The 288,358-nt window shown below is 39.2% G+C and overlaps 3 protein-coding genes and 4 long non-coding RNA genes across 47 annotated transcripts; 2 read left to right on the plus strand and 5 right to left on the minus strand.

Moving 5' to 3' along the window:
- The first annotated feature begins 963 nt into the window (after positions 1–963).
- On the plus strand, positions 964–41,375 carry LOC127975442 (uncharacterized). 38 transcript variants are annotated; one of them, XM_052579528.1, is made up of 7 exons: positions 964–1,213; positions 2,257–2,388; positions 2,683–2,826; positions 3,289–3,924; positions 4,069–4,077; positions 4,174–4,263; positions 4,336–4,681. In XM_052579528.1, the coding sequence occupies exons 1-7, from the start codon at positions 1,120–1,122 to the stop codon at positions 4,542–4,544; spliced, it is 1,314 nt and encodes a 437-aa protein (XP_052435488.1). In that variant the 5' UTR covers positions 964–1,119; the 3' UTR covers positions 4,545–4,681. The 38 variants fall into 38 exon arrangements, with proteins under 38 accessions (XP_052435488.1, XP_052435471.1, XP_052435490.1 ...); XM_052579511.1 differs by lacking the exon at positions 4,069–4,077 and having other exon boundaries at positions 3,289–3,834; positions 3,865–3,995; positions 4,086–4,263; XM_052579530.1 differs by lacking the exon at positions 4,069–4,077 and having other exon boundaries at positions 3,289–3,702; positions 3,865–3,995; positions 4,086–4,263.
- LOC127975460 (uncharacterized) lies at positions 20,353–21,851 on the minus strand. Its single transcript, XR_008157532.1, has 3 exons — positions 21,813–21,851; positions 21,622–21,684; positions 20,353–20,928 (listed from the first exon to the last, which is right to left on the minus strand). It is a non-coding gene; the product is annotated as an uncharacterized LOC127975460 (long non-coding RNA).
- Positions 21,951–23,055, minus strand: LOC127975459 (uncharacterized). The gene is made up of 3 exons (XR_008157531.1): positions 22,919–23,055; positions 22,204–22,462; positions 21,951–22,040 (listed from the first exon to the last, which is right to left on the minus strand). It is a non-coding gene; the product is annotated as an uncharacterized LOC127975459 (long non-coding RNA).
- Positions 41,376–61,130: 19,755 nt separating the features above from the next.
- LOC127975433 (regulation of nuclear pre-mRNA domain-containing protein 2) lies at positions 61,131–89,252 on the minus strand. 4 transcript variants are annotated; one of them, XR_008157523.1, is made up of 13 exons: positions 89,063–89,252; positions 81,748–81,877; positions 81,516–81,661; positions 78,543–78,595; positions 78,330–78,456; positions 78,071–78,246; positions 73,874–74,159; positions 73,491–73,790; positions 73,094–73,297; positions 70,538–72,661; positions 64,613–64,796; positions 61,921–62,063; positions 61,131–61,583 (listed from the first exon to the last, which is right to left on the minus strand). XR_008157523.1 is itself a non-coding variant. In XM_052579480.1 (10 exons), the coding sequence occupies exons 1-10, from the start codon at positions 89,211–89,213 to the stop codon at positions 70,761–70,763; spliced, it is 3,498 nt and encodes a 1,165-aa protein (XP_052435440.1). In that variant the 5' UTR covers positions 89,214–89,252; the 3' UTR covers positions 69,405–70,760. The 4 variants fall into 4 exon arrangements, 1 of the variants encoding a protein (XP_052435440.1); XR_008157522.1 differs by having other exon boundaries at positions 64,659–64,796; positions 70,538–72,685; XR_008157521.1 differs by having other exon boundaries at positions 70,538–72,685.
- An 8,841-nt stretch (positions 89,253–98,093) lies between these two features.
- LOC127975431 (A disintegrin and metalloproteinase with thrombospondin motifs 16-like) lies at positions 98,094–217,887 on the minus strand. Its single transcript, XM_052579475.1, has 23 exons — positions 217,543–217,887; positions 217,348–217,438; positions 214,129–214,457; positions 194,856–195,165; positions 194,177–194,379; positions 192,323–192,406; positions 191,491–191,650; positions 189,229–189,334; positions 189,003–189,140; positions 183,670–183,823; positions 164,934–165,029; positions 152,940–153,088; positions 148,728–148,900; positions 147,315–147,445; positions 143,500–143,623; positions 140,010–140,254; positions 139,210–139,348; positions 137,427–137,553; positions 112,642–112,846; positions 110,110–110,298; positions 106,137–106,334; positions 102,820–102,967; positions 98,094–99,560 (listed from the first exon to the last, which is right to left on the minus strand). Exons 1-23 carry the CDS (start codon positions 217,636–217,638, stop codon positions 99,445–99,447), a joined length of 3,711 nt encoding a protein of 1,236 aa, XP_052435435.1. The 5' UTR covers positions 217,639–217,887; the 3' UTR covers positions 98,094–99,444.
- On the plus strand, positions 166,717–170,301 carry LOC127975455 (uncharacterized). The gene is made up of 6 exons (XR_008157526.1): positions 166,717–166,961; positions 167,733–167,832; positions 168,833–168,948; positions 169,090–169,174; positions 169,680–169,808; positions 169,929–170,301. It is a non-coding gene; the product is annotated as an uncharacterized LOC127975455 (long non-coding RNA).
- LOC127975457 (uncharacterized) lies at positions 172,574–174,870 on the minus strand. Its single transcript, XR_008157528.1, has 3 exons — positions 174,621–174,870; positions 173,806–173,905; positions 172,574–173,093 (listed from the first exon to the last, which is right to left on the minus strand). It is a non-coding gene; the product is annotated as an uncharacterized LOC127975457 (long non-coding RNA).
- Positions 217,888–288,358: the final 70,471 nt, after the last annotated feature.

The raw sequence follows: 288,358 nt of genomic DNA on the forward strand, positions 1-288,358 counted from the left end.
ACGAACAAATTTTTTTTTTTTTTTTTTAAGGCTCTTAGGTGCGGCTTATAGTATGGCAAATTCCATTATTCTCATTTGTTGAGATAGTGATTTGGTGGGTTTTTGTTAAATGTTAGCCTAAATCATCACAATTAAAAGAACTAAAGACTTAAGACTAAAGAAAACTACTTCAGTCTGTGTACACTGAATTTATTTAATACACAAGTTTCACAATTTGAGTTGAATTACTGAAATAAATTAACTTTTCCACAACATTCTAAATCATTAAGAAGCACTTGTATATATGTACTGTATGGATTCTTATGGGGATGGAAATGGAGTGGATATGTTTGCGTGTATGAAGACCAGCGTGCTAATGGCGTGCGTATGCACCCACATCGTAAGTGCTGTGCTAACCAACAGGGACAGGTCATTCTGTCACAGGCCTATTTTTTTTTTTTTTCATTGTGACTACACAAAGATTGATCTTACACATCTTTTAATAATTTTTTTTTAACATTTCACATACATTAGAAGAAGGTCGGGGTCCAAACAAAATTTCATGAATTTTCTTGAAGAGACTTAGCCTACTGCACCAGTCTGGAGAAGACTGTAAACAAGACTTGTACAATTTTCCACAAAAACACAGTTGTTGATTACTGAATAAATGTTTTGCACACTCTTATACATTAATGTTGTATATTTTGTTCTGGATAATTAAAAATACGAAGAAGCGGCACGCACTGCTTGGTCTGTGCACGCTGCATGAAGTCAAATACACCTAGTACCACAACATGACCACTGTACCACCTGACCACTGCAGATTCATTCACTCTTAATTAGGCTACCTTAATTATTATGACATAGCCTTCCGTGAACGCAGCATTCAGCTCGTCCAAGCCCAATCAAACACACCTGAACAAGCTAATCAAGGCATTTCACATTACTAGAATAAGGTGAGTTTGATCAGGGTTAGAATTGACCTGATTTCCTTGGATCTTTAAAACCCCATTTTCCAGTGATACTGCACTAACACATATTTGTTTTAGTTTTGTGTTTGTTGTTGTCGTCCTCTACTCCTGACGCATCAATTCAGTACATTTCCTGGCTGAGATTATTGCGAGATCGCAGGTCAGGAGGATGACTGCTCGAGTGCGTTTCTCGTTGATTGCCGTTTTATCATGTCTGTTCGGATACTTGAGCATAACTCATGCTATTCAAAGACGAGCCACAGGTGAGTAGATTTGTTGACTTCACTAAACAGCCAGAGGAAATGCAGAAACAAAACCGCGTTTCCACTGCTGGAACTTTACCCAGGAACTAGGGACTTTGGGCTGCTACTATGTGTTTCTACTGCAGGAACCAGGATCTAAATAAAGTTCAGGGTAAACCATAGACCCCTCAGAAAGACCCTGCTGGCGTGGTACTCGTTTTTCAATGTTGTGGGCCATTTCAAAGGTCTAGAACTTCTGGGGGTGGGATTTTGGTGCTGATTGGTTGAGTTCAAGCAGCTTTTTTTTTTTCCTCAACCACTTATTTTCAGTAACTTTCCGAAAGTTACTGATCGTGTCATGAAATTATGATGTTTTAAGTATTTCAGGCCTATTTAAAAATGCTTTGCTGATTTCGGGGATTGTCAGCTCCACGTGATCCATCGGAGCTCCGTGCTCATGTTACCAGTGACCGCAGTCTCATTGGTAACCCTTTCCCTGAACTACATTTCTGCGGTTATTTAAATTAAAACGAAAGCTGGTGTTGATGATGTCATCTTGTACAGTGAGTAAAGTCTCAGTAGCCAAGGCGAGTGGACCGGTATAAAGTATGCTACTTTTTGCAAAATTATTGAATTTGCTCCGTCCTGTGCGTGGGAGATCACTCTTTCGAATCAAACTCGTAAAGTCTGAACTACTAAGGAAGCAAGTCTGAAATTTGCGTAGTTCATATTGAGAAATGTGCACAGACCTACAACACCAGACTATTTGCCTAATCTCCTGGTACTTTTGACTGCAGTGCAAACGCAGAAAGCAACAGGTCTGGAGGGGAAAGTTCCGGGTCATTTCGGTGGAAATGCGGCATCGGTTTCATTTATTAATAATAATAATAATAATAATAATATTTATTTTTTTTTTTGGAACTAACTGTTTCTGAATTAGTAGTAGGTTTTAAAAACTTTTTGACTTGAAACTGACACAACTAAAATTAGTATTTAGGTTTGAGGCCCATTGAGAAATCCCTGATTTACAAATGTGGCACTAATGATCCTCTTGAATCCTCTAGTGGGTGGTTTCTGTCCAGTGACACTGACTGTTGTGCCATCCCGTCGAGGATGTTCTTCTGATGAAGAATGCCCTGGAGGACACAAATGCTGTCAATTTGACTGCGGGCCTGTTTGTGTACTACCGGTTTCCTGTGAGTTTGTTACTGATGATAATGGACCCTAAGGGTCCACACACAAGAGTAATGAGTTGAATTCAATGTAAGTTTGAGCAGAAACTTTGCCTTCTGCTGTCCTCTAAAGTAGGTTTGAATTAATCATTTGGGGTAGTTTTAAACACAAGGTGTCTTCTACAAAATGAAGTGGAATAATACTTGGAATTTAATTTAATTTGTAGGTAATATTTGCTATTCAAGCTTTGAGTGCTGTATATTGATGTGGCATGTAGTCCATATGCACAAACTAAAGCTGACCATTTGTCCACACAGTGAAGCCAGGTCAATGTCCCCTACCGGAGATGATTCCACAGCGTGCTGAAGGCTGTCTCCGTGATGGCCAGTGTCCTGCCACACAGAAATGTTGCCCGATCACTGGTGGCTTTGCATGCAGTGAACCACGTGGTCAGGGCCAGGGTAGTGGCCAAGGCAACGGCCAGGGAAGCGGCAAGGGCCAGGGTAGTGGCCAAGGCCAGGGTCAGGGAAGCGGCCAGGGTCAGGGAAGCTGCCAAGGCAAGGGCCAGGGTAGCGGCAAGGGCCATGGTCAGGGAAGCGGTCAGGGCCATGGTCAGGGAAGCGGCCAGGGCCAGGGTAGCGGCCAGGGAAGCGGTCAGGGCCAGGGTAGAGGCCAAGGCAACGGCCAGGGAAGCGGCAAGGGCCAGGGTAGTGGCCAAGGCCAGGGTCAGGGAAGCGGCCAGGGCCAGGGTAGTGGCCAGGGAAGTGGTCAGGGCCAGGGTAGCGGCCAAGGCAACGGCCAGGGAAGCGGCAAGGGCCAGGGTAGTGGCCAAGGCCAGGGTCAGGGAAGCGGCCAGGGTAGCGGCAAGGGCCAGGGTCAGGGAAGCGGTCAGGGCCATGGTCAGGGAAGCGGCCAGGGTCAAGGAAGCGGCCAGGGAAGCGGCCAGGGACAGGGTAGCGGCCAAGGCAAGGGCCAGGGTCAGGGAAGCGGCCAGGGTCAGGGAAGCGGTCAGGGCCAGGGTAGTGGCCAAGGAAAGGGTCAGGGAAGCGGCAAGGGTGAGGGCCAAGGAAGTGGCCAAGGTAGCGGCCAAGGCAAGGGCCAGGGTCAGGGAAGCGGCAAGGGTGAGGGCCAGGGAAGCGGTCAGGGCCAGGGTAGTGGCCAAGGCAAGGGCCAGGGCCAGGGAAGCGGCAAGGGTGAGGGCCAGGGAAGCGGTCAGGGCCAGGGTAGTGGCCAAGGTAAGGGTCAGGGCCAGGGTAGTGGCCAAGGTAAGGGCCAGGGTCAGGGTAGCGGCAAGGGCCAGGGTCAGGGAAGCGGCCAGGGTCAGGGAAGCGGCCAGGGTCAAGGAAGCGGCAAGGGTGAGGGCCAGGGAAGCGGTCAGGGCCAAGGAAGCGGCAAGGGTGAGGGCCAGGGAAGCGGCCAGGGCCAAGGAAAGGGCCAGGGTCAGGGAAGCGGCCAGGGTCAGGGCCATGGTCAGGGAAGCGGTCAGGGCCAGGGTCAAGGAAGTGGTCAGGGCCAGGGTAGTGGCCAAGGCAAGGGTCAGGGCCAGGGAAGCGGCCAGGGTCAAGGAAGTGGTCAGGGCCAGGGTAGCGGCAAGGGCCAGGGTCAAGGAAAGGGAAGCGGCCAGGGTCAAGGAAAGGGAAGCGGCCAGGGTCAAGGAAGCGGAAAGGGTGAGGGCCAAGGAAGTGGCCAAGGTAGCGGCCAAGGCAAGGGCCAGGGTCAGGGAAGCGGCAAGGGTGAGGGCCAGGGAAGCGGCCAGGGTCAAGGAAGTGGTCAGGGACAGGGTAGCGGCAAGGGCCAGGGAAGTGGCAAGGGAAGCGGCCAGGGTCAAGGAAGCGGTCAGGGCCAGGGTAGCGGCCAAGGCAAGGGCCAGGGAAGTGGTCAGGGCCAAGGAAGTGGCAAGGGCCAGGGCCAGGGAAGCGGCCAAGGCAAGGGCCAGGGAAGTGGTCAGGGCCAAGGAAGTGGCAAGGGCCAGGGCCAGGGAAGCGGTCAGGGCCAGGGTAGCGGCCAAGGCAAGGGCCAGGGAAGTGGAAAGGGAAGCGGTCAAGGCCAAGGAAGTGGAAAGGGTCAGGGCCAGGGAAGCGGTCAGGACCAGTGCCAGTGCCAAGGCAGCGGCCAGTGCCAGAGTTGTGATTGTGGAGGTGGTTGCGGATGTGGTCATGGTGGGGCGTGTAACTGTTGAAATGGTCAAGGGAATTTTGCGGGGAAACTTACTGGCGCTCTTCTCAGTTTGGTGCTTTTATTCTTATGGAATGTTTTCCCTGTTTGTTCATGGTTTACAAAGACTTGTCCATCCTCAAATAAAAAATAATTGCTTGATTTGAGGTGTTTTGGGATCATTTGGTTGTATTCTTGCATAACTGCTCTCTGGCATCAGTGCTTAAATTTCTCTCCCCCAAGACCTTGGGCTTGCTCTTCATTGCTTAAACACACCTGCCGGATATGATTACTATAGCTGGATTGAGTTGGTGAGAGAATTGCGCTTGTTTAAGAGGGGATCTGATATGTATCAATCGTAGAAACCTTGATCTGCAACACTGCTATTGGCTGTTCACCATGGCCAAAGAGTGCGCTCAGTTTTTCAACGCAGCAGAGCAAGAATTATTACTGGAAGGGTATGTGGAGTTTGAAAATTAAAATGTCAGGAAAGACTTCAAAGTGTGCAAAAGCCAGGAGAAAGGGCTGGTAAAAAGTAGCAGACAAATTAAATGCGTAAGTGTTCAATGTTCTGGTTATCACTTACAGTGTATATGTTAACTTGATTTAATAATTGCTTGCCGTCAGAGCCAGCTCAGGACACAACAGAACATGGGAACAAGTAAAGGTGAAGTATAAGAATATTCTTCAAACTGGTAATCCTTTCTACTTCGGTTTCTTATCGGTTACCAAAAACATTTCAAGTGTTTGTCAGTTTATAATCCACAATCAAGAAAGGCGGAGCAGGAAAAAAAAAATAGGTGGTCCTGCATCCACCTTATACCCCAGCAGAAGAGCTGGCCCTTGGGGCTAAATGAGAACTGACCCATTGTACAGGGCATCACTGGGGGCAGCTCTTCCTTAATAAAGCCAGGGACCAGTAACAGCAACACCTTAATTACAGGTAAATGAGTTTTAAATCATTTTGCTACACTGTAAATTTTGCTGCGTTTAAGTGTCTATAATCCAAATGACTGGTACAGTCATTTCAACAGACTTGTGAAAACTGCACAACTTAATGTAAAAATATTTTGCAATGTTATTGATCCCATTTCTCCTTGGTGTATTGGAATTCCATTTGAGTTCTCTTTTGTGTAGTTTTACCTAATACGCAAACCCTTTTACCTGTTCCCAAGAAAGTGGTGGATGAAATGTGTGCAGTAAGTAGACATTTCTAACGTTACATCAAAAGGAAAGAAAGGGCCTACACACAGGCCTACAGCACAAAGTGATCGAGGTGGGCAGGCAGTCTACTTTTCCTTTTTCAGTTGCATGAGGCTTGGTTTTTTTTTTTTTTTTTTTTTGAATGGCACAGGGGGATATCCGTACCCTGTATAAACAATCTTCTACAGAAAATGAGTATTTTGATCTTTAAAAAAAAAAAAAAAAAAATTAAGGGGAGAAACTGAACTTGACGCCTTAAAGTAAAACTGGTACTAGCGATTGAGTTGCTTCAAAAGTAACTTCAGAATAAGTGTTACTACACTATTTCACAACGAGTGCTATTGCAGCCCTTGGATAACAATATATCTTATTGCAGGCAAGAGCTGACCATCACTGGCTTTTCTTGAGAAACAATTGAAATAAAACTTCATGAACTAAGCATGTTGTCTTGTCTTCTATTATTAATTTAATGAAGGTTTGTGTAAAAAAAAAGTGTCCACCCCCCAATTCTGTCCAGTGCAGCTCTGCCACTAGGTTGGTCCAAGTGCACTGGCTGGAGGTCATCAGGCTGCACCTCCACCACAGGGGTCCTCTCCTTTCTGATGGTGGCAATATTGTGGAGCATGGCACATGCAATGTCACAGGCCCTGTCAAGTGCAACCCTCAGACCCTTAAGACACTGAAATCTTCCCTTTAGTTAAACAAAGGTCATTTCAATGCGTGGCCCTTGTCCTGGCTAGAGCTGCATTGTAACAGGTTTGGGTCAGGGAATGGCATCATGAAGTACTGCCTGCAGGCATAGCCCCTGTCATCAAGCAGGATCCCTTTGTAATCACCCGGAAAAATGCAGTTTTGTTAGGCTCAGAATAAATTGGTTTTAAATCTTTTCATTACCATGTTCAAATGTGCATAAATGTGACTCTGAAAATCCTGGAGTCATGCACAGAACCAGGCCCTGTGGCTTCCACATTGTGATGTGGAACATGGTGTGTGACTATCTAAAATATTTGCAATCAGTCAACCGCATACTTTTTGATTTACATTACTTTTTATTGCTAATCTGGAATATTAATAATCGTAATAGTAATTTACCCTACCCTTGAATACCTGTATAATTTTGTAATCGATCTACGAGTATGTCATGATCTATGGTGTCGAACGTAGCACTAAGATCAAGTAAAACTAGAAATGAGATGCAGCCTTGATCTGACGAAAGAAGCAGGTCATTTGTAATTTCACTAAGTGGCTTGGAAATTCCACAAAGCCCGTAAAAACAGTTTGAGTGCCAGATAAGCTTTGCAAATGGCACGACACAGCACTTTTACCCAAGTTTTTTGCATCTCCAATAGTGTAAAGGGAAGTGCCACTCGCAAAGAATCACAAAGCTATACAAACTGTTTGTGCAGTTGTTAAAGCCTGACGAGTCGAACATGTATAACATAATTTTTTTTTTTTTTTTTTACCAAAACTATATTTTGTGTAATACTTAAACTATTGCTGCTAAAATCGTTTTAACTTATATTAGATTAAGCTAGTTTCACAGGCAAAATGTGATGCATCTAATCTGATTTTAGTAGTTTGCTAAGTTTACTTGAACTAACACACACACACACACACAAACACACACACATATATATATATATATATATATATATATATATATTAGGGGTGTAACGATACGCGTATTCGTATTGAACCGTTCGGTACGACGCTTTCGGTTCGGTACGCGGTACGCATTATGTATACCGAACGGTTCGTTGGAGTAATTAATTATATTTGAAAAAAAAAAAAAAGAGAGAGAAAGAAATATAATGATATGCGTTCAACAAGGTAGCCCAATAACCCAAACAACGTAACAGGCAACGCCCCTGACACTCCCGAAGAAGAAAAAAACACCATCTTATATGTTTATGTTAGGCTACTCAGCAGGCGCTCGCTCACTCAGTACGCGCTGAAGGCTCGTTGCAAAATAGCCAATGCGTTTAACAGACTAGAAATGAGAAGATCCTCCAATAACCAACAGGTCTGGTGTTTGGGTGCACTTTGGATTCCCTTTAAGCTATAATGGTGATGGCAAGAGAGTGGTGGATGAAAAACAACGGTATGTCGCATCTGCAACATGACAGGGTACACCAGCGGGATTACAAAAAAAAAAACAAAAAAAAAACAGCGGGAATATCTGGGATATATGCGTCAGTACTATCTGGGAAAAGACGAAAAAAAGGAGAAACATGCACGCAGCAAACTATCCCTGCAGCATTTAGACACTATAGCTTACAGGGAATCCAACCCAAACACCAGACCTGTTGGTTATTTTAGGATCTTATATTTCTGGTCTGTTAAATGCATTAGACATTTTGCAACGAGCCTTCAGCGCGTGCTGAGTGAGCGAGCGCCTTAGGGGCCGTTCACATATCGTGCCTAAAAACGCATGGAAAACGCTAAGCGCGTCTTTCTCCTTTCCAAAGCGCTCGGGCAGAAGCGCTCATGAGGCGTCTGTCTTTGCTAAGCAACGATGACGTGCTCTCTCCATGAGACGCGGAAATTTCAGCGAAGGATAAATGGATTTGCAGCTCTAAAAATCGCTTGCAGTAGCTCTGCTACTGAATTTATTTCAAAATTGCAATCCATATACAACTATGATCAGCTGTTCCTTCATCTTGGCTGAGCTCTCAACGTTGTTACGGGAAAGGATGAAGCTGATTGGTTGGTTCTTGTCACATGACCCGCGGTGCGCTTGCGGCATTCTGAAAAGTTGAGATGTTTTTACATTTTGCTGTATCTAAAACGTATCGAACCGAACCGAACCGAACCGTGACATCAGTGTATCGTATCGAACCGAACCGTGAATTTTGTGAACCGTTACACCCCTAATATATATATATATATATATATATATATATATATATATATATATATATATACAGTACAGACCAAATGTTTGGACACACCTCATTCAAAGAGTTTTCTTTATTTTCATGTCTATGAAAATTGTAGAGTCACACTGAAGGCATCAAAACTATGAATTAACACACGTGGAATTATATACATAACAAAAAAGTGTGAAACAACTGAAAATATGTCATATTGTAAGTTCTTCAAAGTAGCCACCTTTTGCTTTGATTACTGCTTTGCACACTCTTGGCATTCTCTTGATGAGCCTCAAGAGGTAGTCACCTGAAATGGTTTTCACTTCACAGGTGTGCCCTGTCAAGTTTAATAAGTGTGATTTCTTGCCTTATAAATGGGGTTGGGACCATCAGTTGTGTTGTGCAGAAGTCAGGTGGATACACAGCTGATAGTCCTACTGAATAGACTGTTAGAATTTGTTTTATGGCAAGACAAAAGCAGCTAAGTACAGGAAAATGAGTGGCCATCATTACTTTAAGAAATGAAGCTCAGTCAGTCCGAAAACTTTGGAAGTGTCCCCAAGTGCAGTCACAGAAACCATCAAGCGCTATAAAGAAACTGGCTCACATGCGGACCGCCCCAGGAAAGGAAGAACAAGAGTCACTTCTGCTGCGGAGGATAAGTTCATCTGAATCACCAGCCTCAGAAATCGCAGGTTAACTGCAGCTCAGATTAGAGACCAGGTCAATGGCACATGGAGTTCTAGTAGCAGACACCTCTCTGGAACAACTGTTAAGGAGACCGTGTGAATCAGGCCTTCATGGTAGAATATCTGCTTGGAAACCACTGCTAAAGAAAGGCAACAAGCAAAAGAGACTTGTTTGGGCTAAAGAACACAAGGAATGGACATTAGACCAGTGGAAATCTGTGCTTTGGTCTGAGTCCAAATTTGTGTCTTTGTGCGACGCAGAAAAGGTGAACGGATGGACTCTACATGCCTGGTTCCCACCGTGAAGCATGGAGGAGGTGTGATGGTGTCTGGGTGCTTCACTGTTGGGGATTTATTCCAAATTGAAGGCATACTGAACCAGCATGGCTACCACAGCATCTTGCAGCGGCATGCTATTCCGTCAGGTTTGCGTTTAGTTGGACCATTTATTTTTCAACAGGACAATGACCCCAAACACACCTCCAGGCTGTGTAAGGGCTATTTGACCAAGAAGGAGAGTGATTGGGTGCTGTGCCAGATGACCTGGCCTCCACAGTCACCGGACCTTTTTTTTTGTTTTTTGTTATGCATATAATTCCACATGTGTTAATTCCTAGTTCTGATGCCCTCAGTGTGACTCTACAATTTTCTTAGTCTTTTTTTCTTTCTCTTTGAATGAAAAGGTGTCCAAGCTTTTGGTCTGTACTGTGTGCAATTGATCTCTCTCTCTCTCTCTCTCTCTCCCTGTTGCATGCTGGGAACGAGTGAACGGAGTTTGGCGTGGGTGAGAGTTGTTGTGGTTGATTGTAACTTTTCTATTCTTTTTTTCTCTTTCTTGAATTGTGTTTGGTAAAGCAGTATTTTTATTTTTATTTTTCCCTCGGCTGACGCCGGTCAGCAAGTGGGGAAAATGTGGGTGATTTTTCACAACTGACTATTAGACATGGCTGTAAGTGTATGCCTGATGTGTCTGTGTCGGTAGAAGATTGTTTAGTGGCCGTGAGTGCTGCTGTTGGCGGTGTAAATATCAGATCCGCTTCTCGTATGAACAAGGCCATACTTATTTTTTTGAGTCAAAGTCAAATGGCAAATGATTTAATTGAGAACGGATTAACGATCAATGAAATGTTTGTGCCTGTTTTGCGTCTGTTGAGTCCATCAAAGAAGATTGTCTTGTCAAATGTACCTCAATTTGTTAAAAATGAGAAATTGGAAGAAATACTCGTAAGATATGGTAAATTAGTGAGTCCCATTAAGATGATTACGCTCGGATGCAAAAATCCCGAACTCAAACATGTAATGTCTTTTCGGCGCCAGGTCTTCATGATTCTCAATTCTCACAGTGATCCTTTGAACCTGTCTGTCAAATTAACTATCGAGGGGAAGGATTATACTATTTTTATTAGCTCGGAGTCCATGAAATGTTTTATTTGCGGGGATTTTGGTCACGTCCGGCAGACTTGCCCGAATCGTCATGTAAATAATGGCGCTAATGGAGATTTGACTGTTAATGTGGAAAATGACAGGGCGAGACCGGGTACTTCTGATGTAACTGTGGACGCTGTGTCGTTACAACCTCCACAGGCCAGAGCAGAATCCACGCCGATTAGTTTGCCTGAACTACGCGAGGGAAGATCCCTGTTGGGTGATTCCAGCAACAGCGAAGTGCAGATAGCTGAGACAGCGGCCGATCAAAATGACGTAATCACGCAGCCAGAGTTGAGTTCGGAGCAGGTGAATGCGAAAGAGGCGCGTGAGGCCGAATCACCGGGGAATGAGGAACAAATATCTGAGGTAGACCTATGTAATGCTAAAATAATTACTGATGAATCGATCGATCAGAGTCAAGGAGCGAGTGTTTCACAAGAGGTAATGGATTTAAGTCTACACACGGAGGATTTCGATAAGGATGACGAGGAAATATATGATGAGAATGACGTGATGGACTCGGAAAATACTTCTGAAGGTAAGACTAAGTTGTATTCATTACAGCAGATTAATGCTTTCCTTGACAATACAAAAGGGCTTCGTAAGATCAGTATTGAGTCATACTTTCCAGATTTAAAACTGTTTCTCAGTTCTTGTACCATAGCTATGCGAAAGACAAACTTTGATGAGCTTGATAGACCAAAACGGTACCGCCTTAAAAAGATTCTCTGTAATGTAAGAAGTATATTGCTTTTGCAAGGTAAAAAGTGAGATGGTTTGGAAGCATTTTTATGTTTGCTTTCTTCTTCTTTTCATGACATCCTTGAGATTTGGTTCTTTAAATATGAATGGGTGTTGTGATGCTGTTAAAAGGTTTAGTCTTTTTGAATATATTATAATTAAGAGGGCAAGTATAGTTTTTCTTCAAGAAACTCATACAGATTCAAATAATCAAGTACAGTGGTTGAGTGAATGGAAGGGGCAGGCTATACTAAGTCATGGTTCTAGTGTTAGTGCAGGGGTTGCTATTCTCTTTGGATCAGAATATAAGCAACAACCTGTTAGTGTTTTTGAATTGGTTCCTGGTCGAATGTTGCGTGTTGATGTAACGATTCATGGACTACATTTTTCGTTATTTAATGTGTACGCCCCAAATATTGGTTCAGAGCGAACTCTATTCTTTAGAAAACTAAAGACTACTCTTAGTGATGTATCGCATGATAAAATTGTTGTTCTGGCTGGGGATTTTAATTGTACTATAAACCACACTTTAGATAGGAACCATGAGGAACCACATAGCCAGTCGTCAGATGAACTTAAAAATGTGATAAATTATCATTGTCTTGTGGATGTGTGGAGAGAAGCTTTCCCTCTGACTAAACAATATACCTGGATGAAAGTAAACTGTAATATGATATCTGGAGCCCGACTTGATAGGATTTATGTGCAGAAAAGCGTTAGGTGTAAATTTTATAATAGCTGTATTTTTCCCACTGCTCTATCTGATCATCATTATGCGTCTGCTGAAGTTTCTGTCGCACAGAGCACTTTTACGCACTCTTTTTGGAAATGTAATATTAGACTGTTACAAGATCACAATTTTGTGCACTCCCTTTTCTGGGAAACCTGGAGAGAGAGAAAAATGCTATACAAGTCCCTAAGTCAGTGGTGGGATATTGGCAAAATACAAATTAAACTTTTTTTGTCAGAGTTACACCGCCTATAACAAAGGTATTTTGGAAAGTACATTGAAAAAGCTTGAACAAGATATTCTTTACACTGAGGATAAAATGGATGAGGTGGACACTGCCGAACAACTTGAAAGGAATAAATTTTTCTTACGGAATCTTTTGGAAGAAAGGGCCCAAGAGACGCTTATCCGTGCCAGGTTTACCTCCTTTAATAACATGGATGCGCCGACATCTACATTTTTTAGTCTGGAGAAAAAAACTGTGAATAAGAAGACTTTATGTCATTTGAAACTTCCAGGAGGAGGAGAAGTGACTGACGATCGTGGAATAATGTCCTATGCTTTATCTTTTTATGAGAATCTATATAAGGCGGAACCCTGTGAAGAAGAAATGGCTGACATGCTTTTTCAAGATTTACCTCAACTTGCGGAAGAAGAGAAATCTAGACTTGATCAGCCTTTGACTTTTGATGAGATGACCGTAGCTGTTCATGAACTTTCTTCAGGAAAAGTACCAGGATTGGATGGACTAAATGCAGAATTTTATAAACAGTTTTGGCCGGTGATTGGAAGGGACTTGTTTTCTGTCTTCTTGGAGTGTCTGGAAAGAGGAACATTGTCTGTGAGCATTCGGAGGGCTGTGATAACTTTATTACCTAAGAAGGGGGATCTTGGAGACATCAAAAATTGGCGTCCTGTGTCATTGCTCGGAGCTGATTACAAGATCTTTTCCAAAGCTTTAACTAATAGACTTAAACGTTGCATATCTTCAGTGATTCATGAAGATCAATCTTACTGTATCCCAGATCGGTCCATTTTTAACAATCTTTTTCTGGTTCGAGATCTGATTTCCTTTGCCAAGGTGTATAAACTTGATGTAGGTTTTGTTTCTTTGGACCAGGAGAAAGCCTTCGATCGAATTGATCATGGCTTTCTTTTTAAATGTTTTGATGCTTTTGGTTTTGGTCCATCATTTATTTCCTATGTTAAGCTTTTGTACACGGATGTATATAGTTTATTGAAAATAAATGGCACTCTATCGAGACCATTTTTAGTTGGCAGGGGTATACGACAAGGCTGCGGTCTCTCAGGTATTTTATACACGATTGCTATTGAACCACTCATGGCAGTTCTGAGACATCAGTTAAGTGGGATTTCCACAGTGTGCTCTTCTGGCACAGATTTTGCAACAGTTAAATTAAGCGCATATGCTGATGATGTTACTTTAGTAATAAGATCAAATGAAGATGTTAAGAAAATGATATCATCACTGAATATCTATCAGAGGGCCTCTTCTTCAAGAATAAATTGGCATAAGAGTGCAACTTTTTTGCTGGGCAAATGGGAAAACGGAGGTCTGCCAGTACTTCCTCAGCACTGTTCTTGGAGCTTGGAAGGGTTTAAAATGCTTGGGGTTTTCTTGGGGAAAGAGCGTTATATGGAGAAGAATTGGGAAGGTCTAATTGATAAAGTGTCTGGCCGTTTACACAAGTGGAGGTGGATTCTCCCTCAACTATCATATAGGGGTAGAGTGCTTATTATTAATAATTTGGCAGCATCTATGCTGTGGCATAGGTTAAATGTACTCGATCCACCAAAAATCCTATTACAACATCTGCAGAAGATTTTAGTAAATTTTATTTGGGACGGCCATCATTGGCTTCCCCCTGCAATTCTTTACTTGCCAGTTAATGAAGGAGGTCAGGGGATGATCGATTTGGCAGGCAAAGTTAAAGCTATGAGGCTGAAAGTTGCTCAGACTTTATGTTAGGGAGCTTTCCACACCGTGGGTGTCATTTGGCTTGGCTTTGCTTAGAACTTTTGGTGGTTTTTCCCTTGACAAACAATTGTTTTTGATGTTCCAGTCTAGTTGGAGTTTTAAACCTGATGTGAAATTCTATGCTTCCGTTTTAAATTCCTGGACTGTTCTTAAGGGATTTAGACGAGAGAATCACCATTTTGGCCTGAATGAACCACTGTTTTATAACCCCTATCTTAATGGCAATGTTTGCACGTCTAACATCATTGTTAAAACATTTATGGAAAAGGGTTTGACAAAAGTTGCACATCTGATCGATATTGATTCCAGAAAATGGAGACCAACAATGGAAATTTGTGAACAAGTGGGATTCAGGTCTGTGAGGATGGTAGAACATTTCATATACAGTCTGAAAGCTGTTTTTCCTTCTCAATTCCAACATTTTGTCAATTGTCTTCTGTCAGGTGGATTGATGCAATGTTCCTTCCCTAAGTTATTTGTGTCCCCAAAGGGTTGCGCAGATGGTGACCAAGAGGGGAAGTTGTTGAAGTTCAAGGGGCTACAAGAGATTGATTTTCAAGCTGCTGGAAAAACAGAGTTTTATCAGATGTGTGTAAAGGCTGATCATTTTGAAGATATTAATCGTAGATGTGATACAAAGTGGAAGGAACATCTAATGGTTTCTGATGATCTTTCTCCTTCTTGGAGGTTACTGTATAAAGGTCCACTCCCAAAACGCTCTGGGGATTTGCAGTGGAGAATATTGCACTGTGTGTTACCTACAAATAGCTTTGTCTCTAAGTTCAATATGTCTGTTTCATCACCTTGTCTTTTTTGTACTAAACCAGAGACTGTGTTTCATGTTTTTGCTGAATGTTCCAGGCTAGTACCACTATTTAAAGTATTGGAAAGAATACTCTGGAATTTAGGTTTCTGTTTTAATAAGATATTTTTTATTTATGGCTGCAAGTATTCAAAAACACACAAAGAACCGTGTATTTTGGCAAATTTTATAGTTGGACAAGCTAAATTAGCCATTTGGAAGACATGTAGAATGGCAATTGAGGGGTGTGGTGAGTGGGGCGGGGCCGAGAGGCGTGGGAACGAGGAGTGAGGCCAGGTGTAGTGATTGGAGATGAGCTACACCTGCGCCCCACCGCCGGTCTTGAGTCCCACGTAGGAGATGGAAGGATATAAAACTGGAGTGACGACCGTGAAGGACGAGAGAGGACCAGGCCTGGGACGTTATTTTATGTGTTTGTTTTTATTTGTGCGCGTCAGTCGCCGTGAGGGGCTGACGCGCCGTTTTGTATTTATTTTTGATTATTAAAATGACATTTGATTGTGCGCCGGTTCCCGCCTCCTTCTTCCCGATGAATATGGAGATTTAAATATCGTTACAAGGGGAAAAACGTAAATGCACTGCTGATTTTTACTGCTTTGGTTGAATCAAGGATCAGGGTGGAACATAAATATTATCAAAGTACAAAGAATTTACTTGCATTTGAGTTTAAATGGTGTGTAAATGGTGCTATATTGTCAATATGTGAAGATGAGACTATAGTGTTTAACTGGTAATATTTGTTTGTTTACTTATTTTTGTATGTATTTAATATTTATTTATTTATCATATACATTTATATATTTTATATGGTTTTTGGTTTTGTCTCTGCATATAGGCATGTTGTGTCAGTATGTCTGAATGAGTAGAACATATTTTATCATAGTAGTTTAGGAAATGTTTAAATAAAGAGTTGTAAAAAGTCTCTCTCTCTCTCTCTCTCTCTCTCTCTCTCTCTATCTCTCTCATATATATATATATATATATATATATATATATATATATATATATATATATATATATATATATATATATATATTACATAATGTTATGTTAAATGAAATTACACTAACTTAAGTTAAATGTCAACTTAAACCATTTGTGTGGGGGCTAAATTAATAATTTACGTTACATTGACTGAAACTGGGCAGTGGATTTCTAGTTCCCAGTACGGGTTGCAGGGAGAGATGAGGAGTGCAAATGTTGGAATGTCATGCTTTTTTTTTTTTTTTTTTTTTTTGTAAAGGAAACAAAATTAAAGTTTGTCCAGTTAGAGTTTATCTTGTCGATTTTTGTGGTTACTATTATGCTGAAATGTAGACTTTGAGGTTAGGCTATGGCTACATGTCCTCAGATGACGTGTTGTCTGTATGGGATTGTTTCCCAAAGTCAAAGGAAGTGTGGATAAAAATGAGCTTTATGCTGTTTCTGGGGCCCATAAATCCTTCGCTATAGGATTAACAAATTTCATTCATCACCATTGTGACTCTGAGAATTCAGACATACACAAATGTGCACATGTGACTGAGTTTAGTTTATTTTGTAGACTTGCGTGTTTTTTTTTTTTTTTTTGTTTTTTTTTTACACGAGTTAACTGTTCAAAAAACAAATGCTGTTAAGCATGTTTGCTTTGAGTAATTTACACACACATGCTTACACTCGTGAGTTAGAGAGAAAGTGGAGTTGATTTATGTTCAGTTATAAGATGTCTTGTGATTGGTTCATTTTATGGCCAATCATTTTATAGACTCTACTGAATTTCACGATTCAAAGAATTGCAGCGTCGTTGGAGAAACAACGCTCGTCCCGGACTTGGACTTTTACTTTAAATGTGGGAAGTTCGGATCATTACATCGACTCAGACTTTCGAGTCGCGCTCCGCATAATGAACAAATCTTTTTTCGAGTCATTTAGTTCATTTTAGCAAAATGTAATTAGAATGTTATGTGCTACTTTCCCAACACATCTAGTACTTACGCAAACGTTGATCACACTACAAACAATACAAAACTAAAATGCTATAAAGATACAGAAAAGATTAATTAATTCTTTACCTGGGTATTCAGTCACAAGTCTTTGGGTTCAAATCATTTCTTAATCACGTGACAGATCCATGCGCCATTTCTGACATTTCTGTCACTGTGTTTTTGTTACTGTTTCTTCGGGATCTGTGGTGTGTTATTTTATAAATAAAATATTGATTAATTTGTGTTTTTGACTGTCTACCAGTAAATAAACACTAGGCTATATAATAATATAATAATCCAAGTATTTATAGCCTAGTTTAATTTTTAATCCAATTTTGAGTTTGCTGGTATGATAATTGCTTTTCCTAGGCAGACTTGACAAATTGGTCTAATATATGTATACGATGCTTGCTCAAAAAGGACATAATGACATAAATTAAAAGCAAATAACATTTTGAATCTTAAACAAGTAACACTACAGTTCTATTGAGAGTGAGGAGTCACGTGCCAATTTGGGTTGATTCGGGAGGGGTTTGAGCCGGTCGGCCATGATGGCAGGATATGCTATCGGTTGCTAGGGGCAATACCTTCAGAACTTCACAGAGGCACGACTATTTTTTGAAGATTAGAATCCACTCTGAAAAAATAAATAAAATAAATATCAAAATGATGTTGCCGTAGAGATGACTCGTTCTTCCCATAGACAGAAAAAGACACAGCGACCCCATTGGAACTCAATTGAGACAAGTGAAGCCCATTTTTAGCTATTTTTAGCACTTCCGTTAATCTTGCAGAGACGGCGAGCTTGAGCGGGGAGTTCTTTGGCGTGAGTGAGCAGGAGTAAGTATTCTGATTAATTATCTCCCTTGACTTTTTATACCTCCACTTCCCCCTGATAGCCTCATAGACAGTAAAAGATTGCCTGCGAGCTTCTCCTGTCCATACGGTAATTTCTGTGCAACAGAGAGTCGCTGGTTATGAGGCAATCGTTAGCCTATTTTTTACAAAAACTGCTTCTACGGGAACATAAAGTAAGATACAAGGTAATGGAGCCTTTTATACATTTTCGTGTTTCTTTAGAAATAATTAATGGACAAATGGAGTCTTTAAATGCCTCAGATGTAAAATGATTTGCTGTCAAAGTGACGCCAAAATGAATTGGAGTCAATGGGATGCTAACGCAAGTGAAGTTCTGCTACAATATGGCGGAATGCGGCCGACTTCAACTTCCGGTCGACTTCCTTCCCGCCTGGTTCTTCCCTATTCACATTAAAGATTCGTTCAAAATAAATGAATCGTTTAAGAACGACACATCACAAGACACCAAACAAAGAGCTGGTAGGTAACCTTTATGTATGGTTTAATATGTTTTTATGGTTTTCTTAGATCAATGTTTTTACCCCGTCAGGCTCTGCTCATGTTGGTTGTGGTTGATTTCCATCGAATGTTCAGTCAATGTTTAATAAAACACAATAAAAGTAAAATACGCTGGGCACTATCAAAAAAATAAACAGTCATGGTGATTTGCATATTTTGTATCAGTTTATTTTGTGACAGTGACCACATAGCAAGATTGCACCAAATGACAATATGCACAGAATGTTCCATAATAATAATTGTCTGGTGACGTTAATTGATAATGCATGAGAGTAAGTCAGTTAAATAGTCAGTTGAATTGTCAGGCCTAACTTAATCATTTACACGTGAAATGACATGGATGCATTCTGTGCATTTCATTCACAATTAGAAAATTATTTTTTAAGATTAAGAATAACAGACACATATAAGTGTTTCTTTTGAAGGCAGGGAAGAGAGCAGTGCCAATCTTTGAAAAGAAGTAAAGATATAGGGAGTTTCTTTAAAAAAAAAAGTATTCTCAAATGTAACTTAATGGATATATACAGGGATGACAAAAAAACTAAATTAATAAAAAAAATGCTTTATTACTGCATTTGTTTACAAGTAACTTTATTCAAGTTAAAAATAATAACAACATCAATAGGATTTACGTAATATACTGTAGAATTTAGCTTTTTTTTTTTTTTTTTTTTTTTGGTCACTGGCGGCCACCCCATTTGGAGGCAGTGCCCCAGCATGGCCCCCCCACTGAAAATGCTCTAGACACGCCCCTGTCAATGGATGCCTTTTGTAGTACACACAAGGGGTAATTTGTGTAAAAGTTTTTGTGCTCTAGAGCAACACTATTCGGATGCGACTGCTTGAGGTGACAAAGCACCCATTGCAAAGAGCTTGGATTACGTCAGGGATAACGGGGAATCTGTTTGCTGTTGGCATTTTTTATTTTTATTTTTTTTTGCCATTCAATGTAGACCGTATTGATTAAAGTAAAAAGGTTGTGCTGTCTTTTGTCTGGTCTTGACACGGTGTAAGTGTCATCTGTTATAAATGCATTTTTGCTTCATTCCGTGATCAGAATCCGTGCTGATGTTTGTAAACTGCTTTTAGCTGAAGGCAATGGGAACAAACATATAACCATAAGTTTGCATCGCGTTTTTAGAGTCACGGTTTCAGTACTATGTGCTATGTTTAGAAAACGATACTGTCAAATAAAAATGATCAATCTAACTACAAGCAACAGCACCAATACATTATATATATAACTGCCGCCTCATTTTAAAACACGACAGCACACTACTGTGAGAGATATATGTATATATATATATATGATTGTAGGTACAGTGTGCCTCTGTAGTTTTGTAGTCCTCTTTTACGGCGACCAGAATAGATTCATTTTTTTTATTTGAATATATATTATTATATTATATATTATATGAATATATAAGTTCATTTTCAAGAGTTTACACTCTCAAAACTGCTGGGTTGAAAACAACCCAATTTGGGTTATTTTGACAACCCAGCGCTGGGTCAAAAAGGGACGAACCCAGCGCTGGGTTGTTTTAACCCAACCAGTTGGGTTATCATATTTAACCCAGCCTGCTGGGTTGCCTTTTTTATAGTTTAAAATGACTATATTGCAGGGTTTAAAAAAACAGAGCGGGTGTTTTTTTATCAGTGTATTTCAGAAGGAAAACTACTGTATTTAGAAAATGTTCGATATCATTTCGCATGTGCTTGATAAGGCAGCGTTTGTGAGCTCAGTACCGCTCTGCAGCCGTTACCGGAGAAACCTACCTCTCCCGCTCTTAGCGCCTCCTGCTGGAAGAAAATAAACTCGCAGAGTGCAGCCATGTGGGGAAACGATGCATTTCTACGTTAAAATTAACCCAAATTGAGCTAGGCTTTAAACCTACAAATGTTGTTCATTTTAAATATCACTTTTACACACAAATAATAATAACCAAAAGGAAAATATTTATTAAAAACAAGAGAAAAGTCAAAAAGTAACATGTTAGAAGAAATGCAGAAAAGGATGGCATTAACAGCTACAGAATTCATAAAGCATTGAACATTTGATGAATATAACTTAAAATCAAATTGGACTTTGTTCAATTGTATATATTGTATACAAATATACGAAAACACATACAATAAATTTACAATTAGTTAGGTTTTTTTCCAACTATTCTGGCATGACAGTACACAAATAAATCACAACATTAACTTTGATATTATAACATTTAACAGACGCATGTGTGTGTGTGTGTGTGTGTGAAAGAATGTGAGCAGGTGTATGAATGACAGAGTGTAAACTCTTCTACTAAACAACCCAGAAAAAGCATTTAACTTTTTTTTTTTTTAAACAAATTATGCACTTACAGTTTGTTTCATAGTCCATGAATACAGATCATGCATCACAGTCAATTTTCATGATCTCTTTAGCATAACTGATGTAATCATGAAGAAACCCCATCAGCACAGCATGTGACATCTTCTACATCATCCAGGGCAGCGTCCTCCTTTAAAACCACCGCTGTTTAGGGGAAAGTTTCTCCTCTCTGACCAGCATTCATCCCAGTCACCGCCTGTTCTTCATCAGTGGCCTAAGAGAAACACATTTGAAAAAATTTAACATTTAATTAAACTATCCATTTTCAGGTAGAGGTGTATTCACATCCGTAAGGATAGGTAAATAATCGGTTTTAAAGTTTCAACACTTTGTGCGGTTGTTTAATGTCTCAGTCCACCACAGCGCTCCAGAATGCTATATGGCAGCACTAGTGTGAGGGCAGGTGATATTGTTTGAATAAATATTGCTTTCAGAAAGCTTCTTTACTGAAACATTAAAACAGACATGACATTCACATACCTCACAATATTCATGTACATGGAGGGCTGTTAGTTCACCAAATAATTAAAATGTTTATAATTTACTCTACTCATGTTTTTCCAGACTCATACAAAATCTGCTCATTTTTTGGAAAACATATGAATATATTTAATATTCTCTTTTTGGGTCCTCCATTGCTGGTCTGGGAGACCAGTATTTTATTTTGAACATACATGTTTGCTATCATATAATTTAAGATGTATTCATATATAAATATCAGAATTTACTTCTACAATAACTCTATATTTATGAAGCTTGAAAATACTGATTATCTAAACTATAAATGGATTAACAAATATTATGAGAAAACTAAAAATATATTAATTTATGTTGTAAAGACAGACAAAAGTTTTATAGGTTTGGAATGACTTGAGGGCAAGTAAATGATTTTTTGTGTGAACTTTACCTCTAAGAGCGAAGACCAAGAATAATGACTCCAAATCAGACAACTCCAAAGTTGGTTTGAGTTCTGCAATAAAAAACACAGACATCAATGGTCTTAATGAAATGAGCACGTAATCACACTGTTGTTGCATCAAAATGTGAAGTAAACTGGCAGGAGACAACAGAAAAATTTATTTTCTAAAAATAACTTACATAAAATCTCAAAGGAATGATGCTCTCCCATGTCTCTTGCTTTTAACATCTACAAAAACAAAAAACAAACATTATCTTACTCTTAGTAAAACACAACAACAACTGATAACATGAAATTATGAAGTTTACTTGCCTTAAACGATCTTTCCCTCTCTTCAGAAGAAGCTGAGAAAACCACCTCCTCACACAAGCAGACTTGTGTGTCCTTAACTTCAGTTAGTTTGAGTTCTGCAAAGAGGGACATCAATGGTTTCAATAAAATATAAACATATACATACATACATATATAAAATCACACTGTTTTTGCATCAAAATGTGAAGTTAACAGGCAGGACACAACAGAAACATTAGTTTTCTAAAAAAAAAAAAAAGTAATAATAATTTAACTCACATCAATCTCAAAAGAATGAAGTTATCTTGTCTCTGGATTTCAACATCTAAAAAAAACACACATTATTTTAGTCTTAGTAAAAATAAAGATAACTTGATGTTATTCTGAAGTTTACTCTCCTTAAACCGTCTGTCCCTCTCTTTAGAAGAACACCTCCTCCTCATCCTCATCCTCACACAGATCTGTGACTCCTCACACAAACAGCTTCTGTGTCTTTAACTCTCAGCGCGAGGACAATGAAGACAGGAGCTGGACAAGTCTGAAATATTACATGTAAAACATACTTTTAACAGTTACCACTTCAACAGCCTCTAAATAATTATGCTAGTCTTTACTACACAATGCCGTTTCCTTTAGGAGACAAACATACATTCAGTTTAACCGCGAAAAAAAAAAGACAAATTCACATGAGCGTAACCGTGACCATAACCGTCTGTTAACGCCTCAAAGAGAACAGATAATGTAAAATCTTATGTAAATATGACAAAATACATTCACAGACGTTATATTAAAAGTACATCCTCCGTTCAGTAACGTTACATGAGGCAGTTAAGACCTCCGTGTCCGAGGCGAAAACCGCGTCCGTTTTTTTTATATATAACGTATATAACGTTAAGCTCCTTTGTTTCCGCCTTTCATAAAACCTTCCGCCTTTCATACAACCGGGTAAACAATAAAAGATAACTTTACATTTTGAATATTTAACGTTACTTACCATAGTCTTTCACTCGCTTCTCGCTTCTATCACGCTGAGAAAATGGCGGCTGCTCGCACTGGAGACGTACGATTTTGACGTGACGTGCGTGCTCTCCTTCACGTCCGCGTCCTCAACCCAGCCTCGCTGGGTTAAAAAGAAAGTTATTTTCAACCCAAACTTGGGTTAAAACATCCCAAAGTCCTATCCAACGGCCTCAACCCAGCAGTTGGGTTGAAAAAACAACCCAGCGTTTTTTAGAGTGTAGGAGTTTGGGAATATTTATCACACTTACTGAATGACATGGGTCAATCCCTTGCATTTATTTATGTAAGACTAAATTATCTTCATTACTGATGCTCACTGAAGGAGTTTCTGAGGATCAGTTAAGTTCATATGGGCATCAAATGCTTCAAATTCACTTGTTCTGACAGAGGAACTATTCAATGATGTCATCGACCTGCCTTCCAATCATTGAGTTTCTTCACATTTACAATGGTTTGGTGTGTTTAGTTGTTCTGCATGGATCTGTGTAGGTTGTCTTTTGGCATCTCGCTGTGGTCTTGTTTGGTATGGAAGGTTGACTTGCACTTATTTGTTAAAGTTACTATATAATTACAGTTTAAGTACTTTTAAGTAGATGCTTTTAAGTTGTAAAGAACAGTACAGTATGTATTGATTTGGAGAGGAGGGGTGCCTTGGAGCAAAAAAGGTTGGCCAAAATGCTTCATCTGACATTTCAGTGATCTACACCTCCCTGTGGATTACATCTTACCTACTTTCTGTACAAACTTAATTTCTGCATATTGAATACGATGTTCCAAATTTACTCTTCATCTTGAAAACTTGAAGCTGTATTAAAAAAAAAAAAAAAAAAAAAAAATTAAGAACAACACATTTTTGTAAAATTTCTGATGTTTAATATTAAAGTAAAAAATAATAAAAAATAAATAAATAAAATTCAGAACTATGTTAAATGCCACATAATATTTAGTTTGGACTCTTAAATGACACCTGTGAATAATTCATATGTGTAGGCACCCTAAATAAGTGGTATGGACTTCCAGATCATTATTTCATACCAATCTTCATCTCTTGGTTTTGACAAAATTGATACATTACTGTCATATTTAGAGATGCTTTGAGCTGTGGGAACAACAGTGAAGTGTGACAGTGCTCTATAGCATGTCCACATATATTTGACTGAAGCACAAACATGACACTCATCACGGCGAGATGGCTTTACAGACAACTGGTGTAATGTGTTTAACAGGATGCTAAAAAAGTTTCTCATCCTGAACAGGAAATCCTTAGCACACATCCATACAGCAGAATATTGCTGGGAAAGTTTGAAAACGGAAACAAACAGCAATAAAGACCTCATAAGGAATTCAGTTCATAATCATAGCTCAAAGAGCTTCCATTACTCACGACAGCTTAATGCCATTGAAATTTTGGTGATTTGTCATTTGGTAGATGTTTATTGTGACGGTCACACTGAAGCTCCATCTTTGCTGGATTCCTGGAGCACATGTGGACGATGCAAGCTCAAATCTTGCTTAAGACATTTCCCCATCATTTCCTGTCCTCTCTCCATATTAATAAAAGCCCCAAAAATATTACATTGAAAAAAAGTCAGGCTATATTTGGAATGGAATACTAACATACTGCACACTGTACATTAAATAAACAAACAAACAATCGGTTTAAAACTTTCTCAGACTGCAAAAATGTTTCAAACAGGCTACACTCTTATCACATGACCTCATGATATTTCTGTATTTAATTCCATGAGAATGTGCTTTACTTTTGCTAGTTTGATCAAAAAGTAAGTAAAGATATAAAATTAGGTTTATGTCGCTTCCACCCTTTTGAAAAAGATTTGAACTTTTAAGAAATTTTTTTTTTAGGATTTTAAGTACACTACAAGTTCACATTAATCATTATACTTAATACATAGTTTTTTAATGTGCACTTTTTTGTGTACTTAAAGTCTTAAAATATTGGTTTAAAAAGGTTATTTCAGAAAATAAAATATATCTGAAAGAGATACTCTCATGACTGTGTTTAAAAAGTCCACTTTGTAATAATGTAAAATAAGTTAAACATTTTATTTTAGGTAATAAATGAAAGGTTTTAACAATCTTTTGTCATGTTCAAATGAAGAACACTTATTTTGATGCATTGACTAACATACTAAAGCACATGTAACCCTTGATTATAACTGTTTTTCAATATTACATTTAAAGTTAATAAATCTTAAATGTACAAAATTTTAGCTTCATCTTTATAAATAAACACATCATATACAATTTCAATAGAAATGCCAGTACAGTATACTTTAGTGTATCATAAATGCTTTCAGTACATTTAACAGTGACACTTTAAACATATTTTAAAGACAACAGAAGTCATTACGAAATTACCCATAAAGTTGGGTCAAAAAGCACTCTAAAATAATGTGTTATATTGTTGAGTAAATGTATATGAAATGCATTTAGCGGAACTTTAATTACAAAGAATATACAAATATAATTAAAATTGAAAAAAAAAAAAAAAATTAACATTACTTCTGTGATAAGAACACATTTTTTTTTAAGTATGCTAAAGTGTACATCATTTTCACTCTACAAATACCAGTAAGTTATGTAATATGCCATTCAACAAACACTGCTGAATACTGTACACACGCTTCAGGAAATATGAGTAGTACGGTATTGGTATCTCAAATGTATACACATTGTTCCTCTGAGTAAAGCACTTAAAGTGCTCCAGAGGGACCGTGCTGTAAGTATACTGTACTTTAGATAAAAAGCATCTGCTGAATGACAAATATCGGTGTCAGTTTACATCCACGGGCTGCATCACATATCAAACATTTTTAGCTTCATAATGAGCCAACTGTTAATCCCATGCACCGTCCTAATCCTACAGCTGTTCCTCATCACTTCGCAGTGCTCTCGCGGAGTCCTGTACGGCCCAAGACGGTGCTCACATGATCTGTGGAAGCTCTTCTGACAGTCTGTGTATTACAGTCTTAGAAACTGCAGTCACAATCGATGCACGTTTCACCGAAGCCCTCAGCGTAACTGTATCTAATTGAGACCTTACAGACCATAATACGACTGGTCAAGAGTGGTCATTTGCAGTGTCTAAGTATTGCTTCTGTGAAGAACTTTCTCACGGGTAAGAAACTGAACATATTACGGCTGACATCAGTGTTTGAGAGGTATGCTGTACACAAGGCAGTCAAGCGCTCTACTCTACTGATTATAATTAGAAAACTATTCCATGATGCACACATCTTCCCCAAACACTGGGATGAAGGGATCCAGCACTAGAGACGTGTTTTTCTCTGGCAGTGCTGTGGAATTAGAGTTTGTCACCATTATAAACATGGACCCTGAGGGAAGTTGCTCGTTAGTGCAACAGCTCTGTGAAAATATTTAAACAGTAAGACGCAATTTCTGAGGTGAACACTCATGCCTCCTCCCTGCTGTTCTAAATAACCTAGAAATTATTGAAAGGAGGTCATTAAAGTATTTAAAGATGAACCTGAAGCAGAGGGCAAATGCGACTCTTCCAGATCACCAGAAAGGACTGGAACAGAATTACGAAGTTTGATTCTTTCTTACATAAGCATTTCTTTTTCATTATACACAGATGCTTCCTTGGTTAGAATTTTTTTATTATTTGTGCTTTGTCCTATCTGCGTCAGTACTTAACAGAAATTAAACATTAAGCATTTTTTGTATCACTCATCACCACACATTTTTTATAGTGATACACCAAACCTCTGTTTATGATTAAGCTTGCTCTCAACAGAGCACATACTTTTATTTTTTAATTGTCTAAAGTCCAGATTTACTAACTGCTTGTGCCAATGCAAACTCTCTTTTGGCATTAAAAAACTACGCTCAGGATTTACTAAAGGCACGCAGTGGAAAATTATCATTCAAAAGGGATGTTAAATTTATTGCATATGCATTTGTAGGAGTTTCCCTTTCAGAATCAATGTTTATGGTAAGGAGTGTTTAAATGCATGCAAGGTGGTTTAGTAAGGTATGCACTAATCAGTTTACTGGTATTTACCATAATTGAATGCCCCAAAAAGCATGTCTTAACCAATTTTGTGCGCCTTCGACTTGACATGTCTGTGATAGTTTCTCATTTGTGCTGCTCTTGTTAGATTATTCATTACAGAAATGGAGCCTGCGTCTGTGTTCTTTAATTTGCACATTGTCAGCAGATCAACTTTACACTCCCATCTGTACTTTTATGGAATGCCGTTCAGTAAATCTGGGCCCTTATACTGTTAAAACTTCAGTCTGCATGTCGTCCGGCAGCGTTTGTTCAACAGGAGTGCTGTTTCTTGACAGGAGTGACCAGATGCATGATTTTACCATAAGATATTTATTTCCAAGCACAAGTACACAATTAATGCAAATCAGTGCACTGGCAGTGTCAAATAGTGATTTATAAAAAAATGAGTGTGTACTAGGACAGATTTATACAATTTCAAGAATGACCCCTTAAATAGTGTGCTATATAAGGAAGTCGTGGCCTAATGGTTAGAGATTCGGACTCGTAACCAAAGGTTGGGAGTTTGAGTCTCGGGCTGGCAGGGATTATAGTTTTGTGTGTGTGTGTGAGATCATAATGAGTGTTTTCTGTCCTGGTACTGTATATCCTAATGCCGTCTGTCAGGAGAGAACCAAGTCATTAAACTGTCTCAGCATCTTATGTTTGTAAAGAAGTGAAAGTTTTCTGTCTGTGTTTGTATCTGTTCATGCAGAGTTAAAATTTGTTTGGAAGCTTTCTGTGATGAAACATAAATTATACAGTGCCAGCTTCCTGTGTAGGAATTAAAAGGGTTTGGATTGAGGTCATCCTATGTGCGAGGAGTTGAATGAATGGTTTACAGTGGATGGCTGCCAGGAGTTGAACTGAGTCGCTCTGTTAGGGACTGTTACACATTACAGCCCACTGCAGGGTCAGCAACAGTGTCCGGGCAAGAGCTGTAATCGTCCTGCAAATATATCCAGAAAATGAAAGGGGCTGCGCTCGGCTCTGAGGAGCATAAGATGCTCTGAATGTGCTTCAGAAGAGTCGCTGGAAAGTTCTGGGAACAAGCGAGGATGTTGAGTAGACTGGCACACACAGGCCAAGCGATTAAGCAGATTCCAGCCTGGTCTCTTTACCACTGTTTCTCTCTCCTTCCTCTTCATAAACATGAACGAGTTTTATTTAGCCCAAGATTGAGAAAAATGTCTACTGAGGTGGAGAGTTCAGGGATGTTAGCCAAATGTGTCATAGCGTATTCCAGAGAACTTTGTCACTCCTCTCTAAAAATACTATAGTTAAGCCAGTCTAAAAAGGCTTCAAAGTGGTATAGCATTGCACTGCATAAAGTCTGGTCTACAGTCTATTCCATGGCTGTCCAATCTTGGATTCAGCTCCAACTTGCTCCAATGCATCCACCAGGAAGTTTCCAGTGACCTTGATTAGCTGCATCGTTCAGGTGTGTTTGACTTTGACTGGAGTCTGCAGAAGCAGGACTGGACATCCCTGGCCTATCCCATCAAAGAATGCCCCACATTTGATGGGAGCTTGATGTCTGATAAATGCCAAGTCACCAATCACTGACTATCTGGTGCATGCTATAAACAACACTGGTAAGTGCTAGCAGTGCTGCCGTCTGGTTGGCTGGATTCATGCAAGTTCTGGGAGTCTCTGCATTTGCCAAGGTTTGTCCAGTTAAGAATCTTTGAAATCTACTTAGTTTTATTAAAAGTGCTTTTTAGTTTCTGTCTTCCTGTTGAAGTGAACAGCTCAAAATTAGCTACAACGTGGACCGGTGCACTTGATAATGGATTATCAAAGATGTAAAAATATATTATATCTTGTTGCTAAGTGCAGAAGAGCTTGATTGTACTGTAGCATCCAGGAGAGTAGCATTATTTCCAGAACAAATGGCTTAGCTCTTGCACTTTTTTGTGTACAAAAAGGATAACAAGCAAATGAAAACAGTCCATGACCGTCCAAGTGGATAGTGGCAGCAAGACATAAACCTAACCGTAAGACTCTAACCAGGGGTGTCCAATCCTGCTCCCAGAGGACCAGTGTCCTGTAGAGTTCAGCTCCAAGCACAATTAAACACACCTGAAGAAGCTAATCAAGGTCTTCAGGGTTACTCAAGACTTCCAGGAGGGTGAGTTGGGGTAATTTGGAGCTAAACTCTGCTGGACATTGACTCTCCAGGAGCACGTTTGGACACTTCTGCTTAAGACCCTCACCCTCAACAATATACAAGTATAAAAATTATAACACAACTGCAACAATATTCCAATCATTTGTTCATAACTGCAATAGTATAAATATTTTTATTTGTATATATATTTTTTACAAACGATCATAACTGCAACAATATTCCAATTTAATTTTTTTTTCCAAAAGTTAACATTAGATCACAACTGCAACAACATACCAATTCAGTTTGTTTATAACTGCAACAGTATAAAAATATATAAAAATATAACTGCAACAAAACACAATAAAAGGAATTGTTCAAAACTGGAACAATATAGCAGTTTGGTAAACACATAATTTATAATGAAATTGTCCTTAAATATGAATTTCTTTCTTGATGTGGTCTTCTTCACATTCAATCCCTTCCCGGGTTCATCTTAAAAAGGCATTTGTTGAATGGAAAAAAATCCTGAGTAATAAAACATGGACTGTAACATATGCTGTGAATATATTAAAAATACAAGCAGAATAATAAGAACTTGTAAATGGCATGCTTGTGGAGGACGTTTGGTATAAAGACATATGTGAGAGGTTGTTGTGTGTGAGGCAGACTGAAAAGTTGTGACAATGTAAGAGAGTATGTTGTGTGAGTATGTGTGTAGGGCTGCACGATTAATCACACGCGTTTGTCAAATGCGTTTGCAGATGAATCGCATTCGATTACTAACGTGATATTGACATAGCTTGTCAGTGAACTACAACCGCTCCATTTGAAAACAGGTGGTGGTCTGGTGGATATTTATTTCTAATCACAGGACCGGCTTTACTGACGAGACATGCATGACTAATGCATGCGATTAATCGTGCATCCTGTGACATAAGAAAATGTGCACCAGAGACCTGCACATCTTCTGTGATGCATCTGAAAGAGCATATGGCTCAGTATCATATCTACGCATAAAAGACAAGAATGGCCATATACATATTTCAGTCATGTTGGCTCGTTCACGTGTAGCACCCACTGCCACCCAGGAAACAAATGTCCATGCCACGGCTTGAACTGACTGCAGCACTTACTGGGGTGCAGATGGCCAAAGTCCTCCAAAGGGAGCTCACAGTCACCATCAGGCAAGTCATCCTCTGGTCAGATTCTACCACGGTCCTTCACTGGCTGCTATCTGACTCCCGCAGGTATAAAGTCTTTGTAGGAACTCGAGTAGCTGAAATTCAGTCCCTCACAGACGTCAATTCCTGGAGATACGTGGATTCAGGAAATAATCCAGCAGATAACATTACCCATGGAAAATCCTTAAAGGAGTTGAAACATTTATTTCGCTTGGCTAATGGACCAGACTTCTTGCATCAATCAGAAGCCTCCTGGCCAACCATGCCGGCAGCTAACCCGGAACCATATACTGAATTAAAGAAATCCACACTCTGCCTGCACCAATATACTAGTCTTGATGTCAAACTCCCAGATGCACCTGAGTATAACACATGGAAGGACTTGGTAAAGGCCACAGTGGCGAACCTACATGGGGCGGCTCAGCCTTCCACCCAGACAGATGAAGCTGAGCATTATTTTGTCCATTTCCTGCTCCAACAAGCCCAAAAAAAAGCTCAAGGCTCTCTCATCACACCAGCCCTTACCATTCAATAGCCAGTTAATGTCTCCGTCTCCTGAATATAATGAAGATGCTGGGCTAATTAGGGTCGGAGGGAGACTACGTCATGCTGAACACATAGACCTTAATGCTCTACATCCCATAGTTCTCGACCCACATAAACAAAGATCTCTTTATTAAGGAATATGGTGCCAATCTCCTTCACCCTGGGCCTGAATGAGTCCTTGCAGAGCTCAGACATCACTATTGGAATTTGAGAGGCAGAGCAGCTATCAAAACCCATCAACTTGCATGTATTGAATGTCAAAAGTGGCATGCCCAACCCAAGATCCCTATGATGGCAGATCTCCCACCAGCTCGTCTTAGGCTTTACAAGCCCCCCTTCTATTCCACTGGAATTTACTGTTTTGGACCATTCACAGTAAAAATAGTATGACGAACTGAAAAGAGATGGGGAATAGTCTTCAAATGTATGGCCACCCGATGCCTCCATCTGGATCTACTTGAGAGTCTGGACACTTCTTGATGTCTCTACGGAGATTTATCACTAGAAGAGGCATGCCCTTCGAGCTCTTTTCAGATAATGGCACCAACTTTACTGGAGGGAACAGAGAGATTAAAGAGGACTATGAAGCTATAGTACCCCAACTTAAAGAGCAATTAGCTGAACAGAAGATCTCCTTCAGATTTATTCCTCCCAGTGCTCCACATTTTGGTGATATTTGGGAGAGGAAAGTCAAATCTAAAAGGAACAGACAGTCCCTGAAACAGTCCTCCGCACTGTTCTTATTGAAGTGGAGGGGATCATGAATGCCAAGCCTTTAGGTTATGTATCATCCGATATTGCAGATACGGACCCAATCACACGTAGCATCCTGCTCGTGGGACGCCACGAGTCCTCTCTCCCACAAGTGATGTATGACTCCAGCAATCTTCTAGGAACCGGGAGATGGAGACATAGTCAGGTACTTTTGGGCCAGATTTATTCATCTCTACCTGCCAACTCTCCAAGAAAGACAAACATGGCAAAAGGACAATGACCAGCTCAGGGTCAACCAGGTAGCGCTTATCATGGACCCTCAACTTCCACAAGCCCTCTGGCTAGTGGGAAAGGTGACCCGCACCTTCCCTGGTCCTGACAGACGAATAAGGATAGTTGCAGTTTAGGTTCAGGACCGAACTTATGTCAGACCGGTGGCTCGCCTAATCCCACTTCCCAAACTTGATGATGATGATGATGATGATGATGACAGCTCCAATCCTGTCACTTAAGTAGGGCTTACTACCATGTTCAAATGTCCCGAGTGACATTTGGGGGCAGCAATGTATGAAAGCCCTACAATGCCACCCAGAGGTATCTTTATGTCTATAACCTGTTAATGCTTGGGAAAGGCTTTACAAGTCAAGACATGCCCGGAAAAGTATCAGGAGGCAGTCTATATGTATCTGTAAAGTGATTGACTTATTTATTGTGCAAGAAGAGGGACTACTGCATGTTTGTTTTTTTCTGTGAGTGAGTGATTGATTAAAAGACCACACATGCACCAATACACCCACATGCACCTCTTATTGGCTTGTACCTGTAACAATTCAAGCATGCACAGATAATTTAAATAAAATCCTTCAACTGGGACCTGCTCTCTTGCTGCGGTTTCTCTTACCGGAAACTCCCACTACCATTTCTACATTTACCTAAATATACCATTTAGCATCCCTCACGTTGTACTGTATACACAGAGCTCTGTGAACAGCCAGCCTCTTTTGCAATGACCTTTTGTGTCTTGCCCTCCTTGTGCAAGGTGTCAATGGTCGTCTTTTGGACAACTGTCAAATCAGCAGTCTTCCTCATGATTGTGTAGCCTAAAGAACTAGACTGAGAGACCATTTAAAGGCCTTTGCAGGTGTTTTGAGTTAATTAGCTGATCAGAGTGTGGCACCAGGTGTCTTCAATATTGAACCTTTTCACAATATTCAAATTTTCTGAGATACTGAATGTGGGATTTTCCGTAGTTGTCAGTTGTAATCATCAAAATTAAAGAAATAAACATTTGAAATATATCAGTTTGTGTATAATAAATTTATATAATATACAAGTTTCATTTTTTGAACAAAATTAGTGAAATTAATCAACTCTTTGATGATATTCTAATTATATAACCTTGTATTTTATATTATGTATACATTTCTTTGATATATAAACAAAACATATTTTTGCATGTGTATTCATTTATATATACATGATAAATATACACAGTACACACATATTATGCAAACAAAAACTTTTATTTTGGATGTGATTAATCAGCATAAATCATTTGACAGCACTAAATAAAACAATTTAAAATGTACTTTGTAGTAAAACATTTAATTTTCATAATAATTAAGCAAACTTATTTTAACAAGGGATAGGCTATTTTTATTTGGTGTCATATGTGAGATACAGTACATTCAAAGCTTTAATTTTCTCACATTAGCATGAACAATATTAAAAGCTCACCCTAGTAAAGGGAATAGCAGAGAGAATAAAGTGTGTTAAGTTTAGGGCACTGGCAAAAAGAAAAAGGACTCAAGGGAGAAAATTAGGTAAAAACAGAGAAGAAAAGACACTTGCCTACTAAGAAAACTCTTTTGACAAAACAAACAAACCAAAAAAACGAACTTTGCAGTAAAACATTTAGCAAACAGAAAAAGTGAGCGAGAGAGAGACTGAGACATATTGATTGGTTTGGCCGTGGAGATCAAAGATCTGATTGTGTGCTCTTGCCTCTGTGTAAAATGAGTGAAAGAAGACTAAGTCCATCCTTGAAGCGAGGAGACAAGATGCACAAGGGGCCTGTTATGGGGACAACCACTGGGGCCAGGAGCCTTCAGGGTCACAGAGGCCAGGACGAGTGGATTTTAATGTTTTGGATGTTATTGGTTACTGGTTAAAATCCAATTCATGCTCATTGGCTAATAATGTCAACCGATGCATTTTCTCTTTATTCTAAGAATTAGATTACCCATTTATTTATTTATATTTACATGCGAACTAAACAAAAACAAAACACGCCTAGTGAAGTTAAGAATTAGGACATGCGTTTATTTAATTTAATTTTTCTCTTAAATAGAATTCTCCCTTGTTTTAATTTTCCCTTTATTCTATTGTATGTTTGTGTGAATTAATAAATTAATCTATTTATTAAATTAATTTATAAAATATACATGCACACATACATATCTAAATGGACTGTTCAGCCATTATGCTTCATCTTTATGTGGTTTCACCTGAGAAGTGTCAAGGTCTGGCTTAAAACAAGGGAATACATTCTGAAGAATGTTTCTACAAAACAGCTTTGACTTGCGTAGTATGGAAAAAATACTATGGATGTGAAATGGTGGCAGAAACCTGCTTGTTTGCAAACATTCTTCTAAACTTTCTCCTCTGTGTTAAGCAGAACAAAGGAATTTATGCACATGATGACAAAACAGTGGTATTTCGATTACATCCACTTCGTCTGCGATTAAAAAATGTGAATGCAATCTCCTCCATTGCTGATGTTTGCAGGCAACAAAACAGTGAGATTCAGGAAGTGTCCGACTTCAAAGGTAGTTTTTGACCCCTCCCCTTCCCGCAGCCACCTACTCTCGCCTACATTTCAGGCGAGGCAAGGCGCATCTCAAACAAACCTTGTTTCTATAGAGCGACTGAAGGTGAGCTGATGATGACACAGCTGCTTCACGATTGGCCAGATTCAGCACATGACAATGATCACGTGTGTTTCGGGGTTTGTTCAACATTTACAGTTCAAATAATGGCAACAAATCTGTGTTTTTAGAACGATAAAAGCTTTTTTACTGTAGTCCCACTGTTTTATTGAGTGCAGTTTATCATACAACACTGATAAAAGCATATATACCCCACTGTATTAGTATTTAAATATCATACGATTATGTTGAACTTTATTCTTGAAAATATGGTGCTGTATTAAGCTAAAAACTGTTTATGTTGCTCATGAAAACGTTTCTAAAACGTCTGTGTATTTTACAAACATTGCATTTAATTTATTTCATCTGTGATAAAGTATCCAAACACCACGTGAGTGTCACCAAACGGGTGCAGAAAGTGTCCGGCTTGATATGTCTATTTTCAACTCCCCCCATGACTGCAAGCTACTGCTCTTGTTGATCGTTCTCGCGGTACTTTATTGTTATACACCGATTGGTCTGTGCAGCGCCACTTCAAAGCCAACGCGACTGTGGCCAGTGGTTCAACGCGCCAAATGGTTCACCAAATTCATTCAAAACGTGGATTAAGAAATGAAATGCCGCTGTGGGTTGCTCAGAGATGAACAGTTCTGCTTTATCTTCTGGTTGGCAAAATTGAGCAGAACAGAAAACATTGTGTCTAAAATAACATGATATTAACAACTTAATGTACTGTTGAATAAGATGAGTATCACATTTGCACTTGTGTGATGATCTTGCACTTAGCCTACAGCTCTTGTGATATTTCGTAACTATGTGGTGTAAATATGAGACAGAATCTCAAACGGGTGTTATGCCCCATTTCTTGAATTTTAGGGATATTCTCTAGGCTCCATCATGCAGAAGTTGTTGTCCTGCCTCATATTAGTCATTAATAGACTGTATTTAATGGCAGATGATCCAGAAAAGTGTGGTGCAGGGCAAGTGCGTGAAATGTTTTAATAATTGTTGCTGATAATAAATGCTGAATTCATTTTCCAGCAGGATTTGTCACCTTCTCACACTGCCAAAAGCACCAGAAGTTCGTTACATGACCATGGTGTTGGTGTTCTTGACTGGCTAGCAAACTCACCAGACCTGAAGTCCATAGAAAATCTGTGGGTTATTCTCAAGAGGAAGATGAGAAACGAGACCAAACAATGCAGATGAACTGAAGGCCACTGTCAAAGAAACCTGGTCTTTCAGACCACCTCAGCAGTGCCACAAACTAATCACCTCCATGCCACACTGAATTGAGGCAGTAATTAAAGCAAAAGTAGCACCTACCAAGTATTGAGTACATGTACAGTAAATTAACATACTTTCCAGAAGGCCAACAATTCACTAAACATGTTTTTATTTTATTTTTTAAGTATGTATTTTCTGCACCATAAGGGGCACCGTATTATAAGGCGAATGCTAAAATATATGGTCTACAAAAAAAAAAAGGTAAGGGAAAGCAAAACAGTGAGTTTAGTTAAACTTTATTATACTATTTAAAAATACACTCACATTATTTTTTAATCAATCTTCTCCCACAGATCCATCAAAGTCCTCCACTTCTGTGTCTGAATTGAACAGCTGGGCAACAGCTTTTTAACAGCTTTCGCCATCAAACATGCGGGTTCCCTCTCATCATGGTTTATCTTTGCCAGTGTACGTAATGTACGTATTACGTCCCTGTGTCAGCGGGAAATGGTCTGAAATCAGTCAAGCAGAGCACTAACCAAAAACGCACAACAACATTTTTTACATATTTTGGAACTCATTGCACACATAAGGCGCACCGGATTAGAGAAATCTGAATCACCGACCGAATCTTGCAGAGAAGGCGAGCGTGAACAGGAGCAAATTTTGGTAAGTATTCTGATTAATTATCTCCCTTGACTTTATGCCTCCACGTTCCCCCAATAGCCTAATAGACAGTAAAAGATTGCCTGTTAACTTCTCCTCCTGTCCATACGGTAATTTTTCTACTGTGCGACAGAGAATCACTGGTTATGACGCAATTATTAGCCTATTTTTTACAAAAACTACTTCTACGGGACCATAACGTAAGATACAAGGTAATGGAGCCTTTTATACATTTTCGTGTTTCTTTAGAAATAATTAATGGACAAATTGAGTCTTTAAACGCCTCAGATGTAAAGTTATTCACTGTCAAAGTGACACCAAAATGAATGGGAGTCAATGGAATGCTAACAGCAGGTGGCGGTCCGCTAGCCAATGGCGGCGCCCAGGGGTGCTTCAAAAAAATATGAAACCTTGCCCCCCTGGAGTTACGAATGCCTTGCTCTGATGTCATGCTGACGTGTGCCAAAAATCTCTCTCGACCGCAAGGCGCACATGTTGGATTCTGCAGTCGGGGCGCAGTTGCTCTCCACCGACTGCGCTGATCAAAAGCATGATGGGAAACGACTTGCTGACAACACAGCCTAATGCTCACTGATTTGAACAAGTGTGATATTATGTTCTCTTTTCAAAGGGGGGGTGGAATGCTATTTCATGCATACTGAGTTTTTTACACTGTCCATGTTTAGCATGGGAATCCAACTCTTTAACAAAGTTTCAAAAATTAAGTTGTACGTTTGAAGGAGTATTTCTGTTCCAAAAATAATCCTTCCGGTTTGTCAAAAGTTTCGGAAAGTTTTTTTTTTTTAGTATGGCTCTGTGTGACGTTAGATGGAGCGGAATTTCCTTATATGGGTCCTAAGGGCACTTCTGCCGGAAGAGCTCGCGCTCCCGTATAGCAGAGCACTGAGAGCACAACAGACTTCACTGATCAGAGCGAGAGCGTCGAGAAATTTCACAAAAGGAGTGTGTTTTTGGTTGCCAGGGCAAGACAACCCTGCACAGATTACCAAAAGAGAAACAGCATTAAGGGACCAGTGGATGGAGTTTATTTTTACAGAGCATCAACGGAGTTGTGCAACTGTTTGTGTTTGTTCCCTGCATTTCGAAGATGCTTGTTTTACAAACAAGGTCCAGTTTGACGCCGGATTTGCACATCGTTTATTTCTTAAGGATAATACAGTCCCAACGAAAAAGGGTCATGATCGTGTGTTGGAAACGCATGCGGTGAGTAAAACTGCTTCAAATATCTCTGTGTTGTTAACTTAGCTATCGACATGTAAGCACATCAAGTAAACAACATACGATGTTGTCATCAAACTGCACTTTCCACATGTACAGCTTAAAAAAAAAAAAAAGATGACAAAGTGGAACTTAGTCATTTTCCAAAACCGCTAAGCAAATATATACAGTTTCAGTACATACCACATAGAGATATCATTGCTGATGCTGCTCTTGTTAAATTTCAGCCTCTGGATCTGATTCTGGATCATAAAACTATGCTGAATCTGACTGTTTGCGCAATGCTGCATGAAGGCGAACGCACCTTTTCACTCTTAATTAGGCTACCTTAATTATTATGACATAGTCTTCCGTGAACGCAGCATTCACCTAGTCCAACCCCAATCAAACACACCTGAACAAGCTAATTAAGGCATTTCAGATTACTAGAATCCGATTAGTTTGATCAGGGTTATAATTGACCTGATTTCCTTGGATCTTTAAAACCCCATTTTCCAGTGAAAGCTACTGCACTAACACGTATTTGTTTTAGTTTTGTGTGCATTGTTGTTCACTGATCCTGATTCAGTACATTTTCCAGCAGAGATTATTGCGAGATCGCAGGTCAGGAGGATGACTGCTCGAGTGTGTTTCACGTTGATTGCTGTTTTATCGTGTCTGTTCGGCTACTTGAGCATAACTCACGCTATTCATAAACGAACCACAGGTGAGTAGATCTGTTGACTTCATTACACAGCCAGAAAAAATAGCCATGTTTCCACTGCTGGAACTTTACCCAGGAACTAGGGACTTTGGGCTGCAACAGGATCTAAACAGAAAGTTCTAGTTAAATAATAGCCCCTCAGAAAGACCCTGCTGGTGAGGTATTAGTTTTTTTTTTAAAGGTGTGAAAACAATTTCAAAGATCTGGAACTTTCGGGGGTGGGATTTGGGTGCTGAAAATGCTGACTGGTTGAGTTCAGGAGCTCAGTGCTCATGTTACCAATGAGAGCAGTCTCAACTTAGCTAGTCCTTCTGACATTGGATGTTTCTTTAGTGGTTAAACCTAAAATTCATTTATGGTGACTAACAGGTAATCCCTGTTCCACAATCTATTATTGTTAAAATGAAAATCGAGGCAAAACCGTTTGATATTGTTTCATTGTAATGTAGGCTATATAGACCTAATGTTACACATTTCCCTTAACTACATTTCTGCATCTAAGTGATAATGAAAGGAGGCAGTGGTGTTTATCATTTTGTCTTATTGTACATGAACCGCGAGAAATTTCAGTAGCCAAGACGAGTGGACCGTTATAAAGTATGCTGCTTTTTGCAGAATTATTGAACTTGCTTCGTCCTGTCTGTGGGAGATCACGCTTTTGAATCGAACTCGTAAGTCTGAACTACCAAGGATGCAAGTCTGAAATTTGCGTCGTTCATATTGAGAAGTGTGCACAGACCTACGACACCAGACTATTTGCCTAATCTCATGGTACTTTTGACTGCAGTGCAAATGCAGAAAGCAACAGGTCTGGGGGGAAAGTTCCTGGTACAATTTGTTCCGGGTCATTTCAGTGGAAATGCGGCATTTTGTCTTTGGAACTAACGGTTAAGGAATTCGTAGTCCGTTTTAAAACCTTTTTGATTTGAAACGGACATGACTAAAATTAGTATTTCGGTTTGAGGCCCATTGAGAAATCCCTGATTTACAAATGTTGAAGTCATGAAATGCTGTCAACTTGACTACGGGCCTGTTTGTGTACTGCCCGTTTCCTGTGAGTTTGTTACTGATGATGATTATAATGGACACTAAGGGTCCACACACGAGTGAGGAGTTGAATTCAATGTAAGTTTGAGCAGAAACTTTGCCTTCTGCTGTCCTCTAAATTGGGTTTGAATTAATCACTTGGGGTAGTTTTAAGCACAAGATGTCTTCTACAAAATTAAGTGGAATAATACTTGGAATTTAACTCTGTCTGTAGGTAATACTTGCTATTCAAGTTGAGTGCTGTTTATTGATGTGGCATATAGTCCATATGCACAAACTAAAGCTGACCATTTGTCCACACAGTGAAGCCGGGCCAATGTCCCCTACCGGAGATGATTCCACTGCGTGCTGAAAGCTGTTTCCATGATAGCCAGTGTCCTGTCACACAGAAGTGTTGCCCAACCACTATAGGCTTTGCATGCAGTGAACCACGGGGCAAGCTCCAGGGCAAAGGCCAGGGTCAGGGAAGCGACCAGGGCCACGGCCACGTCCAGGGAAGCGGTCGGGGCCACAGCCTCAGCCAGGGCCAGGGAAGCGGTCAGAGCCAGGGCCAGGGAAGCGGCCAGGGCCAGGGAAGCATCCAGGGCAAGGGCCAGGGTCAGGGAAGGGGCCAGGGCCACGTCCAGGGAAGTGGCCAGGGCCACAGTCAGGGAAGTGGCAAGGGAAGCGGTCAAGGCCAGGGAAGCGGCCAGGGAAGCAGCCAGGGCCGCGGCCAGGGCCAAGGAAGCGGCCAGGGCCAGGGAAGCGGTCAAGGCCATGGCCAGGGAAGTGGTCAGGGCAAGGGAAGCGGCCAGGGCCACAGCCAAGGCCAGGGAAGCGGCCAGGGCAAGGGCCAGGGAAGCGGTCAGGGCTACGGCCAGGGTCAGGGAAGCAGTCACGGCAAGGTCCCGGGAAGTGGTCAAGGCCACAGTCAGGGCCACAGTCAGGGAAGCGGTCAGGGCCACAGTCAGGGAAGCGGTCAGGGCCACGGCCAGGGTCAGGGAAGCGGTCAAGGCAAGGTCCAGGGAAGCGGTCAGGGCCACAGTCAGGGAAGCGGTCAGGGCCACAGTCAGGGAAGCGGTCAGGGCCACGGCCAGGGTCAGGGAAGCGGTCAAGGCAAGGTCCAGGGAAGCGGTCATGGCCAGGGAGCTGGCCAGGGCCGCGGTCAGGGCCACAGCCAGGGAAGCGGTCAGGGCCACAGTCAGGGAAATGGCCAGGACAAGGGAAGCAGTCAAGGCAAGGGTCAGGGAAGTGGCCGGGGCCAAGGAAGTGGTCAAGGCAAGGGTCAGGGAAGCGGCCACGGCCAGGTCCAGGGAAGCGGTCAGGGCAAGGGAAGCGGCCAGGGCCACAGCCAAGGCCAGGGAAGCGGCCAGGGCAAGGGCCAAGGAAGCGGTCAGGGCCACGGCCAGGTCCAGGGAAGCGGTCAGGGCTACGGCCAGGGTCAGGGAAGCAGTCAAGGCAAGGTCCCGGGAAGCGGTCAGGGCCACAGTCAGGGAAGCGGTCAGGGCCACGGCCAGGGAAACGGTCAGGGCTACGGCCAGGGTCAGGGAAGCGGTCAAGGCAAGGTCCAGGGAAGCGGTCATGGCCAGGGAGCTGGCCAGGGCCGCGGTCAGGGCCACGGCCAGGGAAGCGGTCAGGGCCACAGTCAGGGAAATGGCCAGGACAAGGGAAGCAGTCAAGGCAAGGGCCAGGGAAGCGGTCAGGGCAAGGGCCAGGGAAGCGGTCAGGGCAAGGGCCAGGGAAGCGGTCAGGGCAAGGGCCAGGGAAGCGGCCAGGGCCATGGCAAGGCAAGTGGCCAGGGCCATGGTCAGGGCCATGGAAGCGGTCAGTGCCAGTGCCAGGGCAGTGGCCAGTGCCAGAGTTGTGATTGTGGAGGTGGTTGCGGATGTGGTCATGGTGGGGGATGTAATTGTTGAAATGGTCAAGGGTATTTTGCGTGACACTCAATGGTGCTCTTCTCAGTTTGGTGCTTTTATTCTTATGGAATGTTTTCCCTGTTTGTTCATGGTTTACAAAGACTTGTCCATCAAATAAAAAATAATTGCTTGATTTTGAAGTGTTTTGAGATCATTTGTATTTTCTTGTATAACTGCACTCTGGCATCAGTGCTTTAAGTTCCTCTCCCTAAGACCTGATTGAGTTGGTGAGATAATTGGGCATTCATGCGCTTGTTTAAAAGGGGATATGTATCGATAGTAGGAATGTACAAAAGGGTAAGATTTAGTGCCTGGTGCCCTCTGCTGGACATTTAATTTGTTACACTTTAGGATATACATAATTTCTGAATCACCTGACTATCATTCTTGTAATTTCATTGGTTTAGATCGGGAGAAATGAATGTCAGTCAAAATGTGTTCTTGCCCAGACATGTAACTTTGTGCTAAATCTCACGGCAGTTTTTTAGAGATCTCCGTGCTGATCCGGTCCGATTTATAGTTCATACTGTAACCACACCCATACTGATGTATGAAGCAAAAGACAAAAGTAAAGAACTTTATTGTGGACATGGACCAAGTGATTTATTGTTCTGCCTGAACAATCTGTAGCGGTTGTCACCTAGTATATGATCCGCACCTTAACAACTTTCATACAAAATTTGGTCCTTCGAGCCGGATTTAAGCAGCTACTTCAGCATCACCATGTCCAGAATAGAAAGACAGGCTACCTCAGATTTACCAGCAGTTCGACAATGTCGACAAGTCATCCAACCAAGATACTTAGATGACTTCTATGTTGATTACACAATGCCATGTCAGCTACTTCATTCTGATGAACAGTCTGCAACTGGACCTGAACCAGGTAAAAAGCGTGCCTTTAAAGAGTTCCCATGTACTGAAAGCGGACCAGAACCAACGAAAAGTATGAGCAGTGCATCAAATGAAAGAAGCTAATTTGTGGAGACATATCAGGGTTTGCCACAGCCAAAGCCCCGTACTCGGACTTCTCCAAGGCGAATAATTGATGCAGATCATAAAGTTCTCTCCTCAAGTCCATAAACCGCAGCCACTGAGGACAGGCCAGTTCTGTTTAGAGATCGAGACGATCTTCCTCAGCCCATGAGGGCACTGCCTGTAGAACCACGAAGAGAGCCCTTGCATTCTCATTCAGTCAGTCACAAAGAGATTGATTATCTCACTGACAGCCTAGAAGAAATGATGCTACCAGGCTCTGCAAATCTGCTAACTTCAAGTCATCCTTTCTCTCCTTATGAACCAGCACAAGTTAGCTTATCAGGAAGATGCTACATATCCTCATCTTGGTATTAGGCATGTAGACCGACAACGTGGTTATTACAACATAGACCACAGAGGCCATAACTATCTGTCCACTGACCAAAGAGAGCACAGCCAATCTCCCTCAGCTGTTCAGTTTATGCCTCATGACTACAGCCAAGAGACAGCAGCTACTTATGGGACTTATAAAGATCACAGTCTAAACCGCAGACCCGTCAGCTATTTCCCTTCCAACGAACCACATGGTTATCAGCAACCTCATCATGATTATTCAGTTACAAGTCCAGTCTACCAAGATGAGAGACTTATGTCAAGGGACACATTAGCTCACCATGCACGTTATGAGAGACACTCAGACGGCTATGGTCGATCAGCTCCTACTCCTGCAGACAAATCAAGATTCTTGACCCCACAACAGTACGCAGATTATGCTCAGTCTGAAAAATATCATCCATACCCAGGGCCGGTGCTCCGCACACGCACATCACACACTGCGCGTAGGGTACCAAGTGCTTGGGGGGGCACCAAAAAATCTGGGTCGTGAAAAAATCATCACAATAGGCTACTAGTATAAATAACAAATAAAATATTTCTAAAAGCATGTTAATACACAAAAGCAATACAAAAGTAATATAGGTCTAGACCAAATTAGTGGAGAAAAAGGTGAATCTCTGTGCCAGTCTCCCTCTGGTGCCCCCACCTCCCAGTGGTCTGTTCGATTATGCATAAATCAATGTCAAATTGGCAGACACCGACCTCAGACATGGCCTCGAAAAGGCACCAAGAGTCGGGGGTGGAAAAAAGAAAAAAGAAAAAAGAAAAAAGAAGAGACAGCTGTATGATGCTCGCGCGTCGCTTGCAGGTAAGACAATGTTTTAAATAAAAATGTTAGTTTTAAAAGAACGGCGTTAGGTAACGACATTATTTTTTCAGTAACGCGGTAATCTAACTTATTACTTTTCCCGTCATTACAACGACGTTAACGTTACTGAACGTTAAATGCGGTGTGTTACTATGCATTGATTTAATAAACTATGCAATCCGAACCCCTGGCTCACACAGCGAGTGAGCAGGTGGGTTAATGACGAGATAAGCCGTTGTGATTGGCTAAGGCAGAGTCATGTGTTTCATGGTAGCCAATCAGAGCCAATGTTTTTACACACATGCCGGCACACGCGGCTGCGCCAGCGGCGCCAAACACACACACGCAACAGCTATACAGAGATTCGCAGCAGAGATGGCGAGTCAGGAGCAATCCGATGAAAAGTTGGCATTTTCAAGGTGAAGTTATAAGCACTACTTCAAATTCATTGTGGTCAAAGGCAAGAACGTGCATGTAATGTGTACATGCAATGTTTGACACGCATCTACAAAGCTAGTGGCCAAAAACACCCTTTCTTACAAAGATAATACTTGAAGTGCAGGATAAAACTCTTGATGTCTGTTGACATGCAATAAATATTGAAAGTAATGTACCTGTCTGTTCTACTCATTTCAACTGACCTGTGAAAACTGCAAAAAAAAAGTACAAAAAATTCTCTGACATATAGCAACTTTTTCTTTTCTTTTTTTTTACAGTAACTCAAATAGTTACTTTCCCTGGTAATGAGTTACTTTTATTATAGAGTAATTCAGTTACTAACTTAGTTACTTTTTGGAGCAAGTAGTGAGTAACTATAACTAATTACTTTTTTAAAGTAACGTTCCCAACACTGCTGATAGCTGATTTTGCAACTAGGAAATGTAGGCGTGTGCCTCTGTAGGGCCTCTGACAACTGATGGTAGTGAAAATGTTTAATACAGTTCTATAGAATAGCAGAATGGTCTCTTTATAGAGATGTAGTCCCTCTGTTGAGTAATTTCTACTGTGCAGTTATGCATGGTTATTTGCAGTTTAAAATGTGCACTTTAAAATTCATACACTTATACTGTTATTTGCACTAAACTTGGGGGGGGGGGCACCGCCAAGCATTTGTCCTTAGGGCACCCAAATGGCTAGCGCCGGCCCTATCCATACCACCCAGTGCGTCCTCCTCTTCCAACTTATCCTCATGTAGAGCCCACCTACAGAGGTCACATTCCCACCATTCCTAATTTTAGCAGTGAGGATCCCAGAGAGTTTGCACGACTCAAAATTGCACTGGAGAATTTGCTACCTGTTGAAGCTACAGAACGTTTTAAGTACCAAATACTCATTGATCATCTGAAACAGGAGAATGCTTTGCTCATTGCAGATTCATATCAACAGCAGACACCCATATACCAACACTATGAGGTCTCTAACTGCACTTTATGGTCAACCACATCAACTCGCACTACAAAGAATTCCAGAATTGATGGATGGCCCTAAAATCAGGAGTGGCGACATTAAATCCTTTAGAATGTTTGCCCTCAAAGTGTGTGCATTAGTTGGAATGCTGGACCAACTTGGAGCTAAAGGATGGACAGAACTCAAATGTGGGTCTCATGTTTCACGTCTTCTTGCCAAACTGCCTCATGATCTTAAAGCAAATTTCAGAAGGTTTGTTAATCCCATTCAAATCCCAGTTCCAACACTGCTAGAACTTAGCGACTGGCTTGAATACAAGCTCAGAATACAAGAGGATGAGACACAGTATGCTAGTAATGTAAGCAGAGTCTACTCTCAGCCACAAAGAGACCAGCAAAGGAACTTCAAACCAGTTCAATGATTTGCTACTGTCTTACATGGTGGCGAGCAGAGTAAACCGGCAAGTGCTACAGCAGTCAAAAAGGAGAAACCAACAAAGTACTGCCCCTTTTGCAACACTGTGCAGCATTACTTCAACCAGTGCACTAATTTCAAACTGCTAAATCAAGATCAAGTGGAGTCCTGGCTGAAGTCAAATCAGAAGTGCTTTAAGTGTGGCCGTGATCACCAGATCTCACAATGTAATCTTAAAGCCAAATGCAAAAAATGTGGAAAGAGACATTTAGAAATCCTGCATGGCTTCAATGCCAAAGTTAAACATGAAACACAAGCTTCAGCAGAAAACAGTTGTCTTGTGAACTCAGAAGTAGAGACTTTGTATCTGGACAGACCAACTGCAAACAGTAAAGTTCTTTTGAAGGTCAGCCGAGTGATTTTGAGAAATGGTGAGAAGGAACTTGACACATACGCCATACTGGATGACGGTTCAGAGAGGACAATGTTACTGTATGAAGCAGCACAGCAACTTGATCTTCAAGGACTACCTGAAGATATAGCCCTCCGTACTATGCGACAAGACATACGGATCGTTCATGGGGCGGCTGTTTCATTCTCAGTAGCCTCTGTATTTCAGCCAAACAAATCCTTTACCATTGAAAGAGCTTTCACAGCCAAAGAACTGAACCTCGCAAAACATACTTACCCTGTTAAGTTGCTGCAAAAGAAATACAGACATCTACAAGGTCTGCCTATTCCCCAACTGCAGCAGGTTCAACCACTGTTACTCATTGGCTCAGATTACCCACATTTAATCACAGCCACAGAGCCAGTACGTCTCGGACCTCCTGGTGGTCCTGCCGCTGTGAAAACCAGACTTGGGTGGACTCTGCAGGGCCCCTCAAAATTCCTTTCCAGTCAGCTCTCACTACTGCAGTGTTTTTTTAACCTCCACTTTGTCACCAGAAGCTGAACTGTTCAACAATGTACAGAAATTGTGGCAAATGGACACACTTCCGTACAGGAGTGAGAAATTGATCACAAGATCAAGGCAAGACACAGAAGCAGTGCAAATTCTAGAGGAAAAAACAATCAGGCTGGCAGTCAGAGGCATTCAAAGGTATGCAACACCCCTCTTCTGGAAAAGAAATGTTCCACCTTTACAATCAACTAAAGAAGCAGTTACAGCCCACTTAAGGAGCACAGAAAAACGCCTTTTGCAGAACACAGATCTTGCATCTGTGTATATTAATGAAGTCCAAAAACTTGAAAATGCTGGTTACATCTCGAAACTGACAACAGAGGAGGCAGAGGAAAGCCATCAAACATGGTACATACCACATCACATTGTTCAACACAATGAAAAACACAGAATTGTCTTCAACTGCTCATTTAGGCATAAAGGAACAAGCTTAAATGACCACCTCCTGCCTGGCCCTACACTAGGACCAACCCTATTAGGAGTACTTCTGCCCTTCAGAGAAAATGCTGTTGCTATTAGCAGCGATATAAAAGGAATGTTCCACCAGGTGGGTCTGCTGAATGAAGACATCTCCCTTTCTCCGTTTTCTTTGGAGAAACTTTGAAACAGGGAGGAGCGCCCACTGTTTATGAGTGGCAGGTATTGCCTTTTGGAACAGTCTGTAGCCCCTGTTGTGCAACATTTGCTTTGCAGAAACATGTGTATGACCACAGCAAACCAGACGAGGATGTGCATGCCTCAGTAGAGCACAACTTTTATGTTGACAACTGGCTGCAAAGTTTTCCATCAGCTGATGAAGCACAGACTCTTGTAACCAAGATGCATAAACTCCTTTCAGAGGGTGGCTTTGAATTGAGACCGTATGCCACCAACACTCCATCAGTAATCGTTAATTTCCCGGATGAGCTGAAATCTGCAAACAGTCACCTTTGGTTCACTCAAAGTGGAGCAGACCCACAGGAAATGACTCTGGGCCTACGCTGGCAGTGCTCTTCGGATGCTCTTGGTTACAGATACAAAAAACAGGAAAATTTTCCACCAACATTGAGGAACATCTACAAAACCCTTGCAAGCCAATATGACCCATTAGGCTTTTTAATTCCATTCACAACAAGAGCCAAAATTATCATTCAACGTTTATGGGACAAGAAACGTGAATGGGACGACCCAGATCTTCCCAAAGATCTACTTCAGGCCTGGTTGACCTGGCAAAGTGAGCTGTCACAATTACCACACGTCACATTCCCAAGATGTTACACCAAACCAAATACTGATCTGTCAGTTAGCAGTCACAATCTTCATGTATTCTGTGATGCATCGGAATGTGCTTACGGATCAGTTGCATATATCAGTACAAGTGATGAACATGGCGAAACTCAGGTTTCATTTGTTGCTGCGAGATCGAGAGTAGCACCCAAACGACAACAATCTATACCGCTACTCGAACTCTGTGCTGCCCTGACTGGCGCTCAGCTGGCTGCCACTCTGAGAAAAGAACTCACTATCAAAATTGATCAAGAATTATACTGGACTGACTCCACAACTGTATTGACTTGGCTTCAGTCTGACTCATGCAACTACAAGGTGTTTGTCGGAACACGGGTGGCTGAGATACAGTATCTTACAGACCCAAAAGCCTGGTGCTATATCAATTCAGAGCTGAACCCAGCTGACGACATTACCAGAGGCCTCACTCTCTCTAAACTTACAACACAAAGCCGCTGGAATCAAGGTCCACAGTTCTTAACTCAGCCAGTTAGTATTTGGCCCAAACAGCCACTTGAGGCTGAAGGTGATGATATTCAAGAACACCACAGTTCTACTTTCTGTGGAGCGCTATCCTCCAGCCAAACTGATATTCCAGATATCTCTCAATACAATTCACTTCAAGATCTGATTAAGGCTACTGCTATTTACCTTCATGGGGCGGCAGACGAAAGTGAACTCTCTGCTGATGACTACACACAAGCTGAACAGGAACTTCTGAGACGTGCTCAAGTTGAAAGCTTCCCAGATGAAACAGCCCAACTTCAGTTAGGTAAACCTGTATCTCACTCTAGTCGTCTTACTCTAGCCCCAGAATATGATCACAAAGGCAGATTAGTCAGTGTAGGTGGACGCCTTCGCAGATGTAAGCACTTGGAACGCAAACACTCTCCACCCCATTGTCTTAGATCCTGCTCACCCTCTTGTAAAGCTTCTGATTCAACATTACGACAACCTCCTGTCACATTCAGGACCTGAGCGTGTGTTCGCAGAGCTGAGACGGAAATATTGGATCATAAGAGGCAGAGAGGCAGTTAAAAAACACCAACGCAGCTGCTTTGAATGTAAGAAATGGCGAGGGAAGCCAGAAATCCCCATGATGGCAGATCTTCCCCAGTTTAAACTTGGACTGTTTTGTCCAGCTTTCTATTCGACAGGTGTTGATTGTTTTGGTCCATTCCAGGTTAAGTTCGGACGCAGATGTGAAAAACGTTGGGGAATACTGTACAAGTGCCTTACTACCAAAACTGTTCATATTGAACTTCTATCGAGCATTGACACAGACTCCTTTCTTATGTCGTTAAGAAGGTTCATAGCTCGCAGAGGGAAACATATGAAGTGCTTTCTGACCACGGTACAAACTTCAAGGGAGGTAGCACAGAACTCGAGAATGCCTTCAGTAGACTTCACCCAGCCTTGAAAGAACATCTGGCTTCTCAGCAGATCCATTTCCGTCTAAACCCACCAAATCCACCGTATTTTGGAGGATCATGGGAGAGAGAGGTTAGGTCTATCAAGACTGCACTGCGCACCTCCCTTGGTTCTCAATCCGTGCCAGAGGAAGTACTGATCACTGCACTTGTGGAAGTGGAGGGCATATTAAACTCCACGCCGTTGGGATATGTTTCCTCAGATATAGCAGATATAGACCCTGTGACACCTAATTCCCTCCTTATGGGATGTCCAACCTCTGCATTACCACAAGTTGTCTATCCGCAATCAGAAATGCTCAGTCGCAGGAGATAGCGTCACAGCCAGATTCTAATTGAAAACTTCTGGAAATGTTTCATACTGCATTACCTCCCAGACATGCAACGACGACAAAAATGGCAAAGAGAATCAGAAAACCTTCAAACTGGTGAAGTCGTGATGATTGTGGATCAACAAGCACCAAGAGCCCTGTGGCAAATAGGTACAGTAGCCAAAGTCATTCCTGGACAAGATGGACGAGTTCGCACAGCTGTAGTGAATATCAAAGACAAAAGTTACACAAGACCCGTGGCTCGTCTGATTAAACTGCCTGCCCTACCTGATGACACCAACAAAGATTAATGAGCCTTTTCTTTATTTACAAATTTGTTAAACAAATTTGGGCGCGGCTGTACAAAAGGCTAAGATTTAATGACGCTGCTGGACATTTAATTTGTTACACTTTAGGATATACATATTATTTCTGAATCACCTATCATTCTTGTAATTTCATTGGTTTAGATCGGGAGAAATGAATATCAGTCAAAATGTGTTCTTGCCCAGACATGTAACTTTGTGCTAAATCTCACGGCAGTTTTGTAGAGATCTCCGTGCTGATCGGGTCCGATTTCTAGTTCATTTTGTTCATACTGTAACCACACCCATACTGATGTATGAAGCAAAAGACAAAAGTAAAGAACTTTATTGTGGACATGGACCAAGTGATTTATTGTTCTGCCTGAACAATCTGAAGCGGTTGTCACCTAGTATAAGATCCGCACCTAAACAACTTACAGACAAGGAACCTTGATCAGCAACTCTGCTATTGGCTGTTCACCATGGCCAAAGAGCGCGCTCAGTTTTTCAATGCAGCAGAGCAAGAATTATTACTGTATGCTGAGTTTGAAAAAATAATTAAAACATCAGGAAACGCTTCAAAGTGTGCAAAAGCCAGGAGAGAGGGCTGGCAAAAAGCAGACAAATTAAATGCGTAAGTATTCCATGTTATGGTTATCACTTATTACGGTGTGTATTTATTTTAATTCCATAATTGCTTTATGTTAGAGCCAGCTCAGGACACACTAGAACATGGGAACAAGTAAAAGTGAAGTACAAGAATATTCTTCAAACTGGTAATCCTTCGTACTTCTGTTTCGTATCCCTTACCAAAAAAAAAAAAATTAATTATGTGTCTGTCGGTTTATAATCGGCAATCAAGAAAGAGGTGGAGCAGGAAAAAAAAAAACACCTGGTGGTCCTGCACCCCCACATTATACCCCAGCAGGAGAGCTGGCCCTTGGGCTAAAGGAGAACGACCCATTGTACAGGGCATCCCTGGGGGCAGCTCTTCCTTAGACCTAAATCCAGGGACCAGTAACAGCAACACATTAATTACAGGTAAATGAGTTTTAAATACTTTTGCTACACTGTAAATTTTCCTGCGTTTATGTATATAATCCAAATGACTGGTACATTTCTTTTCAACATACTTGTGAAGGTGAAAACTGTATAACTTAATGTAAAAATATTTTGCATTATTGATCATATTTCCTAGTGTATTGTAATTCCATTGAGTTCCCTTTAGTAGTTTTACATACTGTAATACACCAACACTTTTACCTGTTCCCAAGAAAGTGGTGGATGAAATGTGCAGTAAGTGGACATTTTCTAACTTAACATTGAAAGGAAAGAAAGTGAAACACTTTGTAATACCCATTTTTCTTTTGCACAGGACAGTGAAGAAACCCTCTCAGATGACTGTCCTTTGGAGGAAGTACTTGTAAGTGCAAAAATAACTTTAATTTACAGGTGTGTGCATTATTTCTGACTGCAATATGAGTTGCAGGAGGAAACGCCTACAGCACAAAGTGATACAGAGGTTGGCAGTCTACTTTTCCTTTTTTTCTGTTGCATGAGGCTTGTGTTTTTATTTTATTCAAAATTATTATTATTTTTTGAATGGCACAGGGGCATATCCGTACCCTATATAAACAGAATCTTCAACAGAAAATTGAGTATTTTGAACTTAAAAAAACAATTAAGGGGAGAAATTTAACTTGACACCTTAATGAAGAAAAAACTGGCTCTAGAGATTGAGTTGCTTCAAAAGTAACTTCAGAATAAGTGCTAAAACACTATTTTTCACAAAGAGCACTATTGCTGCCCTTGGATAACAATATATCTTATTGCAGCAAAAGATGACCATCACTGGCTTTTCTTGAGAAATAATAATTGAAATAAAATCAGGTCATCAGGCTGCACCTCCACCACAGGGGTCCTCTCCTTTCTGATGGTGGCGATATTGTGGAGGATGGCACATGCAATAATGTCACAAGCCCTGTCAAGTGCAACCCTCAGAACCTTAAGACACAGAAATCTTCCCTTTAGTTAACCAAGCTGCATTGTAACTGCATTGTAACAGGTTTGTGGTCCAGGGTCAAGGAATGGCATCATGAAGTACTGCCTGCAGACATACTGTTTTGTTAGGCTCGTAATAAAATTATGTAATACAGTGAGTTTTAAATCTCTTCCTTACCACGTACAAATGTGCATAAATGTGACTCTCTGAAAATCCTGGAGTTATGCACAGAACCAGACTTGGCTTCCACATTTGTGGTGTGGAACATGGAGTCACACACCATCTAAAATATTTGTAATCAGTCAACTGCATACTTTTTGATTACTTTTATTTTTATTTATTGCTAATCTGGAATATTAATAATTGTAATTTGCCTGCACATTTACACTGTGAAATCCATTTCGGTTCACAAAATCCCCTTCAATGGGGCCAGGCGTGGCCTTGACAGGGACGTGTGTGTAGTCTATGGCCCCAATAACGTTGGGGAAGTCGGTGGAACAAATACTGGAAGTCCTAGGCTACTTTATGGCATGATCATGATCTTCATTAACAATTATAATGTACCTGAAAAAAAAAACTGCTTCACAGCCTGTGGTCTTAAGTGGCTTGGAAATACCACAAAGCCACCTAAAACTGTTTGAGTGCCAGATAAACTTCGCGAATGGCACGATATACAGCACTTTTACCCAAGTTTTCTGCATCTCCAATAGTGTAAAGGAAAGTGCCACTAGCAAAGAATCGCAAAGCTATACAAACGGTTTGTGCAGTTGTTAAAGCCTGAGTCCGAGTCGAACATTTAACGTGTGGCTCCAACAAGTTGATAATGTAGATTACACCCTCCCGAGAAAAACAATATCTCTCAATCTGTAGATTATCGCAATGCGCTAAAGGATCCTGTCGATCTTGCAAAACGCGATTAACTCGAAAAAGCTCTTCGAATTATTCTGGCACCTACAGCAACAGGTTCCTGAAGAAAAAATAGACAAGACATGGCTGTGAAAGCTGGGCTCTAATCCTGTTAACATGAAATAAGCCTGCTCGCGTGCAGGTTTAAGTTTGCGCACCTGTTGCCATGTGCTAGTTCTTTCAAACCTGCAGTAAAACTCGTTCAGATCGTCTGCCAGTTGTTGATTCAGCACAGTGCTGGGGGGTGGTGTCTTGTAATTGGTGATCTCCTTTAGACATTTCCACACTGATGCGGAGTCGTTGGAAGTGAACTGAGTCCTTATTTTTTCAGAATAATTCCTCTCTGCCACTTTGATCTCCTTTTCCAGTGTGTATTTAGCCTGTTTATACAGGACATTGTCCCCCTTCATGTAAGCATCTTCTTTGGCCTGAAGGAGCTGTCTGGGTTTTGCAGTAAACCACGGTTTGTCGTTGTAATTTAGTTGAGTCCTGGTAGGAAAGCATATATCCTCACAGAAACTGATATATGATGTTACAGTCTCTGTGAATTCATCCAGATCGGTGGCAGCAGCTTCAAAAACACTCCAATCAGTGAGGTCAAAACAAGATTGTAAATCCCGCTCTGCTTCATTAGTCCATCTTTTTACAGTCCTTGATAACAGGTTTAGCTGATTTTAGTTTCTGCCTGTAGGTCGGTATAAGATGAACCAGAAAGTGATCAGAACGTCCCAAAGCTGCTCGTGGAACAGAGCGATATGCATCCTTTATTGTGGTGTAACAGTGATCCAATATATTACTGTCTCTTGTGGGACAAGTAACATGCTGTCTGTATTTTGGCAGTTCACGGGAGAGATTGGCTTTATTAAAGTCCCCAAGAATGATTAAAATGGAGTCCAGGTGTTGTTGTTCTGTGTCTGTGATCTGCTCAGCGAGTTTCTGTAAAGCTGAGCTCACATGCGCTTGAGGATGGATGTAAACACTGACCAGAATGAACGAGTGAAACTCCCGCGGCGAATAGAACGGCTTGCAGTTAATGAAGAGTGTTTCGAGATTTGAGCAGCACATCTTCTTTAACACAGTTACATCTGTACACCACCGTTCATTGATGTAAAAGCATGTCCCGCCGTCGTGCGATTTCCCCGTTGATTCTGCGTCGCGGTCCGCTCTGAACAGCTGAAAGTCCGGCAGATAGAGCGCGCTGTCTGGTATGGCGTCTTTCAGCCAAGTTTCCATGAAACACAGAGGAGCAGAGTGTGAGAAATCCTTCTTTGTCCGGGAGAGAGAGGTGATTTGCCAGATTGAGGCTAGGCAACGGCGTTCGAAATCTGTGTTTTCTGAGTCTCATGAACACGCCAGCTCTTTTTCCTTGTCTGTGCGTCTTCTTGAAGCGTGTGATCAGCGCAGCCACTCCGTCGACAAGAATGTCCAGCAAAAAAAACTTTTCAAGGTTTGTTCAGTTAAGAATCTTTGAAATTTACTTAGTTTTATTAAAAGTGCTTTTTAGTTTCTGTCTTCCAGTTGAAGTTAGTAGCTCAAAATTAGATACAATGTGGACCAGTGCATGATAAACTTGATAATTGATTATCAAAGATGCTCAAAAATATATTATATCTTGTTGCTAAGTGCAGAAGAGCTGATTGTACTGTAGCATCCAGGATAATAACCTTGTTTTCAGAACAAATGGCTTAGCTCTTGCACTTTTTTGTGTACAAAAAGGATAACAAGCAAATGAAAACAGTCCATGACCGTCCAGGTTGATAGTGGCAGCAAGACATAAACCTAACCATAAGACTCTAACCAGGGGTGTCCAATCCTGCTCCTGGAGGACCAGTGTCCTGTAGAGTTCAGCTCCAAGCACAATTAAACACACCTGAAGAAGCTAATCAAGGGTCTTCGTACATAATAAATAACATACATTTTATGTAATTCAAAAATAGTTTATATATATATATATATATAGAATTTTACATGAGATTTTTTGTTTTCTTCAGTTTTTAATTTTCAGTAAGATGTTTTACTTCAACAATGTGGAAAGTCAAGTAAAAAAAAAAAACTGTTAATTAAAGACATAATTCAAATAATCAGACATATGTGCAAAATAACATACCATCTTGAGTGCAAGAATACATCAACAATACAGGTCCTTCTCAAAAAATTTGCATATTGTGATAAAAGTTCATTATTTTCCATAAAGTAATGATAAAAATTAAACTTTCATATATTTTTGATTCATTGCACACCAAATGAAATATTTCAGGTCTTTTATTGTTTTAATACTGATGATTTTGACATACAGCTCATGAAAACCCAAAATGCTCAATCTCAAAAAATTTGCATATTTCATCCGACCAATAAAAGAAAAGTGTTTTTAATACAAAAAAAAAAGTCAACCTTCAAATAATTATGTTCAGTTATGCACTCAATATTTGGTCGGGAATCTTTTTGCAGAAATGACTGCTTCAGTGTGGCGTGGCATGGAGGCAATCAGCCTGTGGCACTGCTGAGGTGTTATGGAGGCCCAGGATGCTTCGATAGCGGCCTTAAGCTCATCCAGAGTGTTGGGTCTTGCGTCTCTCAACTTTCTCTTCACAATATCCCACAGATTCTCTATGGGGTTCAGGTCAGGAGAGTTGGCAAGCCAATTGAGCACAGTAATACCATGGTCAGTAAATCATTTACCAGTGGTTTTGGCACTGTGAGCAGGTGCCAGGTCGTGCTGAAAAACGAAATCTTCATCTCCATAAAGCTTTTCAGCAGATGGAAGCATGAAGTGCTCCAAAATCCCCTGATAACTCGCTGCATTGACCCTGCCCTTGATAAAACACAGTGGACCAACACCAGCATCTGACATGGCACCCCAGACCATCACTGACTGTTGGTACTTGACACTGGACTTCAGGCATTTTGGCATTTCCTTCTCCCCAGTCTTCCTCCAGACTCTGGCACCTTGATTTCCGAATGACATGCAAAATTTGCTTTCATCCGAAAAAAGTACTTTGGCCCACTGAGCAACAGTCCAGTGCTGCTTCTCTGTAGCCCATTTACTGCACACACCTGTGCACGGTGGCTCTGGATGTTTCTACTCCAGACTCCACTGCTTCCGCAGTTCCCCCAAGGTCTGGAATCGGTCCTTCTCCACAATCTTCCTCAGGGTCCGATCATCTCTTCTAGTTGTGCAGCGTTTTGTGCCACACTTTTTCCTTCCCACAGACTTCCCACTGAGGTGCCTTGATACAGCACTCTGGGAACAGCCTATTCGTTCAGAAATTTCTTTCTGTGTCTTACCCTCTCGCTTGAGGGTGTCAATGATGGCCTTCTGGACAGCAGTCAGGTCAGTCTTACCCATGATTGCGGTTTTGAATAATGAACCAGGCTGGGAGTTTTTAAAAGCCTCAGGAATCTTTTGCAGGTGTTTAGAGTTAATTAGTTGATTCATATGATTAGGTTAATAGCTCGTTTAGAGAACCTTTTCATGATATGCTAATTTTTTGAGATAGGAATTTTGGGTTTTCATGAGCTGTATGCCAAAATCATCAGTATTAAAACAATAAAAGACCTGAAATATTTCAATTGGTGTGCAATGAATCTAAAATATATGAAAGTTACATTTTTATCATTACATTAACAACAACTTTTATCACAATATGCTAATCTTTTGAGAAGGACCTGTATATTTTGTTCAGGACTGCAATTTACTAACATTCTTTGTTCAAAACTGCAACAAGTATAAAAATTTATAGCACAACTGCAACAATATTCCAATTTAAAAATTAGTCCAAAAGTTAAAATTAGAACACAACTGAAACAACATACCAATTCAGTTTGTTTATAACTGCAACAGTATAAAACTATATAAAAAATATAACTGCAACAAAAACGAAACAAGGAATTGTTCAAAACTGCAACAATATAGCAGTTTGGTAAACACATAATTTATGATGAAATTGTCCTTAAAACAGAATTTCTTTTGAGTCCCTTACATCTATACGAAGAACATTTTTTTTTTTTTTTTACTTAAGGTTCATCTTTATTTAAATGTCCTTGTTTGTCATTTGCATTAATTTGGTTTCAGTTTATAATAACCACAAAACAAACAATATTCATTCATTCTTTATTGTTAGGTTTGCATATGTTTAAATTTACAACTCCTCTTTATATACATTGTTACTGATTGGGAGTGCACACAAATTAGTTACTTTGCATCTGTTACTTACACTTGTTTGTGTGTGTGTGTGTGTGTGTGTGTGTGTGGTGAGGGTCTTCCAGCATGGTCCGCTAGAAAAGAAAGAAAAAATAGACCTTTGGCTACATATAAATGTGCGGATCTGTCTATTTATAAAGAAATGTCTGCATTAAGTAATGCAGTAATATATATATATATATATATATATATATATATATATACATTTGCAGTCTATTTCTGTAATTTTACCATCTTAAACTTTCAAAATTATGTGAATAAAAATGTAAAATGAAACTGTAAAATTCCATAAAATAACAGTTTTTTTTTTTTTTTTTTTTTTTTTACAGTGTAGGGTGGTGTAGTCTAGTGTAGGAGTGGCACTACCCCCCCAACGTAAACACTCAAAATGCACTCAGATGCACACACAAATATACCTCGATATACAAACTGCTTGCGGTCTGTGAACTTCACTGCATTTGTGTGTGAATTTTGAGACTCCACAACACAAAATTGGGGCCAATAACTGCACAAAAGCCTGAGCTGCTACCTCGGATTGGGGCGACAGACCCTGTCAAACAGTCACTTAATTCACAAGAATGTCAACTTTATGGAAAGATACTAGCCTGACCCTAGCCAGCTCGCTAGCTTATGTTGATAGTTGCACAATTAAACTGGTTAACATTAACAATTAAACAACATCTCATAACAAGGAGATAACTAGCTAAACACTTTAAGTTATACCGCTCCCCTGTTATTGCCAGAAGCCATGTTGAGGTCTCAACCAACTGAAAGACAAAACTCCACCACGCTAGCTCACGCTCGCGACACAGGCATATCACGCTGTGTGAACGCGTTCATGTGATTGGGTTAGAAGTAAACAATCCCCCGCGTGGGGTGTGTTCTTGTGATTGGCTAAAACAAGGGAGATATCTGATTGGTTGCTGATCATTCCCCGTTTAAAAAAAATGCATTTGTGTGTCGAGCCAAGTCAGGGGAGTCTCAAAATGCAGTGAAGTTCACAGACCACAAGCAGTTTGTAAATCAAGATATATGTGTGTGTGCATCAGAAATACATTTCTGAATCTTGTCCTGTGCATTTGTGAATCTTGAGTGCATTTGTAAATGTTGTTTCCATTTCTGAATTGTGTGTATTTATGAATTGTATGTGTATTTATGAATTTTGTGCATTTGTGAATTTTGTTTGCATTTGTGAATTTTGTTTGCATTTGTGAATCTTCTGTGCTTTTTACATTTGTGTGTGCATTTGTGAATTTTGTGCGCATTTGTGTATCCTGTGTGTGTATTTATGAATCCTGTTTGTGCATATGTGAATGTAGTGTGTGCATTTATCTTTCTTGAGACTCGTCTAGCTCCATACTAACATAGTTTTGAAAACGAGGAGCATATGTTTCCCATCTTATTACTTAGATTTCTTGTAAGTATTTGTAAGCAAACTTTGAAATATTCTCAAAAAATCATGAAGTACAGTAAAGGAGGCTTTATATTTCTTCCATTTGTATGTATAAATGTGGCATTTACAGACCAAAATTACCATGTCCAATGTCAGAAAATTAAGGAAATTCAATACCTTCAGTAGTCGGTGAAGACAATTAGACTACTTTTTATTTGATGGGAGAGAGGTTAAAGCTCTGGGCTGCTATCCAGAAGGAGAGAGGTCCAAACTAAGGTGTGATCCATGAATTATGATCACTGTGCTCTTAAAACAAGGCACTTATCGTAAGGTTACTTCAGGAGGATGGGAACACTGAACCGGTGTACTGTAAATCCCACTGAATCATGAATGACAAATTAGGAGATTACCTCCTGTTTTTGTTTCAGCGGCCGTGAACCGTACGGGTGTATTTATATCAGGGAGAGCGAGTGCAGTAGGAGCTCACGGTGGGTTATTTTAAGGGTGTCCCTTAATCACTCCTGCTTGACATGCTCTCACTGATAGTCAAACCTTCTCAGAGGAACACAGGAAGGCCTGTCGTTTCCCTCCGTTCACGTCACTGTCACCACTCTTTCACAGGAGGGTTTTACACATCTATATGCAGCCCTGACACCATTAGCAAACTTGTGCCCATACTTATATACCATCAAACACAGCGCCTCATGCACATGGAGCTGTAAACACTCCTAAACCACTGCAGGCCCAAAATACCCCCCCGCTGAACTTCTGCAGCACTGCACTGAATGGAGAATGACCTTGTGCAGAGGAGTGTTTGTGTGAGGGGTGAAAGAGGACCACAGGACATCCATAGCATGACAGTTTTATAAAATTACAACAAGTTTCTGTTTTTGGCTCTCAGACTCCAAGAGAAAGTGAATTATTTTAAAGGGGACACGGACCATCTCATTTATTATTATTATTTTTTTTTTACTGTTCTCTAAGGTTCTCTTATAATGTTATCAAGATTTTTCACATCCAAAAATCATCACTTTTTCCACATTTTGTCATGCTACAGTCTTATTCCAAAATGGATCAAATTCATTATTTTCCTTAGATCTGAAGCAGACTTCTTTCACGTTGTCATTATAGGGTATTTATTAAAACTAAAAAATTAATCACATGGACTGCACAGCCTTTGCTCAATACCTTGTCGAAGCCCCTTTTGGCACCAATTACAGCCTCAAATCATCATTCATGATCTTCATCACAGAATCGGTGGGCGGGGCTAAACAGCCAGCGCTGTAGAAGCTGGTGCTGATCATCTTCTGTGGAGGCGGGGCTTATCCACACTGTTTCATCATAGAGTTGTATATCCCACAAGTGTCGTTTGGCAGACAGCATAAGCTGTTCTTTGTCTAACAAGCATGTTTTGAGTTCTGCAAATTACAGGATTGTTTTTATAGCACAATGACTTCTTATAGTTCAAAAGATCAAGAGGTTTCTAAGTTCATGACCCCTTTAATGAAAAGACACCACTTTATGCAAGATTTTGCATTTAAAGCGTGTAAGTGAAGCATTCCTATTGCACATACTTACTGTAGGGTAAGTGACTAAAACCCATAACATAAAGCACTAAACTTCAGTGTGTGTTTTCAGTAGCATGTGTCTTCTCTCAGGTCCAGTTGAAGCTTAAATGCTTCCCAAGCAGAACCAGGCCATGAACTTGCCTCCTCAGATCTCATCGTGTCTTTATGTTTCCGGCTTGGCTTCGGTCTGTGGAGAGAGTCTCAAAGTCCCATAACCCCTGCACACACTCCAGCATGTCTCCCCCTTTCATACGTGCATCAGATAAAGCCTTTCTGAAGTCTTTTTTGCAGCCCTTTGTGGATCCGATAGACATGTGTTGGTGTGTGAGCGTGTGTTTCGACCATGTGAGTCACGTCCTCTCCATTCTGACGCCTTTCTTCTAACAAGGCAAAAACACCAGCGAGTCCCTGACCTGTGCTGCTTTATCCTGTTTCATCAACAACACACACCCTTCTGAATTACTCCTATTTTAGTCAAACTCTCAACTCTGCTCTGTATTGATGCACATTAGTTATTTTCAGACACTGATGCTGCAGCTATTTATGCATTAACACAAATGGATATATTTGGAGACCTGGCAATGGATCCAAGGTCAAATAACATGAATTAATAATAATACACACTATTAATGGAGCTTGATTGAAGGTGGGGCCTTGTTATAGCAACCTTGCGTTTCCCAAAACCATTTTTAGCTAACTATAGTTTGCTTTTAGATATTTTGTTTGTGCATTTACTTACTTTAACTTTGATATCATGGTTTTTTCTTTTTTAAACTGAAATATGATCCCCTTGCAAAAGAACTCAATTCTTAAAATATATGCAGCTATATAACTTAAGACTAATTTGTACTCTATGATAAAAACTGATATTAAAAATAAATACAATACAATAAATAAACGTAAAAAAATAAATTAAAAAAATTCATTAGTAGCTCTTGTGAGTGTGAATGTATGCGTGTTGTATTATCTAATGTCTATGTCTTGAGGACCCCCTCGAAAACCAGAGGTCTCATCTCAAGGGGTTATCCTCAACAATAAATTTCAAATAAAAGTATATTGAAGTCAACATATTATAATGCGTACCCTTGTGAATTTAAATGAATTAACCTTTGATTTATACCAGGGTTTTGTATGTGAAGGACCCCCAAGTATATTTGATTCTCATACAAACTACCTCACTTCTTAAAATATAACTGCAGCTCTATATTTCAGCACACATTTGTACCCTGAGAGAGAAATATAGTGTGGTATTTGAAATTTCATTAAATAATTGGTATTTTGCAATATTGTTATACTAATATATATATATATATATATATATATATATATATATATATATATATATATATATATATATATATATATATATATATATATATATAATTAATCTTAAATATGAATCTAAATTTACATACATGCATAAATAAACAAACCTCAGAATTTTTCATGGACCACAGTTAAAAAAACAAATCTTTTCATGTATTCATTTATGAATTATCTGTTTAAATTACTATAGAGTTAGAGTATTAATGTTGACAGGGACACAGACTGAACATTAAAAGTAGTTTATTATTTTATATCACACTGCTGTAATGAATGTGTTTGTGTGTCTCATACTGTATAAAGCTTCTGTCCTGGTGAGCGCATCACTTCCTGCAGTGCTGCTTCCCTGCTCTCGTCTGCACGCTCAGTCCCACTCAAACACAGGGAGGGCTTCGTTTAGCTCACCTTTTCCTGAATATTCACTCTTCACATGTGTACAGCAGGGAACAATTAAACCATTAAACACTTAAAGGTCAAGTGTGTCACTTCTGCACCGCATACAACTGCACAAATAAACTGGGACATGAGAAAGCACTTCAGTATGAAAACACATCTGTACTGAATGTATAACTGTACTGTGTGAGAAGGTTTTCTTATTTAAGGTATTTCCACGATCATCATCAGCCATGAATCCATCACCCGGTGGATCATGATTGGCCTGCACATCTGTCCATCAGCCCTGTGACACACACACACACACACACACACACACACACACACGGGTCAATCACATGACACCGCCTGAGGTGCTGAAAGAAAAGGTTAAATAGCTCATTCTATCGTATTTTATTTGATTAACTGCATTCTTCTGATGTTGACCTAAATTTTAAATATTCTGCAGCTCAACTGTTTTCAACATTGATAATAATCAGAAATGTTTCTTGAGCAGTAAATCATCATATTATTCTGATTTCTGAAGATCATGTGACACTGAAGACTGGAGGAATGATGCTGAAAATACAGCGGAGCATCACAGAAATAAATGACATTATTTTCATAGTTTATTTTGAACAGACCTGGACAAATGAAGTTTTCATGCAGTGTCTGGCCAGAAAACATCTTTTATTTCTGCCAGCCTCGCCTTTGGTTCATTAAACGCCCCGTCTCTGGGATTGAGCTCCCCGCGCTCCTCAAACTGCTTCAGACTGCTCTCCAACAGCTGCTCCGGGACAAACACCAGAGAGACGCACGTTACACCTGGATTGTGTCAGTGTGCGGCTTTGCTCTAGAAACACTAATAACAGAATCTGCAGTAGACATATAACTCAATCACCAAACACACGCAGCTTTAGTTTGAGGGAGAGTGCGCTAGCAGAGAGATTACTGCTCCCGGTTTAACCCAAGTCTGAACTAAAACTATTACAAATGGTTTTCAAAAATGGTAATAATTTTAATAAAGAAAACAATAAATATTACATGAGAAATGTAAACAATAAAAATTCTGCTATTCTTTTTAACTGAATTATGCTTAAGTTAAAGAAATAAAATTACAAAAAAAATAACGCTAAATAGAAATATTGTAGACAAAGTTAATATCAATCTATAAAACAACAAAAAACCAAAAAATAATAATTTTGCCTTGACAGCTAAAGCTTAACAACTAAAAATACTAAAACAGAAATAAAAATGAAATAACTATAGATTAAAAAAAATCCTGAAATGTTGCCTGGTCATCTAACTGATAACTTAGTTACTTGAAATAAAACTTAAATAAAAATAAATTAAAGCTTCATTGAATTTTATTAGATATACGATAATATACAAATATAAGATATGTTTCCTTTGTAACTACAGAAAATAAATAAATTACAATTATAAAATGACTAAAACAGAAATAATCTTAAAAGTTGAATGAATAAATAAACAAGACACACAAACACACACATATATATATATTAGGGGTGTAACGATACGCGTATTCGTATTGAACCGTTCGGTACGACGCTTTCGGTTCGGTACGCGGTACGCATTATGTATACCGAACGGTTCGTTGGAGTAATTAATTATATTTGAAAAAAAAAAAAAAAGAGAGAGAGAGAAATATAATGATATGCGTTCAACAAGGTAGCCCAATAACCCAAACAACGTAACAGGCAACGCCCCTGACACTCCCGAAGAAGAAAAAAACACCATCTTATATGTTTATGTTAGGCTACTCAGCAGGCGCTCGCTCACTCAGTACGCGCTGAAGGCTCGTTGCAAAATAGCCAATGCGTTTAACAGACTAGAAATGAGAAGATCCTCCAATAACCAACAGGTCTGGTGTTTGGGTGCACTTTGGATTCCCTTTAAGCTATAATGGTGATGGCAAGAGAGTGGTGGATAAAAAAACAACGGTATGTCGCATCTGCAACATGACAGGGTACACCAGCGGGAATACAAAAAAACACCAGCGGGAATATCTGGGATATATGCGTCAGTACTATCTGGGAAAAGACGAAAAAAAGGAGAAACATGCACGCAGCAAACTATCCCTGCAGCATTTAGAAACTATAGCTTACAGGGAATCCAACCCAAACACCAGACCTGTTGGTTATTTTAGGATCTTATATTTCTGGTCTGTTAAATGCATTCGACATTTTGCAACGAGCCTTCAGCGCGTGCTGAGTGAGCGAGCGCCTTAGGGGCCGTTCACATATCGTGCCTAAAAACGCATGGAAAACGCTAAGCGCGTCTTTCTCCTCCTTTCCAAAGCGCTTGGGCAGAAGCGCTCATGAGGCGTCTGTCTTTGCTAAGCAACAATGACGTGCTCTCTCCATGAGACGCGGAAATTTCAGCGAAGGATAAATGGATTTGCAGCTCTAAAAATCGCTTGCAGTAGCTCTGCTACTAAATTTATTTCAAAATTGCAATCCATATACAACTATGATCAGCTGTTCCTTCATCTTGGCTGAGCTCTCAACGTTGTTACGGGAAAGGATGAAGCTGATTGGTTAGTTCTTGTCACATGACCCGCGGTGCGCTTGCGGCATTCTGAAAAGTTGAGATGTTTTTACATTTTGCTGTATCTAAAACGTATCGAACCGAACCGAACCGAACAGTGACATCAGTGTATCGTATCGAACCGAACCGTGAATTTTGTGAACCGTTACACCCCTAATATATATATATACACATACAACAAAATTGTCTTTTAAATCGCAAAAATCAAAACTTAAATCTGGTTCCATGATTACAGCTAAATCGCCATCACCTGCTTTAAAATGGAGCGCCATTTAATAGACAGAGCCGTAGATCACTGACAAGCTACGCAATATCACGTTCATTATCGAAGGTGATTCATCTGGGATAACGTGATATTGTGTAGCTTGTCAGTGATCTACGGCTCTGTCTATTAAATGGCGCTCCATCTGAAAGCAGGTGATGGTGATTTAGCGCTAATAACGGAACCAGATTTACTGACTAGATGTGAATGATCATATCTTTAGATATATCGACCAGCCCTTGTTGCATATGATTTCTTCATTAAAAACTATCTTTCAAGCTGTTTGGTGTTGCAGTGCATCAGTCTGAAAGAAGTCGATTAAAAATCACTCTTCCATAAGAAAAGTGCCTCACACGGCTCAAAACAAAGGCCTCCTGTAGTGAATCAATGCATTTTTGTACTGTTGTACACGGAAGCAGTTCTGTGCGGATGACGTATGAGAAAAATAAATAAATAAAAGTTCAATATTATATATTTAATAGAGGAATAACACAGTCACTGACTCTGGTGGGCGGCGGTCAGCGGGTGTGATTGACAGGTGTGATTGACCTGCTCTGCAGCGTCTCAGAGGGCAGACTCTCCCAGACAGGGCACCGGGTGCATGGAGAGGAGAGAGAGAAAGGAGAAACTGCAGACACGATAAACACTCCTCACGAAGCCCAAACACGCCGTGATCTCCTCCTCCATCTGAAGACACAGAAGAGAGAAGCAGCAGCAGCACATAAACAACTGAAGGGTGTGTCTGAGACTCAGTATAAACACTGACATTATAACAGATAAATCATCCGTCAGTCCAAACGCAGAACGAGTGACACACATTCCTTCACACTGAAGACAAACGCAAGAGCTGCATAAACATGCACACAAAAACACTGTTTTATGACAAATAAAGAACTTGTGTGTGGCCCCTCAAGGGAGAGGAAATACTTCTGGAAACTAAGGGTAAACAGGGTCATAAATAATGTTCTGTCAAGGTCCAGAAGGAAGTATAAAAGACATCGTCAGAATAGTCCATCTGCCCTCAACGGTCCAAGGCAAGTCTCTTAATTAAAAGCTTGTACCTGTCTGGCTTCCAGCAGAGGATCCCATAGATGTCTGTTCACTCTGCACACCACTGCACCTCTAACACTGTGTACACACACACACACACACCAGGTCAGAAATAAGGAACAACAGTCTAAGGCAGCAGTTAAAAAAAACACACACAATAATGTAGGATTTACTTAATTATCTGTGAAATTTACTAGCAAGAGTCGAAAAAAATAAAATAGATCTCTCATCTGAGGGCCTCACCAAACTTCCAAGTGTTCCAAATGTTTTAATTATACAAATATAGTAATGCACAGAATATGAATCATATTAATTTATAAAAAACAAAAATCACATTTAAATTGCTAAACAATATAATACTGAGAAATTATCTGGGGTGCCTCAGGGCTCAGTTCTTGGACCACTTCTCTTCTCTGTCTACATGTCCTCATTAGGTTCTGTCATTCAGAAACATGTCTTTTCATACCACTGCTATGCTGATGACACTCAACTCTACCTCTCATTCCATCCTGATGATCCGACGGTAGCTATTCGCGTCTCAGCTTGTCTAACAGACATTTCTTGCTAGATGAAGGACCATCACCTTCAACTCAACCTTGCCAAGACAGAACTGCTTGTGATTCCAGCAAACCCATCGTTTCATCACAATTTCACCATCAAGTTAGGCACATCAACCATAACTCCTTCAAAAACAGCTAGAAGCCTTGGAGTTATGATTGATGATCAGCTGACTTTCTCAGACCACATTGCTAAAACTGTCCTGTCCTGCAGATTTGCTTTATTCAACATCAAGAAGATCAAGCCCTTTCTTTGGGAACTTGCTGCACAACTCCTTGTTCAATCTCTTGTTCTGTCCAGACTGGACTATTGCAATGCCCTCTTGGCAGGTCTTCCAGCCAATTCTATCAAACCTTTACAATTAATCCAGAATGCGGCAACAAGATCAACCTTTGTTTATCAATTTGCACTGGCTTGCAAAAGCTGCTCGCATAAAATTCAAGGCATTGATGTTTGGCTACAAAACTACCACTGAGTCCTTAGCCATCTTCAAGAATCGGCTTAAAACACATCTCTTCCATCTTTATTTGACCCTCTAACTATCACTCAATATTCTAATTCTATTCTTAAAAAAAAAATAAAAAAATAACTACCTTTCTAATCCTCAGCAGCTCCGGCCACACGTCGCTCACAGAGACGAGGTCGAGGTCGGTCTGATGCAGAGACAGAGAACACGAGAGTCTGAGATCCACACACAACAACATAACCTAAAGAAATACTTCAAGACCAGAGGACTCAATCAGGAGTTCTCCTGATATCAACGGCATAATTATAACAGACTGCCCACATACAGACGTTTTACATAAGAATATACAGTGTGACAAATGTGAGAATACATCATCTTTTGGCGTGTCATTCGCTGTAATGAAAGCAGTATGATCTGAGAAGATCCAGAAGAGCTTCTTAAGCTTCAGTGGAGGAGCAGTCACATTTCTTGTTTATTACACATAATAACATAGCTTTGAACTACATAGTTTTTGTTTCTTTATGCAAAACTCCTAAATGTAAAACTAAAACACTTTTAACTTAGATTTTTTGGTCCAAGACTTTTAATCCTCACCAAACTAGTCATAGAGACATTTTTAGTAATAAAAAAGTCATGCATAATAAATGAAAACTAAATATTTAAACACACACACACAGACACCAATACATAAACTCTATATCGAAAGCTTTCACTGACTCACACATGCCATGTTGAGACAGTTCTCAAAGTTACACTGAATCGAGTCATTCAGAGGAGTAGGTATCTCATTATGAGATATCAGAGCATCAGTCACATAACACACAGAGCCCTACACATCTCCCGTAGTGTCTTCTGCCGCCTGACAGACGGCTCACCTCCAGAACACCACCACTACGATCGTTTCACACCCCAAGCTATAAGCCACAGCCTTCATCAGTTCTCCGCCCGCTCTCAGCGTGCCGCCATTTCCCCGGAACTGTCACAGAGCAAGACACCCGATTCGTCGAAAACATTCGAAAAAGGGCGGGCTCTGCTTGAGAAACAACCAATGAGACGCGAAGTCAGGCGTGCGTCACGAGCGTCCACTCAGTGCGCGAGTGAATACGCTCCCTGACAAATAAATGCAGAGCACATTCACATAAATTGATTTTACGGCGGACTGAAAAAATAAAATAAAAAATTTATTTTATTTTATTATTTTATTAAAGGTTTATGAGCAGAGATCTAAATATACTTTGAACTAAATCAACCGAATATATTTAGAGAAACGAGCTGAAGTTAAACTTCTCTGCTCCATCACTTCTGCCTGATGTGATGCGTCTTTAAACGAGGTATAATAAATGGATAAACACCACCACCCTGACATTACTACAAGACCCCAGAGACCAAATGAAAACTGATAAGATATAATCACATTTTTGTAATTGGATAATTAACAAACTAGTGCACTAGTGAGTGCTGTCTCCTGAGGGTGTAACCAATTATAGTTAAGCGAAAAACTACTACTAAAACGTGTTGTTAATAATAATAATAATAATAATAATAAAGGTTTACTATGCAGATTACAGCAAAACGTTAAAATTAACATTAAAATTTCAGTAATTACAATAAGCTCCATCCCAGTTCTGAGCAACCAAATGTGTAAATCTGATTTTGTTATAATGTTAAACCACACTCCTTCCCTATTAGCTCTCAACTGCTTGGGTTCAGTGCAAAGGCTATACTTGAATGTAAAGTGAGTGTTTTATATGTGCATGGTCACTGAAAAGGCTAACATTGGGGAAAATGAACAAGCCTTCTCTGCCATAGGAAGTTTACAAAACTAAGTAATGTTCAACAAGTGCACATTGTTCCAGATATGAACACACAATCATGTAATCATCGACTAGCATCAGTGATATTAAATATTATATACAATACCGAGACTGTTTGGTTGCAAATACAATATCAGTGAACATGAGGGATGTCACAATTTAAAAAATTACACAATTCTAACATCTAATCTTATGATTTTTAGCTGGATATGTGTGCAGATGTCTGACACATTCCCTTCAAATGAATAAGAATCGACTAACAACACGATGTACTGTTAAGATCATGGTGTGGAGATATGATTAGTCTATTCTATGTTGCCACAAATCTTTAAGGATAAGAGTCAGGAATACAAATGCAAAATAAAAATAAAAATCTTAATATAGAGCTTACATCAATCATAAATGTCATTACTGTAGGGCCCAAAAAACGTATAATCTTATAATATAAAGCAATAATCAATAGATAAACTCTGTAGAAAACTTATTGGACTTCTGAGAGAAGTCATTATGGAATATGTTGTGAGGAACGTCTGAAGGTTGTACCTTTGATGTGACAATGAGACCAGATTTTACAGTAAGATTTTAAAGTAAACCTGTGGTGCAGCTGGTATAAAACGTATAGAAGTTGATTTAACTGAAGAAGCGATTTACAATTTCACATTTCTGTCACAACTGAAGACTGACTGCATACACATCCTGCAAATTCATTCTAAGTTTCATTGATTGTGCATAACATGCTGATGCATAAATGTGTTGGTTCTCTGAAATACTCCTTGCAATGAATGCAGATGTTTTCCAAATGAAGACACCAAACCACACTCATCAAATATTCAACATGTCAGCACTTGGAGAAAGAGTTAAACTATTTCTTTCTTACACTATGCATGGGAACTACAACAATGTACATGTTATATGCATATTTAAATGGTCAGACATTATTTGAAAAGCAGTGTTGTGAAAAGATGTACGGTCTGCTTTGGTTTTACTAACAATGCATGGTACATCACATTCTGAAAATGCAATGCATGAAACTGTGGCGTGTGTGGAACACAAAGACAGTAGCTCACACATTTCAATCATGTGTACACGATAAAGGTTTAAATCTTACATCCTAAAGATGAATAACTATCTTTAAAGATTCATTGATTCAATGGTAAACTGAAAGTAACGAAACCAAACTAATTATTTCCTCAACTACCGTTTGGACATAATATTCAGAGCGGTGTGTATTCATGCTCTGCACGTTCCTGTAAACCTGTTGGACATCATGAAGTTAGAAGACTTAGAGCTAAACAAAATGACAGAAAATAATCCAGGTATTCTTGAACAAAGCATGAGACAACCTGTAAAGAAAAAGTCTCCTTCCTTTCAATAATTTTTCTTGTCACAATGCTTTTATTAACAGAACACATTTAAGAACTCTATCAAGAAAAAAAAAACCCGCTAAGGAACTCTTGAAAAGCACTGGAAAACTACCAAGAAGTTATTTGAACACTTGGTTAGCTAATACTGTACGCCAGTGGTTTTCAACCTGTGGTCCGCGGCCCCCTAGTGGGCCGCGGTGGTATTGCAGGTGGGCCGCCAATTATTTTCTGTTCATTTCCAGTCCATTCTAGGGCTGTGCGATTAAAAGAAAACGTCCTAAAATCACGATTTGAGCGTGCGCATATGCCTAACTCAAGGTTCACACACTGTCTGTGATGGCAAAAAAGAAAAAAAAGTCCCTGTATACAGGATCTGTTCTAGAGATGTTACAACTTTTTGATAAAGCTCTGATTGGTTTTCTTTTGGAAATATGTTTCAAATTAATCCTGAATGCATTTATGACTGTAAAAGCACAATTGCAAAATTGATCAAAAAAAAATCGCGATAGTTTTTTTTTTTTTTTTTTTGTCCATATCGCACAGCCCTAGTTTATTCAATAAATATAGTTTAAAATCTAGCTTCTGAGTACTAAGTTATTAACCCAACAATAGCGGGGTCAGTTAATTTTTTTGAAGTGGGCCGCGCAAACATATGTGTTTGGTTTTGTGGGCCGCGAGTTGAAAAAGGTTGGGAACCACTGCTGTACGCAGTGTGAGCCCAAATCTTCACATCTTAGTGAAGGCTGATAAAGTGGCTATATTTTTTTATCACTACGAGCCATTATGGTTGCTCAGCATTACATCTGTGTCAATAATTTAATCACGCAGGAATAAAGGTTGAAATCCACTGGCTTAGTGCACGAAAGTCAGAGTAACAGGTTAAAAGACCAAAAAAAAAAAAAAAAAAAAAAAAAAATTCTGTAACCCTCAACAGCATAAACTAGTATTTTACATCAAAAAGAAAGAAAAAATAAAAGCTAGTGTTATGAAGTGGAAAAGTGAAGTAACAGTTGCTAGAAGGAAAGAGATATCGTGTATCTACTTACAACTCATCCATAAACCACACACACACACATATACACACACACACACACACACACACATATATATACACACACACACACACACACTCCACAACCAATCTTTCACATTACACCAATCAAACCGGATAACCACCTTTTACTTCGTTCATATTCCATTGATGTTTCTGGATCTCCACATTCTCCTCCTCCTAGTTTATCTTTAGGGAATCCGAAAACTCCTTCCACTGAGAAGAGTAGTGCTGTAACATGGGGCAGGTGCATGTGTATTTACACGCAGTCTAACGCTCACGCCGAGATTAGCAGGTAATGCAACTTGCCACACTTCCTATCTCACACTTAGCACTCATCTTGAGAGGCTAATATCGAGGGGGCAGAAAGGGTCTTTTGGGTGGGTTGAAAGGCCCACTGCTGAAACCAGCAGCAGGGCGCTTTGTCCCAGGTTGAAGGGGTTCATGGATAAGGGGCAGGGATCCTCTGGGAAACTGTGGGGAACGACGTACGTGATGCTGGTTTGGTAATGAGAGAAGGGACTTAGGTGAGGAAGGGCGGCGGGGTCTCTGATTTGGGGTGTGGAGGGGTAGGCAGTTGGGGACAGATGAATGAGGATGGGGTTCCCCAGCCGGGGATGGAGGAGTAGGTGTGGTTGGGGTAGAGGGTGATGGTGGTGTGGGACTGGGTCCCTCTCGAATTCTGCCCAGGAGGGGTGGAGGAACTCCCGGGGTCCCAGGATGGTGAAGAGGTGGGGTGTGATGCAAAATGAACTGCTCTTTCACCGTACCTTGGCGAGGGGGATCTCCTAACAAGGAACGGAGTTGGGGTTTGCCATCTCTGGGAGGGGCACGACCACCGCTACCTCCATGCCCCGCTCCATCAGGATGGAAGTTGGCAGGTGGATAGGGCAGGACTCGGTCTATAGGTACAAGGACACCACCAACCATAACAGAGGAGTTTGAGGAAAGGGAGAAGTCTCTGGAAGGAGGTGGGGTTTGAGGGATGGGGGAAACGGGTGGTGGGACTGGAGGAATGGAAGAGGGAAAAAACTGAGGGGGAGGATGGTGCTGAGGAATGCCATGAGAAGGTTGTATGGGGTCCTTGTTTGGGTAGGGTTGAGGTGGACACTGCGAACGGGGCGGAGGGTGAGCAGGAAGAGGAGGGACCAATCCCAACTCCTCAGAACTCTCATGGCTGCGACTACCAGGGTGATGTGGAGGCAGGGCTTCAGTAAACTCCTCCTCTTCATACCAGGCCCCGCCCACTCTAGAACCCGCAGTGCTCCCTCTTCGCAGTGCTCTCCCAACCACGCGGATGCTTTTCACAGTTTGGATGCGGTTGCCATAATCAAGAGTTTTGTTTGGTGCTCCTTCACCAGAGGATGAAGAAACAAGAGTCTCAATGCGATGGTAGTTGTCTCCATTGTCAGCTGAAGCTTTCCTTTCCTTGTCTTTAGTCCCAACGTCGGATCCTCCACTTGGCCTGCGGGAAGATGCATTTTTCTCTCCATCTCCGTACATCTTTGCCTTTATTTTGGAATCCTGCACTTTGGCAGCTGATGGAAGATTCAAACACGATACTTTTCTCTTCAAACCTTCTTCTTCTTTGGTTTTACTCATAGCCTTGACTGGTTTAGTCGCACTTGGGCTAAAGGCGGGGAGTCGTGAGGGTGGTGGTGTGCGGTAATCCCTGTCTTTCCGCTCGTTTTCTCCCAGAGCCTCTTGTGGAGTGATCACGGCATCCCAGGGGTCATAGGCTGTAGGTGAAAGGTTACGACCTCCAGACAGACCTGCACTCTGGGGTTCACTGAGTTCATGGGGCGAGTCCATAACTTCATCTTGGGTGGGGGTGCTACCACTTTCATCTCGGACAGGGGTGCCATCCAGGTTATCCCCACCGACGAGGAGAGGGCTATTGCTGCCCACCTCATCCAAGCCAAGTCCCAGAGCGCTGAAACCAGGATTTCCCTGGAGGAAACTCTTGATCTTTGACTCCAGGCTCGGCAATACCACACCGTCTGTCTCACTTTCTTTCTTTCTCTCTTTAACTCGTTCCCTTTCTTTTTCTCTTTCCCTCTCTTTTACTTTCTCCCACTCTCTCCCTTTCTCCCGCTCAGTCTCTCGCTTGACATTGTTGCCTGTGGGCTTTGGGGCCTTCTGAGTAGTTATGGTGGAAGTCGCTGGAGCTGTGGTGACAGCTGAAGATGATGAAGAAGAGGCAGATGAGGACGGAACAGGGTCTGAAGTGGTGAGAGCGCCTGTACGAGCTGATGAAAGGAGAGAAGACAAACCTGTAAGATAGAGATTTAATAAGTATCAGAATAACTACTTGTTCAAACAACTGGTTCAGGTTTCCCTCATCATCCATCTTGACAGACAGAAATCAATAAGGATGTAACGATTAGCCACGAGCACAACCTTAATACAATTGGAGTAGGAGTTTATATGAATGTATCTCTGAGGAACTGACTTCCTTTAGAAAGTTTACATGGCATTTTCTTTTCATCTTGCCTTTGAGCGATGCATATTAAAGTAGTGTTCTTAAGCGCAGCACTGTTTTGTTTATAGCAGTAACCCAGAAAACACCGTCTCGCTGTCTCAAGCGCCACCTGCTGTCAGAGAATCGTGAAATCTAAATCTTGAGTCGAATGAATCATTACATCCCTAGAAATCAATAGTGTACAAGAAATGTGTCCTACCCTGCAGATTGGGGCTGTGGGTCTGTGATTTGGTGAGAACATTTAGGATGTTCTCAGGAGAGAAATCCACTTTAGACAAGATGCTAGCCAGAGGATTGGATGAGGGAATGCTGCCAGGGGTCAAAGGAGGGGCTTTGGAGGAGGAGGCATGGCTGGATGGTGTAGTAGGTGTGCCAGGGGAAGGACGGGACACAGGACTGACGCCTGGGTATTAAGAAAGAAGAAAACACTGTTATGAACTAAAATGAGCAAACTCCTCTCAAACTCTTTCAGTGGCCTTTAGTTGGGTAGGAATGAGAAAGTTACACTTATCATTCAAGACATAAAAACAACATATATATATATATATATTTCTCTTCTGAACCTGTCTGTTGTGCTCTACTTATGGAAAACTCACCAGTGGTCTTCATTGCGTTGGAGATAGAGCTCAGAATGGAGCTGATCTTGCCCAGATCCACATTGGCCAAGTTCACCTGTAGGGGGGAGGGGCTAACGACAGGGGCAGGTACAGGTGTGCTCGTAATGGGTGAGGTGTTTGCTGGAGGCATTTGATTGGTTGAGGACACAGACACCGTCTTTGTTGGAGTTGCCAAAATCTGGGAGGGTTTAGAAGTGGTGATCTGAGAGCTTTTTGTTGCCGTATCATTCGTAATCTTGGACACAGATGGAAGTCCTGACTTCTCTCTTCTCGCATCAACTGGAGGACAAAATACAGCTATGTAGGTTAAATGTTACATTTTTGACTCATCTAAATTTCCCCTTATTTCTGCTTTCTCTTACCAACGATTCCAGCATTTGCCTTCGTTTCTTTTTCCTCAGACATGTCCATGTCCTCTATGTCTCTGTTGTCCTTCTGTTGCTCCAAACCTGTCCCTCCGTTTCCATCCCCACTTCCCAAACCTCTCCTGGAGCTCATGGCATTGAAGGGCGACTCTGAGCCGGTGGGGGACGGGGCATCCTCAGAGGGGGAAGGCATGGGAGAGTCCTCCAGACTGGGCAATGTGGCCTTCAGAGCATCCAGCTTATGCTTCAAGCCACTGACGCGATTGGCGAAAGCTTTATACGCCTATGGGAAGCAATGAAGGGTTTGACAGAAGCACAATATGAGGATAGATAATAGAGCTGGAAAATATGGCAAAAAAATTGTTACATGTCAAATTTTTCAGGACATTTTTACTGATTCTCAATTTTTAACTAGTGAACTTGAAAATGTAACCTCAGCATGGTTTACGTAACTTAAACTTCTCTATTAACCCTTGAGATAAAGAAAATGATATTCCAAGTGCACCACATATGAAATGGTAAACAAATCACTTGTTAAATATCTTTGCAGAAAAGATTTGTCTTACACATATTTGTTCAGAAATAATATGTAGGAAAATCCTTAAAAATAAAAAATACAAATAATCAAGAGTTAAGGTAATTAAAATTCAAAATGATTGAAGGTTTAACATCAGTAGACCATTATTAACTATAAATGTGACCCTGGAGAACAAAAGCAATCATAAGTAGCACAGGTATATTTGTAGCAATATCCAACAAAACATTGTATGGGTCAAAATTTTCAATTTTTCTTTTATGCCAAAAAAGATACTGAATATAGGATATTGAGTAAATCTCATTTTCCAGCAAGATATTTTGTACATTTCCTATCGTAAATATATCAACACTTATTTTTATTTATTGGTAATATGCATTGGCAACTTAATTTGAACAACTTTAAAGGCATTTCTTTCTTTTTTTTACCCTCAGATTTTAGATTTTAAATTAGTTGTATCTAGAGCTGTAGTCAAGTCCGGCTTTGTCGAGTCCAAGTCAAGTCCAAGTCCAGGACTAGTCGAGACCGAGTCCAAAGAGGTTCGAGTCCAAGTCAAGTCCAAGTCCAAAAGTTTCGAGTCCAAGTCCAAGACCGAGTCCAAATGAAAGAAAAAAGGGTCCTCTTCAAGACCACATACTTAACTACTGATAATGTTTGTGATGCGAGAGAAAGCATATCTCCTATTCTAAGAAAATCATTTTACATTATTATTTGTAATGATCAAAAAGCATGTGTAAAGTAAAAACTCTGTAGGACAGGGGTCTCCAAACTACATCCTGGATGGCCAATGTCCTGAAAAGTTTAGCTCCAACTAGCCTTAAAACACCTGGAAGATTAGTGTGTCTAGTAAGAGCTTGATTAGGTTCAAGTGTGTATAATTAGGGTTAAAGCTAACAGGGGCGTTAAACAAGATCCTGGGCCCTATGCATAGGCGATCCTGATGGGCCCCCATGGCCCCCACCCATGAAAATATCCAGGTAAAAAATATATATTTCAGATTCATACTTTTCAAGGGCCCTCTCTTCCTTTGGGGCCTTGCTAATGAATACTGGTTTTACTCCCAGTCCGACCCTGGGAGCTAAACTTGGATAAACAAACAAAGTTTGGAACTGTAAGGTCAAATAATTTTTATGTACTTTATTTTTTGTTGACATTATATCTGTGGTCAAAAATGTATATGACTATGCCTAATTGGCACAGTGCACAGACACACGCAAAGCTCGGGATATGACAAATGCACGCAGCAAGGCTAGAATGGATACGTTTGGCTCTACTGGGCATGCACACATAAATACAGCGACATTTTTGTCATACTGTGCTAGTGCTTGCATAGACTAGTCGAGCTCTGTCGGAAACAATCGACTACTCCAGCATGCATTAACCATAATGCATACAGTGTTTGCAAGTACGACGTGAATTTTAAAATTACAATATTGCATGGATCTGTTACTATATGACCTTATCTATGTTGCATGTAAAAATAAAATATGTAATGTAATAATTAGGGTTGTGCCTGAAGCCGAATGCCTTATTCGGAATGGCACGGATAATGGCTTAAAAAACGAATAACGCTCAAGGAATAATTCTGCCTGAATACTCGGCTGAAGCTGACACAGTCTGGTGTTTGCTAGATAACAGGTGAGTCAGGGCATCAGCGCCAGAAGTGAATGAATGTAAACTTTATGAGTGAAAAGAGAGCAAATCAAACACCGCATTGTTGTCGCCTCTCTGTTTATCTCTCAGAAATCAGAGCGTTGCGAGAGTAATTTTACCTATAATAATACATCATAGCTACACGTTATATTATTTATATATATTTAAAAGGCAAATATTGAAAGCTTAGGCTACCATATGATACGAATGAATGGAATAAGCACAGCGCGCTCACCAATCAAACAGCCGCGCTGCGCGTCTCAGTCTCTCAAAAACCAAATCAGTTCTCTCTCAAGAGTAGGCTAATGATCAGCTTAGATACGGATACATTGTCTACTTGTCCTACATGTTTGCATCTTTACCTTTTGCTGGTTTGCGCAGCACACACACATCTGTTTAGTGAAGTTCATTAACATTAAGACTCGCTCAAAGTGTTCTGCGTAATGAGAATGTGTGCATTGAATGGATTCAGTCGTGTTCAAATGATCACTAAACGTTTGTCATGACATCTCTCTGCTTGCATGATAAATATTATTTTAGAAATTAATAATTATTTCAGTTTAACACGACATACTTGTTCAGTGATAACTACGAAAAAAATATATAAAAAGTCATAACAGTCTTATCAAGTAACTGTACGATCTTGTATCCGAATGCAGATAGGAAAAATTTTGTGATTGTTACAGATACAAATACTGGCTGTTACATGAAAATGTAAATATGTAATGTCATATATAAAGTTTTTAAAATTTACATATGTAATTGTTGCATAAGGCTATACATTAATACGCGTTTATTGATTAAAAAAAGGCTATCTAGGTGTAGACGTAAATAAAACACAATCTAACAGGTAGAAAATTAAATTAGAAACATCTAAACTTTTCAGGTCGCAGTAAGTGCACCACTGGTCATGCACATCCTTTCCCGGAACAATACTGAAAGCTAAGGCAAGATGGAGAAACAGATGATCATAGTTGTACAAGGATAGCCATTTTTTAAATGAATATATTAGCAGAGCTACTACAAGGGATGTTTAGTGCTGGAATTCCATTTATTCTTTGCTGAAACTTCTGCGTCATCATGAAGAGCGAGTCATGGTTGCCCAGCAACAGCAGACGCCACTGGAGCGCGAGCGCAGATTACAGAGTGCTTTGGAAATAAGGAGAGCGGCGCGCCTAGCGTTTTCCACACGTTTTCAGTCGCGACATCATGCAAATGTGGTTTTGTTTTGAAGGATAATTTTTTTTTTTTTTTTTTTTGCTGGACTCGGTCGAGACCAACTAGAAGACTTGGCGAGTCCAATGGCCAAGTCCGAGACAAGTCCAAGTGCAAATTCAACGAGTCCGAGACAAGTCCGAGACGACAGAAAAATGTCTCGAGTCCGGACTCGAGTCCAAGACCGGACTCGAGTACTACAGCCCTAGTTGTATCTATATCTATAACAAAGCATACATTAATGGAAAGCTTATTTATTCAGCTTCCAGATGATGGTATAAATCTCAATTTTAAAAAACATTGACCCTTATGACTGGTTTTGTGGTCTAGGATCACAAATGGTCTGTAAAAACAATGAACAACAGCTTTCAGCCGGTCACCATGATGCAAACATGAAATATCAGACATACAGTAGTAGTTCATTACAGGCTTTTAGTTCCATTGGTTTTTTTTCTATGTAAACATGGACATGTTTGATTGTTACAGCATTTCATGCATGAAACGGCAGCTAAAAGAGTTAAGTTAAAAGAAGTTCAAACCCCACTTTCTTGCATTTTTTTTTATTCCACTGCTCGCGTCACAATGAAACCTAGTGATATATATATTCTATTGTGGCCCTTCACAGAGCGGTTAATTACATGCGCCAAATTCTAGTTTTTGGTAATATTTCTATATAAAATTGTGATTGCTCAATTTCTAAAAATAATATCGTGGCAAAATATACAATTCTAATTAATACATAAAATCTGAAGAAAAAAAAAATCACCATCTAGACATCAGAGTTGACTCACATTGGCAACAATTTTGACCTCTTTGTACTGCATCTCATAAAAGATGTCTGCGTTTCCCAGCGCCTCCAGCAGAGGGGGTCCTGCTTTTATCTGGCCCTCCAGGAACGTCACTAATTCCTGCAGCTTTGTGCTTCCCTCGTCAAAGTCCTTCGAGAACTTATTCCCTCCGGATTTATCTAAGGATGTAAGTTGAGAGAGAGTTTGAAAAGCTGCTCTCCAAGCAGTTATATAGTGCTGTTTTTGGTAAATATTACATTACCTTTTAACCTTTTGAGGGCCTCTGTGCTGCAGACGTCCACTCTGAGAGCAGCTAGCTGCTTCTCTCTTAAATCAGTCTCGTCCAGAGAGTTCTTGTAAGACGTTAACCGCTCAACAAAATCATGTGGCTGACAAAGAGAAAATACAATAATTATTATTAGTGTAATAATAATAGGGAAAAGTTAAATTAAATCTGAAGACAATCATGACTTACTACAAACTCTGCAACAATTTTAGACTTTAGAGCAGTTTTAGGGTTGACTGGAGCTGCAGATAAAAAAAAAAAAAACAAGTTAACACATGGTCATGATATTATTAGTTTTTTTATTTTTTTACACAGTCACATAATGCAGGGGTTTTCAAACTGTGGGTCTGAACCCAGTTGGGGATCACAGAGTAGGACAAGGTTTCAATTTCCACATGTTAGCATAACAAAATTACAAAACTTCCCATTTTTTCATTGCCATATCATCACTATATACAGAAAAAGATGTGCCAAAAGTTCAAAAAATATTTAGAAGATAACGCTGAACATTTAACCAGTTTATAAGTAAATTTCTGTTTTAATAAGTTAATTTGTCATCTCAGTTTTTAGTGTTTATTTAAAATGAAACACAGTGTATTATTATTACTATTTTATTTATATATATTTTTTTACAATTATTTCACAATTATTTCTCAAAACTATTTTAGATAGTTGCTATATTAAACTTTTAAAGGGGTCATGTTATGTTGCTTAAAATAACATTATGTTGTTTATTTGGTGTACTTAAGTGTGTTTATGCAGTAAAAAAATAATAATAATATTTTCCCCATCATGTACATTGTTTCTCCTTTATGCTCCGCCTTCTGAAATGCATAGTTTTCTACAAAGCTCATCATTCTGAAAAGCGAGGTGTGCTCTGATTGGCCAGCTATCCTGTGCACTGCGATTGGCTGAATGCCTCAAACATGTGACGGAAATGTTACGTGTCCCGGTCAGAACACGGCGAGACAAAAACAATAAAACCCATTGCAAACGACCCATTTGGTGCATCCAGTCGGGCCATAATACTGTGTTTTTATGCTGCGCCGCATAAACATAAATCCATGTCTGCATTTGTGATAAGAGAAACGACAAACAACAAGATCTACTCTACACCATTGGTTCTCAATTCCAGTCCTTGCACCCCCCAGCTCTGCATATTTTGCATGTCTCTCTTTGTTAATACACCTGATTCAGATAATTAGCTCGTTAGAAGTGAGCTCCGTGTATGAACAGTGATGCTATTGACATGGTCCCTACACAGTGTTCATTGCACCCTACTCCCTGAGCAGAGGAAAACTGTTGAAGTTTACCTCACTTCCGAACATTCATTCATGGATTTGTGCTGCCAGTGTGACATCATATGCCTCTGTAAATAAATACAATTTAAATTCACGTCTCGCACACTTCAGTGCACTTACAACATATACTTTCTTTTCAAACTGGAATCCTGGCTGAATACACGGTGATGTCCACCTCGCAAGGCACTTACGTTTGAATAGAACAAACATCTGAAGCATAAGAGAACCATACAAAATGTGCAGAGCAAATCTCCCCACACAGTGAAGTAGAAATGGGGGTGTGTTTAAACTAGGCGTTTTAGGGGGGTTTGGTTGACTTAACTTTAATAAAGAATATCTCTTTGTGTTCGAGTCTTTCCAACTTCACAGATCTTCTTTATGCACCAAGAGCTTGTAACACTCCAAAGAGAAAGGAAAACTTGAAATCGCATCATACTTGTCTAGATGAGTCGTGGAATGGAAACGTTTGGGAACCTCTGACTCTCTAATTTATTGTATAGCCATTTGTTCTGATATGCACTTGTCATTAAAGGGGTGGTTGACTGCTTTTTTTCCCTATGCTTGATCGTGTTTATGGGGTGCAGTGTTATATTATAATGAGATTATTATAGCTACTGTAAAATAATGTAAAATAATGTAAGGGATCTTTGTTTTAGTGCGTTGTTAAGAGAAGAGCGCATCCACAACAGATCCAACAGATTCTGATTAGCACATCACTTAGTTCGAGTTCACATGTGCATTTGGTCTTGTTGTATGCATGTCCACAACACATGTGACTATTCGGGTTGTAGCACGGGTGCATTGCAAAATCGGAAATAGTCGAATGTCCTAATGTGTGTTAAATCCAATGGTTTTCATTTATTCCTTTAATGTTTGTCTTGTGGCCCAAACATAGTGAAAACAATTAGAAGAATCGTATTTTGTGTTGAACAGGTTGTTTTTGGAAATCAGTGCATAAAATAAAGCTGCTCTTTTGCTTTATGGATAAAGTTTTACTGAAGTGTAACAATTTTATTTAGGCTATAGGCCTATAATTCATTGCAGGCTATAATCGACCTGTTTTAGAATACATTTTTTAATCATTTAAACATTTTAAACAATTTAATTGAGGAGTAGCCTAATTGTAAAGTTAATAGCCTAATTTTTAGTTTCCCCACAGGCTGCGTGATGCTTTATGAAATTGTTGCGAAGCAAATTATTTGTAATATTAATGCAATAATAAAAGTAACTTAACAATAGCCAGAAAATAAAAAGTCTACATTAATTGGAAATGCCAAATACTCAATGATTTTGACAATATCTCTGGCTATAGTCCCTACATGATTGTCCTCAACACACTCCGCTACACCACTGTCCATGGCACGGTTTATAATTTTTTTTTTTTTTTTACACGTAATTTTGTCCAGTAACTTGTTGCCATTATTTAAGCATTATTTTATTTATTTGTAAGGCTGCTTTATGTTTGATTTATGTTGAAGTGTTTAATGCCTTTTAATGGTTGGAATTTTTTGGTAATCAGACTCTCAAAAAATTATGTTAAAATGTGGATTTAGATTTATCGTCCAAAATATCGGTTATTGGTTTGCATATTTAAGGAATTATCGGTCATCGTATCGGCCAAAATTTTCATGTCGGTGCATCCCTAATTACTAATTCATTATAAAAAGTTACTTTTTAAGCCCCTCCCTTGCATGATGATCTACCCCCCCTGAGGAGCCATGCCCCACACTTTAAAAACCCCTGAAGTAAATAATACATTTATGAACAATGTGAATGTTGTTCATTTTATAAGGTAATTTTAATCATATGCCTGTCTTTGCAGCAATGACATATACTGGAAGCGTACAACTCAGAAACTGACCAGGAGAAGACTGTTGCTCTTTCACTTTCTCCTTCTCTTTCTTCTGCAGACTGGCCTTGAGCTCAGAGATCAGCTCCTCCGGATAAATGTTCCTCTCCTGCCAAATACTGAAGATCCTGTCCACTGACTTACACACTTTTGCATCCCTACAAACACACACAGAGTTGGCACAGAATGTCACTAGTTCAGTACCAATCACACTCTAGCACAGACATGCATGGGATTCACTAACTTGACCAGCAGGGCGGCGTCTGGCAGCACCTCAGCGAAGGTGTTTCGGTAAATTATAGCGTTCTTCCTTTTGCAGTTCTGAATGACATCGTTAGCGAGGTAGAAGAGATTGAGCCTGTGATTGGCATCCGCTGCACAAAGAACAAAAGGGAAACGGAAAGATTTATTAGAGTGCAACAATGTAATGATACAAAGAGCTTACGTAAAGCAATTCAAATTTCAGGTAAATGATATTGTGCAGACAGACAGCTGATGATGTGAGATTAATATAAACAGAGAACCCATGAATGTAATATAAATCAACAGAAATCTTCAGAGACCACAACATCATTCCCTGAATTCATTCCTTTTTTGATACCCACAATGCACTCTGATTTCAAGTGCACATTTGGTGTATGCTTGCCAACACATTATTTCCAATACTGCAATATAAGTTGGCGAAACAAGTAAGCGACTTTTACAAGTGAAAGTGTAACTTTTTGCTTATTAAAGTGCATCTGTATGAAGATGTTCAAAACTAAAAGATTTTTCAACTGACATGGTAATTATTTTTTACCTGCATGTCGTAACTTTAATTATCAACTGAACACATCAGTGCCATAACTACCATAGATGTTAAGGTGGACAAGTCCCCCTAATAATTAGAAATGACCAAACTGTCCCTCCAATCGTTGATATTCTTTATGTTCTGGGCTTCACAATTTTGAATTGAAAATATGATAGCCTATCATTTTTGTGATTCATGTAATTCATAACTAAATGTGACAAGAATCTTATTTGGAATATGAATGAGAAGTGCATATGTGCATATTTTAATACACCACACTGTTCATACAGTTCAAATGGAACTGAAATTGTGTAAATATAAAAATGTATTTATATTCTAAATTCGAATATGTATTCGAATAGTTAAAAAAAAAAAACGAATTTTGAAGGTGAAAATTTATAATCGAATTAAAAAAAAAAAAAGTGTGGAAAAAAACGTCCGCGGTAATAGAGGCGTGGTTGTCTGCTTTGTGAGTGGGCGCGCTAGCGCCTGAGGGTTCAGGGACAGGTCTCAGGAGTCGCACTGTCTGGCACAGCATCACTGCTGAAAGTTGACGCGTCTTCATGGAAGATGCCAGCAAGTGCATAGCCCAACTCGACCGCAGCAGAGAAAGTGAGGTAAAATTGTTGACCCGCGAGATAAAAGTTGTATGCAAACTATTTATGATACAGTTAGCATACCATTCGACCACTAGCAACATGAGGTCACATCTCAAAAATGTGCACCCAAATGAGCATGGCATAATGTGTGGAACTCCAGCTAAACAGTCATGTCTTAACGTTACACTGCATCGCCCGGCGCAAGCTCTTTGTCTGCACGACATGAGGCCATAAAGGATAAATTAATTTCGTTCATTTGTAAGGACATGAGACCGATCAGTATCGTGGATGGGGCAGGCTTCGGGGAGTTCTGTCAAGCAATGGATCCGAGGTTTGATTATTTATCGTTTCATGTCAAGGAAAAGTTCCATGTTTACCACAGCACAGCTCGCTCAGAGAATTCAATGTCAGTTTTATATGCTGTAAAACTTCAATTAATATTAATAATATTTGTTTCAATCACTGAATGGAGCCTGCTATATTTGGGACAACAGTCGGGACCTTAAATTGCTTGCTTAAAAATTTGTTTGTTCATTTAAACCATTATGCGCAGAGAACGTGAGAGTGAGAGAGCTTGAGGTCTGCAGTCTTGGCCATTAGTTGATTTCCTTGTTTTTGTGTAGGTAATATGTCGTCATATATGTTTAAACTTAAATAGAATATCTATACAAGTAGTTATGTCTCTTTGTATTATTTTGTCCTGTTATTAACGTAATGCGCAACATGCGCAAACAGATGTTCAAATAGTTTGAATATTCGTGTATTTTTTTATATGGAATATTCGAACGTTATTTTTTAGCAATTTTGACAACCTATTATATCATGCTTTATCACACAAGCAGGAAGAGCAGTATTACACGAGTGATGAATTTGTTCCGAATATAACAAGTTTAAAGGAGTCATATGATGCAATAAAAGATATTTGTCATTTTTTTATATATCGGCATCGGCCGATATCCGTGTTTAGTAGCGCCAATTTAAAGTCAGGCACGTCGGCGGGCAGCCCCGTGTTTTTGGCATGGTGGAAAGTGCTGCTGCTGCCACTGCATGCGAAGCACCCCAAGCCCCAAGTTGTCAGCTCTTACAAACACTGCAGCGTGATTGAGGGCTCCGTTACTCCACCCCGCTCACAGACAGCACCGCGCTCGGAGAGACAGCTGTCCTGGAGCTGCCCAGAACGGTGAACCACATTTGTTCAGAAGCATAGTTTGATGCAGACAATAACCAATTTTCCATCCAACTCATTTGTATTTAGGGATGTCAGTATTTGATAATTTCCATGATCGATCGTCGTTTAAATTAACGATCAAGTAATAACCTTAATGCTGCAAAATGCGTCTGCAGCGGTATTATTATTATGTGCAAAAGCCACTTGGAAAAAAAGCTTTCTCAACCGAATTAAAGGGGAATAAAATGCTAGTAGCAGGACTGTAAAATGAATAGATGTTGATTATGATCATTTGATAAAATGAAGAGTGCGCCATACGTTTTAGTTCATGTTACTTTGTTCACTGTTTCCCGTCAAGGAGACCGCTGAATGCATCTCTTTAAATGGTTTTGTGGTGCTCGTTGTTGTATTTTAAAATAGTGCTGCAACAACGCGTCGACGTCATCGATTACAAAAATACGTTGACGTGCGTGAAATTGGTCGACGCGTCACACTGTTTGTTTACATCTCGCGTAATGGCATAATGTGAATGGAGAAAGTTGCATTCTATCACAAAAACAGAGACTATTGTTATCAAAAGTATGTGAATACTTTAAACACAAGACAAATAAAATGGCCCTTTGTTTGTTCCCTTTGTAAAACCGATATGGTGAACCACGGCAGCACAACTGCGATGCGCGAGCACCTCAGAGGAAAACATCTTGGCACTCTCCGGTTACGGTTTAACTGGTTACCGTGTGATCTGGTGACCAACTTCCTGGTTCAGGTCTGATATTCGTGCGCTTGCGGCATTCTGAAAAGTTTAGATGTTTTTAACTCGATGCGGTGCGGACGCGCCTGAAAAAAACTTTCATGACGTCTCAGACAACTGTAAATTTATGGCTACTGTGGTTTAATTATAAATGCTATCATAAGCTCATATTTACCGTAGTAAAATAATTTTCTTTGCCTCTAATTTATTTTATACTGTAAAAACTTCAACCACATAAGTTCAAAATGAATAAAGGTTGAAATATTATATTAGAAGTTGTACTTATTATTTTTTTTTTTTTTTTGCTAAAGTTATCCTAAGGATTCATTAGCTAATTTAAAAAAAGAACATTAGATTAATTATTTATTGTTATAAAAATAATCATTAGATTAGTCGACTAATCGAAAAAATAATCGTTAGATTAGTCGACAGAAAAAAATAGTCGTGAGTGCATGAGTGTGTGCCTGCGTGCGTGCATACGAGGACGAGCAAGCACGGGTTTGATTAGATGTATTTGGAGGTTATTGCTCAGGTCTCGTTCTGCGCATATCCAAATATCCACATTCGCAATGTATCTGAATGTTAAACTATAATATTTTTATTTTTTTCATGTAAACTAGACGGAAAAGATCATCCTCTTCACATGAGCAAAAACATCCTTGGCATAACAGGACAGTGGACCGGTATACTACGGTCTATTCAAACTGACCAGTGTAACCTTTTAAATGTTTGGTTGACTTTATTTTAATAATGAACAGACTGCGATATAAGTTTGAAATTAGAATGCACTTTAGATGTTCTGTGTCATCTATACTAAACACAAATGTTGCTGGTTGCTAGTGTGTTTGCAGCACTATATTTTATTTTTTGTATTTTACAGTTTAATTGATTTTATTTAAATTTATATTTAAGTTTACATTTATGTTCCAGCAAACTTGAAAAATTGATTGATTGACTTTCTGATTGACTTCTGTCAGTGCTCAATAAATGATGATAAGTTTAGAAATGTTGTGCATCCACTTATTATTAGTGTGACATTTAAGCATGCAAATGAAGGGGAAAACTTCAAGGTATCGACCCTAAAAATCGGCAGCACATCGGCCATCGGCTGACCCTGACCTCTAAACATCGGCATCAGCTATAGAAAAACCCATATCGGTCGATCTCTAGTTTATATTTATTGAGTTTAAACTAATGTCTATATGAAAGATTGTTACTGTTCTGAGATAAAAGACTAACAATGCTGAAAAAAAAAACTTGAGTATGAATTCAAAACAATGAACAAATGTTGTGTTTTTGGGTTGAACAGGCGCGGATCAGTAGCATCCTGTGTGAAAGCACAATGAGTCCGTGCTGCAGACTGCATATGCACTACAGGCGGAGTATGTGTGAAACAGGAAAAAAAACGTCATAAACTGGGAAACCGGCATAATTTAGAAAAAAACTGTGATATACATTTTTGTTCAAACCGCCCAGCACTACCTTCCAGTCAACTTTGCATTTAATATGCTCCGTTACAGCACTCTGACTGTAGATACTGTACAACAATGATTGTCTAATGAACTTTCGCAAAGTCAGCAGTCTTCCCCATTACTGTGATTTTAAGAACAAGAGATGCCAACAATGTATCCTGTAGGAATTGTCAATTACTGAAACTAATGAAATGTAAATAAAAAAAATAAAAAACTTTTGAAATGTTTTACTTTACATTTAATGAATCTAGAATATATCAAAGTTTCACTTTGAAATAAGTAACTGTGTATGTGTTCTCTTTGTGTTTTAAAGTTATTGTGTTATAAAGTGATGTGAAGTGTACTGTTAAGTACACTGATGTCAGGCTCACTTTGGTTAATAACGTTTATTGTTAAATTGTTAAATACCCTGCCTCCATTACATATTTCTGTCACATATTTTTAAGAGTTTGTTCACCACATTTGAGCTATCATTGCTAAAATGTGTTTATGTATATAATTTTGTTTATCTATACACTGTATTCAATATACACAAAGAATATCAGCCAATACATCGATATCAGAATTGTTTTACTCACTAATATCTTTATCTGACGCTATTTAAAATTAGAGGTAACCACAGCATTTTAATCACGATCCAAACAAAGATGCTGCATACATGCAACAGGAGAAGTTTTTAATCCAGGTTAGATTTTGTCATTTCAAAATCTGAAGCAAAAACAATGTTCTGTGACTGAAAATTTATCTGCATGAAACACACAGCAGATGCACATAATGAAAACACAAATTGCACCAGCGCAAAACCCTCTTTTAGTATCCTACTAACTAATGACATGCAGTGAAAAGCAATAAAAACGTGTTGATACAGTTATGTTAGCGGCTGATCTTTTTGCGTATGCATTTGTAGGAGTTTCAGATTAAACATTTATGGCAGGAGAATATTGAAATCCGGTGTCTATATTGATCTGAATTACTTAAAAAGTATCATCTGTCACGATCAATTATGTCAGTTCTCTGATAACAGTCACAATTACATTAATAATTCATGCACATTCTTTAAGAGACTAAAAAGTCCTGCTTGAATAAATATATTTTTCCAGTAAAAGGCCTTTTAGCATTTGTGCAAATGTCCCTCTTCAGGTCACAATGCCCGTGTCACTGCTGTCAAATCTTTGCTGATTTTATCAAGTAAATGTAATAACTAACTTCCAGATGAACACTTGGCTTCACTTGAATCATTTATGTAAGTATCTGCTGTATTCTTATGAAAATCTCACTGATTTGCATTACTAGTAAAAGCCTTTCATTTTCATTTTTTTGCCATATGGCCTAAGTATCAGCATTTACACTAACTTAAATATTTTTATACTATTTACATATTTCTGATTGACTTCTGTCAGTGCTCAATAAATGATGATAAGTTTAGAAATGTTGTGCATCCACTTATTATTAGCATTTACATTAACTTAAATATTTTTATACTATTTACATATTATTAAACTTGCATATAGTTTGAGTCTCTTAATAAAACAGAAATGTTTTTTTCTCCATATTCTCACGTCATCATATTATATGAGCAAAATGCCACATATGCAAACATTTTTTTACTTATTATTTGTACAAAGGTTCAAAAACTGAAGAAAAAAAAGACACTATTTCATGTCATGTGCTTTACGGGGTTACAGCTACACACAATTAAATATAACTTTTTATAGTAAAATATTTAATTTCATATTACTGGTCTTTTTGTGAAGGACTTCATTCATTTGTTCCTTTATTTAGTCATCTTGCAATTTTGCATGTTTGATTATAGATTACATGTTTCATAAGGTTTGGGTAACATATGTCCAGTACAACGGTCACGGTCACGATCCAATCAACAGTTGATGGATAAAATCAAGTCCCAAACTACATTTTGCCTGTTTCGATGTCCCAAATAATAACTTTAACACATTTATCCAGAAGTAAGCTCAGCTACATACCATCAGAAGAAACACACATTTAATCAAGTCATCAAATAGCATCACTTTAAAGACTCACACGACTGATTCCGTCTTTGTTTAACACACAGTTGCTGCTTAACTAACAGAAACATACTTAAAGTGTACCTTTGCCTGCTGCAATTAACAGCATCCTAAAACAGTGATGGTATAGATAGATAGATAGATAGATAGATAGATAGATAGATAGATAGATAGATAGATAGATAGATAATGCACAAGGCTCTGGGCCAAAAAATGGATGAACTTACAAAACATAATATCAACATGATTTAAGCTTCGGTGCAATGTGCAAACACTGACTGCAGTCAGAGAAATACAGTTATTTATATCAGATATAACCTCTTGCTTGGTTAGTTATGTACAAATGAAAGGTTGCAGTCTTCAGTTGTCAATGGTCATGACAATCAAACACAGAAGAGCCAGCAAGAAACGCTTTGCCAGGCCAGACATTCATACTATCCCTAGATGACCACTGACACACGGGACTAACTTATACAGCAGTGTCGTGACCATCTGTATCACTATCTGAGCTCCACTCTCACGCATTAACGAGTTTGCATCATATCGGTTCATGCACAAGGCTAAAAGAACAGCAAACTTTGTGTTTTAAATGCCAGGCCTGTGGAATGATCCTGCACTCAGCTCAACACACACCAGACCCTAACATTACACAAAGCATTTGGCACAACATGCATTGATTGTCATCGGAGCTAGGTGTGTATCCAGATCCGTCAGTTTGTGTGTGTGTGTGTTCATTAGCAATGTTAGCAACTCACATTTCCTCAGCCACTTCACCCAGCAGCGCACGACGAGGCTGTGGTGTTTCTTGTTGTCGATGCACCACGAGGATAATCCCTGGATGGACTCCATCGTGTTGGAGACTCCTTGAAATCGCCGGTCCATCGATGACTCCAAAGCGGCCGCCATCGTCCCTTCCCTCCCCGCAGCGCCGCATTTCACCGGCAGAGGGCGACAGTGCGCGGAATTTTCTTCTTCTTCTTCTTCTTCTTCTTCTTCTTCTTGTTCTTCTTCTTTTACTTTTTATGGCGGTTGGCAAACCAGCTTTAGGTGCATTTACCGCCACCTACTAGGGTGGAGTGTGGAGCATTGACGGTAATGAAAACTAACTAGAGAAAAAAAAGGTAACTAACCTAAGTGGTAATTCTTCAAATCCTATTAATTACCTCTGTATCTTTGATATACCTAATTAATCTCTGAAACAGTTCTATATCCACATCTTTATTTAAAATGTTCTGAAGTGAGATCTGATTTGTTTCTACATAAATTGATTCTGTAAGTTGTAATCTTTCCTTATCATATCCTTTACATCTTATTAAAATATGTTAAACTTTTTCAGGAAGATCACATTTTACACAAAGTCCAGACTCATGTTTACCTATTATAAATAAAGATTGGTTAAGTGCAGTGTGTCCAATTCTAAGGCGAGATATTATGCGGTCTTCCTTTCTATTCCCACAAATTTCCAACTGTTCTTTGAATATTTTATAAATGCCGTCCTTTATTCTCACCATCCCATTTAATTTGCCACATATCTTTTAATGCTTTTTTAATTAGCCCTTTTATTTTGTAATTTACTCTTGGACTATTAAATTCTATGTCTGGACGTTTTAATGTTTTTATCTGATCCACCACTTCATTACCTTCTATACCTATATGTGCAGGTATCCATACAATGTATATATATATATATATATATATATATATATATATATATATATATATATATATATATATATATATATATTTTTTTTTTTTTTTTTGATTTTTTTTTTTTTTTTTTGATTGTATTCTGAATAAAATTTGTAAAATGTCTGACAAAATGTCTTGTCTAGTTGAGGATTTTCCGCTCTTTAAACTTGACAGTGCTGAAAACGAGTCGAACATATTATTACTTCCGGTATATTAATGTCTTCAACCCACTGAAGAGCCAAAAATATGGCAACCATTTCTATGGTATAAACTGACAGATGAATAGATGTTCTTTTTGATATTCTATACCTGAACTTTGGAACATAAATTGCTTCTGCTGTGTGTCCTGTTTCAGGATCTTTAGATCCATCTGTATATATATATATATATATATATATGAGTTTCTGATATATATTTCTGATCTAAATATTTCTGTACTATTGAACTTTTAGATTCTTGTCTATTTTTATAATATATACTCACTAAAACCTGAAAGTCAACTACGGGCATTGGGAATAACCATGGAGGTGTTACTGGCAACACAACAGTATTGCAAACATCAAAATTACTTATTCCAATTTCATGTGCCTCATTACTTGCTTTCCATTCAAAACTATTTATATTTACATATTCATGTTCCCAACAGTTTTCTAATACTTTTTTGACTGGATGTATTTCCGAATGCCCTTTTACAGTAGTCCAGTATACCAGTTTCAGCTTCAACCTGCGAAGCTCCAGTGGCATCTCATTCATTTCAACCTGTAAAGCTGGTGCAGGAGAAGTTTTAAATGCTCCACAGCATAAATGCATGGATTAACATTTCTGCATTTGACATTGAGAGCATAGGCCGTAATTTAGATATATTTTTGAGATGGAAAAATGCAGTTTCACAAATGCTAGAAACGTGGCTTTCTAAGGAAAGATTGCGATCAAGTAGCACACCTAGGTTCCTAACAGATGACGAAGAATTGACAGAGCAACCATCAAGTCTTAGACAGTGTTCTAGGTTATTACAAGCAGAGTTTTTAGGTCCTATAATTAACACCTCTGTTTTTTTTTCAGAAATTGCAGTAAGAAATTACTTGTCATCCAGTTTTTTTATATCGACTATGCATTCCTTTAGTTTTTCAAATTGGTGTGTTTCCCCGGGCCGCGAATAAATATAGCTGAGTATCATCAACATAACAGTGAAAGCTAACACCATGTTTTCTGATGATATCTCCCAAGGGTAACATATAAAGCGTGAAGAGTAGCGGACCTAGTACTGAGCCTTGAGGTACTCCATACTGCACTTGTGATCCATATAATACATCTTCATTCATTGCTACGAACTGATGGTGGTCATATAAATAAAATTTAAACCATTATCCTTTGGTTCGCTTTATCAAACACATCATTAATCATTATATTAAAAAGAATTGGACTGCATACACTATCTTGTGGGGTGCCATTTTCTATTGTGTATGTGCTTGATGACTCTGACCCTATCCTGACCTCTGGTTCTACTCTTAAAAAATCTTGGATCCAATTGAACATTTTACCTCCAATTTCCATTTTATTCAACTTAACTAAAAATCCTTCTTTCCACAGCATGTCATAAGCCTTCTCTATATCAAAAAAAAGGTTGCCAAAACAGATTCTTTGTTAACTTGTTAAATGGCCCTTTAAACTGGTTATTTTTGAAAACTAGTAGGCCTGTGCCACACTTTGCACTTAGGGAGGCATCACCCATTCAAATATGCCCCCTCGGATTTCTGAGCTAAGTGGGGTTTGAAAAGGACAAAACATATCAGGATAATATTTTCTATATTTGATACAATCACACCGGCGTGATTAGAACGTTCAGTGCGGCACAACATCAGCTGCTACATTCAAATCTGCATTCGCAGGCTGGCGCTGCGCATAATAACCAATCACACAAGATTCTGTTGAGCTTGTGAATGCAATGGCCAATCAGAGACGTTCAGATGAGTCATCGCTGAAACACTGTATTTTGTTCACTGAATTCTCTCATCGGAAACAACAAAGTGAAGATGTGTGTACAAGATATTCTTTTCACGTTGTAAAGAGCTTCAGTGATTTTAATGGTTTTGAGAGTGCTTTAAATGTTCTTTAATCGTGTAAATGTTCTTTGCTTTTTTCTGTACTATGAAAGCGTTATAATTAATAAATTGCAATGTTTTTATTAAATTGACATTAAATACAAAGCCTTATTTTTTTCTGTACTGATTGTGATTAAATAACTGTCCTACTCTCAATTTAACATCAGTAAATGCAGAAAAAACTATGTATTGTATTTCTGATTTAAAAGCATCGTATTCAAACATATTTATTTAAAATCTCATGAAATCTTTGTATTGAATGTAACACCAATTTGTAAAAATGTTAAATAAAATAAAACATATATACATTTTTTAAAACAGTTTCAGTATCAATGTATCAATCTGTATCAGTCACAGCCAATACATAATTTCCTAGAAAAATACAGTAAAATTATGTAATTATGAATGCAATAATTATTAGAACACACTTTTTTTTTTAGTTTAAAATGTGTAGTTTGTTGGAATTCGAAAATGTAAATAGTAATGTGTTTCAACATTAAATATATTTTACATATAACACATGCTACTATATTTAGCATTAGTTTTAGCAACAAAATGTATCATGCCTTTAATAATCTCCTGGTAAAGGAAAAAAAAAAAAAACTCACCTTTGCTTGTGGCTACTGAAAACCATTGACCAGCAATAGATCTTTTTGAGGTTTTCTTCAAAGAACTTAAACAATTTGTAAATAATTAAAGCTTTAAAGCTCGGCTGTCGCAAGACCAACAGCGAGACACACGAGGGCAGCAAACGATTCTCAGTGAAAGAAAGCAGTGTACAAAATGATCACAGCTGTCTGTCCCTGCACACTGATTCTGAGTGTTAACAACGTGTTTTAACATTCATATACCAATACAGGCCCTTTTAAATAAAGTTTTTAATTCTAATTTGCATCCAGTTTCAATATCATTCTTTAATGGTGTGAATGCATGCCTTTATGTTATACTGTGGCAAGTTTGATCCAGTAAAACTCAACGAAATCCACACGTGGCACTGAAATAAAATGCTCTCAATTCGCTTTATGACCATGCCAGCATTTAATCAACAACAACGATGCTCCATTAATCTTTCAAAAAATGCTTTTGGAGACAAGCCTTTATTTAAGAAGAAAAACCTTTTCTCTCTCTCTCTCTCTCTCTCTCTCTCTCTCTCTCTCTCTCTCTCTCTCTCTCTCTCTCTCTCCATGTAGCCTAATTATGGATGTAAACAGCCCAAAGCAAAGAAATCAATTAACAACAGTGAGTGGTTTTCTCTTTTTTTTTTTGCTAGTATTTGATTACTATTAATGTCCCCTTCACAGAACATGCACACAATGCCTACACCTGTATAGAGCAGCCAGCAGGTCTCACTTTGAGTTTAGGACAGAGATGTTGTGACACCATCAACAAGTTGTTTATTATCAATGTGCAAATTGTAAAAAGCAACAAAAAAACAAACAAACATGAATAATAATAAAATATATATATATATATATATATATATATATATATATATATATATATATATATATATATATATATATAGCCTACCAACCAAATCCCTCTTTGGAATATTTGAGGCCAGCGCATAACTGCGACCGAGTATAACCACAAAAATACTTCACTACACTACGAGAAGCATCAACCTGAACTTAATTTTGATTTAAAAATTCAACATTCTAGGAACGTTGATATGTAACATTCCAAGAACATAAAAAGGTCCAGTTTCCATATTAGTGTAATGTTATTTTAAGGTTAGTAAAATGTTCCTGCAACATTCTCTCAGTCATTCAAACACCTGTTGTGATCAAGCAAGAAAGAAAGAGAAATAAGAACAAAACTACTACTTTCTTCAGCCACAGTCTTAGGTGAACTGAAGATAAAGACTTTAAATCTCTCAAGATCTGAATAAACAACTCCACAAACAGCATTACCAGCTTCACTTGTAGTAATACTAACCAGAATGATTTTATTTCTGTCATGCATCTACAGAAGTTCTTATTGAGAATTCACAGAGGTTAAGATGTTGATGTCTTAATTAAAATATTTTTTTTTTAGATCACCATCATAGAGATTAGAGTGTGCTTCAGTTGTGCTCTAGACCCTCAACATTTGCTGCAAACACTATTTTCTGCAGTTGCAGTTGTTTTCAGAAAACATTTCTGCATATATAAATCAGATCAACAAGTCTGTTTTAATAACTACCAACTGACTGCACTAATATGGTTTAAATGACTAACTGATATAAAAATAAATAATTTGAAACACTATTGTGGTTCATACACTGATGTTTAACAGTGAATAAATATTGTTTCTGCTAACTTTTTGTTAAAAACATGTTTTAGATTGTTTATACACTCACAGACATCAACATTTGGCGTATTAAACACAACAATGGTGACATGTTTCATGCCAGCATACAAAACATGTTCATGGCTCCCAGCATGCATTGCTGCAATTTTTTTTTTTTCCGGGATTGTCACCACTGTTGAGGATTGTACAACAGCAATACAAAATACAACATTTTATTGTATTAATGCTACTGTAATCACAGCAACATTGCTGTATAAACACAGAATTGTATTTTATTAAATCAATAGTATATTTCTTGTATATTGTTTGCTGTAAATTTACGGCAATAAGTTGCCAGGAGTTTCCTGTAAAAATACAATAACTTTTTAACAGTGTAGTTAACAGATTTGTAATCAAATCTTTGCATAGCTGGAAACCCTGGTAACTAATAATGCCTTGGATAAAAACAGTTAATCGAAAACAAATAAAGCACATAAAACGCAAATATGAAATAAAGGAGTAATGGAATAAGCATGTGACCTGAACTCCTGAAACACTGGTGTCTCATATTTTAAAGCGGTCAGGGTAGCACTTTATTTTACAGTCCTGTTCTTCATGTACATATTATGTACTTATTATATTAATTACAATAACTATGTAATAACTAAGTAGCCTACTTACCCTGAACCTACCCCTAAACCTAACCTTACCCCAGGTAGTTACCTTGTGTTACCAGAACTTTCTTAGATAAATACACTGTAAGTACACATACTGTAAAATAAAGTGCAACCGCAGTCAGTACAATTTGTGAAAGAAGTCAGTTAAATCTTTATTTGTGTGAAAATATTCCTATGTAACTCCCTTTTCTGGTTACTCCCCAACACTGTGTGTAACAGGAATACTCTCCCAGATCCATATGATGTTGTTCAGTTCCACATTAACGTAATGCTCAGTGGAAACACATTGGATTGAACTATTACCAAACATCCTCTGTGTCTGATGACGGACCCAGAACGGTTGGTGAGATCATCTTCACGATGGCCAGAATGAGCAGATCACAGCTGACCAGCTATAAATCAGCTCTGCCTCTCTCTCTCATTCAGATCCTCTTCTCTCTGCTGCTTGATCTGTCCTTGTGTCCATACTGTTACTATACTGTACTGTTGTGTTGTGTGTGATGCTGTTACAGAAACTCCTTCAGTTCTAGTCCTGGATCTGATTCCCAAAGGAGGAATAGTTCACTGAGCTCATCTCGTTTTCTTACTGTCTATCTGAGTGCATATTATTATTATGCAACAAAAGAACGAGAAATACAAATACAAAGACAGAATAAGACCAAATACAATGAGGGTTACATACATTAATCCAAAGCATATGTTAGCTTATGATAATCACACCATGAAAGAGTCTTACATTCAATAAAATTATTAGTTTCCTAAAGGGGTCATATGACATTGCTAAAAAGAACATTATTTTGTGTATTTGGTGTAATGCAATGTGTTTATGTGGTTTAAGGTTAAAAATACACATTATTTTCCACATAATGTATATTATTGTTTCTCCTCTATGCCCCGCCTTCTGAAATGCATCTGAAAAGTGAGGTGCTCTGATTGGCCAGATATCCAGTGTGTTGTGATTGGCCGAATATCCCAGCACGATGAGACAAAAACAATACAATTTCTAGTTGTGTCCTCTTTGGGAAGGACAAACAAAGTAGCTTCACTTTCACAATAAAACAGTGTCTCCATGACATGACGGAAGCAACAATACTACAGCGAGAATAAAAGTCACGTCTTCTTTCTTTGTATGAATGTTTGGCTGGTGTTATACAAGTCTCCCCACATCGTGACCGAGACATGTGGGGGGTGTTTAAATGAGGTGTTTTAGGGGGGTGTGATTGACTCTTAACTTTAAAGAAATATATTTTATTTAAAGCTTTAATCTTTGAAACTTTACTGATATCCTTTATGCACCAAGAGCTTGTAACACTCCAAAGAGAAAGGAAAACTTGTAATCACACCATATGACCATTAAAGAGTTGAGATATAGATATATATATATATATATATATATATATATATATATATATATATATATATATATATATATACACACACACACACACACACAAACACACACACACACACACTTTTCTTAAAAGAAAGAAAAAAATGTTTTCTTTGGAAATATACATTTATGAATGTAAAATTAGGCAAGAGATAGCACTACATTAAGAATACATTTAAAGTGAGAAGGGTCTAGATTAAAGGTTTAACCAAAAACAAACAAAAAAACGTTCGGACAAAAATATTTTTGAGTATATTTTGATATTCCACTTTAGACATTCTCCTAACGATAAGTTACTTTTAATAGAATAATAACACATTTTTCTTGTAGAAGTCAAAAATCTTCCCATTCTATATCACTATTTATATTATCCAAAAAACTTACACAAGCAGGTAAAGAAATCTGAGATCTATTAATAATTGAACGAATGTCTTTGTTTGACATGGTATTGGAGTAAGTGCATATTAATGTACACAATTTAGTTTCCTGTTTTTGAAGTACCTTTTTCTGTCTTCCTTTGCAGCATTCAGCTGGACCCCCATTTGTCCTACTTTTAAGATAATCATTATGTAACACTTTATGCAATTGCATACAATTAATTGTTTAAATATGCAATGTTTAAGTTACTATGAAGTGACACATTTCAGACACAATATGTCAGTACCAAGTGTTTTTGCTCTATTCCGTTATAAAAACCAAATTAAATATACACCTCTCCAATTCACTGTGTAGTGTTTTGTTCCTGAATAATTCAGCATTTTTTGACCAGATCAACTGAGTCAGTGATTCAATGGCCCATTCACTTGCTTTTTCCTGAATTATTCAGCTGTTCTGAACAAATTGGTTGAATTAATAATTCAGTTATTCATTGGGACAGTGATTTCCCATCAGCTGGCAGTTTTAGTTTCATATTTAAAGTATAGGTAATACTTTAGAATAGGTAACAGATATTAGTTGCTTATTAGAATGCATATTACTAGATTATTAGCCATGTAATAGTGCTAATTAAGAACATATTAATGCCTTATTCTACTTGACCTTATTCTACATCCCTAATCTTACCCAATACCTAAACCTAACAACTACCTTACTAACTATTAATAAGCAGCAAATTAAGAATTTATTGAGAAAAATGTCATAGTTAATAGTTAATAAAGGGTTACCAAAGTATAATTTCATTTTCCCCCAACACTGCATATTTCTATATTTTAAAGGTTTTATATTTAAAATGTTAGTCATATATTAAGCCATTGTAAGGCCAGTGTAAATGCATTCATGACACCTCTGAGCTACATTAAACAGTTTGTGTAAATGCACCTAAATGCTGCTTCTGTGCCATATCTGATTGCATTCTTTGCAGTGAATGGGTGCCATAAGAAAGAGAATTCAAACAGCTGATAAAAATCACATTGATGAGACACTGATGCAATGCTACATTTCTACCAATCTGATGAAGAAACAAGCTCAGCTACATCTCAGATGGCCTAATTTTCAACCATTCCTTTTAATAAGGTTTATTTAAGGGTGCACAGAGTTTGAATATTTGTGTTTTGTAAAGGCTTTCCACCATTACTACAGAGTCAGTCAGAGCCGATGCTGATGATTTGATCAATACAGCATCGCAGCAACAATAAAGACCATCGTGTAATTATTAAGTGTAAATATCAGACTGTTTTCATCTGGTTTATTGCTTGCGATAGCAGCATTTGTTCTTGCCTCACCAGCTCCACATACAGAATTGCTTCAATAACACTCAGAACATTCATCTAAAAGACTCTAACAAAACATGGTTTAAGTCTTACCGAATGCCATGAGACATTAATAACATGAAGTGATCTATGTGTTTTCTGTTAAAGTCTTCACAGAGCTGTATGTAAGAAGCCAGTGAAAAGCTCACAAGTCATATTAATTCCTGAACGTGCTCCAGCGGCCTCGTCTGACTCCATCTGGAAACAATAGCACATGAAGAAGAAGAAAAAGCTCTGACTCAGCGTCAGCAATCTGCATATCTGCTTCCTACATCCAAGACAGAAAGACAACACAGCCTGTAATGTGATGGCAATGTGACATGCATCATGTTCAATAAGAACTGCCATTTAAAACAAACCCTGCATCCACTCTTCAGTATAACGATTACATCCATCTACTGCTGCTGTACTACAAATGCAAATACTGTAAAAGATGGAAGTCATTTGTGCGACGCAGCTCTCTTCAAACCCCACATGTGCCGCATCTCTCCATCAGACCAAAGACAGATTTACAGTTCTTGGCGGTCGAGCTGTTGCTAAAATCGTCGTGCGAAGAGAGCTGACGTTGTTAAACGTGACACTTCTTACAGATCATTAAACTAGTTTAATTGGCATTTTGTTTTCCTCCAAAATAATGAAACCCAAACACATAACAGTGCTGTGAAGGCATAATTAAACACAAAAATAACCAATCGTGCAACTATACCCGAAGATGAACAGGAACATAAAAAACGTATGTTACAGCAAAAGAGCATTCTGGTATACTGCAGTATTGTTAATAAATAAGAGAATGAATATCAATCATACAAAAGCGCTGAATCATTGTCATGTTAATTAGAAAACCTGTTAAGCAACAGCTGCTCGGCTGCCATTAATATCAACATATAGCACCAAACATGACTGTAGCTCTACTACCTGACGCCATATTCTCCACAGTGAGATGCATTGAGCCCATGTTCATGGAAAAACACAACACATGTCCATGCATCTGGACACATGGATTTAGTCTAGCCTATATCCAGAGCCACACTCTGTGAAACACTGTGAAAGGAGTCTTTGCACTCTCGCTGACATGCTGTCGCCTCCAGAGGGCTTCGGCGATGATGTCATTTCCTGAAGAGAGCGGCACACTGACAGTCTCGCTGGCAGTGTCATTCTCCAGACCAGTCGCTCTGAGTCTTTAGTATTGTCTTTGTGTTCAGTATGAGGGCATGGCTCCGCTCCATCCAGGGCTCAGAAGTCAAACATCTCGAGAAGTTCTTATGGGTTCGTGTGCGAGCAGGACTTGCAGCATTGCTTCCCGTAGAACTTGTGGTTGCAAACGCCATGCTGCGGCACCAGATAACACCAGCTGAAATTATCCTTACAGACCAAATCTGCACAGAGAAACACCGATGTTACACAGAAGTATGGGATACATGTCTGTCACACTTCAGCTTACTAATAGTCAGTAAGGCAGTTGTTAGGTTTAGTCTGTTGTGAGAGTAGTTTGTGATATTCAGTTCAGGAACGAATCATTCGATGTAACCGGATCTTTTTGAACCAGTTCACCAAATCGAACTGAATCATTTTAAATGTTTCGCGTCTCCAATACACATTAATCCACAAATGACTTAAGCTGTTAACTTTTTTTAATGTGGCTGACAATCCCTCTGAGTTCAAACAAACCAATATCCCGGAGTAATTCATTTACTCAAACAGTAAACTGACTGAACTGCTGTGAAGAGAGAACTGAAGATGAACACAGAGCCGAGCCAGATAACGAACAATAGACTGACTCGTTCACGAGTGAAGAACCGGTTGCATCGGTGTTCGGATCACCAGTAGTTCTTTCGGACAGTTCGATTCAATAAACCAGTTGAAGAAAACGGTTCACTGGTTCTTTTGCGCTCGACGTAATGGCGTCATTGGCGATGATTGGCCTTGAAGGGGGAAGTCGTGGCCTAATGGTTAGAGGGTTGGACTCCCAATCGAAGGGTTGTGGGTTCTAGTCTCGGGCCGGACGGAATTGTGGGTGGGGGGAGTGCATGTACAGCTCTCTCTCCACCTTCAATACCACGACTTAGGTGCCCTTGAGCAAGGCACTGAACCCCCAACTGCTCCCCGGGCGCTGCAGCATAAATGGCTGCCCACTGCTCCGGGTGTGTGCTCACAGTGTGTGTGTCTGTGTGTTCACTGCTCTGTGTGTGTGCATTTCGGATGGGTTAAATGCAGAGCACAAATTCTGAGTATGGGTCACCATACTTGGCTGAATGTCACTTCACTTAATGGTTAATGGTTGATTCAAGCCTTCGGTTTACCCGCGCTCATAACACTAGCACAGAATCAATCACCAAAAGAATCAGTTCAGTTCAGACGCTCTGTGTGTCGGTCTGCTTCACGCTGAATCACACATGCGCAGTATCATCAGCTCCTCGGTTCACGAATCGGGCGCGTCTGACTGAAACGGTTCTTGACTCGAGTCAGTCTGTTGTTTGTTATCTGGCTCGGCTCGATGTTCATCTTCAGTTCTCTCTTCACAGCAGTTCAGTCAGTGTACTGTTTGAGTAAATGAATTACTCCGGGATATTGGTTTGTTTGAACTCAGAGGGATTGTCAGCCACATTAAAAAAAGTTAACAGCTTAAGTCATTTGTGGATTAATGCGTATTGGAGATGTGAAACATTTAAAATGATTCAGTTCGATTTGGTGAACTGGTTCAAAAAGATTCGGGTTACATCGAATGATTAGTTCTCGAACCGGATATCACAAACTGCTTTGTTTTGAACTCTCTCACAACAGACACGGAAGAGAAGACAATACTGAATAAAGTCGTAGTTTTTGCTATTTGTGGACCAAAATGTATTTTCGATGCTTCAAAATATTCTAACGGACCCTCTGATGTCACATGGACTACTTTGATGATGTTTTTCTTACCTTTCTGGACATGGACAGTAGAGCTGAAGATCTTTGCCCGAACCCGTCGGGACCCGATGGGTTCGGTCGGTTTCGGGCTTAATTTCTATCATCTTATGCGGGCTCGGGCCGGGCTCGGGCTTGCGCTCCGGTTTGCGAGGTAAACGAGCAGTCATGTGATGTGTTTCGATTAGCAAGAGAAAGATGTGAAAATGCATGCTGAGCAGGTGTAAAGGAGGCTTGCCTCTGGTGATTACGTTTTGGTTGCACCAGCAACTAAAGCAAACTCTGAGGTGTGGAAAAGTTTTGACCTTGTTTATAATGAGAATAATGAGTGAATAATGACGCACCATCAGTGAGCGCAGGAACGCGCTGAAGACATCTACAGTGGATTCAATCATTTTCCTCCACATAAACATGTAAACCTAGCCTAATCTCTGTGAGTAAAGGTTTTTCAAATGATAACTAAATATTCATTGAGTCTTAAATGCATAATATTGACAGAGTATTTACGCTAATGTTGGCATTATTCTTTTATTAAATAAAGCAAATCCGGCGGAGCCTTTATCTTAATTTCGTTATTGCCAAATACCCATCTTAATTGAAAATTTATCTTAATTTAATGTTTTTTTTAAATGACTAGTTTTTATTGGTGCGTTGGTCTATTTATAGGTTAAATGAGCCTATGTCTAGAATGCTGAGATGTTACGATGTGACACAGGACTTTTTTTATTTCTTTATTCCAACTTCCAAGTGGTCTAGTCTATGTTAGTTATGAGTAAATTATGTTAAAACATGAATAAATTGCTCATTGTTGGCAGAAGGCAAAAGAGCTGTGTGCGTGCGCACATTTGAATAATGTCGGGCTGTAAACGGGTTCGGGCTTTAAAAAAGCTGTCAATAAAAAAAAAAAAAAACTTGTCGGGCTCGGGCCGAAACCTGTCTGGCTCGGGTCCTGTCGGGCCTAACTTTTAAGGCCTGATTACAGCTCTAATGGACAGTAGACCGTACACACAGCTTCAACGGAGGGACTGAGAGCTCTCGGACTAAATCTAAAATATCTTAAACTGTGTTCTGAAGATAAAAGGAGGTCTTACATGTTTGGAACGACATGAGGGTTATGAGTTATTAATGACATAATTTTGATTATTGGGTGAACTAACCCTTTAATATGTGCTTTATAAAGACAAATAAACAGCCAATATCCAAGTAATACGCATGCTAACGAGCAAACAGTTAGAACCCAGGAGAATTGGTCTCTAAATTAAAGTGTTACCAACAAGGGCTTTGTGCATTTTGACCATTTCATTTCAACTGATTTGTAAATCACAATAAATAATAAATAAAAATAAATAATTTTTATATTTAACTTTAATTCATTTTCATTATAGTTTTAGCAATTTTAGTACTTATAGGCGTAGTACTTATTTTTAGCTTAATCTCCAAGGGATTTATTTTTCAATTAAGTTTTTATGGTATTTTTGATCTAATTTTTTATTTCAGATTTCAACCATATACAGTATGTGTGTGTGTGTGTGTGTGTGTTTGTGTGTGTGTGTGTGTGTGTGTGTGTGTTTGTGTGTGTGTGTGTGTGTGTGTGACCCTGGAGCACCAAAGCAGTCTTAAGTCTCTGGGGTATATTTGTAGCAATAGCCAAAATATTGTATGGATCAAAATTATTTTTCTCTGATTACATAACCAGTATTATGTCATCATATCATGTCCCAGCTCACGACAGACCTTTCTTCTGTGGCTGAGGGCAGAATGCAGTGTTGCAGGCCTGGGACATCACAGGCTTCATCTGGGGGACACAGCCAGAGGAGGGACGTCCGTGAAGGAGACACTGCACGGAGCGCACCTGAACACCTCCTCCACACGACACCGTGCACTGCAGACCAACACAAAACATTAGGGATGTAACCATATCATCAATATCGCCATAGCAAAACTCTCTCCGTATTATCATGGTCACATTACGACATGAAACGATAGGTCTTCCGGGCAAAAAGAGTGGTTTTGCATTTTTGTAAGGATGTTTTCACTGAATTTTGAGTTTTCTGTCAAAATAAAAGCTCTACTGCCATTTCCATCAAAATAAAAGCATGAAAGGGCATTATGAATTCCTGACAGCTAGCAGTTTAAAGCCAAACCAAATTCAAAATATCTTTCAAGTGTAGAAATCAGGAAAGAAGTATTGTAATTTTTCTACAGAAGTGTAAAGCAAGTGAAATTAACTGCTGGGAGTACATGTGAGACCACACTCAAGAGTGTGAAAGTGTTAAAATAGGAGTGTTAAATTAACACTGAAGCAGATTTAAAGTTAATGAGGTAATTAAGTGATTAATTGAGTGATGATTGACCATTATTGACGAGACCTGATGTTAACATGCAGAATCAACAAAGATGAAAATCACAACTATGTCACCATTATAGTGGTCAGTGTTTGGTTTAATTGTGCTCTTGAGCCTTAGATTTTAAAAGTCAGATTTGGTTTGGCTGTTACAACTGAATTGTAACAAATAGACAAGAAAAAATCAAAACATGGGCATTTGACCTGAATCACCAAACCCATCTAAAGTCTAAATGGATTTGATTGACCTCATTGAGTATAACAACCCTGTGATTGTACAGTTCCCGCTAATTAAAAGTATTTCTTGAAAGTTGTTCTGATAATAAAAAAAAAAAGCTTGTTTTAGGCACACACACATACATCACAAATTAGTGTAGGAATCTCAACAACGGTTACAAACAGTATATTCAGAAAAAACAGATCAACTCTACTAAAAGTTTCACAGGTTGATTCTTGATGTTTGCATGTCTAAAGAAAGACTCTTTTGAAAGATTTTTGAACAAACAACTTTTAAGAAATTCCTCAGATTGTATCTAAAATGCTGGAAATACATTGTTGAAGAATCACAGTGCTGCAATAATCAACAATGTAACTTTAACTCAGTAATTCAGGAAAAACAATACTCTTTGCTTGTCCATCAGTTTTATAACTCAGTTATAACAGGCAATTAAAATCTGACTTTAACATTTTAGGGGTCAAGAGCCCAACTAAACCAAACACTGACCACTATAATGGTGACCTAAAAATAGTGATTTTAATCTTTGTTGATTCTGCATGTTAACATCAGGTCTTGTCAATAATGGCCAATCATCACTCAATTAATCACTTAATTATCTAATTAACTTTAAATCTGCTTCAATTAATTCAATTAATTTAACACTCCTATTTTAACACTTTCACACTCTTGAGTGTTGTCTCACACGTACTCCCAGATGAGTTCATTTCACTCAGATTTTTTTGCTTTGTGAAATATTAATTTCATTTATTTTACAGTGCAATTGTTTTGTAATATTTGGCTATTACCAGGGCCACTAATGGCCAAATGGGTGCCCTAAGCAGGACTGCATTGTTGTGCCCCCTTCCTCAAATATGATGATGAAAAAAAAAAAAAACCTACTTGGGGGTGAAAATAGAACTTTAATCAAATAAAAAAGTAAATTAATAAATGTTATTATTTAAAAATTACAATTGTAGCTCTTGACATTTACCTTTGGCTATAACTTTATTATGACTCTAATTTATTTTATAGTTTCAAACATTCAGAAATCATGCAAAATAAAATTAAACAGTTTTACTATAATAAAACCATGGTTTATTCTTGTAAGGGTTGTGATATGTGAAGTTTTTTTTTTTTTTTTTTTTTTTTTTAAGAAATTATAAAGGCTGTGTCATCTATAGCAAAAGGTGGCCAAACCTGAAAGATTAAGTAAATATTTGAATGAAATGTTTGGTCAGTAGCCTAAACAAGGATTTGATTGTCCTGTAAGTGTAACAGCAGCAATCACATGGCATTTGGCTCCCTATTTGCCTACATTATGCATTTTATTTATTTTTGTTATTTTTAACCAATCATTATTGCCTCGTATTTTTATATAATGCATTTTAAAGACTATTGATGGCTAAGGTCTGTTTTTATAGCAACAACAACAAAGCAAAAAAATACAGAATATTAATACTTATTTGTAAATTATTATTTGAAGTAACAAAGCCATGGTTAATTTGCAGTTACCATGGCTACAAGAACAATGATTTGGGGTGTTATAGTTAAAACCATGGGTCATTTTTGTAAGGGAACCTGAAAAAACAAAAACAAACAAACAAAAACCCTTCCCCAGGAATGTGCCTGAAAGTGATAAACGGGCCTTGTTATCACCTAAATGATTTATAATTTATTTTAAATAAATATAAAAAATTTATAAGGTGTGCATTTTAGCCGACATCTAAATGGACACATTACAAATGTTTTATGACTGCAAGTATTTCTCATCAAATGATATTGAGCTTCATATTTGCTTTTGAGCCCATGTGAAAAAGTAGCATAATTTACATATGATTTACAGTTTTAATAAATATCAAACATTCAATTCAATTGTGCATTATAGCTGTCACCTAGATTAACAATTACAGTTGATTTTATGACCGTAAGTCATTCTCCTCAAATGCTACTTACGATAAAAAAGTGTATACCAATATCACATGTAACTTTAGACATGGTCCCTAAATTTGAGACTCTTTTTCAACCTGTAAGTGTTTTTTATTTTGAGACTCTTTATACCTTTGTTTTTACTTTCTTTAGTTGTCTTTTCTCTGCGCCAGATTGCTGATGTCCCTTACTTGGGCATAGATGTCCATCCATCAATTATGAACATTTAGCCGCAAACATGAGGTGCGAGCGGTCACGAGCACGGATGGGAAAATGGAGCATGTTTTTTTTTCACTGTCCCTACGCAGACAGTGTACTGGCTATTACTGTCATTGTTGTTATGTTGAATGTAATGAAGACTGAGACAGTTAAGCAAGTTAATTCACTTACTTTTCTCTGACTCAAGTTAATATCATGGGTCAGAGTTTTTAATTTTGAACTCTCAAAGTGCATTAGATGGAATAATTTAACTTTAAAATGTACAACATTAACCCCCCCATCCCCCTCAACACAACATCAAGTTCCTTTGCTTTCTGCAGAGCTCATGGCCGAGGGAAGACCTGCCTGAGACCACGGGGAGGAGTACCAGTCCACTCTGCTCTGAGGACAGTCTGACAGGACACAGGTTCTCTGGAGATCCATGGAGGGTTTGGGCACATGCTGACACTTTCTGGCTGACAATTCTCTGTATTTTCCTGCGACATCCTTCTCTGCGCACTTCACAACACGCAGCTGAAGGCCCTTACCACAGGACACTGAACACTGAAGAGAGACAGAGAGAACATCACAGCCCTCGGTCAGCTCAAACACACGTCTGTGCATCAGAAAATGTGCTTAAGATCATGGGCTCAATTTTCTGAAAATGCATGAATTTATATATATAATGAATGCAGTGGCAGTTAAGCATCTGCCAAATAGCATTTACACATTTATGCATTCAGCAGATGCTTTCAAACAAAGTTTAGTTTAGGGACCAATTCTCACTATTAACTAGTTGTTTATTAGCATGCATATTTCTAACATATTGGTACTTATAAAGCACATATAAATGCCTTATTCCACATGAACATATTTCAGATCCTTTAATCCTTAAACCCCATACCTAAACTTAACAGCTACCTTACTGAATATTATAAGCAGAAATTAGGAGTTTATTAAGGAAAAAGTCATAGCTAATAGAGACAATTGGTCCCTAAAAGACCAGTTATTTTTTGCAAGTGCACTTGTTTAGTGTTGGTTTGGGGTTGTGAAGTGGTTATGCAGTGATGGAAAAGGAGTCTAAAGCTGTTTCTTGAATGTTGTGATGGTTTCAGAAGTCCAGGTGAAGGTTTGCAGCCCGTGTGCCATGTTGTAAAGGAACAAGGTGTACCAATTGTTTAAAAATGTAACACGTGCTGTAGCTGTACACTTAAAAAATTCACATTAGTTGAGAAAATGTAAAAAAAAAAAAAAAAAAAAAAAAAAAAACCTTGATGCAGTAAGACTTTTTGAGTTCTCTCAATAATAGTTTTTAACCTCTTCTCAGTAAAGATACTTTGGTTAGCCAGTGTAAATTTGTTTGTTCATGCAATACTAATTGCCTTATTTTGCTATTAGAAACAAACAAACAAACAAACAAATTTTTGTCGTAGAGGTAATTATTATTTTTTTTTTCTGCTTCCTGGAAGATAAAAGAATGTGGAAAAAGTCACCACACTACCAAAATTATGTTTGTTTACGAACGACAAACCTTAAAGACTAAGATATCCAGAAAATAGATATAAGTGGTTGAACATTATCTAGCCTAAAAAATAGACACACAAACCTCAAGAAAGGTGGCAATCAACAAATATAAGATGAGCTCTTATCAACTAACAATAATGACAAAACAACAACAACAAGTTTAACTGAATCCAGCAAACAGCAAAACAATAATCCGATAACAGTAACTGCATAATTTATTAATGCTGCAATGCATGCTGGGTATTGTTCATTTCATTAATGAAAACTATGAAGAAAATGTTAGTTGACAAGCTTTTTTCCCCATGACTAAGACAAGACGACAATAAGGTCACTCAATGATAACTAAGACTATATCAACATGCAATTTCGTTTACAGAATAAGCAGACTAAAATGTATTACAAAAGATAAAAAAAATTTACCAAACAAACTATTTTTATTTTCGTTAATAAAGGAGACAAAATGTTATATGCTCTTTAGACTAATTTCAGTGTTTGCAAACAGTGATGATGTTTTTTCCTGGGCGGAGCCAATCTGGTGGCAGAAAATGACAGTTTTAACATAGCAGTCATGTTACATTTGCGATTGATATGTTGTTTTATTAAAATTTTACAACATGGAAATGTGTAGCTGGACTACTGCGTCTTGAGCTGCAGAACTGTAGGAGGCTGGTATGTAACGTTACAGCTTTTTTCCACGCTGCGCTGGTTTAAAAAATAATAATTGTCTGCTCGTCCGGCACTTTGCAACAACAAAGCCTAGTTATCGGCAGCGACTTTAAGCATGTTCCCTATAACACAATTATTCTATAATACTATGTTTTCAACAGCTGCTCAGGTCCACATTTTAAGCCTGCTGGAGCACATTAAGCAGCAGCAGGACCAGCTGGTGGCCAAGGTCAATCCCCTGAGCAACAGGGTGCTCAAGAGCCAGAGTGTCCTGAATGCATTCAGCTGCCCATCGAATCACTGGAAGCGGGGGATGAGCTTTTTGTAAAAATTACACATGTGCATGTGGTTGATGAGCTGATGCTGTGACTGTACCTCTCTCAACCACAAACGCCCTCTTTAATCACTTTTTTTGCTCTCTTCTCTTTAACTTTTGACAGAACCTGAAATGTTTTTAACCGATGCGACCGATTAGTACAGACCAAAACTCGACCATTTTTTTGCAGCAATAATCAGCCAAATTTGCGAGTCCGTTCAGTGGCATTTGTTTACGTTCAGTGCCTCCAAAATATCCGACTTCCGGATTGAAGACGCGTCGTGAAAACCCTCTATAGTTTCAATAAAATTGATTTTTTTTGTATTTGAGACTCAAAATGTTTCATAAAATGGAAAACATGCAGTTGCATTTTTACAGTGTAAATGTGAAATATAAGAGGCCTGTGATAAATTATGAAGCTATCCTTTAGGAGCACCTATCATGGAATTTTGAAATTTACCTTTCATGTAGTGTGTAACATAGATCTAAGTGAACAAAAACATCCTGCAAAGTTTGAAATATCATCCCCTTGGGATTATAAGGTTCTATCTGCGTTCTGAGTAGTTTTGAGATATTGAGCTTTAAAGTTTTTGTGTTCCAGAGACTTCTGTAGATAGAACCTTTTTGTTTTTTCAATAAAAAAATCCCAAAATGCACACAACTTAAAATAAAACATCACATAATGTAAATAAATGGTCACAGAATAAGAATATGTGAATAACTACATTTTGACAAAAATGTCAGATAGAACCTTATAATTCCAAGGGGACGATATGACAGTGCACCGTATATAAAGTTATTGTCTTTCAAAAGTAAGAGTCGACTCTGAGTCATTTTTATGAATCGTTAGAAGACCGAAGCTCTTTCTCTGACTAGATGACGTCAACTTGTCAAGTTATTTGAATACGATACGCCCACTTATCGCGCTCCAAGACGCCAGCGAAAACTAGAAAACATCATGGCTGTTCTGTTCTGAAGTGCGACTCAAAAGCAAACTTTTTTCATCTACCCAAGGATGAGCATTTGAAGACTAAGTGGCTACAATTAATATATACAACTGTACCACAGAGGTATAGTCCGAGCCTTGTGCTTCGTTCACGCCATTTTGAAGAAGATTGTGTTACCAACTTAAATGCAATCAAACTTGGATTCGCGAGCCGGCTGATATTGAAGGAAGGTTCAGTTCCAAGTGTATTTGCATCAGGTTCCTCCTCCGTATCACAACCTGTAAGTGTTATTAATAATTGTTGCTTTTATGTTTTATGTAGCCTGCTTAATAATTGTTTGGTTTGTTGTGTAAGCACCGTTTATCTTCTAGTTCTTCAATGACAATTGTATTGAGATGTGTGAATAGTTTGTCGTTGTTTTCGGAGTTTTCTTTAAGAATAGAGTCATACCTCATAGTAACGTAACATTACTGCATTTTTTTTTGTTTGGTAAAAACGTTATGTTTATGCATCTAGTTAATGCAAACAAAGACTCATTGTGCTTTTACAATATAAACTCTGGGTTATAATCGCTAACGTCACGTGAAGGCGGGGTTTTGAAAAGTGAATCACTAAATTAATCATTTGAGAATCGCTGTCAAAACAAGTAAAAATAAATGTATATTATAAGAAAACTAAAGTCTTTTTTTGTCATTGCATGCATGCAAAACTGTTGTCGGGGACTTCTAAAACAATATTTGGAACATTTTAGATGCCATAATAAGTGCTCTTTAAATTGCTATTATTACAAGGACAATCACTTCAGGGCAGCGTTGGGTTCCTACTCCAAATATTTGCTTTCACACCACATCACCACAGTGTACACAATGCAGTGCAAGGGTTTTACCGGTTGCCAGGTTGAGACGAACCACTGGGCCTTGCGCTGTTTGTGGCAGCGTTTGATCACGCAGGTCTCTTGACTGCTGGGTTTGGGCAGAGCGGCACAGGAGGCATCTGGCAGCACACGGGAGTAAGAGTCACTGCTCACACACACCACTGCTCTCTTCATCACCCCCTTCCCACATTTACGAGAACACTGGGGGAAACATTCAGACAATAATCTTCAATGAAGTTTTAACTGGGGAATTAGTTGTGCATTTAGTTCCTGTTTGTTTACATTCTGCTGGTCGGTGGATACAGTATCACACAAAACAAGAAGTCTTCTGTTACAGATGCACTATTCACAACGAGCCATAATTAGCTTATTTTGCAAACATTTTCACACTTATGCAACACAGTTTTCTCTAGTAAAATGTGTCTGATAATTAACTGGAGTATTTAATCTAAAATTCTGAGAAAAAAAAAAAAAAAAAAAACTTTTTAAATGAGGGGGAAACTGCACCTTGAAGTCAAACTGAATATAAATGAAGTAAAAAGTGCATTGTCTAGAAATTTATCAATGTATTAAGTTAATATTCTGGGAATGATTGTTATGTTCTGGGTCAAATTAGATTAATTCAGTATAATTAAAGCAGTAAACCTTCAATGTGAATACTTCTCACATATTACAAAAAAGCAAACATGAACTTTTTTAAACGTGTATTTTTTCACAAAACGAGAATATTATAATTTAATATTTTTAGGGATGTACAGTACTATACTATATTTTGGCCGATGCCGATACTGATATATATTTTCCTTTGTTCTGAAACAACAAATCTCTCCTGTGCAGAAATTATAAACAAATATATATATATATTTTACTTTGGTTAGTTTTGAGCAAAACCCTACTTATTAAAATATATAATACAAGACATTGAAAGCTTTGAAAATAACTATAATTAATTCAATCTCTGCGTTTTATTTTATTTTTGATTTTTTAAGACTTAATAGATGGTCTAAAGAAAAAGAGCTGTAAACATTTAAAAGGTCTTTCAAGCTCATTGTATTTAGGTTTTCATAATCCATTTGAAAAAAAAAAACATATTAATGAATAAATATTTACGTCATTTTTGTAATTTTTATTTTTTTTATTCATGTAGGCTATAGCATCTGGCCTTTTAATCATAGCATTCTCGTGATTTATTTTATGACCAATTATTGCTTTATTTATTCCTAAACACAAGTTTTTGTGGGTGTCTGTGAAGATGCCTTTAACCATGAAATTTGTAATCACAATCAAAATAGGCATTTTGTACAAAACACCTCAGAGTGTCAAAACTTATCAGGCATGTTCATGACCCTAAATGAGAAATAGTTACACAATTTCAAGAAAATATACCAGTATTTTTCACAAATCAGAAATGTATTTGGGTCAAACGGCCCTTAATTTAACATAATATAAGAACTGATTGACTTTCTCTGCAATTTAAAGAAATATATACATTTTAACACACAATATGTTGTGGTTTATATTTTTAAGTTTATAGTATCTAGCTGTTAGCTTAGTAACATGCAGAGCATTTCTGTCATTTACATAGCAAGGTAGTTGTCTATGTATATATAGAGTCAAAACTAATTTACCTCGCAAACATTCAACATCTCTCACATTGTGAAGGTTTATTCACTTTAGTTTAGAAAATGGTAATAAAGCATGACAAGAACTCAACTGTTCTTGATGCAGTTAAACTGTTAAGTTAAACTGTTTCAGAGGCAATTCTTCTTGACAATGTCATATAACTTTGATGGAAAGGTGTGTAATGAATTTGGTTAAATAACTTTCAGCAGTTAAATTTAAGAACACAAACAGAAAAAGACAATTCAGCTCAACCAATTACCAAGCAATGCTTAATTGCTTAAAACCTTTTTTGAAACCACATTTTAATGGTAGTCCACTGTATGAATAATTTGTGGGTATAATCCAGCGGCAACCCTCCCGCTCTCTCTCGTGAGGCCAATTAGCTAAAACTGTAATTCATTGACTGGCTGCAAAAGGGAGTCTATCCCATAGACTCCCCATGTAGCTAATTTTGCCCTCCATGACAACTGTGAGGGGGGTGAATTTTTTTTATAACTCATACATTTAAATTATCTTAAGACTTAAAGTTCTGCATCATTAAGGGCGTGGACACTTGAGTGACAGGTGGATTGCCGATGCTGACACTGCTGTCGCGCTAGGTGGGCGTGGCTTCAGCAAGTAGCTCCCGCCTTTTTGCCCATTTTTGATTGTCCGGGAGAGTCGCGTGGTGACGCGCTGCCAAGATGGCAACGGCCCGCTCTGCACACTGTAGCCTTCAAAAACACACTTCAGGAGACTACAGGTGATGTCACGGACACTACGTCCATGTTTTTATACAGTCTATGGGTATAATATGTCACAGTTTACTTTATTTTGCTATCCTCACTTAAATAAATGAACAGCATTCTATAGTGTTACCGGTGTCTGAATAATTTTGGGGTTTGACTGTATGATGCATGAATTGTATGACTGAGCACTAACCTGAGACCAGGGTCCAGGGCTCCAGGCCGGTGGGCAGGTGTGTGTGTTGCAGGTCTGTCTGCGGGACGGCGGTGGCTGTGCACACCGGTCATCAGTCACCATGTGCACCTGATCTGGTCCTGCTTTCTGGACACAGTGCACCTGTCTGATCTGCTCACCGGATCCACAGCTGCTGCTGCATGCGGCCCAGTCCTCCACTCGCCAGCTGTGGTGTACATTAACACACAAACACTTAAGTGCCTCACATCCGGAGCCAGTTATATCTGTTAAAACAATCACTGATATTTATCTTATGTGAAGAGTTCAACCCTAGCTTTCCCAGAGCATTTATTATGCAAATACTAATGTACTGCTTATTTCATAATGCTCAGTATATTGTACACTGCAGAAAGATTACTGATTTTAAACATTATGACGCATTTTAGCAGCATTCATGGGTCATAATTTTTATGCAAAGTGATTCTTTATGCCCCTTTCATATGTTTAACAGTTTTTAAAGATGTGCAGTGAATCATATTATGTACATTTCCTGTGATGTTTTGTCCGATCATGTTTGATATTGTTACATAAAAAATAATTGATTTTAACTTTAAAATTATTTTTAAACACAATAGTATTTATTTACATTTAATTATTTTTTTTATATTTTAAATAGCAAATTAAGTATAGAGATATTAATGTTAAATGTTAAAGAGTTCAGAAGGTACTTCTGGATTATTAAAATTTATTTTGTTTAATTCCTCTTTATTTTATATAAAATTACAAAATTATATTTACAAAATGATTAAAGACCTTGTTATTTTTTTATTATTTATATACTACTTTTTATTCATTTTTGAATAAGCTTTCGCTTTTATTTCAATTGACAAAGTTTTTTTTATTTTTATTTATTTGATTTTTTTTAAGTAAACAACAACAACACTGGTCAAAAAGGACGATAAAACTGTGGTTCATTGATCAAATTGGAAATTAAGGGTGGAGTCGAGTGCATTGCACAGTATTCTAAGCATTACCAGAAACAATATAATATTATGGGAGTGTGTGATTCTGAACGTGCCCAATGAATGTAGTTACAGTGTCCTTTCCCACAAGCTTCATCAAGTGAAGGGTTAACACTGAGACACCTTAATCAAAGGCAGAAGGTTTGTTGAATCTCAGCAAAGCCCACCAATCAAAATATCAGCTCATAAAGGCATCATCAATCACCCTAAAGTCCCCAAACAACCTGAGACCCCCATCAGCACATTCAAACATCCTACAATTAATTTCTCAAACCCGAGCACAGGACTGGAATGAGCAACAGCTCTGACCAGTGGTTTCACACCGACATCCTCTTTCAAATACATCTCATATTTATATACGTGGAATCAAACATTTGATCTGCTTTAAAAGGTACCTATGGGAATACCTCGGCTGGGCGGTTGTAATAATGAAAGGAGCTTATAGGATTAGTTCACCCAAGAATGAAAATAAGCCCTTAAATTACTCATCCTCAAGTCATCCTAGGTGTCTATGACTTTCTTCTTTCAGACGGACGTTTTTGTAAGAAAAATATCTATATTCAAAACCTAATAATCCCTTTAATCTAGCTTTCGCTCACTGTTGTACACGGTGGATGATTTATGAGGTTATGGTCAGAGGATTTGATATAAGCCAAGAGTGGTTTTCTTTGCTGAATTCCTTACTTAAACTATGCTTCCTTTGCTCCTGTTAACAAATGTTGTTTTTCATGAGACTCACTTTTTATACAACATTTAAATATGGTTATTTTACTCACAAAAACGCATTGATTCGCTACAAGAGGACTTTGTTCACCCCAGTGAGCCGTGTGAGACACATTTTATTAGGGATGGGCCCTTTTTATTTCACTTCTTTTGGACTGATACACTGCGACACCTGTGGAGTGGCATTAAACAGCTTGAAAGATCAAAGACAGTTTTTAATATAACTCCGACTGGATTGGTCTGAAAGAACAAAATCATATACACCTAGGATGACTTGAGTGTGAGTAATTTATGGGCACATTTTTGGTTGAACTAACCCTTTAATAATATGTGACTCTGGATTACAAAACCAGTAATAAGGGTCAATATTTGTTTTTAATTGAGATTTAGACATCACAATAATAAATAAGCATATGGTTTGTTAACTTGGACAATATTTGGCTGAGATACAACTATAAGAAAATCTGGAATCTAGGTGCAAAAAAAAAACAAATAATTGACTAATTCATTTTGACTAAATTGACTAATTGACTAATAAAGTTAATCAAATTAAGTTCTTAGCAATGCATATTACTTATCAAATATTACGTTTTGATATATTTTGTGTAGGATATTCATAAAATATCTTAATGGAACATGATTTTAATTAATATCCTTATGATTTTTGAAGTAAAAGAAGAATCGATAATTTTGACCCAATACAATATATTGTTGGCTCTTTCAACAAAGAAAGAGAGTTAAGACTGCTTTTGTTGTCCAGTGTCACATATATCATAGTGAATATGTGGTCTTTTGTCTCTGTTGCCATAAACCTGTTTGTGTAAATTTATTAATTATGAGCTGGATTAAACATTCACACAGCTATTATTTAACCAGGCTTCAGCTTTCAGCATCTGCAATTTAAGCCATAGTACATACGGCCCAGTTTACAACATTATGGTTGATAATGACAACGTGACAATAAAGATTTTTTTTTAAACTTACATCTATGAATGTCATTAATTAGATACAAAATTTCAATTTTAAACAAAATCGAAGAACGAACAGACATGATGTCATTTAAAAAAAAATCAGGCCAAAATGAACTTCGCTTTGAGTTTGTTTTGGCAGTTTGTTACAGCTGATGAAAGCAAATTTTCTGGGGGAGTTTGTTATGGCTCCTAAACTGTCACAGTGTCTGGGTTGTGTTCCCTGGGGTTCCACTAGATGTCCCCCTTTCTCACGGTGTCTGTCACCTTATCACTTCCTGTTCCCTTATTCGGTCACCTTCCTCCTTGTTGTGTAATTGATTGTTCCCCCACCTGTCCCCTGTTTCCACATTATCCTTCTGTGTATAAATACCCGGTCTGTCTGAGTCTTTGTCACGGAGTCCTTGTTTAATGTTACAGTTATTTCATGTCCGTCATCCTTGCCTTGCCTAGTGTTCGTGTCTTGTTCATGTTATGTTTTGGATCTTCTGGTTTTGACCCTGCCTGGACCGTTTACCCCTTTGGATTTGCCCTCAAATAAACACCATACCTGCAATTGGATCTCTCTCTCTGTGGTTCCAGTACACCGATCTTGACAGAAGGACTCCGTCAACACGAGATCCAGCGGTATGTCGTTTTTCCATTCCCCAGCCAAGATGGCGGAGCGGAGAACAAGGTATCTTCTATTGACCACCCTCCGCCAAGAGGGCAATGAAGTGGGTGCCCTGGCTCAAGTGTTCTGGTCCCTGGCCGAGGGCATGGGCTACAATGATGCGGCCCTTAAAGACCATTTTGGATGATCCAGTGTCTCAGGAGGAGATGGCGCAGTTAGAGACACTGGAATTCTGGGAATTTGTGCGCTACCTGCAGCGCCACAACCCAAGATGGCCACCAGCCTAGCGCCACAGCCCAAGATGGTCGCCAGCTTAGAGCCACAGCACAAGATGGCCGACTCAAACTCTGAGTTGCCAGTCAAGGTGCCACCGACTCGCCATCGTAGAGGGCGGAGGACGAGGAGACAGGCTTCTACCATTCCTCAAAGCCTGGAGAACGTTCCCGAGCGGGCCGCTGCCGTCCAGGGGGACGTTCCCGAGCGGGCCGCTGCCATCCAGGAGGACGTTCCCGAGTGGCCCGCTGCCGTACCCGAGGCGGTGCCCTAGGCCGTTCCCGATGCAGTGACCGAGGCGGTGCCCGATGCTGTTCCGGAAGCCGAGGTGGTGCCCGATGCCGTGGCGGTGCCCAATTCTGATCCAGAGGCCGAGGTGGTGGCCGATGCCGAGGCGGTGCCCGATGCCGTGGCCAAGGCGGTGTCCGAGGTCGTTCCCGATGCAGTACCCGATGCTGTTCCGGAGGTCAAGGCAATGCCCGATGCTGTTCCGGAGGCCGAGGTGGTGCCTGATGCCGAGGCGGTGCCCGATGCTGTTCTGGTGACTGAGGCGGTGCCGGAGACCGTTCCAGAGGCAGTGCCCGAAGCCGAGGCGCCTCAGGTCTCCACAGACAGTTCAGAGTTGAGTCATGTTCCTGTGAACTCTCCATAGTTGAGGCAGATTCACGTGGACTCTCTGGAGTTGAGTCAGGTACCGGTGGACTCTCCGGAGTCGAGTCAGGTTCCGGTGGACTCTCAGGAGTCGAGTCAGGTGTTTATGGACCCTCCAGAGCCAGGGCCAGTCACTGATGACCCTCCAAAGCCAGGGCCAGTCACCGATGACCCTCCAGAGCCAAGTCAAGTCACTGGGTGGTCTGCTGCTCCGTTCTGGGGGACTCCAGCCTCAACCATGGTCTGTTGGTCATCCGCTCTGCCCCGGGGGACTCTGGTGGCGGCGACCACACAGTTGTGGTGGTCTTTCGCTCCGCCCTGGAGGGCTCTGGCTTTGACCACATGGCTGTGTTGGTCTTCTGCTCCGTCCTGGGGGGCTTCCGCCCTGACCACACGGCTGTGGTGGTCCTCTGCTCCGCCCTGGTGGGCGCCTCAACATGCCCTTAATGGATTTCAGTTTTGTGTACTTGGGTTCTGTTATGTTTCTGTCTGTTCCCCTCAGTTAGTCTGGCCCTCCATCCCTCCCCCTGAACCTCCTCCGGTCCTCCTCCCTCCTGGTCTCCCTGTTTGTGTTTACACTTCTGGTGTCTGTTCCCCATGTTTTGCTTTTCCGTCCCTCCGTCCCTCCCATGAGCCTCCACCTGTCCGCCTCCCTCCTGGTCTCTGTGTTGTGTTTATCGTGGAGCGTCTGGGAGCCGCTCCGTAGAGGGGGGGTACTGTCACAGTGTCTGGGTTGTGTTCCCTGGGGTTCCACTAGATGTCCCCCTTTCTCAGGGTGTCTGTCACCTTATCACTTCCTGTTCCCTTATTTGGTCACCTTCCTCCTTGTTGTGTAATTGATTGTTCCCCCACCTGTCTCCTGTTTCCCCATTATCCTTCTGTGTATAAATACCCGGAGTCTTTGTCACGGAGTCCTTGTTTAATGTTACAGTTATTTCATGTCCATCATCTTTGCCTTGCCTAGTGTTCGTGTCTTGTTCATGTTATGTTTTGGATCTTCTGGTTTTGACCCTGCCTGGACTGTTTGGATTTGCCCTCAAATAAACACCATACCTGCAATTTGATCTCTCTCTCTGTGTTTCCAGTACACTGATCGTGACATAAACACCTTTGAGTTTCTCTCGGTCCATTTCTCATTCAACAGAGATCAGGCGAGACAGAACAATATCTGCGGCCTAGAGACTATCAACATGAATACACTGGAGTGTTGAATAGCTGAGCCTCACAGATATATCCACACCTGTAAGATCGCTCGTGGAGAGACTTTAAAGATTCAGAGAAAGCATTAATTCCTAGAAGGAAATAGCAATGAAGCTTGGTGTCGACAACCCAGAGTTATGCAAAAAGCGATGCAGAGAAACATCCGAGACATGTTTTCTAAAGCCATGAAAAGAATGAAAGGAAAGAGTAAAGATATAAGGTAGCAAGTACCAAATACATGTGTTTCAAATACATGTTACACCGTACTGCTCCTGCTGCTGTTGTTCTTTCAATAAGCGAATTTATACAATAGGGTATACAATAAATGAAATGCCAAACAAACATACAAACATAAAGTTTTGTTTTTTTTCAAAAGTAAATCATGACAACACGTAAAAAATAAATAGGTGTAACAATTTATCCAGTTTAATATAATAAATGAACACTAATAAAATAAAGTAACAAACTGACTCTAATATATATATATATATATATATATATATATATATATATATATATATATATATATATATATATATATATATATATATATATATTAGTGCTGTCAATCGATTAAAAAAAATTAACTAATTAATCGCACAATTTTTTAAAATTAATCGCGATTAATCGCAATTAAAAGACTGAAACTTTTTGGATATGTAAATGTAAAATGTTAATAATTAATGTAAACTCAAGACAAAGAAACTATTTAAATTCAAAATATGATTGTTTATTGGAATTTTTGTTTAATTTGTAACAAAGATTTTCTCATGAAAACAACATACCTGCAATAAACCATCAATATCCTCCAAATTAACTGTTGGCTTGAAAGCCATATTTATTACAGAAATAAAAACACAGGCATGTAAGTACCATTTGAATTTCAAAACAATCAATGCCAATAAAAAACAAAAATGATTTCCATGTTGAATTCTAAGTGGACTGCAAAAAAATTCCAAAGTATAGTCATTGCCAGTGCTTTAAGTGGGCCGGTACGCACCGGTACTCAGTACCGCCACTTCCAAATATAGCTCTTGAGCGTACCACCACCTCTCCGTGCGCCCAGAACGTGCTTTTAGCGTACCGGTACGCTCATTTGGACATCTGTTTTAATAGAGGTTTTAATCTTTTACCTGCACTGCCGATTTTCAGAGTGCCCTTCACAATGCAAGCTTCCTAATTCATCCCACCCAGAGCAGAAACTACATTACCCATTCACCCTTAAGTTATACAAGTGAATAGCGCATGTGTCGCTTTTCCCACTGTTATTTAAGTGTCAACAACTCAACGTGGCCGGACAAGGTGTGTGAAACTCGTTATGAGTGTACACCACTCTCGATTCGGTTAAAAATCAAATACAGTTAACAACAACACTTAATATATTTTCTTGGCTTCAGACTCTGAATACTGCAAGAACAAGACCAGAATCAGATGATTCGCTGACTGACACCTCACCAAATTCGAATCCTATCACTGTAGGTCAGACTCAAGCTAATGAAGTAATGCAGCTCTTTCAGGAAGGGTGATCAGACGTCCCGAAAAATTCGGGACAGTCCCGAAATCTAAACTGTTGTCCCGACTCCCGAATCTGGCCCTAATTGTCCCGGAAGTTATACTAAAGCAAAATCTTGAGTATTTATTGTCTGATAAACATTAAAAACTGTCTGCGGAGGTTGAGTCGTCCTGCAGCCCCCGCTGGCTGCTCATTGGCTGCAGCATATTTTTTCTAAGTTCTAAAATACCGTAGACGGCTAGGCACAAATTTAGATATTCATTTATCTAATTAATCTCTAGCCTATGCACAAATACAATATGATCTTTTTGTCCCCTTTTTGTTTTAAAGCTTGATGAAGAGAGAGAGCGCAAGTTGCTGCAGCTGAGGAGGACAGTGATGCACGCGTACAGGGGTGATTGACAGTTCACGGCACTGTGTACAAAAAATACTCCGCTACACAATTATTTCGTTATTTTCGTTTAAGCTTATTAACGTTAAGTGTTACAGAAAGGTCTGATTTACGCACTGTTACAACAGTCATTGTTTTTTTTGTTTTTTTTAAACAATGACATTTGAGTTCATGATTTTAATGTTGCTGTTTCTTGTGGCAGACTGAATGAAGAGTAATGTTTTTTTATACTGAAACTTTCCGTCTAAAAGTCCTTCCTTGGTCTTATCCATATTTCTTTGCACGTTGAACACACATAGGCCACAACTGGAAATAAAAAAAACTGCAACCGCGTTAATTGCGTTATTTTTTTTAAACGCATTAAATATTTCAAATTAATCGAATGCATTAACGCGCTAATTTTGACAGCACTAATATATATATATATATATATATATATATATATATATATATATATATATATATATATATATATATATATATATATATATATATATATATATCCCCTTACTAGTAACCCCCCTTTTTTGGCATGGAGACCGAAATTACATACCCAAAATAAAAAGGTTTCTGCTCATGATTCTTTCTGACTAGATACATGATCAACCTTTGTTCACAAAGCTGACACTTTAAAGTTTACTGTTCAGGAATCAGAATCACTCAGACTGTTATGATAATAGAGATATATAAGCTCAAACATAAAAACAAAAATACAAATATTAAAAACATATGTTTTAAATGTATTTAAAAAAATGTTGATGTAGGAAATGAGTTTGAAAACAAAGTGTAGCTAAGGCCACAAGTCTTCCAAGACTTCATAAAAAATTTCATAATCGAATCTGTAAAACTGTGAATTTTATGAAATATTTTCTAAGGCCATGTCATGTGTGTTTTTAGAGAAGGCTAATCAGATTGATTTATGGCCCTTGTCATCTCTGTAAGATCTCACATGTAAACTTTCCTGTGCTCTTTGTGTATGTTTCACTGTTGAAAACTGCCCGAATCATGATTGTATTGTTCTCCCCAAACGGTTCTTTCACACCTCCGCCAAGTATGACACATTATCCGCATTATTCTTTTATCATTATTCTTTTGTTTTTATTCCACCTTTATTAGCCTTGATTGTGGTTTTTCAGGCTTTACAAAGCAACAAAGCAGCGATCTCACTTCAGTCTCTCTTTGCATTTAGCCCTTATTTATCAAAAGTCTTACTATAAAAATACAACAAAACATTTTCTTACGACCTTACGTGAATTATTGAGACAAAAATGCATTATGAAGAAGAAAAGCACCTGCTATTAGTAGCATTGGTGCTAACGTTAGCATCAAGCTACATCTGACAATTTATGAAATTATTAGTACACTTTTACTCAAAACTCACTTTAAACCCCGATCGAGTGTTTATAATAACTTCCTTTAGCGATCAGGGGTGGAATTTGGTCGTTTACTGTTGTAAAAATATGTTATTTGTAGCCTTTTTCATCGCTGCACAAGTTAGCATTTCCGATGTACATTTTCGATTTTTTTTATAAAAACGCCCCAGATCTCAAGAAATTCTCATACCAAGCTTTACTATCGTAATCGCGGGTTTATTATTCGGATATTTTGTGTGTACAGAGGTGTTTCAGTGTTGTTTTGGCCAGATAACTACCAGGAAGTGTGCAGGAAGCATGTGACACGATGTGGCGGTGTCCATATATGACACTGTAAGATTGACGTTTGAAAGACCCAATCAGAGTCTGAGTCACACACCGCACGAGCTGTGACTACTGCACGCACACACAGATCGCTGGGAGAGGCTGTTTATCATCTGATCGCGTAAATCCGTGGAAAATGAATAGAAATGACGATTCTGTCTGAAGAAATATGAAGTAAACATCAGTAAATATATCCATATATCTCCACAGATATGCATCTTTGGTCTGTAAATCCTTATTGACGCTGTTCAGTGAGTCTATGTGAACACAAATAAACCGCTCTTGACGTGACTGAATATGAGTGAGTTATGAATTTCTATTCAAAATGTGGCATAATACGGATTTATTATTTTGCACTCCTGACATAAATCACTAAATATCTGTCACTGCAACAATGTTTTATCAAAATATTGGTCAAATATCGAAGCTTGAGTCTTTAAACTTTCCATTGATGCACAGTTTGTCCAGATGAAGTAAGACAGTGATGTTTAATGTGCTGTGAAAGTGAAACAATAATAAACTGGGGCCGTCAGCGATGTTTGCACGCAAAGGGGATATATATATATATATATATATATTTTTTTTTTTTTTTTTTTTTTTTTTTTTGCACATCATGCTAGTTTTACAGACTATGAGACATTCACGCTTCCCATATAGGACTGATTATGTTTTTTTATTGCAAACATGATACTTGACTCTGTACTGCTGCTAAACATCATTCTATTGTCCATAATATTCTGACCATTGGTGCCCGTGTCACACCTAGAATGCACTTCATTTCATCGTTGTTGTGTTCAGGGGATACGCGCGAGCATCACGTGTCATGTTTACATTATTCTTAAGCCATCGTCAGCACACTGGAATAGACACCAGCACATGTTTGGCTGCTGTTACACACAGAGTGACTCATCGCTGTGCTCTTGGACACCCCAAAGTGTCTCGCAACCACATAATACCTTCTATGAGTACGAACACAAATGTTTTTAGTTGCACAATCTTGATTTTACACACTGCTGCTTTCCAAAATACACTCAAGCAACTATTGCAGTTTCAGTGGTGGCCTTAATGTGCTTAACTGTAGTGAAACCCTCATGGATTTACAGCCTAAATTTAAATAATTTTCCTTTTTCTTGTGTAGTTTTATGGATTTTCTTAAAGGATGTGAGGTTAGATAAATTGAAGTATTCAAATATATAATTTATGTTCTCTACAGCTAGACTGACACCATCTTGACTGTGAAGATAAATAAGTAGGCATACTTTTGGATGGCCAGTTGCGGTCACATATTTTTCTGTGCTGTTTTGTGCCCATCTGTAATTCTCTCAAATGTTGTACAACTTATTGGGCTGTGAATGTATGTTTATATTTGTTGTCCTTTTTTTTGTAAACGGTAATTTGACTGCGATCTGATAAAAGTGTTAATGGTTTGACCGTGAATGCTCCGAAAGAGGATGGATCTAAATCTGTGATCATATAATCAACTGTTGAGCAACCATGAAATGAACTGTAGGTGTATCTTCCGAGAGAGTCTCCTCTCACCCTGCCATTGACGAGGTACAGACCCAGGCTTCAGACCAGAAGATTCACATTTTTATTCGGTTGGTCATCAGAGTTATTTCTTGGGAAGTTTACAATGTTTTGTAGGAAGCTCTGTCTAAAAATATAGTTATTCCCATAATCTGTGGTGTAGTTGGGAAGAGATCCTGTCCTGGCATTTAGATCTCCACAGATTTTTCCCTGGGCCTGGAAGTCGTGTTTTTGACTTTTGAAAGATTCAAAGATGTCCTCATTATAGTATGGAGATTCAGAGGGAGAAATATAGAAAACATCTTTAGTGGTTTGGGTAAGGTGCTTGTAGATTTTGAGCCAATTTTAATAGTTTGGATGTGTTTGTCAATTTCTTGTTTGTGCCAGATATTGATCCCTCTGAATCTCTTCCAAGTGTGATTCTATCCCACTTTCTAGAGCCCCCTTCCTCAAATCTTGCCCTGTAGGTCCAATGCACTGCAGAGTCTGGCTCCAACCCTGATTAAAGCCACCTTCCTGGTATTTTCTAATGATCCCAAAGACATTGATTAGCATGCTCAGGTGTGTTTGATTAAGGTTAGAGCCAAACTCGGCAGGAAAGTGGATATCGAGGTCCAGATTTGAGGATCCCTGTTCTAGAGGATAGAGATATTTCACAGTATCCTGAGGGATATTTTCTCTCTCTCAGGGGAGGAAGCCCATGAAGACTCAATGCTTGGATGAATCACTTTACAGAACCAAGTCAGCTTATTCTGGGAAGACTGACATAAGAGGACACGAGATCTGTGACTGGAAGATCGTCTGTGTTCCAGGGAAACTGGTTTAATTAGACTAATCCAGAGATACAGCAGTCATCTGTCTCACAAACACCAAAACACTGCTCTTTCAAGCACATCTGAAGAAATGAGGAATGCTTGTTCGTTCTCTGCAGTGATGCGAGGGTGGTTGTCAGGGCGTTGCTATGCAGTAGTTTTTAGGGAATTACTTTTACAGTTTCTAAACTCTTAAAAATAAAGGTGCTAAAAAGGTTCTTCAAAGGGGTGCCATAAAAGAACCATTTTTTGGTTCCACAAAGAAACATTCAGTCAAAGGTTCTTTAAGGAACCATCTTTTTGTATAATCCGAAGATCCTTCTTTATCCACTAAGAATCTTTTGTGAAACAGAAAGGTTATTCAGATGTTAAAGACTTTTTATGGTACCATTTAGACAAAAAAGGTACTTCTACGGCATTCTGAAGCACCTTTATTTTCAAGAGTGTAGAGTGTTTGCCAACTTGATCTTGCACTTATCCTTCTTCGGGACCAGAGTCTGTCTGCCTCTAAAACCATTAACACCTGCGGATATGTTGTTCAATATTTTCGCTGACAGTGCGTTACGGAAAACACAGGCAACACGGATCTGTTCTCCAGCCGTCGGAGACCAGTGCTTTTGGATGTGCATGGGTGTATAAACTTTACAGAAAATGTTGTGAGCTATTGATTATGTTGTGCAAGCTATCATCTAAACTCAAAGACGCTAATCTAAACCCAATTACTGTGTTAAAATGATCTCCAGCCAGAGGTCTTGACCTTCTCAACTGCACATGACAATTACATTTAGGATACAGTCACTTTCAACCCAGTGAACCATTTACATTATTTATTGCCATGAAAATGGCAAATCACACAAGGTTTTAAATAATATTTTAGGGCTTTTGATCACTAAAATGGCAACTAATTGTTATTTATAACATCAAAAGCTTTCACATTGGCCAATAAAACCGCACCAAACAGGAAAACGAACTCTGGTACGATTCAACTGAACTAAATGAGGCAGGTGTGAAAGCACCCATAAAGTATTTTTAATCACTGGTGTTATAAATATTTGTGTTATGGCTTCTTATGATAGACATTATGCCACGCTGTCTGGTCTTTGTTTTCCTGGGTGTCCACTAGTGGTCTCACTTCCCCATAGGCACCTCACTGTAGGCACTACAATTCCCACATAGCCTTGTCCCTTCATCACAGTAATTGCACTCCTGTTAATTGCACTCAGGTGTCTTCACTTGATAATCATTAACCTGCCTATATTAACCGGTCTTTTTCTGTTTGTTTTCATGGAGTCCTTTCTTTCCGTCACCCAGTTTCCCCGCCTTCCGAGTTTCCTGTTCCTGTTCCTGTTCCTGTTCCTGTTCCTGTTCCTGTTCCTGTTCCTATCCCTGTTGTTTGTTTTGGATTGATTTCTGGTTTTGACCCCTGGGCCCGGTTTTTCAAAAGTAATCCAGTAGGATTTTGGATAATGGATTGGATCAAATCTTGAAAATGTGTTTTTCAAAAGGAAAAACGGATTACATAATCGGATTAGATCACGTAATCCAATCTTGGTTTTGATCCGGATCAAACCTTTAGTTTGGGTTTTTTATAACTTTTTTGTAGGATTTGGATCACTTTGATCCAAAAAATCTGGATTAAACTGATCCCATCAGAAGGGTGGATTCAGCGTGGATTTCATGGCCAAAATGTAATGAAAACTTTAAAAATGTATCAAATAATACTATATTTGGATCATGCAGTATCTTACAAAATATCCTATTTATTCAGAAGGTTTAAATTTTATTTGTTCATCCGTCAGGCTACAGTGATTAGGTATGCTTTAACGTATTCAGCCTTTCAGTATAGGCCTACAGCAAAGTAGAAAGAGATTGCCCTCATAAAATAATCCCCCAAACAGCTGTCAAAATTGACCAAAAACAATACATTTTATTCTGTCAGTAATTGATATATATATATATATTCATCACAATCAAAAATATTGTTTTACATTAAGTCTTTTTTTTATTCAATACATCTATACTTGATACTTTATTAGTTATAAATATCCTCAATGTACAGTGTTTGTGTTGTAGGTCTCAGATGAGCGGACTGCTGGAATAGGATGGGGTGGGGTTTTTCTTGTTTTCATTTATTTATATATTTTTTTTAAATGTCTGGGTTTTCATTTCAAAGAAAAATAAACTTATATTGACCCCTCACTGGCTATTCTATTTGTTGCTCTTTACATATCTATAGTTCTACATTGTGATTTCCTATACTGTTTGAGCACTGGTTATCCAGATTTGGTGATCCTGAAAAGTTCCTATCCGGATCAGATTGATCCAATCCGATGTTGCTTTAAAAAACTGGCTCCAAAAGTAAGATGGATTACATGATCACGGATCGCAAAAAAAGGATTACTAAAACCGGATCAATTTTATCCGGATTAAACCTTTTGAAAAACCAGGCCCTGCTTGTTGGATTCTGATTTGGATTACCCATTAAATCACACTTGCGTTTGGATCTCTCGTCTCCTTGTTTCTCTGGGTTTCCGAACGTTACACATTATCACCGATATCACCTCTATTATACTGACATTTTTCATTTCTGTGTATAAAATTAGTAATTACAGTCATTCAGACACTCTCTCTGTTTAAAGGGGGGGGGGGGGGGTGATATGCTTGTTTTCACTCAATATCCTGTTAATCTTGAGTACCTATAGAGTAGTACTGCATCCTTCATAACTCCAAAAAGTCTTTAGTTTTATTATATTCATAAGAGAAAGATAGTCTGTACCGATTTTTCCCGGAAAAACACGACCGATTGGAGGCGTGACGCGTGGGCGGAGCTAAAGAATCACGAGCGCGAATAGGCTTTTGCGTTGAGAGTGATTGGAAGCTGTGACATTACCCAGAGCCGTTGAAAAACATATTTAACGGCTCTGACATTACCTTGAGGAAAAAACCATCATCCAAAATAAACCATGGCTAACAGTCAGATTCAGCCGTTTATTTATAATCCAGAATCAGATCCCGAGGCTGAAACTGAACGAGAGCAGCAGCAGCAACGACTCGCTCCCAGCGGGGCTCGAACCCGGGTCTCCGATGGGAGGCGGACGCACTAACAAGGAGGCAGAGATATTTGAAGCAGTTTTACTCACCGCCTGCGGTTCCAACACACGATCGTGAACCTTTTTCGTTGGGATTGCATCATCCTTAAGAAATAAACAATACACAAATCCGGCGTCAAACTGGGCCTTGTTTGTAAAACAAGCATCTTCGAAATGCAGGGAACAAACACAAACACTTGCACAACTCCGTTGATGCTCTGTAAAAATAAACTCCATCCACTGGTCCCTTAATGCTATTTTTTCTTTGGTAATCTGTGCAGGGTTGTCTTGCCCTGGCAACCAAAAACACACTCCTTTTGTGACATTTCGCGACGCTCTCGCTCTGATCAGTGAAGTCTGTTGTGCTCTCAGTGCTCTGCTATACGGGAGCGCGCTCTTCCGGCAGAAGTGCCTCAGGACCCATATAAGGAAATTCTGCTCCATCTAACGCCACACAGAGCCATACTCGAAAAAAACTTAATTTTTGAAACTTTGTCCATGTTTAGCATGGGAATCCAACTCTTTAACAGTGTAAAAAAAACTCAGTATGCATGAAATAGCATTTCACCCCCCCTTTAAATCTAGATTAATAACGCATCTCTTTCGCCAAGCATTCAAATAATGTATCTCTTAAATTGTGAGTGTAGTTGCATCTGATCAAATGCATTTCTTATTCTTAAGCTTGGGTTAAACTAATTAATTTTACTTTGTTGGATCAGCAGCTATGCTAATGATGTCTCTGTTTTTCCAGGGGATTTACATCCCGTGGTAACTAGGATTTACACAAGCTCCAGTCTGGATCCAGAACACCTGAGAAGAGATGATGCTGACCCTCAGAGGACCCCAGATGATGCTAACCCTGAATCAACAACAGAACTAACAAATACTGCATTATATAATAATTATTAATCATTTATAATATTAATAATGTTCATCATCTGGCTGAATATGTCTTGTATTCATTTTTCTGTCTGTCAGCAATGTGTACTGCATTACACCTTAAAGCTGATCTGGTTTGGTTCTCCTCAGTCCCAGCAGACCCAAACAAGAACCTCAAAAAAAGTAATCCGGCAGGACATGCTCTTATCCCTCCAAAGTCCTCATTTTTCAGCAGCAGGTTAAGCATGAACCTTCATCTCGATAGTTTTTCTCCAGCGTCTCCTGAAGAGCCATGAGCTCACTGCATATTCAATATCATTCACCCCAAATCAGCACATTAGCCAGATTATTGTATATGTTGAGACAGAAACGGATATCTCTCATTTGCATCTTCTCAGGTCAGATTGTTCTGTCAGAACATGTTGTTGCACAATCATGTGGAATAAATAAAAACAGCTCTGACATCTGAAATCACAAAAACGTGCATCTGGTTGTCCAACATTATAAAAAACCATAGAAGTTTCTCGGATCTGCCTGTCATGCCTTGTCGAATCCAATGACCGCATGCTGGTCTACACCGGTGCTGATCTGGGTTCAGGGTTGTGAGGTCTCCTTTCTCACTGTCCCAGGAATGGATGAATGGTGGTGCCAACATGTGAGTAATGTAGGGTACACCCAAGACATGCCTGGATAAGGTGACCTTTCACCCTGCCTCGCCCAGACTGAACGTCCCAGACACCCATCAGTGGGCCTATTAATCTCAACATGTTTACTGGGCAATGCCCTTCTTTGTCAACCATCAAATCAGCTTTGAGTGCATGCAAACATGATAAACGAAGCATGTTCTCACAGGCACTGGGGAAATGACTTGTTTGTTTCAATCAGTAAACTCATATAAGAGCTGGAGAGGCTTGAATACTCATGGGATGCCGGTCCTTGCACCAGGTGAATGTGTTTAAAATGCTTTATTAGGTAAAAATTTGGGACTGTAACCAGTGGGTATCAGACAGTCTCATTTAAACTCATCTCGACTTTTCATGTTAGTCTCTTGATTGAAAATCTGTCTTTTTAATGCTTTCGTCTTCCATAATAATGCAATGAATTACATTCACATCAAAAGCTTTCTCCGCTAAAATTAATCATATAATTAATTAGATCAAAATGTTATATACATTTTATAAAACAATAAATTTTAAAACATACATGCACTACCATTCAAAAGTTTATGGTTATTATGATTTTTTAATGTAAAAAAAAAAAATAAAAAAAATAAAAATAAAAAAAAAAAACATCAAGGCTGCATTTTATTTGATCAAAAACACAGTTAAAAAATATTTCTTTCTGTGAAGTGATGATGATGTAATTGATGTAATTGTAAGTGATGTGCAGCTGTATTTTCAGCATCATTCCTCCAGTCTTCAGAGTCACATGATCTTCAGAAATCATTCTAATATGATGATTTACTGCTCAAGAAACATTTCTGATTATTATCAATGTTGAAAACAATATTTTTGAGGAAACTGTGACATTTAATTGACAACATTTAATTTTTCAGGATACTTTGATGAATAGAAAGTTCAAAAGAACAGTATTTATTTGAAATGTCAATCTTTCGCAACATTATACATTTCTTTACTGTCACTTTTAAATCAATTTAATGCATCATTGATGAATAAAAGTATTTTAAAAAAAATAATAATAAAAAAAATATATATTATTGTCCCCAGCTATAGACATGCTCTAAAATCTGCTACGGCAGAGCATATCCACAAACTTGAAAATGGCTAAATTAACAAATAACCAGATGCCACCTGATTCAAATATTCCATCAACATTTAATAGTAATGGCCTTATGAATTTCTTCACTGATAAAATAGATAACATTAGATATAACACTTTCATCCATCGCACCCAAAGATAAACTGCAGTGCTTCACAACTATAGGACAGGAAGAGCTAAATAAATTACACTGTATCTACCACATCATTAACTCGTCGTTATATTTAGGTCACGTCCCAAAACCTTTCAAGCTGGACTGAACTGGCCAATTATAGGCCTATTTCAAATCCTCCATTTATGTCTAAAATTTTTGAAAAAGTTGTTTCAGCTCAATTGAGCTCCCTCCTGCAAAAAAAAAAAAAAAAAAAAAAAAAAAAAGATCTGTATGAATAATTTCTCATTGCTAGTTTTACTTGATCTTAGTGCTGCGTTCGACACCACAGATCATGACATACTCATAGAAAGATTACAAAACTACACAGGTATTCAAGGGCAGGCTCTAAGATAGTTTAGATCCTACCTGTCTGATCGCTAACATTTTGTTTATTTAAATGGGGAGTCATCTCATTTATCACCAGTAAAATATGGAGTGCCACAAGGATCCGTCCTAGGTCCTCATCTATTTTCAATATACATGTTGCCCCTTGGTAATATTATTAGAAAATACGGGATTAGTTTCCACTGTTATGCTGATGATACTCAACTATATATGAAACGTCAAAGGTAGTCCAAAAAGCAGTTAGAGTCCTTATCAGGTCAAGAAAATATGATCATATTACCCCAATTTTACAGTCTCTGCACTCGCTACCTATTAAGTTCCGTATCAGTTACAAATTATTATTACTTACCTACAAGGCCCTAAATGGCTTAGCTCCTGCGTACCTAACTAGCCTTATACCACGCTACAATCCATCACGCTCCCTAAGGTCCCAAAAAGGAGGTAGAGCTTTTTCACATTCGGCTCCCAAACTCTGGAATAGCCTTCCTGATAATGTTCGGGGGTTCAGACACACGCTCTCTGTTTAAATCTAGATTAATAACGCATCTCTTTCGCCAAACATTAAATTAATGTATCTTTTAAATTGTGACTGCAGTTGTATCTGATCAAATGTGCATTCTTATTCTTAAGCTTGGGTTAAACTAATTAATTTGACTTTGTTGCAACAACAGCTATGCTAATTATGTCTATGTTTCTGCTGGGATCTTCATCCCGTGGTAACTAGGATTTACACAAGCTCCAGTCTGGATCCAGAACACCTGAGAAGAGATGATGCTGACCCTCAGAGGACCCCAGATGATGCTAACCCTGAATCAACATACAGAACTAACAAATATTGCTACAAGTGTGACTGCATCATATAATAATTGCTGTTAATAATTTTCATCGTCTGGCTGACTACATCTTGTATTAATTTTTCTGAAAAACCCTGTCATATGTGCACAAACTGACAGTCACCAATAATAAGCTACTACTAAATATTGTAGAAACTTAATTTTCTGTAAAGTTGCTTTGAAATGATTTGTATTGTAAAAAGCACTATACAAATAAACTTGAATTGAATTCAATCCCCAAACTTTTACACGGCAGTGAACGTACATAATTTATATTTTTGTAAGCCTGATTTTAAATACAAATTGAACAAAAATGCTTGGGCCTTGCAAAAGGAAAACAGCGAATGGTCAGCAACATGCATTAAAAGTATTTAAATATACAGGTAGGAGGATTATGTCAAAGTAATTTATGTGTGCCATATTTCCTGCTGCCAACTGGTGGCATTATGACAATAACTGAATAATTGCATGTTGATGCCTTTAAGCAAGCAGTTTTATCAAACATACAAAGTTTGGTGAATATTGAATATGGTGTGTTTGAGTTAGTTTAAAGAGTGACATATCCTGTTGCCAGCAGGTTGAGCTATGATTATAACTGAATATTGGTCTTTAGATGTCTTCAGGCCAAGACTATCGTAGAGCAATTTAACATCACAAAAGTGCTTTAGATTACACTGACTAAACTTGGTGTTGATCTGTTTAAATCTCTAGAAGGAGTTCGTTTAAATACAACGACAGCGACACAAAACTTGCAGAGAAAATTCAAAATAACAGACTTCCTGTTGAATATCGGACTTTGTGCCATGGAACTATTGGTGTGCTAAATTTTCACCACTTCTGGTGAGTGTGTGTGTGTGTGTGTGCAGAGTTTCATGAGTTTCTGAGCATGTTTATGCCCTCAAAAATATGATTCATTTTGGAGAAGAAGAAACTGAACAATTCCTATAGTGTCCTTGCACCATTTGGGCTGGGGCCCTAAAAATATATTATTATGGTAATTATGATTATTATTACTATTGTTAAGAGATGATCAGGTCTTTAAGTGGATATGGCAAACGGGAGAGGCAGCAGCAGTGGTGCAGTGTTTTCCCATCAGTACGAGCAGCTGTGTGTTTAGTGTGTTAATGACGGCACAGATGCAGATGCTCAGCAGGATTATAGTGCGTGATCTGCCTCTTACACTCAAGATATGTGAGATATGGAGAAACTGAGCGAGTGTAGCAAACAGGGGAGAAAGAGCTGGATCTCACTGCCAAAGAAAACACTGCTACACTTGGGAAGCAATCAGCGGAGCATCAGGCAGGTTTACAGGAGCTTCAGACACTTTAATGCTTTCAGAGCAGCTCTCAGAGACATGAGGAGTCTGTCTGTCAGCTGTGAAGACGGCTCTGTGCTGGACCTCAGGGAAGCACAAAACCTGCTCTGTGAACTGAGATGCTGGCAGAGCAGATGTGAGCATCATTCTGTGTCTACCTTTCCAAGCCATTGGACATTGTGGGTAATTACTCTGCCCTGGAGTCTAGCTGCACTAGGCTTGACAATCGAGACAAAACATGCTCTGCATGATGCTGCCATGGAGACACTTTTAAAACATCTGATGATGGACACGAGAAAACATGAGCAGTGAGGTTTAAAACCACACACACACACACACACACACAGAGATCTGCTGCTGCAGTGACACGAGATCAGACAATATCTGTGCCTTGTGTCAAATCCCTGCAACCAATCATTACCATGTGGTAACTAGCATGAGAATAAAACTTTGCATAAACAAAAATGACCTCATACATAATTCCCCCGGAACTGCTTCCATTTACAACAGTGAGCGCAAGCTACATTAAAGTTATTATTAGTTTTAAAAAAAAAAATCTTAAAAAAAATGCATTGATTCACTACAGGAGGCCTTTGTTCACCCCCCCAGTTATGGATGGGGCCCTTTTTATTTCACTTCATTTGGACTGAAGCACTACAATTAGTGTTGGGTAAGTTACTTTAAAAAAGTAATTAATAACTATTACTAATTACATCATCAATATTGTGTTTAAATTGCTAATTAATTAGTAATTTAATTAATTAGTAAGTAACCGTTTATTAGGCTACATCTTAAAATCCCTATAAACCTTAATAGAAATTAAACTTTATTCTTTCAGTTTGAGTCAAACATAGAATAGTTTAGCCTTTTAGCTTTTAAACAACTGTATTTTTTATTTAAGTCCAACTAGTATAATCCGAACAGGTTTATGTAGAAAATAACACGTTAACTAATGTAGGTAAGAATAAATTACATAAATGATCTTCTCTGCTGAATAAAGCCATGTCAGATCGCACTCCTCTTCTGAGGCAAATTCCTCATAGCAGGACTTCTTTCAAAAACAAGGAAAATTTGATGAAATATTTATTATTATTATTTGTTTATATATATATATATATATATATATATATATATATATATATATATATATATATATATATATATATATATATATATATATATATTATTTCATCTAGATGAGGGTATTGCATACAAGTGTCTGCACATAATGAGGTCAGATACGGAAAAGCCTGTGCCTCACTTTAGTTTCATACGGTTTACATAATCAGATAATATTCATTTTCGTTTGAATTTGTTAATTTAAAAGTAGACACAAGCTTTCTATAGACATATTTCTCATGTCTCTGTGTCAAATATTCGCTGAGTTTGTGACATGTAGAAAGTTGCTCACAGAGACCTACATGGCAGAAAGTTGAACCCTGTTTGTTTTGTTTATTTTGCAAAAGCAAAATGTTTTGTTGTTATTGTCAGTGTACACAAATAAAAGTAGGCCCTTTTTAGATTTGATTAAGGTTCATCTTATTTAAGGTTTCTCTGTGAATTAGGAAAAATGGAAAGTGAATGCGCAGGTGCTTCAAAGGTTAAAGGGGGGGTGAAATGCTCATTTTCACTCAGTCTCCTGTTAATCTTGAGTACCTATAGAGTAGTACTGCATCCTTCATAAATCCAAAAAGTCTTTAGTTTTATTATATTTATAAGAGAAAGATAGTCTGTACCGATTTTTCCCGGAAAAACACGAGCATCTGGAGGCGTGACGTGTGGGCGGAGCTAAAGAATCACGAGCGCGAGTAGGCTTTTGCGTTGAGAGCGTTTGGAAGCTGTGACATTACCGTGAGGAAAAAAACATCCCAAACAAACCATGGCTAACAGTCAGATTCAGCGTATATTTATGATCCAGAATCAGATCCAGAGGCTGAAACTGAACGAGAGCAGCAGCAGCAAGGACTCGCTCCGAGCGGGGCTCGAACCCGGGTCTCTGATGGGAGGGACGCACTAACAAGGAGGCAGAGATATTTTAAGCAGTTTTACTCACCGCCTGCGGTTCCAAAACACAATCGTGACCCTTTTTCGTTGGGATTGCATCATCCTTAAGAAATAAACGATACGCAAATCCATGTCAAACTGGGCCTTGTGAGCAAGCATCTAGTGTTTTAGACACTTCTAAAACATCTGATGATGGACACGAGAAAACATGAGCAGTGAGGTTTAAAACCACACACACACACACACGCACGCACACGCATGCACACAGAGATCTGCTGCTGCAGTGACACGAGATCAGACAATATCTGTGCCTTGTGTCAAATCCCTGCAACCAATCATTACCATGTGGTAACTAGCATGGGAATAAAACGGCGGACGCACTAACAAGGAGGCAGAGATATTTGAAGCAGTTTTATTCATCGGCTGCGGTTCCAACACGCGATCGTGACCCTTTTTCGTTGGGATTGCATCATCCTTAAGAAATAAACAATACGCAAATCCGTCGTCAAACTGGCCTTGTTTGTAAAACAAGCATCTTCGAAATGCAGGGGACAAACTAAAACACTTGCACAACTCCGTTGATGCTCTGTAAAAATAAACTCCATCCACTGGTCCCTTAATGCTGTTTTTTTTTTTTTGGTAATCTGTGCAGGGTTGTCTTGCCCTGGCAACCAAAAACACATTCCTTTTGTGACATTTGGCGACGCTCTCGCTCTGATCAGTGAAGTCTGTTGTGCTCTCAGTGCTCTGCTATACGGGAGCGCGTGCTCTTCCGGCAGAAGTGCCCTTAGGACCCATATAAGGAAATTCCGCTCCATCTAACGTCACACAGAGCCATACTAAAAAAAAACTTTTTTTTGGGGAACAAAAATACTCCTTCAATTTTTTAAACTTTGTCCATGTTTAGCATGGGAATCCAACTCGTTAACAGTGTAAAAAACTCAGTATGCATGAAATAGCATTTCACCCCCCCTTTAAAGACGCTGCATTCATTTTTATTATTATTTAGATTTCAAATTCAATGTTGATTTTAGAACTATTGAAATTATTTACTGTATGTTACGCAAGTACTTCATAAGTAACTGTAATTAAATAACCTAAACACTGACTGCAACATCCGCTGATTGCAATGAAACAACTTGAAAGATCAAAGACAGTTTTTTTGTATAACTCCGACTGGATTAGTCTGAAAGAAGAAATTCATATACACCTAGGATGCCTCTGGGGTGAGTGAGACACAGCCTTTTTTTCATTTTTGGGTAAACTAACTGCTTAAACACATTAAGGAGATCTGTGCCTATTTGCGCCGTGTTTCTTAGCGTGTGTTGTCAAATTGATGAAGATATTTTCTTATTTGAAGGTAATTTGCAGGTGTTTTTTCATTTGCAGCGAGTTGAGCCTTCTTGGCCACCGTAGTTAAAGGTATTTGTTGAGTAAAATAACACAAGCATTCACAGTATGTGGATCCTAAACAGTTAATAAAATGTACACACACACACACACACACACAAGCTTTATGTGCGTGGTCATAACGTGTATTATCCTGTAGGCTATAGCCTATTTAAGTAATTAAATTAATATAAAGGGGCGAAGCATTTAGTACTTTTAAAAAATGCGGGTCAGGAAGCGGGTCGGGTACAATATTTTGAGTTGCGGGCGGGTTAGTTGAAAACATTGGTCGGGTGCGGGTTGTTTATACATTGACCCGCGCATCCCTGACAAACATATATACTTATATACACAGTATATAAAATTATTTTTCCCCCTTCCCTTCATTTTAGTTACATCAAGTAACACACCTTTTAAATTATTTTAGTTTTAGTTAACCATTATATCCCTGATTTGAAGTACTAAAAAACTCAGACTGAAAAAACGCGGGACAGATGCTCAGTTAGCGTGAGGCGGGACAAAGGGTAAAATTGCTGTACAGTACAACGTAAAGTGGGACAGTTGGTCATTCTATTCGCACCAGTTATTCAGCCAGTAAAGTGTAGGCCTATTTATTTCAAAATTCTGTTTATTAGGCTACTATATAAATTACAAAGTTTTAATTGGCATCATTATTTCAAACGACCTGACCGACCGCGACCCGAATATCATTAAAAATACGTAAACGTGGGTGACCACAGGCACCCGCTCATTTTGGATCAACCCGCGCATCACTGGTAGCCAGGTCTCATCTCGCTTTAGAGAGTCGTTATGCTGAGACCTCCATTCTTAAGAGCTCCCCTAACCGGGTTGAGTAGGTAGGTTTCCTCTCAGTTTAGAGAGTCTTCTTGCTGAAGCCTCCACTCCCCAGAGCTCCGCTTAGGCAGTAATGCGAGTAGTAGGCTCTTTTTATTTGAGCCTCACTACCTGCCTCTGGCGTTGAATGTAGCTAGGTCTCCTCTCATTAGACCTGAGACCTCTACTCTTAGAACTCCAGACTCTGGCGGGTAAGGTAGTCTATGGTGATTGGACCTGGAGTCTGTAGTATAGCCTAGCAGTTCGCTAGAAGGGATGCTGTTCCTCAAGTCATGACTTGGAGAAACAGTTACTTGGGCACTATCCCTCAGCATGGCGGTGTTGGTGTACAGTTCCCATAGCGCCCTCTAGAGGATGCAGCGTAGAGTTCCCTTTCGATAGGGAACGTCTCAGGTTACCCATGTAACCATGGTTCCCTGAGAATTGGGAACGAGACACTGTATCTCTGCGCCATTCTTTGGTATCATGCCTGTGTCTCCTCAGACAAAAAAAGAGGATGATGTGTTCTGCAGGTACCCTTTTATAACCGCAGTCACTTATTTGCTTACGTCATAGACTTCCGCCTACCAATGTCAAGTTCATTGTCATTATTTCATTCATGCTTCAGACACCGGCCACGCAGACATCGTTCCCATAGTGCCCTCTAGGGGACACAGCGTCTCATTCCCTATTCTCAGGGAACCATGGTTACATGTGTAACCTGAGACATTTCTTTCTCTAGACACGTTTCTCTCAGTGTTTGAACAGATGAGAGGAGGTCAGTGAAGATGTTACCTTGCGGGACAGGGCTGTGTGTTACAGGACATCACACCGGTGGATGGCCGAGATCGTGAGGTACAGTAAGACGTGTTCACCTGAACCCTCAGATCCTTGTAGCATACTGATTTATTGACCATCTGACCTGAGGAGAAAACACAAACAACATATAAAAAAAGAAAGTTCAAGGTATTTGAGCTGAAGAAGCAGTTTTCCAGAGGTCGCCTGTAGGAAGTTTGACCTCTGACCTCCTAACAGCTGGCCTCGCCTCAGGCTCTCTACACACCATCACAGAGCACTGATGTCAGGTCTGGTGTGAAAGAGGAGTCAGCTCTACTGATGGGAACAGACCTTACTGACTCACCTGAGGCTCAGCTATAGAGTTACAGCTGCACAGACCAGCAGATACACTTGAGAAACACATAACGCTGTTGAGTTTCACTCAGATCATTTAGATTGATTTTGGATGCATGTGCATTGATTCGCAATTAATGAAACAATGCAACAGGTTTTACAAAATCATGCATGCACTTATGGAAAAATACACTTTTTTTAAGAATAACAGTTTTTCTTGTTTGCTAACACACTGTAACGGTTTCATTTGGCACCATTTTCCTAACCATTTATACAGTTCTCGAAACAAAAAGACACATTTATCAAAACTTTTAACACATTTCATCTGTTTTCACACATGCTCCAATTTGCTTAGTGTTTTCTGCAAAAGAACAAGAACAGCATAATTTTGCACAGGTTTAACCATGTTCTCATTCAGAAAACACAAACACAAAACCTCAAGTATCACAAAATGAACACAAATAGCACACATTTACCCATGTGTGAATATTAAGTAGCAAAACTGATGACACACAGATCAGAATCTTAGGATAATATGAACAGGAGCACAGCTGGTTATGAGTTTTGGAAAATGAATCCTGGCAGTGTGGTACAAAGAGGAATAAGAAGGAGAAAAGAAAAATGAAAGGGACGAGGTCAAAGGTCTATTGTTGCTAATGAAATATAAGCATTATATTATATCATAAGAAAGGCTAGCCTGCAAGCTCTACAGGGTTTTTAAACTACTTGCACATTACAATTACAGTGCATTGCAGTAATTCAGATGAGAGAATGTGTTTTTGACTAAAATGTTTGCCTTTGACCTGGAAGTTTAAATTTTGCAAAAGTTGGTTTGTAGTTTTGAGATTGTATTTATAGTTGTGAGAAAGTGGTGAATTGTTACATTAATTGTGTGTTAGAAATCGAGAAAAACTGTAATAAATCATTCAGACTGATTTTGTGAACTGGATCAGATGATTCATTGAAAAGTTCTGATTCCAAAGAAGGATTTGTTGACAAATCTGATATCACTGCTTCTTTCGTAAACTCTCATGAATGAGCTAGGATGGATGTCTAGATTTTCAGTGAATATAAATAAAAAAATAGTAGTGATGCACATGGGTTTGATTTCCATGGAATGCATGCACTGATTAAATGCAATACGTTGAAGGCAATGCAAGTTGCTTTGGATAAAAGTATCTGCCAAAGTCACTAAAACTAAAATTTTGATTCAGGTTTATTTTCTGCATATATGCATTTTATTACGAACATCCGTGAATTTAATCAGCACAAGAATATATGTGTATTGCAGTCAACAGGGCATAATTTAACTGGACCAGAATCACAGACTGCCAGAAGATCTGTAGCAGACTGACTTAGTTAAAGTGTTAATGTTTTAACATGTGACTTCACTACATCTGCCATGTTCCTCTAATCACAGCAGGATGTGTTTCAGACTGATCAGTACCTCCTGCACAGCTGACTGAGCACTGCGAGCGAACGATGGCCCATGTGTAGTTGTGTTTGGGCTGGTTGCGTCTCTCCGTATGGTCTTTGGTCAGTGTGTATTCCCAATGAAAACCTGGATTCCAGCCCTGCATGAGAACCTGTGCAAGGACAAACACACAAGACCTAATGAACCATCAACCACACAGGAAGTCACAAAACCATTCTTCTTTAATTCTTCTTGAGGACAACGAGTACACTGACGCTGTGTTACGACAGAGCTCTGCCCACATGCTGCGTCCCCGAACTTTCTTTCATAAGTTTTTATAACATTTTCAAGTTTGAATTTAGCAACTTTAACAATCACGTAAAATGACTTCTAATATGTTTTAAACTTTTTTGGCTTGTAAACAGTGCTTGATCTGTGCAGATTTCGCTCCTGCCTCAGACCAGACCACTTTTACATTGGAGGACCCCTTTAAAACAACTTAATGCTGGATTTGTTTCAGCTTTTGTCTTCTTCATATGTTAACTGATGGACTGGAGTGGTGTGGATTATGTATGGATTACGTTGATGTTTTTGTCAGCTGTTTTGACTCTCATTTGAAGGCACCCATTCACTGCAGAGCATCCAGAGCAAGTGATAAAATGACACATTTCTCCAAATCTGACGAATAAACAAACTCTTTAGCCTTATTAAAGAACACAGTAAAAGTGAATAAATAGAAAAATAAGTATTTTTAAAAAAGTGTTTTTTATGTATTTATTATAACTGGCCAGTTATGCAATTATGAAAGATCAGAAGTTACAGGCAACTACTACCTCAACCACCAGTGTCTCATTGGTGGGTCCAATGGAAATGAGGCTCTCAGGATGATTGTAGGTTCTCTTGTAGTCAAACACAGCCCCAGCGATAGAGTGTCGTCCAGGCCAGTCCACTGTCCAGCGTCCATTCAGGTAATACTTCCTCTGCAGATTCCTCAGGGCTAGATAAGAGCTGGAGGAGTTGAGCTCCATCACACGGATGCTGCGTGCTCCAGCTGGTATGGTCACCACACGGTAATACTCTACAGACGGGCAGAAATCATACAAATTAGATTTTTGAAAATAAATGTAATTAATATTTTATTAATTGCTATTTCCTGGATTACATAAACTATTATTTCACAGGTAAGTTCCTTAGGAGTGACTTATAAAGTTTATATATCGGTGATACATAAAGTTTATCATAGTCAGAGTAGCTTTATAAACATTCCAGCTACAGTTAGAATACAGTAAAACAAGTCTTTATTTTCTAGGTGGGTGAGAGCCAGATGGGCTGAGGTGGTGATGGCGTCATCAGCAAAGCATTTGGGGCAGTATGCAAACTGAAGGGGGTCTGGTGTGTGGGGCAGCAGAGACTTGATGTGCCTCATGACCAGCTTCTCAAAGCACTTCATGATGATGGGTGTGAGTGCGACGGGCCGGTAGTCATTGAAGCAGGACACCAAGACTTCTTAGGCACAGGGATGATGGTGGCGGTCTTGAGACACGTAGGGACAATGGTGTTGCTCACGGAGATGTGTAAATATCTGCTAGCTGGTCTGTGCATCCACCGAGTACTCTGCCGGGAATATTGTCTGGACCCGTAGCCTTCATGGGTTCACTCCGCGCAGAGTTTTCCTCACATCATCCATGGAGAGACACAGTACTTGGTCGTTGGGAGGGGTGGTGATCTTCCTCAGCGCGTTGTTGTTCTGTGCTTCAAAGGGTGAGTATAAGTGGTTCAAAGCATCTAGGAGGGAGGCATCAGTGTCAATGGCAGGTGGTGTTTGCTTGTAGTTTGTGATGGCCTGGGTGCCCTGCCACATGCGCTGTGTGTCTCCACTGTCACTGAAGTGAGTGTGGATTCTCTGTGCATGTGCACATTTTGCCTCTCTGATGAGAGGGACAGTTCGGACTTCACCTGACTTAGAACAGCTTTGTATGTTTGACCTGTTCTGAAGGCAGAGTTGCACTAAGAGGAATATACATGGCAACTATGAACACTGTTGGGAATTTTTGTTGTAAATAAAAAGGTCTACATCTGACGGTCACAAACACCACCATTGATGAGCAGTGACTACAGACTACTACAGACTAGTATGTGATCTCGAAAGTCGAGATCACGTAGTTTCTCCATCAGGTCACCTTGAAAGTGCAGTTTTTGATTGGTTTCTGTATTACAGTATTGTCTGATGATGAAAGGCATGGACAGTGAATGGTGCACTGTCCATATAACAGTAGTTTGTAAGAGTTTTTAATCTTATGTCATTAGATTTTAGCATGGTTGTCATTGCTAGGACACATTGTTTTACTTATTGTGAGTTAAAATGACAGATAAATGTATACTCCGAAAGCTCCACAAGACGTGTTATTATATTACTGAAAACTCGAAGTTTAACGGGAGAATTCCAAACGGTTTATTGTACATGCAAGTTAACCGCTGTTCTAATCTAATGCGCTGCTGCACTGTAACACACACACATAGGCTACAGACAGTAGCTTGTACATCACATGCTGATTGCGCATGCACAGAATCATTCAACGGGAAATGTACGGTCAACACTGTTCTGTGACTTCTAAAAATAGCTGATAATCTAAAAAGTTCAAGCATATATTTCTTAAATAAATCCCACAGCGAATTGTCTTATTTATTTATTTTTACAGCTCCAGGCGTATTTGTTCATTAATGAGGTCATAAGCAGCTAGTCAACTTCGACTCAACTTTCATCACATGAAAGTGATGATTTGCAAAATGGCCTAAGCCGATAGCGGAGACAACCTCACGCTTGTGTTTATTACAAGAAATGGAGGCCTGACTACATACGGCACTGCTGCCGGAAGAGCCGTGGTGAAACATGTAACCGAATCGGGAAGCGAGTGAGGTTTTGCTGCGGTGAGAACTGGGGCACGGCCCAGGCTCATTTGAGGCTTGCCGCTGGGACCCAGATCTCGAGGAGAGCCGGGTCTCCTGTGTGATGATGGTGGTGACGAGTGAGGCGAGTTCGGGGCTTTGCTTGATCTATTGGCCAACTTATCTAATTTGCGGGGTGAAGAATAGATTTTACAGATCTGCTTTATCTACCCTCCGTGAAAATGGTTCATCTGAATAAATCAGCATTTGGTTCAGGCTTAAACTATCTACTTTCCGATCGGATGATATATTGGCATGGCCGAGTGATACGAGGATGTCGGGGAAGAAGTTGGAAGCCTGTGATGAAGCCTGGTGATCAGCAGCAGTGACTGGCAGAAAAGGAGTGAGCCTAGAGCCGGCAGGTTACGACAGAGGAGACAAACAAATCCTCAGTACCTCATCGTAGGTAAAAAAAAAAAAAAATTAAAAAAAAAAAAAATGATGTGGAAGAGTGGTAAATTGGCTGTATAAATATACCCGTGTTGTCCTTGTTAAGTTGATTCACTGGCGAGCACCAGCTGGGCTAGACTGATTGATTATCTGATAGTGCTCGTCCCGAACCTTGTTAATAAATCATCATATATTGTTGCTCTCTTTGCTATGATTGCTTCTACTTTGTAAGTCGCTTTGGATAACAGCATCTGCTAAATGATTAAATTTGAATGTAAATGTGAGAAAGATTTTTATCAGACTGAATTAAATAATTAAATCACAAAATAACTTAACATTAAAATGTACAATATTTTCCATTTTATTTTCAGTTTTTTAAAGAAATATATTTTCACATTAATTTGGAAACCACCAAGCGACAGTATTTAAATTAAGTAAATAATTTAAATTCAAAATATTTGTTTGGATATATGTTTATTTATTATTAAATGAGTAAAATTAGTATTCTGTATATATATATATATATATATATATATATATATATATATATATATATATATATATATATATATATATATATATATAAACAAGGTTAAAGTCGTAAAAGGTTCAGTTGCTGCTCTAAATTTTTTATTATAATGAAACTAACTCTACAAGTTATTTCAACTTAAATTATATTAAGCCAACTCTAAATAAAAAGTGTCAAATATTGAATAAATTACTAAATGAATCTGAAATTGATTTAATTAATTTGATTTATAAAGTAATGGGAAAATATATATTGCCATGACATTATAGCGATTGAGCATTACAGTAAAATTCAAACCACTACAAATATATAAAATGGTTTGTTGTGTCATTTTTTTTTTTTAATTCAACAAAAATACAATAAAACAGCAAACATAATTGCAGAAATTAACATGTTATTTTCCCCAGCTCTAATTAGAATAGTGTTCATGTGTTCATAGAAAAAAGACAGAAACATACGGCTCAGGTAATGTTGTTTGGTGTACTGCCCTTTGTAGATCTTGCAGGTGGAGTTGTCGCCCTTGCAGATGCCACACAGATCCTGCACGGCATTGGATCCCAGTACCCTGTCACAGCCCACTCTCTGAAAAACACAAATCAGGAGCTTTTAGCAAGCACTGAAGCAGCAATAAAGTGCTCATAATCAGTATTCCAGTTACAAAAGTTCAGAAAAATTAGACAAAAAGCCATGAAAGACGAGGAAGTGCCTCCATGGTGCAGTGATGTTGTCAGTGTGATAATGCCCATGTCTGCAAATTGGCATTAATTTGTCAAAATGGTGGAAATTAATGGGTTAATTATAAAGAAAGCAGCTCACCCGCTCAGATATCAGCATTTTCTGTCATGTCCAAATCAAACCGAACTTAAAGTAATGATCTGAGCAGTTTTTGTGACTGCCCACCATTATTAAACATTCAGAGTTTACCAAGGACTAAAAACCAGACAGGGGATTTAGACTCCTTGTTTCAGAAGACCACCACACACCACTGTTACACAAGCTCACGTGTAAACACATTGTGTTAATAAAGAGGTACAAGATGCTCCAAACTTCAAAGATGATCTTAGAGAAAGAAACACAAGAAGGTAATAATTTCAACATGCATGTCCAAATACACACAGATCAAATGCTCTCAGCTGAATAGCATGTCCATGTTCAGAGTGTACAAATGTTCTTTGTGTAATGTTTTCAGTGCAAACTACTTATGTCATCGACTCAAGTATAATCTAAAACATGAAATGACAAATGATTCCAATGATTCATCATTACTGCTTATTTAAACTCAATCCACTGAACTACAATTGTTCTGGTCCATTGCAATTTGTCACTACTGCATGCTAACATAATTTCTGTTTAATTTAACAGCAGATTTAACATGTTGTCAGTGAAACGCAGCAGCTGAAGTCAAATTTAATAGAATTAAATAGTAGTTGGCTCTTTCGCCGCAAACATCCAAACTCGCAATATGAAACTGATGTGTGTTCTGAAATGTTCTTTTATTTTTTTACTATAGTTCTCTGAACCAAACTGAGTTGAAATGCATTTGATCGCTTTGCCTGTCAAGAGGGATTTCCACAGCAGAAGAAAACATAAAACCAATCACTGGGAGAATTCACTTCAGATGAATCCTCTTGAAAATCTCTGGTTTTGATGATAACACACACACTTTGTCAGTAGTCCATTACCAGAGGAAAACAAAACAACCAACAGCATGATGCTTTTATAATACAGTATTGTTCAAAATAATAGCAGTACAATGTGACTAACCAGAATAATCAAGGTTTTTCGTATATTTTTTTATTGCTACGTGGCAAACAAGTTACCAGTAGGTTCAGTAGATTCTCAGAAAACAAACAAGACCCAGCATTCATGATATGCACGCTCTTAAGGCTGTGCAGTTGGGCAATTAGTTGAATTAGTTGAAAGGGGTGTGTTCAAAAAAATAGCAGTGTGGCATTCAATCACTGAGGTCATCAATTTTGTGAAGAAACAGGTGTGAATCAGGTGGTCCCTATTTAAGGATGAAGCCAACACTTGTTGAACATGCATTTGAAAGCTGAGGAAAATGGGTCGTTCAAGACATTGTTCAGAAGAACAGCGTACTTTGATTAAAAAGTTGATTAGAGAGGGGAAAACCTATAAAGAGGTGCAAAAATGATAGGCTGTTCAGCTAAAATGATCTCCAATGCCTTAAAATGGAGAGCAAAACCAGAGAGACGTGGAAGAAAACGGAAGACAACCATCAAAATGGATAGAAGAATAACCAGAATGGCAAAGGCTCAGCCAATGATCACCTCCAGGATGATCAAAGACAGTCTGGAGTTACCTGTAAGTACTGTGACAGTTAGAAGACGTCTGTGTGAAGCTAATCTATTTTCAAGAATCCCCCGCAAAGTCCCTCTGTTAAAAAAAAGGCATGTGCAGAAGAGGTTACAATTTGCCAAAGAACACATCAACTGGCCTAAAGAGAAATGGAGGAACATTTTGTGGACTGATGAGAGTAAAATTGTTCTTTTTGGGTCCAAGGGCCACAGGCAGTTTGTGAGTCGACCCCCAAACTCTGAATTCAAGCCACAGTACACAGTGAAGACAGTGAAGCATGGAGGTGCAAGCATCATGATATGGGCATGTTTCTCCTACTATGGTGTTGGGCCTATTTATCGCATACCAGGGATCATGGATCAGTTTGCATATGTTAAAATACTTGAAGAGGTCATGTTGCCCTATGCTGAAGAGGACATGCCCTTGAAATGGTTGTTTCAACAAGACAATGACCCAAAACACACTAGTAAACGGGCAAAGTCTTGGTTCCAAACCAACAAAATTAATGTTATGGAGTGGCCAGCCCAATCTCCAGACCTTAATCCAATTGAGAACTTGTGGGGTGATATCAAAAATGCTGTTTCTGAAGCAAAACCAAGAAATGTGAATGAATTGTGGAATGTTGTTAAAGAATCATGGAGTGGAATAACAGCTGAGAGGTGCCACAAGTTGGTTGACTCCATGCCACACAGATGTCAAGCAGTTTTAAAAAACTGTGGTCATACAACTAAATATTAGTTTAGTGATTCACAGGATTGCTAAATCCCAGAAAAAAAAAAATGTTTGTACAAAATAGTTTTGAGTTTGTACAGTCAAAGGTAGACACTGCTATTTTTTTGAACACACCCCTTTCAACTAATTGCCCAATTGCACAGCCTTAAGAGCGTGCATATCATGAATGCTGGGTCTTGCTTGTTTTCTGACAATCTACTGAACCTACTGGTAACTTGTTTGCCACGTAGCAATAAAAAATATACTAAAAACCTTGATTATTCTGGTTAGTCACATTGTACTGCTATTATTTTGAACAATACTGTATGTAGCTTTGCATTACAACTCAACAAACCACTGGACAGAGAATACAACACACATAAGTAAAGAATTTTTTTGCATTCAAGACATTTTCAGCTGAAAGTAACTTACACCACATTAATCAGTTATTTTAGAGTAACTAGACTGAATCCTGACAGTATCTACCAGTGTTCCAGAGTCACAGACTCAGATTAGTTTTTTCAGGTAACAAGTAACACATTACTTTTTAATTTACGTGTAAATATCTGAGTATAAATATCTGAGTAGCTTTGTTTCCCATATATTGACTGACAGCTCTCTTGTCTCCATGTTGCGAGAAATTGGGAGAAAGTGCAGTCGTGTGTTCTTTGTAAAGATGATGTATCTGTAGTTCTATCTAGACTAAATGTCTCACCTGCACACACAAAAAAAAAAAAAAATAAATCAGATTCAGTATTCCTCAAAATTAATAAAAGCAGTAAAATGCAAACCCAGAATAGTATGCAAACCTGCACAAATTAAACGTTAACACAAACATGTTTTATGAATTTAATCCCATTTTAATAACTAGATTCTTTAATGTTGTAAAAATGACTTTAGATAAACTTAACATTTGTGTTTCTTTCTTTCTTTTTTTTTTTTATTTTGCCCTTTTCTGCATGCAATTCATTCAAAAAAAATTCTCAGCCTTGTTCATTTCACTTTTGGTGTGGAAGGTACATTAGCCAAATATATAACATTTTATGTTAAACCCAGGTTAGAGGAGAAAGAGTAATGCAAAAGACATAAAAAGCACAACGCATTAAGCTGCTTTGCATAAAGAATAATTAAATAATGCAATTAGTAACATTTTTAGGAAGCGACATAATTTTGTAAAGCATTACATTTAAAAGTAATTTTCAACAACACTGGTATCTAAAATATTGTGAATATTGTACATTACCTCACAGATGCCATCAATGCAGACATTAGAGCTGTCCTGTTTGCAGAGTGTCCCATCCTTGACTTTACTGGAGAGGGCGAAGAAGAAGTCATAACCTTCAGCGAAGCAGTAGAGCTTACATACGTCCTGATCTTGAACAACACACACATACATATACACAATGAATATCAGGCATAGTTCCCTAAAAACACACATATTATAACCTGTGGAAAGTAAATTTAAAAGTTTTCACTCCCATTGATTTCTGCTTTGTGGCATTCCTAAATTAAAGCGTATTTACATAATATATCTATCTTATATGATTGGTTTGAATAGCCTATCTTGTGTAAACTATTCAATCACACTAGGAACATAAACTCTGAAATCACGCGAAATATGTTAACCAGGTACAACTGTGTTGCTTTAAAATCCATCTGTGTTCAATTGTCTGGAAGCACACCAAATTTCACTGACTCAGTGAGTCTCACAACTAATGAAACCCAAGGAACTTTGAGATCAAGCTGCAAGGAGGAAAACAGATTGAAATGGTTATAGAAAGACTGTCAAAGCTCTGGATCTTCCTCGAAGACCTAAAAACTCTGTCCCAGCTCAATCTCTTAATTAACTCGCTTTACAATCAAAGAAAACTGACCAACAAGACTGTTGATGAAGCCCCATCTCCATTCTATAACTTAAGTGCTTTTTTTCTTTTTCTTTCTTTTTTTTTTTTTATCTCAACCAAAAATTCTAAAATCTGAATTGTTGATATGAAATGTGGTTCCAGAAGCAATAAGAATATGGATTCAGCAACTTTTCCAAGTAACCAAGAATGGAAGAAACGTCAGAATCATGCATTGGGATTGTTTTTAAGGAGGACTAAAAGTCTTGTTTCAATTAATGCCAACATGGATGAAGCCAAATACAGAAAGACACTTCATGAGAACTTACTCCGTCATCCAATGATCTGCTTTAAGTTTGAAGATCCAATGACCCAATGCACATAGTAAAAACTATAAAATATTATGCTATACATCAGATTAGTGATAGAACCTGATCAAACTTTATTCATTTAATTCATAAGGCATCAAGACACTTTGTGCTGAAGAATAGAGATTCCAGTCATACCTGCGCGAAGATGCATGACTGTAATCATTTCTAAAGGACTGCATAGAAACGAATGACATTGTGTGGAGGGGTGAAAAATGTAAAAATTAATAAATAAATGGTGCATAAATGTGTTGAATTTAAGAGTAACAGAAACAAAATGTGAAAAATTCAAGGGGGTGAATATTATGTGAAGGATGGACATACTTCACTTCAGTCTAACTTTATAAACATAATACAATAAACGTTTTTACCCAGATTTTTGTCAAATTCACTGACTCATTTCTTTTGAAACATCCCATCAACTGGTAGAAACACGTTTATACCAACCGTCCACACGTGTGTAGGGTTTCCACTTGTAGTACCATCCACGGAAGGGTTTGCTGTTGAACTCTGTGCACTGGGTAGCTCTGAAGTCCACAGCGTTTTGAGGACAGTCAGCAGTGTTACACAGTTTATAAGAGCGAGACAAGCCCTCGCAAAACCTGCCACCATACATGGGCCTGAGAAAAAAGAAAAGACAGGAAAAGAAACTGATCACAAGGCACATCCTGATTTACAGCAACTTCATTCAATCACTCATGGTTGCCAAGTGGCTGTAATGTTTGTTGTAGTAATGAGATGCATTGCCAGTGAAATTAAGATGTCATTCTATTTTGACAAGGAATCCCTTTTCTTGACGCTTAAAATGGAATTTCTGCACAGGAAAGTGTTAGTATATAAAGTGCAGCAGTGCATAAAGCATCTTATGATGAACAAGATGAATGATTATCAGAGCATGAATCAACCTCTCTTACATTGCCAGCAATTTTCCATGCAGCAGTTTTTCTTACATTCCTGCTTGTGGGAAATGAAAAAATCAAGTATAGAAAAACTACAGTATTTCACAGGATCACATTTATCGCAATGTCTCAATTTCCGTTAGATTTCCTTTTTCTATAGAGAGTTTCATGGCATAAGGCTCAGGCGATTGGCTGAAAATGTGTTTCCATGAGCAAAGAGCAAAATTCAAAACCAGTACTTCTGAAGAGTTTTGTGAGATAGATGGGATTGCTTTAGCAGACTGGAATTTACAGAGATTATTGGTTCAAACCAAGTCCAAAATAATCACTAACTGTTTGTTTGTTTCAAACCTCTCCATATGTTTGTTATTCTAAAATAAATAAATAAATAATACAAATTTGAATCAGCCAATCAGCCTAAAATTTATATATTTTTTAAAAGAAGTCTCTTTTCCTCACCAACTCTGCATTTATTTGATCAAAAATACAGCAAAAAAACAGTAATATTGCCAAATATTATTATTGTTTAAAATAGCTGTTCCTCTTTCAAGAACTCTAGCTGTGTCGAAGTGCTTTGGGAACGCCTTCTAATTGACCACGCTCTGAATCTCATGTGTAATCAGTCCAATGGAAGGGCAAGACGTCATGGGCGGGTGACATCATAGACCAGGAAGCTTAAAGCATGTGAGGTGGAGCCAGCATCAGATTTCTGTCATTTAGCTAAGCACTTTGTATGTGTCAGTCTGAAACTCTGTGTTTGTGAGTCTTATTTAGTGTTCAGCTTCTTCCACTGCGTACACTTTGCTCCCGGAAAGATCTCTTCGAGGAGGAAGCCTTCACCAGCCTTCCTCGCTGTGCCGGTCTCAATTCCGCCGAGGCGGAGTGGTGGCTGCATTCGTGGGGTTTGCAGTTGGATCTGATGGAGGGAATGGATATGGGCGGGTCCCAGTCGCTTTCCTCACCCACCAGATCTGCCTTATCTCTGAGTTCGGAAGCCTGTGCTGCGGCTACTTCCTTGGTAGGGCTTGATGCTCTGCCTGTCTTCCTCCAAGGGGGTTGACGTGGAGATTGTCGATGCCCCCTCAATTGCCACAGAATGAAGAGCTACTGAAGGTGGTTACTCGCACTGTGGCCAAGTTGAATATTGATTGGCCTGCCGAGAAACATGCCGAGCCTCAGCGAAGCAAGCTGGATGAACACTTTCTGTGTTTTTTCCCCAACCTCCACACTGAGGTGTCGAGGTCATGGGCCAGGCATTTCTCAGCCCATCTCTTAATCCCTATGTCTGATTATTATGGGAATGTGGCGGGGTTGCGTGAGCGTGGCTACAGGGCGATGCACCTGGTTGAACAGACGGTAATTAGCTATATGTCCCCAGGCGCGGCAGCATCCTTAAAGGCTCCAGCACCGCCCTCCAAGCCGCTGTGTACAACGTCAGCGCTGGTGGGCAAAGGGTGTGCAGCAGAAGGTCAGGCCGGTGCATATCTGCACGCCATGTCTGTGTTACACTTAATTTCTAGCATATCGTTGACTTGATTTCACAGATACGATTTAAACTGAATTGAGCAGGATGATGACATCACTGAATTCAATGATGAACTGCCTTTTTGCATTATTGACATACAAATATTTTCTTCAATTCAATTTTCAAATTCAATCTGTGTTGTTAAAAGCATTATATAAATAAAGGTGACTTGACTTACAGGCGTAGCAGGCAGACCTGCTTAAGGAGCTAAACGAGGGTGAGGAGCTTAACTCTGATAACATCACAGAGTTAAGAAGAACTGCTGATCTCGCTCTCGCACCACCAAGGAGACCACTCGTGCTATTGGCTTGTTTAGTCTGACGTCACGTAGCAGCGCTTCCGTGTCCAAACTCTCTATCAGTTACCACGAGAAAACAACAAAAGGTGCTAATATAAACTCACAATGTGATAGAATACTAGCGAAAAAGTTATAATCTTACCCTTTAACTCCATACCGAAGTCCCAGATAGGCAGACAATGAAAATATAAATATAAAAAAATTAATATAAAAATTATTTGTGTTTGGGACGCTGTGAGCACGGAGACTGTAGTGTATACCGTAAGTTTGAAAGCGTTTAGCTTAAATTATTAATATGAATAAACAGTGCTCATTAACGGCTGCTGAAGTCGTATTCTCAAGTGAAGCGAGTTGAGGCTTGGACCCGGAAACAGCGCTTCTTACGTCATCACTTAACAACCGAATTGGGCGGTCCATGGCAGCTATGGTGGCATCGGAGAGGCATTTGTGGTTGACCTTATCTGACATAAAGGACACTATCAAGACTACCTTCCTTCTCTAAAGAGAGTTGGGTATTTCCAGGCCCTCTCAGTAGCACCTTCCTATCTTGACTTTGTGTCCAGCCTAGCCAAAGTATTTCTATACCCTCGAGTGGGGGTATATCCCTAAAGTCCCCTCATATGCACCATGGCCTGTCGTACTCCAGGCTTTCTGTCCTTCATTGGATACAGAGCTGCCCTGTGGAGGAGGGCGGACCAATTGCTTGTTTGCTATGGTCCCCCTAAGAGAAGTCTTCCACCAACTAAACGGACCCTTAGCTGGATGATAGTGGATGCCATATCCATTGCTTACAAGTCCTTTGATCTCCCCACGCCTTTTGGGTTCAAGGCTCACTCGACCCAAAGTATGGTGGCCTCCAAGGCCTTTCTATCAAAAAAAGTGAAAGTGACGTGACATTCAGCCAAGTATGGTAACCCATACTCAGAATTTGTGCTCTGCATTTAACCCATCCGAAGTGAACACACACAGAGCAGTGAACACACACACACACACACACTGTGAACACAGTGGAGTGGGCAGCCATTTATGCTGCGGCGCTCGGGGAGCAGTTGGGGGTTCAGTGCCTTGCTCAAGGGCACCTAAGTCGTGGTATTGAAAGTGTGCAAGTGTGTCCATGCAGGACATCTGCGACGCTGCGGGTTGGTCCACGCCCAGTACCTTTGTCAAATTTTATGGTCTAGATATGTGAGCCAGGCAGGGATTTTGAAATTCTGATGGCGTGGGCATTCTCATTCCCAAAGTGTTTTGACGAAGCTCGAGTTCCTGAACAGGAACGTCTCCAGGTTACATATGTAACCATGGTTCCTCAAAGGAACGAGATGATGTGTCTCAGTGCCATACTTCCAGCATCCCTGCCAGCGCTTGCTTCATTCATAGAAGATGTTGAAAACAGTTATGCTGCACAATATTTTTGTGCAAACTGTGATGCATTTTATTTTTTTAGGATTCACAGATGAATAGAAATTTCGAAAGAACAGCATTTATTAGAAAGAGAAAATGTTTGTAATTTCATAAATATCTGTGCTGTCACTTTTGATCAATTTAATGTGCCCTTGATGAATAAACGTTTAAATTAAACATTTAAAACGAATCTTGCTGATTCCAAACTTTTGAATAGTAGTGATTCACTGCAATAAGATAAAACATGAAATAATTCAACGAAGAAAAATGAATCTGCACACTTTTTCATTTCATTTCCAAAAGATAACAGCTCAACACTTTTAACATTTCATTTGCTCTGTATCCAAAAAAGGATTAATATATGATCTAAGCCTTTCTTGGATATGCACCAAGGGTCTTTCTTGGATATGCAGCAAATACATTTTTTACTTTTGCAATGTTTTGTTTAAAATCCTGTTATGCATGATTTTCACGTCAACAACTTAAATTTGTTGTGTAGAGGATGCTCTCAGTTTATTTGTATTGCCTATATGTACCTGGGGCTGCTGCAGTGTCTTTCTCTGTAGGTCACTCCACTTTCACAGCTTCTCGAACAGCTGGACCAGCCAGACCAGGGTGACCACTGACCATGAACCTGCTTAGGACCTTCATCACCCTGCTTTACACACTGACCCCGACGACACCACTGCAAAAACACACAGAAACACCACACACATCAGTCGGAGAGCGATAATGTTTTTTACATTTAAAGGGACAGTAGACCGAAAAATAAAAATTCTGTCATCATTCTCTTAACCTGTATGAACATAATAAAATGTAATTTCTTAAATAACATAATTTCTGATCTTTATCTTACTGTATAAGGAATGTAAATCTTCAAAATGACAAAAAAAACACATAACACATTATATATAACACATTCAGTTAGCAGCATATGTAGAAAGATGTATTATTATTATTATTATTATTATTACTACCAGTGGTGGACAGTAACGGAGTAGCTTTACTTCGTTACTATACTTAAGTACATTTTTGTGATGAAATAACAGGAGGATGCAAGATGCAAGTAAACAAAGTTTAATTAATGAAAGTCAGAGTAAAGACACAGGTCGGGGACAAACACTCAGGTGGTGGTTTGAAGCAGGGACGAGATCCGGTGGTGGTGTGGTGAAGAGCGTGTAGAGAACCCAGGAACCGTGGAACATCCAGACAACACGAAGAACTGACGAAATCCAGACGACACGAAGAACTGACGAAATCCAGACGGAGAACTGAGCTGGTGAGGCACGAGAACAGGACACACACCAAAGAACAACCACAACGATCTGACAACATGAGAGGGAAATTACAGGCATATGAAGGAGGTGGAATCAACGACAGCTGGTGACACTAATCAACACAACGAGTAACCACACCCACATAATTACACTCACGCAGACACCTCTGTGTGAGACAGCCGATTCATGAACCGTGATAGTACCCCTCCCCCTAGGACCTCTTGGCATTCCCAGACAACCTTACCTGTCGATTGTAATCATCAATAAGGGAGTGATCCAGAATGTCCCTAGCAGGAACCCAACTTCTCTCCTCCGGACCGTAACCCTCCCAGTCCACCAAGTACTGAAATCCGCATCCCCTCCGTCTCGAGTCCAGAATGCGGTTTACCACATATGTGGGTTCCCCATCTACGAATACGCCTACCGGGGCATTCGAAATAGTGTGAGAATAAAACATAGGCTTGATTTTGGACACATGGAAGGCGGTGTGAATTCTCCTGTATGCCGGAGGGAGTTTGAGTCGGACTGCCACCGAAATAATAATTTTGGTGACAGGAAACCGGCCAATGAATTTGGGAGCTAACTTGTTAGACACAGAGCAGAGAGCAATATTCTTGGTAGAAAGCCACACTTTTTGACCCACGATGTAAACGGGAGGCTTCAACCGGTGACGATCGGCCCTGGCATTCATGCGCCTCCCTGCTTGGAGTAGAGTCTCACAGGCTCTAGTCCAAGTACGGCGGCACCTCTGGACGAAAGCGTGAGTGGAGGGGAACGCGACTTCGGATTCCAGACTTGGAAACATTGGTGGCTGGTAACCTAAACTACACTTAAATGGCGAGAGGCCCGTGGATGACACTGGCAACGAATTGTGGGCATCCTCCACCATAGAAAGCTGTTGGCTCCAGGATGACGGATTCTTGGCAACCAAACATCGCAACATTCTCTCGATGTCCTGATTGGCTCGCTCAGACTGAACATTACTCTGGGGATGATAGCCCGAGGACAGACTGACCTTGGCCCCCAGTAATTTACAAAATTCTTGCCAAAATTTGGATACGAATTGGGAACCCCTGTCAGAGACCATGTCCATCGAGAGGCCATGTAACTGAAAGACGTGATCTATGTCTAGGTCGAAGCAGCCCGTCTAGGGGTCGGTTAGATGTCTTACCAGTGGCACAGACTGAGCAAGCCAAAACAAAATCGTGAATGTCGCAAGCCATTAAAGGCCACTAGAATCGTGGCTTAACTAGAAAACTAGTGCGAGTCACTCCTGTATGACAAGCCACGTTGGAGCAATGACCCCATCCAATAACGTCGGACCGTAACCCCTCTGGCACAAACAAACGACTCGGTGGGCAACCAGGCGGAGGCATTACCCCTTCTAAGGCTGTCTTGACCTTCGATTTGACCTCCCATACCAGAGTGGAGATGACAACTTAGGTATTTTATCAGGTAAAATACACCCGGGAGTGACTGGGTCCTCTGAGCTGGGTTGTGGACGGCCGGGGCACGTTAGCCTGTTCACGCGATTCAGACGAGCGTCCACTCTCAGAGTGAGTTCTATCAGTCCGTTCATCGTCTCTGGTAAGTCCATGGTGTAAATCTCCTTATGAACGTGGTCAGCCCATGCAGGAACATATTCCACTGCGCTTTCTTGTTCCAACGGCACTCTGCGGCAAGGGTGCGGAATCGAATGGAAAAATCCGCGACCGAGCCTTCTCCCTGTCGCAGTAAGGAGAAGTAATCTGGCGAGTAATCTGGCCGCCTCCTTACCCGCCACTTCATTTCTTCGGAGAGTGCCTGAAACGAGGTGCAGCAGTTGTCCGTTCTCTCATACTGCCGACCCCAAAGCGCTGCTCTCCCTGACAGCAGGGTTAATACAAATGCAACCTTTGTCTGTTCGCTCTGAAAAGTACGTGGCTGGAAAGCGAAATGCATGGAACATCTCATGAGGAATGCTCTGCAATATTCAGGCTCACCGGAATATCCCTCTGGCGAGGGTAGGCGTGGCTCTGGTCCCTCTGCTGCTGCAGGCGCTGGTGGTGGGGGGACGGGCGGCGTGGGGAGCACAGTGGGAGTCTGTAAAAGTTGTACCTGTTGGGTGAGTTCGGACACCTGCTTCACGAGTGCTTGCACCGCACAACCTGTGCCTGAAATGTTCTCTTCTTGTTGGTCCATATGTGAGATGCTGTGAGTGATGAAATCCTTGAGCTGGGAAATGCTTGCTGCATCCATGGTTTGGTCAGATCGTTCTGTGATGAAATAACAGGAGAATGCAAGATGCAAGTAAACAAAGTTTAATTAATGAAAGTCAGAGTAAAGACACAGGTCAGGGACAAACTCTCAGGTGGTGGTTGAAGCAGGGACGAGATGGCGATCCTGTGGTGGTGTGGTGAAGAGCGTGTAGAGAACCCAGGAACCGTGGAACATCCAGACAACACGAAGAACTGACGAAATCCAGACGACACGAAGAACTGACGAAATCCAGACAGAGAACTGAGCTGATGAGGCACAAGAACAGGACACACACCAAAGAATAACCACAACGATCTGACAACATGAGAGGGAAATTACAGGCCTATGAAGGAGGTGGAATCCACGACAGCTGGTGACGCTAATCAACACAATGAGTAACCAATCCCAAACAATTACACTCATGCAGACACCTCAGTGTGAGACAGCCGATTCATGAACCGTGACAATTTTTCAAATATCTGTACTTTACTGGAGTCGTTTTATTTTGAGTAACTTTTCCTTTTACTTCACTACATTCCAAAGCATAAGATCATACTTTTAACTTCACTACATTTCATAAAACATATTGTTACTCCCTATAATATAACACGTGCTCCAACACGCAGAAGCGGTGTCTGATTCATCATGAATGAACTGAGTCTTTTCAAAATAAACTTTTCAATCGAATCACAATTCGCACCAAATGATTCATTTATGAATTAGAATTATCCCATTGCAGCTGTTCTGGAGTCGACAACTCACTGATTCAAATGAACCGTTTAGTGCGAGTCTAAGAAGAACCGGGAGATCTTGTGAGCGCACGTACCTCTGATGTTGCTAAAAGTAAGTTATTAATGTCGAAATTTAGGATTAATTATTGTAACTGAAAATCATATTTAAGTCAAAATTGTCAGTTGTTTGGGAAATAAATCCGCTGTAAAGAGTGATTTATTTAATCCCACTGAAATGCTTGAATGCAGACGATGCAGACACATCAATCAGCGTCTCTGTTTTAGGTAAAAAAACAAAAAAAAAAACACAAAAAAAGTTTGAGAAGGAAAAAATCATTATGAAAATATAATTATATTTCCCTTAAAATGTTCTTCCTAACTTAGTCCTTATTCTCATGTCATATATAACTGTGATGTTCTGTAAAACAACTAACTTTAAAACACTTTTTCTTACTGGAGAAAATCAAATGGTCAACTCTGCTTTCTCTCAGGAACATCACAGTGTAAGCTTCACAGTGAACATCACTCTCGTCAACGTAGTCCATATCAACAACAAAAATATATCTTGACTCCATATAGTTGTTATTTTGGAAAAAATCCCAGGTGTTTTGAGCAGTAGGATTATAAAAAAATATGTGCTAATATAAAATTATATTAAGTAGCCTATATAAAATTGCACTTAGGTAAAAAAGTACTTTTTTACCTAAGTACATAAAAAATTGAGTAATTTTTCTACTTTCACTTGAGTAAAATTGAAAAAGGTGTACTTTAACTTTTACTGGAGTAATATTTTATTATATGTATCTGTACTTTTACTTAAGTACTTGATTTGTGTACTTCGTCCACCACTGATTACTACTATATAAATAAAAATAAAACAGATACAACAGAAAAAGAATAGAACAAGCTAGTGTTTAAAGGTATTTGTAAATGCAACATGCACCAACTATTTCCCCATGAAATGAGAAACTTTTATCAACAGTGTGTTTTTTTTTTTTTTTTTCATTAAAATAGAAGTTCAATGGTTTGCTGTTATTTTACAGTTGGAATGCAAAATATACTACTAATAATTTTAATTACACTTATTCTTATTATTTAAAATCTTTTTTTTATTTTACAGTGGAATTTTACAATTATTATTTTATTAAATAATCTTTTTATTGCTATCCAATCACAAAATTTCTTGCCAAATTGTACAGCCCTACAAACAAACACAGCAAATCTGGATTTTTATTTTTTTATTTTTATGCATTTTTAAACTGAAATTGGGGTAACACTTTCTATGAAGCCTGTATTTATAATACATTATAAGGGTATTTTTTTTATAGTGAATGTATAATGCATTATAAAAAAACTCATGTTGTATCATATAATGAATAATCATAACAACAGTTTTAATATATTATAATTACTTATTTGTGGTTAAAGCTTTTAAGAGTATGATGATTTATAACACAATGAACACATTGGATCCACTTTTCATAAGTTTCATATCTTTCCATTTTTCTGATGCTACTTAAAGCGGTCAAAGGCCACTTATAAGTAGTAGTAATAATAATCTTAATAGAAAATAAACAATAATCTCTCTCAAACAGCCATAAAATCAGATTGATGTGGAATATGACACATTTGCTTTGAACTATTTGTATTGTAATATTAGTTTGATTATTTTGATGGTACCCCTTAGACAGCTGTTGATAAGTAACTCTGCAACTACATGCCAACTAGAGGTGATTAGAGTATTAGTATATATGCAAAATATATGCTTACACTTTATTTTGATGGTCAACCAACAGATTAACTGACTTTAAGTGTCTTTGCAAGTACATCATCTTATTCCTCCATTCTAGAAAGAATACTGTGCAGATCTCAAATAATGTCAAGATATGATACAGTCCATTATACTGTAAATGAAGTAGACTTAATAGGAGTTCATTGTGTGTTATAAATAATCATACTCTTAAACTCATAACCACAAATACATAGGCATTAAGATGTATTATAATTGTTGTTATGATTATTCATGAACTGATATAACATATTATATGTTTTTATTTTTATAATGCATTATGCATTCATTATAATGCCTTAAGAATATCCTTATAATATATTATAAATACGGGCTTCATAGAAAGTGTTACACCAATTTCTTTTAAGAAAAATTGCAATTCTATTTTTTTCACCCCAAAAAGTGCAGCCCTGCATAGAATATTGTGCATAAGTCACACATTATAATGCTCTTTCGTCATCACTAAACTGAACAGATTCAGTCTCTCAAGTTTAATATAAGGACATTTTTTTCACAAATTGTTTAACTGAAGGACATTTGGAAAAGTCTGGAAGAACATGCGAGTGTGACAATAAGTAACTTAATGGCCCAGTTTCACAGATTCATTTTACTTCCCATTAGGCAGCAATTCCATCTAATTCAGCTCTTTGCAAGAGGTTAAAGACTGAATGAGCGATAGTCCCAGTCCAGTGCTCTTCACACCCAGTGTGTAACTGAATCTGAGTCTCTGGCTCATGTCACAGAGCTCATATTTTCTTAAACGGAGATGGGCAGGATTCCTAGAGGAGACTGTCATCATTAGAGCTGCGTAGCATTACTGTTTCTCACTCGGGTCAAACTGTTGTGTCTAATATATCACAAACCATACACCTCCAGAGCCGCCTCTCGAGGAACAAGTGTGAAAGACATCCAGACCACCAGCACTGGCCTCTGTATCAGCAGAGAGCTGTTCCTCCCTGACCAGCTCAGGATGGTCTGTAATTGCCCTCATGCCCCAAACCCACTTCAGTAACATACCCAGGAGGTCAGCATGAGCTCATTAAAATCAATCTGCTGTGAAGGGCCAGGATCAGTGGAAAGGCGTTCTATTGCATGACAGGAGAGGGAGGAGAGCAAGTACTGTATCTAAAACAACACTGATCTGTCTGTCTGACAAGATTCAGACCAGCAGTGCAAATTCTTTCAATATTTTTGGTGTATCTGGCGCCTCCTTAAGTTGTTCAAACAGCAAAAACATCCAGTTTAAAACCGGATCCACGCCACACACTTAAAATCTGATTCAAGTGTTTAGATGAGTTACAGATTGAGGGCACAGACAGACCCTAAATTAGGTCTAGAAACGTCGCCAGCAGGTCTCGGAACTGCATTCATGTTCATTTTCACTCATTTTCTTGAATAAAAGGACTACACTTTAACATGCTATAAAAAGAGTGTTTATAAAAAAAAAAAATAAAAAAAAAATACAACTTTTAAAAAATCATACATAAGTGCGAACGGAATGTTTCAGAGATTCAGTTGCATGCAATTAATAGTCTACATGTAAATCAAAGTTTTACAATGAATGCAATTTTGACCCACTTAGTGCTTTTTTGACACACTTGCAATAGGACTTAAGTATATATGTTTATGTAATTTCATAATTACTTCTATTGTCTTTGAAATATGGTTAAAGTACTGCTGAATGTGCACTGTTAAAAATCGCTGTAAAAAAACGGCCAAATTTCGACAGTAACATACTGTTTTTCAGTAAAACAGTGCATTCTGGGTAATATTCATCATTTTCGAGAAGGTAGCCTGCTGCTATATATCGTAAATTAACAACGTTCAAAGTCGACACTCAGCGGCTGTGTTTCAAATCACACCCTACTCCCTCATTCACTATTCCCTACATGAGTTTACTAATATAGTCCACCTAACAGAGAGAATGAACACTAATGAGTGAATTCAGACACTGATGAACAGCTGCTGTTAATGAGCAGAATCACTGAAGAAAAGAGAAACAAGACAAACACATGAACTACAACTGACTTCAGCCACAGCCTTAGACAAAATCAACTGAAGATTTAAACAATCAACAAACAGCTTTATCAACTTCACTCATTACTAACCAGACTGACTTTATTTCTATCAGATCAGAGATCAGAGATCAAAATATCTTACTGAGAATTACAGAGGTGTAGATGATAATCTTAGTTTCGTTTAGCATCACCATTGTGGAGATCAGTGTTTGCTTTAGTTGGGCTCCTGACCCTTGACTTTTGTACTTCAACTTTTGTTTCATTGCTATATTTGTATCTTTATGATACATCTATTGCAGCAATATTAATCTTGATGATCAAGTGATTATGACTGTTTCTGTCAGGCATGATCTACTAGACTGACTTGTTGTTATAATAGTCAAATAATAATTTGGTGTTGAAATATGTGAGTGAATAACACTTTTCTTTTGTTTGTTTCTTCAAATTTATAAGATTGAACGGTAATGTGATTATCTGGATATGGATTTTTGAGCTTTAAATATTTTGGGCAGCAGTCCTCACAACACTGAAAGAGAGACATCAACAATCAGCATATTAATCTCAACAATGGTGACAATCAAAAGGTTTATGATGCAATGCATGCTGGGTACCAGCACAGGATACAACTCATCCATGACTCCCAGCATGCATTGCGGCATGAATAAATTATGCCACTGAATTGTTCACTTATTTTCTTGAATTCTTATGTGCTTATCATTTTGCATTTGTTTTAAGTTTTAGTAGCATGTGTTGTGATGTTCAGAACTGATCTGTTCATTTATTTTATGGATTGTCACCATTGCTGTGATTCATACGCTGATTCTTGATGTTTCTGTCTAAATTTCAGCAAAGGTTTTTTTTTTTTATTATGAGTGAAACTTTCTTAACAGTCTTTTATAACTTATGGCTCAGCAGTGTTCCTTCTTATGCTGTAGTATCAATAAGAGAAGAGACATGGGATTAGATCAGAAATAATAGTATTTGTTCTTGTCAATCTATAAAAAAACATCAGATTTTTTTTCTTCTGTGTACTTTTGTTTTGCTATAACAGGTTCCAAAGGCGCATTGTTACAGCATGTTAAAAAAAAAAAACCTTAATTGTTGAAAAGTCACGTTCAAGAGCCCAACTAAAGTAAACACTGATCTCCATCATGGTAGTGAAAGAAACACCTAAACCTATTTAACTCTCCATAAGTTCTTCTGTAGACATCTGACAGAAATAAAGTCAGTCTGGTAAGTAATGTGAATCTGGTGAAGCTGTTTTAGTAGTTGTTTAATCAGATCTTGAGAGATTTGATGTATTCTTTCATTCAGTTGATTTCATCTAAGGCTGTGGTTGAAGTAATTTGTAGTTCTTGTGTTTCTCTTTGCTTCAGTGATTCTGCAGGTGTTTATCACTAATGCTCAATCATCAATTAATCACCAAATTATCTCATTAACTTCACTGATTCGGTGTTACTCTAACACTCTGTAGTGTGCACACATTTTAAGTGTTCATTTAAAACTGAGGATTTTCTTGTGGGGTTTAAAGGGTTAAAGATTTAAGATGAAGAAAAAACAGCATGAAACATAATTTAACAGTAATAAACTGTAATTAATTTACAGGAAACAAACTGTAGAAAAACAGTTATTTACTTGCACCCCTGCTGCCAGTAAATGACTGTTTTTCTACAGTTTTTGCCGTAAATAAATGTTTGCCAGCAAAAAAAGTGTTTTTCTACAGTTTGTTGCCGTTAAGTCAAGGAAAAACAGTAATATACTGTAAAATGTAAACGTCAGATTTACCAAATGAAAAAAAAAAAGTTAATTTAACTAAAATATTTGTGAACATCCATAGAAAAAAAAATTAGGCAAAGTCATACACTGATAATGAGAGTAAATACTGAACTTGACTGTATTAATGTGTGTTTGCACAAGAGAGATCGTTTAGTTTAATGTAGTTTTGTTGTTCACCATTGTGCTGGAGAGTAGAGCCTGTGCTTCAGTCAATGATGAGCCACAAATTCTGATCTTCTGCTGCTTTATATAAACACAGTAAATGTGGAGTCGCTGATACAGTGATGATCTCTGTGTTAAGTACTTCAGCACATACATGTGTGCTATAGCTGACAATGAGCTGCAGTGATTTGAGTAAAAGTCATGTATTTAGTTACTTTATTACTGCACATTAAGTGTTTGCATCGTTATATTAAGAAATATTCCTTCTCAGTGGACTCAAATGAAATAAGTTCATAGTACTAACATCGTAGGAATGCTAGTTTTAAAAACTCGAACTGTTTGAAGCAGTGGGAGTGGAGTTAATTTCCATGGTAGAATTTACGGTAAAATACTGTTAAAAAATAAGAGTGGTAAATTAATGGTTAAGAGCTGTAAATTAACAGTACTTTACTGGCACCCCTGCTGCCAGAAAATTACTGTTATTTAACGGCAAAATTTTTTACAGTGTGCAGACAGGCATTTACGATAAAGTTAAGTTTATTGAAACTTACAGTATATGTCATGCATTTAAATACATTTGTAATTACACCTTTATAATGATGAAGTTGCAATTTAGTACATTTAAAATATATTAACTTTAAATGTAATATCAAATTACACACTACAGTTAAAATTGTAATTTAAAAAATATAATTATAAGTGCTTTACATGTGCTTTAGTATGTTACTCAACACGTTAAAATAAGTTAACTTCTTTAAAGCACAACAAAAAAATATTAAAACATTGATTTTAAATGTCCTTTAAATGAAATCTTTAACTTGACATCATTACAACGTGCACTTTTTAAAACTGTGAAACAATAATTTAAGTGTCTCACTTTAAATACACTAACAGTAAGTGACCTTTGTTTAATCAATATTACAAACCCAATTCAAAAAAAGTTGGGACACTGAACAAATTGTGAGTAAAAAATGAATGGGATAATTTACAAATCTCATAAACTTATATTTTATTCACAATAGAATATAGATAACATATCAAATGTTGAAAGTGAGACATTTCATTTGGATTTCATCAGAGCTGCACATAAAAAGTTGGGACAGGTAGCAATAAGAAGCTGGAAAAGTTAAATGTACATATAAGGAACAGCTGGAGGACCAATTTGCAACTTATTAGGTCAATTAGCAACATGATTGGGTATAAAAAAAGGCCCCTCAGAGTGGCAGTGACTCTCAGAAGTCAAGATGGGCAGAGGATCACCAATTCCCCCAATGCTGTGAGGAAAAATAGTGGAGCAATATCAGAAAAGAGTTTCTCTGAGAAAAATTACAAAGAGTTTGAAGTTATCATCATCTACAGAGCATAATATCATCCAAAGATTCAGAAAATCTGGAACAATCTCTGTGCGTAAGGGTCAAGGCCGGAAAACCAGACTGGATCCCCATGATCTTCAGCTCTTAGACGGCACTGCATCACATACAGGAATGATACTGGAATGGAAATCACAACATGACCTCAGGAATACTTCCAGAAAACACTGTCGGTGAACACAATCCACCGTGCCATTCACCGTTGCCGGCTAAAACTCTACATGTCAAAAAAGAAGCCATATCTAAACATGATCCAGAAGCGTAGGTGTTTTCTCTGGGCCAAGGCTCATTTAAAATGGACTGTGGCAAAGTGGAAAACTGTTCTGGTCTGATGAATCAAAGTTTTAAGTTATTTTTGGAAAACTGGGACGCCATGTCATCCGGACTAAAGAGGACAAGGACAACCCAGGTTGTTATCAGCGCTCAGTTCCTGCATCTCTGATGGTGTGGGGTCGCATGAGTGTGTGTGGAATGGGCAGCTTACAGAAGAACTTGCATTTTCCAACATCACAATGCCAGACCACATACTGCATCAATTACAACATCATGGCTGTGTAGAAGAAGGATCCTGGTACTGAAATGTCCAGCCTGCAGTCCAGATCTTTCACCCATAGAAAACATTTGGCACATCATAAAGAGGAAGATGCGACAAAGAAGACCTAAGACAGTTGAGCAACTAGAAGCCTGTATTAGACAAGAATGGGACAACATTCCTAGTACAAGTGCAGTTTATAAAAATATACATTTTAAAGATTTTTCTGGTGCACATGCACTTTCAATGCAAACTTCTATTTGGCAGAGGTTTCCCTGTTGAACTGAATCTATTCTAGCCTTCAGTACAGTGACAGTGAAATCTCACATGAATCTTCTCTTGTGAACATCAATGTCACATTCTGGATTGTGTTTTCAGGACTCTCAGCATGAATTGTTCACTCATTGTCTGTAAACACTGTTTTAAGACACTAAACATCTGTTAAAAACCCATCTGAAAGAGCAACAAAACCCGAAAAAGCCTTTCTCCCCCGCAGGGTTAATGTCACATGCTGAAGAACCACGAGATGATGGTAATGATTAAACTCCTTCAGTGACAAGAAACAGAGTGTGATGTGATTTCTGTTGAAGATGAGATGCTTCTGAAGACATGAATGCATACTGTGAGCATGACTCACCATCTCTGGACCACAGGCTGAGCCCTCGGCGGCTGGCATGAACTTGGTCTCACATTTTCTTCCGACCCGGTGGCACCACAGGGCTTTACAGATGTCCTGTGTGACACACATTGATATGGATTTATTAAAGAAGCTGTCACTGTGATAAAAGACTAACCAGCAGAGATCTGCCAAGAATTGTGACAGAAGTCTGAGCGATAGCTCTACTGAACAAATGAAGGATTACAGCACACTATGTAACGGATAGATGTTATAAATGTGCTGTGTGACTGTCCAAAAGCAGCTTTGCACAATAATGCTCTCTGGATATAAAAATGACAAGTCTGGTTTGTTTAAGCTTATGTCAAACTCTCTGTTTGTGGTGATTCTGCAACTAGGGGACTTGTTTTGTTTAGTTTGTACATGTAAACATTCATATGACAGATTAGAAAATACACTTTTTTGTTCATTGAATATAATTACTTTTTTAATATTTTTAAAAGTTTGGTCTTTAAATGCCAGAATTACCTCTATGTTTGGCTTAGCCCTTACCACCATTTTAAACGTATATTTTAACACTGATACAGTTATAATAAAGCATATAAAAATATATATATATATAAAAAATTCTACAAAATAAAAAAATGAAGAAATTCTTTCAGAAAGAAATTCATACATTACAGGTAATGTATTATAATAATATACTAATTATAATAATAATAATATATAATTATATAATATATTATAATATATTAACTTATAATTATATAATAATTATAAGCAATTATTATCTTATTTTAATTTATTTTTAACATTGTTTCATTAATTGCATCAACATATTGTTATTGAATTGCATATGTTTTATATGTGTGTGTGTGTGTGTGTGTGTTCTTGTTTTTGTGATATATCAGGACACAACTCTGTATAATGACATGGGTATAACCTAACTGAGACTTGTTATAGCACTTCTATAACATTGTTTTTTTTTTTTTTTTGATTGCTTCCACTGTCCTCATTTGTAAGTCGCTTTGGTTAAAAGCGTCTGCTAAATGAATAAATGTAATGTAATGTAAATGTAATAATAAAAATACTAATTTAGAGTGAAATATTACACTAGTTATATGTATTATTTTGTTTTATCTGCAGTTTTAAAATTTGCATTTAGTGGCAACACAATAATAATACTAATAATAATCACCTTAATCTCAAAATTTTAACCGCATATCAAATGATTATCACAGTTAGATTTTCACATACAAACACTGTGGGAACTAATGGAACTTTTTAGTTAAATCTTTTGTTCATTTCTAATTTATTTTTTCATATTTATAATAAGTTGTGGATTTAAAAATGCCACAATTTCCCTATTTTTGGCTTCACCATTGCCACCCTTTTTTAACATCCTTTTTACTTAAACTTTACTACATTTATAAAATAAAAAATTAAACAAACAAATAAATAAAAAGAGGTAATGTCTCTGTTACGTATGGTAACCCACGTTCCCTGAAGGAGGGAAAGGAAACGTCACATCGGTGACCAACAAATTGTGATATCGCATAAATAGACCACTCTACTTTGAGTGCAAACTAAATGAGCCAATGCACATTGGCATGCGATTATTGCATCCAGCTGCTCCTGATCACAGCCTGATTATAAGTAGGCAGCAGGTGCACTGCATTTTCAGAATTTTCGCTGATGTGCCAAGCCAGAGACCAGGCCTCTCGGCGGTGGTACATGAGCTGTGGCGACTGTACGTGACATCTTCTTTCCCTCCTTGAAGGAACGATGGTTACCATATCAACCCATTCTCACTCCAAAGGCGTCAAAAACCGAAGCATGGTCAAGCGCCCCTAGCGTCACTTTTATGACGCCAAATGTGCCTCTCGGCGTCGACTATCGAAGCACTACGACCTTCATTGCTTTCAGTGGGAAACTTTTGGCGTCAGAATTCGACACGAGGACAGGAGATGTTTATCGCTATGAAATCACGTTCAAGAAGTCTCATTCAGCACACATCGCGCGATACTTGCTATCAGTTCCACAGTTTGGGTGAGTAGTCGTATATACGCTCTTTTAATGCCTTTTATCAAATGTATTCTGTCTTCTTTATTAATCAGATTAGTGCCATATGTTTAATCGCTGTATTATATCGGTCATCCGCGGCTGTCTTTGAGTTTCATTGCGTTTAAATAAATGAACACAGCTGCTAATTAGTGTGATTAAACTCTATCTGTCACGTGACGTGCCATAGACCTTCGAACAGTTTTATATTATTATTAATTTCAGGATCAATGATGTAAGTTGTATTTGTAGTAAAATCATGGTAATCACGACACAATAGTAATAAATGAAATGTGAAGTTAAAACACAGTAAATGGGACATTAGTAACTGTAACTGTAGTTTTACTATGGTATATTAATAATCAATACAACAATACAATAATCACCAAACCAGCTATGTTTGTATCACTGTAATGCTAGTGTTTTTATGTGCTTTTATATGACAGATATCACAGTAATCATGTGTTCTGTACCATGCTTTTAATACCTTTTAATGTGAATCCAAAAAAATTAAAAATAAATAATAAAACATGTATTTTTCCATCTTGCAGTTCATTCATATCAGTTTATATATATATATATATATATATATATATATATATATATATATATATATATATATATATATATATATATATATATTTATTTATTTATTTATTTATATATATATATATATATATTGCTCACAGATCATTATTAACATTCTGTATATAATTCAATTTTATTTTCTCTCCCCTTTTTTATTATTTATATTTTTAGCTGAAAAGACGTAAAGGCAGTCAGCCCAGTGGTGTTTCTGGAGAGGGATTCCTTCAGAAATGGAGAAGACAGAAAGCTGCGGAGGCAGATATTTGCAGCAGTAAGTCTGTGATAGTTTGTCTCTTTTATCAAACATTCCTGCTGTTATAATTTGTACAGCATTTGTTGTTTCTTAAACTGTTGCACTGTCCAAATACCCACACTTGCCATCTTTTCACTTGACCACTTGATTACTTATTTGACGTCTTTCCTGTATTTGGCCTAGTGTTCGAGTGAGCATGATGACCACAAGTGTGTGTCAAACTTTTCATGACCTGATGACTGTGTTTCCCAATCCTGATCCTGGAGAACCCCAGCACTGCACGGTTTTGGCGTCTCTCTTATCTGCCTTGGAGTCTTCACTGATGAGCTGATGAGTTGAATCAGGTGTGTTTGATCAGGGAGACATCTCAAATGTGCAGTGTTGGGCTTCTCCAGGACCAGGATTGGGAGCCACTGCCTTATGGGACACTTATGTGTTTAAAGAGATTTTTAATATCTAATTATCAATATTTCACATACTGTACATTGGACAGCTTTCCATGACCTCTTGTGAGATCTCGGCAAAAAGTCTGACGATTTATTCCAAAACATGATGCATGATGGGATACACTAAGCTTTGTATAGCGCTCCGGAGCAGTATAGGAGAGGTTTAGTGTGTGTTAAGGACGCTGCGCTTTGGAATTATTAAGACCGGGGACAGTCTTGTGCACACACTGTCACGTACACACACTCTCAAGTGGCCAAGACTGCAAGTGTGGGTATCTGGACAGGGTCAAAGTCTTAAAAATGATCCCTAAACACATCACAGTCTTAATAATCCAGTTTAACACTTGTATGATATTGTACAAGCCCCAGGACGGTCTCATCTGACACTATCAAAAGAATTAATATGACTATAGCTTGTTATTAATTACTTGCTTTCAATAATGGATGCATTTAACATTTAATTATACAGCATCTTTACAGAGGTGTAATGTACAAGCTGCACGTAATTAATAATATGTCCTTCCTTCTGTCTTACAGGATTTTTTCCAGATAATGCTGTTCTTCTTTTTCAGGTCTAAAATATCGAGCTCAACAGCTATTTTAAGAGCCAACCCTCACAAACCTTCCTAAAAACTAAAAGAGCTATTACTGAGTCTCAGCGAATCTTGCCATGATCAGCTCTTCCCAGGTACATTTGTTTAGAATATTTTTTAATCAACATTTACTCATCAAATGCTCTGGTCTGAATCTTACTTTAAATTAACTTAATTATGTTTAATGAGCAATATTATTTGCACACAGAGTAAGTAGAGATTTTCTTGTTTCACAGAAGAGAAGGAAGACCAAGGAAATTATTTGCTCAGGATGAGAAATGAAGACGGCCATCTTGTGCTCAAACAAACAGAAGTCCTTTGGTATGTGTGTGTTGAAGCAATGTTATACAACCTTTTATGATGATCTCTCACAGAACTGGTCATGTCAGCCTTGATTTCGTTTTATACTATTACAATTACAGCATGTTAGCAAAGTGTGACTGGACATTTTTAATATTATGTTTTTAAAAACACACCACCTGTTTTAAAAGCAGACAAGTATCATGAAATTGGTTTAGTTGATATAAACACCAATTGACATTATTTCATTGTTTTGTAAATGTTATGTTATAAATTGTGAATTGATAGTTGATTGGTTTGAAGCCAGGCATTACACTGCACAGACTAAAACACATTTGTGAGAGAAGTCAGGAACTTTGGAGAAAGATTCTAGAGGAAGAAAACACATTTACTGCAACAACAGATGAATTCTAGAGTCTCTGAGAACTACACATGCTAATGTCTCATGAGCAAGACCTTTGCTTCTGTAACTTTTTCTTAATTCTTGCAGAATGACATATTTATTGCAGTATTTTTATTTGTACAGATGATCTCATCAGCCAAATGAGGGGTTTTGACCAAGTGATGCTCTTGAAAGGAGTGAAAGAAGAGGATGTGGTAAATTCTCTTCAGAGAAAAAGGTCTTTCAAAAGGTCTTAAAGCAGCTTGAAGAATGGTAAGTGTACAGTACTACAAGGGTCATAGTTGCTCACCCTGCTAAAACCACACAGAACATAAGCTGCGCTCTCTGTCCATTAAACAACTTCTTCTGCATTGTGTGTTTCACTTTGACCAGGTCTGGGATCTTAGGACTGAGAGATCCTCTGGCTGAGAACAAGCTACACCACATCAGTGCTGGACATCAACCACAAACTGTTTCCAGACACGAGAGAAGAAGATCACGATGGGGAGATGAAACCAGTTTAGATGTGATGATAAGGAATCATTATTTTCTGGAACAGTATCACATGTCTTATATGTATCACATGATCTGTATCACAGTTGACTGAATGGGACTGTGTGACTTTTAAGGACATTTCATCACTCATCCGTGGGAACTGATTTATATATGAGGTTAATGTATCTTTGATGATAATTATTTTCATTGAATCTTATTTGTCTTGATGCTACTTTATCAACTTTATAGTCTATGCTTCAATAAAATGAAAATGGTGAATATTGTGTTCTGAGGATTCTTGGTAAATACATCATTTTACTAGGTAGGCTCATATGTGTTTATTTTAGACTTGGAAAAACGACATATTAATTATTGGGATTATTTTTTTATTTAAGACATGAACATTTTTGATCGGATTAATAACATCTGGGACATCAGTACACCAGAAAGTATTTTTTTATATTTTAGTAACAAATATGCACATTTTTTGTGAAATACAGGGAGTTACAAGATTAATTATTCTGCATTACAAGATGGTGCCATGGGCTTTATTGTTACAAACACTTAAGGGATAACTGAGAATGTAGCAGGAATGATCAACGTGGATCTTGTACTGCATTAAAACCAAGAGCACGCACATTACTGATGTCCAGCACCTGAGGAGCAAGATACGGGGGTGAGGAGGACATTTTTACACTGATTTCGGCTAATTAGTTATATATAATGCTAATATATATATATATATATATATATATATATATATATATATATATATATATATATATATATATATATATATAAATTAATATTCTTAGCACTGCATGAATTTGTCCTTGTGTAATAGTGAAGTATCACAATGTGTATACATTGTCCTTGATTACTGCTTTACAGTGGGGAATAGATAATGGCAAGTTGTTGCAGGTTCATCCATTATATTTCTTGCCATTTACTTCAAAAATCAAAGAAATAATCTATTATTTTCATTATTAAATCATTTCTTTCTAATTTTTCCATGTTTCATCAGATGGCCTCACAATGTCCTGTCAAAAGGTATAATAGCCATGATGAATAGAATAGAAAACAGAGGACTGTGAAAACTGTCAGATATAAATGTGACTCAGCTCAGTTTGTTGTTCATGATGAGGAGAATACATATATGTAGGTTTTACTGCCCTGCTACCCCCAGGGGCCCAGTAGCACCCCCCGGAAGAGCCCAAAACTGTGCATTTCAAATGGCTGTAAATCAGAGTCCAATTAACATATCAAAGAGAAAATGGGCAGGATTATTACTTATGCTATGCTGATAAAATAATGTTGAGCTCAGTTTTCAGAAATAAGTGGAAAGCTGGCATAAAAGCATTTTAAATATTGCTCACTGTAAAATACCACATTTCAGCCTGCCTCTCAAATATATCACAGATGTTTGCACAATAAACATATTTAGATATCCAGTTTACCTTAAAATAAATAATTTATTTAGTTTCGTTAATAAAAAGTTTTAAACTACATTACCCACAAGCCTCCGTCGTTCTATCTATAGAAAGGCAACACTAGGGGGCTGTTTTTTGTAGTTCATTGAAGTTATGCTTAGGGTTAGGATTAGGATCTCGCTAAAGATGTCATTTTTCTCAAGATAGCAACACTTCATTGTTGACTTAATATATTACTAATGTGATGATAGGAGCAAAACATACTTTTTAACATGATGCGCTGTTTAATATGGGTTAAAAGATAGTCCAACCACAGACTGTCCTGAAAAGTCATAGCCAATGACATCTAAGCTGAGCAGCAGCGTCACACTTCCTTATCCATGTATGACAGATGTCTTTCGTTTTTCGGCTGAAGGGATAGATTCAGTTAACAATAGATTAAGCTTGCTACTTATTAGATTCTGTTTTATTAACGTCTTCACCTTCCTCCGTTGTTCAGCTTGACAAAAATTGGGCAATATTGATGTGCACATGCCCAGCAGTCGCAGTTGTATCCAACAGATAGATTCCTCTCATTAAATATAAGACACATTTTTAAGATTTGTATATATTTTTTTTTTGACCAAAGATAAATATATTTACTAATCAAATGACGTGCTTCTAAAATTTACATTGTATATTACATTGTGTTTTAAAGTTAAAATTGTTCACATTTGTGTTTCTGTGATTTACCATTCTCTACCATTTGAACCCTAGGAATAAAAACAGAAATTATAAATTAATGAATGAATGAATGAACAAATAAATACATAAAGCATAATAAACATGCATATTTTTGTAAGGATCTTCCATTATTTATTGATATGTCAAACTCATTTAAAGACAACATGCCCAAATTACTACACTGCATCCTCTGTCACCAAGCTCGTTTTTGCCACCATAAAGAATAAAAAGGCAGTTATGTTGTAAACATTAACTATTTTCAGTATGCAAATGAAAATGCTTTTATTAAAAAACAAAACAGTAAATACAGTATGTCTTTCAGAGAACACTGGAAAAAGATCAATTTTATTAAAAAAATTAAATTTACCAAAATGTTATACAACACAATGTAAATGTTTCAAACTCACAAAAAAAACACCATGAAGACATGCATGTCAAGTGTGCAATATCATCTATAAAACTCAATCAGCACAGCATCAAATAAACACTGATTGTCTGAACAATGGAAGACAGAGAAAGTGTTCAGGAAAACAAACACCTGCTAGCTTTGACAATAACATCATGAATTCACTTCATGACTGGAGCTAGAGGATGACTGTGTATGAATATCTCCTTTACTAAAACTCTTAATTAAAGTCTAAAAAGTTCACTGTATGAAGCTTGAAAAAGAGAACAAAATGCTTTATCAATACGAAAAATACTATTTTTAACTATTGTTTTCATCACTGGTTCTGTAATGTATTCATTATGAGCTTATAAATAAAACAAAGTTACATCTTCTGCAAAAATCTAACCACTGCAAAGTCTAATCACTGATCCAGGGACCATATCTGTGTGTGTGGGGGATAAAGAGTTAACGAGGTGAGTCCTTGTGCATGATGGAGAACTGCAGTGTTATCCTCAAACAATCCTGTAAAACAGAAATATTACATTACATTCAACTTATACATTACACTGTGTTTTGTTTAGACCATAAAAGCAGCCTCTGTAAAGATGCTGTATAATTAAATGTTAAATGCATCCATTATTGAAAGCAAGTAATTAATAACAAGCTATAGTCATATGAATTCTTTTGATAGTGTCAGATGAGACCGTCCTGGGGCTTGTACAATATCATACAAGTGTTAAACTGGATTATTAAGACTGTGATGTGTTTAGTACAGTATGTGAAATATTGATAATTAGATATTAAAAATCTCTTTAAACACATAAGTGTCCCATAAGGCAGTGGCTCCCAATCCTGGTCCTGGAGAACCCCAACACTGCACATTTGAGATGTCTCCCTGATCAAACACACCTGATTCAACTCATCAGCTCATCAGTGAAGACTCCAAGGCAGATAAGAGAGACGCCAAAACCGTGCAGTGCTGGGGTTCTCCAGGATCAGGATTGGGAAACACAGTCATCAGGTCATGAAAAGTTTGACACACACTTGTGGTTATCATGCTCACTCGAACACTAGGCCAAATACAGGAAAGACGTCAAATAAGTAATCAAGTGGTCAAGTGAAAGATGGCAAGTGTGGGTATTTGGACAGTGCAACAGTTTAAGAAACAACAAATGCTGTACAAATTATAACAGCAGGAATGTTTGATAAAAGAGACAAACTATCACAGACTTACTGCTGCAAATATCTGCCTCCGCAGCTTTCTGTCTTCTCCATTTCTGAAGGAATCCCTCTCCAGAAACACCACTGGGCTGACTGCCTTTACGTCTTTTCAGCTAAAAATATAAATAATAAAAAAGGGGAGAGAAAATAAAATTGAATTATATACAGAATGTTAATAATGATCTGTGAGCAATATATATATATATATATATAAATAAATAAATAAATAAATATATATATATATATATAAACTGATATGAATGAACTGCAAGATTGAAAAATACATGTTTTATTATTTATTTTTAATTTTTTTGGATTCACATTAAAAGGTATTAAAAGCATGGTACAGAACACATGATTACTGTGATATCTGTCATATCAAAGCACATAAAAACAGTAGCATTACAGTGATACAAACATAGCTGGTTTGGTGATTATTGTATTGTTGTATTGATTATTAATATACCATAGTAAAACTACAGTTACAGTTACTAATGTCCCATTTACTGTGTTTTAACTTCACATTTCATTTATTACTATTGTGTCGTGATTACCATGATTTTACTACAAATACAACTTACATCATTGATCCTGAAATTAATAATAATATAAAACTGTTCGAAGGTCTATGGCACGTCACGTGACAGATAGAGTTTAATCACACTAATTAGCAGCTGTGTTCATTTATTTAAACGCAATGAAACTCAAAGACAGCCGCGGATGACCGATATAATACAGCGATTAAACATATGGCACTAATCTGATTAATAAAGAAGACAGAATACATTTGATAAAAGGCATTAAAAGAGCGTATATACGACTACTCACCCAAACTGTGGAACTGATAGCAAGTATCGCGCGATGTGTGCTGAATGAGACTTCTTGAACGTGATTTCATAGCGATAAACATCTCCTGTCCTCGTGTCGAATTCTGACGCCAAAAGTTTCCCACTGAAAGCAATGAAGGTCGTAGTGCTTCGATAGTCGACGCCGAGAGGCACATTTGGCGTCATAAAAGTGACGCTAGGGGCGCTTGACCATGCTTCGGTTTTTGACGCCTTTGGAGTGAGAATGGGTTGACCATATGTAACTGAGACAATCCATTTCAATCAGTCACTTCTGACTTCACATCGGATGATCGACGAATTGGGATCCCTAACAAAGGGCCACAGTGACCCTTCCAGTGTCCTGTGTAAGCCACCTGCATCCCTAAGGCGCCACAAGCAGGACCTGCTCCTTGTCCTCCCTGAAAGGCTCACTGGGGGAAACACATACTTGTCCAGTCCCCACGGCCAGCTGTGTGCCAATGTGTCTGTGCTGAGTGTTCCCCCGATCAGGGAGTAGAATTACTGGCCGTGATAGGTTTCTTGAGAGGGAAACAGGTCTATCTGAGCAGCTCCGAAACATGTCCAAATCAGCTGGACCAACTGGGGATGGAGTCGCCATCCTCCTGGGAGTGCAGATCGGGACAGCTTGTCCTGAGTCCTTCATGTCGATCGCTACAAACCAATCTTGGGGACGGATGCACCTGAAGATGCACTTCTGCGTGAGTATCTTCAACTGAAGCCTTTGAAGGGCCTGGTTCAAAATATGCAGATCCAAGATTGGTCTCAACCCACTGCATTTCTTGGGTACGATGAAGTGGTGGCTGTAAACCCTGTCCTCATATCGGCTGGAGGAACCGGCTCTATTGCATCTTTCGCCAGCGGGACTGTGATCTCTGCACAAAAGACAGGGGCATTTGCCACTTTCATTGAAGTAAAGTGGACGCCTCTGAACTTGGGAGGGTGCGGGGTGAACTTAATCGCATAGCAGCAGCTGCATTCTGGGGAAGGATGTGCCTGATGGCCTCAGTCTGCTTTGGGGCAGCGGAGAACACACTGCGATTCCGGATAATACATGGGTAATGTGTCCCGGCTCGCTAGATTTTGTACTTTCACACTGATAGTGATTACCCGGAATATGTGCATGCGTTCACACACAACCTCTGCAAGTATATGCCAACTTATTCTACTAACCCTAAACCTAAAAGTCTACTCTGAGAGTTAGCAGACATGTAGTTGTGAATTAATGAGAATTATTTGACATTACATTTATTCATTTAGCTGACACTTTTATCCAAAGCGACTTACAATTGCTATATATGTCAGAGGTCCATTGCCTCTGGAGCAACTAGAGGTTAAGTGTCTTGCTTAGGGACGCATTGGTGCCTCACAGTGGATTCAAACCTGGGTCTCTCACACCAAAGGCATGCATCTTATCCACTGCGCCAACACCACCCCACAAATGTGTTCCCAGGGAATCGAACCCCCAAACTTGTGCTAGCTTGCTTGCTAACGCTACGCTCTACCAGTTGAGCTACAGGAACACTGTACTTACTTATAGTTCTGCTTGTTTTCTAACAATTAAAAATTATGTTTTCAGTTGATTTGGTTTTTGGAATGTTTTTATAGCAGAGAATCACTTTACTCAAGTGATTGTCCTCAATACTGATGTCATTACTATTGCATCAAACATTTAGAGAACATTTGAGATTATATTTGGTTATCATCACGGATATGAGAAGTGACAGGCCTGCACATCTCTGCTGAACGCTGAGCTCTTTCGAACATAAATACTTGTAATATAACATCCTGATATGACAGCAGTTTTATTAAAACTGTGGGGTATTTAAACCAGTTTGTGTGTGTACGGGTTAAATGCAGAGCATGAATTCTGAGTATAGGTCACCATACTTGGCTGAATGTCATGTCACTTTCATTATACCAAAATCCACTTGGAGGTTGCAGTATAGTTTGGAAAAGATTCAGATAATTATTTTCTAGATTTCGAAATCGAAAAAGTAAACGAAAAAGTATCTTACTGAACAATGATTTGTAAAACCTACTTCATGATTCATCAGACATCATAAAAGTATCTTACTGTCCTGTAAGAGCAGCTCCCATATGTCTACATCTTTAACACAATGCTCGTCTCATTCACTAACTCTATGAGAAGAGCGAGGAGCCGCTGATGTGTCTGTATCACTCACATCTGGACTATTGTATCATATTTTGACAATGGGTGCACAGATGGGAGGAAAAACAGCTTTTTGCCAGAGTGACCTCGGTCCAGATCCCAGCACAAGTTCTGCAGCTGTGTGTTAAAGCGAGACCTCCTCAAATCTGTTCCTGCTGAGCATGAGGAGAACGATCACACAGTGCTCATCATAGTCCCGCGGCCAGACAATATCAAGACACTAATTCACAGTGAAAGCAGAGAGAGCTCGGCATCTACAGAAACAGTTCAGTGACATCTGCTGCTCTTCTGAAATGAAGCTCTCTTTGTGCTTTGCTCTTACAGTCTAATGAAAATGTATCTTCAATTTCCACTAGATGTATTATAACAGATTATAAGATAATTAAACACTTTAAAGTGCCACTATTATGCCTTTTCAAATATTACCTTTCATGCAGTGTGTCATGCTTGCAATTGCCTCAACGAGTCAATTGGAAATTGGAATCTTTTTCTGTTAAGGCTCTATGTCACGAAGTAACACATTTTCATAATTTCTGCATACGTTCTACATAGCCAACATGCCTTCCCACACACAGTAATATTTCTGTGTGGTTAACATCATGTCAAGAAGACGCTGTATCCTACACTGTGAGAGTAAATTTGTTTCATCACATCTTTTAATTACCACAAACTTGTTAACATATGACACATACCACTGAAACATCCTACTCCAGTCGTGCTTGCAAATTAATCTCTTATTAATCAGCCAGTTCAACCATTTCATCATCAGACTCCGGCTCAAATTGGCTGTCATTCCATCATGGCAATCACTACGACTCTGGACTTATCACACAGGACTGCGCCATCTGACCAATCACAGCAGTGAGGGATCACGGAAAGGAGGGGTTTATAGAGACTGATTCTTTGAACTGCTTCACACGAGTCATGTACGAATAATTTAGAAACGAGGTCAAATAAAATAAATTTTTTTGAGAAAACTAAAGTTTTTTTTGACCTTGCATGCATATAAACCTGTTTTAAGAGACTCATAAAACAATATTAGCAACCTTAAAATTGCACAATTGGGGCACTTTAATATCCAAAACGTTGCAGTAATTAAAAACCCTTTTCCCACTAAGTAAAATGTTTTGTTGAGAAAGGGACAAATTATCTTTCTGAAAAACTACTTTTTATAATCATTATGTGAAAAGAAAATGTATATACTCTACTTTGAATTTGTTCATGACAGGGTGGACATATTTCGTGGTTCACTCCAAAATTGTCTGCTTGCAGTTATTTTATAAAAAGTGCAGGAGCTTGACCAGTATGCATTTCTAACAGCCTATAGCCTCATTAATACAACAAATATGAATTTTAATAGAAAATCTCATATATTTATTTTGTAAATTGTGAAGTCTTAAAAAGCACTTTATAGTGATATTGACCCATTTACAATTTTTCTTCTTAAAAATTTAAAAAAAAAACTAAACGTATCATTATTTAATTTTCATTTGTTACTGCTAACTGTTTCTTGGTCAAAGCCATTTATTTACTTATACACTGTGGTTGGGGTTTGTAAAATTGTCTTTTCTGCTCACCAAGTCTGCAATTACTTAAAAAATACAGTAGATTGTCACGTTTTACGCTGACGGAAGGAACATATAGAAGAGGATAAGCAAAATAGTCTTCATTAATCCAACACATGGGAAAATCCAACAAAGCAAACAGGAGGAAGGAAGACACCCATACTGACTTGTAACTGGCAGACCCAACAAACAAGAACTGAAAGGACTATGGTTTTTAAAGGCAGTATAATGAGGAACAGACAGGTGTGGGGAATCAACTAATAACCAGACTAAAAAAGGACAGGAAACAGACCAAGTAAGACAAAACAGGAACTGAAACACATGACAAAACAGCCCAACTAGAAATTTTTCATTATCTGGGAATTTTTTCAGTGGCAAGTTTTATTTAAGTTCCCAGAATGTTCTTTTAAAAGGTAGGATAACATTCTCTAAAAACATTCTAAAAATGTATATTGATAACATTGTTAGAACATTATCTTCTAACATTCTTATAAAGCTTCCCATTACACTATATGGGGCTCAGAAGTCAAATGTTGGTTGAAAGTGAAAACCCAACCTTTGTTTGATGTCAAACTCCATCGTAAATAACCCCAAAAACAGTATTACCAATTTAACTTATTATAAACAAGACTGACTTTATGTCTTTCGTAAATGTAAAAGAGTTATATAGAGATCAACAGAGGCACTGATGGTTTATTGAAAATAATAGTTTATTTTGACGTCACCATTATGGTGATCAGTACTTATGCAGTATGAATCTTTTCAAAGTTACTTTTTGTTTAACTGTTGTAACTATATTTGTTATGGCGAAAACAGTGAGCATTGAAAAAAAATCATCAAGTGATGTGGGTTACTTGCTGAGATAAAAAATTCATCATGTAACGATCTGATCAACTGGTTTTATCAGGAGCCTAGTCTATGCTATTATTTTTCTGTTAGTGACTATAGCAAATGTGTTGCAATGCATAGGATCCTGCAGATTTATATAATACATATTGTCTATTCTTTTTAAGTTACTTTGTTCATGAACCTCTTTGCAACACAGAATGCTTAGACACACAGATACCTCAATAATTAGTGTATGAATCTGAACAATGGTGACATGCTTCAGGCTGCAATGCATTCTGGGTGCCATTGATGTATGTTTTGTATGACGCACCCAAAATACATTGCTGCATGAAGCATGTCACCATTGTTGAGAGTCATACAGTACACTGAAACTTGATGTTTGTGTGACAAAAAAAAAAAAAAAAAAAAAAAAAAGTTTTTTTTTTTTTTTCAAATTCCTGAAATTATATGCTTTATATTCAGCTGGCTCTCAGGCTGTTGACCCATTGAGTCAATTTAACAAATAATACGCAACTAACGCCATACATAAGGTTGGGTGAAACAATGTAACCGGAGCTCATATTTGGTGATGTCTTATACATCAGCAAGCAATCAGCGTCATGCACATGTCCTCCTGCTGTTTTTGCCATAATAAAGATTACAGCAGCTAAAAAACAACACTGACAAGTCACGTGTCAAATTGCACAACTAAAGCCAACACTTACCACCATTATGGTGACATCAAATCAAACTATTATTTTGAAACAGACATCAACATCTAAACCTCTGCTTAAATCTTAATTAGAATGTTAGGGGATAATGTTCTAATGATGTTATTAATAAACATTTTTAGAATGTTTTTAGAAAACGTTATCCTATCTTTTGAGAGAATGTTCTGGGAACAAAAATAAAACTACCCGCTGAAAACATTGTTAGAACAATGGTAATGTTCTTAGAATCTTAGAATGTTCTTAGAATAGATCTGGGAGGTCCAATCTTGACACTGATGCATTTTATTTTTCTTTGACAAATAAAACATTCAAAATAACATCTTTTATTTAAATATAAATCCTTTGTAAAAACATTTTAAATGTCTATACTTTCACTTTTTGATCAATTGAATGCATACTTTTTAAGTAACTTTTTTCCGTTGTAAAAAAGTTTTAACCTAAAGTAAATTACATTTTAAATCCTTCTGAAAAAAATATTATTATATTGACATATAGGTTGGTAAAATATGTTATAAAATGTTATACTTATCATTCATTTTGATTTATGTCCATCAGTGTCATCAGTGCCCATGACCTCGTCTCATTTCTTTGTGAAGTAGAGGTCAGGACAATAGGAGCAAAGTGAAAACAGCTTCCCACTGGCGTCTCTCCAACGTATATTTAGCTCTGCATCTGCTTTACAAGAGCGAGCAGGACTGAAGAAAGATTGGCCAGAGCCACACTCTATCAGATTTCTCTGCAGAGAGCTCCAATTTTACATGTATAGACTACGCAGTGGGAAAATGATTTTAGCAAAACTCTATTGAGTTCAGACCTGAATTGCTGCATCGTAGAATAACTTTACAGCTGATTTGAACAACAGAGAAATAAAGACAGTACTCTCCTGATGTTATGAGCAATCCGATGTGAATATAGCAGCACACATCAGGGCATGTGTGCATCAGACTCTCTGGATGCAGGTCACACGTTCACCTGGGTGGGTCACATTTTAGTTTGGGGGGCAGATCTCACTATTGACTAACTGCTTATTAGTAGAATATTACTATCAAATTGGCTTATTATTAATACTTATAAATAACATATTTTAAAGTCTTATTCTGCATGACAATATTTTGGATCCCTTAATGCTTAGACCAACAAAAAAAAAAAAGAGGTCCATAATCTCTTATAACAAGCCGCGTTTCCATCCAAAGTTGCACATTTAAATTACGCGCAAAATTGGAATATTTCACAGAGCAACATGATGATGGCAGCACGTCCACAGGCAGCGGCTTCTCTCTCTCCCGTCAGAACGGTGTTTTCATGTTTTTTGTCTTGTGAGTCGCAGTGTTTTTGTACATTACCGCGTCTACTTCTCTTTAAGCACACATACAGTCGTGAGTTTCTGCACGATGTCGGCCAATTTCTTTTTTCTTTTTTTTTAAGTTAAACTCTGCTCTGGGGCCTTCACCATCACCGACCACCACTGCTGCATCTCCCCCACAGTGGAGGCGCCACAAGCGGCGTGATAGGAAGCCGAAGAGGGGTAAGTGCAGAGGTATCCGGGCTAGGCTAATGGCTAACCTTAACAAGTCAGCTATCCCCACCATCGTACTGGCTAATGTACGCTCTTTGTATCTTTCTGACGTCATTAACTGAGCAGTCGAAAGCTGCGTATTTATTACAAAAATAATAAATATTTATAGAACCTCACAAAGGTTAAGGTCTTTGATCAACCCACTGCACTGCAGATGTCCTGCATGGAGACACCTGCTAAGAAAGCTTTTTAGGCCACCACACTCCTAGTGGAGTTAGCCTTGACCCCCAAGGGTGAAGGGAGATCAGAGGACTCAAGGTTTTAGGATAGCCTTCTGATCAACCGCTTAGCATAAGCTTCTCCTGGCCAGAGTCCTCAGCCTTAGCGCACCACAGAGGATACATGCAACCAGAGGGTGTCTGCCCACTGAATGGCCATCAAGAGGGGCGCAGTAGGCCACAATGGCCCCCATGTAGACCTTCAGGGTGGATTGGGTCAACCCTGTGGAGAGAATGGCCTGCAGGAACTCTAGAACTGTACCAACCAGCCAATTAACTTGGTCGAGCTGGCTGTCTCCACACCAGGAGGTGAAAGGTTTCCACATCAAGGTGAACAGTTTCCTCATGGAGGGAGCTCTTGATTTGAGGATGGTCTCAGCAACCTTGTTTGAGACACCAGGAACTATGTACCAATAACCTCTTAGGTCTGGGTGAAAGTGTTTTAATGCTCGAAGCATGTCCAGCATCTTCAGGAAGTTTATATGTCTCCACAGACCACGGGCAGGGTGGCCACTTATCACCGCACCCCAGCCGATGAGGGTCATGTCTGTCACTAGCGTTACGAGGCGACAAGGAGTTCCCAGAGCCTCCTCAGAGCATGGCTGGTGAGAGTGGAGAACAACAATCACCCCCCTTATTTTTTCAAGGAGCTAACTGCGCGAGCTACACTCTTCATTGCTGCTTGTTATAATATAAAAAACAAACAAAAAAAACACACAGCCTGAAAACTGCCTGCTTTAGCCCAAAAAAAATGGAAAAGCTGAACGGAGTAGCTGGTTACTGGTGTTCGGTGCACACGAGAGCGAGAGAGAGAGAGAGCCGCGTATCACGGACAGCAAAACTGAACCAAGCTCTCTTATGCGAAGAGAAAGGTGCCTAAAAACACTTGAACATCAAATTTGCTTATTTTTGCTTGTGCCGACAAATACATACAAAACATGTCAAAATATCCACCTTGGAAATTATGCTTGAAAAAAACTGTCAGTTATTTCTTAAGTGAAAGTAAACAGCTGAGGGAAAAAATGCGACGTGTATTATATTGGATGCGTTCATCGTCCCTTAAAGTGACCGCGCCTAATTTAGCTACTGGCTGCTGTAATGATAATCCAAGAAAATCACTCACTCCTCTTGACTGAATTACTTTGTAGTTTTAACAGTCAACCCAAAAATTATTCAGACACCAGATATAATTTTTGATATATATAGCAAAACTGTAATAATGTGAGAAATGTTTAAGGTGTCTGAATAAATGTAGGTTTGATTGTATATTTCATTTTTACATTGAAGACTATCCAGTGCTATTTTACATTTAATTATTTGGTTTCTGTACCTTGACACCTACAAACTTGAAAAAAAACTTAAACATTGGTGTGAAACAGGCATAATGTTGTTTGCACCTTGCAATGTGGAATTAGTTTACAGCTTTTTCAAACCCTTTGTCATGCATTTTGGAAGCCGGAGATGAGCCCCTTTTCTAATGCACCACCTAGCTTGATAAACCCCTTCTCAAAGACTTACTGTTTGTCAATTTTATTTGGGTAACACATATTCTGAATGGCTTCGGCAGAATTTGAATGAGCCATTTTAATCTAGATTAATTTCAAGATCACAGTGAAATTTATAAAGTTTCCTCTCTTTTCTCTTCCTGACAAAGAACAGAAAGCTCTTGACACCAAAAGATGAAAGCAAAATGATGTGTGCAATCTTTTACTGGCATAAAAAAAAAAAAAAAAAAAACATTCTAGTGATGTAGTTTTGCAGTGTAAACGATCGCCTCATTAACTGGCTAAATGAGCAGCGTTTCCTGCCGAACCTAAACAGCTCATCTTCTACAGTACACAAAACGTTCAGTCATGTGTTGCTGTTCATGTGCACTCATGACTCATTTCGGGGGTCTTGCATTTGTAAAGCAATACGTAATACTGCTACTAATGGACTTGCCTTCTTGAAGTCCAGAGTGCAGAGTTTAGCTTTCTCTCCGAACTGCCACTTGCACTGCGTGTCAGCGTCGTACAGCTCTCCGGGCAGTTTCTCAGGGTACTTGTACTCCTGGATGGCACTGGGCTCGTCAGACAGACAGGTGGCCTGTGAAGTACTGAGACACAAATACTACTGTAAAACCACTCAAGTCCCGTACAGTAGAGCAGGAACCATGACAACATAACAACTGGAGTTACCTCGGCTACATTTAGACATCTCTCTTTTCAACACATCCTCTGACTTCAGCATTACGTATGTTATTGAACGCTGCCGTTTTATACGTCCCACAGTGAGGCTCCGCGTGTAAGCGATATCAAGGATCATGAGAAAACATTTAACAATGTTTAATAGCTTGTGTTGTAGTAGCGTGACACACAGTGAAGCCCTGAATGAAGTAGTTCAGCAGGCGCTCCATGACGAGACTGGGTCAGTATGTGAGTCTGTGTGGGATGTAGGTCTGTAATGGGGGTCACATCGACTGGTGTATTAAGGCTGATTTACACTTCTGTTTCAGACATACGCCGTAGCCTCTACACTGTATGATGTGTATATGTATGATTTTATTTATTTTTTATTTATTTATTTGCTAAGAAAGAAATAAAGAAAGAAAGATCCAGGCTGGTTTGTACTAGGTCTGCAGAATTTGGTAAAAAAATTTTATTTATGAGCATGGCTATAAAATACCACCACCAATAATAATAATAAAAATAATAATAATAATAATAATAATAATAATAATAATAATAATAATAATAATAATAATAATGTATAGTGTTATTCTTATTTATTTATTTTTTTACCATTTATAACTAAATAACAATAATATTATCCTCATTTGTAAGTCACTTTGGATAAAAACGTCTGCTAAATTACTTAATGTAAATGTAATTAAATCAGCTTCTGCAGTTTTATAATGTAATTTTCACCATTTTGGTTTCATTTTGAATACAGCCCAACTTGAGTTTATTTCCATCACTTCTAGACAAGTGATGTTTTAATGCTCTTAGTAAGATTAGTCTGTAAGTTTATTAGTCCAACCACTAGTTGAATCGTTGGGTCAGTGTTGACTAGTAGTGCATGTCGTCACTTGATCTTTACATGGCTCCAATGTATACATTTCCAAATGACAAGTTGACTAGTAAAATTAAGCAGTCACTCGAACACATTGTATCCATAGATGTCCTTGTTGAAGAACAATCCATTATAAAGTCAACTACATCCAGCGATCCCTCAGTGATTCAGTGCATCCTGTGAAGGGAGCCCTGTTCTTCTGCAGCACACGTAAGTCCTGCTTCCAATTACTTAGAGATGGATCAATGTGGCAGCATCTGGGCCAGTGTTAGTGTGAGATGAATCTGATTCAGTTCCTCATCATCACTCATTTCTCCCAGTGTCACCTCTTTAAGTTTCCTTCTCAGATTTAGGCGAGCGACAGCTATAAGACAGACCGGCTCTGGCCAGACTCCCTTTCAAGCTCTGTTTTATTAGTGATAAAAGTGAAGGGGTATGGAGAGGAACGACAGAAGGTCTGAGAGCAGCTACTTCTGTGATCTGCAGGCTGTACATTGGTGACGTAGGTGAGGCTGCTGATGAGGAATGGGAAACAGATGATGGAGACAGAGTCGCCGTATTTATCTGCAGCGTGCTGTTGTTTTTTGGGGGTGTGAAAAGAGAAACAAGGGATGAACATACGGCACTTTTTCGCCTTCAGATGCCCAGTTCTGGAGACAGACAGATTCTGGTGACACAAAAGCAGCTGTCACACTACCATGTTGACCATGTAGTTTGCTTTGATTGATCGGTTGGTTCCAAATTCACACCTGTTATCAACACTTAGGACAGGCCCGGTTCTACGAGGGTGCTATAGGGTGCTAAGCAGCTAAAGATTTGGCATTAAACAGAGGTGTCCTAGCAGTTCTGAAAGAACCATTTACACTTGGCCACAAAAAATGTGTCTTCGCAAAACGGATATAAATCTGATCTTGAATTGAAGTGGTTTGAGCAATAGGATTTAAAAACCATTCTCGAAATGTCTTGAAAGAAAATTGGAGGGCATCTACACATGGTCTTTCCATGACTGGATCTGATCTGATCTAATCAGAGAAAACGCATACAGTGACCAAGTGTAAACAGGCCCCTAAAGGGTTAGTTCACGCAAAAAATTGAAATTGTGTCATTACTTACCCTCATGTATTCAACTTCTTAAAATTACAGTTGAAGCCCTGATGCCACACGGACTATTTTACCGATGTATTTACTTCGTTTCTGTTTGTTGATCGTTGTAAAATCCTTGCTGTCTATGTAAGGTCAGAGAGCTTTCAGATTCCATCAAAAAGATCTTAATTTGTGTTCTGAAGATGAACGAAGGTCTTACAGGTTTGGAATAACATGAGGGTGAGTATTTAAGGTCCTTGAGTCCAAATATGTTTATCTGAAATTTTCAAACGTTAAAAAATAAAGACGATCTTCATTTTAAATCACATTTACACACTGCCTCTGAAACTTTCGTACATCATTATAAAAATTTGGATCCGGTAAGATCTTCTGATTTTCACATTTGGATCAAGCATTTTGAGAGGAGTTTTGACAACTCAGAGCTACTGTAGAAGCGAACCCAAAAAGCCAGAATGGTGTCTGACAAGTTGATCCACTTCATCTCGCAGCCCACTGTCTGACAAACAAAGTGTGGAATACAAAAAGACAAAATATACTGTAAAGACCAATAAGAGGCAAATCTGTGGAGCTCAGTGGAGCATGTAATCAGGGAAAGAGAGTGCTGCAAGGATGATGTATTTTTGTAGACCAACCAGGAAGTTAAAAGCACCAAGATATTAATAAATGTCTCCTACTCAAACTCAACTGGTTAAGGATATGGACTCAAGTCAAACTCAACAAGGTGGATTTGGACAAAACACTAGCTTTTGGATTATTGCAGAAAACAATCTCTGTGACAAACAAGGATTTTTCCATTGGCATTTTGGTAGATTTGGGGTACTTGGACCCAGCACCAGCTTTTGGATTAATACAGAAAATAAACTCTGCTACCAATGTTTATGATTCTTGCACGTTTTGTCAATCATGACAATCTTTGAAAATGAAACATTTTTGAAGCCTGGATAGAACTGGAATTAGGCAAATATAAATGTAGGCTGTCTATGAACTATGCCATGGTCACCGCTGTCTTTTATAAGAAAACGTTTCACTGAAAGTTTGAGTTAGAATAGTTTTCAAGAGTGCAATTATAAACATTTGCTATATTTCCATCCAAAGCTGTGAATTTAACTTATGTGCAAAATTGGAATATCACATTAGGGTGATATCACAAAACATTTGTGAATAAAGCAGTCTCCATCCAGCAAGATGATGAGAACAAAAAAGTTCCTGATAAAGTCGTGGGAAGACTAATGGTTAGAGAGTCGGGCTCCCAATCGAAGGGTTGTGAGCTTGAGTCCCGGGCCAGCAGGAATTGTAGGTGGGTGGAGTGGAGTGCATGTACAGTGCTCTCTCCACCTTCAATACCATGACTTAGGTGCCCTTGAGCAAGGCACCGAACCCCCAACTGCTCCCCGGGCCCCGCAGCATAAATGGCTGCCCACTGCTCCGGCTGTGTTTTCACAATGTGTGTGTGTGTTCACTGCTCTGTGTGTGTGCACTTCGGATGGGTAAATGCAGAGCACAAATTCTGAGTATGGGTCACCATACTTGGCTGAATGTCACTTCACTTTCACTTTTCACTTTCATAAACTGGTGCCATATAACACATACAATATACGTTAATTAAATGTCAATATCAAGTAATTTAATCTGTAGTATGGAAATGTTTTCTTTGCCAATAAAAAATAATTTGACTCAGTTGAGCTCATTTTTAGAATGTATGCACATCTTGGCATCCCCATTCAGTGTTTTTATGCAGTAAAATTAAGTGGATGGAAACGTAGTTAATAAGGTTGTTAAAGCAGCTAGTAAGTATTTGAGTTTACCTGTTTGGTCTGATGACATTAATGTCCTGACAACCTCTATAGTCTTTTATTAGGTCAAGTAAAAGCCTTCCTTATCTATCAAGTAGATACATTAGAAAACATTGTTTTTACATTGTAGTGTGGACTGTGTGTAGTCATGAAATGCATACTGTACCAATTGACATCAATGTTTATACTGGTATGTGCCTTTTATGTGATATTCACATTCACAGTAATGCCACAGACGTGTTACTTTGTACAATCTTCTTTTTACATTCCTGTAAAGATTTACCCGGGTTTGCTGTCCTGTAGCAAAACATCAGGGCAGTTGTGATTAAGACCACAGATGCTAATTCTGCCAATAAAACAATTGTTTCTGTCTCATCTCAGTAAACTTTTATAAAATTGTGCATATGCTCTGTTATAGATGATTTTTACATTTTCCTACATTTCAAACTTAAAAAATGCTAGTGTGGACAGAGAAAAAAAAATCTTGCTTTCAAATGTATCAAGATTATTGTAGGAATCGCCAAAATCACTGCTGGTCTGAATTGGGACTCTACTGAACTTTTGTATTTAAAATGTACATTTATGCATTTGGCAGATGCTTTTATCCATCAGGTACACATTACATTAAGGGAATACATTTTATTACTTCTTGCGTTGCCTTGGAATCAAACTCATGACCTGGCGTTTATTAACACTTTTGAAAGCATACATCCCTGAACTTTTCTGTGCCAGGAAACAAATATCAACCTTCAACCACAATGCACAATATGCCATAATAACCAGGTCAAAAATCCTGCAGATTGCTGTAAGCCCCATTTTCTTCTGCACTTTCAAACAACTCTTAAGTCTCCACATAAAGCGTTGCTGAAGACGAGGTGTAGAAACAAGTAAAGCAGCTCTAAGCATCTGACAAACTCTCAGACAGAAAATGAAATTTAAAACTTGCCGGAGCTGCTCACAACCAAAAGAGCACTACAAATACTACTTTTAAAGATGAGGTTGGTGTCTAGACTCACGCTGGACTCATGCTGGGTGATTCTGCATTGATGAATGATGGACAGGAGATGGTCATTAAAGGGCAGGTTATTAATATCTTTGCACGCTTTTTTCTAATGCCGCTTTGGGCTGTGAATAGGTAGATCATGTGATTTTAGATGGTCTTTCCAAGTGACTCAAATTTAAATACAAATATCAGCCACAACACTGCTACGCTGTTTTGATCCATTGTAAAAACATGCATTTATGATACTGGGATTTCAAACTGTTATTTGGGAAAAGGATTCTAGATGTAAAAAAAAAAAAAAAGAAAGAAAAAAAAAAACTCACCTTAGAAATCGATTTAGATATTGTCGGCTACAAGATGACCAGGAGAATAAACCGTTGTGTCCTGCCAAGGTAGGAGACATAATATTTCCAACTGACTTCTTACATATGTTGCCTTCGCCATCATGGACCATTCCAAAGCTGTGAAAAACATGGCTTTCATTGATCCAGTGCAGGCAACCGGATTTGAGGAAATCAAACAAAGATGAATTATAAATTGAACTCTTACTTGTGGCCAGATTCGTGTGCGATGGTGAAGGCCAGACCAAGACCAGTGTCCTCATTGATCGTGCAGCTGCGGTACTTACTGCACATCCCACTGATTGGAGCAAAGCCTGAAATCAAAACAATTAATGGATGGATGAATGAAGGAATGATGATGAGTATGTAAGTCTTGACTAGTGTACCACTGTAACTTATTATGAAGTACATCTCATAAAAGGAGCCAAAGTGTCAGCGACAATAATTTTGCACCAGATCACCTCTGACTGTACACCACCGATCACATGTTTGGTGTTAAAATGTTTTCGAAATAAATCTTTTCTGCTCACCAAGGCTGCATTTATTTAATCAAAAATAGAGTAAAAACAGTAATATTGCAAAATTCTGATTGAATGATTACACTTTTCTGTTTGAATCTCTTTTAAACTGTTATTTATTCCTGTGATGTGCAGCTGTATTTTCAGCATCATTCCTCCAGTCTTCAGTGTCACATGATCTTCAGAAATCAGAATAATATGATGATTTACTTTGAAATATTATGATTTACTGCTCAAGAAACATTTCTGATTATTATCAGTGTTTAAGACAGTTGAGATGACAAATATTTTTTTTGCAAACTGATATATTTTATTTTTCAGGAGTCTTTGATACACAGTATTTATTTGAAATAGAAATATTTAGTAACATTATTAACATTTTTTGATAAAACAACTAATTTGTTAAAAAAATAAAATAATAAGTAAATAAAATCTTACTGACCCCAAACTTTTGAACCGTACATAATCCACATTGCTCAAAAGAGAGGGCAGTAAATACAAGATGTTTTCCTGTGCGAGAACAACTGATGGACTGCTGTAGTCAGATCAAGGTTTGCTAGTTCAAGAGCTAGAGATCAAATCCAGTTGTTTCGAGTCTGTTGCAGGAAATCTGAACAGATATACGAGTTACTTCGACCAGCATGAATCTGAAACACATTATATGCAGGCCGTCTACAGCTAGGAGTGGTATATTAACTGTAGAAAGCATAAAAATAGAAAGGCAACCTCACAAAATGCTTTTAACCGTTCTGTAGGTGTCGCTACGTAGGTCTGAGATCTAAGAGAACTGTATTTTATGACAAATTATGACTTTCTAACTCTTTAATACAAAACCTGTGGCGATGAAGTCCAGTGTATGTTGGACCAAAGTCAAACCCCAAAAGGACCAAAGGAGTCTGATTTATTATCCTTTAATTTAATCACTTAATATATGTGCTGTTTTTTTGACACACACACACACAGAGTGATTTAATACTTGCACGTATGGCACAAATGTGTTGCACCAGAACATTCTGTGATTTATTTGTATCTTCTGGCCTTACTGAAAATCTCAAGCGGGACAAAACAATCATACTAAAAATTTCATTACACTTGATATATGGATTCTTATGTTGTAAAATAAATAAAAGAAAACAATTTGTTACTAAAACATGTTGCCATCTCATAAATAAGCACTATAACACAAATATATATTTCAATATCTCTCTGTCATGTGCGGAAACGATGCATGAGGGTAATCCAATGCATGCAGTGGTTTTCTCAGTCTACAGTATTGATACTGTATGGAATAGTGCATGCTAGTATTAAAGGTTTGGCAGAGCTCTTTAATCTTCCAGTCCATGACCTCTGAGGGACCTGAAATCTCCCATAACCCTTGACCTCTTGACATCTGAGCGTGAGTCTACACTCAAATGTTAATCATTAACACTCCACAAATGTTGTGTTCCTAGCAGCCTTTGATCCGTGGCCTTGCATTTGAGTGCCATGGCTAGCTTTGCTAATGGGGTTAGGGGTTAGCGGGGAAATATTTTTATTTAATATTTTATTTTTATTTTATATGTTGCACAGGGTGGAGACCACAGCCTGAGCTCTCACAGGGAACAGGTTATTAGAGGAAAAGCTTCCTACTGTACCTCTAATAACTTAACAGTTTAGCAATAGCTAAATGGAGCCGTTGAATGATAACTACTGGCAGTACAGTATACATTAGGTCATAAATATCAAATGTCCCACCACACCTGTGATTTGTTACCCTTTAATGATAGCAAAATTACAATAAAACCTGGTATCATCTTAAGAGTTAGCTTTTGTCTCATAATGTCACATAGCGGCATTAATGCAGCATGAGAGGAGGTTTTGAGTTACCCATGCCATTGTAGATTAGCGGGTGTTTTTATCCAAACCTACTTACATTGCATTGAGGGTGTGCATTTAAAGCTTTATTTGCTTACCCAGAGTGTCACATGGTTCATTCTTCCAGGAGCAGATATCCAGACCGGTTAGCAGGATGGCATGATCATGGCGGCGACCTCCTCGTCCAGCCAGTCCTGACTGCCATTGGCAGAAACTGTTCAGAGTGTGATCTGCATGATGGTTAATCACTAGTCCATCCTGAGTGAGTAGAGAGTTAAGTAGAGTCAAGTGCAGATTGAAGTCAAAAGAACAAAACAATCACAGGCAACTAGTGAATAGAGCTAAGAGACTAACTCAAAATGGGCTGAGTAATTACCAGCTACCTCTGCTGACCCCACCTCAGTAAATGAGTCTATGGGTAATTAGCCCCTCATCACTGATCCCGAGTGACTGCGGCTAATTATTCCAATCAAAAGGGGAATAAGGGCAATTTTCTGCATTCCTCAGCCGGTGGCTAATGCAAGCTTCATTAACATTAGCACAGGTGTATCGGTGTTTGCTGGCCAGCTTTCCTACAGACTCATCCCTCATCTGGCTGGAATCCAATGGAATGCTATATATCCAATTAAACTGTCATCATAAAAATGAGACCTTTTCAGATTGGTTTCAAAGAGGATGAAGGAGACAAGCCTCTCAAGGGCAATAAAATCCACCTTCTGAAGTAATTTTTCATTTGGTTTCAAAGCTCTGTGTTATCTAAGCCTCTCATGGTCCATGACCTCAGTCCCCTCCAGTGGGCTTTAACTCTCATTCATTTTACAAATATACACTTGGTGTTGATGTAACATATTCATTTGAACATGCATTATCAGTGCAGTAGAGCCAAAATCTCCTCCTTTGTTTCCAAACATCTCCAGTTCATAAACTCACCTGGTCTTCGTCCAGCAGTATCAGTCCAACAATTACTACATTGATGTCACCTCCAATCGTACCATCTTTGAAAAGTGTTGAGACCTTTGTGGAGATAAGCAACAGTGCAGAAAAATCTGCATTAGGATGGTGCATTTATATGGAGGCATCTAAACTCAAATGACCATCTTTAACAAAACAATCAGAAGTGTCTTTTTGGAGAAATGAGAAGTGTATGGCAGGGATGTGTATGGTGTATGGTATAGAGGCATACCATATGTACTTAAGGGAATCCCTAATCGCACATTTCACCGGCCTTTGAAACAGAGATGAAGATAAAGTCCTTTGGATGGCTTGAAGTGCTCAGGTATCATAAATACAAACACTTAGTCCCAATACAAGGTCTTTCATTCCTGCTATTTTGTCTTTGTTTTCACTGACACCAACACAAGAGGTGAGGATTTTGGTTTCAGGTGTCAGTATTTCACTAATCCTTTGTAAACTAGGACTCTTAAAACACCTTCACAAAGTCTATGTTTGATGGGTATGTTCATAACATGTAACACAATCCTATTTCCATTAGTCTAAAAGAGTGTTTTCATATGTGCTTACATTTTTCACTGTGCACACCCCAAATGGACTCACTTTGACTTTCAGCAATCATTAGCTAGTCCATTTGGTCAACCAGATATGCCACAGTGAAGTGAAAACAGGTGCTCTGACCTCAGTTTGACATTTTTTTCCATGTATTCAGAGCAAACTCAACCACAGAATACTGGGAAACTAATGAGTGGATGGGAGGATGGACAAATGGATGCATCAATAGCTCGACAGATCCATGGATGGATCCATGGATGATAGATAGACAGATGGGTGCATTGATGAATCGATGCAAATGCATAATGGTTGCATGGATGAATGAAGGTATGCACAGACAGGTACATGGATGAACAGATGAATGGATGCAATATGCACATGAATGGATGGATGAACAGATGGAGAGATGGATGCATTGATTTCCAGATGGTTGTACGGATGGAAAGAGATGGATGCTTTGCTAATTGGATGGATACATGGATGATAGATAAGACAGATGAATACATATGGATGGATGGATGTATGGATGCATGGATATCTTGGATGCATCCATGAATGAAGATAGATGGTGTGGTGGGTGGAGCAAAAGACAGACAAAGTGGGGGTGTTGTCAGGCCTCTGAGAGTTTTTTTATTAACAGAAAATAATGCAACACAGGGAAATAAAAGTGTCCAAAGGGGAAGAGTGTCCAAAATAATCAGGGAATCTGGTGTCCTCGCCATGCTGCGGGGTTTGTGTAGGTCAGGCGGTGTTCAGGAAAAAAGGGTCCAGGTAAGGGGTGAAGTCTGACGACCGCATGCGCTCCCCTCTTCGGTCAGGGGCGCGAGGGGTGGCGTCTTCGGCATCCTTGCCCGATGGCCGTGTAATGGATGCGTTTTTTGTCTGGACCACGGGTTTGCCAGCTCACGTCTCTGGTGATGTGGGAGACCTTCTATACACCCTTCCTGGACCCACGAGGACACCAGTGTGCGTGCACGGGAATGAGACCGGTCTCCTGAGGAGAGGCGCGCTCTGCATTTAAATAGTGGCGGTGATGAGGCTCCAATTGCATTAGGTGTGCCGCAACACACACCGCCAGCCCAGGTTATTTCAGCACCCCTCCTCTCTCACACACACACTCCTGCCGGGAGCCTGGTGATGGGCGGCGATTAAGGGATGGGGTGACGATGAAAATTAGGGGGGGAGGCAGCTAACTCTTCACAATGGATTGATAGATGGATAGATAGATGTACGGATACATGATGTTTGGATGGATGGACACATGGACAGATAACTTACCATGTTAAGAACAGTAAGGACATATGTGGTTATATTCTCATGGCCGTGATTGTCTATCATCTTGTGATCAACCACCACCAGGGTCTCTACATTAAGCCTCTTGTGCGTCTGAGGTTTGAACATAACGGCCCGCTTCCCTCTGGGCATGAACTTATATTCATCCGGAAAAATATAGATATCGTCCTCAGGAGGTTTAGGCATATCTGAAACAGAGGACCAAGACAATATCAACACTAGGTCACACAGTTTTGGTTCCCCAAAGAAAATGCATTACTACTTCAGCATATAGCTTCATATGTGAAAAACTCTGGCCCGTACAAGACATTAATGCATGCCATGTGTGTCAAACTATATTAGTTGTTACCTCATGTGCCATATAAGATTTGGTTTCTCAGTTCGTAAAATATTACTCAGAGATCAAATGCAGTGTGAAGATGTGGTGTTTGTTTAGAGTAGGTGAAGATAATTCATGCCTGACCAAACACAATACAGGTGTGATGATGTCATGAAAACATGTTCAAACTGACCCTTTAACAGCTGTGACCTCTGTACATATGAACATCGTCTACAATAAATCCCTGTCCTCCTAATGAATGTTTTTGACAGCACCATGTAATGGAAAGCAGCTCAGTGTTAATGACTCTGAAGGTGCGGTTGGAAAGAGAATGTCCTTACATACATTTCTTCCGTCTTCCACAGAAGTGCTGTCTCTGCCGTGTGCCGTCATGACTGTGCAGCATATGCTGGTACTCCTCTGGATCCGTCTGTGTGGTTCTCCATAGATACGGGACAGCTGAATCTCTTCTGCTGACCGTCTTTAGCTCAGTCGACCTCCTGTTTCTGCCTCTGTTGTTCTGTGTTGGAGTGGATCTTTTGTATAAAATGTGGGGATGGTGGTCAGATGGGGCTGAGAAGTTCTCCAGAAGTGCCTGATGTGGATGCAATGGCTTCAGGAAGTAATCCGCACCCTGAGTTCTGATCAAACCTGACTGGAGGGAAAACACACTGGTCAATACCTCGCCATCTGATCAAGAAACCCTGCACTATTCATGCTTCATGCAATGTGTATGTTTCTTGCAAGAAACAGCAGTGCTTGCAAGGCAGCAAAATAAACAAGAATGATTGCTCATCCACAGAAACTGTATCTAGTGATGAATTGTGATGTAGGTTAATGTCACTGAAGGCTGTGATTTAACAAAATAAATATATCACATTCACTGCAGTGTTATTTGAGCTGAGATGCAACACAATATTATGAGCTGTACTTCACACTACTTCACTGCATACATTATTTAGCTGACAAACCATCAAAATAAAAGCTAGATGGTTTAACTTTTGAAAAGAAAGATCTGTATATGCGCTGTTTTGTGTTTATTTTTGTCATTAAAGTTTCATTTTGATTGTGCGCTGGTTCCCGCCTCCTTCTTCCGGATGATTAGGAAGTTTTTATCATTACATATATACACTCAGATTTTTGTGACTAGTAAAAACTCAAATGTCAGAATATTTTTTTTTTACAACATACTGCAACCCTAACATGTACTGACATATCAAAATTCATCACATTTTGGCGAAATATGACCTGAGAATTTGCATAGTGCAAAGAAATTTCACCAGCAGGAAAATTAAACATCACAAACTATACTCTGACACTCAAATTTAAAGATGCATGGTTTGCAGCAATTAAGTAATTTCAGAAGCTCAAAGCCTAGTGTGATCAACAGTTTAACAGTAACTACAAAAGATATTAAACATTTAAGAGAAATAACAGACCAATCACAATTAAGATGCAACACAGAAGATCAATTGCAATTCAAATAATTAATCTCAAATTAATATATAAAAGTCAAATAAAATAAAAACAACACAACAATTGAACGATTGAAATGATCTAAATGGAGTCCATACATTAAGCAGTTCAGGCTGAATTAACCGCTGACAAATACTACTTCGTGTAAGAGGCTGGGAACAGACTCTGAGTCGGAGGATTGAGGAACACCAGCACAGGGTTTCGCGAACACTGTCACAACGCTAATGTGCTGTAGAACATTAAACAGACACTTTGTTAATGTTCTGGAGACGCCTGTAGTTTCTCAAAAGCAATACCCATCTGTATTAAAGATGCATTAGTATGATTTCCCAAGCGTGGTCCCTGTTCAAGAAGCAGCACAGATCACATTCAAGCGAGCCGAGCCGACTCTGAGCTAAGTTTATGACATAAACGCCCAAAATTTCGCTGCTCTAACTGTCATTAACACTAACAAGCTTCACGTTCCTCACAATGTTGAGATCCCAAGGACTCTTCAAGCCCTCATCCAAAAGACACGGCAGGTCACAGCAAGAACTCATTTGCGCCGCCGCTTCAGATAATTATCTTCAATTGGGCTCCGAGGATAAGCTCCTCTCCAAACAAACAGAGAAGCCCTTCTGAGAACCTGTTTAAACCCATGTGCATCTGATTAGCATTCGTCACTGCCAACAACGCTTAAGTTCATCGCAAGGCAATCATACACACAATAGGCTGTAAAACACATGCTGAACTCTGGAAAGAGAAGACAGAGTTGAGGATTTGTGCAAGAAGGTGAATAAGAGACACATTCAAAATTGTCTGGAGGACACAAGTACAGTCAAGGATTGAAGCCTTTAATGTGTGTTTGAGGTCAATTTTTAATGGTCCTTAATGTGAACTGAGCAGATGTTTATGTGTACATGCTTTTCACATTTGTCTACATCACATAAATGCTTACACAAGTGTAACTTTGAAGAGTGTATGTCCTTACTACGGAGGTTAATGTTGCTTAAAACACTGGTTTATGCCCTTTTTTCCCACTTTTTTGATGCCTACACAGTCGAGCAGAGATCTGGTCTCCCTCACTCAAGGAACATTGCCCTCACTCCACGCTTAAGTAATCAGTGAGCGAAGCCATACAGGTCTCGCCAGACTAAACAACCCTGATCCAAGATCACAGTGTGTGTAGAGGATACACATCTCGTCACGTAATTAACGCCTGTATGGGAGGTAACTGCTGACAGACTGCAACACTTTTCAAACAACACTCACATGATTCTGGAACCGTCCATGATGTGCAGTGAGAATTAGACACTTTAATTAACACAGAACACGTATACTGTACATTTAAAGTGAAGTATTGAAAAAAGGGAGGTTGCAAACATTTGCAGTGATACACTATAGAACATCTCATGGGAAAATAACAATACAACACAAAATAAAAGCACACAACTTCATTTGTCTTCCAGATTGCAACAGTTTGACATAACCAAGTGCAAATTCGAGCATTATTTTAGATTAATGAATGGTATTTCATGCATACTAAAATTTATGCAAGAAATTATATTTCTATAACAGTAACTGATTCCTGTACATTTAGACCCTACAGGAACAATTAGCGATAGTAGTTTTATTACAGAATATTCACCTCTCACCTCTGTTATGATCTAAAACACCCTGCATCTTAAATAAATAAATAAAAATAAATGCGATATTTGGTTTTTAATAATGAAGTTTTTGTCTGGTAATGTTAGATAGCTAGCCAAGCAGTCTATATGGTAGGTAAAGTAATTATGAACCGAATTTAAAAAGTGCAACTAGTACAACATTAGGATGAAGTATTTAGGAAATTTGCATTACTCAGGGGAAATTAAATATGGTGATTCAGTTCATCTCATAAAAATTCAGGCAACTCTATGAAAGACACAACTCAACAGAACAACACAAGTGATCCATTAATACAAAGCTATGAGCATGGATGACTCTAATTTATCATTTTGGATGGGATTTTATGTCATTCCATGTCGAAGGCAGTATTTTATAGAGCTGAAGAAGGCAGAAATAAAATTAATGAGGATGCCTAAAAATATCAGACAAAATAGATTTAATGCAAAAAAGAAAAATACATGTTAACAACCACTAGCTGTGGATCAGATTTAAGTTCATTATGCTATTTGATATCATTAGCAGCTGTAGCTGTCCAGAGCAGTGATTTAAGACTCACTTAAATCACTGGGACTTAATCTCAGTCCAAGACCAAAGGTCCTACAGTCAAGCATTTGATCCTTTATTGGACTCTGAGGACTTCAAAGAGCAAAATTACCCAGTTGTATTGGTGTCAAGGCAGCAATCCTCATGAGATACTCTTGTCTTCTGTCACCAGATCACAGGGTTTAGTCAACAGAAGCGACCTTTGCCAGAGCCGAGGCTTTTGGGCTAGACGTGGGATGAAGTTCAGGCATGACTGGTCAGTCCACATGACTCCAACCTGCTGCTCTCGTGTTAGGAGTTTGAGCCGTTGTCAAGATTAATTCTCAAAGTCGAGTCGATTTATGGCGATTGTCCTTTCATGCTGTTTACATGCTTGCTGCACGTCTTCCAGTCAGTCCTTCCTATCCATCCCAAGTTTAGTCAATAGAATCCCGCAGGCTTGCAATTATGGCATTTTAGTTAGTTGAGGAAGACAGTGCAAGAACTCAGTGACATTATTCAGACAGACAGTGAGCAACCTTGCAGTGACCCCCTGTTGTGTTTTCCATTTGATTAAATCCACATGGCTTTCTGATATGAAAATATGCACTAAGCTTAGCGTTCATCCTCTGTGACACCACTTCCAGTTATCAAGCCCTATTTACCCCAGACTGTTGAAGAACTTTGATTTGCAGATGACCTTTGCTTTCAGTGGCGTGCACGGGGGTGTTGTGGGGGGTCTCGAGCCCCTGCACCTTTGAGGTCCAATGCTAAGGTGCCCTTGTGGTCCGGTCTGCCCCCGGTCCGAAATTTCTGCTTAGGGTAGGGTTGTGCGATATGAAAATTTGAAGAATATGAAGAATGTCTCCATGATCTGAATAAATATTGTTACAATCGTTACTTACAAGCTACATTATATCATATTCATTATTATAGTTGATTCATCTGGGATAATGAACGCGATATTGCGTAGCTTGTCAGTGATCTACGGCTCTGTCTATTAAATGCTGCTCCATTTAAAAGCAGGGGATGGCGATTTAGCTGTAATCACGGAACCAGATTTACGGACTAGATGCGCATGATCATATCGTTAGATATATCACCCAGCCCTAGTTGTATTGTGCTGCAGCCCACATACTATCAGCTGCAGTTTTGGCGCCGCAGAATCTATATAATGCAACATACATTAACATCAGTGTTAACTCATTGGTAGAGTTACTTTCACAGGACACTGCACATATTCACAAGAGTACTTTTTTTTTTTTTGCATCTGCTTAAAAGCCTTACTGGTTATTTAAATGTTTGATTCATGTGCTGTTCTGATGTGTGGTTTATCTAAGCACACTCAAAGCACACACATGAAAATGAAAAATCCTCTCAAACTCTGCCTGATTATTGAACTAAGTTATGTTTTGTGCTAACACTGTCAAAACACACAAGGTTTATGTATAGACTCAGTTGGTTATGTCTAAAATGAAATTAATCAACCGAAAGACACATATGTCTGTCTGTATATTAGATGTGTGCAGGTCTTGAAGGGACAGTAGGCTACATGCTGCTGATTGTAATTAAAGTGATAGTTCACCCTAAAATTAAATTTCTGTCATTTTTTATTCACTCACATGTTGTCCCAAACCTATATTAATTTATTTCTTGTGCTGAACACAAAAGAAGATATTTTTTAAGAATCTGGATAACCAAACATTTGCTGGTCTACATTGACTTTTATAGTAGTAAAAAAAAGAGCTATAAAAAAATGAAACACTAACCTATTTAATTTTTTGGGTGAAATATTCCTTTATTGTTAATAAAACACCAAACTTTTGAAAATCACTCAATATTTTTGACTGAAAAACCCTTTATACAGTTGCTTTAATATGAATTAATGTATATAGTGTTTTATTTTTATATTTGTTCATTCAGTCATTCAATCTGTCGGGTCTCGGGGCTAATCACCTGCCTTTTTGGTGTGTGTTTGGATCTCTTGTCAGCTCACCACGTCTACCTGTTTGAGTTTTCCCCGCCCTCCTTGTTTCTGTGTTGTAAACCTTAATTGCTCGCCACCTGTTTTCTATGTTCTTCTAATTTTTTTCCCTTTTATCATTCCCTGTGTTTCTCTGTCTGTTGTCAGACTGTTGTTACTTGTATCAATAGCTCTGATCTTCTAGCTGTTCTTGGCACTCACCTTTGTCGTGTCTTGTCCTCAGGCTGATTTTTTCTGCCCCCTGTTCCCACAAGGCGCAGAGCTCTTGGAAGTTTCAGTGTCATCCCTCCGGTCTCAGCGGTCATACAAATAACTGTGAAACGTTACTCATTGGTTTGATTCATCTGCTTCGACTATTCTGTCAGTCACTACGAGTAATCCTGTGAATGTGACTCATCTGCTCTGCCTCCTCTGCTTTAAATAAAGCCTTGTGTAAACCCGCATCTGAATCCTGCCCATTTCTCCTGACAGAACAGTCTGACCAGATCATGGATTCAGCGGGATCTGATCCACTCCGCTCGGCTCTCGTGCAGCAGGGAGTTTTGTTAGGACAGCATGCCACCCAGCTCAACACCACCGTGCAGGATGTGGACGCTCTCAGTGCCCGAGTCTCCGAGCTCCTCACACGGGTGGACGACCTTCAGCGAGAGGCAACAAGCCGGGGGTCCATTCTTCACACCGGTATGGCCCACGAGTCCGAACCTCATGCCAACAATCCGCCGGTCTATGATGACGATCCTAACGCCTGTCAAGCATTTCTCTCCCAATGCTCGCTGGTGTTTTCTCTGCAGCCCCGGCGTTACGCAAATGAGGAAGCCAAGGTTGCGTACGTCCCTACACTTCTTTCGGGCCGTGCCCGCGAATGGGGAATTGCCGTATGGAGATCGCGGGCTCCCTGTTGTGCTACCTTCACGGAGTTTAGTCGAGAGATGGCCAAATTATTTGATCGCTCAGCTCAGGGAGACGAGGCGGTGGCCCAGTTGTCGCGTCTGACTCAGGGGAGGAGCTCTGTCACGGATTACGCCATCCAGTTCCAGACTTTAGCGGCGGCGTGTGGCTGGAATGAGAGCGCGCTGCGCGCCCGTTTTCTTGAGGGCTTGGATTTTCAAATTTCTGATGAACTCGCGGCCATAGAGCTCCCGTGGGAATTGGATAATCTCATTAATCTTGCGCTCCGTATTGAGGGCTGTCTCAGCCGCCGCCGCAAACAACGGCAAGCTCCCGCCCCGTGGCGCCACCTAGAGTCCTCTTCAGCCAGTTCAGCCGGCCGACAGCCCTCGGAGGAGGAGCCCATGCAGTTGCGTCGTTTACGGCTTACACCACAACAGAAGCAGGAGCGTCTGTCGTCGGGGGCGTGTCTATACTGCGGCAGGGGAGGACACTCCGTTGAGTGACTCCGTCACTGTCCGTTAAAAGCCAGGGTCCACCAGTGAGGCAGAGAGTCTTGGTGGGCACGGTTCTTAGTTCAAGCTCTCCTGCAGCATGGACTCAGCTGCCGTTCCAACTCTCTTTCCAGAGTCGATCTCACGCTGGACTCGCCCTTGTGGATTCAGGGGCTGAGGGGAACTTCCTCGATGCTGCTTCTGCTCAACGTTGGAGAATACCGCTTATTCCTTTGGTTAGTCCCGTATCAGCAAGGTCTTTAGCTGGCCGTCCCCTTACCACCATCACTCACATCACCCCCAAGATAAGCCTTCATATTGCTGACAGCCATAGCGAGCTGATTGAACTGTTTATTATTGATTCCACTAAGGCTCCTTTAATCCTGGGACACCCGTGGTTACATAAACACAATCCACACATTGACTGGGTCAACAATGCTGTCTGCCTGGAGTCAGTCTTGTCACGTGTCATGTTTGGGTGCTATTTTTCCTCCTGTCTCTGTGTCTTGTGTTCCTCAGGAGGATCCCTCTGACCTGTCCGGTGTCCCTGCGGAGTACCATGATCTTCGGGCGGTCTTCAGTAGGGCCCGGGCCACCTCGCTACCCCTGCATCGCCCCTACGACTGTGCCATTGATCTTCTCCCGGGCTCTTCTCCGCCTAAGGGTCGGTTATACTCCCTTTCGGGTCCTGAGAGAGAGACCATGGACAAGTATATACGTGAGTCACTTCAAGCTGGGCTCATCCGCCATTCCTCCTCTCCCGCTGGTGCAGGTTTTTTCTTTGTTCAGAAGAAGGACGGCTCCCTGCGCCCCTGTATTGATTACGGAGGTTTGAATGACATTACTATTAAGAACAGGTACCCCCTACCTTTAATGTCTTCTGCTTTTGAATTATTACAGGGAGCTCGGGTCTTCACCAAGTTAGACCTGCGCAACGCCTACCACTTGGTGCGCATTCGGGAGGGGGATGAGTGGAAGACGGCATTTAACACCCCTTCGGGACACTACGAGTACTTGGTTCTTCCGTTTGGTCTTACCAATGCTCCAGCCGTTTTCCAGGGACTCGTCAACAGCATGTTGGGTGACATGATCAATCAATTTGTCTTCGTGTATTTGGATGATATTTTGATTTTCTCCTCTTCTCTCCAATTACACACCCAGCATGTCAGACGGGTTCTCCAGCGGTTGTTAGAGAATCAGTTGTTTGTCAAGGCGGAGAAGTGCGAATTCCACGCTGAGTCAGTTACGTTCCTTGGCCACATTATTTCTACGGAGGGGATCAAGCCAGATCCCGCTAAGATTGAAGCTGTCGCCCAGTGGCCGGTCCCTGACTCCCGGAAGGCTCTGCAGCGATTCCTGGGTTTCGCCAACTTCTACCGGCGATTCATCAGAAATTTTGGTCAGATTGCTGCACCGCTCACAGCCCTAACCTCCACTAAGGTGTCCTTCAGATGGAACCGGGAGGCGCAGGTAGCCTTTGACATTTTAAGGTCCCGTTTTGTCTCTGCACCTGTTCTGTTGGTTCCAGATCCTGAGGCCCAGTTCATTGTTGAGGTTGATGCTTCGGACGTCGGGGTTGGCGCAGTTCTATCTCAGCGTTCCCTCCACGATGGGAAGCTCCACCCTTGTGCATTCTTCTCTCGTCATCTCAGCCCTGCAGAACGATGACATCGGCAATAGAGAACTGTTGGTGGTACGATTGGCTTTGAGTGAGTGGCGTCACTGGTTGGAGGGGTCAGTGCAGCCCTTCTTGGTCTGGACGGATCACAAGAACCTGGAATACATCCGTTCTACCAAGAGGCTGAGCTCGCGCCAGGCCCGTTGGGCGCTCTTCTTTGCCAGGTTCAACTTCACCCTCTCGTACCGGCCGGGATCTAAGAACACCAAACCTGATGCCCTCTCTCATCTGTTCGGTGCTCCAGGGGGGGAGGTTGCGGCTGAGGCCATCCTTCCTGAGGGGGTGGTGGTCGGGGCTCTTTCATGGGGTATCGAGCAGCGAGTTGAGGAGGCCGGTCGAGGGGTGCAGGTGCCGGGGGAGTGTCCGGCGTGCAGGTTGCCGGTGCCGGCTGCGCTCTGAGGTCCTTGAGTGGGGTCACTCATCCAGGTTAGTCTGCCATCCAGGTATTCGGAGGACGTTGTCTGCCATCCGACAGCGTTTCTGGTGGCCTACTATGGCCGCAGATGTTAGACAGTTTGTGTTGGCCTGCCCCACATGTGCCCAAAGTAAGCCGGTCAATCGCCCTCCTGATGGTCTGCTAAACCCACTCCCTATCCCTTCCCGCCCTTTGTCACACATTGCCCTTGATTTCGTCTCAGGGCTTCCTCCGTCGAAGGGTAACACTGTTGTTCTCACAGTGGTGGATCGCTTTTCCAAAGCGGTTCATTTTATCCCCCTGCCCAAGCTGCCCTCCGCCCGGGAGACCGCCCAACTGGTGGTGGACCACGTCTTCCGTCTCCATGGGTTTCCGGTGGATGTGGTTTCTGATAGGGGTCCCCAGTTCGTCTCCCGGTTCTGGAGGGAATTTTGTAGACAGATTGGGGCCTCTGCAAGTCTGTCTTCAGGGTTTCATCCCCAGACCAATGGGCAGTGTGAGCGGGCCAACCAGGATCTAGGAAGAATGCTCCGCTGTCTAGCATCCAACAATCCGAGTTCCTGGTGCCAGCAGCTCTCCTGGGCAGAGTACGCTCATAACACACTTCCGGTGGCCGCGTCAGGTATGTCCCCTTTTGAGTGTTCTGTTGGTTATAACCCACCTCTGTTCCCGTCACAGGAACCCGATGCAGCGGTTCCATCCGCCCTGGCTTTCGTCCAGCGCTGCCGTCGCACCTGGGAGAAAGTCAGGAGGATTCTGGTCCAAGCCTCTGGCCGAACCAAGACCGCAGCTGATCGTCGCCGGTCCTCTCCTCCTGCCTATGTGTGTGGTCAGCGGGTTTGGCTTTCTACCAAGGATCTGCCTCTCCGGGCGCCTTCTCGTAAGCTGGCACCCAGATTCATTGGGCCATTCCGCATCACCAAGGTGGTTAGTCCGGTGGCGATCAGGCTCAAGCTCCCTCCAACTTTTGGTCGGGTTCACCCGGTGTTTCATGTTTCCAGGGTCAAGCCGGTGTTCTCTTTCCCCCTTAATCCTGCTTGTAGTCGGCCCACCCCCCCCGCCCCCTCGTCTTGTAGATGGATCTCCTACCTATACGGTTAAGAGATTACTCGATGAGCGGCGCCGCGGCAGGGGGTTTCAGTATCTTGTGGACTGGGAGGGGTATGGTCCAGAGGAGAGGTGCTGGGTGCCATCCCGGGACATTCTGGACCGCTCGTTGATTGAGGACTTCCGGCGGCATCGAGGTAGGCCCCTTCCTAGAGCGTCAGGTGACACTCCTGGGAGGGGGGGTACTGTCGGGTCTCGGGGCTAATCACCTGCCTTTTTGGTGTGTGTTTGGATCTCTTGTCAGCTCACTGCGTCTACCTGTTTGAGTTTTCCCCGCCCTCCTTGTTTCTGTGTTGTGAACCTTAATTGCTCGCCACCTGTTTTCTATGTTCTTCTAATTTTTTCCATTTTATCATTCCCTGTGTTTCTCTGTCTATTGTCAGACTGTTGTTACTTGTATCAATAGCTCTGATCTTCTAGCTGTTCTTGGCACTCACCTTTGTCGTGTCTTGTCCTCAGGCGCCAGTGTGTTTAGCTGATTTCTCTGCCCCCTGTTCCCACAAGGCGCAGAGCTCTTGGAAGCTTCAGTGTCATCCCTCCGGTCTCAGCGGTCATACAAATAACTGTGGAACATTACTCATCGGTTTGATTCATCTGCTTCGACTATTCTTCCAGTCACTACGAGTAATCCTGTGAACGTGACTCATCTGCTCTGCCTCCTCTGCTTTAAATAAAGCCTTGTGTAAACCCGCATCTGAATCCTGCCCATTTCTCCTGACACAATCCTGCTAAATACAACTATTGTAACTGAAAATAAATAACTGTTTATATTATTTGTATATGACGTGTATTTGTAATGTGTATCTTTGTTCTAATTTTTATAACAAAGATAAAATAATGACGATTATAAGGTAATGAATTGGCCTAAATATCCACCAAACTTTTTCAGATTTGTTACCTTAAAAGGCTTTATCTTTATAATAGGGAAATTAGTTTGGCTGCAATGCTCAAACAGCATGACAAGGAATCGTGATAAAATCATGACATTAAAAATAAATAAATAAATGATATTTTTGCCATATCACCAAGGGGGGACAAACCCATACACAGCAGTGATGCGCGGATTGATCCGAAATGAGCGGGTGCCTGCGGTCACCCGTGGTTACCCGCGGTTACGAGTCATCCAAAAATATTTTTTATGATATTCGGGTCGCGGTCGGTCGGGTCATTTGAAATACCTTTATATTTTATATAGTACTAGACACAATTTTGAAATACATAGGACTACACTTTATTGGCTGAATAACTGGCGCAAACAGAGTGACCATCGGTCCCGCTTTGTTGTACTGCACAGCAACTTTACCCTTTGTCCCGCCTCATTCAAATTGAGCATATGTCCCACTTTTTCATTCGACCCTGCCTAATAAATACACGGATACGTCCATAGGCGTACTGTTAACTTCCTGTCCAATAGTTCAGAGGAGAGCAATAAAAGCGTTAGTCGATAGGCTGAGTCGTACGTCAATCAAACTGTTGACTGGTGCATGAATGCCTCCTCAACAATCTCAAATTGGATAGCACGTGCGCTGTTTCGGTCAGGTTAAGCAGCAATGGCCAGTGTGGCCACGAAAAAGAGAGGATGCACTTTTAATAGCGAATGGACCGCAACATACTCTTGATTAAAGACCTGTAGATGGCGAAGCAGAGAGAGCTTTTTGCATTTTATGCAAAAGCAGTTTTTCTGTGGGACATGGTGGAGAATATGACGTGAAGCGACATGATGTATGTGAGTACCACAGAAAAAAAAACATCATCAAGAAACATGCAAATCAGTGCAATCGTTTTACAATAAACCAAACGACCCACAGTCTGACAAAGTTTGGGCAGCAGAAGTGACAAGCATTTGTCATGCTGTACATCACACACATTCATATTGCTCTACTGCAGTAACAAATTAGCCCCAGTCATTTTTCCAGATTCTGAAATAGCTAAGGAAAAAGCTTTATGTGCGTGGTCATAACGTGCATTATCCCGTAGGCTACAGTCTATTTAAGTAATTAAATTAATATAAAGGGGCGACACATTAACTACTTTTAAAAAATGCGGGTCAGGAAGCGGGTCGGGTACAATATTTTCTTTTTCTTTTTTTGCGGTCTGAGTTGCGGGCGGGTTAGTTGAAAATATCAGTCGGGTGCGGGTTGTTTATACATTGACCCGCGCGTCACTGATACACAGATTAAACACAGGCAACAGACATTTACAAGTTCTTAGCCTTTGCCTAGAGAGATCTGCCACCTGACAAAGAAAACATTTCTTTAAAATTGAATGCCACTATGTAGTGCAGAACAAAATCACAAACAAGTAGGGGTGGGCGATATTGACAAAAATGTATATCTCAATATTTTTTTTTCAATATCTCAATATTGATATTCAACATTTTGCAATCCTTTAAAGAAATATGTGCAAATTGGCAAAGAAGGTCCAGTTGGTCTTTTGACTTGCTGCATTTGACCTATTGTGTAGAATTACTAGTACATAAAGATATGAGACATTATTGATTTAAATGAATTTAAAATAAAAGTTACTGTACTAAATATTTATTTTAATACAAGTGCTTTTTCAGTACAATATATGTACATAATAAATTAACTTTGTGCTTTGCAAACAGTACTCTGTTAGTAATAGACTAACAATGTGACTACCTCTTTAAAAAAAGTTGTGTTTTGCAAAATGTAAACATTATAACACAACACAATATAACATATTTGCACATTATATTAATATAAAAAGAAAAGACAAAAGGAACAAAATAAATAACAGACACTGCTCTGCAGTACGACTCCGAGGTTCTGCTGGACCACAGATCAGAGGTTGTGGCATAATAGGTGACCTTCTGCAATTTATGGGACAGTGTTTGTCAACAAAACTTGAACGGTTTTGGTAGAGCTTTTTCACTGAAATATCTCCTTGAAGGCAGATTATATCTGGGATCTAAAGTCTGTAACATTTCTTGAAACCCATATTTCTCGACTGATTGAATTGGCAACATAGATCTTGAAATAAAACTTGTTACAGAGTTTGTCTACTTTTCGCTTTTTTTGTCATATGGTGTTTTCTTTGTGAATGTTTCATGAAGCTCGTCACTCGAGGACGCCAAATACATTTAAGAAAAACGTTTTACCTTCAGACTTCAGTTTTCCGCAAACAATGCATATTTTGCCATTTCTAGCAGCTATTTTCTTTACTCTTTTTTATGTTTTGGATTGTTGCTTCAACTAAGAAACGTCATAATACACAGGTAGGAACTCCGTAGTTGTATTGCAAATTAATAGCAGCTTACGCATTGAGCAACGATCGTGATTTTGTACAAAAAATAAAATAACATACAGTCGAACAAACCCTTACGTTATTAAAATTGCTACATATAATTGTTTAGAAGGTTATAGTGTGCGTTATTTGTTTTCTCTTTAACTTTCTTTAGCACTTTTCATGTTTGGGAGGTCGGATTGTACAAATTATAAAATATTCGATATCCCAATTTTTCCTTTCATCCAGACAATAATTTGGATATTATCGTCTAAACGATATATCGCCCACCCCTACAAACAAGATCTCTTAAAATCGATAATTCAGCCAAAACATTTTGTCATCATTTACTTAGCCTCAAATTGTTCCAAAACTGTATTAATCTTTTTCATCTCACTCAATACAAAATAAGATGTTTTGATGAATTTTTTGGGTGAACTTTCCATTTCATATCCCAAAAGTAAATTTTGTAAACCTTCTTCTTTTCACATTTATCTTCATAGAAACAGGTCCCAGTAATATCACTCTAGAGTTTAGAAGAGGTCTTAACAAAACACTGCTCATGTTTGTCAAGATCTCTCTATACACTATATACAATATCAACTGCAACAAACATTAACTTGAGCTATAAAGAGCATGGGTTGACAAAGATTTGCGGCACAGACAGCAAATTCACTGTTGTCGTAAGAGCTTGAATTATGCTGTTCGGGAACTGCTGGATGATGCAATGGATAAATCAAATTTCAGTCAAATTTATATCAGGCACAATATAAATATCAAGTTTGGTCTAAAGCAACTGCCAAATGGGAAACTGGAGAATTCTGAAGGAAATCATAAATTTGATGATCTATCCAGGGAAATCTGTACCTTTCCATTTCTGCCAGGAGGAAACTCGAAAATGTAAATCAACTTACACACATGGCACTTAGCATACGGTTTAGTGTAAGTAAACATTGCAAATCCATGTTGTCAACCGGGAGTGGTGCTGCTGACGGCATTCCTGCTTAAGTAACACGTAAGAATCATCCGCCACAAATCTGCATCTCAGTCTCCCAGGGCCATGACAAGCTTAACTAAAAACAAATGTCTGCGCTGCCTCCTTAAATACCTCTCATGAAATTACACACTGAGAGTTACAAGGTGCAAACAGCAGTCATAAAGTGCCAGGATACAGGCTGAGACGCTACCTGGGAGAAAATAACAGCTGGGAAACGGGCAGATCCAGGCACGACCCTGGAGGAATCAAAGGTGCGATGCACCTGACGCTGTTCCTATTTCCATGAGAGAGAGGCTTGTACTTGCCTCGCCGCTTTTAGAAGCTGAAACCAAACTTCTGCTCTCCTCAGAGCTGCTATAACAGTTTATTTGCCAGCTGAAACTATTTGAGGAGGGTGTCAATGATTCGATTGTTTTTGTTTTTTAAATCCTCTTACATCATCTCAGTGACTAACTGTTGCTGTTCTTGTCATGAAGAGGCAGATTTGGTCTCAACACTTTCCTGGACATTGCATTGCATGAACACTGACAGTACATATCAAGGCTAAATCAACTTAAGCTCCCCAGAAACACCACCTCCAGCAGGACAGCATTTATTCCTTGCACATTAACAACGACCTCCTGCCAACGATTAGTCACCAGCGGCGCCTCTTTCTGCTCTGTTTTTACAGGGCAAATCGTGCTACGCTCCATTTCTGTTCATTATAAATAAATATGCTAGTCTTTAATTCTGTCAGTCCATCAAAGCCACATTTAAAGCCTGTAGAGTGAAACATTGATTGTTTCTATGAGAGATAATAATGTATATATTTTGGAAAAGAGATCTGAAGTGTTGCTGTGGGTTGCATGGCTTAGTTTCCAAAGTCTAATAATAAATGCAAAATCATAATTATATTAGAAACTTGGTTAAAGATGATGAACCAATGCAGCAGGCTTTTTTCTTTCAATATAACAGGACCTGTACCAAAAATAGATAGTACAAAGTCTCAGTTTAGACCAGTTTTGTACTGCCTTGTCTTCAGTGCTTTAAGTGGCCGAAAAAAGGTGCAGGTACTCTATTATTATTATTAATTTTTTTATGACTCCCTTCATCCCCTGAGGTAACAACAATTAAACTGAAGGGGTTTTATATACATCAGTCAACAGACAACCTAATAAAAAACAATAAATCATTTTATTAGTTTGTGGATTTGCTTGAGCTAGAAAGAGCTACTGAACATAAAATGTGCAAAAGGATATTGAATTTTTTTTTTTTTTTTTATAAAATGTAGCCTACATAAAATTAATTATAAAACGTAACATAACCACAGAACCATAGAGCCAGTGAGTCATCTGATTCTGACCGTGTTCTTTTAGTTCTCATATTAAGTGTTGTTCACTGTATTTGTATTTTTACCGAGTGTACACGTTCCACACACCCTCTCTGGCGACACATACGCTTTTCTCTTGTAAAACTCAAGGATGTATGGGTATGCTGTGTCTGAAATCGCTCACTCATTCACTAATCCCTACATAGTGTATGGCAGTTGAGTTCACTCAGGAAAGAGTGAACAAATAAATAAGTGAACGGATTCGGACAGTGACGTATAGCCTACACTGCGCGTGAGACTTGGAGCTGTTGCAAAAACATAGCCATATGTACTTTTAAATTACATGTACCTAATTTTAGAAAATAATACTAATAGCAATAATACTCAAAATTGCTTTATAATGCAGTTATATATATACCTCCGCGTCAGCTTTTTGGTTTCATTGATGGTATATAATTATTATTATTATTATTTTTTTTTTGTAATGCTTTTTTGTTCATAATCATTAAATGCTATTAAGATAACGTACTGAGAACAAAAATAAACACACATAAACACGTTCACAATTATGTATTTATTATTTTTAGTATCTTGACACTCGCTCAAGCAGCGTTTTGAGCTCAGATAAGATGGTTATAGAGCATCCTCAGGCGACCGATAATTTTACATCAGAACACACTACCTGTTATTAACGAAAAAAATGTAAATTATCCACCAAATTATCATCATTTTTGTAAGTTAACAACGATGCCACCTCAGTAAATTAGTCAAATATTAAACTGAGTTATTGCCTACATAACATATTTTAACATAAATAATGTAGGAAAAACGTTAAAACAGAAATAATAAAGATGTAAACTTCATCTCTCATTCAAACTCACTCACTCCTGCTCGACGCTAATCCGCATTTTGTGGGAAATAGTGCTTCAGTGAGTGCACATCGGTTGTACACTCGAAATCAGAATGAATTGTGGGTAAAAAAGTAGTGGATAAATGTAGGGAATGAAGTAGTTCACTCAGAATTCGGACAGCACTACAAAATGGCTGACACCCAATATAGTGCACTATATAGTGGATAGGGAGCGGTTTCGGACACAGCAGTAGTCTCTGCTCTCGGTGGGACAAATTAGGAAGGAATCTTTTTAGGAAGGGTGCTCTGAAAAGCGGCAGCGCAAAATGATTAAACTTCTATTAAAACAGATGTGCAAATGAGTGTACCTGTACACTAAAAGCACGTTCTGGGCGCACGGAGAGGTGGCGGTACGCTCAAGAGCTATATTTGGAAGTGGTGGTACTGAGTACCGGTGCGTACCGGCCAACTTAAAGCACTGCTTGTCTTAATGTCCAAGTAAACAACTTTCAGATTTCATATCCTTAAAGTTAACTTGAAACAGCATTTTCTATCCATTTAAATGCCATAATGTAACAAAATAGGAATGCAAGGAAGGATGTTTCTCATCAGAAACTGATTGGATTATCAAAAGTGGTCATTCCTACAGTAGCTGAATGGAGAAGTATACTGTAGGTTATGTTTACGCTACTTTTATTTGTTTTTTAGTGCTTGAAAGATTTTGACCCCATTGACTTTAATTCTATCGACAGTTGAAACGTTAAATATCTTATTTTGTGTTCTGCAGGACAAAGAAATGTTTAGAGAGTAAATGATTACAGGATTCGTGGGATCCTTTAACAATAAGACCAGCAACATGAATGACGCAAATCAATTTTGATTATACGCTGACTTTTAAAACCTTCCCCAAAGTAAGTATTAATGTTTTGCTTGCTTAAGCTGTGTTATTCACAGTGTTGTGTCAGATGTGTTGGAGGTTGGGTGTCCAAATGTAGATTTATGGCTTCAGCTTATGGCTGACATCACTTACAATTAGCCTGTTTTTGCAGACTGGCATCACTTCAGAAAGACTTTTAGCATGGAGTTTCCATGGCATGGCATCCGTCTCAACCCAGACTGCCATTTCCAATGACCCTCCTAATTGGCATCCCATGTGCCACCACTAAAGACAGCTATTGCACCGTTTTGTATAAAGCCGTCAGCTTGAAATCATTGGGGCCTCAATAGTCCATTCATCACGCCTTTAAATTCACATTTGGGACCTTTTATGACAAACTCTGACTGTCATCAAAGCCCTGCCAACCTACAGTAGTGATCTGCCAAGCCAGGCTTCACCATTCAAAGTGAATTTATACACAGACTTTACTAGACACAGAGTTAACTAATGACTCTGCACCACAGCTAATCACATCCAGCTGGGGGACAGTGTCATAGTCTACAAAATTACACTTCCAACACATATTTCAGCTAGTTGTAGACCCAGCATATTGACAATGACAGTAAGATTTGAGCTGCCTCCATTTAAAGGCTTACATTTGCATAAAGGTTAAAAGCCATTGGAAATTAACTGCCACAGGATTAACTCTGAGTAACTTTCTTCAGAATGAGTTCACTACTTGCTAAGACTTCTTTCTCAATGATAATTGTTCTTAGATTTAACACCAACTTCAAACACACCAGGTGTGATGTCGTACTGTTAATACTGTGAATCTCCAATTGACATACTGTTGTGACATGGGCCAGTGTTAACCATGGGATCAAGGTTTGGACAGGGTTTTTAGCCATTAGTCTCTGTTTATAGATTTGTAGCTGAAGTGTTCCTGTGGCTCAGTGGTAGAGTAGTGCAAAAGGTTGTGGGTTCAATTCCCAGTGAACACACATACTGATGAAAAAAAAGAAGGGTATAGCCTGAATGCACTGTAAGTTGCTTTGGATAAAAGCTTGTAAATGTAATGTAAATTTAAATGTATCATTATAATCAAACTCCTTTTCAAAATGATCTGATTACAAATAAAACAACATGTATTGATGCCTATGTGAGTATAATATGTGTTTGGTTCACTGAGGATGGGTATACATCTTCCAAATGTTGATTTGACTAATAAAAGAGGGCTCTGTTCGCAAGTAAAACCTCCACTGACCTAAATTTATGTGGATTATTGAGTCACTGGTTTAAGGGGATCTTAATGCCGGGCTTTTAGACAGTCTCTGTTGATGGGGCAGGACACTTTATGTCCAGTCGGGGTAAAGTCATGAGAACTGTGGCAGAGTCAATCCAACGCTCTATATTGACTTTATATTCCAGGAAGCTGCCTCCTTGTCATTTCTGATTTATAACAACAAAAAAAAAAAAAAAAAAAAAAAAAAAAAACAGAGCAATGCCTAAAAGCTGCTGAGTGACAAGTTTGGAGCAAAAAAAAAAAGCTAAAAAAAAATACAAACATGTTGGCCCATTTGGTTGGATCATTTCTCAAACAAAAAGAAGGTAAGGGAAAGGGAAAGCGGAACTGATATAAACCAATAAAAAATGTTTCTCAGTATATCTCCTCCTCTCAGACAAGGGTGGTGAAATAATCAATTTACATGGTTAATAATAATAATAATGAATGTTTCCTGTTACTGATTGCGTTTCCCTCCAGTGTGCACAGTTCTCAGACCACTAGTAAAAGTGTAACTGTGACTCATATCCAGTCTTTTTCAATCAATATCCCACATACAGTAATGTGTACATTAGTACTGTACTTTTGAAATGGATATATGGCATAAATAAGAAATGCAGCTTTCTACATTTCAATACAGTAACTGTCATCCAAACTGTTGTCATAGTTTACAGCAGGTAATATGAACAGACTGCAGTGTTATATTGACGAAATAACTAAGCATTTTGACTCAGGCATAGTTTTAAGAAATGCATTCGAGAATAACTGTAAGACTCTCTGAAAATGATTCCTTCCCCAAATGACCACAATCAGCTGTGAAACAGGATAATCCATCAATCCACTCACCATCCCTGCACATGTCGACAGGGCCACGGATGAGTTGACCTCTGACCTCAGCACCCCGTGGTAGAAGCAGAGGTGGTCTTGAGGAAAAGGCAGCAGGCTCTTGGTGCCGCTCCTGCCCAGGGTTTGTACGGTGAAGCTGGGGGCGATCAGGTCACGTGACGGCTGCAGGTCCAGGTGGAAGTCCTGTCCTAATCCACGCAGCCTGAAGTGCACAGCGAGGTCATGATCTTGACCCTCTGTGGAGCGTTTCCTGTGGTGATGGTGGGCCACGGCATGGGAAACGTAACGGCCTTGATGGTCCACCTCGTATGGGGCCACGATTTCATATTCTACATAGAGGAGGAAGTGAGGTCATTAAAACTGGAGTTGAATATTTTTTTTTTCTGTTCAGGGGTCCATTCATCATACTTCACTTAATTAATCTGAGATGATTTGAAAGATTCCAGGGGTCAGTTTTACTAACAGCTTGTGCCAGCGCAAACCGTCTTTTGATGTTAAAATAGTACTGTCAAATTTTACTAAAGATGAGCAGTGACGAATTAGTGCTTAATTTATAATTGATTATTTTTGCATCTGCTCTTATTAAATATATACTTTTGTAGGAGTTTCCCTTTTAGACACAAAAGTTATAGGAGAAGCGTATTCAAATGAATCATGCAATGCGTTTTACTAATGTTTGTGCTTGTCAAATTACTGGATTTGCGCCATTATTTAATGCCCAAATAAAGCATGTCACACTATTTTGCACTTGAAATCGCTGCAGTTATTGCTGCAGAGAACAGAGAGCGAGTGCTAGAAGGGAGAGGGTTTTTCCTACACATAATTATTTATTCACATTTATAACACATTTTGCCAAGCCATGTTATTTTTAATTTGCTTCAGGAAATAAATGAGGAGTTGGAACTTAAGAGTCACACCAGCTCTATCAAAACTTCTTGCAAACCTTCATTTTTTTGGCCTCTGGTTCTTTTCAACCTACTGTCGCTCCTTTATTTCTTCTTTCTTTATTTGCGATTGCACTAATTTGCGCTAGTTTGGGATATTGCATTGATTGATATGTAAATTAGATGTTGTGTCTGTGTTCTTTGTTCTGCACGTTGTTATTAAATTTCCCCTTCCATTGGCGCTGTTTTGGAAATGCACTCTCGCACTAATTTGCCCTGTTTAGTAAACATCTTCTAATTAATTTCGCGGATTTGATTAAAATATCTGGATTGTCTATGATTTTATTATTAATTAATAATATTATTAAGATCATTTTATCATGAATAAATATTTCAATGAGTAAAACTGGCTGTGTCTATAGTATTATAGACTACACAACATTCTTATATTATTTTCAAATTATTATTATTTTAAATAATTGTCCCTGGATCGGTAGGGTACTCTTGTAATAAAGCAGCAGTGGCTGGGAGAGATTTCCACTTAAAACAGATCTGATTTAATCCTGTTTACGTGAAGTAAGCCTTCTCCTATGCAAGTTTAAGTTTAGCAACTCTAGACTTTGAAGAACCAACCGATTCAAGATCCAGAGAAATCGTCCACAATGTTAGTTTTTGAGGCAAGGTTAGAGGTAAAGTTAACAGTGTAACTACAGATGTTAATTAAAACACAGGTACTTTAAATGCACAAAGTGACAACATTGCATCATGTGTAATGGATAAGGCTACCTAATATAAAGTGTGAGCAAAGTGTTTTTTTTTTTTTTTTTTCAGAAAACTTTAAAGATTAGTTTGCTGAACACCCTGTCTACCAATTGTTCAACAGATATTACCACTCTCTTGTATTTTTTATTTTTATTTTGTATGCATATGTGATGTAAAATGAAAATAGTAAGAATAAGACTATAACACAATAACACAACATCTCGACTTCCCTTATGTGTTGTATTCATGTTGAATGATGTTAATCCCATACTAGAATACGTCAAGCTCACACTAAGTGGATGATGTTGACGTGGTTAAGCCTTGTCAGGTACTCTGTGCCATTTCTTTGTAATCATTTGTGAAATTTACTCCAAATTTCTGACATTAAACATTACAAAAGTCATTTATCATTTAATTGATTCACATTAGGATAAAAAGGCCATATCTAGCAGATGCACTGTTGTTATTGCATAAAATAAGTAACTGTACAAATGCAAGTTGAAGTGATTTATTGGAAGGTCCATGGAGATGTTGTGTGATTCTGACCTCCACATACACTCGTGCTCCTCTCATCCTCGCGGTGGTCTGGTGGCTCAAGTTATAAATGCTTTTACAGACATGATCGGACAGATTTATGATCTCTGACCATGATGTGAGATACACACTGATGACACACACTCTTGAGATATGGAGACACACACTCTCATTTTCTCTTTCTCTTTCAAACACACACACAAGTACACACACACACACACACACACACACACACACACACTATTAAGCTCGAGCCAAACAGTGCAGAAACTCTTCACAGGATAAAGGCAGTAAGTGCACATAGAGACTGTTTGTAAAGCCTGATTGATAAAGAACTTCTTCAAGTGTCTGTCTTTATTTATTCTTCACTAAGTTCCAGTGCATGCCAATCTTTATGCTGCACACCTCCTCCTTCTGTCTGTGTGTGTGTGTGCGCACACGTGACATAACCTCCTTTTGGGGACATCATTTTCACATGAAATACACATTTTTTTTTTTTTTTTTATTAGGAGAAGGCTTTGAATTAGTCTGTAACCAAACCATTGGATTATTATAATAAGCTTTATACAAAAACACACATTTGTGGTGCTATTTTTATGACAATATTTAAATTCTCCTGAATTGCAAAGCTACCTTGGATGATGGGTCTCAGCTTTTTCTAACACTGCAGGTATTAAATGTCACCACAAGAAACAATAATTATTAACACATTTATTATTATTAACACATTTATTATTATTATTATTATTATTATTATTATTAAACAGCCTAATCACCTCAACACAACCGTTTCGAGTTTGTATTTTAAGGTGCATTTGTCATCAGAGTAATTAGGATATCTAGCGCCCCCTGCCGACCACATCCCACATAGACCGTGTAAGGGCAATAAAGTCAATCTCTTTCAATGATATTTTTGAGTTGCTTTCTTTTAATTTTGGGAGGAAAATCTAAATTAATAAAGCAGGATCAATCAACTGCTGATATAATGCAACTTTGACTGACAGCTGCCAATCACGTCTGGCAGGTAACACGCTCTCACCTGTGTTGTGAGGTAACCGCAGAGTTTCCAGCAGAGCTTTATGCTTTACACGAGGAGCAGCCTGAAGGGTTGCAGATGCACTGTGAGATCGCTACGTGGACAGACAGTGAACATGCATCAATTGCATTGCAATACAAATCAATATTGACAGTACATATACAGTAGCTTAATATAAACAGGCGCGTGTTTGCTCACCTGCTGGCTTCCGAGTATGAAAAACAGAATGAACAGCACAGAACAGATGGATGCGCAATACATTCTCCTCGATGGCACAGAGCGCAGGCAAGCCATGTCTCCGAGACTCTTATCCAAAATCTGCCGCGTAAAGCCTCTCCAAACACGCGCCGCGCTCTCACTGAATCTCTTCAGATCTATCGCACAGCATCAGTGAAGCGCAATAAACGCGATCCCCAATCCATGGTCTGCATCCTGACGGTGCGTTTCTGGAGAACTTCTCTCCGTGCGTTAATGCAGTGTGGTTGAGGATAACTGTGCCATTGCTCATGCAGATGTCCTCAGAGTCTCCGCTCAGTGCGCTGTAACAGCCAATCACAGCCCACACCTGTGCGTAAGAGCCCCGGGCACCTGAGAGGAGGGCCCAAACATATACCCAGTAAACCAACTGACATTAACTGCTGCCTTACATTTTAAATTCCAGTTAAGGTGGTGTAAAGCCCGCAGTCATCAGCTGATTGCACCTTTAAATCACTTTATAATTCAGTAGCCTACAGATTAAAAGATACAACCCAAATTAAAAACTTGTTAAAACATAATGATGAAATGTCACGCTAATACTGGACCAATCAATTGTCTGTAAAAAAAAAAAAAAAAAAAAAAAAAAAAAAAAGACTAACAAGATGCCTTTAATAAAAAACAAAAATTTAGCTAATTAATGCATACATGGAATATCCATTATCTTTATACATTTTATTTCATGATTATTGGAACTGTCCAATATTTATATATCTGTATGTGCTGGAAATATACATTTACATTTAATCATTTAGCAGACGCTTTTATCCAAAGAGACTAAGAGATGAGGAGAACGATAGCAATCTGACCAATGAGAGAGTCTAGCACAGTACACATGGAAAGGTGGTCTTTTAAATACATAAATCAATTAGACCAAAATGAATAGAATTGATAATAGAATAGAATAGAATAGAATAGAATAGAATAGAATAGAATAGAATGGAATAGATACCAGTTAATGCTGACATTATGTTCCTTAAAGGCAGGGTAGGTTGATTTGGTTCAAAATAATTTTTTGTTGTCTTGGTTGAAAGTCTCTTCACATCCTGATTGCTGTCATCAAGTTAAGTGGTCTAAATGTTTTCCAAAGTAATAAGCTCCAAGAAGCCGAGGTTTACACTTAAATGATATCCTTGAGTGGCTTTGGAGAGTGATTATGCATCGGGGTGGGATCTTATGGCCAAAATTAAAAACACCAGAAGGTAGATTATGGAATGGAAGTACACTGAAATCTGTTATAATGTATTTTTGGCTAATCTAGTTCATCAGGTTTAAATCCCAGTTGTGCAGGTGAGGCATGTGTCTTCCCTTTTACATGTGCAATCAAATGGTCATTTTTATTTTTTTATATATTTTCTTAATGTTATAATCTCTTTCAAATCAAAATCTGTTAGAACCACTATATTTTTCCGCTAGAAGGCCTCCCAGATACAGACTGCAACACTTTATAGCCATTTTTATTTATGTCTTATCTTACTGTTTTAGATAATAATAATAATAATAATAATAATAATAATAATAAAAACAACATTTGTTTCTGAAACTGCTCTTCACATTTCAAAAGTGCATACGTTAATGTTTGTCTGCTCATCCATGCAGAGCGCATGCAGCGGAGAGTGTGATGTGTCCAGGTCTAGTCTCACAATGCACCGCAGGGATGCCGTTTCTGTGTTTTGTTCACAGACCGCTAGAATAACAGCCTTTATGTCTCTCAGAAGAGGAGTGTGGCTGATTAAAATGCAGATATAAACACTCAGATAGTTACATCAGCAGCATGAGTGTTGTTTGCTCATTTAGAGTTACAGTATATGCACTTAAAGTCACAGATGTGCAGTCAAATCCGATAGAGTCGATCACAGGCAGCCAGAGCAGCTTATCAGTCAAAGCCGTGACATGTGGAGTATGTCTGGCCCACAGAATAAAGGATAGTGGCCTCACAGTTTGGTGGCCAGGGCCTGGCATACAGCACTGAATGAAAGACCCTTTGACAGTCGTCCTACAGTCCTTTTCCACAGGAAAAACCTTCGGATCAGTGCATCTGCACTCCAGCCACAGTGTGGAGAGCCAGCACATCTCCAGTTAGCCTCGTCTCAGACTCCCTCAGGAGTAGAAGTGAACACTGCAGACGAGCTCGGAGAGACCACCCAGACTCAAGATCAGACTGAGATCAACTTCAGAAGCCACCGAGACGACATGCAGTGGACAAACATGTCTATATTTGACAGTATTGTGTGTAAGGGGATTGGCCTGGGGAAGACCAAAGTTGGTGGCATTAATTAATTATTAATTAATTAAACATTATTAATTATTATTATTATTATTATTATTATTAATGCTACAAACTTTCTTCTTCCCAAGTGCAATACCGTTACACCCAATACAGTCAAGTAACTTTATGTGGTTGATCTACTGTATAAATGAGCAAATGTTGAGTGCAAAGTAGGTTAAGACATGTTTTTTTGGCCATTAAATAATGGTAGAATACAGAAAAGCTTAGTAAATAACACTGCATGATTTACTTTAATGCTGTCCTGCCATAAATGTGACATCTGAAAGGGAAACTCCTACAAATTAATATGCAACAAGGTTAACTATTGCAAAAAAAAAAAAAAAAAAAAAAACCTGTCCACACATTTTCATTGCTTATGTTTCACTGCATGTCTTTAGTAAATCCTTGACAGTAGATTTTAGTGCTAAAAGATAGATTGCGCAAGTGAACGTTAGTAAATCTGGCCCTAAGATATATAAATGAATACTAATAAAAAAAATACAGAAACGCACTGATAAATTGTGCACAATAAGATCAATACAATAGCATGCGCTTAAAAAACATGTGGGGGAAATTCAGGGTAAATGGGTTATGAATTATTGAAGTAATATAATGAACTAATCAGGTTTTGGTGAAACTGGTTTCCTAAGGTCTCTGTGGTAAAGTTAGCATGAGGCCTGCTGGGGTCACCATCACACCACATGCTGCCGGTGACCATCTTTCTGTGCTCTTCTTATCAGCAGAGGAAACACAAAATATGATATCAAATATCAAACAATTGTTTTGTCTTACAGAATTTGTAATAGATTAACTGTATCAAACAATGCAACAATTTCAAATGTGCGACACAGTGTCACAGTTATTCACTTACTGTATCTCTGGTCTTTTCTTTTCATACTTATGATGTTTAGATTGATTTGGCCAGAGGGATCTGTGTGGCAGTGAATAGATTCTTGACCTAGTTTCTTTGTATTCACACTGTAAGATGATAAGTGAGAGTTCAGGATGGACGTGTAACCCTGCTGCTGACATGCAGCATGTAATTGAACATTCAACCTGACAGTAAACTGACCTGCCAGACCTGGGCATGAGTTCTTCTGTGAAGAGTGAATGTGAAGCTTGAAGGAGGGAGATGAATAGTATGTGAGCCTTTATCCATAACTCATGCATCTGATCTCCAGTTACGAGGTGCAGCGGCAGCACTGTGCGTTTGAGGTGGTTGTGAGATTATAGATGCTCAACAGGTGGATGTTTGGGGTCAAATCTCTCGTTTCTGCCCTCACATGCCATGCCGGGGGGATCTCATGTTCTCCATGACATCTGCTTTTACTCTCTCATGCACATAAAGTAGGAGAGCAGGGACAATTGTAAGCCTCCATAAATGTAGCATTGGTAATATTTTAATGACCAACAATTGCATAATTCTATTCAGTCCATGACATATTCCAAAAAGTCTGTTTTCAGTAACAACATGGAAATGTAAAAAAAAAAAAAAAAAAAAAAAAAACTGTTTTAGGAGAATATTTCTTGAGCTGTTTTGTCCATACAATGACAAGTTTCTAGCTCCAAAAGGACATAGGTTGTGTAAAAGCCATCCATACAACTGTTTTAAGTCTAAAAAATATGAAAACAATTTTTTTTTTTTTTGGTGTGCAGACCAAAATCTAAGTGGTTATTCACTCTTAAATCTGGATCCTGACTTAAATATCAAGACACATCAGTAACATCAAACCTCATTGGTGCTTGTGTCATGACAGTAAATCACAAGATATACAAAGAACCAGTGAAGTTTGATGCTACTGATGTCATGCCAACCACTAACTTTGGGTCAAAACTGTAAATATGGACAACAAAAGGAAAGACAAATTGAAGTTCCTGTAGTTTGAAAGTGGTTAGATCTATGCTTTTTAAAACATTTGCTCAGACACGTCTGAATGTATTTGATGAGAATTAAAAATGTAATATTGTGAAATACTATTACAATTTAAATAGCTGGATAGTTAAATAAATAAATAAAATAAATTTATGCATTTAGCAGACAATTTTATCCAAAGCGACTTACAGTGCATTCAGGCTATAAATTTTTTACATATCATGTGTTCCTGGGGAATCGAACCCCTAACCTTCTGATCTTCAGAAATCATTCTAATATGCTGATTTGCTGCTTGAGAAACATTTCTCATTATTATTATTGTTGAACAGCTGGTGCTTAGTATTTTTTGTAGAAACCATAAAATACAAATATGTAAAACATAAATAAAAATGCTGCTCACGCCCAAAGCCCTCATATATTGCACCCTGAAAACCTCATATATTGCAGACATGATGCTGATCAGTTTGAGTTTGCAGGCAGTTTCTCAGGAAAAGATGAAAAGGGACACAGAGGATGTAGGACTGTAAATTAAAGACAGCAATGGGCTAGATATATAATGCAGGACATGACTGTCAGCCTCAGCATGTTCAGCAGGTGCTGTACATTACATGGTGGACACGTTTCTGTTGAGCATTTGTCTCAAATGGTCCCATCAGAACAGGCTTCTCATCTGTGTTCAGATAATGTGTGTGATATCAACATGAAAGGAGTCACAGCACCTTTAACATGTTAGAAACATAGTATCCTTTTCCATAATTTAACCCTTCATCTACAGCTCTAACTGTAAATAACCTGTCTGAGAAATCTATGAACAGAGGTATCCATGTAAGCAACAAAAGTTTAGAAATATAAATAAATCTGTAATTTAATAAAACTGATTGTTTCGTCAGTAGTTTTTTTTTGCTTACATTTTTGTGTTTTGAACAGATTATTTGTCCTAATTATTAAATATGTGCAAAATGTAAACTAGCATGCTCGCATATACACAATTGTGAACATACAATACCACAGACTGTAAAACTTTTTTTTTTCTTAAATATCTATATTTTTTGTAAATTTTCTAATATATGGGGAAAAATGTATTTCTTAATATATTATGTTTTACCTTTTACTTCACTACATTTTATAAATAACAAATCTTTCCTCGTTATTTTGAAAAAAAAAAAATAAAAACCGCTCCAAAAGGAGATTTGAATAAATCACTTATTTTTAAACTGATTATTTTTGTTTTAATCGGTTCAGACATTGCAGATGTTTCTTTAGCTAATTGGAAAGTATACAGTTAGCAGCTCACTTAATTGACCAAAATGAACCTGGAAAGAGTGATGGCGTGAGTTAAAGTTTCTTGGACTAGTCCTCATTTATGTATCGTCTATAATAACCATAAACAAAGCAGTCTATACAGCAAATCAGTGTCAATTTCCTGCTACATTATGTCACTTCACTTCACTTCACTTCATTTTAAATGATAACATTGTTTTCACAGTTTTCACAAGTCTTTTGTTTTCCTCATTTAAGGTTTACATGTTTACGTCACACATTTACTGTAGGCCTACACACTTTATTTTAATTTGATTTAATCCCCTTATTAAATTTATTCCCTTTACTATAGGATGACCTTTGTTACAAATGCTAGTTAAAGACTTATCAATAAATAATAATAATAATAATCATCAGGTCACCCCTTACAAAAAAATTACCAATAAAGGTGTAGTAACCATCTAATTATTGTGAGTATGGTGGGAGTATGGCGATACGACACAGCATCTTGTTCCTTAACTAGGGTTGCATGTGTAACCTTGGGACATTCCTCTTCAAGGGTTTTATGAACACACCTGCTAAGAAGGCCTTAGAGGCTGCTATACCCCATATAGAGTGAGCCTTGGCTCCCAACGGTGAAGGAAGACCAGAGGACTCATAGGTAACGTTGATAGCCTCAACTATCCAGTGACTAAGGTTCAGAGCCGGCTTAGGCTAGGGAAATCCCTGGCCCAGAGCTGTGCTTCAACTTCTGGTCCTGGAATGGGGAGCGCGGGTGGTAACGCTCTGTTTGTACGTGTAGGGGGCTGCTCCTGCCCAGCAGCCCCTCCAGTACATCTAACTTCTCAAAGTTAGATAAATGACATTATATTCCTCAGAATTTAATGCAATCAAACAATCAGACAAGTAAACACGGTCTGGCTTGTGATACAATTCACATCGAAGTGATATATCTAACTTCTCACAGTCAGATGAATACTGAACTTAATTCCTCAGAATTAAATGCAGCTAAACAACCAGACGGTCTGGCGTGGAATGATATATCTAATTTCTCATAGTCTGATGAATGCCTCATTTAATTTCTGATTATTAAATAGAGCTTAAACCAAACAGACAAGCGGTCGGTGTGGAAAATGATGTAATACACGCGTTGCCTCGGCAGCGCACGAGTCGCTTAGTCACACAAAAAATATTAATCTCCTCGGAGATTAAATAGCTGCCGCAGCGAGTTCACAGTCAGAGGAGGAAGCAGCGTGGGCTTCTGAGCCTCGAGAGTGAGCTCTAGATCTAGGAAACACGGGTGGAGATAGGAAGAACCGTCTCCAACCTGTCCAACAGGAATGCGGAGAAGCACAATCAGTTCCCTTATTTTCTCGAGAGCTGAATGCATGAGCAGCTTCTGCTCATTAATGCTGCTCGTATAATGTTTAGGCATAATATTGTTTGTTGTATACTGGTGTTTATGCAACTTTATGTTTGTGCTACTGCAAGCTCAATGATGCCCTCTGTGTCAATCTCCTCGGAGAAAGAAATGCAGAGCGCCGAGCCCGATCTTCGGCGGGGAAGAACTGCAGCTTGGGCTTCTGGACCCATAGATCGGGCAGATCTGATGGGTGAGGTAGGAGATAGGGACACGCCCATCTCCATTCCCTCTAGCAGATCTATCTGTGAACCCAGTGGATGCAGGTGCCACTCCGCCTCGGCAGTACCACGAGGAATGCTGGCGAAGGCTCACTTCCCGAAGAGTGCCTTCCCAGGCAGACCACGCAGAGACTGTGTGTGTCCCCGCCTCTGATGTAGCTTTGAGAGCAGGGAGGAACACACAATCTGAAATGCGGTCTGGATTCACACTTCAGATGCCTAGTCTTAGCTTTACTCTTTGACATACTATTGCTACTAAAAGGAGCTAATAGTGACAAACGACAATAAATAAGACTGACAAGACAGAATGACATGCACGCACAGAGCGTTTGCTGAAAGACGAGAAGCTGAAGCCAGCTGTGTGGCATGTGCTTTTATAGCTTGTTACGTCACCCCGCCCATGATGTCACACCCTGCCATTGGACAGTTTTCACATGATATTCAGAGTCGGTTTCACCAAAGGTGTTTCCCAAAGTGTTCAACGCAGCTCGAGTTCCTGAAGAGGAACAGTCAGTGAATATATGAAGAAGAAGATGACATGTTCTCCCTGTGACTATTTATACCATAGTCGCACCGGTAGTGATGTCGTGGGCTGTCGCCGACCAAAATGTTGTTGGTGTTTTTCTATGTATGCTTTGGACACAGGTCATGATGAGGCATTTCCCCCATAGGGACCCCTAGACAACACAGTTCGAAGTTCCCTTAAAAGGGAACAGCTTTTGCCCTCAGTGCACTTGAGCAGAGTTGCAGGTAGGTTTTTTTTAAGCATCTTTTGGGGTTTTTTAAGCAATCTTAGAGACGAGTGAACTCTTTAGCGAGTGAAATGCTAATCAGTCGGGTTCATTCAGGAGACTGACTCGGCCATCGCAAAATAACAAATTTTTTAACCTTCAAAAATTCCTGGGTTGCTTTTTCTGTATGTTTTTGGGTTATTGTCCATTAGTACTATGAAGCGCCTCTTTTTCTTTGCTGCATTTGCCTGAATCTGGGCAGAGATTATATCTCTGTACACTTCAGAGTTAATCCGGCTGCTTCTGTCTTCTGTCTCATGATCACTAAACACCAGTAACCCAGTGTCACTGAAACCATGCTCATGCATCACACTGCTCTATGTTTCACAGATGATGATGCTGTGTGCTTTGGATCATGAGCTGTTCCAAGCCATCTCCAGACTTCTTTCTTCCCTTCATCCTGGTACAGCTTAATCTTAATTTCAGCCCTCAAAAAATGCTTTTCCAGAAGTGCTCTGGCTTTTTTAGATGGCAAAGTCTAATCTGGCCTTATTTACAGCTTGTGGTGAAGCCTCTTTGTTTGTTCTGGTGAAGTCTTCTCTTGATTGTAGACTTTGACAGAGACATGTCTGCCTCCTGGAGAGTGTTATTCTCTTGGCTGGATGTTGTGAAAGGGTTTTTCTTTACCATGGAGAGGATGCTCTGATCATTCACCACTGTTGTCCTCCATGGACGTCTAGTTCTTTTTATGTTTCTGAGCTCACCAGTGTGGTCTTCTTTTCTTAGAATCTAGCAAAACTGTTGATTTGTCCGATCCTGATGTTCCTGCTATCTCTCTGATGGATTTGTTCTGTTTCTGAAGCCTAACAGTTGTCTATTTCACTTGTTTGGAGAGATGCTTTGATTGCATGATGTGGTTCACAGCAACAGCTTCCAAATGTAAATAACACACCTACATAGAATCAACTCCAGACCTTTTACCTGCTTAACTGATGTAGAAATAACGAAGGAATAGTCCACTCCTGTCCATGAAATGGCTCAACTATCCAATTACTTATATTCTCTTGAAATGGGGGGAGTTACATATTAAAGAGCTGTAATTCCTTAACCTTTCCTCCGATTGTGATGAGCATACCCTCAAATTAAATTACTTTAAGCTCATAGTCATTATATAACTGTAACTTGAACATGTTTAGGTCAACAGATAAAATAATACAAATTGTGCCTGTCCATGGTTTACCCCGGATTTATGTTTAATGAAAGCTGCCGGAAGACAATTAGAACGGCAGTACAAAAAATATGGCCTGACGGTGCACAGGCTTCTTTACACTGAACAACAGTCTGCTTACCATTCTGCTTTGAATAATGTACGTAAGAGCTACTATTCAAGCATCATTGGTAACGCTGCAACAAATTCTAAATCGCTGTTTAAGACTGTTGACAATCTTCTCAAACCAACTAAAGCCATTGTTCATTCCTCTGTTGACCACTTCATGGGATTGCACCTGAGTATCTTTGTGATCTCATCAGTCCTTATATTCCATCACGCTCACTTCGCTCTACTAACTCTCTTTCACTTCACCAGCCATCATGTAAGCTAAAGACCATGGGGGAAAGAGCATTATCATACAAGGCCCCTAAGCTATGGAATGTGCTTCCTCTGCCCGTCAGAAATGCACCAACGTTGGGTTATTTTAAAAAGTTGATTAAGACACATTTATTTAAGATTGTCTTTCTCTAATGAATTGTTGTATTGCTTTTGGTGTTTTGTTTTGTTTTATTTATTATTACTGCAGCACTTTGGGTTTAAGAAAAGCACATTACAAATGAAATGTATTATTATTATTATTATTATTATTATTATTATTATCGACTCTCCTTCCGATGAAACTGCAGTGAGTAACTACACTCACAGCTGTCACGCCCTTCTAGACTCTGGAGCCGAAGGTAATTTCATTGACACTGTCCTTGCACGTCACCTGAACCTTCCTGTACTTCCTCTGTCCCATCAGATCCACGTCACCGCACTCAATGGCCAGGAACTTCCACACGTCAGCCACACCACTGAACCTATAACCTTGCTCACCTCAGGCAATCACACTGAAACTCTATCCTTACTCCTCATGGACTCCCCTGTAGCACCCATCGTTTTAGGTCATCCCTGGTTAGTCAAGCACAATCCATGAGTGGATTGGGGTTCAACACTGTCACCTTGTGGAGTGAAAATTGTCATGAGTCTTGTCTGGTTTCTGCTTTTCCTGCTGTGTCTGTTTCTGTCTTTCAGGAGGAGACCATGGTTTTGTCAAACGTGCCCACAGAGTACCTGGACCTGAAGGAAGTGTTCAGTAAGTCTTGTGCTGCTTCATCGTCCCTATGTCTGTGCCATAGACTTAGTTCCAGGTAAGTCTCTGCCTAAAGGCAAGCTTTACTCTCTTTCTATTCCGGAGAGGGAGGCCATGGAGAAATAAATTTCTGATTCCTTGGCATCGAGGTTCATCCGCCCTTCCTCTTCTCCAGCGGGGGCGGGTTTCTTTTTTGATGGTTAGAAGGAAGGTTCTCTGCGACCTTGTATTGATTACCGAGAGCTGAACAACATCACGGTAAAGAATACCTATCCTTTGCCGTTGATGTCTTCAGCCTTCGAGAGGTTACAGGGAGCATCCATTTACACAAAATTGGATTTACGTAATGCTTATCATTTGGTCCGCATCAGGAAGGGGGATGAGTAGAAAACCGCCTTTAACACCCCTAGAGGGCCCTTTGAATACTTGGTGATGCCGTTCGGGCTCTCCACCTCGCCTGGGGTTTTGATCCTTCCGAACGCCCGGTCACTCCCGAGTGTATTTTGCCTGAGAATATAGTCGTCTCAGCACTTGTATGGGAGGCCCACCGAATTGTTTATTTCTGCTGGAGGAGTTATGGTCTGATGTTATTCAGTGGGGTCACTGCTCTAATGTAGCTTGTGATCCAGAGATAAGCCGCACCAAGGGTTAAGTAAAGCAACGATTCTGGTGGCCACTTATGGTGCGCGACGTTCACGATTTTGTTTTGGCTTGCTCAGTTTGCGCCAGTGGTAAGTCGTCTAACCGACATCCAGATGGGCTTCTTCAACCGCTGTCTGTCCTTTCGAGACCCTGGTCACATATAACTCTAGATTTTGTTATCGCCCTGCCGCCCTCTAATGGCATGACAGTCATTTTGACCGTAGTGGACCAATTCTCGAAGGCGGCACATTTCATTCCCTTTCCCAAATTACCCACAGCCAAGGAGACAGCGGTCACTGCTATTGATCACGTCTTTCGGTTACATGGCCTCCCGGTAGAAGTGGTTTCTGACAGGGGATCCCAATTTATATCCAAATTTTGGAAATAATTTTGTAAATTGTTAGGAGCGACGGTTAGTCTGTCTTCGGGTTATCACCCTCAGAGTTAGTCAGTCTAAGCGAGCCATCCAGGATTTAGAGAGAACGTTGCGATGTTTAGTCTCCAAGAATCCTTCTTCCTGGAGCCAACAACTCTCTATGGTTGAGTAAGCTCATAACTTGTTACCAGTGTCAGCCACGAGCCTTTCTCCATTTCAGTGTAGTATAGGTTACCAGCCACCTGTTTTTCCTAGTCTGGGATCTGAAGTCGCGGTCCCCTCCGCTCATGCATTTGTCCAGCTGTGCCACTGCACCTGGACCAGAGCCCGCAAGACTCTGCTCCAAGTGAGGGAGTGTACTAAGACCAAGGCCGATCGCCACCAGTCGAAGCCTCCCGCATATGTTGTGGGTCAAAAAGTGTGTCTTTCTACTAACAAGATTCAACTCTGTTCCGTTTCTAATAAATTAGCTCCAAAATTTATTGGCCCATTTCCTGTCACCAAGATCATTAGTCCAGTGACAGTCCGCCTCAAACTACCTCCGGCGTGCAGGAGGATCATCCCGCCTTCCATGTGTCCAAAATTAAGCCTGTTTTTTACTCACGCATTAATCCGCCTACCCCGGTTCCGCCATCGCCGCGGCTCGTAGATGGGGAGCCAACTTATTCGGTTAATCCGATTCTGGACTCGAGATGGAGGGGACAAGGATTCCAGTACTTGGTGGACTGGGAAGGTTACGGTCCAGAGGAGAGGAGTTGGGTACCTGCTAGGGACATACTGGATCCCTCCCTGATTGATGATTACAATCAGCAGGTAGGCCCATCTGGCAACTCCAGGAGGCGTTCCTAGAGGGGAGGGTACTGTCACGTATGGTAAAATGTGATCTCGGGTTTTGCACTATGTGGGTGGAGTTTGTGTATTTTGCGTCAGCACTGATTGTTTAATGTGAGCGTCTCCGCTAATTGTTCAACAGCACCAGCTGCCACTCATTACCCTTCCCTATGTATTGCCCTGTCTAGCATATTGTGTTTGTCAGAGCATTGTTAGTTATTCAGTGTCCCATGTTCTGCCTTCCTTGTGTTTGTTTCTCATCGTTGGATTGTCCTGTCTCCCCGGAACCCCTTCCACTCACCTCATCACTGGATTACACCACTTACCTTCACGGCTCCTTCCCCCGCAGTTCCTGTGTCACACTCTCCTGCTGCCAGCTCACCATCGCATCTCTTCCTGGACTGTGCATCCCCGTCAAGAATCACCATTTCCCCTGTCTTCATGTTCATTGTATGTTTGCTTTTATTAAATACTATTTAACTCGCACTTCCTTCCTTTTACGAACCGTCACATCGTGTGTACCTGCACTGCGTCAGCAGGAGGCAATATAGACAGAGAAAGAGAAGGGCAGGGTGAGCTAGTTCTCCAGAACTCATGTTGTTATCTCCCTGTGCTTACAGCCTCCAGCAACTGAGAAGCAACGCTTCACACGAACACAGACTATCCCGTACGAAGTCTGGTTTCTGAGCATGACCATTCCAGAGCACCGTTCACAGTATTGTCTCACTTTGTTCAATAAATCCCCCTCCGGGGAATTTGTCTGTGAACTCAACAATCTCGTCTGTGTCCGTGCCTCTCACTCACCCTGCTACAATGTGCAGACTTGAGCAAAGAAACACCTTTGCTGACATATCCAGATCAAGCATTGTTGTTCTGACCCCTCTGAAGATGACCTGAGCATTTGCTGTATAGGGTCAGAGGTCATCTGTGTGCGTTAGAGACAGGAGCTGCCATTGCTTATCCACTCAGAGCTCATGAGATCCCAATTTGCTAAAACTAAGTATTTCTTACACTCACACAACCTCCATACTGTGCCATGCTCTGCTCCATGCCAGCTTCAATCATCTCCTCGCCCAGCTATCCTCAAACAGAACAAAACCATCACAGATTCCCCTATGTCTCCATCATTAGACTGTTCCAAAGAGAAAAGCACACAGCCAGTCCCGCTAGAGACTGATATCTCTAGGGTAGGGCAAAATACCAATGAGAAACTCAATCCTCAAATGTGGGGTGCCACCCAATGATCTCCTCAATTACACATCAACAGCATCCATGGTTTCCAGTTGTGGAAATCACCCTCTCAGCCACTGGTTTAAATTCTACACTAAATAGTTTTCACAAGCTTAACTCTGCTTGTGTCTTTTTAACTGTGGGCCTTGTTTAACTCTAGGTTAACTCTAGCAGCAAATCAGCATATAAGAATGATTTCTGAAGATCATGTGGCACTGAAGACTGGAGGAATGATGATGCAAATACAGATTCATTAAAAATAAATAAAATCCACAAGTTTATTTTGTGGCACCTAAAAACCTATTTGACATCTAATATTGTTTCTTATAGAAGTCAATGTCTTCTTAATTATTATTTTTTGTTTGTTTGTTTTTTGTCTTGAGCCCTTAACTTAAAATCTTATTGACCCAAAACTTTTAAACAGTAATATCATAAACTGCGTAACTACTTGCATTACTAATATTCGTAAGTTGTTTCATTGTTCAAAAGCTGTTTAGTTTCTGAGAGCATTAGTTAAAGGTGCAATGTGTAATATTTACAACAATCTATTTACAGAAATGTAATTTACTATGTTTTCAGAGGTGTATAAAGAAGTGTGTATAAAGACCTTACTTAATGAGCTGTTATGTTTTTATTACCTTAGATTAAGCAATTTATGTCTACATACACCGCTGGTCCCCTTACACAGAAGTCACCACCATGTTTGTACAGTAGTCCTAAACGGACAAACTGCAAATTTGTTGTTGTTCTTGCGAATAAAACAGTGACAATTTGCAACCTCACCACTAGATGCCGCTAAAATTTACACACTGCACCTTTAATTAAAGCGTCCAACAGTTGATAGCAAATTCTCATTTTTCATCTTTTTTCTGTAGTACCACTATGTTTTAGAAGACTTAAGACAGTCAGAGTGGATTTCCATTTCCACTGATGATCTGATTTTTTTTTTTTTTTGCATGGTTTGTCCTTTATTTCTTAAATGATGGATGAAAGTAAAGAATAGATATGTGGCTGCACAAACAGAGGAAGCATGCACAAAGATAGTCCACTCAGATTGAAGTTGCATTATATGCAAGTCCAATTTTTGCACGTTCCAAATCAGTGCATTGTGGGTATTAAATTGCGAACATGATTTCTCTCACAAGGAAATTTTGTGCCTGCATGCCACGATGGTGTTTTGCATGGGGAATATAGGCTGAGTTCGTGACAACAGGTAGATGGATAGATTTTAACCCAGAAATCGCTGCAGAACTCATAACAGGTGAAATCAACACCAGACAGAAACCAGGTCAAGGTGGATCCTCTGTCAGCTGCAATTTCTCATAGCGCTCAGTTTCCACTTACTCAAACCGTGCAATAAATGTTCGCTTCACAATGCAAACAAGATTTCCCATACATCACTGCCACTGAGAGGAAGCTGTATGGTATGAGACTTTAATGTTGAGTGAGCATTTTCCCTCTCCGAGTCCAGGGAAAATAATTTGAGCCAGGCAAATCCCAGACGTTATCAGTGTGTGGGTCAGTCTCGGGGTCACACAGTAAAAACCCTCCGGTGCATGCTTTCCATTTCTCCGTACACCCACTCAACAGCTGATTCTGGGTCTGTTTACACGGACAGTCTCTCAGGATTCCCAGAAGACCCGGAAAGCCAGCCGGACCGCATCAGCAGAAACGAGACGCTTTGTGGAAAACAGATTCTGCTGGCTGAGGCCCAACACGGCTTTATATTATACGTCCAGGTCTGCAGAGCTATAATGCGTCAGGATAAAGACAGAGCATGTTATTTATGCACAGGAGTGCCTGTAAATATTCCAGAGTAATATATTTGCGTAAATGTGGAACATTTGTCATGACAGCGCCGCAAACGCTTGATGTTTTAAGGGATCTGTATGAGGTTGTGTGTGTGTCCGGTGCACTCGCAGGTCGATCTGATAAACTCTCAGATTATCATGGTGATGGATTTCAGCCGAAGACAGGTGTTAGTGAGTGATACACACAGATCAGTGATGGGAGAGTGAAGATGAGCTGCTCTCTCTGCCAGAAGCTAATGACTCATTTCCTCAACTTGGGCAACAAGAGAAGACTCGTAAAATGACACATGGAGAGCATGAGTTGTTCACAGTATGAAACAGCATAGTAGCATATGTTGTGTAGTATTAAAAAGTGCAGTTTAAAGTAGTATAGTAGTACATATCGTGAGAACTGTAATGCTTTTGTTCTGAGAATCTTGATCTATGATAGATGTAAACAAAAATCAAAAGAAATGTAACGTCACGACGCCCTCTGATGGTGAAAAAGGAGAACTTCTGTAGTTTTTTTTAATGCATTTATTGAGCTAATGCATTGTGTAAATTAATCCAAAATGATTGTACAGACATGTATAATGTTAGAAACATGGTTTCCACACACACAAAAAAATATTTAAACATTTCAATATTTCTACACTGATAATAATCAGAAATGTTTCTTGAGCAGTAAATCATCATATTAGAATGATATCTGAAGATCATGTGACACTAAAGACTGGAGTAATGATGCTGAAAATACAGCTGTTTTAAATTGAAATACTATTTCACACTTTACTCTTTTTATTGTATTTTTGATTATTTTTTCATATCTAAATACAGATCTTTATTTCTATTGTTTGATAGAGATGAACAAGATACATTTCTAGTTTCAACATTTGTTCTTCATACATTTTACGTTTAAAAGAATAATAATAATAATAATAATAATAATAATAATAATAATAATAATAATATAACCCAGAGTAATACATATTTGAACTAAATATTAAAATACCAAAAATAATATGGGGGGAGAAGAAGAAGAAGAAGAAGAAGAAGAAGAAGAAGAAAGAAAAGAAACGTAAACAAGTAAATTATTATTATTATTATTTTTTTATTTTATTTTTTTCTATTTTTGAGCAATCACCATTGGTGTATAATGCAACAAAGAGAGCTAAAGTCAATAGATTTTACTAATAGAGCTACCAATCTCTGTGTAAAAATAACAATTATTGCTGCATGTTTGCTTCCCTGTAATTTGGCTCAAAATCTCATTTTGACCCTTCCCTACAAAATAGTGTGTCCATCCATCCATCCTAGTTCTCTGCAGGGGTCAGATGAATATCTTGGGTTGGTTTATATGAGGTCTGACAGCAGTTTAGAGGCTCACGTCTCTCTGCTATGAAACAGGCCTGCATCAGACCCCCCAGGGCCCGTCACGCTAGAGTTTCACCATCAGCCAGAGATCAATACAGACAGTGGCACTATGGGAAATATACAGTTACTGCGCCTGACAGTATACAGTGACAGAACTGAAGGAGAAACAGTCCTCTTTTTCTCTCCTCATGCGTTTTAGCTTGAAGCAGCGATGCTGAGATCAAACAAAAACCTCCCATCACTGTCTGTTAGCGGTCGGAGCGTAGATCACGGACTCACTCGTCTCATGGCAAGTGACAAAATGCATGCATCTGTCTCATTGTCCTCTTAACAAGTCTGTCTCTCCCAGTGACAGAGATGCAGTCGCTAGCGTCGACCCAACAGACAGAGACAGAGACCCCAAAAACGGGAAATTAGGAAGGAGAAAAGAAGAGGAAGCCAGTGTAGCACAAAGCACTTAAGCACACTCATTACCGCCGTCCCGATAGCAGCAGGCGATCGTGGGATTTGATCATTTCTGCCGGCATTATGCACCAGCGATCCTTTCATGTTCCGTCAGGGATCGGGGCTTGCAATTCTAATACGGGCCGCGATGAGGAAAATATGCACATACATTTAGCATCTAAAATCTCCACGGGCTGAACAGAAGTGAGATGGGCACATGTCATACGACATATTGTGTGAGGGAAGAGGCAGAGAGCCCCTCCATAAATGATTCAAGCGTTTATTTATCAGCAGTTTATGTCTGCCCCGGGCAGCTGCCATGCCAATATTAATGACTTGGCCTCGCCACATTTGAAGTGAAAAGGTCACGGCTGTTAGACTCCCCAGTTAAATCTGAGGCCTACTGTTTATTTAACGCTCTAAAGTGCTTTGAGACGCTGAGGAAGGAGGGGAGTTTATCTCACGCTCTGAGAGAGAGACAGAGAGAGAGATGTGACTGTTTTCATGCTGTATTGATGGAGCTCCTAAACAGCGCTGTCTTTTGGGCTTGAGCCTCGCATCTGACCCATCGAGCGGCTGTTTCTTACATACGCTCACTTAAAACAGACCATGTGCATTTAGGTATTTGGGTTTTTATTTGGCTACATTACTACATACTTGCTTATTATTTTCTTTTTCAAAGCAATCCAGTGGCCTTATACTGAATTTGTGTCAAATGTGCTTGTAAAGCATGTTTCACAATGCAGTTTCAAATCTTTACAGAATATATATATATATATATATATATATTTAATATGAAGAGCTGGGCAATAATATAGAAACATTTGGGACAAAATAATGGATGAAGCCTCTTATCTTACACAGGTAAAGGCCCTTGAAGCAGGGTGCAAAGATAGTGAGCTATAAATTAATGTGGCAAAGACAAACAAGCTACTTTTTTGCACATTTTTTTGGTATGACTAGAACAATACATGATAAATACTTAAACTTGCTCCCTTAACTTTAAGTGTGTGAACTGGACAACACTGGTATAATTTTTAGTTTTACAAATATAAATAGAATAGAAGTATTTTTAATGTATCACTTTGTGACTATAATGTATAATGTATGTGAATGAAGCTGGATATGCTTATATATCCTGTGCAACAATGTAGTTTACATTTTGCAACAGAATAAACAATCAAGCATTTGTTATATAGTGTAGATTGTTTCACTTGAGTCTGCAGCATACAGATACAGGGTACACATCCAAAAAAAAACTAAGCTAACTATATGTGTGTTATAAACTATATGATGTGACTCAAATGTTAACTATATGTGTGTATTATAAACTGTATGATATGAATTAGATGTCAGTGTCAATGGACTGTAATGTCATCATTTCCAGCACAAGCAGATATTTAGCTGATTGTGTGGCCAGCAGAGGGCAGAGCTGGACTGTGTGCAGCTGCAGTGTTATCTGAGATAATTAAGAGAACATCTCTGTTTGCTCATGCACACAGGACATTCAGGATCCCTTTGTGTGGCCTTATTAATTACTTTCCAAACACGACTAGAGCCTCCCCGCTCTCTCAGTAATGACTACAGTGAGAACAGTGCAGCGTTCATGCACAAACACACACTGCAGTTCACCACACAGCCTTAATAAAGAGCTAACAAAACAAACAGATATTTTAATGTGTTCATGGGAGTTGATTGTAATGATTAAACAAATTAACAAATTAAATGTAGCACCAAATACCTGTAATTATAATGCTACCTTTCCCATTGATTTCTAAAGTCTGAATAAATGCATGTCATTTTAAGTTAAGGGGGTGGTGTAGATGATGTGTTTTCACCTGCAGACGCTCAAATAAAGCATCCAGAGCAGCGCGAGCGATCTAAACACCTGAGTTTTCCTCACAGACGTTCGCAGCAGATATTTTTCCGGTGGAAAATGTGAATATTTCATATCCCTGGAAGATTTCTCTGTCTCTGTCAGTCATGTTCTGCTTTGTTTGTTCTTGCTGCACTCTTCTTAATTAATTTTGTCAAGCATAATTACATTTTCATGACAGAATTTTTAAGCGAGATGAGAAGGCAGATTATTTCCTTGAAAACATTCCAATTAAAATGTTTGTGTCTCTGTTTGTTTACTTAATTAAATATTGACACAAGCGGCCCAAACTGATTAATGCCGAAAGCCCTCGTTCCGTTCGACGCTCCGAGATTCCGTTCAGACAGAAAACAAACATGTCGACAGATCTAAACCTGAGTCGTGGACGAAAAACGGATGCTTTGGTGTTTGTTCTGCACCTCCAGTGTAGTTCTACAGGGAATAAATATTGCTTAAACTCATTTTGGACTCAGCAAAAACAATCTCTCCTGAACAGAGAGATATTGCGGTCTAGGAAGTGTTGTTTGGTTCCTGCGGGCTCCTGGCTAGAGCAAAGCGTCTGTAATATTTCACAGTGCTCAGGGCTGTGCAATCCCGGCCTATTGATAAACCACCCGTTCCCTCCGCTATGGGCTCAGACAAACTCCAAATAAAACCGAGCCGGCTTCACTACAAAGTATTTAGTGGAGGGTAACCGTATTGTGGGAGGAGAAGCTGATGTCAACATCCCTGTAAATTATTTTGGAGCAGTATGAAACACAGGGTAGAACAGCGGTCGGTCAGTCGGTGTGAGAAACAGAGATCTAATGAGGAGAGATCAGGCCTGGAGGAGAGAGAGAGAGAGAGAGAGAGAGAGAGAGAGAGAGAGAGAGAGAGAGAGAGTGAGAGAGAAAAAGAGAGAAAAAGAGAGAGAAGGAGCTCCAGATAGATGAGGCTAGAAAGACTCACAATCAATGCACAACAACTCTTACTGTGAGTCATCATTGTAAGGTATTATGTCTACTCTGAAGAAATTTAGTTTTGATTACAAAAGCTATTGGACATTTTCTTCCTTTATTTCCTGTGGAAAGTACATGCAGTTAATTTAATGCACACTGGCCTTGTATGGCTATAATGGCATGTTGTGACTCAGAGAGGCAAGTTGCCACACTGGAAACTGCCTGCTATTTATTTTATATATATATATATATATATATATATATATATATATATATATTTTTTTTTTTTTTTTTATAGCTTGGCATCAGTAGAAAAATAAATATTCATGATAAAAATGTGAGTTATAAGATTTTATTCCTTTGCATGAGGTGTAAAAATCACAGGCGGAGATACATTGTTCTGCCTGCCACAAGTCCCAACTTTGTAAATTAGACTACGCTGGTGGCATGGTTTATTTCTGCATGCTTGTTGTTGCAGTTGTATTATTTATGTATTCTTTGAATTATGTCGGAGCATCCGTATCTGTACATGCAGCACTGAACTCTCAGCAGATTTTGGTGTTTGTTCAAGAACCATTTACAATTATCAGTGTCAAGACAATCATTTTGCTACTATTTTTATTTATTTTATTTTATTTTCTTAAACACTGTGTATTTCAGATACATCTGATCTTTCATCCAGACTAATTTTGCTCTCAGGCTAAATGTGTTCTCCAGCCCCATCTGGATGGGAGGAGCTTCCCTATTTTTATCACCCTGTGATATTTCTCTCACAGTTCAGGTAGCTCATATTTATGTAGATTAATAATTAAGAGACTATTAAAAGGGCCCATATTCATGCACTGAGGGAAGTGGCATTAATATTTTAATGTTGCTCTACCTGGCTATGGATGTTCTCTCCACAGATCATTTAAAGTCCATTTTGGGAGCAGCATCCCTTAATATCAATTTTGAATATGGAGTTGGAGGGAAAGCCTGCAAACCCTAATCCCATCTCTTGTCTGTGTCACAGCGAATATCTCGCACAGCAACAGCCAACACATACTGAATGCCTCCCAATTATGAGTTATCCTAACCAATGATTGAAAAACGTGGGCATGATCAAAACACGTCATCGGTGACCGTCTCACTCACTTCTGAAAAGCCCAGCTCTCAAACACACCTGTGATCAGATCCACCTCGTCGTGTCGCTGGTTTCGACTGAGCCGCCGTCCGATGTTAATTAGTGACAGTCATGCATGTGTGCGTTTTGAGCCCTGATGTCCCGGTGTGTCGTAAGGCTCGGACACTTGCTGCCAGAATGCGTGACAGTTGTTTAAGAATGGAAGCCCTTTCTGCTGTCAGTTCATTGAACAGTTTATTTCCCCAATGCTCTAATGAGGTTTATTTACTCGTCAGCCCACGCTTGCAAACACCCACATCACCACAATAACACAGACGGCTGGAGAGAGAGGAAGTCTATCAAAGTGTCCCTTATTAAAAGCAGCCGTGGCACATTATTAGGCCTTACAAGGGCAATCTTAGGGTCCAACCTGAAAGCTGTCAGCTCGAGGAACAGTGGCCATCCCTGATTGCGTGTAGTGCCAGCAGGTGAGCTGACCCTCCCCGACCCATTCAATTACCCCCCGTCCATCCGCCTCCACCCCACACTATCTCACACTCCCCACTAAACACCAGAGCAGGGCTGTTAGCATTCACCCTCTACTACTACTACTACTACAAAAAATAAAATAAAAAAATAAATAATAATAACAACAACAATAATAATAATAATAACTACAACAGCATATAACAAATAATAAAATATCACAGATGAGAGAAAGTGCATTAATAAATGAGCTGGCATATGGCAACAATTTAATTTAGTGAAGCACTACAATTGTTAAACAAGTACAATTGCCAAAAAAAAAAAAAAAAACAAACAAAAAAAAACATTGTCAATAAATAAATAACTAAATGAAAATGGAAATTTAAAGCTAAAAGCAATACAATAATAGTGTGTAAATAATGCTGAAGTAACACTGCTGGAGAGGAGGTGTGACATTAATAAATGAGCAGAGCGTTGGCGAATGGAGATTAATAAATAAATAGGAAGACATAAGAAGGCACCTTATTAGCATAGATCTGCTTCAACCTGATTCTGGAGGTAATGCACACAACCTCGGGCTGCTTGCTTTCTCTGATCCTACTTGACTGTCCCTGCAAAGTGTGCCTTCCCCACATGTGCACCTTTAACCAGACCCCGTTTACTCTTCAGACCATCTCCCACGATTAATTTCACAAATCGAGAATGATTTTCCACAGAGGAGCTCTACAGTGTAACAATTTGTGACCATGCGATATCTTTCGTACATGGAAATCAAATTTCCCTGCTGATGAATTATTTGGCAGGGCTTTATTTGCCCACGCTCTCAGCATCCGGTTCAGGCTGCGTGATACATGGATGCTAAATCGAGGATTTCTACATTTAAATCACCGTTTACATCCATATTTAAGTGGCTGCTCCATGGCCTTTATTAGAGCGGGGGGCATCTGCGTGTAGCTGCTTTCTTAACTGGCTGGCTGAGGAGATGTAAATGTGGAATAATGTAGCAGGATCAAATTTGCATGGTCAAATGTCAAAAAAATGAACCCTTCCCCTGAGCCTTGTCAAGAGGAATAACGTAAGTGGCCTCCTCCACAGCCAGCATGCCATTATCGGTTAGTTCAAGCTGTCATCAGTGACTGGGAAAAAGAAATTGCGGTCATTATCCCAACAAAAAGAAAAAAAAAAAGAAAAGAGAACAGAAGAGTAGAGGGGAATATATGCTCTCTTTCTTCCTCCTCTCTTTCTCCTCTCTCAACCTCTCTGACAGGATTTGACTGAGCACATATGTGTTTTGTTGTGTGTGTGTGTGTGTGTGTGTGTGTGCTCTTGTTTTTGTATCATATCAGGACACAACTCTGTATAATGACATGGGTATGACACAGGTATTACAAGGAGAGGGTGACTTATGAGGACATAACCCATGTCCCCATTTTTCAAAACGCTTATAAATCATACAGAATGAGTTTTTTTTTTTTTTTGAGAAAGTAAAAATGCACAAACTTTCCTGTGAGGGTTAGGGGTAGGGTTGGTGAAGGGCGATAGAATATACAGTTTCTACATTATAAAAACCATTATGCCTATGGGATGTCCCCACTTTTCACAAAAACAAACATGTGTGCGTGTGTGCGTGTGCGTGTGTGTTTGTGTGTGTGTGAATGTGCGCCACAGGTCTGCTAAAGCTAATAGCTACAGTCAGTGTCAGACTCACCCAGGGCGCCACTGATGCACAGGAAGTCGACGCCATATTTGGACTAATCACTTTATTTCAGGCCTATAATTCCGTTAACATGCCAGGAGGGCCAATTTACAACACACGGCACAAGTATGAATAAATTAAATATAAATAAATATAATGCAGGAGCGAGCACTGATTATGTGAGTCCCGCCAGGGGAAGCAGATACAGTCAAGCAATTAGATAGTATGTTAAAAGAACAGAAAATCTGCAGCTGCGGGTACAATTAGCCAGAACATCAACCAACCACATATTTAGCTCTGTAGATAAAACTGAAGGATCTTCTGTCCTCCCCCTCCTGGAGAAACAGTCTTCAGTCTCTGATTGGCCTCTTCTTATTTACTTCTAAAGAACAGTTTAGTGACTTTAAAGCACAAATCCACTGTAGTTTGTGTGTGTTTTGTAGAACTGTTTAATAGATTATGAATTATTATCTGACAAATATATATAGCATTATCTAGTTTTAATGCATTTAATCTCTTTATTAAAGTGGTGTTGTTTTGTCCTGTATCCTCTCAGAAATTTTGACTTTCATGGCTATATTTAAGAATTTATATTAATGTTGGCATTATCTTTATATGTAATATTCATTTTATTGCTGTTAAACATAACTGATTTTAATTATCAAAAAATATAAAGGTACATATTTTTATATATTTTTGTATGGATTAGTGCTTGATTTGATGGATGAATATTAATATAAATCACTCACTCACTCATTCACTCTTTGGCTATATTTAAGAATTAAAATACAACAATTTTGACAATCTGTTGAATTAATATTCAATTTATTACTAAAAAGCATTTAAAAAAAAGAAAGAAAGAAAAAAATACTAACCTTCACTCATTCTAAATAAATAAACAAACACAAATATGAGAAGTAGCCAAATACAAAATAACATCTCGGCTGTAACCCTCTTTCCCCGAACAACTGTGTTTTTGAGGATGCAAATGCTGACAGGCAAGCATGTCAAAACAAATGTATCTCAAATTGTAACCTTCCAAATGCCCTGTAAGGTAAATAAGTGGCCCACCAGGGTTGCAGAGTTTTCATTGGCAACCGACGGGGGAGGGGGGGGGGGGGTGATGTGGGTGGAGCACAATGACAAAAAGTATGGACATGTTAAAAAGTTGGAAATTAATTAATCAAGGGGAACACAGTGGACACAATCCAACTGTGGCAGAAGCTGAGACATCAATGTCAGGTCTGGAGAGAAGAAGGCAACTCTCTACTGGATACAGTAACAGACTTATCCACCTGAAGATTATAAAATCTTGCAAAGGGATTAGGTATCGTCTAGCCCACAGCCCTACAGGTGTCTGCAAGAGACAGGAATGAACCCTCACTCCTAGGGGGCACGGCTCACCTTGGGACTGGTACTCCAAGGTGATGGCATCCACCAACCAATGAGCCAGCCTCTGTTTGGAGACAGCCATGCCCTTCTGCTGTCCTCCAAAGCAGACAAAGAGCTGCGTGGAGCATCTGAAGCTCCGGGTGCATTCCACATAAATGTGCAAGGCGCGAACGGGACACAGCAACAGAAGGGCCAGGTCTGGGGTCTCAAGGTAATGTGAGAATCAGCCGAACCAAATTTAACGCAAAATTTGTTGACCGAGAAGGCCTGCAGGTCTCCCACCCTCTTGATGGAAGTTATGGGATCAGGAGTGAAGTCTTGAGAGACAGATGTTTTAACTAAATAGAATCAGGCTGTTCAAAGGGGTGCCCCCGTAGTCCCAAGAGAACCACAGAAGATCCCAAATGGGGATGAGGTGTGACTTTAGTCTCCATGCACCTTTCAGGAACCTGACTATTAGGTGATGCTTCCCTATGGACGAACCATCCACTGCATCGTGGTGAGCTGCAAAGGCAGCGACATACACCTTCAAAGTGGAGGGGGACAGCCTCTGCTCCAGCTTTTTTCCTGCAGGAAGGAAAACATCACACCAACCAAGAATCTCTGAAGTTCTTCTCGGCTGGAGGAACACCACTCAATGAACTCAATGGGGTTCTAGCTTGAGTGATAGTATCTACCACGGCCTGAGAAAAGCCAGAGAGGTCTACTGTGTCCTGTCCAGAAGCCAGACATGCAGGTTCCATAGGTCGGGTCTGGGTGCCAGATCATGCCCATCCCCAGAGAAAGAAGGCCCTTGTTCAGGGGATTCCTCTAGGGAGGGACTTTCGTAAGAAGCATTAGGTTGGCAAACCAGGTCTGGGTGGGCCAGAAAGGTGCAACCAACTAGACCTGATCCTCATCCACTCTGCTCTTGCACAGGAGGCTCACTGGGGGAGGGGAGCTGTGTGCCATTTCATCTGTGCTGAGGGGGACCTCGGTCAGGGAAAAATCAGCCGGCAGGGGGTTCTCGGGAAGTGAACAGGTCCACCCGGGCCTTGAATCTGACTGAATCGACTCCAGAAACCAGAAATCATCTCGGCTGGAGGGACAGGCTCTTCTTCGCCAAGAGGACCACAAACTCTGCACACAGGACAGAGGCATCCATGGACAGATGTAAAAGGATATCTCTGGACCTGGGAGGATGCCTGGCGAACTGAATCACGTAGCCAAGTCGGACCATCTGTATAAGCAAGCAAGATGGGCTGGAAAGTGCTTACCATGCTCCCAGCCTCTGTACAAGTGGAGTCAACAGAGCAGTTACCGACATACCAGTGGTGGGGCAGCTGTGGGAAGAAAGGTGGCTCAACCTGGAAAGCATAACACCCCCAAGTAGAGACGAGGTGCTGGAATCAGCATTTACCTGACCCGCAGAGAATTCAGTGGAGTGCAAGGAAGGAGCACATCCTGCAACTCCAAGGTGTTGAGAGACAAATTAATGCCCTGATTCTGAGCGTGAGAAAGCAGTGCATCGCTCACTATCAGAACCCAGCACGATAGACCAAGAGATGAAAGAAATTGCTCTTTTATTGAGAAGTTGGGTACAACTGACTGGCGGGCACAAGTGCACAGCAATTGCATGCTCCACCTGGGGAACGTCAGCATAACGCCTGGCCACCCCAAGATCGAGGGTAGTGAGGACGTAAGAGCTCAAACGTGACCAGGCAGTGTACGGAGCTTTCCCCATTTTGGTGAGCCCTTCGTGAACCTCTGGGAAGAAAGGCACTGGGAGGAGCGTGGCTGTGAGTCATTACCGGAGCCCTGATACCAATCAACAAGCCTTGAGTGCTCTGGGGAAGGTGGAGAGTTCAACTCCAGCCCGATGCTCTTGGCTGGCCAGAGGAGCATGGCCGTCAGCTTAGCCTCAGACTTGGACTGACATGATCCTCAGGTAATACTTGTCCCTAACCAATGCAGTCACAGAGTCTTTATGAACCAACAAACTGGGCTGGGTAGAGCCCAAGGGAGGCCTCATTATGAATGAGAGCCGCCCCCTCAGCGCAGCCACGGACATAGACTCTCAGTGTGGGCATGAGCCATCCACGAACACTGTCTCAGCATGCTTATGGCCCAGACACATGAGACAGTGATCATGACCATCGTCAGAGGTAAGGAAACTAAAGCACCCAGAAGCACACGGTCGGAAAGACATCTTGAAAGGCACTCTCAACAACCATGTGTGCTGTAGAAAATTGCTCTTTTAGTAGTTGTGCCCAGGGGAGGACCACAGCACTTATCTGTCTCTAACAGGGTGATATCTCTGCTGAAATGCACAGGGGAAGATAGAACTCGATCAGAGTAACACCTGTAGCTTCGACGATTTTCTTATTTTTCTTCTTCTTGATAGAAACATTGGTCACAAAGCAATTGGCTCCGAATAAAAAATCTGAATGAGTGAATGCACGCTGCCAAGTTATATATCCATATGTATAGCGGAGTGGCTTGGCATGCAGATACCACTGACCAATTCTCATTGGCCTTTTCTTTTAAAGCTCAGAGGTGATTGGGGCTCCTGAGTGAGACCCCTAAAGAGAGTCAGCGTAACGTTGAATGTGACTGACTGAAAGGAAACATTAAGTCCCTGCATGTCATTATTTGTGTTATTTGCCAATATTATATGAAGTGTCTTTCAAAGTTGGTACTGAATAACATGCATTATCATTATTTATTATTATTGTCATTTGTATTATAACCATGTTTATGAGGTGATGGCTCAGTATATACAGTACAGTTAGTCTGGTACTTGCAACTGTTTTAAATAATATTTTTATGAATATTGTTTTTCTCCCAGCATTGTTTTAATTAAAACAATTGTTTGTTTGTTTCTATGTATGTATTTTGATGTGTTATATTAGACACTTATATTATAACCTGTCTTTTGAAAACCATATTTCCCATATTACCATAAAAGTATTCTTCCATCTTAGAAACATTGCCATCAATCCATCATGCTTCCTAAGGTCACAAAACGATGGACTTTTGGTACTTCCTAGGATAGCAAAGGCCACTAAAGGAGGTAGAGCTTTTTCACATTTGTCTCACAAACTCTGAAATAGCCTCCCTGATAATATTCGGGGTTCAGAGACACTCTCTCTGATTTTAAATCTAGATTAAAAGCACATCTCTTTCGCCAAGTATTCAAATAATGCATCTCATAATTTTGGACTGCAGTTATATCTGATCAAAAGCACATTATTATTCTTTAGCTTGGGTTAAACTAATTAATTTTACTTGGTTGGAACAGCAGCTATGCTAATTATGTCTCTATTTGTTATGTCTCTGTTTTGCCACGGGATGTAAATAGGATTTACACAAGCTTCAGTTTGGATCCAGAACACCTGATAAGAGATGATGTCAACCCCTCAGAGGACCCCAGATGATGCTTACCCTGAAAAAAACATACAGAACTACGTACCTAATTTTGCTAAAAGTGTGATTGTCCCAGATGGAAAATATAGGTTTTGATATATGTTTTTAATATATGTGACATACATAAAATTGGCCGTTTTCCTATATTATATGTACATATATGTATATATATATATATATGCACACATATACGAACATATATATGTACATATATGCACACATATATTTACACATATATGTACACATATATATGTGCATACATATACCTATATAGGTACATATATGTACTTATATATATATAAGTATATATAATAGTAAAATTAAAATCAATAGCTGCTAGGCAACACAAATAAAAGTCCAAAATGTAGAAATGTACATTATTTATTTCCTCAAGATCAATCAAATAGTACAAAACAAAAAAAATATAGTACAAGAACAAAAATAAGACAAAAAACCTGCTAAGCAACATAAATAAAAAGTAAAAAATATTGAAATGTACATTATATATTTACAAGAACAATAAAATAGTACAAGAACAAAAATAAGACAAAAAACTGAACAGAAATATATATCTTTATTATTCTTTGAAGGTCTGTCATGACGCGCCTCCTCCTCCTCCTCTTCCTCTTCCTTCCTGCACTATCCAATGACGTTTGATAGGGTGTCCGAGATTTTTTTTTTTTCCTCTTTTTTTTTTTCGGCACACAAATTTTTTAGCTGATAGGCATTTTCGTCCACACGGATCTGGCGTTTTGGAAGAGTGAAACCAATGTTTTGAACCCGGGTCCCAGAGTGGATATATTTGAAAACGCCGCCTTGCGTTTCGGCTCAATGGCGAATCCGTACATTTTCTGAAAATATGGCGTCATCAGCCCACGTCTCGCCCCTAGTCAAACAGCACTACATCACGTAACAGCAACAAAAACATGAACAAACACTGAACGCTAACATTGTATTGTAAAAATGTATTGTTCCCTATTCGTTTGTGTACCATGCGCTGCAAATCCATGTCTTCTTCTGCGTTTTAAGTGTACCTCTGTGTCAGAATTACAGCGCCACATGCTGGTCTGGCATGTATACTACATCGGTTTGATGTGGACGCGGATATTTCTTGAGACGAGGGAAAAAAAGAAGAAGTAACAGGTACTTACGGTTATGGATAGAAATGTAGCGGAGTAAAGAGTACAGTATTTGCCTCTCAAATGTAGTTGAGTAAGTCATGAGTAAGTCATGAGTACTCCCCAAAAATGATACTCGAGTAAAGTACAGATCCCTCAAAATTGTACTTAAGTACTGTGCTCAAGTAAATGTACTCTGTTACTGTCCAGCTCTGTATATCATGTTAATATATTGCCATAGTTAAATTCCATAACATGCCAATTACATGTGATACCAATGTCACATGTTCGCGCATACGGAAGTTCTGGCATAATTTTTTCGTTAATTCTTAGTTTTTGCCTTGATATTAGAAAATATGAGCTAGACATCATGTATGACAGTCAAAAATGGGATATGAGCTACAAAATGAGCTATATAGAATACATATCTTGTATGTATAGGGCTTATATGTGGATATGAAGAAGCAATACAGGAGACATATATTTCCTGTATATGCACATATATGCACCTCAATTTTGCCTGGATGTGGCATATATATGGGAGGGGAACCACAAGTAACATAACTTACCAGTTTTGGAAATGTTGTTTTGAATTTATTGCACCAGTGTGTTAGACTATGCTGTAGTGTGTGTGATTTTGGGGGCTTGTGTGTCCTGTCTGAGGGCAAAGTTTGGTTTTTCAGCAAGAGTGAATGGTTTTGAGTGTAGAGCTTCATTTTGACCTGAAAATAGGTTGTTTGGGAAACTGGGTGAGACGTTATGGATTTGTGTTTATAGTTTTGAGAATACGAGGCATAGTTTCAAGAAACGTGTTTAAGCAATCAAGAAAAACTGTAATAGTGTTCATCATCTGTTTAACTACTTCTTCAAACGATTTTTCCCAAAATTTCTGCCATATGCACATAAACTGGCAGTCACCACTGATAAACTACTACTAAATATTGTAGAAACCTAATTTTCTGTAAAGTTGCTTTGCAGTGATTTGTACCGTAAAAAGTGCTATACAAATAAACTTGAACTGAATTGAATGCATTTATTTAATTCTAGAGAAACATTTCGGTCAAGAAGTATACAGTCAGTGTAATTTCTTCTTTTTACTGTAATTATTATTACTATTATTTTGGTATTCTGTGGAAGATAAGATATGTTAAAAGTATTGGAATATTTTCGACTATAGACTGAGATCAGATTGTGTTGTCAAGTGTGGTTGTTCTTTTGCCCTTGAAACGATCCACGGCTAATACATACAAAAACCAACATATTGATGCCAGATTTTAACTTGAGGAGCTGGTAACAAACAAAGGCTTTATGGGCCATTGGTGGAGGAAAACAAATCCATTAATTTTTAAGAATGTGGCTATTTGGGAAAGAAAACAAACAATGAAAAGCAAACCAGCTCCATTGGGGAGACACAAATACCATGAATAATATTCTGTGAATAAACTGAAGCAATCAAACAGGCATGTCTTTTCACCGGCAAATGAAATGAGTGTCCTTGACAGAAGGATGAAAGCATTAGTGTGTCCGAAGAGATTAGCATGTAAGCATCACCTTCAGAGCATTTCAGAACACCGTAATGCCAAGAATTAGGCTTTGACATAGTTAAGAATACCTGGACAACAACTCCATCATTATAGAAATGCAATTATTGCAATAACATCATTTTTAGTTCTATTATGGGGCTGATTTGTGCAAGTAACTTTGAAGATTTTCACAATTTACACTGATACATTTATTGATTTAGCCTGTTTAATTGGGTCATATGATGCGATTTAAATGTTTCCTTTCTCTTTGGAGTGTTACAAGCTCTTGGTGCATAAAGAAGTTCTGTAAAGTCTCAAATTCAAAGAGATATCTTTTATAAAAGTTAAGACTTATTCACACCCCTCTAAAACAGCTCATTTTAACACTCCCTCAAGTCTCTACATTGCTGTGTGGGAAGATTTACATAATGCTTGTTACATGTTATATGGACTCCGATTTCCTCTTTTCCTCCCACAGCCCAAAGACATGCAGATTAGTTCCATTAAATATTCTAAACTGTACCCCCACTTGACTTGATTTAGATGGCAGTTCTATGCTGTAATATTTTACATATTGTTTGGCCAATATGTGTTAGCAGTTGCAAGACTTTTAATTTGACAGCTTTAATAGATCTGCACTTTAATATAACATTATAGAGTTACGCTTAAGATAATTACATGCTTGCATTAAACCAGAGATTTTTTTATTAACCACATGAGCAAAAGCCAGCACAGTTTCACAGTGCAAAGCAGAGTTTTTATAGTTAACTTATAATAAATACATAAATGGAATTTTAAATTAAAATTAATACAATTAAAATGTATTAAAAGTAAATGCAGTCTATATTTAATCCAGTCTGAAAAGCATTGATGAAAATGTTTATGTTGCTGAAGGTGTGTGAAATCAGACTGTGGCTAGCAAAGCCTGCATGTGTGTGTGTGTGTTTATGTGTATATGTATATGTATACGTGTGTGTGTGTGTGTGTGTATGTGTATGTGGAAATGTGTGTATGTGTATATGTATGTTTCTGTATATGTGTTTGTGTGTGTATGCGTACAGTATGTCTGTAAGTGTGTGTATGTGATGGATGCTGCTGTACCTGCACTCTGCTGCTTTACCTAATGGACTCACAGAAACGCTGTAAGGAACCCTATTCAGAGTGTCATCTAGACATGCCGGCTGCACATTACCATGACAAAATCAGCCTCTGTAAATTAGCCATCGTCTGCATTATTAAAATAACAAGGAATTTTTCATTGGACTTGGCAAAAATATCTCCCCTAATTGTCCACTTTATTCAGACTCCATCCAGTCGGCTGCTGCTATTGGCTCTCAAATTTCTCATGTCCCATTAGAGGGAAGTGACACTGCAGTCCAAAGCATCCTCATTTATTTTAATAACCTGCAGGGGAAGACATGAAAATGTTAAAGTCGACGGCTCCGTCATGACGGTGAAGTAGCTAGTCAGATCTGCACCGGAGTCTCTTTTTACAGTCTTCTCTCCCTTCACACGTCATTTGAGTATGAGAATTTGATTGACTAATAATTACAGAACATTGTGTGCCAGTGTTAAGACTGATAAGCTTTTCAGACGTTTTTTTTATTTTATTTTTAAGATTAACGGTAGACCATCAATTAAACTTGCACTAAAAAAGATTAGGGCTCAATGTACATTGAATCTTTTCACACTGCAAAAACAAAATAATAAAAAAAAAGTTTCTTCTTAGCATTTTTGGCTTGTTTCCCATTAGAAATATCTAAACATTCATAAACCAAGATACATTTACTTCAGATGTCTTAAGAAATCAAGTCTTGCTTTCTGGAAAATGTATTAAAATATTGTTTAGTTTTTGCTTGAAGCAAGAAAAAAAAAAAAAAAAAAAAAAAAAAAAAAAATATATATATATATATATATATATATATATTGGCCAATAGGGTAAGAAAAATAATCTTAATTAAAAGGTAAAACAAGATTATTTTCTTGCACCTCTGGCTGATATTTTATTATTTCTTTAGATGATTTATATATATGTGTATACACACACACACACACACACACACACACACACACACACACATATATATATATATATATATATATATATATATATATATATATATACAAATGAATAAATTATAACTAAATACTGATTAAATTTAAATTAAAACTAATTCAATAAAAAAAGCATTTTTGTTTCTTGAAATTAAATAACAGTTGTAACAGAAAAAAACAACAACTTATTGTAGATAATTGCCAAATTTGATGTAAGTAACTTAAATGAAAGTTATGTAGACATATAAAAACACAACTTTAACTACTTAAAAAAACAACAACAACTAGTATTACAGCAAATGCCAATGAAATCTTGTTTTGTATTTAAATTTATAATTTTCATACCCAAATTATGATTTTTCTTGATTTCAGCAAAAAACAAACAATGTTTTTATACGTTTTTCCAAAAAAAAAAGAAAAAATGCACGATTTTACTTCTCAACCAAAGGCATTTTGATTCAAGAATATTTCAAATTTTACCAAAAAAATTTTTTAAAAAATTGCTGTGCATCTATAGCATTTTCTGGGAATATTCCCGAACATCCTGTGATTCAAATAAATTTTGCCCTGTATAACTGACTTCTAAGGTATTTCTGCTGATAGACTGTTATTTAAATAGCCTTGAAAATACTAATTTCATGGCAGTCTGATATTCCTACTGCAACAAAGAGACCAAATGGGTATTTCTGAGAGGAGATTCCCAAGCAAAGCAGATGCGTGTCAAGAGAAATCAAAGCATGGCCTAATGTTTGATAAAGTCTGACCTTCAGCCATCAGATGACCTTTCGACAAACGAAATGTCTAAATAACATCAAGGGAATGCTGAGGTGTAATTGTGTCATGGAGGACTTAGAAAACAAAGACACATTATCAGCCGAGGAGTAAACAAGTCCTAATCCCACCTCAGATCAGAGTAAATAAATGCCGGCACTAATTCATCCAGAAGTCCTGCCTCCAGGTTAGCCTGCTTTCTAACAGAGTCTGTCAGGAACTAATACCATGTAAATGAGACACTTGATGGCTGGCAGAAGCTTCCACTAAATCCTCTGCCATTCTTTTAATGGCTGCTCTCTCCTAGACCAATATCTATTTTCATCTGGCCTGATAAGATCCCCTAAGGATTTAAAGATGGCTGCTTGTCCGCCGGCCCAGACTTTTTGCTGTGATCTAGGGCTTTAGGGAGTTCTCATTAGGCAGCAGGGCTCGGATCGAAGAACCTAGTTCTGGCTAGTGGATTTTTAATCCTCTGGTGGCATATGTTGGGAGCAAGAGTTATTTAGAGACTTTGATTAGCCACAGCGGTGCACTTTGATTAAGAGAACTTCAGACGATTGAGCTGCGCTGTGATTTGGGGGGGAGAAAGGCCGTCTACACGAGCCTGAACAGACCTGGAGCTTGAAGTGGAAGGCTTTGTCCACAAGCTGTTCCCTCCCCTCCGACTGACCTTTTGTGCCTCTGAAAGTCAATGTAAACAGAGGGAAGGGTGCAAACTTCTGCATGGAAACGATTCATATAAGTGGCTGAATGTCAGGAGAGAACTATAACATCAAGTTTATACACTCTTAAAAATAAACTGGCATTGGTGGTTCACTGAAGAACATTTAACATCAATAGAACCCTTCCGATGTACAAAAGTTTCTTTACAGTGAAAAATTAATTTTTCTTCAGAAATAAACACTTTTTTCATAGTATGAAGAACATTTTAAGAACTGCTCAAGAACAGTTATTTTTTATTTTTATTTTTATTAAGAGTGTATTGTAAAGTTTGGTTTATAAAATTCAAGTGATTTGTAAATTGACAACTTGTGATGATATGCTTCAGTTTTTTGGACCACATTCACTGGCCACTGAGATACACCATCAGACAGATTTATGTTTGATCGGATATTTTAACTTGCTTTTTTGCTGATTTGATAAATAATATGCTGATGTATTGATCTTAAAAAAAAAAAAAAAAAAGTGGAAGCCTGTTCACATTGAATGCAAGATGAGACATGAAATCATTGCATCGGTCTATCTCTGTGCATTTCAGGGTTGGAAATTAATGGGGACTAAATACCAAATTAATGGTATTTGCAAAAATACCATTAATAAAAAAATAATAATAAAACTGCCCCTGAAATTCAAGATCCGGAATTAAATTGTGACTTGAGTAAATCGGTTGAGTGAATGATTCAGCAATCCGTTTTAAAAAAATGTTTGAATGCTTCCTGATTTTTAAACTAATCAGAAGAATTATTGATTAATTAAAGTGTAGTTTATATTTAAAAATATTATTTAGTTATTTCATTAATTTAATAACTAGTTATAGTATTTGTTTTAACTTCCTATAGTGTATTATTAATTAAACTTATTGATTAAATTTATATATATATATATATATATATATATTTATATATATATATATATATATATATTAGTGGTGGGCCGTTATCGGCGTTAATGTGCTGCGTTAACGTGAGACTCTTATCGGGCGATAAAAAAAATATCGCCGTTAATCTATTCTCAGAGTTGGGTTGGGAGCTGGGTCTATACTAAGCAAGCTATGATGACTTTCACCTTGATATTTTATATAACTGACTCGCTGAGCCCAGCCTAAAAAGATGCTCAGGACAGTTGACGGGCCACTGCTGCGCATCGTCACAAAAGCTTATCTTTTTCACATGTTTTTATGCCTTACCGCTTGTCGATTTAAACATTAAAGCATCCAAACACAAGACCTGGAAAAGCCGAACAGAGTAGCTGGTTACTCGCGCGCTGTGTTCGGTGCGGAGAGGGAGAGAGAGAGAGAGAGACCAGCGTATCACGGACAGCGACACTGAACCGAGCTCTCTTCTGTGAATATGTATGTATATAAACAAGCCAATCCGCAGTAAGGGGGTGTGTCTTGTAATGATAATGAGAGATGAGAATGCTCAATTTGAGTGCCCCGGACAGATATTAGCAGATCGACAATAGCTAGAGAGAGAAGGCAGTTAAGAAAAAAGAGGAAAATATCAGAGACACAAAACATTAAAAAGCAGTGTTATGATCAGGCAAGAGGCAGGATATCGGAGCAGCTTTCCAAACGGTGGAGAGAACTCAGGGAGAGGAAAGACTTGGATTCTTATTGATAGGTGAATAATGTTGATTTTGCTTTGTTTAAGATATCTTATCCATGATGACTTTTGTTAGAATATCCTTGTGTGTCTATCGTTGTGTCATCTTTGCTTGTGTACTACTAACCATGTTCCGTATACAACGATGTTCCGTACATGTGATGTTTTAGATTGCTGAATAAATAATTCCAGGTTGTACATAAACTATATACCTTGTGTCATCCTTATGTCTCCCTCTTTCACCCCCAATCTAGACAGAGACCCATCCGCTGTTTGTTTCAGTTAGATTTGAGTAAGTTTTCTAGGTGCGCCCACTGTGCTTGAAAATGGATGGTGGGCAAGTTACACTTCAAGACTGCAGTTTGAGAGGGAAGACAACTAGAGCAGCGAAAATGTACATTTCTATTTAATGTATGTTTCCCACAGTACTACAGCCTTTATGAAATAAATATAATGTCAACACAGATTGTTAAATATATTACCCTTTGTTGAATTTTTTTTTTTTTTTAATTTTTAAACATCAATTGCGGCCCATTACCACTTAGCGCCACCCTCACCATGCAGTTATTTATTTATTATTATCAATCAGTGCAAATTGTTTTCCCTTCTTGTCTTCATAGAGATATATAAATGGTTTTCACTAATGTTTCACATTGTTCATGCTTAACTCAAATGCCATAATTAATATCATGACACAATCATGTCTAACTCGCATTGCCCTCTATTAAAGCAGCAATTAACTTGCATTTTAACCATATACAAAGGTACTTATCTTTCAGATTCATTTAAATAATATTTTCTTCAGTTGCAATAAAAAAAAAAATGTTGACAGTTGATCAGTTACATGTTAGTTTTCGCAGATAAAATCAGTTATGTGTCATTATAAGCCTGTACAGAATACAGTTAACCCTTATTATTTTCCGTACACTATGGTGGAGTAGGTACTTTACCCAACTTTTCTCAAAGACAATTGGTCCTAAAGACATCAATCAAAGTGTGTACTATATAAAAGAGAATGCGCCAAGGCGAATGAAGTGACCCCAACTAAGCAAGCCAGAGGCGACAGCGGCAAGGAACCGAAACTCCATCGGTGACAAAATGGAGAAAAAAACCTTGGGAGAAACCAGGCTCAGTTGGGGGGTAAGTTCTCCTCTGACCAGATGAAACCAGTAGTTCAATTCCAGGCTGCAGCAAAGTCAGATTGTGCAGAAGAATCATCTGTTTCCTGTGGTCTTGTCCTGGTGGTCCTCTGAGACAAGGTCTTTACAGGGGATCTGTATCTGGGGCTCTAGTTGTCCTGGTCTCCGCTGTCTTTCAGGGATGTAGAGGTCCTTTCTAGGTTCTGATCCACCATCTGGTCTGGATACGTACTGGATCCGGACGACTGCAGTGACCCTCTGATCTGGATACAGACTGGATCTGGTGGCTACGGTGACCTCAGAATAAGAGAGAAACAGACAAATATTAGCTTAGATGCCATTCTTCTAATGATGTAGCAAGTACATCGGGTGTTATGGGAAGTGTTTCCGGTTCCGGTTTACCTAATTAATGCAGCCTAAAAATCCTTTAACGGATTTGGATATTAAAAGCATATTAGTATGTTATGTGTATGCCAGGATAAAGAGATGGGTCTTTAATCTAGATTTAAACTGCAAGAGTGTGTCTGCCTCCCGAACAATGTTAGGTAGGTTATTCCAGAGTTTAGGCGCCAAATAGGAAAAGGATCTGCCGCCCGCAGTTGATTTTGATATTCTAGGTATTATCAAATTGCCTGAGTTTTGAGAACGTAGCGGACGTAGAGGATTATCTTTGAGATGGAAAATGCAGTTTTACAAATGCTAGAAACGTGGCTTTCTAAGGAAAGATTGCGATCAAACAACATACCTAGGTTCCTAACTGATGACGAAGAATTGACAGAGCAACCATCAAGTCTTAGACAGTGTTCTAGGTTATTACAAGCAGAGTTTTTAGGCCCTATAATTAACACCTCTGTTTTTTTCAGAATTTAGCAGTAAGAAATTACTCGTCATCCAGTTTTTTATATTGACTATGCATTCCATTAGTTTTTCAAATTGGTGTGTTTCACCGGGCCGCGAAGAAATATAGACAGTATATATAACAGTGAACGCTAACACCATGTTTCCTGTAGATATCTCCCAAGGGTAAAATATAAAGCGAGAATAGTAGTGGCCCTAGTACTGAGCCTTGAGGTACTCCATATTGCACTTGTGATCGATATGATACATCTTCATTCACTGCTACGAACTGATGGTGATCATATAAGTATAATTTAAACCATGCTAATGCACTTCCATTGATGCCAACAAAGTGTTCAAGTCTATGCAAAAGAATGCTGTGGTCAATTGTGTAAAACGCAGCATTAAGATCCAATAAAACTAACAGAGAGATACACCCACGATCAGATGATAAGAGCAGGACATTTGTAACTCTAAGGAGAGCAGTCTCAGTACTATGATACAGTCTAAATCCTGACTGGAAATCCTCACATATACCATTTTTTTCTCTAAGAAGGAATATAATTGTGAGGATACCACCTTTTCTAGTATCTTGGACACAACAGGGAGATTCGAGATTGGTCTATAATTAACTAGTTCTTTGGGGTCAAGTTGTGTTTTTTTTATGAGAGGCTTAATAACAGCCAGTTTGAAGGTTTTGGGGACATATCCTAATGATAATGAGGAATTAATAATAGAAGAGGATCTATGACTTTTGGAAGCACCTCTTTTAGGAGCTTAGATGGTATAGGGTCTGACATACATGTTGTTGGTTTAGATGATTTAACAAGTTTATAAAATTTTTCCTCTCTTATAGGTGTTGTCATATGTGGTGGAATGACATATGTGTTGCTAAGTCTGCTGTTTAAAAATAAATCAGTGTTTAAGTCCTCAGTCATTTTACAACAGTTACAGCTCTACTCCATCAAATAAAACTATCAAAAAAAAGTTGTCTTCTTTCCTAGTGTCATTGATCAGTCTAGGTGTGTATTAGGGCTGTCTTTTGGCGAGAATCTGGCAATACGATATGTATCACAATACCGGGGCTGCAGTGTGATACACTGCGATACTGTAAGCAAGGCGATATATTGGGATATTTCTTATTTTAGGAATAAGACTGCTATCTAGCAGTCGGAATATGAACTCAAACTGAAACAACTGCCATGAATCTTTTTTGACTATTTATTATTATTTTTTTTATATATTGATTCTCTGAGAAATTATCCAGATCCATGAGCTCATTGTGTGATTACAAAACAGAGCATGACACTGAAAACAGCATACTATTTAGATTTTTTTTTTAAAAAACAAACAGTTGTAGCATATTTTTGTGGTGATTCACATCCCTGAATTCTTCAAATATATTTTGAGGCAGACAATTATGATATCGGTCTTGTCTACCGAGTTTTAGCCATTTTATCCCCCCAACCCCCAACTGCTCCCCGGGCGCCGCAGCATAAATGGCTGCCCACTGCTCCGGGTGTGTGCTCACAGTGTGTGTGTGTTCACTGCTCTGTGTGTGTGCATTTCGGATGGGTTAAATGCAGAGCACAAATTCTGAGTATGGGTCACCATACTTGGCTGAATGTCACTTCACTTCACTTATTAAGTGTCAAATAAAACTGTTAATTTTGGACTTAGATGTTGTTGTAGTCATTTTATTTTAATTGTTCCTTTTGAAGAATCTGTCATGGCAAAATATTTGCCTCATAAATGTCAAAATGTACCTGAAAAATAATTGACAACACAGTATGATTCAGTTTATTATGTTGTTTGTTAGTTTGTTTTGATGAGGTGACAGGTGGGAAACCATTGCTAGGATCTGATGACAATGACCAAAATAAACAAGTAAAACCGGTTGAACGAATGATTCAATTACCAATTTATAAATATTTTCACTTGTATTGTTCCTGATTTAATCAATTGTTTTAAACAAAACAGTTGAATGAATAATTAAATAAAAATGTAAAGGTATGTTTTTTTTTCATTTCTTATTTCATTAATAATTGTTATTTTTAATTATAATTGTAATTGTTATCTGACTGTGATCTGATGACATGCATTAACCAACACAAAGACTTCTGTCATCAATGCCTAAGAGCAGATGAACAGACAACATCTACAGCAAAGAACGCTGTCACTTGATTATTTCATGTAGATAAAGAAAAAAAAGCACACATTATTGCTTAGGGCCAAACTGAGATGTAAAAATGGTTCATTTATTTGCGTTGAGTGTTTCTGAATTTCCCGTCACATGAGACTCGAGAACTAGTGCAAACATGAATTAAAGATCTGACATTCAGAAATCTCACAACTTGTTTAGTTTAAAAACGCTGCTGATTGAAAATGCATGAAAATACCAGATCTGTTCAAACGGCAACTTTGTTTTGAGTGTATATCCTTCCTGGAAAACTGGTACCTTTAAATCCAGTTAAAAGCAGACCATCAGCATCAATTAACGACTTCACAAGTGTGGCCTGATCAGTAATGACACCCAAAACACAAATAAACAAAGACCTGACAACAGCTTTCAAAGGCATATGTTGTGAATGCTACTCAGTCCTGTCATACTTCACATATGCTTTTTAAATATACAGCCGTCCTCCCTCCGATGCGCCGCACCTTTGATATCCGAGGGGTTACAAAATCATATCTCGCCTTTGAAAAGCAATTTTACGGGGAGAGGGATTTGTATAAACAGTCCCTCGTTATGCATGCCACGGGCCACTGGATTGCGATGCTGAAAATTGCGAAGGGCTTCTAAATAGCAATGCAATATTGATGACTACAGGGCCACTGCTCTTGTGTCAGGCAGTCTGTGATGCAATGGCATGAGGACATCAAGGTGGTCTGGGATTTTCTCATCTCGAAGTTCTCAACGAGTTCACTGACTCTGCTCCAAGGACTTAATAGACAAGAGCTTTAAGAGGCCAGAGAAATAGGGTCAGACAAGAGCCTGGTGCTTATCTGCTCTTGACCACACCATTTTCTGGCTCTCTCTCGTCTCCTCATCTTGATGGGTAGACTCTTCAGATAATGCTGTCTAATGAACATGCAGGAACTTTAACGCGTTAAGCATCGAAACATTGAAGGCAGCTTGAACTTTGACTCTGCTGCATTAGTGCTGCGGCCTTATCAGCGCCCAAGACTACAGAGATTAGAGACTTCCTAATGAAGTGGAGGGATCGGAAAGGTTTTAGCACTGCCAGAGTGGATTGCTTCCAACATTTTTCACTTGTTATCGCATGTATCCAGATTGCTGTTGTGAGGGCAGGACTTCTCTTAGTTTTAGGTCAGTGGAAAAAAATCCTGGCTGGATCAGAGTGAGTAGGTTGAGCAGCTGACAGCGTTCAATGACTTCAGTTTGCTGCGTTTTCATGGTTTCCTTGTGTAGCAACATTTATTTGGGAGGGTGTTAAAGGACCTCTTTTTTTTTGCTATGGTGGAGAACAACATAAAACCAAGCCAGACTGAAACCTGGTGTCCCACGTGAGCACCGAGACTGAATGTGTCCAGCATATGTACCCATACTGCGCCTTGACTTAATAGTCCAATATAAATGATGAAGCTGGAAGAAATCTGTTCTAAGAGAAAACTCATAAAAAACAACAAAAAATAAATAAATAAATTAATAAATAAATCAACCAATCACAACAAACAGAGAAAGAAGCCATTAACCTCTTGTTTTGATAAAAAAAAAAATAATAATAATAATACATTTGTTGTTCAAATATTTGTGTATTTTCACCAACCTTTTTAGTTGGTTTTGTGAAGTTGCACCATAATGGCACCATTATGTAGAAGTTTTAAAATTGTGAGCAAGGTACTTTACTTATTTATTTATTTTAGTTATGCTAAACTGCAGATTCTTAAACTGTACATTTTACAATAAAAACAACATATATACATTCTCATTTTAGTATATACCACACACACACACACACAGATACCTATATAATGTCATGACATATATTATTGATTTTTATTATAAATTATTTTATTTCAATTATTTTTATTTCAGCTTCATTTCAAAGCAAATTCTGATTAACAGTTTTTTTCAACTGCTTACAAAATCTTTACTTTTCACATAATTGCTGAAAGCTGACAGTCAAACAGCAGAAGCACACACCAGATCTGACACTAATTCTCAGCCTTTGACTCAGTTTTCTCTTTCATAAAACACTTTTTGCAAAACACAACACAAAATTATATGTGTAACAAAAATCTAACAGGAAATAATATTATGGCAAAGGTGTTTACAAATGTTTGCTTTTGAGATGTGTTTGTGATATTTTGAATGCAGTGCTTCAATAAGCAAGAGATGTGAGGCTTTTTGCAATTTGTGTGCAGTTCTTGGATTTGTGTGTAAAGCTTCAAAAATGTAAGCAAAAATCACTTTTATAAGCTGTGTGGCCACATTGTGTAAAAACAACCAGCCTATAATGGTAACAGTCTCTACACAAACAGTTCCAGACTATGATGACATGGACAGTGAAAGTCTCGCCCATTTGTGACGCTCTCTGCCCTATTAGCATATACACAGCCCTGAGTGACAAGCAGCGGCCCATCATTACTGTTCTCTTGCTGTAGCTACAATGTCACCGCCAGAGAGCCATAAAAGTGTTGTGTGTTGGGATGCACCAATGAACAGAGTCTCCAGAGACCGCTGAGGACACGGTGGTTAACTTTCATTTTCAAAGGAAATGTCCCGAAAAAAAAAAAAAAAAAAAAAAAAATAGAAAAGTCCTGTACTTTGTGCTAATCATTTTACTCGAGACTGCCTCACAAACGAGGGGCAGTTCAGCGCTGGAGTTGTGCAAAGATTGCTTCTGAAATAGGGATCGATACCAACGCTTCGTGTGCAAACATCCAGACTCCAGAAAATGTAAGCATCACGCATCATATTTTGTTTTCCAAAAGAGCTTCTTGGGTCTCTGTAAGAATGATTGTGAATACAGATGTGGTAGTTAAAAATTGCGTTTGGAAGCAATGTGTGAGGTCAGTATCACAGTCACAGTAACACCGGTCTGCCCATGAGCGTGAGCTCTTGAAGCTCCACACTCTTCTGAGAAGGGAGCAGGGTTGCCAGGTTTTCGCAACATGAAAAGGTACACGCAGCAACATTGCTAAAGTAGACCATATAAGGGAAAGCTGTGGACTAGGCAACACTGCAGGGGAGGCGGGAGCACTAGCACATTTTCATTTAAAGGAGACAACAGAGCATTTTGGCTCATACCCTAAAAGTGCCAATTTCAAGAAGCTATAAATAATGATCTTTATTTATCTGTATTTTGAGATAGACTTTGCATACACTCTCTGGGGACAACAGATAATAATTAGAATTATTGTATCAATGCATTCTATGGCACATTTAAGTCATCCTGTGGCACCCTTGGAAGTTTACTATGGCCCCTCACAGGCCTCTGGTTGAGAACCACTGGTAAACTATTGTAAAATAGCTGATACACATAGATGTGCTTCAGCTGAATTGTTTTAATGTACAAAGTTAAATATTGCATATTTAGACTAGCAAACTGTGTGTTATATATATTGTATTTCTCATCCTGCCATCTTTAAGGCAGTACCTCCTACTCATAGTTCAGTCTCTTTACCAAACAAACTCTTTTACAATTATTGCTTCATTCATCGGACAGACTGAGCATAGGTCGACTCATAAAAATAACAAAAGTTTTTTTACAATTTTTTATTGTGTGTGTTTTACAAGAGTCACGTTCTCAATAAAACACCCAGATCTGTCCTCTAACGAGTTTGATGACCATCGTCAGTGTAACTAATGAGAGTTAACAGCTGTCTGGACATACATGCCACTGCATAGCTTAATAATTCATTGTTAAGTGATACATTTCTCTAAAGCATGAGCGGTGATACATATGAAAGCACATTGTAATTCATAAGCGTGTTGGATTAGTGTAAAGCCTCCAACCATAAGTACATTATTAATGCTATGATCTGCAGCCTTTGGGATATCACCTGTGCATGACGATTATCACACCATCATGTGCAATCACAAATTAAATATTCACACAGAGGGTGTTTTTTTTTTTTTGTACTGGGAACTTTTATGGTTAAGTTACTTAAAAGTGTCCAGGTCATGTTGGAGCTGTTCTCTTACTTTAGTGTACGTTGGGCCACAATGTTCTTGTGACCAATAACGTTTGAATCTGTCTTGCAACATTTCCCAGTCTTATGCATTACTCTTTGAATAAAAAGTTTCCAAAAGGACAAAAATAATGGGATTTTCCAGGTTTGATACAAACAGCTATATCCGTAGTATGTTTTATTAGTTATGGTGTGCAATGTTTATTACAAGTGTGAGTTGTGTGTTTGTGTCTGTGCGTGTATAAAACAATGTAATATAATGAAAAAAATAATTGTTTGTGATAACTGTGTACATTCAAGGAACCGATGGACAATAAAATTCACCTTTTTTTTAAGTATCACCACCACCATAATTATTAGTAATTATACAAATAAACGGCAATAACAATGTCAGGCTCTTTTCCATGTTTTGTATTTGTTTTTTAGTCTGTTACCCAGTTTCTGTCCCCCTCATATTTACTTAATTTGTCCCAGGTGTTTCCTATTTTGTTTCATTAGTCTCAGGTGTTCCCCGTCCTCCCCTCATCAAGTCCTGTATATGTGTTCCCTGATTTAAGTTTCTTTGTCAGCTGTTGTAAATGTCTTATTGAGATCCTGTGTTTCCCTGTTATGATTATATTAAAATTCACACACACACATTGGATTAAACATTACATTTTGAAGTAGAAAGCCTGAAATGTTTTTCTCTCATGAAACAAATTTTAGAAATCTTTGTTTTATTAACAACTTTGAATTCCTTCCCGACTTGATATCAGGATTTAAGTTTACAGTTCAAAAAAAAATAAAAAATAAAAAAAAAAATCCATGAAAGTGCTTTAAAAAAAGAAAAGGCTTCGCTAATAATAATAATAATAAAAATGAGTAAAAAAACAAACAAAACAAAACTAATAATAAAGGTGGTAGAGGTTTAAAAAGTCAAAATTCAAACACACATTTTTCATTCATTTTGAACCTGCGACATAAAAAAAGAAAAAAAGAAAAAAGAAAACAGAACAATGTTAATCTAGTATGGAGGAATAAGATGATGTACTTACAAAGACACTCATAGATGGTTGACCATCAAAATAAAGTGTTAGCATATATTTACAGTAGCAGAATACTAGCAACATAATAATGTTAGTAGTAAAAAAATGTTGTTATTAATATTATTATTACTTCTTATAAGTGGTATTTGACCACTTTAAGTAGCATCAGAAAAATGGCAAGATATGAGACTTATACTGCATTATAACTATGAGAAATATAATCCATTGTAAAAGTTGATGCAACATGTTCATTGTGTTATAAAGTATCACACTCTTAAAAGCTATAACCACAAATAAGTAAAGATTATTATATATTAAAACTGTTCTTATGGATATTCATTATATGATACAACATATTATAAGTTTTTTTATAATGCATTCATTATAATGCTTTAAGAATACCCTTGGTAATGTATTATATATACAGGCTTCATAGAAAGTGTTACCAAAATACGTTCTGTATTTGAAGTATGGAGCAGATTTGAGCTCCGCTGTTGAGTTTCACTCTCGGCGTGATTCCAGCATCAACAGATGTTCCTCATGATGCTGTTTGTGCTCGTCCTCCGGAGATCTCCCAGTTTAATTTCTGGAGGTATGAGGAGAGGCTGTAATAAGGCTCTCTCTGGATCATCATTAGGTTTTTATGAGCAGTAGATGCTGGTTGGAGCAGCGGGTCTCTCGTGAGACTTTCTGCAGGCAAACCCTCAGAGATGCTCCTGGGAGAGAAGAAGCATAAGTGCTGTATGAATTGAGCACGACTGCTAAAAAGACCTGCGGGAATATCACTGCCGTAGATCCATGAAAGCACAGTGAATGTTAATAAATATATAATATTTTATTTCTATCTCTCTCTCTCACAGTTGGCATTTAAGCAGAGTGGAGATTCATATTCACCATTTATGACACTGAGCTTTATTTTGAGCCCATATGTATATATATATATATATATTTAGAAAGATTTAAATGACTTGCCAGGGTTATTATATGCATATAAAACTGAAACTATATGAAAACCTTAAAAAGTGATGCTTATAAAATATAAACAACTTTTAATTTCAACTAGTTTCCATGGAAACACTTCTCATTTCAATTTACTTTAACTTGAATAACTGCATAAATAAAACTTAAATAAGCCTTAATAAAACTATATAGACATAAAAAAATAACATAAAAAAAAACTACTACAATGACAAAAATACAACACAATTACTAAAAGTTTAAAATTACAATTAAAATAAAAATAATAAAAAATAAATTATAAAAATATATAATATGGATATAATAAAAATATAGTAGTATCTCAATGATAAAACATCACTGATGATTGGAGATTTTAATATATTCTCATGTGTTTGTTTGCTGTTTTCTGGCAAGTCTTAAATACCAGCATAGTAAATTATATTAGCCTTTTTGGTCTTTATACTACATTTGTTGATGGTACAGTAGAGAAACATAAAACGATGGAGAGGAGAATGGAAGAGCTCAAATCTGCATCACTTACATAAACACCACAATACAAAACATTAGAGCAGAGGTCCCCAACCACCCAGAGCGTTCTGGGAAAAATGTGTCACGGTTCGTGAATGCACCATCTCCAGCTGTAGTCATGTTACGTCATGTTGATTGTTTCACGCTCGTTCCCACAGACTATATAACGCCCTGTCTTTCGTTTCCTGTTTGTCTGATCGTTGTTTGTAGATCCTGGTGTTTGATGTCGTGTTCGTGTTGTTCCTGCCTTGCCTTGTCGCCGTTCTGTCGGATCCTGTCTTCACGCTTGGAATACACTCACCACCATTGGATTATCACCACTGTCATCGTCGTTCAGCGCACCCCACGTCACAACTCACCAGTCTGTGCTGCCACCGTGGTTCCTGCGTCATTCTTCGGCCTTCCACCATCATCATACTACCAATAAACTTACTTGTACTCGCATTTGTCTCCTGTCCTCCATTAACACCATCACAGAACGATCAGACCAACATGGAGGCAGCGAGTACTCAAGCTTCATCTCTGGAGGAATTTCTCAGCGCCAGTGTTCGGAGGATGGACTCCCAGGAGAGGACTCTTAACGACACTGGTCGCGCGGTCCAAGCTTTGGTGACGCAGGTGTCCGAGCTCACCCAGCAGTTCCATCTTCTTCGAGCACCCACTGCGCCACCCACACTGCCCGCTCTCCCGATACCACCAGTGACCGCCTCCCAGCAGGAACCGCGCCTTCCGATCCCGGAAGCGTACTCGGGTGAGCCCAGTTTTTGTAGAGCATTTCTAACCCGCTGTGATATGCATTTTGCCCTGCAACCCAGGACATTCTCCAACGAGAGGGCGAAAGTGGCGTTTGTTCTCACACTACTCTCTGGGAGGGCGGCACTATGGGGGACGGCGGTGTGGGAGAACCAGGACCCATGCTGCGACTCGTTCCTGGCGCTCTCCGAGGAGATGAGGCGGGTCTTCGATCGGGCCGTCGCAGGACGGGAGGCGGCCAGGAGGCTGGCGGAGTTACGCCAGCAGGAGAGGTCCGTCTCAGACTTCTCTATTGAATTCAGAACCCTGGCGGCGGAGTGTCATTGGAACGAGGAGGCGCAGTGGGACATGTTCCTGCATGGGCTGGCTGACCGCGTCCAGAGGGAGATCTATGCCCTGGATCTGCCCCCCTCTCTTAATGGACTCATTGACCTTGCGTTATGGGTGGATGCCCGCCTCACTCGGATGGAGAGGAGGGGGCTGTTCAACACCCCATCCAGGGGCCCGGCGGACGGGCGATTCAGCGGCGGAGATGTGGTCAGCCCCACCTACGATCACAAGCCCATGCAGGTAGGGCGTGCTCGGCTTTCCCGGGAGGAGAAGGAGAGGCGGAGATCCCTGGGCCTCTGCATGTACTGTGGGGGAGCCGGACATCAAGCCCAAATCTGTCCAGTAAAAGGCCAAGCCCGGTAGTACGCATGAGGCTACTATCGGGTGGGATCTCTGCCGAGAAGACCTCATCACCACCATCATCTACGCTCCTTCCGGTTAGGCTGCGGTGGTCAGCACAGACACACCACTGTCAGGCACTACTGGACTCTGGGGCAGAAGGTAACTTCATGGACCGTCATCTTGCACACAAGCTCCACATTCCCCTCAAACCCCTTCCGTACCACATCACGGTCCATGCCCTCACTGGACAGCAACTTCCCACTATTTCTCACAGTACTGAGGACATCACACTCATCACCTCTGGCAACCACTCCGAGACTATCTCTTTTCACGTCCTTGACTCTCCCCTGGCACCCATTGTCCTCGGGCACCCTTGGCTCCTTCTCCATAACCCCAAAATAGACTGGTCCTCTAATTCCATCTTTTCTTGGTCTCGAAAGTGTCATGAGTCTTGTTTAGTGTCTGCTTGTCCGTCTGTGTCTGTGTCTGTGTTACAGGAGGAGGCGGTGGATTTATCTAACGTGCCCGCTGAGTACCTCCACCTGAAGGAAGTGTTCAGTAAGTCTCAAGCTGCTTCTCTTCCTCCGCATCGTCCTTACGACTGTGCCATAGAGTTATTGTCAGGTAAGTCTCTGCCTAAGGGCAAACTTTATTCACTTTCTGTTCCAGAGAGGGAGGCTATGGAGAAATATATTTCTGATTCTCTAGCTTCCAAATTCATCCGCCCTTCCTCTTCTCATGCGGGGGCGGGGTTCTTTTTTGTGGGAAAGAAGGACGGATCACTGCGACCTTGTATTGATTACCGAGAGCTGAACAACATCACGGTAAAGAATACTTATCCTTTGCCGTTGATGTCTTCAGCCTTCGAGAGGTTGCAGGGAGCGTCTATTTTCACAAAACTGGACTTACGCAATGCGTATCATTTGGTTCGGATCAGGGAGGGGGATGAATGGAAGACCGCGTTTAACACCCCCAGAGGGCACTTTGAATATTTGGTCATGCCCTTCGGGCTCTCCAACTCCCCAGGGGTCTTCCAGGCACTCGTCAACGACGTGCTGCGAGATATGATTGATCAGTTCATTTATGTCTACCTGGACGACATATTGATTTTTTCCTCTGCTCTCCAGGAACATGTGCAGCACGTCCGACGAGTGCTTCAGAGGTTGCTAGAGAATGGGCTTTTTGTCAAGGCGGAGAAATGCGAGTTTCATGCACAGTCTATTCCATTTTTGCGGTTTATCGTGTCGACTGAGGGAATACGCATGGATCCCGAGAAGGTTAGGGCTGTGGTAGAATGGCCAAGCCCAGATTCTCGTAAGGCCCTACAGAGGTTTCTGGGGTTCGCTAACTTCTACCGGCGTTTCATTCGCAATTTCAGCCAACTAGCTGCGCCTCTGACCGCCTTGACCTCCGCCAGAACTGCGTTCAGGTGGTCAAACACAGCGGAAGCTGCGTTTGCGAAACTGAAGAGCCGTTTCATTTCAGCTCCCATTCTGATTACCCCTGATCCCACACGTCAGTTCGTGGTGGAGGTCGATGCGTCAGAGGTGGGGGTAGGAGCGGTGTTATCCCAACGTTCTCCCTTAGACGACAAGGTCCACCCTTGCGCGTATTTTTCTTATCGTTTATCTCCTGCAGAAAGTAATTACGATATTGGTAACAGAGAATTGTTGGCAGTCAAGATGGCATTGGAGGAATGGCGACACTGGTTAGAAGGATCGGGGGTTCCTTTTATAGTATGGACCGACCACAAGAATTTAGAGTACATTAGCACCGCCAAAAGGTTGAACTCCAGGCAGGCTCGATGGGCACTTTTTTTCGGACGTTTTGATTTTACTATTTCGTACCGCCCGGGTTCCAAAAATATCAAACCCGATTCCTTATCTCATATTTTTGACCATTCTGAACGCCCGTCCACTCCCGAGTGTATTTTTCCTGAGACATTAGTGGTCTCCACTCTCACATGGGAGGTCGAATCGAAGGTCAGAACGGCCTTAGAAGGGGTAACGCCTCCGCCCGGGTGCCCACCGAACCGCTTATTTGTGCCGGAGGGATTAAGGTCCAACGTTATCCAGTGGGGACATTGCTCTCATGTGGCTTGCCATCCAGGGGTTAACCGTACTAGATTTTTAGTCAAGCAACGATTCTGGTGGCCACTTATGGCTCGCGACATTCACAATTTTGTTTTGGCTTGCTCGGTATGTGCCACTGGTAAGGCTTCCAATCGCCCCCCGGATGGGTTACTCCAACCGCTGCCGGTACCTTCGAGACCCTGGTCCCATATCGCACTAGATTTTATTACCGCCCTCCCGCCCTCCCAGGGCAACACGGTTGTTTTAACCGTGGTGGACCGGTTCTCGAAGGCCGCCCATTTTATTCCTTTGGCCAAGTTGCCCTCAGCCAAGGAGACAGCGTTGACCGTCATAGACCACGTCTTTCGTTTACATGGCCTCCCGATAGACTTGGTTTCTGACAGGGGACCTCAATTTGAGTCTAAATTTTGGCGAGAATTCTGTAAATTACTGGGAGCGACTGTAAGTCTGTCCTCAGGGTTTCACCCCCAGAGCAATGGCCAGACCGAGAGAGCCAACCAAGATTTGGAAAGGGTGTTGCGATGTTTGGTCTCCAAGAATCCTTCCTCCTGGAGCCAACAATTGTCTATGGTGGAGTACGCCCACAATACCTTACCAGTATCTGCTACGGGCCTATCTCCTTTTGAGTGTAGTGTAGGGTACCAGCCACCAATTTTTCCCAGTATGGAATCCGAGGTTGCGGTCCCCTCCGTTCACGCCTTCGTCCAGAGGTGCCACCGCACTTGGACCAGAGCCCGCGAGACTCTACTCCAAGTGGGGGCGCGCACCAAGGCCAAAGCCGATCGCCACCAGTCTAGGCCTCCCGTATATGTCGTGGGTCAAAAGGTGTGGCTTTCTACTAAGAACATTCCTCTCCGTTCCGTTTCTAATAAACTGGCTCCCAAATTTATCGGCCCGTTTACTGTCACCAAGATCATTAGTCCGGTGACAGTCCGCCTCAAACTCCCTCCGACGTACAGGAGAATTCACCCCGCCTTTCATGTATCCAAAATCAAGCCTGTATTTCATTCTCCCATTAATCCGCCTACCCCGGTCCCTCCCCCGCCGCGTCTCGTAGATGGGGAGACCACTTATTTGGTTAATCGCATTCTGGACTCTAGAAGGAGGGGACGCGGGTTTCAGTACTTGGTGGACTGGGAGGGTTACGGTCCGGAGGAGAGAAGTTGGGTACCTGCTAGGGACATCCTGGATCATTCCCTTATCGATGATTACAATCGACAGGTAAGAGATTCTGGGGACGCCAGGAGGCGTCCTTAGGAGGAGGGGTACTGTCACGGTTCGTGAATGCACCGTCTCCAGCTGTAGTCATGTTACGTCATGTTGATTGTTTCACGTGGGTGTGGCCGCTGATCGTCTGATCAGCGGCAGGTGCGGCTCGTTCCCACAGACTATATAACACCCTGTCTTTCGTTTCCTGTTTGTCTGATCATTGTTTGTAGATCCTGGTGTTTGATGTCGTGTTCGTGTTGTTCCTGCCTTGCCTTGTCGCCGTTCTGTCGGATCCTGTCTTCACGCTTGGAATACACTCACCACCATTGGATTATCACCACTGTCATCGTCGTTCAGCGCACCCCACGTCACAACTCACCAGTCTGTGCTGCCACCGTGGTTCCTGCGTCATTCTCCGGCCTTCCACCATCATCATACTACCAATAAACTTACTTGTACTCGCATTTGTCTCCTGTCCTCCATTAACACCGTCACAAAATGTCTATAGATATGACGGTTGGACTTTATTTTACAATACATGTACTTACATATACTTATAGTGTACTTACAGTGTATTTATCTAAGAAAGTTCTGGTAACACAAGGTAACTACATGGGGTAGGGTTAGGTTTAGGGGTAGGTTCAGGGTTAGTACTTAGTTATTACATAGTTATTGTAATTACTATAATAAGTACATAGTATGTACATTGGGAACAGGACTGTAAAATAAAGTGCTACCGATATGACACTGTTTTTTATTGTGCATTACTAATTGCTCTATTTAATCTGTATATTCATTTTATGAATGTTTGTTGAATGTGAGTGCTATAGAGTAGCAATCTGACAAATTAATATAAATAAATGTTCAATAAGTAAATTAATGATTGTTCTGATCTCTCTCTCTCTTTCTCTCTCTTTCTCTCTCTCTCTCTCTCTCTCTCTCTCTCTCTCTCTCTCTCTCTCTCACACACACACACACACACACACATTCAAATGTATGCACACATACTCTGATCGCAGTTGATCCGTGATATGTTCGGCACGTATATAATTTGCATATTAGGCTATGAGTTTACACATTCAAGCGATTTTAAACCATTCCAGCGCAAGCAAAATCTAAAGAGAACTCAATTTGTTTCTCACACACCTAAAGCGGAACAGAGATATGTTTCAAACAGCAGGTGAATACAGAGTCCAGGTCTGAATTTTACGTCTCTTTGCCTTTGAACAGATACATACTCATACAATTATATCAAAATACCAGTGCTGGGTAAGTTACTCTAAAGATGAAACTAATTAGAAGCTATTATGTACATCTTTAACTGTATAATTATACTAATTAGTTTCTAAATCTTAGTTGACGTTCATAAAAAGAATATGTATGTATGTGTGTGTATATATATATATATATATATATATATATATATATATATATATATATATATATATATATATATATATATATAAACCATAACTATACAACATAAGAAGGAACATTACAATAAAAATAATAATAGAAAAATGGAATGCCAGGTCATTTTCTGTAAATTTCCTTTAACTCTAAAAACAATGCAATGTATACTTTAAATGACAGGTAAAACATCTGTGAAAAAACTATACAGAAAATCCCCTCGTATAAAACGTTGGATCCTAATTGTATTTTAAGAGAGTAGTCCATGTGCACTGTAATCCAAGTGATATGATGCACTGTATGATATTTAGACCAAAACTCAACTAAAACCCCTCTGCTGCAGTTATCAAATCATGTTCCTTATTCTCCATATTCAAACTGGTACGTTGCATTTGGTTACGACACACAAACCAGCCTTATACGTTAATGAACTGTGAAGAAGACAATCTGACCCTCACACAACTATATCACATGACTTCATAAGACCCCTACTATCGCATACGAGCTCAGAACAAACAGAGCAACATTCCACCTCTCGGAATGCTGGGAAAACTGTGGGGCATCTTCCCAGCATTCCTTTGCCATTGTTAACGTCTCTGGGTGGAAGGGATAGATTTTCAAACGCACTCCCCATGTACACACCGCCCCATTGTTCCTTTCATCAATTACATTAATTACTATTCAAATCCCCATCGTAGCAGTGATCCACGCTATCAGCCACAGCATCGACGAGGAGGAATCCGAGGACGTGTCACTCGCGGCCTCGTTTCTTCAGAAATCTCGGCAGACAATAAAGGAACACGGCGAGCTTCTGTTCCTGAGATCAAGTCTGGCCCGCCGCCAGCCGCACTTAAACCCATTACAGCTATTGCTGAAATGATTTTCCCTCTCTCTTCATGCACCGACTGAATTTCACAGTTATCAGTGCAAATAGGCAGTGGTTGGAGCACAGGGACGGGGATTTGCTGTGCTTGCTGCTCTAAGGCTGTCTCTTAATTAATGCTTTGCCCTGGGTTAACTAGTTCCATGTGCAATGCCTGCCCCAGGCCAGATGGGGGCAGTGCCGCCTTACGCTACCTGCGTACCCATGAACACACTCGGGATAGAGTGCTCACATTACAGGGTGGGCCTGGGCACTTTTTGATGGATTGTACATGATTGTCCCTGAAAACAATAGCTGCTGGAAGTAGGGTGTGATATTGTCACTGGCCCGGTTCTCTTCAGAAAAGGCATCTGCTCTGAAACACAAACCACCTAAATGAGGGCAGGAGTTAGTCATAACTCAGTTAAGATGCCCTTCTGAATGCTTCTGTGCCAGATCTGCTTCATTTATAAAGCTAATGGCGGCGGGATCTTCCAGTGGATCTCGGAAGTAGCCTGGCAGAGGGAAGGCGGCTAAGACTGATGGCAGCTCAGATGGCAGCGCTGCTAACGCGTCCATTAGCCAGAGATACGGGCCAGACGTCAGAGTAATGTGAAGGCTTCACAGCAGCTCCTCCACCTGTATCCCTAACACTATGGACTGATCGAATCACACTGTGACTGATGTCATTACGATTATATGAGTTTGGTTGAGTGTGTCATTTAGAGTCCTAAAGTCTGTTTACATTTTTCCCCACATTCTGTGTTTAATTTAATTGAAATCATCATAAAGCATGTCTAATCAGTTGAATTCATAGACAATTCATAATTTATTAGAAATCGGACAATATTTGGCCACAATCAGTTTTTTTTTTTTTTTTTTTTACTTCTCAAATTACACGTTTTCTTTCTTGATTATTTTGGATGCCATTTTATTGGTTTAATTGCAATCACACCTAATGAATTGAATTCAATTTTATTTAACTTTTTATTAACTAGGGACCTATGTAACCTGTTTTATTTTGAATAAATTCAGTTTAAATATTTATATATAATGTATTATAATAAAAAAAAAAAACTGAAAATTAATTCATAAAACTTCAAAATGAACAATGAACAAAAAGAAACTTCAGCAGTTCCTGTAAAACACAAATTTACTTTTTTTATTTCAAATTATACTTTATAAATTAATACATGAAGGAAAAAGGTTTTGATTGCATGACATTCCTTTTTACTGTTTTAATCAATAATAATAATAACAATAATAATAATAATAATAACAACAACAACAATGCTTTGAGAAGTACATTCTACTTCCAGGTTTTATCGGAATACATATACAGATAAAAATAATGTTGTGATTGTAACAGATATAGATAGAGATACTGACTTCATTGCACACCCTTAATAATTGAGCTGTAATTTATTCAAGTTATGCAGAGAATTTATGTTGCCGTGTTGTAGTGAAGATCTTTAAGATTCTATTGTGTATCTGCTGATTGAAGTGACTCTCAAAGCAGCTCTGGAGATGAAGTGTATATGTTCATGTCCTTTTATAGCAAACAACTATAGAGTTGGTGTCGCTAAGAGTTAGAACCAGTGAATGCAATTTACAGGTTTCAGGGAAAGATAATAATGTGCCACACATCATGTGCGCCAATAAGTTGCTGTATTAGAAATTTCAAATACATTACTGGTTGCAGATGAAAGAGCTCAACATGAGAGCCAACTCAAACGCAATGACATGTAAAATAAAACCTTTTATTTAAAAAAAAGAGTGGCTTGATTAAGTGGAGGAAATAGTGGATGGGCACAGAACAGTAACTCAGATACATAAATAAAAGTTATGTATAAATAAAATTTAATTCTATTCTATTCTGTTCTGTTCTATTACAGTTACACACAGGGGTAGTAGTATGCAAACTGTAGGGGTATTTAGATAACTGTAAAATAATTCACGTTCCATTTTTTGGAAATAGAATACAGATCTCAGTTTAAATGCTTTAGTTTGTTTTCTATTATATTCTAAAATATTCTGTTCTATCAATTTAAATGCTTCAGTTTATTTTTATAGTATATTACATTACAAGTCTAATAAATAATTTACTTCATTAAGGGAATTCATGAGTGTCAGAGAGTCTCACTCACCTCAGTCACTGCAATCAACACAGTCATCAATCATCAATCCCCACCATCACGCCCAGATGGCGATCTACGATGACAATGTAGAACTGGATAACTTTATGCTGCCTGTTACGAGAATGCCTCAACTGTTTCCAGCCCTCCAGTACCAGAACCCATGCAAAAGGACTTTGTATGTACTGTGCCTCTCCAGATCACTTCATCAAATACGGCCCCATGAGACCTTCTTGCCCAGCGGTGAGTAAAGCCCCTTTTATAATGTACTGCACGTTGGACCCATAAAATTGCCGGAACGTTGCTGGGTTGCCTTCTGTGTGAACACAAACACCAGGATTGATTCTGGGATCGATCCCGGGTTGGGGACCTAGTAACATTGCTGGGTTCAGTCCCGGAATGAGCGCTGTATGAACAAAAGCCAGAACTAATGCCGTAAAGGGTGTGTCGTAGTGATGATGCACGTTATTGCGTGATTTTTTTACTTTTTACCAAAAAACTGTAATGAAGGAAAGATCAGTTAGTTCCTCACTTTCCGTGCTGACACTTTTCGACTCCTTCATTACACGTAACATCCTGATGTCACGTGTCTTTACGGGACCTTTAAGGGTTGCGTGTGAACGCATGTACATATTCCAGGTAATCAATGGCAATGTGAAAGGGGCAAAATCTAGCGACCCGGGAACAATTGCCGGGACACATTACTTAATGAGCCACCCTTGTCGACTTGGGCTCCTCTGGGAACTTCATAACCCAAGCCCTCCTTACTTGACTCAGTCTACCCCCGTAAGTAGCAGCACCTGGAGCTCCAAGTCGAGACGATTCAAGGAAAGCCGCTTGGGTGTGGAAGGGTTAAGTATCAGGCTCCCCCTCTGAGGATGAGTGTTGGATACCTGCATGAGGAAATCATCTAATTTCTGGTACTGGAGTGACCCATGGTGGATATCACCCTGGATGCCCCTGGCTCAACCAATATTCTCCAGAATTCAGATGGAATCTTTGAGATTTCACTCACAGGAGTGAGACCTGTTTCCAGAACTGTCTGTCCTCAGACCCCAAACTGCTCAAGAAATCTTCACAGATCCAAGTATGTTCCATCCTAGTTAAAAGCCCTGAGCCTCTAGTGAAATGTATGATCCCATCTGATTTCCAAGCATTCCAGGATGTGTTCAATAAGTGGGCAGCCACCCACCTTCCACCACATTGGCCATAGGACTGTGTCATCGACCTGTTGCCTGGAGCTAAAATTCCCCAAGGGTAGATTTTACCCCTTGTTCATCCTGGAGTGCAAGGAAATGGAGGATTACATCATCTCCATGCTACGTGGAAAGCCCAAGTCTCTGTCCTGGAACCTTGATGCCCACAAAGCCTTCCACCACCTTAAGGAAGCATGGCCCCATCCTTCGTCACCCAGATCCTCAACTGGAGTTGGTGCTGTGCAGTTACAGTACCAAGGTGAGCCTCCCCGCCTCTATCCTTGAGCATACTTCTCCCAAAAGCTGACCCCTGCAGAGCAAAAATATGTAGGAAACTGGGAATTGCTCGCAATCAAGTTAGCCCTGGGGGAGTGTTGCATTGGCTGGAGGGAGCCCCTTTCCCATTTACCGTCATAACCAGCCACAAGAACCTACAATACCTAAGAGATGCAAAATGTCTCAACCCCCATCACACCCAATGGGCCCTGTTCTCTACACACTTCCATTTCATCATAACTAACCGTCCTGGAAACCAAAACCCCAAGGCAGATGCACTCCCATTTACATGCTCCAGATCCTCAGGGAGGCCCAGAAGGTAAAACATATGTTACATCCTCACAGCGATAAACCCTTCTGGGCTCAGTTCATTAAGTACCAGGCTCTGGACACCCAGACAGCCAGTGAACCCTCTCACTCATTCAAACTCTGTACTGGTGGCCCGTTATTACCAAGGATGTCATCAGGTACATTCGCAGCTGCTTAGTCTGTGCCATGTCAAAATCCCCTCACCATCTTCCATCCAGCAAATTGGTTCCCCTCCTGTTTCCCGAAGGTCTCTACAAGAGGATATGGCTCAGACTGGGGACCCCAGTTTATTTCAAATGTTTTGAAGGCATTCTTTCAGCTTCTAGAAGTTAGAGTCATTTTTTATTCCGGATACCAACCCCATACTAATGGCGAGACTGAGTGAAAATACAGAGGCAGGTCAATTATATCACATATCAACTCCATCTCGCAGCAAGATACAAAATACATCACACATTCCACATCTCACTTCTAAAACCTATCTCACCTTCCACCACAGGATTCCCTAAACTGGACGCAACTCATTGCAAGAAGCTGCAGTCTATCAGGTCTTTGAAATTCTGGACCCAGGACAGCGGGGCAAGCGGCTCGAGTACCTGGTGGACTGGGAGGGATATGGACCAGACGAAAAATCCTGGGTGGTCTGGGACGATAGCCTAGACCACTTACTTCTGGAGGAATTCAATCACATTCACCCAAATAGTCCCACACCCTGAGGCCGTGGCCATCCCCGTTGCGGTGTGAGGGTATCAGGAGCTGCCCCTGGGGGACGGGGTAATGTCAGAGAGTTACAGTCACATCAGTCAACACAATCAACACAGTCATCCGCACCAACGTTCACAAGATAACATTCACCTGCTTTCTAATTAACCGCACCTGCCGCAGCTCATTAAGCCCCCCTATATCAGCGCTAGCGACTCTCATGCTCATTGTCCAGTCTACTGTTCACAACCTTGAACCTAGCTGAACTCTCTATTGACTAACCTGTGTGTTTCCTTACCTCAGACGTTCCAGTTACTCCACTGCTCCGATTTTCCACTGCTCCACGAGATCCTGTCACAGCAAACTAAGCCTTCAGAACCTTCTCCTCTCTATATTATATTATATTATAAAAAAAATTAAGGATTTAAATAGAATTCCTTGGTAATGCAGAACTGTAAAAAAAAAAAAAAAAAAAAAAATCATGTAATTACATCAAGCGTCTTACCAAATATAAATAGCACACTTCATTTAAATATTACACACTTTTTGTGTGTATGCTGTACAGCTCTGGAATGAAGAATGTTTTGCTCAGGTGGCTGAAATGTCCGCCAAATAAAGAAAAGTTTTGCCCTACTTTTGATTTATCCATTTAAAATTTGCCAAATTCCGGGACATTCTGCATTAAGCACTACATGCATTGGATTGTGCTTAGGCCTCTAATAATTACAGCTAAAAACAGTGTGCGCTATTGTATTGGACCAAGAACAGAAGATCAAGAATGATGGATATTGAGAGTCAAAACGCATGCAGTCATTTCCAGAGCCCTTGTGTGATTGGTGACTAATGCACAAACATATACACACCCACAACTCTCACCAAGTTACCCAGAGTGCACTCACAGGATCTGAGTGCACACACACACTTATCAGGCGCCGCAACTATCCGAGAGTGGGTACAAGGCATTTCCCGAACAAACTGACACGATTACTCTCCTTGCGGTTTCTTCCTCATCCTCTCCTGCACTCACATTCGTTTTCTGTCTATTTCTCTGCCAAGCTCTTTCTCAGCAGTGGCACACATTCTCAACTAAAACTTGACAATAGCTATTTCCTTTTTCAGCGCTAGAGCTGAGAGCTAGGAAAAGGTCGAAAGAGTTTTCAAGATGGTGTTTTCCTTTGTGCGAAGAGCAACAGTGTGTGCGTGTGTGTGTGTGTTCCTGTGTAAGCTGTTCCTGCTGCTCCCCGATGTACAGAAAGAACTGTAATAAGATCAGGACTGTCATTACTGTTATTGATGTTCACTCTGACACAGGAAGATATACACAATAATTAAGGTGCTGGGAAGCCCAATGAACGTGTGTGTGTGTGTGTGGCAGATTAAGGGCTAAGCTTACAGACAGGCATTCTGAAGGGCCTGCGGTTGAGCGATCGTGAGCAAGTACAGAAAGGATCAGTAGATTTTGACATCAGTCAGTGTCTGTGGCAGGGCCTTGGACTGCATATGTGAATGCTTTCTCTCTTGCTGAGTGTTTCTTTTTGGCAAAGTGTCTGCTGCGACTGTATGGATGTGAGTGACTTAAAATGAGCAAGCGCGGCTTCATGTTGTCTTTGCGATGGGCCACTCGCGGCAGTCAAACTTAACGGCAAATCAAAGTAAACATAGTGGCATTTTTAACAGCTGCATCACAACAGTCTGTCCATGCGGCTGCTTCTCAAACACTCTTCCATGGGATTGGCATCCAGAAGTAACTAGGAATTACACAAGCTTCAGTCTGGATCCAACACGTATGAAGCTCTGAGATGACTGAACACCTGAGAAGCAGTAGAGGATGAAGTACACATATTAAGTACTTGAGTAAACAAATACAAATAATAAAATATTACTCCAGTAAAAGTACTCCTTTTTCAGTTTTACTCAAGTGAAAGATGAAAAAAAATTCATGTACTTAAGTAAAAAAGTCCCAAAAGATAGATTTAGCAATTTTATATAGGCTACGTAATTTAATTTTATATAATTTTATATATTTGGGATATTTCCAAAATAACCACTATATGGAGTCAAGACATATTTTAGTTGTTGATATGGACTACGTTGAAGAGAGTGAAGTTCACTGTGAAGCTTACACTGCGATGTTCCTGAGAGAAAACAGAGTTGACCATCTGATTTTCACCAGTAAAAAAAAAAAAAAAAGTGTTTTAAAGTTTGTTGTTTTGCAGAACATCACTGTTATATTTGACTTGAGAATAAGGCTCTCTAAAGTTAGGGAGAACATTTAAAAGGAATATATAATTATATTTTCATAATTATTTGTTTCTTCTCAAACCTTGTCTGTGTTGTAATAACACCCCTGGCCAAATGCTTCACATTGCATTACTTCCCGCTTTGATAATTACTGTAATTACCATGTTTTGAACATCACATTTTTTTATTTTCCACCAGATGATATAATAGATATAATCTATCTGGGTGGTTGAATAAAAATATTTGGACTTTATTATTATTATTTTTTTATTACCTCAACTTAGCACCAGCGAGCTTGTTAGCTAGACAGTTAGCATCAGCTAACAATATTTACTTATTTCTAGTATGGTTATGAATAAACATTTATATCTGTCCACTCGGCTAGTTAATCCAAACAATATAAAAATGTATACTTTTGATAAAAAAATATAAAAACAGATGTCACATAGGGCATGCTTAGCATTTTAATAAACATTAACATAATGTCAGCTGAGAATCTGAACGTGCATGAGTTATTTTATTTAAACTGTTATTTTAAGGTTTCATTTATTTGTTTATTTTTAACCTAAAACATAGAGACACTGATTGATGTGTCTGAAACGTCTGAATTCAAGCATTTCAGTGGGCTTAAATAGATCACTCGTTACAGCAGATTTAGTTACAAACAACTGACAGTTTTGAACTAAATATGATTTTCAGTTACAATAATGAATCCTTTTCGACAATTTAACTTACTTTTAGCAGCATCAGACGCACTCACAAGATGTCCTGGTTCTTACCTGTGAATTCAGTTCAATGGAGACTCACACTAAATGCTCCATTTAAATCAGTGAGTTGTTGACTCAAGAACAACTGCAATTGGATCACTCTAATTTGTAAATAAATCGTTCGGTGTGATTTGCAATCTGAATTAAAAGGTTCATTGAAAATACTTGTTATGAATCAGACACCGGAGCACCGGAGTTGTCGGAGCACGTGATATAGGGAGTAACGATATGTTTTATGAAATGTAGTGAAGTAACAAGTACGATCTTATGTTTTGGAATGTAGTGAAGTAAAAGTTACTCAAAATAAAACTACTCCAGTAAAGTAAAGATAGTTGAAAAAATTTACTTAAGTACAGTTACGAATTAAAGCAACTCCTTCACTGACCACCGCTGCTGAGAAGAGATGATGCCAAACCCCCAGAGGACCTCAGATGATGTCAACCCTCAAACGACATACAAAAGTAACAAATTGTGCTATAAATTTGCAACATATAATCATTGCTGTCAATAGTGTTCACCGTCTGTTTGATTACATGATATTAACTAACTGCATGATTTTTCTTGTACGGACATCAACTTGACAGTCACACGTGATAAGCTATAACTCAACATAATTAAAAAATGTCTCTAGTTTACGTATTTAACCCTAGTTAAATGAGACCGTGCTTCAAACAACACTTTGGCATCAGCTTCAAATACCTGCAAGTGCTGGCAGGGGTGCCGGGGGTGTGGCTCTGAGACACAGCGTCTCGTTCCCTCGAGGAACTAGGGTTACATACGTAACCTAGAGATGTTCCTCTTCAGTAACTCAAGCTGTGTCAAACAATGCTTTGGGGAACGAGTACCAACGCCGCCAGACTACCAAACCCCTGCCTAGTGTGTATCCGAAGAGCACAGCTTAGGACAAGAGGACAGAAGCGCCTGGAGTGACTGGCATGTCTAGGCCATAGAATTTAACAAACGTAGAAGGTGTGGACCACCCCGCAGCATTGCAGATGTCCAGCATGGATACACTTGCTAGGAAGGCCTTGGAGGCCGCCATACCCCGAATAGAGTGAGCCTTGGCTCCTGAGAGCGGGGGACAACCAGAGGACCAGAGGTGGCGTTGATAGCCTTGACTATCCAACGACTAATAGTCTGCTTAGAAGCAGGAGAACCCCTCTTGGGGGGACCGTAGCATACAAGCAATTGGTCAGTTCCTCATATTGCGGCGAATGGCTGCTTTGCAACCATTTTTATAAAAACAAAAGTGCAATATGAATAAATGTGAATTTAGTTGAACCTACTTTGAGATTCTGCGATGTGTGTGTTTCATGCAGTTGTAGTCTCTCATATAAAGTCCAGGTTGAGTCTTTCAATTCTTAAATCTTGTGTCAGTGTTTTTAGTAATAAAGTGTGGCAAGGCTGAGTCCTAAAACCTGGATTTTAACAGTTTTCTGCACTTAGTTTCAATCGTCATTGGTTTTATTTATTTATTTATTTATTTTTGTAGATTTTAGGTTAAATGTCTGAAACAAGCTCAAGATATTTTCATGTTTTATTTTACTACATGGGCCTACAATGTATTAGTTATGCTTCACTCATGACTTTTTGTAAGTTTTTTTTTTTTTTTTCTTAAAATGTTTCTAAATGGAACTTCAGAGGTTGCTGTAAACTTTAAACATCATCATGCAGAACAACAGGTTATACTCACACTCTTGCAAACATCAAGATAACACTTTATTTTTATTGTCCACTTTAGACATTCTACTATCTATAAGTAACTTTACAACTACATCAACAAGCAGTAATTAGAGTAGAGGTCTTCACGGGTCCAAAAATCCGTGCCCGAACCCGACAGAGACCCGTAATGTACTACACCGAACCGACCCGGACCCGTCTAATATTTCAAAAGCTGGACCCGGACCCGTGTAGATCCGAGAAAAGTCTACCCGGACCCGACCCGGACCCGTATATTATTTGAAATCTGGACCCGAACCCGCCGGGACGACACAGACCCGACTGGACCCGACGTTCACATATTCCACCTTAAATTGCTATTACAAGTCAATAAACCTGTTGCGAAGAATACAGCTTTTTGTCTTACCTAATTTAAAGAGCCGTAGTCTCTCTTCCTTGTACCCGACTGCCTGTGATGCAGATTACAATACTCCGACAAGAAAGTTATTCATGTTATTCCTCTCGTTATTCCAAGTCCAAGCTGAATCCACTCATTTCACCTTCAAAAGTCCACTTGATGTCAAGGTGACGGATGACAAATGCTACTGTGCACATGTACATTCTGACTCGAGTTAATTCGCATAATAACTTAGACTGTTCGCCCTTTTGAACTATAATAACGATCGCTCGTGCAATGCCATGGCCGCTGATGTTATTTATTTACTATCATCTGATCTCTGTGCTCTCTGCTCTGCATCGAGTTTGAATCTGAACCACTAAAACTTTAAGATTAAACGGTTCATTTATAATATTATAAAAATGGGAGAAAATGTAAAACGCGGTTTGGCAGTCCAAGTGTCCCTCACTGGTTGCCGTAGAAACATGAAATGCGCTTGAGACTTCACATGCGTGCTAGCTGTATCAACCTAAAATGCTTTAACGCAATTTGAGCGTAATAGAAAACATTCATGTGACAGTTCACCTCAGATTGTGTTGCTGATTTGAAATATATTAAATATGAGTGTGTCAAGTCTGCAAGCATTAATACCGTGCGTGCACTTGTATATTAACTCTGAGTGTGCGAGCAAGAGAGAGAGAGAGAGAGAGATTACTTTTTTTGGCTCACTCTTTTCTTTTCCTAATTTTACAAGTTGCAAGTTACAAAAAACACAAGCAGTCTTTGATCACGGCCGGATGTTATTCGAGTCAGATGACTCCGATCGCCGATCGCACGGGTATTACACACAATGTTAAACAGACCCGGGACCCGAGGTAATAGATTCGGACCCGACCCGGACCCGGCTGATGATTTAAAATATAGACCCGAACCCGTACGGGTCCCGGGTCGGGTCCGGGGTCGACGGGTCTCGAGTGCACTGTGAAGACCTCTAAATTAGAGTACTAGTAGACTGTCTGCTTAATATCTTCTAATACTTTGATGGGCAATACACTGAGCATTATATTGTTACATAAGTAACGCTTTTAATATTCTAACCCTAACCTAAAAGTCTATTAATACTCTGAGATTTATTTGAAAATAGTTTTGAAACCTTGTACAAATGCATGCAGTAGATTCCCACATGCATACAGAAATCAGCAAATGCATGCATGAGATCCATCCATTTTTATTCTATGACATAGATTTTTTTTTATTTTTTTTTTTTTATTTATTTTTTATTTTTTTTATATATATGGCAAACAAGTGTTTGCCTCTGTAAGTTTTAAGTAAATCTGGCCCTTATTAAATTTCTATCAAAACTGTAGGAGCCATATAAAACATCTCCATAGCAAAGAAAACTTCCTTAAAGAAATGCACATATAAACAACTGAAATTGCCTCGTGTAAGAAAATGTGTAAGAATCATGAACTTTTGTTGGTCACATCAAACATACAATTTGGACTGCAAAAATATGCACAACACTTTTTATTTTTTTTAGTCTTGATTTGGCAAGGCATGGAGTTGACTACAGTTGCACCCATTTAACAACTTTTAAAGTGATTTGTGTGTGTGTGTATGTGAGCATGGGGAATATGGTGAGCAGGGTTTGTTTTCCTCTGCACTAATCTACTCCCTCAGTATATGATGCGTAGATGATTGTTGTAGATGACGAGACGTTTCTTTAGAAGTTAAATGGAGTTAGTCAATGCACTTTATTTTTCTAGATCTCTGGTCTCTTTCTCTCCCAACCCCCCCCAAAAAAAAAAAACCCAACAAAAACAGTCGAACAAAAAAAACAAACATCTGAAGCGAGTGGAACAGTGAATGTGTTGGAGTAACTTCACCTGGCATGGCTTTGCCCCTGACTGCCCTCTGCAGCCGTGTGACAGCGGACATGGCAGGTAGGTGCTGACCTGCTGACCTCTTCGGCTCACTGGAGCGTAAAGGAGCGTGTTTAGAGAGAGGGATCCAGGGATGGTGGGGTTTTTGGGGTGGGTTTTAGGCTTTACCATGAATGATTGGGGTGCCGCATGCAAAGCTATATCCAGAAGAGTTTGTGTTTGACCTTGAGAAGAGAGACAGACGCTCTGAGGAAGTTCTGACCTCACATGTGTGTCTTTATAGTGCTTCTTCAGAAATGAGACTTACTCTTTGGTTTTATGAAGTCGCTAATGCTTGGGAGTATCACTATAATGTTAACATAACAACATGACTAATTGTTTCCCATTTTCTCTTTACAACCATCTGCAGTCAATTACAACCATTCATTCACTTTAATAACAGAGTTGTTTGTCATTGGATCACGTTATTGAAATTATATTGGTGAATTGTAGAAATTTGCATTTAAAGGGTACCTGTTATGTCAAATTCACTTTCACGTGTTGTTTGGACATAAATGTGTTTTGGCAGTGTGTAACCACAACCACCCTAAAATGATAAAAATCCACCTGCTCCTTTTTTAAAATTTCTATAAATCATGAGCAGTGTCTCAGAGCAAGCCGATCACAGAAACGGTAAAGTGTGACGTCACACTTCACAAGTCCTGCCCACAAGTGTTGATTGACTGCTGTATTAGCAGAGACCCCACCCTGAGTGAGCCGCACGCAAACTATCTGCCATATTTATCTTCATGCCAAAGCATTTAAAAGAGGTATTCATGTTTTCTAATTATAGCTATAGAAGTTGTTCAGTACAGTTTCTTTTTAAAGAAATTAATACTTTTCTCCATCACAGATACATTAAATTGATCAAAAGTGCCAGTAAAGATATTTATTAGGTTGTAAAAGATTTCTATTTTAAATAAATGCTGTTCTTTTCAAACTTTATATTCATCTGTGAAATCCTGAAAAATAAAATGTATCACAGTTTCCACAAAATTATCGAGCAGCACAACTGTTTTCAACATTGATAATAATCAGAAATGTTTCTTGAGCAGTAAATCATTATATTTTCAGGATTTCTGAAGATCATGACCCGGAAAACTGGAGGAATGATGATAAAAATACAGCTGTGTATCACAGAAATAAATTACACTTTAACACAGTTTCACACAGAAAACAGCTATTTTAAATTATAATAATATTTCACATTTTTACAGTTTTTATTATATTTTTTGACTAAATAAATGCAGCCCTGATAAGCAGATTTTTTTTTTTTTTTTTTTTTGAAAAACAATAAAATATTTCACGACCTTAAACTTTTGAATGCTAGTAGGCATACATTTTTTTTGATTATGTAATGTTTGAATTACTTAAACAAGAAATAACCTGTATGCACATTTGTATTTTGGGACCTTTGATTTTTCAGATCTTTTCTGTGAAAGACATTTCAGGACTAGACCTCTTGATTTTTAATACCTTAGGACCCCTTTACCATGACCACAGTGTTGATAAGCAAGACACTTTTACGAGATGAATAATATATCTGGCTGCATTATGTGTCTGGATATGGTAATAAATGCTGTGTATCCGGTCACGGTTTTGCATGAACCCACATGAGCGTGTCGCGTGCGTCAGCTTTTAGTTTTGGCTGTCAATTATGATTCTTTAAACCTTGGTCCCTTCAAACCCTAAACTGCCAAAAACCTGCAAGCAGCGAGTTAAAAGAAAGCTGCTTCATTTCTCACTCCTACGATAACACACCAAGCTCCCCTGAGCTATTAATGGCTGGATGTTATCTGATTTACTCCCGTTCATTCATGACCTGGTTAAATATGTATGTAGGCACTCGTTGGCTGTGCTACGGTGGCCCGGAGGTGATTTATTATGTTAAAGCAGGCAGACGTTGACCTTCCTTTAATTAACACTGATGGAGATAAAGGTGAGTGCGGAGACGATGAAGATGCATTCACACACATAAATCATGGGCCGGCTGTTGAGAATGCTGAAGTTACAGGAATAACCTTGGGGTTCACAGGTTAAATGAGCATTCACAGAGGAGCACCGATCATCACTTATAGCGACAGCAGCCATTGTAATGCACCGCTCTGTGTTTACCTCCCTTCATTTATTCATTTATTCATTTAAAGCCCTCCATTTTCTTTTACTTTGCTTTCTCATAGTCCTTGGCAAGAGCCTTTGTTGATTAAACAACTGCATTGTTTTTACCTTTCTACAGTCAAGTGGGGTGAAGTGTATGACCTCCTGTATCTGCCGAGAGATGTATTTACAATTATATTATATTATATTATATTATATTATATTATATTATATTATATTATATTTTTTATATTTACTTTACAGACTTTTTTTGTAGTGGGGCCAGAGACTGAATCCTGCATCATAAATAAAATGAATCTTCTGTAATTTTCCACTCTGTTTTTCTCGCTCTTGCTAAGTACTTAATTATTATTGCACACAGACCTATAAAGCACTATTTGAACTGCTTGCATGGAACATTTTAGACACACTTCATTGCCTAATATCATCCATTTAACACTTTCCTTCAGAATTCAGTGATTATAGTCTGGCCAGAGGCGAGGGGAAACTTGTGATGTTAAACCAGAGTTTAAGATTAACATTACTTTTAGGTTAATAAATTACTCCTAATTTCCAATGAAGGGCGATGGCTTGTGAAGGTTGATGAGGGAGTTACAAAAATCATGTGACGAGTAACACATTGAAACTTTCTAATAGCGCTCTAATTTGCTCTAACTTGACAGAAACATCATGCGAGTAGATGCACGTCCAGTGACTGACATGCAGGAGTTTACATGTGTCAGTGCATTTAAAGACGCTGCAAATGAAAATAATGACTTCTTTTGGTTCAAATGAATAATTTACACTTTTTTTTTGGTTTTAATTCATGCACGGGGCACACAAACAAGAGTGTGGGATATTATTCTGATTCAGTGTGTTCGCTAATGAGCTCAACATACGGCCCGTGTGCTTCAGGACCAGCCAGTGTGTCGTTTTCATTTCTCTCTTGACATTTTCATGGCTTAAAATGATTCATGCATTTTGAGTGTTGCCCCCCCCCCCCATCTCTCTATCAGCAATTCATAAATAATGTATTTATTTATCATGAAAATCTGTTTTGGAATTAAAGACTGCCACACTTCAAAGACAGAAAACCTTTGATATGTTTGATTCTCTCCGAATATCTGCGTGATTTATTCCATTTATGCAAAACACCTCCGGGATTATAAAGGTGGCATTTGAATACATTTGAGTAAACTAAATGATATAATAAGAACGGCTGCTGTCCATATCATTAAACTGGGTCTGATGCTCAGTTTTATTGGGTTGGTTGCATGTGTAAGCGACGTGAGATTTATGTGAATAGTTTCCAGTGACTCTTTGGCTTGCCGTCGTCTCTTGATATCCGAGTTCAGAGGTGTCTGGAGGGAATAAGGCAGTTCTTTTAACTTCTCTGTTCAAAACATCCATAAATTAGAGATCGCCGCATGCCACACACACATGCAGCAGCTGGGGGTGGGCTGGGAAATCATCATTCATTAGACACTGGGCTCTGACTAAAGGCTGAATGTTATAAAAGGTGTGCAATATATTTTATTTATCAGCACTTGTAAATGGCTGTGCTAATATTGCTTTGTTACAGCCGTGAGATATTACAGGACAAACCAGGCTTCATGAATTTCTATTACAGTCACTTGACTGGCATCACAAGCTGAATCAATGCCATGTCTAGTGAGAGATTCTGATAGATTTACATGATGTGCAACTAAATCAAAACCAAATGGCTCTCTTGCTTTTAGCTTTTTCATTTGCAGGCCATATTGATCGCAGGTTTCGGTATATTGTGCAGAAGTATGAGCAAATATTAGACAATAGGCCTATGCATTGTTTATTATTTATTTTTTTTATTGCCGCTTTTGGGTTTTAGAGTCATATTAGAGCCCAATGATTTTGACCAATCTGAATTTCTGAAGTCTACATGATGAGACGATCCTTATTATTTACAGTAGCCAGTCAATATTGCTTTTGGAGCTATATACATGCCCATGATAACGACATGGTGCACAATACTAATACATCATCAGTTGTACAATAAATAGTAGCAAGAATGGTTGCTTGCTAAAATGGCCATGGGTTTCTATTATCATGTTTTATTAGTGACTAGATAAATCATTTAGTGAGATATTCTGCTATGTATAAATGTATGTGTGTGTATATTGTATTTTGTTTATTTAAAAAAAAAGTTGTTTTTTTTTTTTTTTCATTTTATTACTCTCTACATGTGATATGTTTACTTAAGTTACTAATATCTCCTTTTAAAATACTAATACATTGCTCACCTTTAAGGTGTTGTTAATATGTACCATTTGGGGAAGATAAGGTGCAAAGATTTTGTTACCTTTTAGCTTTTTTACCATTGGAAACCATCTCAGTGACAGCTTTGTGCATTTTCTCTGAGAGGATACATACTGTTTATTTATTTGTCATTTTCTTCAAAATGTCAAAAGAGTAATACTGAGGCTTTTTTAAGTATTGTTATTATTTTATTGCAGCTTCCAAATGCAGTTCTTGTTCTGTTAAAGGGTTTTGATTGAATATGAATGATCTACTTCAGTGTTTGCAAACCTTTATTGTCCAATTAGCTCAATAATTAATGTTTAAATACCATCAACACAAAACAACAACAACAACAAATACCTCATATTATACTGGGCATTTTTTAGCATTAGCATTATAAACAGACTCATTAAATATCACATATATTCTGCTATGATTTCTGCACACATTATTTGTCTTATTTGGCAATAACGGATGCACTGATGAGCTTCAGACCCATGACACACATGCACCTGGAACAATGTCATGATGCTAATGTAAATGTTAGAGGTGTTTCCCTGTTAAATCCAGTTGTAATCATTCCTGCGAGCACATCAGCTGTGAGTAAGCCGAAGCCATTAAATAGTCCTTTCCTTCAGTAATCCAGGCCTCACTTCCTGTGTTTGAGCATGGGGGTCTGGGGGAGGGAGCTTGTCCATCACCCCTCTCAGCGGTTACAGGTGGTCTCATTTTCCCTCCAGCAGATCGCTGCTGCCTTATGACAGCAGGCCAGCAATTTGCATGTTCGACAGACAACAAACGGCCTTGTGCATGTCAAAATAGGTGGCGGTGCGTGACAGTTCCTACACAATGCTGTCTCCTCTTGGCTTGACCCTCCGACCTCTCTGCATGTCTCCCTCGCAATCAGGAGGGAGATGGGGAAGAAATCACGGCCGCCCCCTTCCTCTGAATAAATCTGATACCAATGCCATTATCTCTCTTCCTCTCGGCACTCCATCAGCAGCCCCGGCTCTGCCTCTCTCCTCGGCTTTAAGAGGGGTTTGTTGAGGTCGCCGAGTCTTGGAGGGCACTCAGAAATAGCCGAGTAGGTTATTTACTGTGTGAGATAATGATGTGGAGGGGGTCATTGTCATGAGATCCCTCTAGTTCTGTTGAGACAAATTGCAGCGTGAGATGTGCCAGGCATGTTTAAGGCCGGCGTTATCGATACCAGATTATAAATATCCAGCCTTCTGGCTGTTGCATGTAGAAAAACCTACTGTACAGCTGAGGAAAATGTGACAGGCCATCACGCTTCTAACAAATAATGCGACGAGGGAATGTGATGGGAACAAAAACCATCACGTAATTGGAAAGCAAGAATTTCCAACTTCCTAGCTGGAAATATGCAACAGGACGACACTTAAAGCCACACTTTCAGCTCAGAAACTCATGCAGAAATATGAGATACGGATGTTTGATGTCATGCTAACATGAAGGGACTCGAAGAAATAAATAAAATAAAATAAAAGTTCCCGCATTATCATCAAAAAAAAACAAAAAAAAACATTTCATTATTTTTTTGTACAGACACAAAACATTTACAGTAAAATGAAGTTTACAGTAAAACTGTCAGCTATGGTGATCAGAATACAGTAGCAAT

The sequence above is a fragment of the Carassius gibelio genome, chromosome B16 (assembly GCF_023724105.1).
Source record: "Carassius gibelio isolate Cgi1373 ecotype wild population from Czech Republic chromosome B16, carGib1.2-hapl.c, whole genome shotgun sequence".
Classification (NCBI taxonomy): Eukaryota; Metazoa; Chordata; class Actinopteri; order Cypriniformes; family Cyprinidae; genus Carassius; species Carassius gibelio.

Coding starts and splice junctions, on each gene's coding strand:
- LOC127975433 (XM_052579480.1), bottom strand. CDS start 89,213: ATGGCGGCCGCTTTGGAGTCATCGATGGACCGGCGATTTCAAGGAGTC. Junction 81,878..89,062: donor GGTGAAGTGGCTGAGGAAAT/GTGAGTTGCTAA, acceptor TTCTTTGTGCAG/CGGATGCCAATCACAGGCTC. Junction 74,160..78,070: donor AGGTCAAAATTGTTGCCAAT/GTGAGTCAACTC, acceptor TGCTTCCCATAG/GCGTATAAAGCTTTCGCCAA.
- LOC127975431 (XM_052579475.1), bottom strand. CDS start 217,638: ATGGCTTGCCTGCGCTCTGTGCCATCGAGGAGAATGTATTGCGCATCC. Junction 194,380..194,855: donor CTGTGGAAGACGGAAGAAAT/GTATGTAAGGAC, acceptor CCTCTGTTTCAG/ATATGCCTAAACCTCCTGAG. Junction 148,901..152,939: donor AGACACTGCAGCAGCCCCAG/GTACATATAGGC, acceptor CTTTTTTCTCAG/GCCCATGTATGGTGGCAGGT.
- LOC127975442 (XM_052579499.1), top strand. CDS start 1,120: ATGACTGCTCGAGTGCGTTTCTCGTTGATTGCCGTTTTATCATGTCTG. Junction 1,214..2,256: donor TATTCAAAGACGAGCCACAG/GTGAGTAGATTT, acceptor TGAATCCTCTAG/TGGGTGGTTTCTGTCCAGTG. Junction 2,827..40,063: donor ACCACGTGGTCAGGGCCAGG/GTAGTGGCCAAG, acceptor GCCAGGGCCAAG/GAAGCGGCCAGGGCCAGGGA.